This window comes from Bos taurus, chromosome 1 (genome assembly GCF_002263795.3).
Source record: "Bos taurus isolate L1 Dominette 01449 registration number 42190680 breed Hereford chromosome 1, ARS-UCD2.0, whole genome shotgun sequence".
NCBI classification, from domain to species: domain Eukaryota; kingdom Metazoa; phylum Chordata; class Mammalia; order Artiodactyla; family Bovidae; genus Bos; species Bos taurus.
The window spans coordinates 19,289,567-19,577,924 of NC_037328.1; the positions used below are offsets into that span (position 1 = coordinate 19,289,567).

Below are 288,358 nucleotides of genomic sequence, written 5' to 3' on the forward strand. Positions count from 1 at the left end.
GGTCCCATGGATGGAGGAGGCTGGTGGGCTGCAGTCCATGGGGTCTCTAGGAGTCGGATATGACTGAGCGACTTCACTTTCACTTTTCACTTTCCTGCATTGGAGAAGGATTATGGCAACCCACTCCAGTGTTCTTGCCTGGAGAATCCCAGGGATTGGGGAGCCTGGTGGGCTGCCGTCTATGGGGTCGCACAGAGTCAGACACGACTGAAGTGACTTAGCATATGAAAAATATGGGAACAAAAGAAACAACACTGGCAACTATAAGGAAAGAAACTTAAAGACATGAGATGGAAAAGAATTTCATTTCATAACCTTTGGTTCCTTTTGAGTTTAAAGTGAAAGTGTGAAAGTCACTTAGTCATGTCTGACTCTTCATGGACTGTTCTCCAGGCCAGAATACTGGAATGGGCAGCTGTTGCCTTCTCCAGGGGATCTTTTCAACCCAGGGATCAAACCCAGGTCTCCCATATCGCAGGCAGATTCTTTACCATCTGAGCCACTAGTGAAGCTCTTTTGAGTTTAGACCTGTGTATCAATTAAGAAAATAAGTAAAATAAGAATTCTAAACAGATTCTTAAAAATGACTAAATTATTATCCTGAAAAAATTCTAATTTTTCTTAAGATAATCATTCTAAAAGACTATCAATTTTGAAGCTCTTTTTATTCTAGAAACTCAATGAAACTTCTCCACGCTAAAAATAACATATATATATGTCCTGCTAAGAAAAACAGGATGAACCAATTTTCCTTCTTCACCCTTACCCCAAAGAGTCAAGGCCAAAGAAATGAGCCAGTGAGGAAAAAAGTCATTAGAATAGCTATCATGAAAAACACATGAAAATGTTAAAGAGGAAGATTCATTAGGCCAAGTATTTATTTTGATGTCCCTCGTTTCAGAAAAAGATGTCATTGGACTTCACAAATTATAAGCCACACAAAAATGCAAGGTCCATAAGAATAAACCAGTTGTTCAATACAAATTAACTAGTCACTCGCTCAATGAGCATACAGAGTTTGGTAATGAAGCCAGAGAAAGCCATTGCATGTGACATCATAAAGAAAAACACCATGCCAAGTAATGAATAACTGACCCAAAAGTAGCCTTCCAGCAGTCAATATAAGCTCACAGTGCTGCTATTTATAATATCTTTAAAAATAGGCAGAGGCCACAATTACAAAATATAGCTGAGTATAAGCCATGGTACAAAGGACCAAAAACCAATGAAATCTAGATAAGCAACCCTGCCATAACCCATTTAACTTAAGCGTGGATTTCAGCTCATCTGAGGAAAGGGGGGCTGCATATTTTTAAAGTTGTCCTCCAAAAATCCCTCTCTCCTCAGCAGACTTTTGTATCATACTGAGTGGCTGGGAATTTACTGTTATACTTCTTGACAAGTGCCTGGGGACATTCTCAGGTGCTGCTTTAGGACAGAATGATGGGTTTTAATCATCAACAATGTAAGCACTGAATTAACATCTTTTAACACAAGCTGAAGAGTGTTTCCATCCCCTTTAAAAGTAGAAGATCTAGCTACTTCTGTGAGTTGATAAGAGGGTCAAGATTTCCCTTAAGAACATTTTAGGCCCATTCCAATATAGGCACGAATGGAGGACTGATGCTTAAACCTTGACTGAAGTTCAGTATTTTTGCCTGAAAAAGAGAAATACGTGTATAATCAGAAGTTCATCTTATAGTACTGATGAACCTATTTGCAGGGCAGCAATGGAGATGCAGACATAGAGAACAGAGTTATGGACACAGTAGGGGAAGGAGACGGGGGGAGACAAACTGAGAGAATATCATGGAAACATATATTATCATATGTAAAATAGATAGCCAGTGGGAATTTGCTGTATGACACAGGGAGCTCACACTGGTGCTCTGTGACAACCTAGAGGGATGGGATGGGGTGGGAGGTGGGAAAGAGGTTCAGGATGGAGGGGACATATGTATACCTAAGTATGATTCATATTAATGTATGGCAGAAACCAACACAATATTGTAAAGCAATCATCCTCCAATTAAAAATAGATCAATTTTCAAAGAAAGTTCATCTTAGTCATTTTGTAGAGCCACAGATGTATTGAGAGAACATTTGAGTAAATGGCTTCATGGTAAAAGACCAAAAATAAACAAATTACAAAATGTACATCTTGATAACTTGTAAGTCAGTTGACTTACATACATGTAAGCAAAAGCCAGTTGAATGTTAGAGGATGCTTAAATAAGAAAGCTGATATGGCTATATTTTATTTGTGGTTTATTTTTTTTTGGCACTATATCAGAATAAATTTCAGCCTTGTTTAATGGGAAAACCAAACTAACAGTGACTAAAATAAGAGAATTTTATTTCTCTGTACATAAAAGAAGTCTAAAGGTAGGCAGCTCAGGGCTGGTACAGTGGTTCAGTAGTCAAGGGACCAAGGTTCCTCAACCACCCTTAGCATCCTAGGATGATTTTCATTTGCAAAGTCACCTGCATGGTCCAAGATGGCAGCTGCAACTTCTGCCAACATGCCCAAGTATGTAGAAGGAGGAGGAAAGAGTGAGTGTCGGGAAAATATAATTAAAACAAATCTTTTCCCAATCCAGAAATCGTCTCCAAAAAGGAAGCGGAGAAAGAAAACACTTTTATTCTTGAACATATATTACATCAGAATGTGATGTCATTTTAAAAAAATGAAATACTGTCATTTGCACCAAGATGGATAAACCTAGATGGATAAACCTAGAAGTAAATCAGAAAGAGAAAAATAAATACCAAATGATATCACTTATATGTGGAAACTAAAAGCAAAAAGGACACAGGTTAACTTATTTCCAAAACAGAGAGACTCACAGACATAAAAAACAAACTTATGGTTACCAAAGGAGAAAGGGGAGTGGCTGCTGTTGCTGCTAAGTCGCTTCAGTCGTGTCTGACTCTTCGTGACCCCATGGACTGCAGCCCACCAGGCTCCTCCATCCATGGGATTTTCCAGGCAAGAGTACTGGAGTGGGTCGCCAGTGCCTTCTACGAAGGGTAGTGGGGAGAGGGATAATTTAGGAGGTTGGGATTAACATATACATACTACTATGTATAAACTTGATTACCAACATGGACCTACTGTATAGCACTAGGAACTATATTCAATATTTTATAATAACATATAAGGGAAAGGAATTTTTAAAAGTATCTATCTATATATATATATATAACTGAATAACTATATGTATATGAATAACTATAAAACTGAATCTCTGTACTGTACACCTGAAACTTACATAATAATGTAAATCAACTATACTTCAATTAAAAAAAAATTTTTTTTTAAGAATGTGATGCCCAACACAGGCAATCCAAAAAGAGATTTTAAAAATCAGAGAGATGGGGACTTCCCTGGTAGTCCAGTGCTAAGACTCACACTCCCAGTGCAGAGAGCCTGGATTTGATCCCTGTTTGGGGAGCTAGATCCCACATGTCGCAACTAAAGTCCCACCTGCCACAACTAAGGCCAGCACAGCCAAATAAATAAATATATAAAAATAAATAGCAAAAAAAAAACAACAGAGAGAAATCCCATCTCTCACCCACATAACCAAGCAGATAGGACCCATTTCCTATAGGTTCTCAAGATAAACAATAACTAATCCTTAAGTCAGAAGACTTGGCTGCACTATTTCACATTATTCATCCTACATTTACCTGGGTATTGAGATACCCATCTATGTTAGAGTCTTGGGTTTATGCAAAAGAAAAACTTCTCATATCTTTGTGTTAGAAGCTTGGAGCAAGGTCAGCTAGAGTTGGGCTCCTATATGCCTGCTGAAACTTGGAGATAGGAAGCTATCTTCCTTGGATGTTTACATGGAAAAAAGATGGTTCCCAAGTTCCTGAGAAATGCATTCCTGGGTCAGAAAGTTGACAAAATGTTTATCTAGTGCACAAAAACATTTATTCATTTCAAGAAAGTACTTCCACTTCCACTTACAATTCCTAAAGTAAGTGCTCTAAGAAAAAAGAAAGGGAGGGAAATCTTTTCCTTGCTTTTCAACAAGGAGAATTAAGCCTCTGACTTTTGACTTGTGTCCTTACATGTGTCAACAGGCTTTAAGGGATGGTCTCATTTACAATAGAAAACAATATATAAAATACTTAGGAATTATCTTAACAAGAAATGAACAAAAACTGAAGGTAAGAAATCTTAAAACCCTCTGAAGGACACAAAAGAAAAATTGATCAAAAGGAAAGGCATGCTTCTATTTAATCTGAAAAAAAAAATCGATATCATATAAATGCCAATTACCCATATGCTTTTTAACCCTTGTAATACAATAAATAATGACTTAAAAAAAAAAAAAAAAAAAACTAGATAACACTGTATTGTGCTCAGTCACTCAGTATCCAGTCACTCAGTATCCCAGTATCTCAGTCACTCAGTACTCTTTGTGAACCCATGGACTGTAGCCTGCCGGGCTCCTTTGTCCATGGGATTTTCCCTGTAAGAATACTGGAGTGGGTTGCCATTTCCTTCTCCAGGGGGCCTCTCTAACCCAGGGATCAAACCCATGTCTCCTGCAGCTCCTGCATTAGAAGGCAGATTCTTTACCTCTGAGCCACCTGGGAAGCCTAGAGAACACTGTAGTTCATTTAAAAATATTAACTAGGCAAGAGCAACAAGGAAAACTAACAATGAAGAGCAATACAGGAGGACTGATTCGTGTTGAAATACATTGTTTCTGTTGTTCAGTTGCTCAGTCATGTCCAACTCTTTGCAACCCCATGGACTACAGCACTCCAGGTTTCCCTGTCCTTCACCATCTCCCAGACTTTCCTCAAACTTATGTCCACTGAGTCAGTGATCCATCCAACCATCTCATCCACTGTCGTTCCCTTCTCCTCCTGCCTTCAATCTTTGCCAGCATCAGGATTTTTTCCAATGAATCGGCTCTTCACATCAGGTGGCCAAAGGATTGGAGCTTCAGCTTCAACATCAGTCCTTCCAATGAATATTCAGGGTTGATTTCCTGACTGACTGACTGATTTGATCTCCTTGAAGTCCAAGGGCTTCTCAAGAGCCTTCTCCAACACCACAGTTCAAAAGCATTAATTCTTCAGCCCTCAGCCTTCTTTATGGTCCAACTCTCACATCCATACATGACTACTGGAAAAAATCATAGCTTTGGCAATACAGACCTTTATTGTCAAAGTAATGTCTCTGCTTTTTAATACACTGGCTAGGTTTGTCATAGCTTTTCTTCCAAGGAGCAAATGTCTTTTAATTTCAGGGCTGCAGTCACTGTCCACAGTGATTTTGGAGCCCAAGAAAATAAAATCTGTCACTTTTTCACTTGTTTCCCCATTTATTTGCCATGAAGCGATGGGACCAGAATCCATGATCATCGTTTTTGAATGTTGAATTTTAAGCCAGCTTTCTCACTCTCCTCTTTCTCTTTAATCAAAAGATTCTTTAGTTCCTCTTCACTTTCTGCCATAAGGGTGGTATTATCTGCCTATCTGAGGTTATAGATATATCTCCTGGCAATCTTGATTTCAGCTTGTGCTTCATCTAGTCCAGCATTTTGCATGATGTTCTCTGCATATAAGTTAAATAAGCAAGGTAAAAATATACAGTACTCTATTCCCAATTTGGAACCAGTCTGTTGTTCTATGCCCAGTTCTAACTGTTGCTTCTTGACCTGCATACAAGTTTCTCAGGAGGCAGGTAAGATGGTCTGGTATCTCTTTAAGAATTTTCCACATTTTTTTATGATTCACACACTCAAAGGCTTTATCATAGTCAATGAAGGAAAAGTAGATGTTTATTTCTGGAATTCTCATGCTTTTTCTATGATCCAACAGATGTTGGCAATTTGATCTCCAGTTCCTCTGCCTTTTCTAAATTCACCTTGTACATCTGGAAGTTCTCAGTTCACAAAGAGTTGAAGCTTAGCTTGAAGGATTTTGAACATTACCTTGCTAGCGTGTGAAATGAGTGCAGTTGTGCAGTAGTTTGAGCTTCCTTTGGCATTGCCCTTCTTTGGGATTGGAATGAAAACTGACCTCTTCTAGTTCTGTGGCCACTATTGAGTTTTCCAAATTTCCTGGCATATTGAGTACAGCTCTTTCACAGCATCATCTTTTAGGATTAGAAATAACTCAGCTGGAATTCCGTCACCTCTGCTAGCTTTGTTCGTAGTGATGCTTCCTAAGGCCCACTTGACTTTGCACTCCAGGATTTCTGGCTCTAGGTGAGTGATCACACCATCGTGGTTAACTGGGTAATTATGATCTTTTTTGTATAGGCCTTCTGTGTATTCTTGCCACCTCTTCTTAATATCTTCTGCTTCTGTTAAGTCCATACTATTTCTGTCCTTTACTGAGCCCATCTTTGCATGAAATGTTCCCTTCATATCTCTAATTTTTTGAAGAGATCTCTAGTCTTTCCCATTATTGTTTTCCTCTGAAGCTAAGTTGCTTCAGTCATGTCTGACTCTTTGCAACTCAATGGACTGTTGCAATGGAGCCTTCCAGGCTCCTCTGTCCATGGGATTCTCCAGGCAAGAACACTGGAGTGGGTTGCCAGGCCCTCCCCCAGGGGATCTTCCCTATCCAGGGATCGAACCCACGTCTCTTATGTCTCCTGCATTGGCAGATGGGTTCTTTACCACTAAGGCCACCTGGGAAGCTGAAATATATTATAAAGCCTTAACAGTTACAGCAGTGTTGTCTGACTCATGAATAAATAGACCAAGTTACAGAATGGAATGTCTAAAAATAGGTCAAAATACATAGGAGGATTAAAGATGACAATTAAGATCAATATGGAAAAGATAAGCAATTTAATTTATGCTGGTGGGAGAACTGGGAAGCCATTTGGGAAAAAAATAGAACTCAAATCTCACAATGTACACTAGAAAAAAATCTTAATAAAATTTTTTATAAAAAGAAGGCTATGAGTGTACTAGAAGAAAACAAGAAAAGATGTTTCTATGACTCCCAACATGCAAAAGTCTTAATAGAAGACTGACAATTTCTATATAACCAACTATGTAATCAAGGTGACAAAACAAAACAAATCAGATAATCAAAACCAAAAATCTTAATAAGCAAAATCAAAAGACAATGACAAATTGATAAAGTATTTGAAATTTAATGTAGACAAAGGCCTAACATTTGTAAAATATAAAGTACATTTCAACAGATAAGAAACAATAAAAATGGACAAGGATGTGCATGTGTTCATGCTAAGTAGCGTCAGTCCTGTCTGACTCTTTGTGACCTCACGGACTGTAGCCTGCCTGGCTCTTGTGTTCATGGAGATTCTCCAGGCAAGAATACTGGAATGGGTTGCCATGCCCTCCTCCAGGGGATCTTCCCAACCCCGGGATCAAACCTACGTCTCCTGCATTTCAGGTGGATTCTTTAATAATGAGTTATGGGGGAAGCCCCAGATAAAGGGTATGGATAGACAGTTCACCAAAAAGAAATTATAAATGTGTCTCAAATATCTGGAAAAGATTGTAATCTCCCTTGTAACATAAAGAATACAGATCAGAGCTACCTGTCATTTTTACTTGTCAGATGAATAAGAAGCCAGAAGTTTGATAATATACTACATTAATTAAACTGCAGGAAAATGGGCACGCTCATGAATCGCTGGGGGCACTATAACTTGTCACAACTCCTAATGGAATACTGGACAACATCTACAAGAATAACAAATTCCTATTATATTCTTGCAATTAGCAATTCCAATTTTAACATTTTATTCTACAGAAATACCTATATGTATGTAAAATGGTGTACACACACAGGTTCTCACTGAAGCATTTTTTGTAATAGCAAAAAATTGGAAACAATCCAATAAAATATTTTGTAACTATAAAACGAATGAGGAAGTTATTTATGTACTATTATATAATTATCTGAAAATATATTAATATGAAAAAAGATGTCAAATAGTTTATATAATATGCTACCTGCCATTTATATTAAAAGGGCAGAAAATAACATTTGTACTTAATAAACCTAATTTCCATGTGTCCATCTTCCTCTCTCCCTCCTCCATTTCTTCCCCCTCTGCCCATAAAACATAATAAAAATTTCAGCATTAATTTTAAAAATGTGGTTACCCTACTGGAAAGAGGGTGGCAGCTAGGGAAAGTAATGATGGATAGGAACAATATTGCTCAGAGTAGATTTTTATAGGTATTTTTAACTAAGAAGATTCATTACTATTTTAATAATTTAAAAATTTTAAAAAGAAACCTCTATTAAGCTTATGCAAATCAGGGCTTGGCTTCCAGGTGGCCCTAGTGGACAGCTTCCTCAGCTTCCCTGAGAGGTGTGAGGTTTGGACGGTTGGATGCCATACTAAGACTCTGTCCCACCCCTCTTTATCACTTTGCATTCATCCTTCAAGACTGAGCATCTCCCCACAGAGCATAGGTTAGAGGGGAGGTCCTGACAACCCACTCCAGTATTCTTGCCTGGAAAACCCTGTGGACAGAGGAGCCTGGCAGGCTACAGTCCATGGGGTCGCAAAGAGCTAGAGATGACTTAGCGACTGAACACCACCAGCCTGGAAGCACACTGTCTGGGTTCGCATGCTCTTGCTGCTGGTGGGAGTGTGACCTTGGGCAGGTGCCTCATGTCCCTGTGTATAAAATGGATTTGACCATCCTCACTGCATGCCTCATTTGTAAATGAGTTTGATTGTAACTCCACTGTCTTAGGTTTCCCTGGTGGCTCAGATGGTAAAGATGGTAAAGATGGCATGCAATACAGGGGATTCAGGTTCAACCCCTTGGTCAGGAAGATCTCCTGGAGAAGGGAATGGCTACCCAATCCAGTGTTCTTGCCAGGAAAATCCCATGGACAGAGGAGCCTGGTGGGCTACATTTGCAAGCCTGGGGTCGCAAAGAGTCAAACACAACTGAACGACTATCACAGATAAAATAGGAAGGAGCATAAATGAGGCCCTGTTGGAAAGCAGCTCAGCATTTACAAAGTTCTGGCAATTGACTGAATTATTACATTTGGTAGAAGAGAGCCTTGTAAGAACTGAGCTTCCACGGCCTCTCTTACATCATTTATAATTCAGGTGTTTTACAGAACTTGCCTGGGTTACTAGAGCTGATCATCTTTCTATACAATTTTTTTTTTTATACTCGAGTTTTTGAGTCAATGCAAAGTTTCATATGAAAAATGTGAATGCTGTCAGAGAGACTGAGCAGAGAGCAAACAGGATGGTTGATGTAGTTTAATTAGAGAGAGTCACCCAGAAGCAAATCTTCTCTGTTTTAGGATGCATTTGAGGAGTCTGCCTTTGTTAAATAACAAGGGGAAATTGGCCCACACGGGGAGGGTGAAGGGCTCCAAAGTGTGGGGGGAAAAAGCTTTTGTTTTTCTTTTTTAAAAGACTTTTTTAACATGGACCATTTTTAAGTCTTATGGAATTTGTTACAATATTGTTTGTGTGTTTATGTTATAGCTTTTTGGCTGGGAGGCATTTGAGATCTAAGCATTTTGACCAGGGATCAAACCAGCAGCCCAGGCACTGGAAGCGGAAGTTTTAACCACTGGACCACCAGGGAAGTCCCAAAGCTTCTGTTTTTCAAGCAAGGTTTTCTAGTTCAAGGAAACAGCAGGTAGTGAGGCTGTCACTTGGAAGGAAATGAGTCTTTTTATACAAAGAATCCAGAGCCTCTGGGAGAGGTTTCAATAGTCCAACTCTGCTCCCAGAGTCTTGGAGTTAAGAAAACTCTGGATCAACTAGGGTGGTCCTGGAGACAGTAACCTGGAGGGAAGGGCCCGTCTGGCTGAGGACCTGGGGTCTGTGAAGGAACTGGACAAAGTTGATGGAGATGGGGAAAGTGCTGGTTTCAGCACAGTGTGCAGCTGACGAATCTGGCCTCAACAGTTGTGTTTGGAAGTGCTTAAGCCTGTACGTAAGCATCAAGAGAAATTTGTCAACCAACTGAATCATCAGTCTCTGGTAAGTGTTTGGAAATTCTGGTGTTTACAAATATAACCAACCTGGCTGGAGTCCTTAAACAACTGAGTTCTTAAGAAGGAGGTTCTAGACCTATTATTTTTTCAAAGGCAAATGGGGGTAGGTGGGAAAGCCTGGGAGTTTGGGATTAGCAGATGCTGGATAAACAAAGTCCTATTATATAGCACAGGGAACTAGATTCACTATCCTGTGATAAACCACAATGGAAAAGGATATGAAAAAGAACATATGGATGTATAACTGAATCACTTCCCTGTACAGTAGAAATTAGCGCAATATTGTAAATCAACTATACTTCAATTTTTTTAAAAATGACAAATGGGTACTAGGGATATTAATTGAGCAAATAAGAGGATGCAGTCACCTGCCCCTACTTTTGAGGCAATGGTGCACATTTGGAAATATCTCATGTGAACTTACAAAACTTTATTTTTTATATCAGCTCACTCACTCACATCACTCACTCAGCTGACTGTGGTTCTTTGTTTCCCAGGTAATGAGAAAGTCTCAAACTCAAATGCCTTCAGGAATGAAACAATTGTCATATAACAAGGAATGTGTGCAACCATGGCAAACTGAAGGGTACATCTTTTACCTAAGGGAATTCAATTCAATGATATTTAAAAATCTGAACTAAGACAAAGAAAAAAATATCATAAGCCTGTAGGTTGAAGTCAGCACCTCAAATGTCACTTGGATACTGCACAATTTCAGTATAGCTAGAACCTGTCCTGATTTATTCCTATCTGTTTCTGCTTTCCAAAGGTGACTGACAAAATGTGGTCCACTGAAGAAGGCAATGGCAAACCACTTCAGTATTCTTGCCTTGAGAACCCCATGAACAGTATGAAAAGGCAAAAAGATAGGACACTGAAAGATGAACTCCCCAGGTTGGTAGGTGCCCAATATGCTACTGGAGATCAGTGGAGAAATAACTCCAGAAAGAATGAAGAAATGGAGCCAAAGAAAAAATAACACCCAGTTGTGGATGAGACTGGTTTCAGAAGCAAGGTCCGATGCTGTAAAGAGCAACATTGCATAGGAATCTGGAATGTCAGGTCCATGAATCAAGGCAAATTGGAAGTGGTCAAACAGGAGATGGCAAGAGTGAATGTCGACATTTGAGGAATCAGTGAACTAAAATGGACTGGAATGGGTGAATTTAACTTAGATGACCATTATATCTACTACTGTGAGCAAGAATCCCTTAGAAGAAATGGAAGAGTCATCATAGTCAACAAAAGAGTCCAAAATGCAGTATTTGGATGCAATATCAAAAATGACAGAATGATCTCTGTTCATTTCCAAGGCAAACCATTCAATATCGCAGTAATCCAAGTCTATGTCACAACCAGTAATGCTGAAGAAGCTGAAGATGAATGGTTCTATGAAGACCTACAAGACCTTTTAAAACTAACACCCCCAAAAGATGGCCTTTTCATTTTAGGGGACTGGAATGCAAAAGTAGGAAGTCAAAAAACACCTGGAGTAACAGACAAATTTGGCCTTGGAGTACAGAATGAAGCAGGGCAAAGGCTAATAGAGTCTTGCCAAGAGAATGCACTGGTCATAGCAAACACCCTCTTCCAACAACACAAGAATAGACTCTACCCATGGACATCACCAGATGGTCAACACCGAAATCAGATTGATTATATTCTTTGCAGCCAAAGATGGAGAAGCTCTATACAGTCAGCAAAAATAAGACCAGGAGCTGACTGTAGCTTAGATCATGAACTCCTTATTGCCAAATTCAGACTAAATTGAGTAGGGAAAATCACTATACCATTCAGGTATGATCTAAATCAAACCCCTTAGGATTATACAGAAGAAGTGAGAAATAGATTTAAGGGACTAGATCTGATAGACAGAGTGCCTGATGAACTATGGATGGAGGTTCATGACACTGTACAAGAGATGGGATCAAGACCACCCCAAGAAAAAGAAAAGCAAAAAAGCAAAATGGCTGTCTGAGGAGGCCTTATAAATAGCTGTGAAAAGAAGAGAAGTGAAAAGCAAAGGAGAAAAGGAAAGATACACCCATTTGAATGCAGAGTTCCAAAGAATAGCATGGAGAGATAAGAAAGCCTTCCTCAGTGATCAGTGCAAAGAAATAGAGGAAAACAATAGAATGGGAAAGATTAGAGATCTCTTCAAGAAAATGTGAGATACCGAGGGAACATTTCATACAAAAATGGGCTCAATAAAGGACAGAAATAGTATGGACCTAACAAAGCAGAAGATATTGACAAAAAGGTGGCAACAATACAAGGAAGAACTGTACAAAAAAGATCATCACAACTCAGATAATCACAGTGATGTGATCACTCACCTAGAGCCAGACATTCTGGAATGTGAAGCCAAGTGGGCCTTAGGAAGCATCGTTATGAACAAAGCTAGTGGGGGTGACAGAATTCCAGTTGAGCTATTTCAAATTCTAAAAGATCATGCTGTGGAAGTGCTGCACTCAATATGTCAGCAAATTTGGAAAACTCAACAGTGGCCACAGGACTGGAAAAGATCAGTTTTCATTCCAATTCCAAAGAAAGGCAGTGCCAAAGACTGCTCAAATGACTGCACAATTGCACTCATCTCACACGCTAGTAAAGTAATGCTCAAAATTCAACAAGCCAGGCTTCAGCAATATGTGAACTGTGAACTTCCAGATGTTCAAGCTGGTTTTAGAAAAGGCAGAGGAAGTAGAGATCAAATTGCCAACATCCGCTGGATCATTGAAAAAGCAAGAGAGTTCCAGAAAAACATCTATTTCTGCTTTATTGACTATGCCATAGCCTTTGATTGTACGGAACACAATAAACTGTGGGAAATTCTGAAAGAGATGGGAATACCAGATCACCTGACCTGCCTCTTGAGAAACCTATATGCAGGTCAGGAAGCAACAGTTAGAACTGGACATGGAACAACAGACTGGTTCCAAATAGGAAAAGGAGTATGTCAAGGCTGTATATTGTCACCCTGCTTATTTAACTTATTTGCAGAGTACATCATGAGAAATGCTGGGCTGGATGAAGAACAAGATGCCATCAAGATTGCCGGGAGAAATATCAATAACCTCAGAGATGTAGATGACACCATCCTTATGACAGAAAGTGAAGAAGAACTAAAAAGCCTCTTGATGAAAGTGAAAGAGGAGAGTGAAAAAGTTGGCTTAAAGATCAACATTCAGAAAACGAAGATCATGGCATCTGGTCCCATCACTTCATGGCAAATAGATGGGGAAACAGTGGCTGACTTTATTTTGGGGGGCTCCAAAATCACTGCAGATGGTGATTTCAGCCATGAAATTAAAACACGGTTACTTCTTGGAAGGAAAGTTCTGACCAACCTAGATAGCATATTCAAAAGCAGAGACATTACTTTATTAACAAAGGTCCGTCTAGTCAAGGCTATGGTTTTTCCAGTAGTCATGTATGAATGAGAGAGCTGGACTAGAAAGAAAGCTGAGCACAGAAGAATTGATGCTTTTGAACTGTGGTGTTGGAGAAGACTCTTGGGAGTCCCTTGGACTGCAAGGAGATTCAACCAGTCTATCCTAAAGGAGATCAGTCTTGGATGTTCATTGGAAGGACTGATGTTGAAGCTGAAACTCCAATACTTTGGCCACCTGATGTGAAGAGCTGACTCATTTGAAAAGATCCTGATGATGGGAAAGATTGAGGACAGGAGGAGAAGGGGATGATAGAGGATGAGATGGTTGGATGGCATCACTGACTCAATGGCATGAGTTTGGGTAAATTCCGGGAGTTGGTGATGGATAGGGAGGCCTGGCATGCTGCAGTTCATGGGGTTGCAAAGAGTCAGACATGACTGAGCAACTGAACTGAACTGAACTGAACTGAAGGTGACTGAGAAACTGAACAATAAAGATCACTAATGAAAACTTTTAAAGGCTCTTATTAAGAATAGTCAATACCTTATTGAGCCCCAACTTAGTATTCATGTATGGATGTGAGAGTTGGACTATAAGGAAAGCTGAGTGCTGAAGTATTGATGCTTTTGAACTGCGGTGTTGGTGAAAACTCTTGAGAGTCCCTTGAACTGCAAGGAGATCCAACGAGTCCACCCTAAAGGAGATCAGTCTTGAATATTCATTGGAAGGACTGAGGCTGAAGCTGAAACTCCAATACTTTGGCCACCTGATGCAAAGAACTGACTCCTTGGAAAAGACCCTGATGCTGGGAAAGATTGAAGGCAGGAGAAGGCGATGACAGAGGATGAGATGGTTCGATGGTGTCACCGACTAGTGGACATGAGTCAGAGCAAGCTCCAGGATTTGGTGATGGACAGGGAGGCCTGGCATGCTGCAGTCCATGGCGTCGCAAAGAGTTGGACAAGACTGAGAGACTGAATTGAACTGAATTCAGCCTCAGCTCTAGGTCCTAAAGAACCAGACTAAAGACTCTAAAGACTTAGAGATAACTAAGACAAATCCTCAATAAGGTCCCAAATGCAATTTGATACTCTCAACATAATTGGTTCAGATTCCTGTCTCCTGTCCCCTCATTCATCAGAGACACTTCTTTACAACATTACTGGACAAACACATTTTTCCCTTCCTTAAAGGTTTTTGTGTAATGTCTATAAGACTCATTTCTTCTATCATATTAGAAAGCCGTTCATACCTTTACCAGCTCCTGCCTCCCCATATCTCACCCTCTTTGTTCTCCTTCCACTTCAGTCCCCGAACACCTACAAAGCCTGGCTTACATCTCTGACTGCGCCTTGTGCACCATGCCCCCAGCAGAGTTCCTGGCACACTGTTTGCTTTTCGTGTGCTTAATGATTTCTACTGAGCTGTGTTGGCCTGGAATTCTGGTTAACGTTCCTGATCTTTCTCTTTGTGAGTCTCCTGATATGGTTCTTTGGACATAAACCCAAGGTTCAGAGGTCCTGCCTGCTGTTTGGTTTGGCATGACATTTTGATTTTGCTTTTCCTTTCTGCAAGCAGAGTGCCCCGTACTGTTCTCTCCCCCATAAACAAATGTTTCTACACGAAGATGCAGTTTCTTTTCTGCACTTTCAGCTCCTCAAGCTTGTGGTTTTTTTCCTAGTTCTTTTCATTTTGTCCCATCTTCTTGTTACTTATCATTCCCCTGATATTTTAGAAAGTAAATTTCTGTAGAGCTTCTCTTAGAAAGGTGAGAAATTTAGTAGAAGAGAAGGAACTCATGCACTAGAGACCTCATCTTTAGAAAAAACTCAATCTCCATCAGCCATTAAAAATTATCACTAGAAAAATTTTGGCTGCAGAACAGAAGTCCTTCCTATATCTAGCTTATTTGCCCCACTCTGTTCCCCTATTTTTAGTCTTCAAATTATGTTTTTCTTTCATCAGAGAAAATATCCATTTATGCAAAAGGTCATTTTTAGCCACTTAATTCTTATGTAAGAAGCAGCTCTCAGTTTTCTCTAAACATTTATTTCTTACACAATTTCCATTCTGAGTTTTCATTTTAATTAGTGAAATCCATCTTCGTTCCTGCAGCCATAGGACCGTTCCAACCACCTGTACATTCGGCTTAGCCAATACAAGCACTTCTTTTCCTTCTCACTCAATTCTTTCTCACTAGATTCTCAGGGCACAGTGTTTATGGCTCCCCAGACAACACTGCCTTTAGGAATAACATTTTACAAGTATAAATAACCTAACTTGTTGTTTAGTTGCTTAGTCGTGTCCAACTTAGTGACCCCACAGGCTGTCCATGGTATTTTCCAGACAAGAATACTAAAGTGGGTTGCCATTTCCTTCTCCAAAATAACCTAATTAAACTCCATACACTTCTTTTTTTGACTTTTGACTTTGTCTTGGGGTATAGCCAATTACCAATGTTATGACAGTTTCACATGAACAGCGAAGGGACCCAGCCAAACATAAATGTATCCATTCTCCCCCTAAACGCCCCTCCCATCCAGGCTGCCACATAACACTGAGCAGAGTTCCGTGTGCTCTACAGTAGACCATATCCATTTTAAATATAGCAGCAAAACATCATATACTTTTGAATCTGTTTTCTAAATACATATTAAATTTCAGGGGTGAAAAAGAAAAAGTCAAAACCCAACTTATTCCCACTCAGTTTGATTTCACATACTTTTCCTTTGCTGAAATTCTAGCATTACAACACTTTGTAAATATGGGATGAAGGGCACTCTCAGAGGCTAGTCAGCTTTGTCATTCATACTTTTGACCTGATTACTAAATTATGCCTGCAATAATAGTCTATTTTGATTATTTCAAAATGAAACACTTAAAATCACAATTTATTTTGTTACTGAGTATGAGTAAATCATAAATATGAATAGCATTGGAAGCCCAGACAATTCCAATTTTTCCCAAATCATCATCCACCCCACCCCAAGTCCATTGTTTAACATACTTTCCACAATCATTATTCTGTGATGATTTGGTTCCAAGGCTGAGAGGAAACTCTATTCAACCCTTCTTGGAGGAATGCTACCACATGAATTCCTAAGGGAAACACATTTAGAGTTCCAGTTTGGACTGTAGCAAGTGTGTCCACATTTCCACAGCTACAAAATTCAACTCTGCTCTGACATCAAGAAAAAAGGTGTGAAATGATGGATTAGCGTAGGGACTGCTCTGGTGGCCCAGTGACTAAGATGGGTTAGTGCTGGCAGTAGGGCTAGGAAAGGGGGAAGTGGCAGGCATGAGGCCGACTGAGTATGAGTGACCACAAGATTTGGTCAGTTGGCTCAACAGAATAAGGAAGTTCCTGAGGTCATGGAGAATAGGGAACTCCAAGACAGCTGCAAAACAGGAAGTGTACATGAAGGAAGTTTATAAAGTGCATGTTCATAAGCCAGAGAATGTGCCTCTATTTGATCATAAATAGTTATTATGAAATACCATGGGACTTTTCTAAGGAGAAAACTGCAACCACCTGCTCTTGCCAGAAATTCTCGTATAGGCCTGGCTTTGTGGGAATTTGCCTGGCTTTTTGTGGCTGCCATCCAAAACTGGTGACCACAGAGTCAAAGCTAAATATAAGCTAAAATTAAATTACTTCCCTTCTTTGTTTTTGTAGGTCTGCTGAATGAGGACATTTTAGCAGTGATTTTATATTCATTAGGAGAATGGAAAGTCATAGCAAGTCAATCATAGTCATAATGAAAATCCCAAGACATTCTTGCTCATTTTTCCACAATCCCCTATATTCAGTTGGGATAAAATACAGGATCTCTAGTGACATAACAATACTATGTGTTCAGTCACTCAGGTTGTATCTGACTCTATGTGATCCCATGGACTGTAGCCTGCCAGGCTCCTCTGTCCACGGGATTTTCCAGGAAAGAATGCTGGAGCAGGTTGCCATTTCCTACTGCAGAACAAAATAATACTATACTACTACTACTACTAAGTCGCTTCAGTCGTGCCCAACTCTGTGCGACCCCATAGATGCCAGCCCACCAGGCTCTGCCGTCCCTGGGATTCTCCAGGCAAGAACACTGGAGTGGGTTGCCATTGCCTTCTCCAGTGCATGAAAGTGAAAAGTGAAAGTGAAGTCGCTCAGTCATGTCCGACTCTTAGCGACCTCATGGACTGCAGCCTACCAGGCTTCTCCGTCCATGGGATATGTAAATGCACTTTAGCTCTCTATGTGAATGGATATTGATGGTAAAAATGTATGAGTCAATGTTCAGCAGCTTCCAAAGAACAATATCTAAATTTCTATCTACAAAACTGGCTTTTCAGGATTAAACTTCAAGCTCTTTTAACTTTTTTCATATTTATATGAAACTATAGTTTTCTAGAAAACTATTTCTCTAGAAATAACCAAGGAAAAACACAAGTATTTTCAAAGGGAAGAGACTCATGAGCAACACTCACAAAAAATGGAGAGTGAGGGAGTTTGTTAAGTGTGGACGTGTTAGAAGATTGAACAGAGGAGTATTTAGAAGAGAATAGAGTCAGTGATTCTAAATCTTTCTTAAACTCCTACCTACAATCCACAGTTACACTTTTTGCTTCATGGGGAGCTCCAATACTTTGGCTCCCTGATGCAAAGAGCCAACCCATTGGAAAAGACCCCGATACTGGGAAAGATTGAAGGCAAAAGGAGAAGAGTGTAGCCGAGGATACAAAGGTTAGATAGTATCACCAACTCAATGGACATGAGTTTGAGCAAACTTCGGGAAATAGAGAAGGACAGGGAAGCCTGGCATGCTGCAGTCCATCAGGTGGCAAAGAATCGGACATGACTTAGCAACTGAACACCAGCAATAATAGCTCATTCTCCAGAAGCATGCAACCCTTCCCACCAATTTTTATAGTTGTTGTATCTGGTTCCAGTTTAAGAATAGATGCAGGCATATAACAAAACCAAGATTGTTTCCAGCATAGTCAGTGATTTTCTGTGAACAATCCCTGGCAAGTTTTACTCTCTTCATAAGAACCACAATATATTCAACTGCGCCAACCAGTTCCTCCTATTGTGGGTGAGCTCTCATGATAAAAATGGAGGAAGAGAAAATTAAATTTTGAGCATATTATCAAGGAGAAATATTCCCATAGGTTGTAGCTATTTCAAAGTGCCACATAGAACAATTACCAATAACATTTGTCTAGTAAAAGAAAGCTTACAAAGAAGAGACACCAGTTATTAGACCCTTCTACCACTTACTTGCCATATGTTTGCAAATCAGGTGAATCTTCTAGTCCTCTATGATATGGTCCATGAGGGATTCTAAGATGCATTTCTTTGAAATAGTTTAAAAATTTATTCATTTACAAAATACAAACATGCCCACAAACAATCACAAAAGAGTATGGTATGTTAAGTGGGAAGATGAGGATTCCTCAGACACACAATAAACACCCAATGTAAACTAATAGAAGAGGAGAGTTAGGGAGACTTTCCTTGGGGTGAATAGGAGTGTGGGATCCTAAAGGACCAGAAAGAAGGGATTGGACCCTTCTTTGACTGAAGGCCTTGGGAAGAGAGGACAAGAGCAGGGCATATTCTAGGTACCAAAAGAAATGGATGCAGCATCAATGGTGGAGAGAAACATGGACAAAGGGGAAAGCAGGAGAAATGGTACTTACCATCATAGTTACCTTCCCAGTCATAGTTTTTCCAAACAGGATGGAAATGCCAAAGATGTGGTTGGGGAAATAAGGGAAGACAAGATTTGGCAGGGCTAGACCTATTATCAGTTTTTTTACAAGAATTTTGTTGTCCTCAGGGGGAAACAAATGAAGCCACATTTAAACTTACAGCTTCTGAACCTTCCTCCCACCTCCCACCCCATCCCACCCCTCTAGAACACCAGGTTTGAGTTCCTAGCATCATACGGCAAAGAGGGAAGGGACATATGTATGCCTATGGCTGATTCATACTGATGTATGGCTGAAACCAACACAATATTGTAAAGCAATTATCCTCCAATGAAAAGTAAATCAATTTTTAAAAAAACTTACAGCTTCTGGAAATAACAAAAAGAACTGCATCTCAGGACTATCACTCCAACTGCACTGGAGATTAGCATTAGTCCAGAAGAAAGGTAGTAGTGAGTGTTAGACCAGAAGAGTGTACCTTGATAGTAGAGACAGAAACAAACGGATAGAACTGAGGTGCGTTTAAGAAGCAGACTCAGAAGGACATGGTGAGGATGGGGCTGTGAGACTGAAGGAAGAGGGATTTAGGTTGGGGATACAGCGAGATCCAGGAGACAAGAAATAGAGATACAGGATAAGAGTGGCTAATTAGGAGATTGACAGTGAGAGGGAAGTCAGGTGTGCAGAGAGAAAGGACGGTGTTGACAAAGATCATATTTAAATACACTGAGTATCCTCTGAGATGTTGCCTTCAAAGACCCAGACAAGATTTCCAGCATGGACACTAGAAGAAAGATATCAGTAGAGAGATATGATTTATGGGTTGTGCTTAGTCACCACAACTCTTTGCGATCCCATGGACTGTAACCTGCAAGGCTCCTCTATCCATGTAGGTTCTTCAGGCAAGAATAATGAAGTGGGTTGCCATGCCCTCCTCCAGGGGATCTTCCAGAACCCAGGTCTCCCACGTTGCAGGTGGGTTCTTTATTGTCTGAGCCACCACTGATGGGTTAGACTTGATCACTTTGCTGAAAGGCCTCTTAAAAGACTGGACCCTCGATTAGGTAAAAAGTAGGCCCTTCTCAGTCATAGTTTTCCATATTTAGAATTTTTTTTTTTAAGTATAGGGGTGGGGGTGTGTGTGAGTATGTTTGTATGTGTGTGTTCTGATGGGAATTTTGTATTGCCAAGACTTTATACAGCCAGAAAATAAATTACATTGCAAATTTGTTTTGTAATTCTAATGCCATTCAAGAGGAATACCATCACTTGAAATATTAAAGGCAATATTGTCTAATAGGCACTTGCCTAGGACTTGATAAACTTGAAAATAAATACAAAAATAAATATGGTGCTTGCTTCAGCAGCACATATACTAAAATTGGAATGATACAGAGAAGATTAGCATGGCCCCTGCACAAGGATGACATGCAGATTCGTGAAGCGTTCCATATTTTTATTTCCTCTAAAGTCAGGAACAAGACAAGAGTGCCCACTTTCACCATTACTACTCAACACAGTTTTGGAAGTTTTGGCCACAGCAATCAGAGCAGAAAAAGAAATAAAAGGAATCCAAATTGGAAAAGAAGAAGTAAAACTCTCACTGTTTGCAGATGACATGATCCTCTACATAGAAAACCCTAAAGACTCCACCAGAAAATTACTAGAACTAATCAATGAATATAGAAATCCCTTGCATTCCTATACACTAATAATTATAAAATAGAGAAATTAAGGAAACAATTCCATTCACTATTGCAACGAAAAGAATAAAATACTTAGGAATATATCTACCTAAAGAAACTAAAGACCTATATATAGAAAACTATAAAACACTGGTGAAAGAAATCAAAGAGGACACGAATAGATGGAGAAATATACCATGTTCATGGATTGGAAGAATCAATATAGTGAAAATGAGTATACTACCCAAAGCAATTTATAGATTCAATGCAATCCCTATCAAGCTACCAACGGTATTCTTCACAGAGCTAGAACAAATAATTTCACAATTTGTATGGAAATACAAAAAACCTCAAATAGCCAAAGCTATCTTGAGAAAGAAGAATGGAACTGGAGGAATCAACCTACCTGACTTCAGGCTCTACTACAAAGCCACAGTCATCAAGACAGTATGGTACTGGCACAAAGACAGAAATGTAGATCAATGAAACAAAATAGAAAGCCCAGAGATAAATCCACGCACATATGGACACCTTATCTTTGACAAAGGAGGCAAGAATATGCAATGGGTTAAAGACAATCTCTTTAACAAGTGGTGCTGGGAAAACTGGTCAACCACTTGTAAAAGAATGAAACTAGACCACTTTCTAACACCATACACCAAAATAAACTCAAAATGGATTACAGATCTAAATGTAAGACCAGAAACTATAAAACTCCTAGAGGAGAACATAGGCAAAACACTCTCCAACATACATCACAGCAGGATCCTCTATCACCCACCTCCCAGAATATTGGAAATAAAAGCAAAAATAAACAAATGGGACCTAATTAAACCTAAAAGCTTCTACACAACAAAGGAAACTATAAGCAAGGTGAAAAGACAGCCTTCAGAATGGGAGAAAATAATAGCAAATGAAGCAACAGACAAACAACTAATCTCAAAAATATACAAGCAACTCCTACAGCTCAATTCCAGAAAAATAAATGACCCAATCAAAAAATGAGCCAAAGAACTAAATAGACATTTCTCCAAAGAATACATACAGATGGCTAACAAACACATGAAAAGATGCTCAACATTACTCATTATCAGAAAAATGCAAATCAAAACCACTATGAGGTACCATCTCACACCAGTCAGAATGGCTGCAATCCAAAAGTCTACAAGCAATAAGAAAAGGGAACCCTCTTACACTGTTGGTGGGAATGCAAACTAGTACAGCCACTATGGAGAACAGTGTGGAGATTCCTTAAAAAACTGGAAATAGAACTGCCTTATGATCCAGCAATCCCACTGCTGGGCATACACACTGAGGTAACCAGAAGGGAAAGAGACACGTGTACCCCAATGTTCATCGCAGCACTGTTTATAATAGCCAGGACATGGAAGCAACCTAGATGTCCATCAGCAGATGAGTGGATAAGTAAGCTGTGGTACATATACACAATGGAGTATTACTCAGCCATTAAAAAGAATACATTTGAATCAGTTCTAATGAGGAGGATGAAACTGGAGCCTATTATACAGAGTGAAGTAAGCCAGAAAGAAAAACACCAATACAGTATACTAATGCATATATATGGAATTTAGAAAGATGGTAACGGTAACCCTGTATGCTGCTGCTGCTGCTAAGTCACTTCAGTCGTGTCCGACTCTGTGCGACCCCATAGACAGCAGCCCACCAGGCTCCCCCGTCCCTGGGATTCTCCAGGCAAGAACACTGGAGTGGGTTGCCATTTCCTTCTCCAATGCATGAAAGTGAAAAGTGAAAGGGAAGTCGCTCAGTCGTGTCCGACTTTTAGTGACCCCATGGACTGCAGCCTACCAGGCTCTCCGTCCATGGGATTTTCCAGGCAAGAGTACTGGAGTGGGATGCCATTGCCTTCTCCGATAACCCTGTATACGAGACAGCAAAAGAGACACTGACGTATAGAACAGTCTTTTGGACTCTGTGGGAGAGGGAGAGGGTGGGATGATTTGGGAGAATGGCATTGAAATATGTATAATATCATATATGAAACAAGTCACCAGTCCAGGTTCGATGCACAATACTGGATGCTTGGGGCTGGTGCACTGGGACAACCCAGAGGGATGGTATGGGGAGGGAGGAGAGTTCAGGATGGGGAACACATGTATACCTGTGGCAGATTCATTTTGATATATGGCAAAACCAATACAATATTGTAAAGTTAAATAAAATAAAATTTTTAAAAATTAAAAAAAAACAAAAATATATATGTAGGTTAATTACTGTACCAACCAAAATAATGTTTACCCCTTATTGTGTCTGAGGCATCAGACTATGGGACAGCATTCAAGGAAAGATTTTATCTTCTTTGTTCATTCAGACTTGTCTTCAAGATCCTAAATGCACCATTTTATCTTTTTCCTTACTGGCATTTGCTATTATAATACTCCTCTTCCTTTCTTTTTCCCACCTTCCCTCACAATCTCTCTTGCTCAAAAAAAAAAAAAAAAGAAAAAAGCCTTTTCAATGTGCTAAGGGGTGTTGTTTGTGGGGTGGAGCTGTCAATCAGTGAACAGTTTTTCTAAAATATACTATTTTCTGTGCAACTAAACTGGATACCCCCTCCACTGGACACTGACCTGTCTCCTGTCACGTTCCAGGCTTAAAACCGAGCATTTTTTAGACATCTTTCCAGAATGAATGAAATGGACAATAAAAGGACAACTTGAGACTCTTAAGAGGTACAGAGAGAGAGAAAGGAGATGGAATACATTCCCGCCATTCCCAAAGAAACCTCCTCGTAGAGCTTATATACAAAATTGAATGCTTCCGCAGAAGCATGCAAACTAGACAGCAGTTAGAGCTGATGAGGCAATCGAACTGAAAGAGGCTTTTGTTTTTTCTTTCCCCTCTCTGTCAAGGGTACTGTTTCTACTTTCCTGGGAGCCTTTCATTTTCTAAATATATTCCACCACACCCCATCTAAATGCAATCTCACATCAACTTCCCTCAGGCAGTTGCCACAAATGGTCCAGTGCCATCCAAGACGAGCTGAAGCACAATGGAGAAGTCAGAGAAGTCAGAAAGGAAACAGCAGTCATCTGAAGGTGATGGTTTCTCTTGTAAAGTTTACAAAAATATGGGACAATATAATTATATTGCAAGAGCCCCTCCCTGGAAGGAGCCTGTGCTAGTGAAAGTGCTCTGAAGCTTAATCTTTACAATAATCTGCATCCTTTTCCTCACATGTGTAACAGGGATAATATTAAGCTTCTTGAAAGGATTGAGTGGGGAAGATTCACACAAACACTTTGAAATGAAAGGCTCCTGGGAAAGTAGATACATGTACCCTTGACATAGGAACTTGGAAGATTTGCCTGCAAACCTATCATCTCAGTGAATATAAAAATCAGTCTCTTCTGGTTTATTTCCATCAGTGCTTTCTTTCTTTTCCTTTTATCCTAACTCTTACATAGAATTCTGGTTATCTTTTTCCTCCGCTTGGCTTATATTTTGTTTATTTTCCCAGGTTTCATTTCCTGTGTTTTCTGTTCTTTTTTTTTAAAACTCCCTCGCGCTCCTTCCCTCCCCCACCCAACTCGCAACTCCTGTGTTTTGTGTCCACTGATACGACCACCGGGGCTTCCCTGGTGGCTCAGCAGTAAAGAATCCGCCTGCAATTCTCCTGCCTGCAGGAGATGCGGGTTTGATCCCTGGGCTGGGAAGCCCCTGGAGGAGGGCATGGCAACCCACTCCAGTATTCTTGCCTGGAGAATTCCAAGGACAGAGGAGCCTGGGGGGCTACAGTCCATAGGGTCACAAAGAGTCCGACACAACTGAGCGACTTAGCGCGCATGCATGCGTAGCTGCTGGTAGCCACAGAACTGCTCCCATAGCTTTTCCTAAGCTGCTTTCCATATCTTTAAAACCCACAGATGTGAGGACAGCCATCAATCCAGGAGAGACAGGCAAGCCATGTGATGCTTCACTCTCCAGATGGGGTTTCAGGGTGACCCTGTCTGATCACCAGGCTCAACTTATGAAATACAACCTCTGATGAAATTCATGGCAGGCAAACTCCCTGCTCAGCATGGGGCAACGGGTGATGGATGGGCCGGTGATGATGGATAGCTCCTCTCTCACCCTCAGTCCATGAATTCTGTTTCAGGAGACTCCCCTAGCAGGGGCTGGATTGTCCCAGAGATAACAGCACTCAGTCGGGAGCTGGGTTCTGGGCTTATTGCTTGCTTAGGGATAGCTGCTGCCCTCATTACTCAGTAAAGCAAATTACTGCTAACGCTATAATGTTTTAGTTCATTCCAGTGGTTTTTAAATTAAACAGACAGCTTGGCATATGGATCAAGACTCCAAGCACTATTAAAAAAAAAATCTCTTCTACAATATGGACAAAACACAGAATTAAAGTAAAGGGGAAGATTTATATATAGAAGCTTAATAATCCTCCTTGTCATCTGTTCATTCTTTTGGGGAAATAATCTTAATACTGCATAGTTGTTTTTTTTTAAACTACATGACCCTTTTTTAGTATTAGGAAATGAATCTGAATATGAAAAAAAAATTGGGTGACTTTAATATGCCTGCTAACCTTGTCTCATTAATCCTTATGGTGCTTCTGAAAGATGTATGGAATGTATTTTTATCTCCATCTCATGGAATGTGGAACTAAGATATCCCAAAGCTCTTTAACATACTTAAGATCACACAGCGGCTCAGTAATAAAGTCAGAAATAAAAGCCAGCTTTTCTAACAAGAAAGGCTCTGACAATTAATCAGAAACACAGAAAGTCTGCTCTTTGATGACTAGAAATTTCATCTGAAACCAGATGATGAGGTGAGAAGAACCACATTGCCACAACTGGTGATTACATTGTTTCTTTGGCAGACCGTCAGTCCCCAAACTGGTAACATAACATGTAGACTCTGCTTAGATTTGGTACATCACAGCAAAGATAATGACTCCCAAAAATTTCTATAAAGAAAATCTTATTCTACTTCATTTATTTCATTTATAAAATTCAGGAGTCATTCCTATGGGAAACAGAATCCATAGACCCCAGTGGAAACAGAAGTTTCAATGAATAGCTCAAGATTTGGTAAGAAGACAATCAAGTATCTGGGAAACTGGACTCTGTCACTTCCTAGAGCTTCTCTTTCCTTGTTCTGGAACTGACACTTGTTGTTATTTAGTCACTCAGTTGAGTCCGACTCTTTGTGACCCCCATGGACTGTAGCCCACCAGGCACCTCTGTCCATGGGTTTTCCCAGGCAAGAATACTAGATTGATTCAGTTGCGATTTCCTCCTTCAGGGGATCCCCCTGACCCATTGATCAAACCCGTATCTTCTGCATTGCAACAGGATTCTTTACTGCTGAGCCACCAGGGAAGCCCTGGAACCAACACTGCAAAGTAGAAATAATTATACTACATGGAACAGATGTGACAAAAATCACCCTTTGTATCCCCTGTGCTTGGCCTGATGAGCAGGTATTTAATACATAATTATTGACTATGAAGGGGGTGGAACATGTATTCAATAAATAATCAGTGATACTTAAATGGGCTGCTGTCACTCTGCCCGACACATTTCCACCTGCAGATGATACTGATGTGCCTGGAGTTCTTTCCACTGCCTAACACATTTCCAACCAAGAGAGTTTTTCCATCTAACTTGAACAAGAAGAATTTCCCATCTCTATAAATACCAAGGTTTTACACTTGTGACTACCATCGCATCACTTTAATTGAACTGATAACTGCTAATTCAGTGGTTTTCCAACTGTATTGCGTATAATAATCACTTGGGAACATATTATATGTGGATTCTCAGGTCTCTAGCAATTTTGGTTCAGATGGGAGGGCAGAACTCAGCATTTAAACAAGAACCTCACAGGGTTTTGATACAGACATTCCAAAGTCCACTCTTAGAGAGAGAAAAAAAATGTCTATATATTGGCCTTATCCCAGAAATAAAGAAATGGAGATTCAGAAAAGATTCTTGCCCAAGGCAACTCATTCATTCCATCATTCAGTCATTTGACAAATACCTACTATGAGTATAGATGATCAGACCCTCCTGATTTGTGCAAAACTGAAACCTGGTCTGGTCCCCAATCCACTACTACTTCAAATCTTGCAGCCAGATGTTATGGAAATTCCAAACAACACACAAGACTGGCTGGAGTGAACTCAGGAAATGCTTCATGAAACAGGCAGAATTTGGACAGAATTCTAGCCATCAAAATTCAGAGAAAGGAACTGGGCCAGCAAAGATATTAATAATAAATGGCGGGTGTCCAGCACCTCAGCTTGCCCTCAGAGGACCAGGCAAGAGAGAGGCAGAGAAAGTGCAAGGGTGATACAGCTCAGGAACCCCACTTGGCACATTTCAGGAGACCTCAAAGCCTTACCTCGTGAATCTCTTGGGCAATTCTCACTGCTACACCCAAGTCTGTCGGGATCCCCACTGGAACAGGAGAATGCCGCCAACAGTGGCCCCAGCCCTCCACACCCAAGTACGCTGGAGTCTCCAGTGTCAGCCTTCTTCTAAGCACCTCCCTTCCCTCAGGCTTTTCAGCAGAAACAACCTCGTCCTCACAAACAACTTATTGATGCAGAAAAACAGGGAATATGATAGAAAGGGCTGCATGCAAAAATCAAACAAGAAGTGTAAATATGACCTGGGATAATTCCTCAGGATCCAGGGACCTCAGAAGGAAGAAGAGAAATACTCATCAAGATGCAGAAGCATGGGCGATTTCTCTGGGCACTTTGGTTCTCAGCCTGGGCTGCATGTTAGAATCACTTACAGAACCTTTGAAAAAACACCGAGGCCTTGGTATCCCCATGACCACTGGAATCAGGAGTTCTAAGGTGGAGTCCAGACATCAGTACGTCCTAAAATCTCACTGGGTGTTTCCAGTATGCACCCAAGAAGCTGTGAACCACTGATCTAATAAAGCAGAGCCTGAGAAAAACCAATACAGTGTAAGCATGTTGGAGCCAATGAGGTGAGATTCAGGTGGCTGTAAACAGAGTGATTCCAACCTGGGACTAAGAGGTCTGGAATAAAGGCATAAGTAATCCAAGGAGTATGGGCTTCCCATGTGGCTCGGTGGTAAAGAACCCACCTGCCAATGCAGGAGACAGGTTCAATCCGTGGGTTGGGAAGATCCCCAGAGCAGGAAACAGCAACCCACTCTAGTATTCTTACCTGGGAAATCCCATGGACAGAATAGCCTGGTGGGCTACAGGCCATGCTGCTGCTGCTAAGTCCTTCAGTCGTGTCCGACTCTGTTTGACCCCATAGATGGCAGCCCACCAGGCTCCCCCGTCCCTGGGATTCTCCAGGCAAGAACACTGGAGTGGGTTGCCATTTCCTTCTCCAGTGCATGAAAGTGAAAAGTGAAAGTGAAGCCGCTCAGTCGTGTTCGACTCCTAGTGACCTACCAGGCTCCTCCATCCATGGGATTTTCCAGGCAAGAGTACTGGAGTGGGTTGCCATTGCCTTCTCCGGCCACAGGCCATGGCATCATAAAAAGTCAGACACAACTTAGTGACTAAACAACAACAAATCCAAGGAGTGCAGGTTATAAGTGAGAGGCAGTCAGTCTGAGAGCAACACTTAGATCTTGCCTGTGGAGGACCTGAGTGGTAAGCAACGTGTGCCAGGCTAGAGAAGTTTGCCTTTATAAACAGATCAATGAATCTATTAATATTACTATCTCCACTGTCAAATAAGGCAACTGAATCACGCACAGGTAAAACTGCCTAAAGCTCTTATTACAGCAATTGTTCAAAAATAAATGATTACCAAATCAAACTGATTTTGATACAGGCTGTAGAATATATTTGGTTGAATTATAAGACATCACCATTTTTGTAGGTTATAAATAGTTGAATACAGGAAATTTCACATGGCTTAGCCTAATACATTCCCATCCAATCTTGTCTCTAGGTTCTTATTCACGTATTTATTTAGAAAGTCTAATTGTATCTTGGCCTGGAAGTCCTCTGTGCGTGAATGCTCAGTCACTCAGTCGTGTCCGACTCTTTGAGACCCCATGGACTATAGCCCGCCAGGCTCCTCTGTCCATGAAATTTCCTAGGCAAGAATACTGGAGTGGGTTGTCATGCCCTTTTCCAGGGGATCTTCCTGATCCAGGGATTGAACCCCAGTCTTTTTCATCTCCTGCACTGCAGGCAGATTCTTTACCACTACACCACCTGGGAAAACCAATGTCCTCCAAAGCCTTCTGAATACTAATTTCATCATACCAGAATTGTCTATATTCATATATCAACTTGTCTTTCTATTTGTCTCATATCAGCGATTGTGATAAAGACTATAAACCAAGAGAAGAAGAGTAAATAAATGACTTTCCCTGATAACAAAATCAGGCTAATAAACTTTTTATAGGACTATCAACCTCTGCAGGAAGAAGTGAGGTTGACCAGGCAGCTTCCAGCTTTCCATCAGAACAAGGGCAAAACTTGCAGCCAAGGAACAGAAATGAAGTCTGTGAACTTAATCTCTAATAAAATCATTAATAAAATCAAAGAAGAAGAGGAACTTTTCTCCCCTTAGAATGTTCTGGGTATCAGGATATCCTAGAAGAAACTTTCCTGGCTCTAACATCTAAGAAAGGCTAGACTAAGGAAAGTTTAATATGATTGTCATTGTACTAATCTTATATGCCATCACAGGGTCCCATTTTTTTATTTGGTCTCACTCAAAGATTACTTTGAGTAGGCTCCATGAGGCCAACACCCCTTCTGTATATTTTTATTTGACCCCTGACTTTTTAATTTTTATTTTTAATTAGATGATAATTACTTTACAATATTGTGATGGTTTTTGCCATACATCAACATGAATCGACCACAGGTATGACCACCTCTGTCTTACTCAGCTCTTGATCACAAGTGCCTGGCCCAGAACGTGATGTGACATTAAATTGGATACATATTTTGGAAAGAATATGTTTAAAAAAGGGACTGGGCTTCCCAGGCCACTCAGTGATTAAGAACCTACCTGCCAATGCAGGAGACACGGGTTTTATCCCTGCATCAGGAAGATCCCCTAGAGAAGGAAATGACAAACCAATTCAGTATTCTTGCCTGAAAAATCCCACAGACAGAGGAGCCTGGCAGGCTACAGTCCATGGAGTCACAAAAGAGACACAACTTAGCAACTAAACAACAACAATAAATGTTTATAAAGGCAGGAGTTGTTCTATTAATAGCCACAATACAAACAATGCTGGTTTTCTAATCCCAACTTGCCGGTAACTGGCTGTGTGATATTGAACAAGTCATTTAAACTCTTTTGGCCTCCCTTTTCCTTTTGAGTAAAAGAGGGAATTGGGATGGAACCCGTCTTCCCCTCTGTAATTCCAGTGCACAGAAGAGAGGGTGTTGGGGCTAGTCTTGTGCACAGCATGGTAATTTCTGCACTGCACTCTTTCCTTGGTCTGTTCATCAGTCCTCTCTACACTTACCCAAGAGCACAGCAGAGAAGGGCAGGGAGTGCAAAATTATGAACCAAATTACAAAGAATTCTCAGAAGGCTTCTCGGGGTATCTGAGTTTGCCTGACCACAGGAAACTACAACAGCAAGGCTCACAGGGACAAAGCCTTGGTATGCAGAAGTTAGATTCTTTGTGCATTGTCGATTCAATTTAGGAGTAATTTCTCAATCATATTTCCATCCATGAGGTCTACATTTTCGTTGCAGTTCAGTGAAGATTCTATTCCTTCTCTTTTTAAAAACAATTGAAAAATTTCCATGAAAAGCCAGTTTCTCCCCAGTGGAAGGAGACCAGATAATAGCATTGTCTTAGCAAGGTCAGACTTTGAAAGCTCTCTGTCCTTAAGAGGAGATACATTCCTGCAAGAGGTAAATGGCACATGTTCCAGGGTCCCACTCCATTCTGAAGGAGGGAAGGTGACCCCAAATACCACTACTTTTAATCCTCAATTTCCCAACCTCTTCATATTCCTTTTTACAAGGTTATAGATTGGATCAAAAGGACTACACTCTAAGTCTAAGAGAAAGGGGAAAAGGGGAAGACAACACAGAAAAAAAGATCTGGGAGTCTCCATATCAACTCACCTCAGAAAAAAGGGCCCTGAACTCCAGATACACATTCCTATACATGTCTGTTCTTCCCTGGTGGCTCAGTAGGTAAAGAATCTGCCTGCAGTACAGGAGACCCCCGTTCGATCCCTGGGTGGGAAATATCTCCTGGGGAAGGAATGGCAACCCACTCCAGTATTCTTGCTTGGAGAATGCCATGGACAGAGGAGCCTGGCAGGTTACAGTCCATGGGGTCGAAAAGAGTCAGACGTGACTCAGTGGCTACACAACAAGGACTTTGTGCATCAGATCAGGAAATCAGGCGGAACTCAGATGGGTAATTCTTCTGCTCTCTGTGGCCTTGGCTGAGGTTGCTCAGGATCTATGCCTGGTGGATAGGTTGAATGGAGGGTCCAGTGTGTCTTCATGCACGTGTCTGGCACCCAGGCAGGGATGGCCTGGCGGGCTGGGCTCAGCTGGGGCCACTGGCCAGAGCACCTCTGCTGGCCTCTGCAGCACAGTGGTCTCAAGTAGTTGGACTTACATGGCTTAGTGCTCTTGGAGGAAGTTTTATAAAAAACCCACAAGATGGAACCTGCCAGGTTCTTAAGGGCTGGTTAGGCAACCGGTACAATATCATCTCTGCCATTTTCTCCTGGTCATTGCAATCACTGATATACACATTTTCAAGGTAAAGAGATATAGACAACCCACACCCACCCCTGCCCCACCTGCCCACCAATCTCTTCTTGGAAGAAGAGTCAAAGAACTCAAGAGTCATGTTTAACATGCCATATCTGGCCAGGTCCCCCCAAGGTAACACTTCCTGAAGCATCCACATCTACAGTTGTATGAGTCAACATAGGCTGCTGAGACCTAGAAAATAGTATAGGACATCTGCCAGAAAAAGAGGGAACGCTGAAAAAGAGGGAACACTGAAACCAATGCCAGGATTGAGATGTGTCAATGTGAAGAGAAAGAGGCTGCAGTGTGATCACTCCTCATTGGCTTATGACACTCATGCTGGAGACAGGAGCCCCTCTGAGGAGACAGGACAAGCAGAGCTGGGCATAGATGATTCAGACAGGTAAGTGGACAGCAGAGGATGAGCTGGCTGGATGGCATCACCGACTCGATGGACATGAGTTTGAGCAAGCTCCAGGAGTTGGGGATGGACAGGGAAGCCTGGCGTGCTGCATTCCAGGGGGTCGCAAAGAGTCAGACACGTCTGAGCACTGAACTGAACTGAAGTGTGATACTATGAAATGCCAATTATATTGTCCTCTGATCCCACTGGTGAGGAAACTGGGGTCACAATTCTTTTCAGGAAATGAGAGCTCTGAAAAATGGGAAGACTGTATAAAATAGGAGTTAACAATCTTCAATCTTTGTTGTTGTTTTTTCTTTTAATAATGAGAACTTTCCTACTTGGGAATTTTAGTATGCTCTTGGGAAACTTTAACAACTTTTACATACTTTTTCCCTTCTGTGTGTAGGAGATGTATGTAAGCCCCAGCCAGCCCCCCACTCACCCACCAAACTGCCCCTTAAGACCAGGTACTCATTCCCTATCTGCTGGGATTGTTGGTGGCTGAACCAAAGTTCTCAGCTGAGTTCCTCCCTAGGAAACACTCTGTTCTGAAAAGAGCCACCATATTCAATGGGCAGCCCCCATCTAACCACTGGTCCTTCTCATGAGCTGGCTGATACCTTCTTGATGGCTACATTACAGTTCAACCCTTCCTTCTGCAATCTTACCTCCTTTTCTTCATAAGAAATGAACTGAAGCACACTCCCCAGTTCAACTTGGGGCATGGCTCAAATGGTGAAGAATCTGCCTGCAATGCAGGAGACCTAGGTTTGATCCCTCGGTGGGGAAGATCCCCTGGAGAAGGGAACAGCTGCACACTCCAGTATTCTTGCCTGCTGAATTCCACGGACAGAGGAGCCTGGTGAGCTACAGTCCATGGGGTCATAAAGAGTCAGACACAACTAAATGATTTTCACTCTCCCCGATAAGTTTCCATACACAAAGCTCCATCTCAGAACTTATTCCCTGGGAAACTCAACCATAAATAGATTGCAATCGGCGCAGCAACAACTATGAAAGGAGGCTTTGTGTAATTTGGAAGCCCTGGGTGTGGCCAGGTGAGACAATCAACCATGCAGGGCACCTTCCAGTTACACTGCCCCCATCAGGAAAGCCTCAGAATGGCAACCACATAAGCAAGGGAAAGAGCTCTGAATGCTTCCTGGGGGTGAACCTTGTTCTCTAACCCACTCAGCTGCATGCTGGCAAGCCAGCTCTCTGGAAGGAAAACAACCCTGATTTCTAGCCTTTCCTGATGTCCATGTGTAAGTACTCCAACCCTGGGTGATTTCAAACCATGGACTGTTTAACAACTGGGCTCATCAAATTTCTAAATGTTTCACAATCAGCTCTAGGGGACCAGTAAGGGGCAACTCCAGCACATCACTGCATGTGAACAGACTGTCCTGTTCAAACCTGCTTGGATCAGCCATGAGCACCAAACTCACAGCAGATCCAGTATGGGCCTGTCAGTGGCCTAGGCTCGTGGTGGCATGAGAATCAGAAAAAGATCAGAGTGATTTAAGCAAAGCAGTCAGTTGCTCTCTGGGTGAATCTGAATGCAAAGGATATAGAGAATATGAGCAGCGGATGCCAGGGAGTAAAGCTAAGAAGGCAGCTTATAGGGGCACCACAGGGGCCAGGAAGTGGTGCTAACTATGAGCAAGCCTTTGATAGTGAGAGATAACCGATCAAAACCAAGCACAGAAACTGAAAGACACTCCAGGCGATGCATGATGCAAAGACAGGAAGAGTAGCTGAGCTGAGTTGCTTCAGTGTCAGACTCTCCTGTGACCCCATGGACTGTAGCCCGCCAGGCTCCTCTGTCCATGGGATTTCCCAGGCAAGAATACCAGAGTGGGTTGCCATGCCCTCCTCAAGGGAATCTTTCTAGTCCAGGGATCAAATCTGTGTCTCTTAAGTCTTCTGCAGTGGCAGGCAGGTTCTTTACCACTAGCACCACATGGGAAGCACATACATCTTGACAGTCAGCCCTGATAGTTGAAGTAATCAGAGAAAATCGCTGTTGCCTGCAAAAACAGTAGTTTATTAATCCCAGGTCACCATCTGAGCTGAACAGCCACAAGGCATAAACAAATTGAGACTGTGTGCAAAGGTTGTTGATATCATTGGAAGCAACCCAAAATAAAGACAGCGGAATCCCTGTGACAACAAGGGGAAGACAAAGACAAAGCCATTTTCTTCTGAGGGTCTAAATATCCATCTAGGCGGCATGATTAAGTCACTCCTTTGCCTGCTAGTGAAGGAAAAGACTGTGAGCAACTTGAGTACCATTCCTTATTATTCAACAACTATATAATGAGTGTCTATTCTCAGAGCCACACACTGAGTGGGACTCTGGAGATCAACGATAACAGAAACAGATGTATTCTCCACCGCAGAGCTGGTACTCTAGTGGAGGAGATAAATATTTGATCAAACGATGTCATAGAAAACTTAAAACCCAACTGTGCCAAGTAGAAAGAAGCAGAGACATGGGGTTCCATGAGATTCACAGTGGGGTTGAGGTGATTTTTTACTTAGTAGATCAAAGAAGTCTCTAAGAAGAGATCTGAACATGTGTTCAAGTGAGAGAGGAGGAAAGAGTATTGAAAACCAGGAACAACATGTACAAGAGCAGGTGCAAAAGGAACACAGCAACCAACACACCTTTGGATTCAAAGCAGGGTCTTGACCAGCATCACCTGGGAGCTGGTTAGAAATGCAGAATCAGAAATTTCACCCCAGTTCTACTTAATTAGAACCTGATTTTAACAAGATCTCCAAGCAATGTATACACATTTTAAAATCTGAGAGGCTGAAAGAAGACCAGTGTGGCTAGACCTAAGGAAAGGGGAGGCGGGGCATATTGTGAGCCCAGGCTAGACAGGCAGCGAGAGTCCAATGCTCAGAGTTTCATCAGCCCCGTTTAGAACTTTGGCTTTATTCTGAAAGTACTGGCAAGTCATGAAGTGTTTTAAGTATGCACACGACGGGGGGAGAGGCAGGAGGGACTCTAGCAGCAATATAGAAACTTTATTAGACAGGAGTGGAATTAAATGTGATTTACAACTGGAAGGTGACTACTATGATCCAAGTTGGAGAATGTGGAAGTTTGAGCTCCAGAAATGGAAGTAGAGTTGGGAAGAAGGGAATGGATCTGGAAAAATAGCAGGAAATAAAGTCAAGACATGATGATGGTTTAGATTTGGGAAGGAGGGTGGTGATAAACTATAGGATGCTTTCAGACTCACATAAATGATTTTCATGGTCTTTGTTGATTTTTACTGTCCTATTCACAGCACAAGGCTTCCCTGGTGGCTCAGTGGTTAAGAATTCACCTGCCAATGCAGGAGATGCGGGTTTGATCCCTAATCTGAGAAGATCCCCTGGAGAAGGAAATGGCCACCCACTCCAGTATTCTTGCCTGGAAAACCCCCACGAAGAGGGGAGCCTGGCAGGCTACAGTCCATGGAGTTGCAGAGCTGACTTAGTGACTGAACAACAATTCACATCACCAACAGCTATGCCTAATAACTGTTGCAGGTGCCTAGTATTTACTAAACAAAGGAATGATTGAAGTGAATGGAAAGTTTGAGGTATAGTTTTAGGGAGAAGAGTATGAGTTTAGCTTTAGAATTGTTGTTGAGGTCTGTTGTGGGTTGGCTTGTGTCCCTGCCAAAAGATACGTTGAAATCCTAACTTCGGGGCCTGTGAATGTTACCATACTTGAAAACGGTCTTTGCAGATGTAATGATGAGGTCATATTGGATTAGGGAGGGCCCTAAATTTAATGATTGGCGTCCACGGCAGGAGAGGGAGACACACAGATACACATGGGGGATCAATCATATGAAGATGGAGGTAGAAGATTGAACTGACGTGTCTGCAAGCTGTGAAAGCTGACGGCCAGCAACCACTAGAACTCAGAAGAGAGGGGCTTGGAACAGATTCTCCCTCCAAGCTTCCAGAAGGAATCAACCTGCTGAGAGCTTGACTTCAGGTTTCTAGCCTTCAGATCCACGAGGGAATACATGTCTGTTGCCTTAAGCCACGCAGTTTGTGACATTTTGTTATGGCAGGCCTAAGGAACTAACACAGGAGTGCTTTTCTAAATCCAAGAAGAAATCTTCATGTGGTTTGAAATTTGGATCTGAAACTGAGCAATTACCCTAATGAAGGCTCTTAGCTAGAGCGTGCAATTATTAAGATAAACACCTCTGATAATTCCCTTTTTAACCACTGTGGCCTAGGAAATATCAATACTCCACTTTGTTGAAAAGTACGGTCTATGAGGGACTTCCCTGGTGACTCAGATGGTAATGAATCTGCCTGCAATGCAGGGGACGTGGGCTCATACCCTAGGCTGGGAAGAGCCCCTGGAGGAGGGCATGGCAACCCACTCCAGTATTCTTGCTTGGAGAAACCCCAGCAGGCTACAGTCCATGGGGTCGCAAAGAGTCAGACCTCACTGAGCAAATAACACACACACACAGAGTCTATGAGATGCTAAGTAACCTTTTGGAAATCGGAGAATTTAAAAAAGATATAAAAGAAAAGGAAATGTTACAAAGAAAACAAGAAATGGTAGAGAGCATTGAGAAAGTTGTTTTATGGGAGTGCTCTGACTTCTGCTTCAAGGGACAGAAGATTTTCTTGGGTTTGAGTTTTGTGTGTTATCTAACTACATGGTTGCCCAACAGTCTCCTGGAGATTTTCTCTAGTTCAGTTATTACTTTTTAAGATGGGTTAGAGGAGATAACCTTTCTGGGCCTTTCCTATGATGTGAACACCATTATCAATTCCCTGTAAGATTCTAAAGGTCATTCTCATTTATCACAGGCCAGTCTACATCCCAGGTTTCAGAGATCAACTGTTGCAACAGGCTCATCCTCGATGCTGTGCTCTAACACTGCCTCCAGGGTAACTGGGCCTTGAGCCCAGAGAAGACTAACTGGCTGAGGACTTGGACTGCTCAGAAATGAAGATCTCATTGTTCAGTCTCCCTGGGTTTCTCTGGGTTTCTGTACATGATGGGTAGCCACTTTCTCCTCCAGTTCTGACCAAGAGCAGTTATCCTATTCTGGCCTTAAAGAGTGCTTGGCTTGAGCAGGATTATGAATTAATATGAGCCACTAAAGAGCAAGGAACAACAAAGATGGTTCACATCCAGATGGTTTTAAATGATTTGTGGTTTAAGAGCTCACATCTAGTTTGGTTGTCCAGGACTGGAAACTGTATCTTCATAGATAAAATGTATAGGTGGTGCTAAGGGCTTTAAGAGCATCCACCTAACGTGGCCAAACTCACTGAATGCAGCTATACCTGATAAGTAATTATTATATGAAACTCTTTCTAGAGCCCCCTGTTGGAATTCCTGGAACATACAGATCTGATGGCCAAATTAAAGAGGCCTCTCCTTTCTCCCTCTGGCCCTATTTCTACCTACCTGCTGAGCAAGCAGAAGCTGCTCACTCAGCTGAGCAGCAACATTTCCACAGATCTAAGCCAAATCAAACAGAAATCCCCAGAGCAAAACATGGGGATGGACTTGCATGGTAGACAGCTCCAGGTGGTCAGGAGAAATGGTCAAGGACTCTCTGGATAGACCTCTCTCTCCTGCTAAATTCTTACCTCTCTCCTGGGCTTCTCTCAACACCAACTGATTAAGTAAATTTCTGTGCCACATGGATCCTCTCTGCAGGCCCAGGCATGAACCAAAACCTCATTTTTCCTTTCCCTTGGGTAGGGCAAAGGAAGATGAATATTTCTAAAAAGAACTTTAACAACAACAAAAAGTAAAATAAATGAAGGTGCAGGGCTTCCCTGATGACTCACTGATAAGGAATCTGCCTGCCAATGCAGGAGACACGGGTTCGATCCTTGGTCCAGGAAGATCCCACATGGTAAGGAGCAACTAAGCCCATGCACCACAATACCGAGCCTGTGTTCTAGAGACTGGAGCCACAACTACTGAACCCACATGCCGCAGCTACTGAAGCCTGTGCACCCTGGAGCTTGTGCTCTGCAACAAGAGAAGCCACCGCAGTGAGAAGCCCACACAGCCACAGCTAGAGAGAAGCCCCTATTCCTCACAACTAGAGAAAAATCCATGTAGCAGCAAGCACCCAGCACAGCCAAAATTAAATAAATAAATAATTTTTAAAAAGAAAGTGCAGAAAGCAAGAGTAAATGTTCAAATTACATGTCATTGCCCAAGTAGCCCAAGGATCGGGGCACAGACTGATATGAATTCCTAGGAAGCAGCTGTGGCTCACTGCTCACTTGACTGGCATATGGCTCAGGTGGTGTCCTGGCCCGCTCCCTCCCTACCCCAGTGCCTGCTCCTGGACCCTGCTACCCACGGGTTGTCTCCTGTAAGCTCACTAATGCAAGACTTTCAAGCGGATGGGAGTGGGGAGAAGAGAGTCTTTAATAATTTGATGTCTTCTCTGATAAGAAGTATTAAGTGTCACCAAGCCAATTAAGGGAGTAAGTGAGACTTTGGGGAGTTGGAAGCCATCCTGGCAACTGGGCGACACTTTGACTTTCCTTCTTGTCCTCTTCATAGGGTTGGATTGCTGCAGTCAGTCTTCTTGTCTCTTTAGATCTGGAGTGGGAGGTAAAACGGAGGGAAAACCTCAAGCAGACTCACCCCAGGCGGTGAAAGTACGGGTCCCTGTCTTCCAGATAATGTAGATCCTTTTTTGGGAGAAGATGAAGTGGCCAGATTCTTTAGCCAGGAACAGTGGTTCTGTCTTTGAAAATTTTGCCTGGTGGCAGTTCCTCAGCTCAATCGGTCTGCACCGGGGAATAAATGTGAAGCTGTGAGAACTGAGGGCACGAAGATAACAAAAGTGTAGAAAGACAAATAGTTTTAGCTACTCCCCACCTACCTCCTGCACACAGTGTCCATCATGATTTAAGAGAAAAATAGCAGCAGAAGGGAGAGGGGGAGAATTAAGGCAGATAGAGGGGTGAGAAAAGAAGGAAGAGGAGGAAGAACAGAGGAAAGGGGAGAAGAAAGGATAAGAGAAGAAAGAGAGACAGAAGGGAGGGAGGGAGGGCTTCCTTGGTGGCTCAGTGGTAAAGAATCTGCCTGCTGACGCAGGAGACACAAGTTTGACCCCTGTGTCTGGGAAGATCCCACATGCTGCAGAGCGACTAAGCCCATGTGCTACAACTACTGTGCTTTAGAGCCAGCAAGCTGCAACCACTGAGCCTACCTGCCCTAGAGCGTGTGCTCCACAACAAGAGAAACCACTGCAATGGGAAGCCCACACACCACAGCTAGGATAGCCCCCGCTTGCAGCAACTAGAGAAAGCCCTCACACATCAACGAAGACCTAGCAAAGACATAAATAACTAAACAAAAATTATCTTAAAAAGAAGGAGGGAGGGAGGTAGATGAGGGTGAGGTGGTTGAAGAGAAACGTATTGAGACTTTATAATTCTAATTATAAAAGATTCTGAACCCCTATCAGGCTTCCCCAGATCTTGCATCTCCTGCTCTGCAGGAGAGGTCTCTAATGATCATCTCCCAGTGTAGCTTTCACCTGACCCGGTCCCATTGGCAGAGAAAAGAAATTACCTATCCACAGACTCTCTTCTGATGTGTCTCAGAATTAACTCAGTCTCCTAGGCCAGGGCCTGGTGACCAAGTAAGAGGAGTTGTACTCCATAGCTGCCTGCTGGCTAAGATTCTTTTGCTACTAAACAAACCCTGGATTGGGTATCATTTGTTTTCTACCAAATGTGGTTTTGTCTGACGCTCCTTGTTTCTGACAGATTGTTTTCCTAACACTCTAGCTCCTTCTTCTAAACCTGCCATTACCAACTCCAAAACAGAGAAACAGAGTCTATCTTTCCCCTATCCATAAAATGCTAATGTTAACTGTCTTACTGTCTTGGTTCTCAAAAATATAAAACAGAATCCTCAACAAAATTGTGTTGGGTTGGCCAAAAAGTTCATTTGGAATTTTCCATAATATCTTATGAACTTTTGGGACAACCCAATAATAAACCAAATTCAACAATTTATTAAAAGATTAAACACTATGACCAAGTGAGCTTCATTCCTGGGCTGCAAGGATGGTTCAACTTTGAAAATCAACAGATCTACTCTATAGCACAAGGAATTCTACTTGATACTCTGTAATGACCTATATGAGAATAGAATCTTTAAAAAACTGAATATATATATATATATATATATATATATATATATATATATGAGCTTCCCTGGTGGCTCAGATAGTAAAGAGCCTGTCTGTAATGTAGGAGACCTGGATTTGATCCCTGGGTCAGGAAGATCTCCTGGAGAAGGAAATGGCAACCTTCTCTAGTATTCTTGCCTGGAGAATTCCAAGGACAGAAGAGCCTGGAGAGCCCTAGTCCATGGGGTTGCAAAGAATCAGACATGACTGAGGGACTAACACTTCACTTCATATATACATACATACATATATGTGTGTGTGTGTGTGTGTGTGTGTATATATATCTGATTCACTTTGCTATATACCTGAAACTAACATAACATTGTAAATAAACTATATTCCAATAAAATGTTTTTAAAAAAGAAAATCAATGAATACATTAACAAAATAGAGAAGAAAAAAAAACACACACAATCATCTCAATTGATTCAGAAAAGGCATTTGACAAAATTCAACATCCTTTCACGATAAAAAAAAAAAAAAAAAAAAAAAACACTCAACAAGTGAGGAATGGGAGGACATTACCTCAAAATAATACAGGCCATATATGAAATACCCACATCTAACATCATACTCAATAGTGAAAAACCAGAAGATTTCCCTCTAAAACGAGGAACAAGGCAAGGATGCTCACTTTCACAACTTTTATTTAACACTGCACCGGAAGTCCTAGCCACAGCAATTAGGCAAAAGGAAAGAAGTAAAAGTCATCTCATTTGAAAAGGAAGAAGTAAAATCACCTGTTTGCAAATGACATGTTCTTATACATAGGAAGTCCTAAAGATTCTACAAAGAAAAACCTGTTAAAACTAATAAATGAATTCAGCAAAGTTGTAGGATACAAAATCAACACACAAAAATCAGTTGTGTTTTTATATATTAACAATGAACAATCTATAAAGGAAATTTTTAAAAATCAAATTTACAATAGCATCAAAACAATTAAATATTTTGGAATAAACTTAACCAAGGAAGTGAAAGACTTGTACACTTTAGACTATAAAACATTGCTGAAAGAAATAAAGAAGATACAAATGAGTGGAAATGCATTCCATGTTCATTGATTGGAAGACTTAATATTTTTTAAATGTCCATACTATCCAAAGTGATCTATAATTTAATGAAATCCCTATCAAAATCCCAATGGCATCTTTTATATAAATAGAAAAAAATGCAAAATTTATTTGGAACCTCAAATGACTCCAAACAGCTAAACAATCCTGAGAAAGAACAAATTCTGAGGCCCCAGCATTTCCTGATTTCAAAACATATTACAAGTCAAAACAGTATGGTGTGTGTACGCATGCTCAGTCACTTCAGTTGTGTTCAACTCTGTGCAACCCTATGGACTGTAGCCCGCCAGGCTCCTCTAGCCATGGGATTCTCCAGGCAAGTAAACTGGAGTGGGTTGCCATGCTCTCCTTCAGGGGGTCTTCCTGACCTAGGGATTGAATCCGTATCTCTTATATCTCCTGCATTGACAGGTGGGTTCTTTAGCACTAGCACTAACTGGGAAGCCCAAGCAGTAAGTTACTGACATTAAAATAAATGTATTCACCAATGAACAGAATACAGAACCCAGAAATAAATCCTCATGTGTAAGGTCAAATGATCTTCAACAAGGGCCCCGAATCTACACAGCAGAGAAAGGGTAGTCATGGTACTGAAAATACTGGATATCTATCTGCAAAAGAATGAATTTGGATCTTTACCTTAAACATAGACAAAAATAAACTCTAAATGGATTATGGACCTAAACATAAGACTTGAAATTTTAAAATTACTAAAAGAAAACATAGAGAAAATTTTCATGATATCGGATTGGGCAATTATTTCTTGAATATGACAGCAAAAGCACAGGCAGCAAAACCAAAAATATACAAATGGAAGTACATCAAACTTAAAAACTTCTGTACAGCAAAGGAAACAATCAACAGAGTGAAAAGGCAACCTACAGATGGGAGAAAATATTTGCAAACCATATATTTGACAACCATAATATATAAAAAGGTACTCTAACAAAACAACAACAAAATAAACAACCTGATTTTTTAAATGAGCAAAGAACTTGAATAGGTATTTCTCAAAGAAGATAAATTGCCAAAAGCATATGAAAAAATACTCAAGGTCACTGATTGGCATATAAATAATCATAGAAATGCAAGTCACAATGAGATATCACCTCATACCTACCCACTTAAAAAAAAATAGAGAAAGAAAGAAAAAAACAAGCAAGGGTGTGGAGAAATTGGAACCTCTGAACACGGGGTTGGTGGAAATGTAAAGTGGTGTAACTACTGTGGAAAACAGTATGGAGTTTCCTCAAAAAACTAAAAATAGAATTACCATATGATCCAGCAATCCCACCTCTTGTTATATACCCAACAGGATCACAAAGAGGTATTTGCAAACCCATGTTCCTTGCAGCATTAAACACAATGGCCACAAAGTAGCAGCAACCTAAATGTCCACAAACAAATGAAAGGATAAAGAAAAAATATGTATATACACACATACAATGGCATGCTAGTCTTAAAAAAGAAGGAAATCTTGTGATACACAGCACGGATGAAACCTGAGGACACTATGCTAAGTGAAATAAGTTAATCACAAAAAAAGACAATACTGCATGATTTCATTTATGTGAGATACCTCATATAGTCAGACTTGAAACAGAAAATAGAATGTGGTCACCAGGAGGTGAGCGAAGAGGGAAATGAATACTTGTTCAATAGGTAGAGTTTTAGTTTTGCAAGATGAAATAGTTCCAGAGATCTATTGTATGGTAATATGCACATAGTTAATTACTACAGTATTATACACTAAAAAATGGCTAAGATAGTGATTTTACCTTATGTTCTTCACCACAATTTAAAAAAATTGGAAACAACCCAAGTGTCCAATAACAAATGAATGGATAAACAAATTGTGATATATATTTATACAAGGGATTCAACCATAAAAAGGAATGGAGTATAGGCTACCACCTGGGTGAAACTTGAAAACATTATGGTAAGTGAAAGAAGCTGGATAAAAAAAGTAACATATTGTATGATTCTATTTATAGAATCTATGCAGGATAGGTTAATTCATAGAGACAGAAAGCAAATGAGTGGTTGCTAAGGGATAGGAGAAAGGGGAGAATGGAAAATAACTGCTTAGTGGATAAGTGGGTTTTTTGAGGATGTAGAAAATATTTTAGAACTAGTTATAGGTTGTGGCTGCACAATACTGTGAATATACTAAATGTCATTTAATTATTTGCTATAAAACAGTGAATTTTATGTTATGTGAATTTCACTTCGAAAAATTAAAGCATTGAATATTATGTTTAACATGAAATATACATATATTTTGGGCTTCCCAGGAGGCACTAGTGGTAAAGAACCCACCTGCCAATGCAGGAGCTGTAAGAGATGCAGGTTTGATCCCCTGGAGGAGAAAATGGCACCCCACTCCAGTATTCTTGCCTGGAGAATCCCGTGGACAGAGGAGCCTGGTAGGGTACAGTCCATAGGGTCATACAGAGACAGACACGACTGAAGCAACTTAGCACACACATACATACATTTTATGTTGTTGTTCAGTCCCTAAGTAGTGTCCAGCTGTTTGTGACCCCATGGTAACACTCCAGAGTCCTCTGTCCTCCACCATCTCCCAGAATTTGCTCAAATTCATGTTCATTGAGTCAGTGACAATATCTGAACATCTCATCCCCTTCCGCCCTCTTCTTGTTTTGTCTTCAGTCTTTCCCAGCATCAGGGTCTTTTCCAATGAGTCAACTCTTGGCGTAAAGAGGACAAAGTATTGGAGTTTCAGCTTCAGCAATAGTCCTTTCAGTGATTATTCAGGGTTGATTTCCTTTAGGATTGACTGGCTTGATTTCCTTTTAGTCCAAGGAACTCTCAAGAGTCTTCTCTAGCAACACAACTCAAAATCATCAATGGGCCTCCCTGGTGGCTCAGACAGTAAAGAATCTGCCTGCAACACAGGAGACTCGGGTTCAGTCCCTGGGTTGGGAAGATCCCCTGGAGAAGGAAATGGCAACCCACTCTAGTATTCTTGCCTGGAGAATTCTATGAACAGAGGAGCCTGGGGGGGCTACAGTCCATGGGTAGCAAAGTTGGACAGGGCTGAGGGGCTGCTTTCACTTTCAACCTTCTATATGGTCCAGCTCTCACGTCTGTACATGACTACAGGAAAAGCCACAGCTTTGGCCGGACAGACCTTTGTCGGCAAGGTGGTGTCTCTGCTTTTTTAATATACTGTCTAGGTTTGTCATGGCTTTTCTTCCAAGGAGCAAGAGTTTGAATTTCATGGCTGCTGTCACTGTCCACAGTGATTTTGGAACCCAAGAAAATAAAATCTGTCACTGTTTCCACTTTTTCCCCTTCTATTTGCCATCAAGCAATGGGACTAGATGCCATGATCTTAGTTTTATCTGTGTGTGTGTGTGTGTGTATATATATATATATATATATATATATTTACAAATATATATATATTTGTGTGTGTATGTGTGTATATGTGCTCACATGTATGTACTCTCATTCATATGTAGAACTAACTCTTGGATCAGCAACCTCTTACTATCTAACTAGATTAAATAAGATAACTGGGATCACCCAGGATAACTCTTTCAATTTTAAATCTCATCACCTTGCATGCAATCAAACTTTTACCTCATTTCATACTAAGAGAATGAGGTATCCACTTCATTTGAAGATAACTCCTCAAATCCCTCCATTCTTTCTTCTAAGCCCTCACTCTTTCAACTTTTCCTTTTCTCTGAAATATGCAATCCCTTCCCCTCTATTCTTTTCTCTTCTTTAGCCTATAAATAGTCCCAAGACTCTTCCACCATAAAAAAAAATTTTTACTAACCTCCTACTGCTCCCTATAATTTGCCACCTTCTATTCTCTGCCAAGTTTCTCAAAGAGCAGTCAGCATTCACTTTTTGCTGCAATTTGCCTCCCCGGGATCAACGACTCCATAACATCAACTCTAATGAATATTTAAGTCTTTAAAAATGACTCCTTTGATTTCTTTCCATTTTTCCTTTGTTGATACTATCTCCATCTACTCTTTTTCTTTTTTTTTTTTTTAAAGTGAAAGCAGATTTATCTAGAAAGATGCACACTCCATAGAGTGTGGGCTGTCACAGAAGGCGAAAGAGGCGGCCTGTCTTCATCTTCTCTTAAAATATTCTTGTTCCCAAGGGCCCATTTCCAGCCTACTCATGCTGCACACCCATGTGTAATTTCAATCACTCTTGTGGTTTTAACAACCATCTATATATATGAAGATGATGAATTTCTCATCTACACCTTTGACTGAGACTTCTCTCAAAGCTTCAGAAACATGCACTCAATATCTTACTCACCATTTCCACTTGGACATCCTACGGAAACCTCAGACTGAGCATGTCTAAAGTAACACATCAACTCTCACAGTGCTTTCTCCTTCTATAGCACCAACAGCCACCCAATTGGCTAAGCCAAAAATCTGAAATTTGCCTTTGAACCTTTAAAATTCCTCATTCCACTCTCTTCTTTAGATGTATGCTATAAATTAGCCCAGCTCTGCTAATTACACCTCATATTTCTCAGAATTGTAGATTAGACGGTGAGATCATGTCACTCCCTGTTCAAAATTCTCTAATGGCTTTTCACTGCACTTGGCATAAAATGGAAATTCCAAGACCCACATGATCTTGGCCCCTCTGTTACTGGGCTGTTGCCACATTGCCTCTCTTTGTGTTCTTCAAATACTCGAGTTCATTCATATCTCCAGGTTGTGTCATTTGAGGTTTCCTCTTCCTGGAAATGTTTCCTGCCATCTCTCTACGTGACTCGCTCTTCTCTTATATGTACTCAACACAAAAGCCATCTCTGAGCACTCTAATCATGCTCTACTACCATCACTGCCCCCCTCTGCCCCACCCACAATAAGCAGACCCTTGCAGACACACCATCACTTTTATTATCTTCACGGCACTCATCACTGTTTGAATCATCTGATTTGTGAATTTCCTTATTGTCTCTTTACTACAGACTAAGCAGAGACATTACTTTGCCAACAAAAGTCTGTCTAGTCAAGGCTATGGTTTTTCCTGTGGTCATGTATGGATGTGAGAGTTGGACTGTGAAGAAAGCTGAGCACCAAAGAATTGATGCTTTTGAACTGTGGTGCTGGAGAAGACTCTTGAGAGTCCCTTGGACGACAAGGAGACCCAACCAGTCCATTCTGAAGGAGATCAGCCCTGGGATTTCTTTGGAAGGAATGATGCTGAAGCTGAAACTCCAGTACTTTGGCCACCTCATGTGAAGAGTTGACTCACTGGAAAAGACTCTGATGCTGGGAGGGATTGGGGGCAGGAGGAGAAGGGGACAACAGAGGATGAGATGGCTGGATGGCATCACTGACTCGATGGACGTGAGTCTGGGTGAATTCCGGGAGTCCACTCCCGGGATGGACAGGGAGGCCTGGCGTGCTGTGATTCGTGGGGTCGCAAAGAGTCAGACACGACTGAGCGACTGAACTGAACTGAACTGAAGCACTTATCATTTTGGAAATATTATGTTTAACTTGTTTTGGGCCCACCTCCCTTACTAAAATTTAAATATTATAAGAGCTGAGATCTTGTGTGTGTGTGTGTGTGTGTGTGTGTGTGTATATATATATATATATATATATATTACTATATATATTACTATATAGCCAACTCCAGTTTCCCTTCTGACAGGTCATGAATTCCTCTCTCACCCTCCAGGCCCAATACTGCTGATAAACCAGCAAGCTTTATGCCTGGTCCTGACTGAAATACGGTAAAGAGAGAAAAAACCAAAAAACTCTCTCCGTGCAGCTTCTGAGAAAAATCTGAAGCACCTAGTTTCTGAGTGGTGCTAAAAGTATCTTGGCCCTCCCAAGGGTGGCACCATGGGCACATAAATGCTCCGTGATTCAACATTTGCTGGGCACCTTCTATGTGCCTCATGCTATATTAAGTGTTGTGTGGGTTACCCTGGTGAATTGAGCACTATCTCTGCCTCCAGGAGCTCGTACTTTTATCAAGGAAGACACACAAACAACTGTAACAGATTATCTGAGACAATTCTGATTGTTGGATCACGTGTCCTGGTTTTTGATTCAGAATATCTTGATCTTGTAACCCAAAACGGAACATAATAAATACTTGTCAACAGTATTTGCTCTTTTGGGAGCATAAAAGAAGCAACTAACTCTGCTGGTAGAATCAGGGGAAATTTCACAACAGATCAGTTAGTTGAATCTTGATGTAACTATGGGATTTTTCTAACTGGAGAAGATGGACAATAGCATTCAAAGCATAGGGAAAAATTTGAGCAAATGTTCAGGAGTGTGATCAAGTAGTAGAGAAGAGAGAGGGAGAAAAAAAAAACCCACTAAAGTGAATACTGCAGAATGATGAGAGCTTGGTAGTTGAGAGCATTGTATGTCATGGTGAGGAATGTTCATTCCCCACCCCCACCACCAATTCACTGGTTCCCCTCACCTAAGCTATACTGGCTATGTCAGAATTACCTGCAAAACTTGTTTAAAATCTATATTCTTGGGAGTCATACCTGGATAATCTGATTCAGACCACTTGGAACTCAGACCATCTGGACTGTTTCTGAGAAACTCAGACAATGAGCTCAGGTTGGGAACCTTGAGGTGGAGACTAGAGGAAACCCTTCTTAGTCTTGCTCCACAGGCCATTACCAAGATCTAAAACTGGTTGGTTCAGCTTTGGAGAGTTCCCCAGAAGGACAGGAAGCAGATTGGTTACCGCATATCCAATGAGAGTGGACTCTGTCTAGCCCTTCTGCTCTGCCCATCACCCCGTGGGCCTGGGCACTTGATGTCCACTGGGCCTCTGGCCCAGGTCCAGGGGCTCGCTTTGTCTCGATGTCCTCATCTGCGATCCAGTTTTCCTCTAGACTTGTAGCTTCTGTAAGAGCCCTGAGTTACTTGGTTGGGGTAACTGCCTCATGTTTGCACTTCCTGCCTTGTAGGGCTGGACATTAGTGAAGGTCTGACTCCACAGCAAAGAGAATCTCAGACACTTGTCCTGGCCAGACTCATCAAAGTTTTGTTGGCAAATGAAGGTTTCAACAGGATGACATAACTGGGTCTATATTTTAGGAAGATGGATTACAAAAAATAGGGGGAAACATTTAGAAGACTGAAGTAGTAGTTTAATGGGAGACAGTGAAGAACTGTGCAAATAACGGCTGAGAAAATGAAGACAGGGGACTGAGAACTTGGTCACAGATTAGAGGCAGAGAGAATAAAAGCAGAGATGATGTCAAGGTTTTTAGTTTCATAAAACCATGCTTTTGCTGCATTAGCAATTTGCTTCTAAATCACTTGTTACCTACTTTTTAATCTTACTCAAAGTTTTCCTTGCATGGGGAAGCACCATTATTAAATGATGTCACAGTTTGTTGCAGCCCATTTATTTAAAAAAAAAAAAAAACAACAACACTGAAACTACTGCCGTTTTGAAAGCCTTCCTACTGGTTGGAACTAATTTTCTCCACCACAAATATCAAAAGTGCCTGGAAATGTATAAAGCGATCATTTTCAGCCCCCAGAAGCAATGCTATTATTCTGAACCCAAAGTAATCCACTTGAGATGTTATTTTAGAAAAATTTAAAAAGCATCAATAGTTTATCATAGAGAGGAAGCTCTGCATTCAAAACTGCTAATCTGAAAATTTTTTTAAATTAGTGGCAGGCTACTCATCTTTTTGTTTCCTTTTTTTTTTCACATGAGTATTTCAGCTTTACTTAACAATTTTACTTCTGACTAATTTGAACATATGTGCATTGCTTTAGTGTTCGGCTTGGAGAGAATTTTTCTGGTAAAAATAATTCAAAATCAAGTTTTGTTTTTGGAATGTTTATTTCTCATGAGATTCTGAGAGATATGCGTAGATTCAAAGGGATAACTTAATATTTAGATTTACTCTTGGGCTTTAAAGGTGTCATTCAACATTAGAGCAATTGTGTTAAAATAACACTTTAATATTCAAAGGGGCTTCCCTGGTGGCTCAGACGGTAAAGAATCTGCCGGCAATTCAGGAGACCTAGTTTTGACCCCTGGGTTGGGAAGATCCCCTGGAGAAGGGAATGACTACCCACTCCAGTATTCTTGGCTGGAGAATCCTATGGACAGAGGAGCCTGGCAGGCTACAATCCAAAGAGTGATACCGAGCCGGACACAACTGAGCGACTGACAATCAATATTGAAATGCTGTCCAGTCGCCATATCGTGATTCCTTGAAAGATGATAGCGGCCTCCTTTCCTCTGCTTGAAGTTGCCAAGTTAGAACCAATTGTGAAGTTTTGCAATAAACCTGCCCATGTAGGACTCTTCGTTCTTAATTTGGCTAGTGCCCAGCTCTAAATCAGAATACGGTAAAACTCTCAAGTTTTATGTGTGAAAAAACCGAACTCAAATGCTGAGTCCACAAACTCCCACAATGCAGATATGCCTCCCTGGCTTGTAGCCACAACCACTGGAGAAGCCGCCATGGACCTGCATGCTCAATCATTAACTCTTCCTCCAACCAGAACTTTATTCTTTCCTGGCTTTCTTCTTTCAACCAAATAATGGAGCAATTTGCAAAACTCCACTTCTGTTCCACAAATACCTTCCTACCATGGAGTGAGCTTTAATAACACACACTGTAGAAATTATTTCCCTCCTTGATGAGTTCATCTTGACCTTCGGCGTTCAGGAAGGAGAAACAACCCCTCTTCCCAAGGAGCAGATGAATAATTGCTTTCAAGTAAGAAGAATGCTCCCGGGCAGGAGGAAGGGAGTTGCCAGCTCCTTCCTTGGTATCACGTTCCCTGCCAAGTAACAGTTGGTAGGCTGCCCCGTGATTTTCCACATTCCAGATTCAGTGAGGGTGACGCCCTTCTTCATTAAGATAAACCAGAGAAAAGAGCAGCAGGTGTGGTATAATTCGCTGAGCCTGGACTCCAGACAAAGAAGCAAAAATCCCCTACACCTGCATGTAAGGACAAAGCTTTACCGTAGCAGGAATTTGAGATTGAAAGCCAAGTTTGGAATTGCCTTAAGTCAAGTTGCAAAGAAAATCAGCACAGGCTAGGACTTGACCGGGTATCTCAGGACTTGACAGCTCCCTTCTTTGGCTTCTTCCCAGCTGAAGCTTAAGAGTAGAGATGGTGTGACCTGAACCCAGAGTTCTCAGGAAATTCAAGAAGTGGAGATCCTGTGGAGCAAGACTAAACCTTAGGTATCTTCTTCAAAATGCTTTCGCTTTCAGTAAGCTTCTGTTTGCGGGTGAGTGGAACAAATCCAGTTACTTTGTTCCCTTGAAGAATGGGGACAGGATATGGAAAAGAGCCAACAGCCACATCCTGACAAGAAAGAAGGCAAAGTCACTCAGTCGTGTCCCAGTCTTTGCGACCCCATGGACTGTCCTCTGTCCATGGGGATTTCCCAGGCAAGAATACTGGAGTGGGTTGTCATTTCCTTCTCCAGGGAATCTTCCCAACCCAGGGATCAAACCCGTATCTCCCGCATTGCGGGCAGACGCATTACCATCTGAGCCACCAGGGAAGCCCACATCCTGGCATCCTGACATCCTGACAAGAGCCGCATCAGACTTTCAGGCCTTCCAGCAGGAGCAAACTTTGGCTCCACGTTACAGGTCTGGTAACTGAAGCTTGGAAATGTTCCATCACTAGCTCAAGGTCAAATGACTAATAACGGGCAGGGCCTGAATCTGTTGTTGTTGGCTGTGCTGGGTCTTTGTTGTGATGCCCAGGCTGCTCTACTTGTGGTGTGGGCTTAGTTGCCCCAGGACAGCATATGGGAATCTTTGTTTGCCCATCAGGCGTCAACCATGCATTGGAAGGTGGATTCTTTTTTTTTTTTTAAGGTTTACTTTACTTATTTATATATTTATTTTATTTTTTGACTGCGCTGGGTCTTCACTGCTGTGCATGGGCTTTCTCTAGTTGTGGCAAGCAGGGGCTACTCCTCGTTGCAGTGTGCAGGCCTCTCATTACAATGGGTTCTCTTGTTGCAGGCGCATGGGCTTCAGTAGGTATGGTTCCCAGGCTCAAGAGCACGGGCTCAATAGCTGTGGCACATGTGCTTAGCTGCTCCGTGGCACGTGAGATCTTCCCGGATCAGGAATCAAACCCATGTCTCCTTCATCGGCAGCATGGATTCTTTACTACTGAACCACCAGGGGAGCCCCTGGAAGGTAGATTCTTCACCACTGGACCACCAGGGAAGTCCCCAGAGCCTGAATTTGAACCCAGCATGGCCACACTTACGACCCAGGGTTTGTTCTTTGTCCTCGTGATTCCCAAATGCCGGTCGCTGGACTTAAGCTAGCCCAACCATTCAGAAGACCCACCTGGGCAGCATTGTCAAAATGCCTAGACCACATACAGGCTCTAGAAAATCTAATTCAATAGATCTGGAATGAGACCTGGGAAACTGTGTTCTTGAAGTTTTACCTTGACATTCTTTTGCAGCCAGACTTGGGAACCAGTGCAGTGTATATTTTTCTAAGCCTTTTTTCCAGCAGTTAATCGATTTTGTGCAAATCTTAGCTCATCTCCCAAATCAAAGTATAATACATCCATCACTCATAGGGAATGTATCTGATGTTTCTTTGAACTGTGAAGTATATTTTCAAAGTATTTATAATTCTATGCTCCACTGGAAGATGTCCTTGAGCTCTATTACATGCTTCCTTATGTTCAAAGAATGAGGGTGCATCCTTGGGACGAATGTGTAACCTACAATTGGCTTGCTGCAAAACTCAGTCATTTCCTGCAGGGTTCAAGATTTTCCTTACTTCTGAGTGGCTGAGAATACAGGGCTACCGGTGCTCAGGACCAACTTCCCACCTCTTAAGACACTTCTGATTTACTGTACCTTCAGGGCTTTCTTTGTGTTAGACACGGGCTGCGCATCTGTTTCACCAATTTTCTACAGTGCACTTTTTCCTAAAGACCATTTTAATTTCAAATTCCTGCTAAAGACCCTGATGAGCCCCTCCTGAGACCTGAGGAGAAGCTTTTTATATCCTTATGCCTTTCAGCTGAGGTTCTTTGTGCCCCTAGATCCAGGTCTCCAAAGCTTATTTCTCCTTACTCACCCTTTTCTGTGAAAGAGTCCACAGCTAGACTGAAGGAGGATTTAGAAAACTGTGATCTAGTGGCCACATCTAGCCTGGCACTTGTTTTTGTAAATAGCTTATTACTGGAACACAACCAGACCCATTCATCTGCTTGTCTGAGGTTGCTTTCATGCTGCCGTGGCAAAACTGGGTAGCCAGAGACCACATGCCCTGCACAGCCAGGAGCATTTAGTTTCTGGCCCTTTACAGAAAAAGTTTGTGGATCCATGGACAAAAGGAATATTTCTAGTGAAAACATTTATAAATTTTCCTGCAACAGAGAAATACCACATATACTTCTAGGATCACTCAAAAACACATATGGTATGAGGATTTTGTCCTTTGCCTATTTTTCTTTATTTTTAATCCTTTTTTTACAGCATAATAGTCATGTCTGATTCTTTGCAGCTCAATGGACTACAGCACACCAGTCTTCCCTATCCTTCACTATCTCCTGGAGCTTGCTCAAACTCATGTTCATTGAGTCGGTGATGCCACCCAACCACCTCATCCTCTGTCACCCTCTTCTCCTCCTGCCCTCAGTAATATATGTATTCTTTTTTTAAAAAAAATCACATGTTCAGATTATTAATGAGGCAAAATTAGGGTGTAAAAATGATGGATAGTCTTTTCAATAAAAGCCATTTTTTAATATATGATGAGTCACCTATTTATATATGTAAGGGGAAGTACTGTGGAGAAGATTATTTGAATCTCTGTTCATTTGTCATTAATTCTCTCCTCTTAACCTTTCCCCCATCTGCTAAAATGAACCCCAATTTCACCAATTTGTAAAGTGTATTTCTGATAACAAAATGAATCAATATTTTCTTTTAATATCCCCTAAGCCATCTTGATAATTAGTGATGGTACAAAGTATATATCTAATAAAATATCAACCCAGGAAAGTAAATCTTAGAAAAAAGTCTCATTGCTTTCTACAAAAATAAGAAATAACACGCTTTTTAAAATCTCATTATTCTTTTCAAATATTACAAAAGTCACTAAAGAAAATCTTCAAGATTTTATATTTAATGATTGTCAAAATGCAACTGACTTGTACCTGAAATCTGGACCTTTTCTTTAATTATGCTCACTTTTCCTGCCAAGTTATTGACATTTAAAAGTACCAGTACGCCCTCTTGTGGCACATTGCAGTTACTGTTCTTTTCTACTACTAATTTAGCAAGCAGTTCGTTGTGTGCCTGTGTTAGTCATTTAGTCCTGTCTGATGCTTTGCGACACCATGGACTGCAGTCCACAAAGCTCCTCTGTCCATGGAATTCTCCAGGCAAGAATACTGGAGTGGGTAGCCACTCCCTTCTCCACGGGATCTTCCCGACCTAGGAAATGAACCGGGGTCTCCTGCACTGCAGGCAGATTCTTTACCAACTGAGCTACCAGGGAAGTACTGGTGGGACCAGCTCCCTGTAATGTCTCCCCTGGACTGCTTGGGATTCTTTTGTTTTTTAATATACAAGCCCATCACTTACTAGTTTAACTGGGATCCCTTGAGCAAACTACTCTAATAGTCTCAGCCTTAACGTCTTACCTGTAAAATGGAGAGACTAACTGTCACTTTCATATAGCTGTCATGAGGATTGAATACAAGAATGAATGTTAAGGTGCCTAGTTCCGGCCGGCAGCAGAAGAGACTAACATGTGTTACAACCAGTACTTATGAGGTTTTCAAACATACCCTAACACTGTGATTTCTTAATATTCCCCCCTCTCCTTTTGCCACCCCTACTTTTCAAGTGTATTCTTAATCTGCTTTCTTAAATTTTTTTTTTGTTCATATTTGCTTTTGCTTTCTGTGTGGAAATGGAAAAGCTAGCCGTAAAAGTGTGGGCTCTTGTTTCTGAAGCCTGGATTTCAATTGACTTCTTACTCCTCTAACACAAGAAGACTGCCTTTTAGGGCCAGTACCTAGAAATGTAAATAGTGGAATATTTCTGTGTTACATGGCTATGAATCCCTGGACACCCTTTTTATTGAAGAACTGAGAGAGACCTTCTGATGATTAAAAAGTTTGAAGAGCAATACAAGGAAGTACTTGTGTGTAAGTTTGTGTGTGTGTGTGTGTGCATGCACGCGTGTGCGTTCAGTCAGGTCTGACTCTTTGCGACGGCATAGCCTGCCAGGCTCCTCTGGCCATTGGATTTCCTAGGCAAGAATACTGGAGTGGGTTGCCATTTCCTCCTCCAGTGGATCTTCCCAACCCAGGGATCAAACCCATGTCTCCTGCATCTCCTGCTTGGCAGGTGGATTCTTTACCACTGGTGCCACCTGAGAAGCCTGAGGAAGTACTTACTGTTTTGTTCTTTCAGTGGTCAGATGATTCTTAGGCATTGACCTAGAAGCTTCTGATGCAGGTCAGGCAATTCCCACATCACGGATCTGTCCATTTTAGAAGAAAAGTGAAGAATGACGGCGGTACAACATCACTGGAGGGAACAGGTGCTCCAACTATTGAGGGTATTTTTTTTTTTTTTTTTGTCCACAGCTTCATCAAACATTAAAAGTGAATTTCTAGGTCAACTCCAGCTGAAAAGTACTTATTTTAGAACGCAATTTTTTGTTTCCTTAGCAATGCTCTGACATCACGTCAAGGTTCTTACACTCAAAAATAGGGCCTAAAAAGGAGCCTTGATTCTTTTTGTATGGTTTATATTTGCAGATGTTTCAATGTCTTTATTAGATGTAGTAAGAGTAACACATTCTAGAGAGAGAGAGATGATTCCAAACAGACTACTCCAGATAATATTTAATAAACAAGTTTTTAACTATACTCATGTTGGTATCCATGACTGTTGCCTGTTACCTAGGAATTAAATGTTGAGTTGCAAGGTATCATCACTATAGTAACTGGAAGTCACTGGAATGTTGAAAATGTGGGAAGATGTTAAATTTAGATCAAAGTGAGTATTTGTCACATTATCAATCCTATTCCGGCAGATCTTCCTTATATATCACATGAGAATCTCCTTTCTCTCTTTTGTGCCAATTCTCAAAATCATTCAAATTAGCAAAACAAAATTTTTTTTGGTTTTCAGAAATAATGGTTTTGTTGTTTTTTCAAACCATAACTTAACCGTTGTTGTTTAGTGCCTAAGTCATGTCTGACTCTTCTCAACCCCATAGACTGCATCACGCCAGGCTTCCCTATCCTTCACTGTCTCCCAGAGCTTGCTCAAGCTCATGTCCGTTGAGTCGATGATGCCATCTAACCATTCATGTCCCAGTGCTATTTCGCTTTCACTGAATGATAAACATTACAAATGCCTTGTGTTTTCTGGACACACACTTTTAAGTAGCCTTTTTTTTTAAACCTCAGAAATGCCCCATCTGACCTTCCTTGTGACTGGTCACAGTGAATCATTCAAAGCTGGCATGCTGCAGGATTTTAGTGCTTTCTGTGGCATTAACTTCCCTATCCGCAAACACACAGCCTTCAAACTACCCAGATGAGATCAAACGGTTGCTGGTGTTTATATTTTCCTAGGCATCAGAAAAAAAAGTCAATCCCACAAAATTAAGTGTCTTTAGGAGAAAAACAAAAAGACATATGGATGTCTCACATCAAAGGCAGAAATATTTTCCATCTCTTGTTTAGTGTTCCCAAACTCCAGGCAGTCTCTTTTTAAATTTTTTTTTTCCTTTTTCTCTATTCCCTTTCTCTCCTGCCTCTGAATTATAATTAGGAAACTGGAGGATAGAGTTGACCTTCACTTGCACTCATTTTCAGTAATAAGCAAAGTCTAATGGAGGACTTTTCTGCTTCCTGACAAATGATCAATGCTGCTTCTTTGGAGTCCCTGACACACATCTGTGGGGTGTTGGCCATGAGCTCCCCATTGGAAACCCCTGAAGGGGGACTGTGCTCCAAGCAGTGTGAACACATGTGTTGCTAGTCACCTGTCCTGCTTTGTCCATGGCCCACTGTTGTCTAAGAATAACGAGTGTTCCTGACCCAACTCTTTACTAAAACTTTCTGGAGGAGTTGACCTCCTTGGATTGTACCCCTGGAAGAGCCAAGTGAAGGACTGTATTTTGCCTCGGACCAGATCCCCCGGTTGAGCAAGCAGCTCCTCTCATAGGTCTGGACTGAGGAAAGGATGAGCCGTGCTCTGAGTTAGTGAGACCAGCTGGATACACTTTGTATCAAAATATACTCCCTCTCTTCTGTCCCAAAGCTCGAGGAGAATGAGGTACAGTTCATTCCCCAAAGAAACAATCCTACTAGTAACTAGTGCTGACAGAGTCCAGCGGATGTCCAGAGGAGAGATATTTATTATGCCTGACAGTGCTTACAGAGTCTTCAGTGGGAGCCTGGGAACCCCTTCCTCTGCAGTCTCTTTTTTCTCTCCATGGCCCCAACGATGCCCACCCCATTCTAGGGGTGCTGGCTCCATCTCGGGAGTGAGTAGGTAGTGAGATTCGTTGAGGTCATCATGATCGTTTTTCTTAGACGACTCAACCTGTTACACTTGCCTTCTCCCTCATAAGAAGAAGCTTATCATTTCAGCATCTTCTGATGATACCATTCAAATAAACCCTTTTTAAAATGTGTTTAATGTGCTTAAAATTTTCTTTCACTTGAATCTTTACTACAAGTTCCATTTATCAGAAGTAAACAAGGAAGAAAAAAATTTTAATTATGTGTATATACGTGCTAAGCCACTTCAGTTGTGTTGACTCTTTGCAACCCCATGGACTTTTGTCCGCCAGGCTCCCCTGTACATGGAATTTTCCAGGCAAGAATACTGGAGTGGGTTGCCGTTTCCTTCTCCAGGGGATCTTCCTGGCCCAGAGGCTGAACCTGCATCTCCTATGTCTCCTGCATTGCAGGCAGATTCTTTACCACTGAACCACTGAGGAAGCCCCCACATATATATACAGATAGATAGATATAGATACATCTATTCAAGAAGTCCAAACATAACATAGTGTCTTCTTTGAACCAAGAATTGTAGTAGGTCCTGGGAGTATAGAAATGAATAATTCATAGGCAAAATTTCAGTGTCTATGAATTCAGAAATTAACTAGAGGTGAGGTGGTGGTGGTGAGTTTCCTAGTGGCTCAGTGCTAGAGAATCTGCCTGCCAATTCAAGAGATGCAGGTTCAATTCCTGGGTCAGGAAGATCCCCTAGAGAAGGAAATGGCAGCCCATCCAGTATTCTTGCCTGGAGAATCCCATGGACAGAGGAGCCTGGGGGGCAACAGTCTATGGGGTTGCAAAGAGCAGCAGCAGCAAGGTGGGGGAGGTAAATAGACATATAAAAAGTTAATGGTAATGCAGTCCTGTAAGAGCTTGCATCTAGAAATGAATAAAGTTTTGGTTACCTCTGAAGGAGGTACCACTCCCTGGAAGAGCCTGAGAGGATATTGTTGGTCTAGGGTGGATGGGCCTTAGTCACAAGGAGGCTAGCTGCAGGGCTCAGGGTAGGGTGGGAGGGTTGGGGGCAGGGGGTAGGGACATATCCCATAGTTAGTGCTGACTCACTAGTGGGCAAAGCCAGGCCTTGGCATAGCTGGCTGCCAGGCTGGGAATCCTGGAGCTGGTGTCAGCCTAACGGCGAGTGAGGCCCGATCCTAGGGCAGCTGGCTGTGGGGCCCAAGGTATCCTGAAGTTAGTCAGCTTGCTGAGGGATGGGGTTGGGGCCCAGGGGTAGGGTCCCAGGGCTGTGCTCACCCCTGGTGGATGAGGCTAGGTCCTGGACTGGCTAACGTCCAGGGCCAGGTCAAGTGGTCTGCTGGTGGGTGGGGCTGTGTCCCCAGTTCAGCTCCTGCTTGACCTGGGGTGTCACAAGACTGGCCAGTGGGTAGTGGGCAGGGCAGGGTCCTGGCACCAATAAGCTGGAGGGAGAATTGTAAAATGCTGCTTGCCAGCACCAGTGGCTCGTGGTAAGACAAGCCCCCTAAAACGGCTTCTGCCAGAGTCTGTCACCAGTCTGTGTCATGGGGGTGGGTCTAAATTGCCTCCTTCCTCTCCAGAAGGCTCTCCAAGATCAGAAAGTGGGTCGGACCCTTTCAACATCTCCCCTGGGTCTTCAAGTGTGTGCGATTTTGTGTTCACCCTTTATAAGTGGAGTATCTATTTCCCACAGCCCTGTGGCTCTCCTGAAAGTAAGCCCCACTGGCCTTCAAAGCCAGATGTTCTGAGAGCTTATCTTCCCCATGCAGGACACCTGGACCGAGGAGCCCGAGGTGGGTCTCCGATATCTCACACCTGAGGAAGAACCTCTGCGATTATAATCAGCAACCTGTTTGTGGGTTGCTCACCTGGAGGTGTGGGTCTTGACTGTACCATACCTCCACCCCCCTACCTGTCTTCTTGTGGTTCTCCCTTTATATCTTTGGACTTCCTTGGTGGCTCAGATGGTAAAGAATCTGCCTGCAATGCAGGAGACCCAGGTTTGATCCTTGGGTTGGGAAGATCCCTGGAGAAGGGAATGGCAATCCACACCAGTATTCCTGCCTGGAGAATTCCATGGACAGAGAAGCCTGGCAGGCTACGCGGTCCACGGGGTTGCAAAGAGTCGAACACAACTGAACGACTAACACTTTCACTTTTCACTTCTATATCTTTAGCTGTAGACAATCTTCTCTAGCTAGTTTTCAAGTCATCCTCATCAGCAGTTGCTCTGTATATAGTTGTAATTCTGGAGTGCTCATGAGAGGGGGTAAGCTTGGGTTCTTCCCAACCCAGGGATTGAACTCAAGTCTCCTGCATCTCCTGCATTGGCAGGCAGGTTCTTGACCACTAGCGCCACCTGGGAAGCCCTCTGAGCTACCATGCTGCTGCTGCTGCTAAGTCGCTTCAGTCGTGTCCGACTCTGTGCGACCCCATAGACAGCGGCCCACTAGGCTCCTCTGTCCCTGGGATTCTCCAGGCAAGAACACTGCAGTGGGTTGCCATTTCCTTCTCCAATGCATGAAAGTGAAAAGTGAAAGGGAAGTCGCTCAGTCGTGCCCAACTCTTAGCAACCCCATGGACTGCAGCCTACTGGGCTCCTCCGTCCATGGGATTTTCCAGGCAAGAGTATTGGAGTGGGGTGCCATTGCCTTCTCCTCTGAGCTACCATAGCCCAATACAAAATAAAAAGTTTAAAATTTGGGGAAAAAAAAGAATTCTCCCTTAATTGTGATGTTTCCTCTGGTAAATTTCCATCCACTAAGCCCCACCCTGCTTCTTGGCTACAAATTCCCATTTTTCCTTATTGAGTTGATTGGAATTGAGCCCAATCTCTCTCCCCTACTATAAAACCTCTTTGTAATGGTTCCTATACTTTTTGTGATAGTTCCCCTGAATAAAGTCTGCCTTAGCATGCTTTAACAAGTGTCATGAATAATTTTCTTCTTAATAGACTTCAACATATGAATTTTGGAGCGAGGTGACTCAATTCAGCTGATAATATAGAGCTTTGAAAGTTTTGAGAAAGTATGGTAAGGAAGCTCCAGTGAAGAGCTTCTCCTGAGAGAGACAAAGACAGAAAGACGGAGGGAGGGAGAGGAGATTCTTGGTTTTCTTAGAGCTCTGGAAGAGGGCATGGATTGGCTGGGATAACCTCAAGCTCTGTACTGGAGAGTAAGGAGAAGAGAATGAAAAAAGTAGTTGGCTTCCTGTAGGATAACACTTCTGTGTGGTTTAGGAAAAATAAACCTCAGGAAAACACAAAATCAAACAACGCTCTGACATGTAGCCCTATGTATCTCTTGGCAATTGAAATGCCCACTACTATTCCATCACCAGAGAGTCATGTTTATGATTATTACCAGTTATTGATTGCCTACTAGTTCAGTCCAGCAGAGACAGTAAGGACCCTAGGGTCAGACAACCTTGCATTTTAGTCCCAGCTGTATCACTTACCATGCAACCTTGAAAAATTCAACTTCTAGGCACCTCATCTTCTCTTCTGGAAACTTTGAACAATGACTGTGTCTTCCTCAGATGGCTCTAGTTAGGTATATGAGATATGATTTAGTGTTAATACAGTCAGGGACTATATATAAAAGTCCATGAATTTTTTATATTTTATCTTTTTTATTTTGGGGGGAACACAATTCAGCCCCTAAAAATACCCAAAATAATTAAAATCAGTGTCTCAAAGAGACGTCTGTATACTCATGTTCGTAGCAGCATTACTGACAATAGCCTAAAGGTGGAAGCAACTCAAGGGTCCATCAAAAAATAAATAGATAAAATGGGGTGTATATATACATCAGTTTAGTCGCTCTGTTATGTCTGACTCTTTGTGACTCCATGGACTGCAGGACACCAGGCTTCCCTGTCCATCACCAACTCCCAGAGCTTGCTCAAACTCATGTCCATTGAGTCAATGATGCCATCCGACCATTCATGTCCCAGTGATATTTCGCTTTCACTGAATGATAAACAACAAATGTCTCATCCTGTTATCCCCTTCTCTTCCTGCCTTCAATCTTTCCCAGCATCAGGGTCTTTTCTAAGGAGTCAGTTCTTCCCATCAGGTGGCCAAAGTATTGAAGCTTCAGCTTCAGCATCAGTCCTTCTAATGAATATTCAGGACTGATATACTTTAGGATTGACTGGTCTGATCGCTTTGCCGTCCAAGGGACTTTCAAGAGTCTTCTCCAACACCACAGTTCAAAAGCATCAATTTTTCAGCACTCAGCTTTCTTTAGGGTCCAACTTTCACATCCATACATAACTACTGGAAAAACCATAGTTTTGACAATTTGGGCCTTTGTCAGCAAAATAATGTCTCTGCTTTTTAATATACTATCTAGGTTTGTCATCGCTTTTCATCCAAGGAACAAGCGTCTTTTAATTTCATGTCTGCAGTCACCATCTGCAGTGATTTTGGAGCCCAAGAAAAGAAGTCTCTCGATGTTTCTGTTATTTCCCCATCTATTTCCCATGAAGTGATGAGACCGGATGCCACGATCTTAGTTTTTTGAATGTTGAGTTTTAAGCCAGCTTTTTCACTCTCCACTTTCACTTTCATCAAGAGGCTCTTTAGTTCCTCTTCGCTTTCTGCCATAAGGGTAGTGTCATCTGCATACCTGAGGTCATTGATATTTCTCCTGGCACTCTTGATTTCAGCTTGAGCTTCATTAAGCCCAACATTTCACATGATGTACTCTGCATATAAGTTAAATAAGCAGGGTGACAATATACAGCCTTGACATACTCCTTTCCCAATTTGAAACCAGTCCCTTGTTCCATGTCTCATTCTAACTGTTGTTTCTTGACCTGCATACAGGTTTCTCAGGAGGCAGGTCAGGTGGTGTGGTATTCCCATCTCTTGAAGAATTTTCCACATTTGTCATGATCCACATAGTCAAAGGCTTTGGTGTAGTCAATATAGCAGAAATAGGTGTTTTTCTGGAACTCTCTTGCTTTTTTGATGATCCAATAGATATTGGCAATTTGATCTCTCAAGTCCTCTGCCTTTTCTAAATCAAGCTTGAATATCTGGAAGTTCTCAGTTTACATACTGTTGAAGCCTCGCTTGGAGAATTTCGAGCATTCCTTTGCCAGTGTGTGAGATGAGTGCAATTGTGCAGCAGTTTGAACATTCTTTAGCATTGCCTTTCTTTGGGATTGGAATGAAAACTGACCTTTTCCACTCCTGTGGCCACTGCTGAGCTTTCCAAATTTGCTGGCGTATTGAGTGCAGCACTTTCACAGCATCATCTTTTAGGATTTTAAATACGTCAACTGGAATTCCATCCCCTCCGCTAGCTTTGTTCATGGTGATGCTTTCTAAGGCCCACTTGACTTCACATTCCAGGATGTCTGGCTCTAGGTCAGTGATCACACTATCATGCTTATCTAAGTCAGGAAGATCTTTTTTGTACAGTTCTTCTGTGTTCTTGCCACCTCTTCTTAATATCTTCTGCTTCTGTTAGGTCCATACCATTTCTGTGCTTTATTGAGCCGATTTTTGTATGAAATGTTCCCTCAGTATCTCACATTTTCTTGAAGAGATCTCTAATCTTTCCCATCCTATTGTTTTCCTCTATTTCTTTGCATTGATCACTGAGGAAGGCTTTCTTATCTCTCCTTGCTATTCTTTGGAACTTTGCATTCAGATGAGTATATCTTTCCTTTTCTCTTTTGCCTTTAACTTTTCTTTTCTCAGCTATTTGTAAGGCCTCCTCAGACAACCAATTTGCCTTTTTGCATTCTTTTTCTTGGGGATGGTCTTGATCACTGCTTCCTGTACAAACTCATCAACCTCCTTCCATAGTTCTTCAGACACTCTATCAGATATAATCCCTTGAATCTATTTCTCACTTCCACTATATAATCATAAGGGATTTCTCACTTCCTCTGTATAATCCCTTGAATCTATTTCTCACTTCCACTGTATAATCATATATATATACATACACACACACAGTGGAATATCATTCAGACTTAAAAATGAAATAAATGTTGATGTATGCTATGACAAGGATTAACCTTGGGTATATTATGCTAAATGGATTTTAAAAAAGTCACAAAAAGACAAATACTGTATGATCCTACTTACATAAGTCACCTATAAAATTCATAGAAACAGAAATTACAACTATAACCCAATTTTTTTTTTAAAAGAAAAGAAATACAGGGTGGTTGCCAGGGGCTGAGAGGAGAGAGGAATGGGGTGTTAGTGTTCAATAGGTATGGAATTTCAGTTTTGCAAGATCAAATAATTTGGGAGCTTAGATGTACAACAATGTGAATGTACTTAACACTATTGAAGTGTACCCCTAAAAATGGTTAAGATGAAAAATTTTATGTTTTGTATCTTTTAAATAAATTTAAAATTTAAAAATTACATAGCTGTATACACGTGTTATACCACTGTTAATTTCCTTGCTTTGATAATGTACTATGTTTATGTAAGATGCAACCATTTAGGCACACTGAGTGAATGGAACAGGGAGCCTCCATGTATGATCTTTGCAATTTCCTGTGAATCTATAATTACTTCAAAGCAAAAAGGTTTTAAGATTTATATTCTTGTGTTAAAACAATTAAGGAAGTTAGAGATTGTCAATTAAATCTCTTGGACCAGGATAACAGAACTTTATGGAGACAGAGATTAAACTGTTTAATCGCAGCATGCCCATAGGGGTAACTTTAATCAGAAAGAAGCTCACGAACTGGAACCCAGTTGGACCAAGTAATGCATGTAATTACTGACCTGGACTCTTGGGCCCCTGAATCAATAGAAATTGATAAGAGGCCAGACAAGAAGCACGAGGGAATGAAAACAAGAATCAAGACACCCAAGCTCACTATTTTATCTATTTTTAATCTCCTACAAAAATCCTGTGAGGAAACAATAAATGCTGGAGAGAGTGTGGAGAGAAGGGAACCCTCCTACATTGCTGGGGGAATGTAAGTTGGTACAGCCACTGAGAAGAATAGAATGGAGGTTCCTTAAAAAACTAAAATTAGACCCAACAATCCCACTCCTGGGCATATATCCAGAGCAAAACATGATCCAAAAGGATACTTGCACCCCAATGTTCATTGCAATACTGTTTATACTAGCTAAGACATGGAAGCAACCTAAATATCCATTGACAGAGGAATGGATAAAAAAGATGTTGTACATGTATACAGTGGAATATTACTCAGAAAAGAAGGAAATAATGCCATTTGCAGCAACATGGATGCGCCTATAGATTGTCATACTGAGTGAAGTCAGACAGAGAAGGAGAAATATTGTATGACATCCTTTATATGTGTAATCTAAAAAGAATTGATTCAAATAAATTTTCAAACCAGAAAGAGACTCACAGACTTAGAGAATGAACCTATGGTTGCCTGGGGGAAGGATGGGGGTGGAGGGATAGTTAGGGAGCTTGGGATGGACAAGTACACAGTGCTATATTTAAAATGGAGAAGCAACAAAGACCTACTGTATAGCACATAGAAATCTGCTCAATGTTATGTGGCAACCTGGATGGGAGGGTGTTGGGTAGAGAATGGATACATGTATATGTATGGCTGAATCCCTTCAGTATTCACCTGAAACTATCACAACATTGTTTGTTAATCAACTATATCCCAGAACAAAATAAAAAGCTAAAATGTAAAAAAAAAAAATCCTGTGAGGTACATATCATCAGCCCCCCTCCAACTGTCTCCTAGCATCCCACATACCCCAGGTATCACTGAAGATAATTGACATGAAATTCATGAGAGCTCTACTCCCCAAAACTGATGGAAGCAGTAGCTTCAAAATTACTTCCTTCTTCTCTTCTTTGGATGGTGCAATTATCCTGTACATAGCTGTTCTCCCGGCACAGTTCCTATGACAACGGCTCTCTCAGATATTTTTCTGCCCATCCTTAGTACTCATGGCTCTTCTTGTTACCAAAGAAAATCATCAAATAAAGCCTTACGTCAAGGGTTTTGTTAACGGGAAATCTTTTGTTAATGGGGACTCTCAGAAAAGAGCTATGATGCTCCATCAACCGAGGCAGCAAATTGCTTTAAGCTGTTTCTGTTTAAATGTTATAAAGCCTCGTACACACTCACTCTCTCCAGCACAATAATTGGGAACATGTACAATTAGATGTCATAGTTACTAGTACAATGCAAAGCAAAGAGTTTCATTCTGATTGATCTCTTTAAAAAAATCTTTTTCTCGATGATGTTTCTTTCATTTTAATTGTCTGTTGCAATTTGCTTTACAATATCACAGTATGTAAACATTTGGAACTCTGTGGGCACAATTCAACTCTAATCTACACCCCAGGGATCAATGAACATATGAAGTGGCCTGATCTAATAAACACCCTAAGAATTGGCCAGGTGGCATTCAAAAGTATTTTTGTCAAAAAAAAAAAAAAAGGTGAAATTGTTAGTCACTTAGTTACCCTGACTCTTTGCGACTCCAGGGATTGTAGCCCACCAGGCTTCTCTGCCCATGGGATTCTCCAGGCAAGAATACTGGAGTGGGTTGCCATTCCCTCCTCCAGGGGATCTTCCTGACCCAGGGATCCAACTCAGGCTTCTACATGGCAGGCAGATTCCTTACTCTCTGAGCCACCAGAAAAGCCCATATCAACACTAAAATTCCTATTATTTTAGTGTGTTAGAAAGACTTTCCAACTGGTGAAATCAGTAGAGTTTAAGTTATGAAATTGTTAGAAGTTGGGCATCTCCATCTTTGCAGGAACAAGGTAGAAACACCTGTCTGGGTCAGTAGTTCACACCAGGAGGAGAGTTGGTATGGCCCTGTACCCTGCCCATCAGTGGATGGTCCTGTTCTCTGATCTGACTAAACGGCCTGACCCTGGCTCCATCACAACACACTTGTCTTCATCTTGGGGCGAGTCATTCATGGAGGTCCTGGTCATTGTGTCAAGGGTGAAAACTGAAAATATTAGAAGTAAACAGAGACTGTACAATTGTTTTATGCCTGCTTGCTACCCAGTATTTGTGTACTTAGAATGATATGGTCTGAAATGAATAATCGACAAGGCCTTACTGTATAGCACACAGAACTCTTCTCAACCTTATGTGGCAGCCTGGATGGGAGGGGAGTTGGCAGAGAATGGATACACATATATACATGGTTGAGTCCCTTCACTATTTACCTGAAACTATAACAACATCATTTGTCAATTGGCTATGGTGGTGGTTTAGTTGCTAAGCCACATCCGACTCTTGGGACCCCATGGACTGTAGCCTGCCAGGCTTCTCTGTCCACGGGATTCTCCAGGCAAGAATACTGGAGTGGGGTGCCATTTCCTTCTCCAGGGGATCTTCCCCACCCAGGAATCAAACCCAGGTCTCCTGCATTGCAGGCAGATTCTTTAACAACTGAGCTATGAGGGAAGCCCAGTCTTCATATAATTGCCTATACCCCAATACAAAATAAAAAGTTTTTTTTAAAAAAGAATAATATGGTCTGAAATATACTTTTGCTACAACTATCTGGTAGAAAGGTGGTAAGTGATACTCCCTCTAACTACTGGAGACCTCTGATGAAGTTCAAAATTACCTGATATTCATGCAACGAAAAGTAACTGGGACTAAGTTGGTTCAAATTCTCATACTCCATTCTTCAACACACAGCTCATAATAATCTGTATACCTCAATTTTCCCTGCCAGAATGATATTTGTTTTCGTTGACAGGCTCATTGATCTTTATGCAAGTACAGTCTCAGAATATTATCTTCAGGCAACATAGAAATGCTCTAGTGTCCATAAGCAACATTTAGGTACTGAGTCATGAATCCTCATACTAATTCCCAGACACTTTGTTTTCCCTTTTAAGACTATTTTTAGAGCAGTTTTTGTTCATATCAAAATTGAATGGAAGACATTGTGAGTTCCTATTATCCTCTGTCCTCAACACATGCACAGCCTCCCCATCAACATTCCCCCCCACAGTGGTAATTTGCTACAACTGTTGAACCTACACTGACACATCATTATCACACATAGTCCACAGGTTGACTCAAGGGTTCACTCTTGATTTTATACATTCTATGGGTTTTGACAAACATAATTATATGTATCCATCACGATAGTATCATACAGAGTCCTTTCAATGACCTAAAAGTCTTTTGTGTTCCACCTGTTTATGCTTCCCTCCCACTGCCAACCCCCCCAGAACCACTGATTTTTTTTTATAAATGATATACATTTATTTCCCCTCTCTCTACTATCTCCTTAAAGAGCCCTTCTATCCCCACCTGAGCTCCCAAACCCACTTGCAAGTACTTGTATTACAACACACCTGACATTGTTCCTGTTATTTTCACTAAGACACCCCCAAGACTATGAGTTTTTAAGTAAGGTTTTTCATTCACGTTCATCAGCCTTTCTCCCAGTAGAGGGCCTGGCATGTGATAGGAATGCAAAAGCTGCTTGGTGAGTTAGTGAGGAAGTGACTCCTGGAAGTTAACACTTATTGCCTTTATGGTTTTGGAATCACTCCTCCACCAGCAGCACTTGTGATTTCCCAAATGAAGCTTTACATGCCTAGGAGTCTGACACGATCAGTCACAATAGGAAAAGCTGGATTTCCCTCCAAAAGAGATGCATCTTTCACTCTCTAAGGTCTTTACTCTGTGGAAGGGTCAAAATGCGGATCAAATATAAGAAGTAAGGAAATAAAACACCTTTAACAATTCCATGAAGTACAGAAAGGAAACTGTAAAGTCTCAACATCTCATCATAATGTCCTGAAATGGAAAGTCCATGTTGCTGTTTGGTAAGCCACTGCAGGGCTTTCGTCATCCCAGCTTACAGACACCTTTTGAGGCAGAGAATGGATATCAAGAAAACCAGTGGCTGGAGTGCCTAGTATTGTTAGGCCAGGAGTGGATGGACAAAATGGCCAGAAGGGTTCCTCATTACATAAATATACTTGGGAAACATCCTTTAGGAAAGAATGTCAGGAACATTCTGGAAGGTTTATGTCTGAAATATGTCAGAGACTGGAAAAAACAAAGGTTGGAAACCGCTGCTTTTGATTTTAGACCATGCAACCCCAAGCACAGAACTGCTTGACCTAATTTCTGATTCCACAAACAGCTTTGGGGAAATCGTCATTACTTTACCCTAGCCTTCCCAGAACAAGAACCAAACATCCCTGAGGACGCCAAATGACACCACCACCCCACCACCAAGCTGGCACTGGCAAAGAGGTAGGCTATTTGCAGAGAGCACGCCGCCTCTGCTGTGAGTGGGCAGTGAAGTACCAGAGAGATGCGTGCTGCCTGCCTGGAGACAGGGTTGCTAGGTGCCTCTGAAGTAGTGAGACCAAGAGGTGTGCATTATTTCCCCCACACTTCTGATTTTACACAGTGACAGTGGTAGCCTGGAAACAACAGGAAAGAATAGTGCCTGTGATGTCAGAAATAATGGCCAGCCAAGTGCCCTATGGGGCAGAAGGAGCAGGGTTGAAGCTTTTATCAAGGGCAGGAGAAAAAACGTAATGTGATTTGGTTTCACCATAATTGCTTAAGCAGCCTGGGTGAGAACTAATTATGAGTTCTTCTGGCTCCAGAGAAACCCCACCTCTTCCTTCTCCAGGATGGTACCAAAATACCAGCATTGCATCACCAGAAATCACTCCCATTGGCGGCCTTTCTTAGGGAAAGCCGTGTGCTCCGTTTCTCTGAAAGCCACTGGAATCTGAATAGACCCAGGAATTTATATCTTTCCAAGGCAAATAAAATATTCCTGGCACTTCCTTGTCACTTGAAAGCTCCTAGAGTGCTTGCCTATGATTATGTCATAGAGGAAGTATTGTTTTTAAAATGTGGGAGTGATGAAATGTGGACCAGGAAATGAAGGGACAAGTTATAGGCCTTTCGTCACTACAACAGCCCCGCCACTGTGAGACTCAGGGTAAGTCCTGGGTTTCAGAACCAAGCTGTTCATTGGTGATATTTGGCGGCTCTCACTGGGCTCTAGTGGGCTTCCCTGCTGGCTCAGTCAGTAAAGAATCTGCTTGCAATGTAGGAGACTAAGGTTTGATTCCTGGGTAGGGGAGATCCCCTGGAGAAGGGAATAGCAACCCATCCCAGTATTCTTGCCTAGGAAATCCTACAGACAGAGGACCCTGGGGGGCTACAGTCCACAGGGTAACAAGAGTCGGGCACGACTTAACAACTAAACAACAACTGAGCCCTAATGGCCCTAAAGAGTAAAGGACTTTTGTTCAGAAAGTTGGTCACTTAATTCTCAGCAGAGGTAACACTGAAAATCAACTTGTGTTCATCCAGGTTAACAGTCCAACCTGCAAGCACAGTAAATCTGCTATAATGTGATTATTTGGAATCTTTGTGAGCTCTGAGAATGAGGCAAGTAGACATACAGAAGTAAAAAGAACTGAGTTCAAATCCTAGGTTCAATCTGGGTTCAAACCCTATACTAGCTATACATAAGTTACTTGCTTTTTCGGAATGTCCGATTCAGCTGAGAAAAGAGGTAAAATTATCAGTTCCTATGTAAGGATGAGTAACAATATGTAAAGTGTCTGCACCGCACTTGGAACACAGGATGTGCACAATAAATGGGAGCGTGTGTCACAATTCTCTCTCTCTTGACAGGAAAGCCTAAGCTGAGTGCCTCACACACAGGCGGCACTGTGCGGGTGACAAAGACACGCCAAGTATGACTTCTTTCCTGAACCTTCACAATGTAGCTGGTTGGGAGGCAGAAGGGGTGTGAGGACTGAAACAAGCAACAACAAAACAACACTGTAGACTTAGATACTGCATATCTTCCCCAGCTTAGGACAGGGCTAAGTCCCAATAAACCCTGTATAAATCGGAAACATCCCAAGTCAAAAATGTATCTAACATACCTAGCCTACTGAACATTATAGCTTAGCCTAGGCTACCTTAACCGTGTTCAGAATACATCAGTCTACAGTTGGGCAAAATCATCTCACACAAAACCTATCTTATAATACAGTGCTGAGTATCTCATGGGCTTTATTGAATACAGTACTGAAAGTGAAAAACAATAGTTGTAAGGTTACTAAATGGTTCTCTGTGTGTCTGCTGTTTACCTTTGTGACCATGGGGCTGACTGGGAGCTGTGGCTCGCTGTGGCTGCCTGGCATCACGAGACAGTATTGTACTACATATGGATGGTCCGGGAAAAGATTCAAAAGGAATGTTTCTACTGAATGAGTATCACTTTCACATTACTGTGAAGTCAAAAAAATTGTAAGTTGAAATCACAGTACATCAGGGACTGTCTGTCAATAGTGTAGCACAAATTCGACGCAGGGGAGAAGCTCAGGGGAAAGGAAGAACAATGCAAGTAGAGTGATAACTTCAATCACTTGAGCAGAAAAGCAAACCCAAGTGGGGTTTACCCACCACTAAGTTATGACCAACCCAGACAGCATATTAAAAAGTAGAGACATTACTTTGTCAACAAAGATCTGTCTAGTCGAGGCTATGGTTTTTCCAGTGGTCATGTATGGATGTAAGAGTTGGACTGTGAAGAAAACTGAGTGCCAAAGAATTGATGCTTTTGAACTGTGGTGTTGGAGAAGACTCTTGAGAATCCCTTGGACTGCAAGGAGATCCAACCAGTCCATCCTAAAGGAGATCAGTCCAGGGTGTTCATTGGTAGGACTGATTTTGAAGCTGAAACTCCAATACTTTAGCCACCTGATGAGAAGAGCTGACTCATTGGAAAAGACCCTGATGCTGGGAGGGATTGGGGGCAGGAGGAGAAGGGGACGACAGAGGATGAGATTGCTGGATGGCATCACCGACTCAATGGACATGGGTTTGGGTGGACTCTGGGAGTTGGTGATGGACAGGGAGGCCTGGCGTGCTGTGGTTCATGGGGTCACAAAGAGTCAGACACGACTGAGCGAATGAACTGAAGTGAAGGTTCACACAGAAGTGAAACTGTAGATTTAACAAAGACAAAAGGGCAGTCCACTGAGAAGAGGCTCATTTAAGCACCCAAAGGATATCTGAGCAAAAGTCAACTTTGGCTGCTTATTCACCAAGGCATCATTCTCAAAGAAGACTGGAGCCCTTTGGAAGCTCTAAGCATGGACCTTGACTGGGCTCACCTGTGGTAGACAGGAGATGAGTAACCAATTTTATTCTACAAGAAAAGTTAGGAAATGAGCAGAAATAAATCATCCAACTCCATAAAAAGTCCAAACTGAAATACAAGTTTAACATGTGGTACTTTGTAAAATAAAAATGGCTGATTCTACCCATGACTCTGCTGTTCTCCCTTGTCATGGTGGTGGTGGTTTAGTCGCTAAGTTGTGTCCGACTCTTGTGACCCCCACAGACTGTAGCCCACCAGGCTCCTCTGTCCATGGGATTCTCCAGGCAAGAATACTGGAGTGCATTGCCATTTCCTTCTCCAGGGGATATTTCCGACCCAGGAATTGTACCTGGGTCTCCTGCACTGCAGGCAGATTCTTTACCAACTGAGCTATGAGGGAAGCCCAAGGGTGTGTTGCCTCCCCGTCGGGGAATTGAACCCCGGTCTCCCGAGTGACAGGCGGGGATACTCAACACTAGACTAACAGGGACGGCTCCCTTGTCATAGATATCTTTAAATATGTATTAGAGTTATGCCCAACTCCATAAAAATGGATAAACAATAGACAGCATTTTATTTTTCTATAAACCTTAGTAATTTGAATCTGAATCCCCCAGGAAAATCCAGTCTTTATGCTTGACCATCCCCTTATTGGGAAAAGAGGAAGAAAACATAATAGCATTGATTGTGTATTTAAATCACACCCAGGCTTACTATTGTGTACAGATTTGCCTAAATACCATGTGAACTTGAATATAAATAATATTTTCTCCGAAAACTATTCCACAGACGTAAAAAGAGTTACCTTATATTGGGTTGGCCAAAAAGTTCATTCGGGTTTTTTCCATAAGACATTGCAGAAAAATCCTAATGAACTTGTTGGCCAACCCAATATTTAAGTCTTTACAAAGTTAATTATCCTGATTCAATCTCAATAGTGAAAATTTAAAATGCTTACTGAAGTCAGCTGATGAAGTTGGTAAAAAAGGAGGCAAAAATATTTTACACAGAATTGAAGTTATTCCTTAAGATAGGAATTATAAATTATAATAGTTGGATGACATTGCAAATAATCATTTTAAAAATCAACTTTAAAAAGTAGTATAGTAAGTGATCAGTTTAGAAAGATAATAAATGTAGATCTGCTGGTATAAACAATGTTTGTATCTCTCCAAAATTTATATGTTGAAATCCTTACCCCCAATGTGATTACATAGGTAGGAGCTTTGAGAATCAACAAATTCATGAGGATGGAACTCTTATGAATGGGAATAGTGTCCTCACCAAACATCAAATCTTCCAGCACCTTGATCTTGGACTTCCGAGTCTGCATAACTGTGAGAAATGAATGTTGGTTGTTGAAGCCAGTCAGTCCGTGGTATTCTTGTAATATCAGCCTGAATACATTAAGACAACTCATATGGGAAATAAACCAACTGTGGAGTAAATACGACCCACTGAATATATTCATTTGTTTTTTATACTTTTCAGAAACCCTATTAAGACATGGTAAAGAATTTTTTAAGACATCAAATCACAAGGACAAAGAATGGGGACACACACAACAGCATCAAAATTTGGAAGTCTGGAAGGTTAATGAAAGATCGCTAAATGTACCAGTTCCAAGAGTACGGGGTCCCCCAAAAGGGAAAGAAAGTAAAGTCACTCAGTCGTGTCCGACTCTTTGTGACCCCAAGGACTGTAGCCTACCAGGCTCCTCCGTCCATGGAATTTTCCAGGCAAGAGTACTGGAGTGGGTTGCCATTCCCTTCTCCAGGTGATCTTCCCAACCCAGGGATCGAACCCACACCTCCCACATTGCAGGCAGATGCTTTACCATCTGAGCCACCAGGGAAGCCCTGGGTCCCAAAATGATGACACAAAAGCTGAGAGGCATTGATTACACTTGAGTCTTGGGAATTTGTGCACTGGGCAGCTATGGAAGTGGGATTGAAGGTAGAGAAAAAAATCAGTATCAGAGTCTCAAACCCCTATTCACCCCCAACAAAACCTAGAAGTTTCTTTTTGGAAAACCTAAAACGGGGCTCTGGGAGAGTTGGAGAACTGCAATACCAAGCAATAAATTAAAAATATGTGGATACTGGCATTTTGGAACAAAAATCCTCCTTGCCCCTACTCCTCTTTCTTTACCTGGCTCTGAGAATGATAGCATTCAAGCCTGAGCCTCTCAGAAAGGAGTTCAAAACTCTTTCTCTAATGAATCCAGCCCAATTCACTACAAAAAAAAAAAAAAAAAAATCAAAGGGAAAGCCTAGACCTGCATTGTCCAATATAGTAGTCATTAGCCACTGGTAGGCTGCAGTCCACGGGGTCACTAGGAGTCGGACACGACTGAGCGACTTCACTTTCACTCTTCACTTTCATGCATTGGAGAAGGAAATGGCAACCCACTCCAGTGTTCTTGCTGGAGAATCCCAGGGACAGAGGAGCCTGGTGGGCTGTCATCTATGGGGTCGCACAGAGTCGGACATGACTGAAGCAACTTAGCAGCAGCGGCAGCAGCAGCCACTTGTAGTGATTTACAGTAAAACTCAGTCATGTTGTGTCTGACTCTTTACAGCCCCATGGACAGAGGAGCCTGGTGGGCTACGGTCCATGGGGATTCTCCAGGGAAGGATACTGAAGAGGGTTGTCATGCCCTTCCCCAGGGGATCTTCCCAACCCAGGGATTGACCCCAGGTCTCCTGCACTGCAGGCAGATTCTTTACCATCTGAGAACCCAGGCCCAAGAATACTGGAGTGGGTAGCCTATCTCTTCTCCAGGGGATCTTCCTGACCCAAGAGTCGAACAGGAGTCTCCTGCATGGCAGGCATATTCTTTACCAGCTGAGTTACCGGAGAAGCCGATAAAACTTAGATTAATTAGATTACGTAAAATTAAAGCATCATTTCCTCAGTTGCACTAGCCACATTTCAAGTGATCAAAGATGTATGGCTATTGGTTATTTGACAGACAACATGCCCATCATCAGATAAAGTTATATTAGCACTGGTCTTGACAAATCTTCATACAGCAGAGTCAACAGGCTCCACCCTCACATGCTGTGTGCCATGCTCTCAACTATGTGCAAACATGAAGGATCGCCAGATGTCTAAGACATCTTTTAACACACACAGACACACACACACAAAGAGAACTGAGTTACAGTTTAAGTAAACTGGAAGAACCAAAGAAAATATACAGAGAAGAAACGTTATCTTTGATATCTTCATGGAGGTAAGGTTCAGTTCGGTTCGGTTCAGTTGCTTAGTCATGTCCGATTCTTTGCGACCCCATGAACTGCAGTACGACAGGCCTCCCTGTCCATCACCAACTCCCAGAGTTTATCCAAACTCATGTCCATTGAGTTGGTGATGCCATCCAGCCATCTCATCCTCTGTTGTCCCCTTCTCCTCCTGCCCTCAATCTTTCCCAGAATCAGGGTCTTTTCAAATGAGTCAGCACTTCACATCAGGTAGCCAAAGTATTGGAGTTTCAGCTTCAATATCAGTCCTTCCAATGAACACCCAAGGACGAAGGATGGACTGGTTGGATCTCCTTGCAGTCCAAGGGACTCTCAAGAGTCTTCTCCAACACCACAGTTCAAAAGCATCAACTCTTCAGCGCTCAGCCCTCTTATTAGTCCAACTCTCACATCCATACGTGACTATTGGAAAAACCATAGCCTTGACTAGACAGACCTTTATTGACAAAGTAACGTCTCTGCTTTTTAACATGCTGTCTAGGTTGGTCATAACTTTCCTTCCAAGGAGTAAGCGTCATTTAATTTCATGGCTGCAATTACCATCTGCAGTGATTTTGGAGCCCAGAAAAATAAAGTCAGCCACTGTTTCCACTGTTTCCCCATCTATTTGCCATGAAGTGATGGGACCAGATGCTATGATCTTAGTTTTCTGAATGTTGAGCTTTAAGCCAACTTTTTCACTCTCCACTTTCACTGTCATCAAGAGGCTCTTCAGTTTTTCTTCACTTTCTGCCATAAAGGCGGTGTCATCTGCATATCTGAGGTTATTGATCTTTCTCCCAGCAATCTTGATTCCAGCCTGTGCTTCATCCAGCCCAGCATTTCTCATGATGTACTCCATATATAAGCTAAATAAGCAGGGTGACAATATACAGCCTTGACGTACTCCTTTTTCTATTGGGAACCAGTCTGTTGTTCCATGTCCAGTTCTAACTGTTGCTTCCTGACCTGCATACAGGTTTCTCAAGAGGCAGATCAGGTGGTCTGGTATTCCCATCTCTTTCAGAATTGTCCACAGTTTATTGTGATCCACACAGTCAAAGGCTTTGGCATTGTCAGTAAAGCAGAAATAGATGTTTTACTGAAATGCTCTTGCTTTTTAATGATCCAGCAGATGTTGGCAATTTTATCTCTGGTTCCTCTGCCTTTTCTACAACCAGCTTGAATATCTGGAAGTTCATGGTTCACATATTGCTGAAGCTGGCTTGGAAAATTTTGAGCATTACTTTACTAGCATGTGAAGTAAGGTAGTTTGTTGAAAAAAAAAATCAATACATACAAATAGAAGATATTAGATATTTTTAAAAATACAATGATGGAGTGCTTTGCTGGTGGTATAGTGGATGATAATCCACCTGCCAATGGAGGGGACACGGGTTCGATCCCTGGTCCAGGGAGGATTGCACCTGCCTCAGAGCAACTAAGCGTATGAGCCACGACTACTGAAGTCTGCACGCTCTGGGGCCCGTGAGACACAACGAATGAGCGCCAGTGCGGCAACTACGGAAGCCCTTGTGCCTACAGCCTGTGCCCTACACCAAGAGAAGCCCATGCACCTCAACTGGAGGGCAGCCCCCACTCTCCACAACTAGAGCAAGCCCGCTCAGCAAAAAGACCCAGCACAGCCAAAAAAATAAATATTTTGAAAAATCAATGACGTAAGTTACAAACTTGATAGACATGTTATAGAAGGTAAAACTGGAGAAACTGCTCAGAAAGCAGACTGGACAATAGAAAATAACCAGAAAAGCAAAGGATAATTTCTTAAGTTCAACATTCAAACAAAAGGAGCTCCCAAGAAACCAAACAGAGAAAATGAGGGGAGATAATTATTTAAGAAGCATTTCAAGTGAATTTCCCAGAGTGGAATGACCCGAGTATCCAGACTGAAAGAGAATCCAGAATACCCAGATAATGGCTGAAAATAACCACACCCAAGTCACCTCACCATGAAATCTTAAAATACTGAGACAGAGGCAAGCCTCCGGTGGAGGCAGGGGCTTGGTCACTTAAAAGCATAGAGACTCTGAATATCAATTAAGCATGAGGGAAAAATAAAGGCATTTTCAGACATCCAGGGTATCCAATTGTTTACATCACCTGCACCCTCTCTCAGATAGCCACTTACAAGCTGTGCTTCCTTAACGTCAGTGGATAAATTTTTTTTTTAAGCAAAGGAAGCTGTGAGATGGTACGGTGGGGAGAAGTGGAGGGAATCAGAGAAGCCTGGTCATAAGCAATTCAATGATCACAGGTATGTGAGGACACTAAGGACAGTCAGATGAGGGCAGGTTAGCATGCCTCAGGAACGAATGCTTCAGGGATATGCAACATCACAATACTGGACATGTCTGACACATCAAAAGATTTAAGCAATTGGCAGAACATGTCCATTAAGCATGCATAGGAAACTATTTTATTTTTAATTAAAGGATAATTTTTTAATCCAGAGAAAATACAATTGTGAATCAGAGAAATGATTACGCTTATATAAGTCACTGTATTCTATAAGGCATAGCTGTGAATAACATTTACATCATCATCATAATGCAATAATTTTGCTCTGTCACAAATTATGAAATAACTATACTAGACAGATGGGGAGCAAAAAGGAATGCATGTACAGGGACAAGGTGAAAGTATAAGAACTAAAGAAAACTCATCTTCCAAAATGAGATATGTCAATATTAATTTGTTGTTGTTATAATGTTATGGTGTTAGTTGCTCAGTCATGTCTGACTCTTTGTGATCCCATGGAATGTAGCCTGCCAGGTTCTTCTGTCCATGGGATTTCCCAGGCAAGAACACTGGAGTGTGCTGCCATTTCCTTCTCTAGGGGATCTTCCCAACCCAGGAATCAAACCCAGGTCTCCTGCATTTGCAGGTGGATTCTTTACCATTGAGCCACCTGAGAAGCCCATTTATATTAATCAGTTCAGCTCAGTTCAGTTCAGTCTCTCAGTCGTGTCCAACTCTTTGCGACCCCATGAATCGCAGCATGCCAGGCCTCCCTCTCCATCACAAACTCCCGGAGTTCACCCAGACTCATGTCCATCGAGTCAGTGATGCCATCCAGCCATCTCATCCTCTGTAGTCCCCTTCTCCTCCTGCCCCCAATCCCTCCCAGCATCAGAGCCTTTTCCAATGAGTCAACACTTTGCATGAGGTGGCCAAAGTACTGGAGTTTCAGCTTTAGCATCATTCCTTCCAAAGAAATCCCAGGGCTGATCTCCTTCAGAATGGACTGGTTGGATCTCCTTATAGTCCAAGGGACTCTCAAGAGTCTTCTCCAACACCACAGTTCAAAAGCATCAATTCTTCAGCGCTCAGTCTTCTTCACAGTCCAACTCTCACATCCATACATGACCACAGGAAAAACCATAGCCTTGACTAGACGGACCTTTGTTGGCAAAGTAATGTCTCTGCTTTTCAACATGCTGTCTAGGTTGGTCATAAATTTCTTTCCAAGGAGTAAGCATCTTTCAATTAATATTAATAGATAATGACTAAAAAAAAATCAAGAATGGAAATATTAGTATATAACTTAGAAAAAATAAGATCATATACCTAAGGGGAAAAACAGAACAAAACAAATAAAAGATTTGATGCCCTCCCTGGTTGTCCAGTGGCTGAGACTCTGCATTCCCAGTGTAAGGGGTCCAGGTTTGATCCCTGGTCAGGGAACTAGATCTCACATGCTGCAACTAAGCCAAAATAAATAAATAATCAGGACTTCCCTGGCCAGTGGTTAAGTCTGCATTTTTACTGCAGGGGCGCAAGTCTGATCCCTAGTTGGGGAACTAAGATCCCACGTGTTATATGATGTAGAAAAGGGAAAAAAGTAAAATGTGTTGAAAGTGGTTGCTTCTGGGTGTTGAGGCTCACAAAGGGCTGTTTCAGAGCTTGCTAAAGTGGCATACTGATTATTCCAAATTAAAGTTACTTAAGAAACAACTAACCTAGATAGCATATTAAAAAGCAGAGATATTACTTTGCCAACAAAGGTCCGTCTAGTCAAGGCTATGGTTTTTCCAGTGGTCATGTATGGATGTGAGAGTTGGACTGTGAAGAAGGCTGAGTGCCGAAGAATTGATGCTTTTGAACTGTGGTGTTAGAGAAGACTCTTGGGAGTTCCTTGGACTGCAAGGAGATCCAACCAGTCCATCCTAAAGGAGACTAGTCCTGGGTGATCATTGGAAGGACTGATGCTGAAGCTGAAACTCCAGTGGTTTGGCCACCTCATGTGAAGAGTTGACTCATTGAAAAAGACCCTGATGCTGGGAGGGATTGGGGGCAGGAGGAGAAGGGGACTACAGAGGATGAGATGGCTGGATGGCATCACCAACTTGATGTACATGAGTTTAGGTGAACTCCCAGAGTTGGTGATGAACAGGGAAGCCTGGCGTGCTGCGATTCATGGGGTCGCAAAGAATCCGACACGACTGAGTGACTGAACTCAACTGAGCTGAACTGAAGAAACAACTGGTGGGAAATAAGATATAAAAAGCAACTCTGACTCCCCTCTGTCCTGCTGACAATGAGAAATAAATCTCCCATGTGAAGGAATCCTCCCTATAACAAGAGGATAGAAAGTATCCTTATCCCAAGAGTTAGGGAATTCAAGGCTAAGAAAGCTCTGTAAGTAAATTTTGTTACTTTGTTTATTAGCTTGCTACCCCAAGTACAAGCTCTTTTGTTTTGTTAAATCTTCACAAGTAATTGTGTCTTTGTCTAAAATAAAACTAATAGAAGAGGAAGATGAACAAGAATTAACTACATGGGACTCCCTGTACTAAGGAAGATGATTATAATGTTTTATAATTTTTTTCACTTGAAACTGCTAATTTTCAAAAGATGTTTTGTTCCTCCAGATATAAGAAAAACTTCTCCTTTATCTAACTTAGAGCATATTTGTTCTCTTTTAACAACTTAGAATAGTTTGATAAATTTTATCTTTGTAAGCAGAATAGAAATGTTTATCATTTTTCTCCCTGACTGATCCCTCTGGAACTCAGAAAACTCACAGTGCTTATTCTTATTTTCATGGCAATATAGTTGCTTTCATAAGTTCAATAAGAATCTACTCTTCTTGTAACAGGACACAAATAGAAACATTGGTTTTATTGCCAAGGCTTTAGCTGGAATTTCACATTTGAGAATGAACCTAGATTCAGATATGACCAGACAGCTTTGAGGAACTAAGATTGACTTTGCTGCTGCTAAGTCGCTCAGTCATGTCCGACTCTGTGCGACCCCATAGACGGCAGCCCACCAGGCTCCCCATCCCTGGGATTCTCAAGGCAAGAACACTGGAGTGGGTTGCCATTTCCTTCTCCAATGCATGAAAGTGAAAAGTGAAAGTGAAGTTGCTCAGTTGTATCCGACTCTTAGGGACCCCATGGACTGCAGCCTACCAGGCTCCTCTGTCCATGGGATTTTCCAGGCAAGAGTACTGGAGCAGGGTGCCATTGCCTTCTCCCACCTTGTTTACAGGTTTCCCAGAAACCTTACCAGGTGCGTAAGGAAGATCGGTTCCCAGGCAGGCCCAGGAATCTCAGGATATTCTGGGGACCTCAAGAAGAAAGGAATTCACTCAAATCTATCAATATTGCAGGTGATATCTGATGGCAAATATTTGACTTGGCTTCTTAGCCTTGAGAGGCTATTGAAAGTTTGCTCTGGGACTTCCTTGGTGGTCCATTGGTTGGGATTCTGCCTGCCAATGCAGGGGACATGGGTTTGATCCCTGGTCTGGGAAGATTCCACATGCTGAGGGGCAGCTGAGCCCATGTGCCACAACTACTGAGCCTATGTGCAAAAGCTACTGAAGCCCTTGTACCGAGAGCCTGTACCCCACAAGAGGAACCACCACAATGGGAAGCCCATGCACCAGAACTAGAGGGTAGCCCTGCTTGCCACCACTAGAGAAAGCCTGTGCACACGCAGTGAAAGAGACCCAGGGCAGGACCCCCCCCCCCCGCCCCCAGTAATTAACTGACTGATTTTTTAAAACGTTCAATCCGAAGATTCCTTATGAAAAGTGCCAGCAAAACAGACTTTTTAAAAACCTGTATAGTAATCACTGTTCTTGCAGAACTCACATAAACAGCCATGTCAGATGTATTAAATCTAGACTTATTTTGCAAACAAATTAGTCTTAAAGGCTATCTTTGGTAAAAGTATAAGTGATTTTAGAGAGAAAAATTATGTTTCAGTGGAAGCTGCTATAAAACACACTTGTAGATATCAGATTCAAGTTTTACTAATTGTCTTCAAGATTTTGTTTCCTACCTATTCACTGGATGGAATCTTTAATTCTTCTGGTATCCTCCAATATCTGGCTACACCTCTTGAAACAGGTTTCAAATTTTTCCTCCCAACCTTTTTACTTGGAATGATTGCCTAAGATTGTCCTTTTTCCTGAAGCCCTGCAGATCGAAGCTAGATGACTTGATATAAACTTCAAAGAAATCACAGAAATTGCTCATATTTTTAAGCAATCTTCTTCATGTCTGTTGTACAGGCTGCTCAGAAAGTTTTGCTGAACACTCGATAAGATTATCAGAGATATTTCAAACTGCAAAAGATGCTTCAACTTTTGACATCTAGAAATCTTGACTAGCTGCCTCCTGGGCTCAGAAACTGACTATAGTTGGCTCCAATCATTAACCTCTGTTTTTCTTTGTTTCCATAGATACATCTCTTCTCAAATACCCAATTGCTTGTGCAATGTAAGCCTGACTTTGGGAGCCCACTTGTATCACCATCTCCTGAAATGAGTTTAACTAAACTGACCTATGCTCAGGACTAAGAACCCGATTCAATGAAATAATAGAAAAATCCATCCGCTCAGCTTTTAATATGTGAAACTTCCAGGGAAGTCTTAGAGGACAAAACTGTGGGGACTCAAGGCAAGCTACCCTCAAAGATACCAAAATGACATATCAATTATTTCAAATTAAAATCACTCTAGAAACAACTGGCAAAAAAAAAAAAAAAAAGTGATACTAAAACACTCTGACCCTCCTCTTTCCCCCTGAAAGTGAGAAAGAAATCTCCCTTGTAAAGGTATCTTCTATATACCAAGGAGGATAGAAAACATCCTTAACAACAAAAGTTAGGGAACTCAAGACTAAGAAAGTTATATAAACAAACTTCGTTACTTCTTCATTTGTCTCTACCCCAAGCACAAGACCCGTTGTTTTGTTAAATCTTCACAAATGATTGTTTCCTCTGTGTAAAGATGATATATAAACAGCCTGCTTTGATCACTTTGGGGATCCTATTTCTATGAGACCTCCATACCTATGAATTAATTTTTCTTCTGGTTAATCTGTCTTGTGTCAATATAATTATTAGAGCAGCCAAAAGACCTCAAGAAGGTTAATAGGGAAAACTTCCCCTCGCATGGGTAAAGAGAGGTAGATGAGAGAGACTAAGCTTTTCTTTGCACATTCCTGTTGAGTTAGTTTACTCTGTACAGTGTGCGCACCTATAACTTTCATTTTCTAGAAAATGAGGAGAAAAGGGTACAAGGGAAAAAAACCCAAAGCTGCATGCCAGTGATAGCATCATACACAAATTCCTTTCACCCCCAGTGTTTTCCCTTCTAAGCTTCCCCTAGGTTTTCTGTTTAATGTCACAAGTCCTGCCTCCAAATCCTTCTACTCAATTTCCCTATGGCCTCTCATACATCTTACCTGCTTGCATTTTTTGCTAAGAGTTATGAATCTAGTACTTTTAAATAGTTCTATATACTCAATCTACATCTCTAATTATGACAAAGTTTTTGAGAACTGAAAGCATGTCTTGTTCTTCTTTGAAAACTTAACACCTGATTCCATTCTTGCAATGTGTGGAGACACATATTTCTTAGTAATTATTCATTGAACATATATTATGTGATATAGTCACTTTATACATGCCATCTAATTTCATGCTAGAACAACTTTGCAGGAGGGGTTTAATAATTGTCATTTTACAGATGAAGTGGGAAAAAGAGGAAAGGCAATAAAATTTTCACCACAACTCTGAGTGTAAGAAATATCACATTTCTTCAGATTAAACTGCTTAAAGAAAGTAGCTATTGAATGGGCAGGAAATTCTATTTCAGTCATTTCTGGACTCCCTTCCTCCACTCCTATTTCCAGGTGATGCAAAGGTTGGGGGTGGGGACTGTCTTCTGCAATCTGAAATACTGAAAGAAGGCTGTGGTCCCCATTGATACACTCACTGTCCAGGACACCTGGATAATCTTGACCCAGAGTTCCTATCATCTCCATTCCCAAGGCAGTGGCTCCTAGAGACCTTCCTCCCTAGAGTCTGCTAGGAACCCACTCACTGGGAGTTAACAAGTAGAGCAGGGGTGGGTTATCTCTTTTGAAAATCACCCAAATCTATTTCCTCCTGCTGTTTCAAGGAATTACTGCCAGTAGTCAGTTCTCTTTCCAATCCCAGCACCCCTCAAAAGCAATTATCTTCTTCCTTCCACTCTAGGTGACGGGGCATAGTCCCCTCAATTATTATACTTTTCCAATCCCACTCCACCCCCCACCCCACACAGAGAAATACACACAAAGAATGAAGCCAGCCTCTGGCAACATCTGCTTTCCATCAGCAACCCAAGGCCCCTGGGGCAAAGGAACACAATGGCTTGGCTACTGTCTTGGAATGGGAAGGGGAAAAAAAACCCTTAGCGGTGAAAACAAGGTACAGTATTTTTTTTTTTTTTTGTAGAGAAAAACAAATCTTGCCTCCAATAGAAACACACACATACATCTATAATATGAAAATAGAAAAGTATTTATACAATTATATCTCTAACACACACTGTTGAATGAATGCCTGTGGGAAAAGGAGATTTTCACTGGAAAAGCAGCAGCATTTATTAGAAGGACCTGTCTCATCCTCTAGTCTTCTACTATTGCTTTTGAACCACATTCCAAACCCAAGGAAAGAACATGTTTATAAAATTGCAAAGGTCAAGGTCAGTAATGGAAATTGATTTTACATGCTCAGTGGAGTGTTTTTAAAACCATGGAACCATCTAAGGAAAAAGAAAAAATCTATTTAATTACTTGACAGTCTTTTGTAGTCCATTAAAAAGGCTCTGCAATTGTCTACCTTTCCTGAACCAACTTAACATAAATCCCTCCCATTAAAAAAGCACTTTTTAGAAATTACAGAGAATATGCCCTTCTAAAGAGGTGAAAACTCCAGAGGACGAACTCAAACCAAGAATAATGATTCCTACATTGAAGACAAGCTGCTTCCTTTAAATGTTTTTAATGGGGCAGAAATTTTCACTGGAAGCTCCTGCCCAATACCTGAGTAGCTGATCCCTTTGAACTTGGTATTTTTCTCCCTTCATTCTCTGTTTGATGAGATGATGAGGAAGAAATCAATAGCCTTTGCTAAAGGAGCAATTATGGTGCATTTTTGCCTTGATTCTTTTTGAATTTTAGTCTATCTTGATCCACACTAAAAATCTTTTCTCCATTTTTCAAAGCAAATTCATGATCATTTGAAAAATGATTTTACTATGATTAACAATGGACTGCTTTTTAAATTCTTACCACTTGCGATAGAAAATTAAGAATAAAGGGATTATGTAAATTAGACTTAAGGAACTGTGTCTCTGAATAATTACTTGGCTATACAAGCAAGTGTGCCTTCCTTGACAGGTCAGTGCGCAAATGCATCTGCTGGGACAACTATTCTCCAGGTAGGGAGGCTGGGCTGCAAGTCCTTCTAAAGATCCCTATGTTCATTAGATCATTAATGTAATTAATTCCACTTAATTAAAGTTCTTGCATAAGTGTGTAGTCAAGCACTACTGTCTAGAGTTTTAGTAGTTTTTCTATAAGGCCATAATTAATTAATTATGCATTAACTATATAGCATCTATTCTTGGACAGTAACTTGGAAACCATGATTAATGGTTTGTGCTACCACTGCTGGTTTGAAACAAATTATATTTCAGGTTGATATATAGTGTCCTCTCCCCATACTAACAAGACTCCACTGTATCATAACTGTTATTTTAAGGTAGGTACTCATCTAAGACTGGGCTTCCCGGGTGGTGCAGTGGTAAAGAATCCACATGCCAATGCAGGAGATGTGAGTTCAGTCCCTGGGTTAGGAAGATCCCCTGGAGAAGGAAATGGCAACTTGCTCCAGTATTCTTGCCTAGAAAATCCCATGGACAGAGGAGCCTAGTGGGCTACAGTCCATAGGGTTGCAAAGGGTTGGATATGACTTAGCAACTGAGCATGCACTCATCTAAGATGACTCTGACTATCTCGTCTAAGCGAAATTTACCTTTCACCTGATTCCTTCCCTTGCAGCCCAACCCAGTGACAGTTGCTTGCTTCAGCTGGTCCTAAACCTGCAAAAGAGTTGACATTTTTCTTCTTTCAGACTGATTTCCAGGTGTTTTTTTTTTTTTAATAAACTTCAATAAATTCTATTTTTATTTTGAAATTCATTTATTTATTTCTATGAGACCCACCTCAGACGATTAACTATGATCTTCCATAAGGTTTTGAATTACTAGGTTTTTAAGTTTTCTTGTCCATCTATGGTAGGCTAAATAAATGGGAACACAAAATATATCCATGCCCTAATCCCTGCAACCGTAAATGCTACCTTATTTGAAAAGAATCTGATGTCCTTAAATTAAGAATTTTGAGATAGGAGATTGTCCTAAACCATCTGGGTGACTCGTCAGTGCTGTCACAGGTAACTGAGCAGGGAACGGACCCCTCCCTTGTCGGAGCTTCTCGCTGAACCAAGATAACAGTATCTGGTGCACATTTCCTGAGTTATCTTACAGATGCTAAAACCCCCACACATGAAATATATTGACTACTTGATGACCATGAGCACATAGCTCCCAGACCTATTGGGGCCTAAGGATTGATAATGTTAACCACTGTGACATTGTCTTATTACCTTGCCATCAACCAGTCAGATGACTGAGCATGAGCTAGTCATATACCCTGTAACTCCCCTCCCTCAGTTCAGTTCAGTTCAGTCGCTCAGTCGTGTCCGACTCTTTGCGACCCCATGAATCACAGCACACCAGGCCTCCCTGTCCATCACCAACTCCCGGAGTTCACTCAGACTCACGTCCATCGAGTCGGTGATGCCATCCAGCCATCTCATCCTCTGTCGTCCCCTTCTCCTCTTGTCCCCAATCCCTCCCAGCATCAGAGTCTTTTCCAATGAGTCAACTCTTTGCATGAGGTGGCCAAAGTACTGGAGTTTCAGCTTTAGCATCATTCCTTCCAAAGAAATCCCAGGGCTGATCTCCTTCAGAATGGACTGGTTGGATCTCCTTATAGTCCAAGGGACTCTCAAGAGTCTTCTCCAACACTACAGTTCAAAAGCATCAATTCTTCGGCACTCAGCCTTCTTCACAGTCCAACTCTCACATCCATACATGACCACAGGAAAAACCATAGCCTTGATTAGACGAACCTTTGTTGGCAAAGTAATGTCTCTGCTTTTGAATATGTTATCTAGGTTGGACATAACTTTTCTTCCAAGGAGTAAGCGTCTTTTAATTTCATGGCTGCAGTCACCATCTGCAGTGATTGTGGAGCCCAAAAAAATAAAGTCTGACACTGTTTCCATTGTTTCCCCATCTATTTCCCATGAAGTGATGGGACCGGATGCCATGATCTTCGTTTTCTGAATGTTGAGCTTCAAGCCAACTTTTTCACTCTCCTCTTTCACTTTCACCAAGAGGCTTTTTAGGTCCTCTTCACTTTCTGCCATAAGGGTGGTGTCATCTGCATATCTGAGGTTATTGATATTTCTCCCGGCAGTCTTGATTCCAGCTTGTGTTTCTTCCAGTCCAGTGTTTCTCATGATGTCCCCTCCCTCACCTGGCCTTTAAAGGGCTTTCCTGAAATGCATCGAGGAGTTTGGGCTTTTTGAGCACTAGCTGTCCTGGACTCTGCTGGGTGCCCTGCAATAAATGCTGTACTTTCCTTCACCATAACCCAGTGTTAGTATATTGGGTTCACTGCACATGAGTGAGCAGATCCAACTTTGGTTGCTAACCTGTGCCCTTACAGGAGATTCAACATACATACAAAGGAAAAGACAATATGAAGACAGAGAGATTTGAAGAAGATGATGGCCCTAAACATTGGAGTGATCCAGCCACAAGCAAGGAATGCCAGAAGTTATCAGAAGCTGGAAGAGAAAAGGAATTTATTCTTCCCTAGAACCTTTGGAGGATAGCCCTGCCTACACCTTGATTTCAGGCTAGTGAAATTTATTTTGGATTTCTGGCCTCCAGAACTGAAAGAAAATAAATTTCTGTGTGTGGCATTTCAGAGCCATAGGAAACTAACATACTATCCAACTCTTTACCTTAATTCTCTAAGACTTACTTGGCCATCTATATAGTGCCAAGAAGTCATAAAAAAAGCAATAGAGAAGGACTCCCAAAAGCCCACGAATACTCTCAGGAACAAGGAAGTAATCAGTATCTTTAATTACCAAAAGGTCAAGGTAGAGATCTTAAAGTGCCTATTGGATTAGGCAATTAGGAAGTCTTTAGTAACCACAAGAAGAATAGTTTCAATATGGTTGTAGTGGTGGCAATCCATATCCAGTATCTAGTAGATTGAAAAGAAAATTAGAAGTCAGAAAGATTAAATTAGTAAGAATATAACCAATTTTCAAAAATCATGTTTGTACAAAACTGATGCTTAGGCACAGAACCTAGGGCCCACAGAGGTATTTTAATTTTTTTCAAATGTAATGAAGAAAATTAACCTGTAAGTAAAATAGTGTTTTAATATATATCTTTCAGTTCAGTTCAGTCGCTCAGTCATGTCTGACTCTTTGTGACCCCATGAATCTCAGCACGCCAGGTCTCCCTGTCCATCACCAACTCCGGGAGTTCACCTAAACTCGTGTGCATCGAGTTGGTGATGCCATCCAGTCGTCTCATCCTCTGTTGTCCCCTTCTCCTCCTGCCCCCAATCCCTCCTAGCATCAGGGTCTTTTCCAGTGAGTCAACTCTTCACATGAGGTAGCCAAAGTATTGGAGTTTCAGCTTCAGCATCAGTCCTTCAAATGAACACCCAGAACTGATTTCCTTTAGGATGGACTGGTTTGATCTCCTCGCAGTCCAAAGGACTCTCAAGAGTCTTCTCCAACACCACAGTTCAAAAGCATCAATTCTTCGGTGCTCAGCTTTCTTCACAGTCCAACTCTCACATCCACACATGACCACTGGAAAAACCATAGCCTTGACTAAATGGACCTTTGTTGACAAAGTAATGTCTCTGCTTTTCAATATGCTATCTAGGTTGGTCGTAACTTTCCTTCCAAGGAGTAAGCGTCTTTTAATTTCATGGCTGCAGTCACCATCTGCAGTGATTTTGGAGCCCCCCAAAATAAATTCTGACACTGTTTCCACTGTTTCCCCATCTATTTGCCATGAAGTGATGGGACCAGATGCCATGATCTTAGTTTTCTGAAAGTTGAGCTTTAAGCCAACTTTTTCACTCACCTCCTTCACTTTCATCAAGAGGCTTTTTAGTTCCTCTTCACTTTCTGCCATAAGGGTGGTGTCATCTGCATATCTGAGGTTATTGATACTTCTGCCAGCAATCTTGATTCTAGTTTGTGCTTCCTCCAGCCCAGTGTTTCTCATGATGTACTCTGCATATAAGTTAAATAAGCAGGGTGACAATATACAGCCTTGACATCCTCCTTTTCCTATTTGGAACCAGTCTGTTGTTCCATGTCCAGTTCTAACTGTTGCTTCCTGACCTGCATACAGGTTTTTCAAGAGACAGGTCAGATGGTCTGGTATTCCCATCTTTTTAAGAATTTTCCACAGTTTATATATCTTTATATAAATACACAGAGAAGGCAATGGCAACCCACTCCAGGACTCTTGCCTGGAAAATCCATGGATGGAGGAGCCTGGTAGGCTGCAGTCCATGGGGTCACTAAGAGTCGGACACGACTAAGCAAATTCATTTTCACTTTTATCTTTTATGCATTGGAGAAGGAAATGGCAATCCACTCCAGTATTCTTGCCTGGAGAATCCCAGGGATGGTGGAGCCTGGTGGGCTGCCATCATGGTGTTGCACAGAGTCGGACATGACTGAAGCGACTTAGCTTAGCTTATATAAATACAAGTGTAAAATATGAATGTGAAAATCACTTTGTATGGAGGAGGGAGCCCATAAAAAGCAAAAATGCATAGAATTTAGAAAAGTCATTATGTATTCCTCCCTAGGAGGAGCAAGAGAAATATTAAAGAAAAAAAATATTAAAGCCATCAACTAGAGACTTCCCTGGCAGTCCAGTTGATTAAAATTCCACATTTCTTCTGCTAGGGGCACAGGTTTGATCCTTGGTCAGGGAACTAAGATCCCACATGCCATACGGTATGGCCAGTAATAATACTAATAAAGGCACCAATTAAAGAATATTGCTAATCACCCAGTTCCACAAGAATTAAGTCATTAGCTACTGTAGTTGCTGACCTTCAAAATACCCTGAAAAAAATTCAGGACACAGATCATGAATGAAGCCCTCTGTGCTCTGGGAAAATTAACAGAAACAGATCTTCTGTTAGTTAGACATTTTCAGGAGAAAATGTTATGAACCCCAATTCTTACATCTTCCCATACTTAGAAAAGCACTAAAGTCATTAACAGAGATAATATGTTCCTCGTGACTGAGATGTGTGTTTAATTGCATGTACTTCTTTTCCAAAATCACATACACACTGATCTACCTCTTTGTCTCTTTGAAGAAATTCCTCAGAGTTACCTGAGAGGCTGTCTTCTGTTCCATAGTCCTCAGTAAGTCTCCAAATAAAATTGAAATTCACAACTCACTGCATTTAAAATATACATATATGTATTATTGAACTATAGTTGATTTACAAAGTTGCATTCGTGTCAGGTGTGCAGCACAGTAACTCAGTTTATATATATATATATATATATATATATATATATATATATAGTGGAAACAGTGTCAGACTTTATTTTGGGGGGCTCTAAAATCACTGCAGATGGTGACTGCAGCCATGAAATTGGAAGACGTTTACTCCTTGGAAGAAAGGTTATGACCAACCTATATAGCATACTGAAAAACAGAGATATTACTTTGGCAACAAAGGTTCGTCTAGTCAAGGCTATGGTTTTTCCGGTGGTCATGTATGGATGTGAGAATTGGACTGTGAAGAAGGCTGAGCACTGAAGAATTGATGCTTTTGAACTGTGGTGTTGGAGAAGACTCTTGAGAGTCCCTTGGACTATAAGGAGATCCAACCAGTCCATTCTGAAGGAGATCAGCCCTGGGATTTCTTTGGAAGGAATGATGCTAAAGCTGAAACTCCAGTACTTTGGCCACCTCATGTGAAGAGTTGACTCATTGGAAAAGACTCTGATCTGGAATGGATTAGGGGCAGGAGGAGAAGCCTCTCATCAGAGGATGAGATGGCTGGATGGCATCACTGACTCGATGGACGTGAGTCTGGGTAAACTCCGGGAGTTCATGATGGACAGGGAGGCCTGGCGTGCTGCGATTCACGGGGTCGAAAAGAGTCAGACACGACTAAGTGACTGAACTGTACTGAACTGATTATATATATATATATATATATATATATAGTTTTCTTAGATTCTTTTTCTCTATGCTGCTGCTGTTGCTGCTACTAAGTCGCTTCAGTCATGTCCAACTCTGTGCGACCCCATAGACAGCAGCCCACCAGGCTCCCCCGTCCCTGGGATTCTCCAGGCAAGAACACTGGAGTGGGTTGCCATTTCCTTCCCCAATGCATGAAAGTGAAAATGAAGTCGCTCAGTCGTGTCTGACCCTCAGTGACCCCATAGACTGCAGCCTACCAGGCTCCTCCATCCATGGGATTTGCCAGGGAAGAGTACTGGAGTGGGGTACCATTGCCTTTTCTCCTTTTTCCCTATAGGTTACTAGAAAATATGGAGTATATTTTCCTTGCCACATAGTAGGTCCTTGTTGGTTATCTGTGCAGCAGCTGTGTGGCGCTGGAGTGATTGTGTGGATATAACCCACGTCCAAGGGCAGATGGTAGGCACTGGAGCTGCAGCTGTGTGGCGCTGGAGTGACTTTGAGGAGATATCCATGTCCAGGGGCAAAGGAGAAGCCCCAGAAAGACTGTAGGAGGGGCAAAACCACATTTAGAATCAAACCCCATACCTGCCAGAGACGCTTAGAGGGCTCAAACATACCTATGCACACCAGGACCCAGAGGCCCCACAGAGATTGAGACAGAACTGTGTTTGGGTATCTCCTAAGAAGGTACAGGTCAGCAGCGGACTGCTGCCGGGGCAGGAGCTCTGGGTGCAGTAGACCTGGGTATGGCATAAGCCCTCGGGGACGAGGTCACCATCAACCCACCTTAGAGCCTCCAGAACTTACACAGGACTGGAAAAACAGACTCTGGGAAAGCACAAACAGAATCTGTGTGCACCAGGACCCAGAAGAAAGGAGCAGTGACACCACAAGAGACTGACCCAGGCTTGCCCATGAATGTTCAGGAGTCTCTGGTGGAGGTGTGGGTCGGCGGTGGCCTGCTGAAGGGTTGGGGGCACTGAGTGTAGCAGTGCATGCATGGGACCTTTTGAAGGAGGTCACCATTATCTTCATTACCTCCACCGTAGTTTGGCCTCAGGTCAAACAACTGAGAGGGAACACAGCCCAACCCATCAGCAGCAAATTGGTTTAAAGATTTACTGAGAATAGCCCCACCCATCAGAACAAGACCAAGTTTGCCCCTCAGTCAGTCTCTCCCATCAGGAAGCTTCCATAAGCCTCTTATCCTTCTCCTTCAGAGGGCAGATAGACTGAAAACCACATCACAGAAAACTAACCAACCAATCTGATCACATGGACCCAGCTTTGTCTAACTCAATGAAACTATGAGCCATGTTGTGTGGGGCCACCCAAGACGGACGGGTCATGGTGGAGAGTTCTGACAAAACATGGTCCACTGGAGAAGGGAATGGCAAAACACTTCAGTATTCTTGCCTTGAGAACCCCATGAACAGTATGGGAAGGCAAAAAGAAAGGACACAGAAAGATCAACTCCCCAAGTCTGTAGGTGCCCAATATGCTACTGGAGATCAGTGGAGAAATAACTCCAGAAAAATTGAATAGACAGAGCCAAAGCAAAATCAACACCCAGTTGTGGAGGTCACTGGTGATGGAAGTGAAGTCCAATGCTGTAAAGAGCAATATTGCATAGGAATCTGGAACGTTAGGTCCATGAATCAAAGCAAATTGGAAGTGGTCAAACAGGAGATGGCAAGAGTGAACATTGACATTTTAGGAATAAGTGAACTAAAATGGACTGGAACCGATGAATTTAACTCAGATTACCATTATATCTACTACTGTAGGCAAGATTCCCTTAGAAGAAATAGAACAGCCATCATAGTCAACAAAAGAGTCCAAAATGCAGTACTTGGATGCAATCTCAAAAATGACAGAATGATATCTGTTCGTTTCCAAGGCAAACCATTCAATATCACAGTAATCCAAGTCTATGCCCCAACCAGTAATGCTGAAGAAGCTGAAGTTGAATGGTTCTATGAAGACCTATAAGACCTTCTAGAACTAATGCCCAAAAAAGAGGTCCTTTCCATTATACGGGACTGGAATGCAAAAGTAGGAGGAAGTCAAGAAATACCTGGAGTAACAGGCACATTTGCCCTTTAGGTACAGAATGAAGCAGGGCAAAGCCTAACAGAATTTTGCCAAAAGAACGTGATGGTCATAGCAAAAACCATCTTCCAACAACACAAGAGAAGACTCTTTACATGGACATCACCAGATGGTCAATACTGAAGTCAGATTGATTATATTCTATGCAGCCAAAGATGGAGAAGCTCTATATACTAAGCAAAACAAGACCTGGAGCTGACTGTGGCTCAGACCATGAACTCATTATTGCCAAATTCAGACTTAAATTGAAGAAAGTAGGGAAATCCACTAGACCATTCAGGTATGACCTAAATCATATCCCTTATGACTATACAGTGGCACTGACAAATATATTCAAGGGATTAGATCTGATAGAGTGCCTGAAGAACTATGGACGGAAGTTGGTGACATGGTACAGGAGGAAGTGATCAAGACAGTCCGCAAGAAAAAGAAATGCAAAAAGGAAGAATGGCTGTCTGAGGAGGCCTTACAAATAGCTGTGAAAAGAAGAAAGGCAAAAGAAAAGGATAAAAGGAAAGATATAAGCATCTGAATGCAGAGTTCCAAACAATAGCAAGGAGAGATAAGAAAGCCTTCCTCAGCGATCAATGCAAAGAAATAGAGGAAAACAACAGAATGGGAAAGACTAGAGATCTCTTCAAGAAAATTAGAGATAGAAAGGGAATTTTTCATGCAAAGAAGAGCACAATAAAGGACAGAAATGGTATGAACCTAAGAGAAGCGGAAGATATTAAGAAGAGGTGGCAAGAATACACAGATGAACTATACAAAAAAGACATTCATGACCCAGACAATCATGGTGGTGTAATCACTCACCTAGAGCCAGACATCTTAGAATGCAAAGTCAAGTGAGCCTTAGGAAGCATCACTATGAACAAAGTTAGTGGAGGTGATGGAATTCCAGTTGAGCTGTTTCGAATCCTAAAAGATGATGCTGTGAAAGTGCTGCACCCAATATGCCAGCAAATTTGGAAAACTCAGCAGCGGCCACAGGACTGGAAAAGGTCAATTTTCATTCCAATCCGAAAGAAAGACAATGCCAAAGAATGCTCAAATGACTGCACAATTGCACTCATCTAATACGCCAACAAAGGAATGCTCAAAATTCTCCAAGCCAGGCTTCAACAGTATGTGAACTATAAAATTCCAGATGTTCAAGCTGGATTTAGACAAGGCAGAGGAACCAGAGATCAAGTTGCCAACATCCACTGGATCATCAAAAAAGCAAGAGAGTTCCAGAAGAACATCTACTTCTTCTTTATTGACTATGCCAAAGCCTTTGACTGTGTGGATCACAACAAACTGTGGAAAATTCTGAAAGAGATGGGAATACCTGACCACCTGACCTGCCTCCTAAGAAATCTGTATGCAGGTCAAGAAACAACAGTTACAACTGGTCATGGAACAACAGACTGGTTCCAAATAGGGAAAGGAGTACGTCAAGGCTGTATATTGTCACCCTGCTTATTTAACTTATTTGCAGAGTATATCATGAGAAACGCTGGGCTGTAGGAAGCACAAGCTGGAATCAATATCAATAACCTCAGATATGCAGATGACACTACCCTTATGGCAGAAAGTGAAGAGGAACTAAAGAGCCTCTTGATGAAAGTGAAAGAAGAGAGTGAAAAAGTTGGCTTAAAACTCAACATTCAGAAAACTAAGATCCTGGCATCTGGTCCCATCACTTTATGCAAATAGATGGGAAAACAGTGGAAACAGTGACAGACTTTATTTTTCTGGGCTCCAAAATCACTACAGATGGTGATTGCAGCCATGAAATTAAAAGACGCTTGTTCCTTAGTAGAAAAGTTATGGTCAGTCAAGAGAGCTTATTAAAAAGCAGAGACATTACTTTGTCAACAAAGGTCCATCTAGTCAAAATTATGGTTTTCCCAGTAGTCATGTATGGATGTGAGAGTTGGACTATAAAGAAAGCTGAGTGCTGAAGAATTGATGCTTTTGAATTGTGGTGTTGGAGAAGACTCTTGAGAGTCCCTTGGACAGCAAGGTTATCCAACCAGTCCATCCTAAGGGAAATCAACCCTGAATATTCATTACAAGGACTGATGCTGAAGCTGAAACTCCAATACTTTGGCCACCTGATGGGAAGAACTGACTCATTGGAAAAGACCGTGATGCTGGGAAAGATTGAAGGCAGGAGGAGAAGGGGATGACAGAGGATGAGATGGTTGGTCGGCATCACCAACTCTATGGACATGAGTTTGAGTAAACTCCAGGAGTTGGTGATGGACAGGGAGGCTTGGCATGCTAAAGTCAATGGCATCACAAAGAGTTGGACACGACTGAGCGACTGAACTGAACTGTTCTTGCCTGGACAATCCCATGGACAGAGGAGCCTGGTGGGCTGCCGTCTATGGGGTCGCACAGAGTTGGACACGACTGAAGCGACTTAGCAGTAGCAGTAGCTGCAGTATGTATATATTAACCACAATCTCCTAATTTATTGCTCTTCCAATGCTTTCCCCTTTGGTACACATAAGTTTGTTTTATGTGTCGGTGGGTCTATTTATGTTTTGTAAATAATTTCATTTGTATCTCTTTTTTTTTAATTTCAGATATAATTGTGCATTTTTATTTCAATCAATAAATCAGAGATCTTGACTAAACTAGCATAAATTTATAGTCAAACTAAGAGAGCAGCAAGACCTAGAAGAACAGAAGATTGTGATGAGGGAGTGGGATGTGAGAGTTCTAAGTTTTAAGAAATGGAAAAGGGTCTCACAGACAATGAGAAGCTCTGGGATATTGTAGTGAAAGGTGGAAGAAAGGTAGTATAGGAAACAAGTGTGGGAGAGGAGCAAGTAGGGGTATCAGATTAAGAGATTAAAAACTACTATACTGTGTATTAAAAAAAGGAGGGGGGGGCTTCCCTGGTGGCTCAGAGGGTAAAGGGTCTGCCTGCAATGCGGGGGACCTGGCTTCGATCCCTGGGTGGAGACGATCCCCTGGAACAGGAAATGGCAACCCACTCCAGTATTGTTGCCTGGAAAACCCCATGGACAGAGAAGCCTGGTGGGCTACAGTCCATGGACAGACAGAAAATGAACTCATGGTTGCTGGAGGGAATGGATAGTTAGGGATTTGGGGGAGGTCATGAACACACTACTATATTGAAAATTGATAACCAGCAAAGATCTATTGAGCAACACATGGAACTCTGCTCAATGTTATGTGGTAGCCTGGATGGGAGGTGGTTTGGGGTAGAATGGATACATGTATATGTATGGCCAAATCCCTTCATTGTTCACTTGAAACTATCACATCATTGTTAATCAGCTACACCCCAATACAAAATAAAGGTTAAAGTTACAAAAAAATAATAAGCAATGAGGATATATTGCAAAGGGAAATATAGTAATTATTTTATTAATTTTAAATGGAGTATTATCTAAAAAAATATGGAATCACTGTCATTCACCTGAAACTAATACTGTAAATCAACAATACTTCAACTAAAAATAAACATAAAATATTTTGTTAAGCATAAAAAGGAAAGGTTTTAGAACAGTGAATATAATATCTTACCATTGTCTATTTTTAAGAATAAGTAATTTATAAATATGCATGTATATTCATATATATACATATGATTATATTTTCATAAAATATTTCTGGAAAAATATTCAAAATTTGGTGATAATAATTGCTTCCAGAGAGGGGTACTGGAATACTGAAAGACATGGGGAGAAGATAATTTTCATTTGTCACTTTTTGATGAGTAGCCACTTGTAGAGTCCTCATTAATCATGGAAGTGACCTGATTACTTGAGGCAGGGTAGTGGGAGTTACAGTTGTGCATCATATCAGATAACTCAAAGAGAGGGGGCTTTTTGGATATGATTGGGGTGTTGAGGTTTGAAAGTTACAAATCTTGGGTCTAGGTCAATATCACCCACTATTTCAGAGATGCAAATGAAGAGAAAATGGCTAGCATCTTTAAGGAAAGCTGCCTGAGAGGTGATGACGTCAAGGAAAAGCCAAGTTTACATTAGGACAAGAACACAACGAGTTCTGAGAAGAGACTGAGGATTTTGTGGAAATGGAATAAGATTTCAGGAGAGCAAGAGAAAGGGTTGTGAGAGAGGTCATCAGTGGGAAGCAATGAGAAGATGACTCAGAGGAAAAAAAAAAAAAAAAACACAGAGCATAAAGGAGAAGAAAATTAGAAAGCAATGCCTGATGTGCCTGAATTCTAGACCTGAGGGCAACAGCCATGAGAGGCATGAAAGAAATTAGCAGTTCACAAGGTTCTATAATTTCATCAATGTCAGTTTGGGCAAGAGTCCCAAGTGACCCAACAGTGTTAGCTGGTGACCCAGTCTATAAGTGCTGCGATTGGCACTGGCTAGAACCCATGTACTCTCAACTATCAGGGTCTGGCATTTATTCAACAGGCTCTCTACACAGTGTTCCTGATAGAAATTCAGTAAAAAATGGTTTCTGTGGAGTCACAAAACTCAACCCTAAGTAGCAATGGCCACCCACATGGGGGCCTTTCTCTCAACTGCATCATCAACCTGATATTTCACCTTCTGACCTATTTTTCCAACATTCCAATCACCCCGTATAACTGAACATATATGTGGAATTTAAAAAACAAAACTCCTAGAAACAGAGGAGACATGGTTGCCAGGGGTGGAGGTTGGGGGTGCAAACGGGTGAAGCTGGTCAAAGACACAAACTTTCCAGTTATAGGGTGAATAAGTTTTGGAATCTAATGTCCAGCATGGCAACTATAGTTAACAATACTGCATTGTATACATGCAAGTTGCTAAGAGAACTTAACAGTTCTTACCAAATACAAAAAAAAAAAAGAAAGGGTAGCTATGTGAGATGACAGATATATTTACTGATCTTATTAACAAACATGGTAATCATTACACAATATATATGTTTATCAAATCATCCTTTATACACCTTAAACTTATACATGCTCTATGTCAATTACATCTTAAGAGTGAAGTTAAAGTCACTCAGTCATGCCACTGTTTGCAACCCCATGGACTATACAGTCCATGGAATTCTCCAGACCACAATACTGGAGTGGGTAACCGATTCCTTCTCCAGGGGATCTTCCCAACATAGGGATCAAACCCAGATCTCCCACATTGCACGCAGATTCTTTACCAGCTGAGCCACCAGGGAAGCAGCTCTGTCTTAACAGAGCTGGGAGGAAAAGTTACCTGACATGCTTTAAAAACAAGCAAACAAACCACAACAACAGATACCTAAGACACACCTCCTAATCTGACTGAATTATTCTAAGATAGGGATCTCTGAAACTTCCCCAGGCAATTCTATGTATAGCCGAGGTTGAGGGCTAATTTACTTCAACACCTTTGTAAAGATAAAAAGCTAAGGGAGATTATCCAAGGTCTGCTATCTGGAAAGTGAAGGCAAGGTAGGAAACCCAGTCTCCTGGCTCTGAGTCTAGTACTCATCCCCCATGCATCAAGTTGCTTTGACTCATGATTCCGTCCTCTCTCTCAGCTTCACCTGGCTCTTTACCTAACCTCGAGGCAAAAATTAAAAATACCAAAATGTGACCACAATGAACACATTCTTCACATGGACCCACATGTCCAGCTGCCACCACCTGTGGAAGCCCACACCTCTTCTGTGCCACAGTGCACTGTTGCTGTGCATTGCTTAAGAACATTGATGAATGGTGCCCGTTGGCCCACACTACACATTCATGCGATCTAACCTCAGTGTGTGCTCATTTTGCTTGGCCATCCTTACTCCCCTCTTTTTGTTCCTTGTCAGGCCAGTCACAGAGTCTGCTCCAAATCTTTTCACTTGCCTTAGCTCTGTATCCCCTCATAGATTAAACCATCTGATATTAATGTTATCTATTCCCCTAGTCTCTCCTCTGCCTGAAACCATCTCTATATTTTCATCTGTTCTCTTTCCATGTCTAACTTCTGCCTGTGATTAGATTTAACCTCTTCCCCGCTCCCCATTCTTTCCCTCTGATACATATTCAGTCTTCTTCTCTTTCTCCAGTCAAGCATTTCTTCTCTACTGCCTCTTTTCTCTAAGCCTACTTAGGAGTTTTCCTCATCTTTAAAGTAATGCTTCCCTTACAATTACAGCTGCATTAAAGCTACTATCACTCCTCAATTTTTCTTTCTCTGTTTAACTTTTCTATTAGATGGTTTAAAATCACTCTTAGTGTTTCTACCTCTTCCTTGTAATGTGACTTCCAGCATTTACCTGCTGAAACCATGCTCTTATTTACATATGCTGGATTACTTGTCAAAATTTAGCCTCATTTATTGTCCTTGCACTAAGGAGCACTCTTTTACTTTGAAACTTTCTTTCCCCTTTTTTGCATGGCATTGCAGAACTGCATTCTCAATAATTTTATTTTTGCTCCCTCTCTCTCCCTTTCTTTCTCTCTGCTTCTGTCTCTTCTGGCTCTCAATTTTCTGACCTCATCTCAGTACCTCAGGCTGTGCCCATGGACTAGCAATACTGCTGCATCCTGGGAGCTTGTCAGGTGAACATCTCGGGCCCCACTTTAGACTATCGAGGCAGAATCTGTAGTTCAATAAAATGCCCAGGTGATTTATATACATGGTAAAGCTTTAGAAGCATTGCTCTACATTTCTGCCCTTGGCCTTTCTCTCTAACCTTTGTTCATTCTATTCTTGATATGATCCCAAACTCCAAGTAACCATTCTAAACAAAAATCCCCCAATTTATTCCTCTGACCATGAGTTCATTCCATCCTTTACACCATGCCCCCATTTTCAGAGCTTTCGAACATCCACTATGAATTTTTAATGGACAATGTACCATGTTCAAAGGAAGTCTTCATCTCTTCTCTGTTCTTTCTTCCTTATAACAATTAATGAACACTCCCCTAGGCACCTGAGGTTATAAGTTTTTATTGCTGTTATTTCTGATTCCATTTTCTCTGCAACAGACCTTCACACAATAAAGCATATAATCGTAATTGGTTCCATCCCTTAAACATCTTTTGCCTTCCTATTACTTAAAAAACACAGAATGATAGAAAGATAATCACTTATGGTGACTTATGAGCCAGGTATTCTTCTAAGAGCTTTACAAACATAAACTCATTTAAACTTAATCTTGTTAGACAATAGTGTCTAATTATCTTATCATCTTATAGACTCTGGTCATTTTTCACTCAGATCTCTGCTACTGCCCACCTGCTAACTTCTACACTTTCTTCAGTCAGGGACCATATGATGAAAATCTTCACTAACCTTTGTGTACTGTATAAACTAAAGTTTATAGGGTAATTGCATAAGATAATCCTATTTAACCTCCCGAGAAAAATAAAAATGAAAAACTATGAACAAGGTATTTATATTTCCATTTTACAAATAAGTAAAATAGGATTCTAAGTATTTATGTGATTTGTTCAAAACCAACAGCTGCCTTCTTACACTTATCCTGTGCAGCTGTCTCTTCCTGAAATACAGATAGCGCCTCCTCTTAACAAACAAAATGAAATAATGTTGATGTCTTCTAACTCTCTACAGAATGATGCGACCCACCTTTCCAATTTTAACTCCCCCACACCCTATTCTACAATTACTCACTATTCGAAGAATGTTCCGGTGCTTTCCCAATCCTGGTTTTGTTCACACTCTTCCCACTGAGACAGGTTGGAACCAGGCACCCTTTGCTGCAATGCTTGCATCTGGACACACCTCTCCTTCAGCAACAAAATTTAAAGAAACTGTATGGGACTAAAAATAACTGCATGCATGCCCAGTTGGTGCAAATTCTGTACAAAAGATACAAAGAGACCGAAAAACCCAACTGCCACTTCTAAAGAGCCTGGAGCAAAAACTGAGTGTCAGGAGCAAAAGAAGGGTACTGTGCCTGACCCCTGCACTCAACACCACCAGTGAAGTGAAAGTCAAAGTTGTTCAGTCGTGTCTGACTCTTTGGGATCCCATGGACTGTAGACTGCCAGGCTCTTCTGTCTGGAATTCACCAGGCAAGAATACTGGAGTGGGTAGTCATTTCCTTCTCCAGGGGATCTTCCCAACCCAGGGATCGAACCCAGGTCTCCCACATTGCAGGTATATTCTTTATCATCTGAGTCAGGGAAGCCCCTCGACACCACCAGAGGGAAGGGCAAACCACCTGAGATACTCCTCCAGCCTGAAGCCTGGACACACTCCTACCCTCACCCCATGTAAGGAATGAGTTTGGCCCCCTCAGTGGGCGAGTGAGCAAGGGAACTCCTTGTTTGTTCTTGCTCCCACCTGCTGCAGCAGGGGCCCCAGTAAAGCCTTGCCTGAATTTCTTATCTGGCCTCTAGTCGATTTCTATTGATTGAGAAAGACCAAGAACCCTGGTCATTTTCTCCACCACCTGCAATATCCTTCTTCCCATCACCATGCTAGAAAGTGGTCCTCAACACTCAAGGCCCTACTCAAAAGGCCTTAGCACTAACAAAGTCCTTCCCTATCACCTGGAGCAGGCCAAATTAGTGCACGCGTCTCCTCTTTTACCAAATCATTTAGAGCACAGTAAATCAGAGCATCGTTTCTGGAGTCTAAGCCCTTGGGTTCCAGGCCTGGCTGTGTCGTTTACCACCTATGGGCCTTGGACTTCAATTCCTATCAGTGAAGTGAGAAGGATAATAGTATCCAGCTCTTCCGGTTATGATGAAACATCAGGCACAGGACTAGACACAGAGATACAGCAGTGACTAAATTGATAAGTTTTCTGCAGCTATGAAGCTTCATTTACAGGGACAAATAAAAATAAATGAGTAAAAAAATAAATGTTGCTATATAACTACCACCAGTGAAATCCATTAACAGTTTTCAGGAAATAAAAATAGAATCTAGGTAATAAAGTAGTCTAACCTTTTTCTTCCTTGGTGCTAGTCTTGGTGCCTGCTCATACAGTGTCGTATGCAGAGGCCTTGCATGTGACCCTTCGGACCAGAGATCTTGGTGAGAAACTGCTGCACCAACACCTCATACTGTGTGCAGAAGCCACACGCAACACAGCAATTCAAGATGACAGCAGTGCTGTTAGCTGAGCCCAGCACTGGAACCCAGAGCCAGAGCAGCACAGCTATGCCTGCCTTGAGAGAACTCCGCCCCCTTCCCTCCCAGCTGACAGGGATCCTTATAAAGCGAGCCCTGCCCACTGATCCCTATAAAGCAAACAAGGAGCTTGTTTGCTCTAGAGCAGGCTCCCACCTCTCCATTTTCTAATCAGAGAGCAAAGCTTTCCTTTGCTTTGAGCCAAATTTGTTCTACTGGCTGGAACCCCCGACACCTGGCAGAAGAACCCTTCTTGGGGACTAACTCAGAACTAACATACTGTCTTAGCTAATTACCTATTTAAAGGCCCTCTAAAGAGGTGGAAAACAACAACAAAAAAAAGAGGTGGAAAAGATCAGTTTACATTCCAATCCCAAAGAAAGGCAATGCCAAAGAATGTTCATACTATTGCACAATTGCACTCATCTCACACGCTAGCAAAGTAATGTCTAAATTCTCCAAGCCAGGCTTCAAGAGTATGTGAACCGTGAACTTCCAGATGTTCAAGCTGGATTTAGAAAAGGCAGAGGAACCAGAGATCAAATTGCCAACATCTGCTGGATCATAGAAAAGGCAAGAGCATTTCAGAAAAACATCTACTTCTGTTTCACTGAATACACTAAAGCTTTTGACCATGTGGATCTCAACAAACTGGAAAATTCTTCAAGAGATGGGAATACCAGACCACCATATCTGCCTCCTGAGAAACCTGTATACAGGTCAAGAAGCAACAGCTAGAACTGGACATGGAACAATGGACTGTTTCCAAATTGGGAAAGGAGTACATCAAGGCTGTATATTGTCAATTGTCACCTGCTTATTTAACTTATATGCAGAGTATCCTATGCGAAGTGCCATACTGGATGAAGTTGAAGCTGAAATCAAGATTTCCAGGAGAAATATCAATAACCTAAGATATGCAGCAGAAAGCGAAGAAGAACTAAAAAGCCTCTTGGAGAAGGAGAAAGAGGAGAGTGAAACAGCTGGCTTAAAACTCAACATTCAAAAAACGAAAATCATGGCATCTGGTCCCATCACTTCATGGCAATTAGATGGGGAAACAACAGAAACAGTGAGAGACTTTCTTTTCTTGGGCTCCAAAATCACTGCAGATGGTGACTGCAGCCATGAAATTAAAAGATACTTGCTCCTTGGAAGAAAAACTATGACAAACCTAGACAGTACATTAAAAAGCAGAGACATTAGTTTGCCGACAAAGGTCCGTCTAGTAAAATCTATGGTTTTTCCAGTGGTCATGTATGGATGTGAGAGTTGGACCATAAAGAAGGCTGAGCACCGAAGAGCTGATGCTTTGGAACTGTGGTGTTGGAGAAGACACTTGAGAGTCCCTTGGACTGCAAGGAGATCAAGCCAGTTCATCCTAAAGGAAATCAACTCTGAATTTTCATTGCAAGGACTGATGCTGAAGCTGAAACTCCAATACTTTGGCCTCCTGATGTGAAGAGTTGACTCATTTGAAAAGACCCTGATGCTGGGAAAGATTGAAGGAGAAGGGGACAACAGAGGATGAGATGGTTGGATGGCATCACTGACTCAATGGACATGCATCTGAGCAAGCTCAGGGAGATGGTAAAAGACGGGGAAGCCTGGTGTGCTGCAGTCCCTTGGGTCGCAAAGAGTCACACATGACTGAGAGACTGAACTGAACTGATATTGTCTTTTGGACAGTAAAACTAGCCCTCCATAACCATGGGTTCCACATTTGTGGATTCAACCAATCATGGATAAAAAAAATTTGAAAAAAATGCCAAAAAATTCCCAAAAGCAAAACTTGAGATTGCTGTGCCAGAAAGTATTTACATAGCATGTGCATTGTATTAGGTATTATAAGTAATCTAGAGATGACTTAAAGAATAGGGAAAAGTAAAGTATTACATGCAAATAGTTATACCATTTTATATAACGGACTTGAGCATCTGCAAATTTTGGTATTGGTCCTGGAACCAGTCCCAGAAATGTGCTCTGCCTAGGAATTTTAGGGCACTGAAACCATCGTGTATAATAGTGTAATGATGGATACACTTGCCAAAACCGCAAGTGAACCCAATTGTAAGCCAGGAACTTTGGGTGATAACGTGTCATTTTAGGTTCATTGATTGCCACAGTTGTACCACTTTTGTGGGGGATGTTGATACTTGGGAGGCTGGGAGTACATGGGGAATCTGTGTACTTTCCAGTCAATTTTTCTGTGAACTTAAAACTGCTCTAAAAAATAGTGTTTAAAAAATAAAGTGTATTAAAAAGAAAAACTATTAAAATATTTCATATAGTCATAATGTATCTCCTTTACGTATGTTTTATAAAAATACTTCTTTCCTTCTGTGGGTTCTCTGGCTAGATTTGCCTTGTGTTCTTTTATTTCTTGACCCTGAGAAGATTACACGTGATCGTGGCAGTGAGTTAACTGAGAGGCAGTCAGGCAGAGGACTTAATTGCTCAGTCTTGAAGTGGGACAATTTGACCATATGAATTTGGATCTTTGTGACACCTCTGCACTTCAGTCTCCTTATTTGGGAAGTTGGAATAACAATCATTGCTACAGGGTTATTTTGAGGAGGAGTTTATATGCATATATTATATGCTGAATAAATATTAATACAGTGGACTATTACTGATTCTGGCTATTCGTAATCCATTCCAAGTTTGTTAACCACATCCCTATTTCTCATCAGGGAAATACCTCTGCCAATCTCAGACCACACAGTTTTGTTGATGCTGGCCCCACCCCAACTCCAGGTGGTACACTCTACATGGTCCAGAACCAATCAGCTCATCATATTCCCCAGGCCAGGCCAAATTCATTCCAAAATGGGCAAGCAACCCAACTCAGGCTGAGAATATAGTAAGACTTTTGATGAAACTTCTGGACAGTCAGTCACTGTATTCTAGAGGCCTAAAGGCTGAGAAAATATAAGGTCTTGGGGCTGCTTAGACCCCTTCTTTGTTGTTTGTTTGATTGTAAGCAAGAGAAATTTATTTCTTGAAATGTCCAAGATCAACGCCGATAGATTTGGAGTCTGGTGAGAGCCCACTTTCTGGTTTGTAGATGGTCATGTTCTTGCTGTGTCTTTACATGGCAGAGAGAGAAAGCAATGACCCTTCTCAGGTCTGTTGTTCTAAGGGCACTAATCTCATTCATAAGGGCCCTACCTTCATGACCTAGTTACCTCCCAAAGGCCCCACATCCAATTCCATCACACTCGGGATTCAGGCTTCAACATCTGATTTGGAGAGGACGACCCACTCCAGTGTTCTTGCCTGGAGAATCCCAGGGACGGCAGAGCCTGGTGGGTTGCCGTCTATGGGGTTGCACAGAGTCGGACACGACTGAAATGACTTAGCTTAAACATTCAGTCCATAGCAAGGAACCACCAATGGTTTATGAGACATTTGATAAGATCATTTCAAAGAACATCTTGGGGTATATTTGATTCAAAGAATTTATTACCAAGGCCAGCCTTTGGAAGAAAAAGAACATAAAGCAAATTTTGGAGACTAAAAGTATCATTTATATCTTTGGTTAATTAGTACTCTAATTTTAATTAGTAGAAGAAACCTTTACTCATGTCTACTTTACTAATTTGTTATAATTTCATTTAGGTTGAGAATCAGCATGCACTCTTTGAAAAAAATTAATAAATAATAATTGAAAGTGAAAGTTGCTCAGTTATGTCTGACTCTTTAGTGATCCCCTGGACTGTAGCCTCCCAGGAAGAATTCCTTGTCCATGGAATTTTCCAGGGAAGAATATTGGAGTAGGTAGCCATTCCCTTCTCCAGGGGATCTTCCTGACCCAGAATCGAAACCGTATCTCTTGCATCTCCTGCATTGCAGGCAGGTTCTTTACCATCTGAGTCACCAGGGAAGCCCTTATTTAAATAATACTAAATAAGTTTAACATAGTAATAAAACCTTCCAGGTCTGTAGCCAGCCTAGTTGGATTCCTGGTTCTGCCATTTACTGTCTGTATTTGGGCAAATTACTAAACCTCTCAAAATCTTTAAGTTTCCTCATCTACAAAGTGAGGAAAACTATAGAACCTTTCTCTTTGGCAGTTGTGAAGATTAAAAGTGGAAATGTAAGTGCTGTTGGGCTTCCCTGGTAGCTCAGCTGGTAAAGAATCCATCTGCAATGCAGGAGACCCTGATAAGATTCCTGAGTCAGGGGAAGATTCCCTGGAGAGGGGCATGGCAACCCACATCAGTATTCTTGCCTGGAGAATCCCTGTGGACAGAGGAGCCTGGCAGGCTGCAGTCCATAGGATGACAGAGTCCTGAAGCCCTTTTAACATCACGAGAAGATATCTAAGAATTGTGTCAGAGAGAAGAGCAGAGAGCCTGGGCAAGAGGAATTGGACCTAGGGACACCAAAAGTCCCAGTGCCTTTTGGTCACATGATCAAATAACCTCTCCTTTTCACTTCAGCCAACGTTGAGTTTTCTGTCCAAGGCAAGAAAGGAGCCGCAACTGACTCAGCTCTCATTACTGATGAAAATCTTATTGAAAAGATGATGTACATCAAGGTTAAAAAAACATAATTGAGATATAATGTTTTAGTTACTCAAAATTGTGCCAACCTGGCAATTACTATTGCAGTCTGCATATTACTTCAGAAAAACAGAAAGGAACTTCCTCAACCTGATAAGAGGCATATATGAAAATCCTATAGCTAGTGTTATATAAATGATGAAAGACTGAACACATCCTTCCTAAGATGGGGAACAAGGCAAAGATGTCCACTCCCACCATTTCACTGAAGGCTCTAAGATAATAAAGGAATAAAAACAAACAGACTGGAAAGGAAGAAACAAGTTATTTTATTTACAAATAACTCCATCCTTCAGCCAGGTGAAAGGGAAATGGGATGGGGTGGAAGTGTGGTAAGTGAAGTATATGATGAGCAGAGAGAAAAATCTAATTTACTAAATAAATTAATACAGTAGTAAACTTACTGATAAATAAAAAGATAGTGTACTATGACACAGAAGATATTTTATAAATATTTGATGCTTATTAATTATGCTTTAATACAGCAAAGAATAATAATATCAGTTTTCAGAAAGCTCCAGAAAATGCACTAATCTGGGAATCTGCTGACCTAAAATTTTAATACTGGGTTTATCACTTATCCGACCTTGGGCAGGTCACTTTACTCCTCTGGATCAGAGTCTGGATATTTTTAAAAGGAGGCTACTCCATGAAAAACAAAGAAATAATGGCATTTGGAGCAACATGGATGGACCTGGAGATTTCCGTGCTAAGTGAAGTAAGTCAGACAAAGATAAATATATGATATCGCTTCTGTGTGAACTCTTTAAAAAAATGATACAAACAAATTTATTTACAAAATAGACTCACAGACTTAGAGAAAGGACTTATGGCTACCAGAGGGGAAAGGTGGGGAATGAGGAATAGCTTGGGAGTTTGGGATTGACATGTACACACTGCTATATTTACAATGCATAACCAACAAGGACCTAATATATAGCACAGGGAACTCTGCTCATACTCTTTAATAACCAAAATGGAAAAGGAATTCGAAAAAGAATAGATGTATGTGTAACTGAATTGCTTTGCTGTACACTTGAAACTCACACAATACTGTTACTCAACTATACTTCAATATAAAATAAACATTTTTTATAAAGGAAGCTACTAAAGGAAATAATTTCTAAGAGCCTTTTTCCAGATCTATGCTAAAATTTCTATTTAAGCCTTTCTGTGTTTTTGAGTTAATTTCTATTCATATTGTCTCCATAGGCTCCAATTCCTTGTAATTTACATACTTTTATTGCAGAATATTACTCTGGAGATTGCTGTGGTTGTGTTCAAGGAATCAGAGGCTATGAAATGGTTTTCCCTTTCACCACCCAGAAATAGTAAAGAAGACATTTAGCATGTTTTCATCATTGGAGAAGGCAATGGCACCCCACTCCAGTACTCTTGCCTGGAAAATCCCATGGACGGAGGAGCCTGGTAGGCTGCAGTCCATGGGGTCGTTACGAGTCAGACACGACTGAAGCAACTTAGCAGCAGCAGCAGCAGCAGAATCATTGATTATGGGTCTTATTTTTTCTTCTTTCTATAGTCCTCCATCTTTGACACATTACGTGCCTGGAATACCACTGTTATTTCTCTTTACTGATTTCTAGAGAAAACTAGAGTATTGGAGGATACATGAGTGAACCAAAAAATTTCAAGATGCTAAATACCAATAAATAGTTCAATTCACCAACTGACTTTTCTCTAGCTATATCTGAAAAGCTTCCTCTGATATTTTAAAAAATATTTATTTATTTGGCTGTGCTGGGTCTTAATTGGGACACACAGGATTTTTTAGTGGCTGCAAGCAAACTCTTAGTTGTGGCCTGTGGGATCTGGTTCCCTGACCAGGGATAGCACCCAGGCCACCTGCATTGGGAATTCAGAGTCTTAGCCAGTGGACTAGTCTTAGCCACTAGTCCTTCCCTCTGGTATTTCTGATCTTTGACTTACTGGAAGAGTTACTGTGCCTATTAGGATCTTAGTTTGAAAAGAGCCCTATTTAGGTTCTCTCTTTTTACTGTATTAATAAAAAGCCAGAATTTTAAAAAGATGTGCAACATGAGCAAAATTTTTCAAAGTCTTAAAATGACTTTGTCTTTTTGCTATGTTAGAATGAGGTACCCCCTATCTTATTCTGCCCTAGGCAGTTCCCAGATGGCAGGTCCCATATAGGGCTCCTCCATTACATTAAGTTTTGTGCTTAGTTGCTCAGTCATATCCGGCTCTTTGTGACCTCATGGACAATAGTCCATCAGGCTCCTCTGTCCATGGAATTCTCCAGGCAAGAATACTGGAGTGGGTTGCCATTCCCTTCTCCAGGGGATCTTTCCCACCCAGGGACTGAACCCAGGTCTCTTGCACTGAAGGCAGATTCTTTACCATCTGAGCCACCAGGGAAGTCCGTGTAGATTTTAAGAGAAGTGAAATCTCTCTTCTGAAGATCATACTCCTGGGTTCATGACCTTTAGAAATTTTCCTTCCTGTTCTGTTCACATTATCCCAGAAGAGAACTTTTCATCCAAAAGCCCTACTAATCTTTAAAAAAAAAAAATATATATACATATATATATATATATATATGCATTTATTTATTGTGGCTGCGAGGTGTCTTAGATACTGCATGTGGGATCTAGTTCCCTGACCAAGGATCAAACTCAGGCCCCCTACATTGGGAATATGGAGACTTAGGTACTAGACCACCAGGGAAGTCCCAAATTGCTAATCTTTACTACTATGTGTGAGGCTATTCTGAGATACAAACTTCATATAGTTAAGGAAAATTCCAGATTTGGTCTCGTGATATACAATTACCTTAGCACAGTTTTAAAGAATTAGACTTAAACCTTGGGACCATCTTAACTGTAGCTCTAACCAGAATCTAAACTCCCTCCTTCAAACCCTTCATACCTCCTGGCATGGGCTTTGATCCAAGTCTCTTCCTTTAGTTTTAAATAGAAGTGAAACCACTAATGACCAATGAAGTTGCCAACTTGGCTTGTGTCTCCTAAATATCACCCTTGGGAAACCTTGACCAGTATGTCTTAATCTTCTTTTAGCTGAGCCTCCACACCAATATGCAACTCTGTTATTCTGTTTGCTCTCTTTATCTGTTGTTTTTATATTTCTTCCCATCCTTGATCTTTCCTAAGGCTCTTAACTTGTGTTGTATTCTCTTAGATTTCCCTCTGAACCCCTAAACTTTGTATTTCACAGACTTTTAAACTCAGGCCCCAATTTTACCCTACAGACTGCAAAACCCCTCACCCTTGAAGAGATGTGTGAATTTTGTCAACTTCAAATGGTCCATTCCAAATCTCTTACTATGTGGTAATGAAACTGGAAATAAATAAGTAAATAGTTATTTATACACAAATTCTCAAACATGTTTGCTTCTTCCTGTTGAAAAGTTTCCAAATTCAGATGTTTTTTCAATAGTGTGAAATATCACTGTCATCTTAATAGGCAGAACAAATAAATGTCTTCAGCTTCACTCTATCTTAAATGGAAGCAATGTAGAGAAATGTATAAAATGACAGTCTATAGAGAAATGTATAAAATGAAAATGATAGTGAGTGAATTTTTATAAAAAAGCTAAACTTGTTATGCCTGCCATGTTGATCTCATCTGGTCTCTATGAGAATGGATGTTTGATATATTTGAGGTGTTGCTGGAGTCTGCATTGATCACTGTACACTAAGTTTCTAAATAATTCTGGCAGTGTTTTAGTGTATTTGGAATTCACAAAGGTTATTTCATTACAAAAGAATACAAGCTGACATCTGTGAGTGCTATCTCACACTTGAGTAAAAATAAAGTCAGCTGCTGCCTGGCTGCAGGAGAACTTTTGCATGACACTTTCAAATACTTGGCTTAAAATGAAGGAGTGTTCTGGCCAACAAAAAGCAAAAGAGTGTGGAAAGCAGTGGGGTGATGAAACTGGGTAAGAGCAAGATATTTTCAGTCCAACTTTTTTATTTTATAGTCTAAGACTATAAAAGCTACAAACTGTAAAGCTATACTAAACCATTTACTACTGAATTCTACATTATTCTACAATAAGTGTCATAATCTTTCCTTAAGAAAAAATTGTAGCTGTATATTTCAGCAAAGAACCCACACCCTGCTTATTTAACTTATACGCAGAGTACATCATGAGAAACGCTGGGCTGGAAGAAGCACAAGCTGGAATCAAGATTGCCGGGAGAAACATTAATAACCTCAGATATGCAGATAACACCACCCTTATGGCAGAAGATGAAGAGGACCTAAAAAGCCTCTTGATGAAAGTGAAAGAGGAGAGGGAAAAAGTTGGCTTAAAGCTCAACATTCAGAAAACGAAGATCATGGCATCTGGGCCTATCGCTTCATGGCAAATAGATGGGGAAACAGTGGAAATAGTGTCAGACTTTATCTTTTGGGGCTCCAAAATCACTGCAGATGGTGACTGCAGCCATGAAATTAAAAGACACTTATTCCTTGGAAGGAAAGTTATGACCAACCTAGACAGCATATTGAAAAGCAGAGACATTACTTTGGCAACAAAGGTCCATCTAGTCAAGGCTATGCTTTTTCCAGTAGTCATGTATGGATGCGAGAGTTGGACTGTGAAGAAAAGTGAGTGCTGAAGAATTGATGCTTTTGAACTGTGGTGTTGGAGAAGACTCTTGAGAGTCCCTTGGACTGCAAGGAGATCCAACCAGTCCATTCTGAAGGAGATCAGCCCTGGGTGTTTTTGGAAGGAATGATGCTAAAGCTGAAACTCCAGTACTTTGGCCACCTCATGGGAAGAGTTGACTCATTGGAAAAGACTCTGATACTGGAAGGGATTGGGGGCAGGAGGACAAGGGGATGACAGAGGATGAGATGGCTGGATGGCATCACCAACTCAATGGATGTGAGTCTGACCGAACTCCGGGAGTTCGTGATGGACAGGGAGGCCTGGCGTGCTGCGATTCATGGGGTCACAAAGAGTCAGACACGACTGAGCGACTGAACTGAACTGAACTGAACTGAAAGAGCCCACAATGCCAATGTAGCAGTAACAGTAATCTATTTAGTAGACTTAACACATTTTACTATTCAGATTTATATCATCCTCCTTCTGTAATAGTGATCTTTTTATAATTATCTTAATATCTATACTTGATGTCTCTATTGCCTCAAATTTCATTTACTTTCTTTGATAGGTGTAGGGGAGCTGTGGCAAGGCTTTATGTTTCTCTTCATCATCTCTCTCTCTTTCCATTTCTGCTTCCTTTGTCTTCTTTCTATTTTGATATTTATCCTTATTTATTTATTACTTATTTGAGTGTGCCAGGACTTAGTTGTGGCATTCTGGATATTTTGGTTGTTGCATGTGAACTCTTAATTGTGGCATGTGGGATCTAGTTCCCTGAGCAGGGATCGAACTCAGGCCCCCTGCACTGGGAGAGCGGAGTCTTAGCCACTGGCCCACCAGGAAAGTCCCTCCTTTGTCTTTTTGCCATATCACTTTCTACTCAGGCATTCCCTTTTCCATGATCCACTATCCTCCTTTGGAAAGCATCTCTCCAAGTCTACTGCTCCCATAAGAACCTCTGACTTAAAGCAGAGCGGGGAGTAGAAATGACTGAAGGTACAGAGCAAAAGCTTTCCCTGTAGCTCAAACAGTAAAGGATCTGCCTGCAATGCAGGAGACCCTGCCTGGTTCGATCCCTGGGTTGGGGAAATCCTCTGGAGAAGGGAATGGCAATCCACTCCAGTATTCTTGCCTGGAGAATCTCATAAATAGAGAAGCCTGGCGGGTTACAGTCCGAGGGGTTGCAAAGAGTCAGACATGACTGAGCAACTAACACACACACACACAGAGCAAAAGATAGAGGATTATATTGCAGAAAAATATAGTGAATAAATTATACATAAATATTGGAACAAACTCAGCATGTGGGATATTTTAAATGACAACAGACTGAATTTCTTCAATATGACAATAGCATGAAAAACAAAGAAAAAGAAAAAGAAGTGGGTCCTCCCTAGATAAAAAAGATTCATGAGTCAGTGCATTCAAATGGAATATTTGAGACAACAGAACATTTTAATATGAACTGGATGTTTGACAATATTCAGATGATATTAAAGAATTACTATTAATTTTGTTAGATGTCAAAATTGCATTGTCTTTTTAAAAGTTGCTAAGGTTTATAAAATGTCCATATTTTTAGAGACACTTTTTTGAAGTATATGTAATTGAAATGACAGCATTTCTGAGCTTTGTTATCAAATATTCAGCAAAGAAAGAAAACAGATTGAGTATGGGAAAATCTTAATAACTGTTAAATCTTGATGGATAGGGAACTTTGCTGTGCTAGTCTCTTTTGTATGTGTTTAAATTTCATGCAATTTTTTAATTTAAATGTAAAAAATGATATATTCCTGTTCTTAGAACTTCTCATTAATCCTGAATCTTAGAAATTTTCACTGGAGCTTTTTCTCCATTTAAGAACTAGCTCAATACATTTTGTGGTTGCCTTGATTTCTTCCTGGAATCTAGCTCTTAATCTCCTGGCTACATCCAAACTTCAAATGTGCATTTATTTCCCACCCGGGACAATTTTGAGTATTGTGGGTTAACACTGCTGTGCTCAGAAAGCCTGATATCCATGAACAAAATGGTCTGTCCAGGTGTTTTCCTATTTGTCCTAAAACTTCATTGATTTTTCTCTTTCTCTATAGGCAAAATTCATCCTTCTCCCTTTGTTGTCATAGTACTTTTAAAGTACATATATTGGAGCATTAAAATGGTGTGTTATTATTTTACTTGTCTGTCTTCTCCCAAAAAAGTATAACCTCCTTGAAGACAGCAGCCATGATGGTTAATTTTATGTGGCCACTTGACTGGGAAGGAAATGGCAACCCACTCCTGTTCTCTTGCCTGAAAAATTCTCGTAGTCCATGGGGTCGCAAAGACACAACTGAGCAATTTCACTTTCACTTTGACTGGGCCACCAAATGACCAATGATTTGATTAAATGTTATTCTGGGTATTTCTGTGCGGGTGTTTTTGAATGAGATTAACATTTAAATCAGTAGACTGAGCAAACCAGATTATCTTCCATAATGTGGGTGGGCTTTATTCAATCATTTCAAGACCAGAATGGAACAAAAATGTTGACCCTCCCCTAAGTCACAGAGGATTCCTGCTTTTGAACTCCAACATCAGCTTTTTTCTGTCTTTAGACTCAAATTGAATATTTGGAGACTTACTGGGTCTCCAGTCTGCTAACCATGGAACTAGAAATACAGTTGGGGCTCCAGCTTGCTGATTCATTCCAAAGATCTTGGGACCTCTCTGTCTCCATGATTGCATGAGCTGGTTCCTTAAAATAAATCTTTATTTACACACACACATACACACACCCTATTGGTTCTGATCCTGTGGAGAACTCTGACTAATACAGAGACCATAAATCATGTATTTCTAAGCACCCAGAACTGGTACAGTGCCAAACAAAGAGATGCTTCTTTTAAAAGTTTACTGAATGACTTGGCTTTTTTTTTTTTTTCCTTTTTCTTTCTTTTATTGGCTATGCCATGCTACCTGCAGGATCCTGGTTCTCCCACCAGGGATTGAACCTGGACCCTCATCAGTGAAAGCATGGAATCCCAACCACTGGACAGCCAGAGAATACCCTGAATTGGTATTTTAAAACAGCGCTTTTATTGTTTCCTAAGTGTAAGATTTATTTATTTATTTTTTTTTTGGAAAAAAAAAAGTTGGGCCCTATATTGGAATGACAAAAAGTGAATCCCTAGCTTCTTAGAATGGAGGAGGAAATGGCAACCCACTCCAGTGTTCTTGCCTGGAGAATCTCAGGGACGGGGGAGCCTGGTGGGCTGCCGTCTCCGGGGTCGCACAGAGTCGGACACGACTGAGGTGACTTAGCAGCAGCAGCAGCTTCTTAGAAACTGCAACTGAAAAGTTAGTCAACTAGAAAAAGAAGGAAACTACTGAAGTAGATCAGAATTTAACTAGTTTCCATGGCTTATTGATTCATTCTTTAAATTTGGTCACATCCATTTTCTAACAAACTGGGTCTGAATTTTCTCATCATGGACCATGAATCTGGCTCCTTCTCACTGTGACACCCTGGCCTTTCATCCTTCTCATTTTTGTAGCAATTACAGGTAAATCTTCCTAATAAATTGCTTTTACCTTATCCTAAAATTTTCAGCAGGTATCCATTATCTATTGATACATTCATTATTCTAGTATTCACAGTTGCTCACCATCTGGTTCCAATCTACCTTTTCAGGCTTGTCTGTCACTATTAAACTCTCAATCAAATCCTCTGCCCTTCCTCTCTAAACACTGAACTAAATTTACTCCAGCTCTCAGAATGCCTTCCCCTTACTCTTCAGTTCAATCCAGTTCAGTTTAGTCACTCAGTCGTGTCCGACTCTTTGTGACCCCATGAATCGCAGGATGCCAGGCCTCCCTGTCCATCACCAACTCCCGGAGCTCACTCAAACTCACGTCCATCGAGTCGGTGATGCCATCCAGCCATCTCATCCTCTGTTGTCCCCTTCTCCTCCTGCCCCCAATCCCCCCCAGCATCAGGGTCTTTTCCAATGAGTCAACTCTTCCCATGAGGTGGCCAAGTACTGGAGTTTCAGCTTTAGCATCATTCCTTCCAAAGAACATCCAGGACTGATCTCCTTCACAATGGACTGGTTGGATCTCCTTGCAGTCCAAGGGACTCTCAAGAGTCTTCTCCAACACCACAGTTCAAAAGCATCAATTCTTCGGTGCTCAGCCTTCTTCACAGTCCAACTCTCATATCCATACATGACCACAGGAAAAACCATAGCCTTGACCAGATGGACCTTTGTTGCCAAAGTAATGTCTCTGCTTTTGAATATGCTATCTAGGTTGGTTATAACTTTCCTTCCAAGGAGTAAGTGTCTTTTAATTTCATGGCTGCAGTCACCATCTGCAGTGATTGTGGAGCCCAAAAAAATAAATTCTGACACTGTTTCCCCATCTATTTCCCATGAAGTGATGGGACCAGATGCCATGATCTTCGTTTTCTGAATGTTGAGCTTTAAGCCAACTTTTTAACTCTCCTCTTTCACTTTCATCAAGAGGCTTTTTAGTTCTTCACTTTCTGCCATAAGCCTATGCCCCAACCAATAAGGCTGAAGAAACTGAAGTTGAACAGTTCTATGAAGACCTACAAGACCTTTTAGAACTAACACTCAAAAAAGATGTCCTTTTCATTATCGGGGACTGGAATGCAAAAGTAGGAAGTCAAGAAACACCTGGGGTAACAGGCAAATTTGGCCTTGGAATACAGAATGAAGCAGGGCAAAGGCTAATAGAGTTTTGTCAAGAGAACACACTGGTCATAGCAAACACCCTCTTCCAACAACACAAGAGAAGACTCTACACATGGACATCACCAGATGGTCAACACCAAAATCAGATTGATTGTATTCTTTGCAGCCAAAGATGGAGAAGCTCTATACAGTCAACAAAAACAAGACTGGGAGCTGACTATGGCTCAGATCATGAACTCCTTATTGCCAAATTCAGACTTAAATTGAAGAAAGTAGGGAAAACCACTAGACCATTCAGGTATGACCTAAATCAAATCCCTTATGATTATACAGTGGAAGTGAGAAATAGATTTAAGGGCCTACATCTGATAGATAGAGTGCCTGATGAACTATGGACAGAGGTTCATGACATTGTACAGGAGATAGGGATCAAGACCATCCCCATGGAAAAGAAATGCAAAAAAGCAAAATGGCTCTCTGGGGAGGCCTTACAAATAGCTGTGAAAAGAAGAGAAGTGAAAAGCAAAGGAGAAAAGGAAAGATATAAACATCTGAATGCAGAGTTCCAAAGAATAGCAAGAAGAGACAAGAAAACCTTCCCCTCACTCTTATCCCAGTCCAAATTCTGGAATTAGAAAACCTCTGTTTCAATCTTTTTCAATATTACCATGTTGTGTGACATGGGGCAATTGTCAAATAACTTCTCTGAAACTCAGTTTCCTTATCTGCATAAAAATGATATACAACAAGAGGATCCGGAATTCGATCACCATTAAAGAAAAGTTATGGTTTCTTCACCTTTCAGGACAGATCGGTCATTAATTCTACAAACAATTCTTGAGTATCTCTTATGAGTAATAAATGTGTCTTTCATGAAGCCAACCTGAACACCCCCCACCCCATCCTTGATAGCTGGATTTGCTGACTCAAGTGAATGCACTTACTCTTTAGGCCATTCATTTGACATATATTATTTTTATACCTTACCTTAAATATAGCATTACCTCCTTAATAGCAATAATTTATGCTCCTGCGTATCTTTGACAAATGAAGTTCTCAAACTCTGAAGAGTATAACCCGAGAAACTTGTTTAAAATGATGATTACCAAGCCTCCCATCCACCTCTTTCCAGTTCTGGCTTCCCAGGTGGCTTGGGGATAAAGAATCTGCCTGCCAATGCAGGAGATTCGGGTCCAATTCCTGGGTTGGGAAGATCCCCTGAAGGAGGGAATGGCAACCCACTGCAGTATTCCTGCCTGGAAAATCCCATGGACAGAGGAGCCCAGGAGCCTGGGTTATAGTCCGTAGGGTAGCAAAGAGTCAGACATGACTGAGCACACACACAGTTGATAATCTACATTGTAATAAGCAGCCCCCTTCCTATCCCATGATTCTAATGCAGTAGTCCAGGGAGCACACCTTGACAAAATAACTGCTCCACTGCATACAGCACATTTTGCTTGTGCTTGGTTCCAAAAAAATATTTTTTGAAAAACCTGTTTTAATTCAGAAGTGTAGGTATACTTGCAGTGACACAGATCTAAACTAGGAAATGGCTCAGGAAGAAGGGGAAACTAAAATATTTTGCCCATATTATTATAAATATTACCCAAGAGGAAAGGAAAGAAGAAAATCCATAGGAAACCAAAGAGATTGCACCAGGTGCTGTCTGGTGGATCAGCTACAAGTAAAAAAGATAGTCACTGCAACCCTGAACAGTGGTGAGGGGAAGGTTAACTGTCAGAATGTGTCAGAACTTCTCAAGCAGCTGTTTAGCTAAGTCCAGAGAAGGCAATGGCACCCCACTCCAGTACTCCTGCCTGGAAAATCCCATGGACAGATGAGCCTGGTAGGCTGCAGTCCATGGGGTCGCTAAGAGTCTGACAGGACTGAGCGACTTCACTTTCACTTTTCACTTTCCTGCATTGGAGAAGGAAATGGCAACCCACTCCAGTGTTCTTGCCTGGAGAATCCCAGGAATAGGGGAGCCTGGTGGGCTGCCATCTATGGGTCACACAGGGTCAGACACGACTGAAGTGATTTAGCAGCAGAGAAAATGTTCAGATCTTTGCTCAGCTGCAGCTGGAGACAGACAGCAAAACCTTAAAGTTTCATTTTGTGCTGATTCTTTGCTCCAAGCAAAGCAACCTTAACTAAGAATAAACAAAAGAAACATCACAGAGGAGGGGGATTGGATGGTTGGGGGTTAAGCAAAAGAAGAAATGGTAATGTTAAAGGGATTCATATCTCTAATTATAGAGCCATTGATAGATTGAGAGTGCACTGTCAATCATCTTGAGCGAATATTTAAGACAAGTATCAAGAATTTTCAAATGAGGGACTTCCCAGGTGAGTCAGTGCTTAAGAATCTGCCTGATAATGCACGGGGCATAGGTTCGATCCCTGGCCCAGGAATTAGGATCCCATTTGCACGAGGCAACTGAGTCTGCAGCTGAGTCACAACTACGGAGCATGTGCCTAGAGTCTGTGCTCCGCAACGTGAGAAGCCACCGCAACGAGAGGCCAGTGTGCCACAAGAAAGAGTCTGCACACAGCAACAAAGAGCCCCTTGTGCCACAGTGAAGACACAGCGCAGCCAAAAATAAATACAATAAAAAATTTTTTAAAGAATTTGCAAATGAGAGATATCCTGATTTTGAAAGAAGGAAAAAAGGGAATTCTGAAAACTACAGACTTGAGCTCTTTCAAGATTTTAGAACAGATTATTAAAAAGCTTGTCAGCTCTTAGAAATGGAAGGGAATAAAATTTTTGAGCTAGTTCAGGTACACCAAGGACACAAATGCCAAGCTCCTTGTTTCCTTTTATGATAGATGGGGAGATGCTAGGGAAGTTGCCACTAATGATTTCAGCAAGACTTTTGGCAAACTAATGATATTCTCATGAACAAGATTTTTTTTTTTTTACGTTATTCTATTAGTAGGCCAATTCAGAGTTACTTGACTAATTTTTCTCAGAGATGATTAATGGAGTGGTCTCTGGGTCTGTTTAGTGATTTTCATTAATACAACAAATATGTATTGAACATTTTACCATGTGCCAGGAACTGCTGTAGGAAGTGGAAATCCAGTGGTAAATAAATCAAAGTCCCTGATCTCAAAGGATGTGGCTGAGCGAGGGAGAAAACAGAGAAGTTAATGGTTATATTCTTTTGTCAGGTACTGGTGAGACAAAGGAAAAAAAAAAAAAGCAGGTTAAAGAGAAAAAAAGAGTAAGGAGAGGTTTCTTTTAAAGGCTGATCAGAGAAGCTGATAGGATATAGTGATAACAGATCTTTCACTGAGAGATCTGGACAAAGTGATAGAATGAGTTGTGTAGTTATCTGAGGAGGAATGTTCCAGGTAACAGGACAGCAAGTATATGAGCCATGAGATGGAGGCATTTTTATCCAAGTGGCCCTGTGTAAACAGAATGATAGTTCCCCAAAGAGGTCCACGCCTTAACTCCCAGAACCTGTAAATTTGCTGTGTTGTTGTTCACTTGCTAAGTTGTGTCCCATTCTTTGTGACCCTATGGACTGTCACCCACCAGGCTCCTCTGTCCATGGAATTTCCCAAGCAATAATACTGGAATGGGTTGCCCTTCCTTCTCCAGGGGATCTTCCTGACCCAGGGGATCGAAACTGCATCTGTTGCATTGCAGGCAGATTCTTTACTACTGAGCCACTGGGGTGAATTTGCTATATTATATGGCAAAGGAACACTGCAGATGGAATTGAAGTTTGAGATCCTAAAATAGACTATCCTGGTTTATCCAGGTGAGTCCCATATAATCATGTACTTTACCACTGAGCCACCTGGGAAGCAGGGCCCCGGCCCACACCCCACCCCCCGCCACATACATCTAATTACATGAGTCCTTAAAAGCAGAAAACTTCCTCTGGCTGCAGCAAGAGAGATTTGGCAGAAAAGGAAACCAGAGAGATTCCTAGTGTGAGAATACAACCACACAATGTTGCTGGCTCTGACATGTAAGGTCCCCTGAGTGAGGAGAGAGGCCTTAGGGAGTTAACAGCAGCCTTTGGTTGTCAGCCAGCAAGGAAACAGAGACCTTAGTCCTAGAAACATCAAGCCCAAGTCTCTAACAACCAGAAAAACCAGCTGAACCAACCCAACTTCTGACCTTCAAAATTGTGAAATAATAAATTTTTATTGTTTTAAGCTGCTAAATTTGTGGCAATTTGTGGCCTTTGGGGCCATAAGCAGCAATTGAAAAGTCGTAGACCACGACAATGGATTGAAATGATGGGGGAGGACTTCCTCGGTGGTATAGTGGATGGGAATCCACCTGCCAATGCAGAGCACACAGGTTCGATCCCTGGTCCAGGGAGATTCCACATGCTGTGGAGCTGCTAAGGCCCTGCACCACGACTACCTGAGCCCACACACTCTACGATCCTCGGGTCACAACTAATGGGCCCCTGTGCCGCAACTACTGAAGCCGGTGCACCTCGAGTTTGTGCTCCACGACAAAAGAAGCCACCAAAATGAGAACAGTGAGGAGTAGTGCCCACTCACTGCAGCCAGAGAAAACCCAAACACAACAAAAGACCTAGCAAACCAAAATAAAATAAATAAATAATTAAAAAAAAAGAATTACGTAGTTCAAAAAAAAAGAAAGAAATGAGGGGGAACGTAATAGATGAAGCAAGTGTTAAAAAGCATGGATTAGAAGAAGGTAAACATGAGGGCAGCTCCTGTGGGCCTTGTGGACCATTGGAAGCCCTTTGTCTTTTACTGTGGGTGAAATGAGGAGTCAGAGGGGGACTGGGGCAGGCATAACATAATCAAACTTATGTTGTGAAAGGATCACTTTGAACTATCCTGTGTAAGAATCCAATTAGATAGATGCTGTAGTAGTTGACACAACAATATAAACCTGGGGAAACTGTAAGAGAGAGAAGACTTCAGAGTCTGGGTACATCAGGCTGAAGTATATAAAACTGCCATCTGAGTGGCTCAAAAAGAGTAGAAAATCAAAGGATGAGTCAAGAAGATTGGTTCATAGAAATGGCAACCCACTCTGGTATTCTTGTCTGAAAAATCCCATGGACAGAGGAGTCTGGTGGGCTGCAGTCCCAAGGGTCACAAAGAGTCAGACACGACCAAGCATGCATGCACACGCACATGGCCCATGACATGCTTTCGAGAGAGGAGTCATTGTTGATTCCAAAACCACTGGCCTGAGGCAAGGGTAGAAGTGTAGTACTGAGATGACTAACAATGCAGGAGGAGCAAGTCTAGAGGGGGATTGGGGACCAGGGGCAGAGAAGAGTTCATCCTGGAACATATATATATGAAAGGCCAATCAGACTCCAAGTGGAGATGTTCACTGAACTGTTACATGCAAAAGTCTAGAGTTCAGAGAACTATCTGGAGCTGGAACTATTCATTAGGGAGTTCTCTCTCATCAACAGTGTCCAAAGTCTTAAGATGATGAGTTCAAATGCCATGGAAAAGAGTACAAAGAGAGAAGAATGGTACTTCCTGGCTTGGAAAGTCAAAGTGAAAGTTGCTCAGTCATGTATCTGACTCTTTGTGACCCCACACACTGGGGCCTGCCAGGCTCCTCTGTCCATGGGATTCTCCAGGCCAGAATACTGGAGTCGGTTGCCATTCCCTTCTCCAGGGGATCTTCCTGACCCAGGGACTGAACCCAGGTCTCCAGCATTGCAGGCAGATCCTTTACCATCTGAGCCACCAGGGAAGCCCCCTTTTTAAAACTCTCTCCTAGATGCTATTATTTTTTTAATTTATAAATACAAATATAAGAATAACCCCAGAAACTAAAATATTTTAAAAATATTTAGTTACATGTTTAATGAATTCCCTGTCTTAAAAAATGAGAAAATTGAATAAAACCCATACTATCACAGAAAACCCCAAATACACAGTCATCACTTAATTTTAGTTAGGTCTTCTAAATTAAACACAAAACAAAGAGTTGAAAAAGCCCAGTGAATTCAGCATAAGCTACACACCCATATCAAAAACCCAGTAAATTATATTACCCTGTTGCTCTGAGGCATTTTAACATCCTAGAATTATGTCCATTTTTATATAACATGCTAAACATCTGGTGAGGGGTATTGTTTTTCAATTCATTTTTGGTACCTCAGCCCTATGAGAATTGAGTGTTTACATGTCTGCAAAAAAAAAATAAAAAAAACAGAAAATTACCAACCCAGCAGCTTTGTTCTACTCTTTGTTTTCTTTCACACATACTGCCACCATTGTCAGTTGTTAGTCATGGTATGGGTCATAGCTAGTTTACTCTCACCAACTTTCCTTCTGAAAAAAAAAAAAAAAATTTGTGAGCACTTTAGGCTGGTATTTGTTGTTTTTTAGTCCCTAAGTCATATCTGACCCTTTGCAACTCCATGGACAGTAGCCCGCCAGGCTCCTCTGTCCATTGGATTTTCCAGGCAAGAATACTAGAGTGCGTTGCCATTTCCTTCTCGGGGGGATCTTCTTGACACAGGGATCAAACCTGCATCTTTTGCTTGGCAGGCAGGTTCTTTACCACTGAGCCCCCTGGAAAGCCCTTAGGCTAGTATTTTGTTGTTCAGTTGCTCAATCATGTCCACCTCTTTGCAATCTCATGAACTGCAACACACCAGGCTTCCCTGTCCTTCACCTAAGTCCCTCCCTGAGTTTGCCCAGACTTATGTCCATTGAGTTGGTGATGCTATCCAATCATCTTGTCCTCTGTTGTCCCTTTCTCCTCCTGTTTTCAGTCTTTCCCAGCATTGGTGTCTTTTCTAATGAGTTGACTTTTTGCACCAGGTGGCCAAATATTTGGAGCTTCAGCTTCAGCTAGGCTAGCCTTCATACTAGGCTAGTATAAAAACACTTTTAAAAAAAAACTCAACTCTGTCATAAATCTTTCTCTTTGTATCATGACTCTCATTTTCTGTCTTATTCTCTCTCTCAGAGATAAAGCTTTTATTTATACATATATGTTATATAGATACCTATCTATAAGTATTACAAATATACAAATATATATCTGTGTGTAAATACATATGTGTGTGTCCTACACATAAAACTTTTTGTATCACAAAGAGCTGTTGCAATCTTCCTACAACATATTAGTTTGGGGAAAAAGTAATTGTGGTTTTGGACCATGAATTTTAAATTGTTATAACTAGGCTCAAAATAGAACCATTACAATCAACACATTTTTGCCAATGAGAAGTAAGTTTGTTCATTCCTGTAGCATAAAAATCCATGCTTCGGGATTCAGTGAACTCTTGGAAAGCATTTTCTGCCTCCTGCTGGTTGTGGAAGCACTTTGCCTGCAAAAGGTTGTCAAGATGCTTGAAGTAGTTGTTGGCACAAGGTCAGGTGAATATGGTGGATGAAGCAAAACTTCATAGCCCAACTCATTCAGCTTTTGAAGCATTGGTTGTGCCACATGCGATCAGGCATTATTGTGGAGAATTGGGCCTTTTCTTGACCAATGCCGGCTCCAGTTCTTGGTGCAACTCATCGATTTGCTGAGCATACTTCTCAGATGTAATGGTTTTGCTGGGATTCAGAAAGTTAGAGCGGATTGCACAGGCAGCAGACCACCGAACAGTGACCATGACGTTTTCTGGGGGACAAGTTTGGTTTTGGGAAGTGCTTTGGAGCTTCTGTCTCTGTCCAGCCATTGAGCTGGTCATTGCCAGTTGTCATATACGATCCACTTTCCATCATATATCACAATCCAATTGAGAAATGGTTCATTGTTGTTGCACAGAATAAGAGAAGATAACACTTCAAATTGACAATTTTTTTTTTTAAATTTGGAGTCAGCTCATGAGATACACTTATCGAGCTTTTTCACCATTTCAATTTGCTTCAAATGCCAAATGACCATAGAATGGTCGACACTGAGTTCTTCAGCAACTTTTCAGGTAGTTGTAAAAGGATCCCTCTCAATTCATAGTTGTCAAATTCCTGTGGCCAGCCATTGCATTCCTCATCTTCAAGGCTCTCATCTCCTTTGCAAACTTCTTGAACCACCACTGCACTGTTCATTCATTAGCAGTTCCTGGGCCAAAAGACTGTTTATGTTGCAAGTTGTCTCTGCTATTTTATGACCCACTTTGAACTTGAATAAAATAAATCACTTGAATTTGCTTTTTGTCTAACATCATTTCTATAGTCTAAAATAAATATAAAATAAGCATCAAGTAATATCATTAGCAAAAAAAAATAAAGTGAGAAATGAGGATTAAAATGGTATAAAACATAACCACATTTAAGAATATATTCCAATATCAAACGGCAAAGTTCAACAATGCAAACTGCAATTACTTTTGCAACAACCTAATAGGAAAAAAAAAAACCTGACCTGTTGCAATTATCTAAAGTAGTAAAGTACCTAAAGTACTCCTATAGACACAATTACAAAGTATTTTCACCAACCACATCACAAACTATTAATGTACTAACTTTAGCTCCATGTTTTGAGCTTCTCCTGGGCTGGGTGAGGGATGGAAACATGCTCCTTATGGTAACATCTCATGGGATCATCTGCTGACAAAGCAGATTTTAAAAGTTCACCCATAATCATCCTAATTAAGCCATCAAGTGTCAGGACATGCTGCGTGAATTTGACTAATTCTAGCTATCTTTGTGGTGCAACTGATGCTGCTGCATCAGAGGAGTGACTCTGCCTTGGGAGCAATTTCTTTATGCTTATGGTCTCTCCCCCTCCACCCACCTGAACTGAAAAAGTAGCAAGGAAGGTTTGCAATGCTGCCTTCCAAGTCTGTGAAACTTCCTTTCAGATGGGGTCCCAATCACATCCACACCCTTTTATATACCTACATCACTATTGCCTATATATTTTTTGTGGGACTTTATAATACAACTTGTAACATGTCCAGTTCCAGTTCATTCACTCAGTCATGTCCGACTCTTTGCGACCCCGTGAACCGAAGCACGCCAGGCCTCCCTGTCCACCCAAACCCACGTGAACTGAGTCGGTGATGTCATCCAACCATCTCATCCTCTGTCACCCCCTTCTCCTCCTGCCCTCAATCTTTCCCAGCATCAGGGTCTTTTCAAATGAGTCAGCTCTTCACATCAGGTAGTCAAAGTATTGGAGTTTCGGTTTCAGCATCAGGCCTTCCAATGAACACCCAGGACTGATCTCCTTTAGGATGGACTGGTTGGATCTCCTTGCAGTCCAAGGGACTCTCAAGAGTCTTCTCCAACACCACAGTTCAAAAGCATCAATTCTTCGGCACTCAGCTTTCTTTATAGTCCAGCTCTCACATCCATACATGACTACTGGAAAAACCATAGCCTTGACTAGACGGACCTTTGTTGACAAAGTAATGTCTCTGCTTTTTAGTATGCTGTCTAGGTTGGTCATAACTTTCCTTCCAAGGAGTAAGCATCTTTTAACTTCATGGCTGCAATCACCATCTACAGTGATTTTGGAGCCCCAAAAATAAAGTCAGCCACAGTTTCCCCTTTTTCCCCATCTATTTGCCATGAAGTAATGGGACCAGATGCCATGATCTTCGTTTTCTGAATGTTGAGCTTTAAGCCAACTTTTTCACTCTCTTCACTTTCATCAAGAGGCTCTTTAGTTTTTCTTCACTTTCTGCCATAAGGGTGGTGTCATCTGCATATCTGAGGTTATTGATATTTCTCCTGGAAATCTTGATTCTAGCTTGTGCTTCCTGCAGCCCAGCGTTTCTCATGATGTACTCTGCATATGTTAACATGTAACATGTCAGGTGGATTGTTTACATCTCTATCTTCCACTAGATTGTGAGCAACTCATTTGCTCATCTTTAGATCCTCTTGAATGGACACAGGGTCCTGTCCCCAGTACTCTAGCATAGATATGTGACATCACTAAGCAGACTTGAGTACCTGAAGACCAACATCCAATCCTCTCTCCCTCACCCCCACCCATCCCCATCACCAGACAACTGACTGAAAAGAGCAAAGAAACATAAAAATGAGGGGATTTGTTTTCTTATTAAAAGCAAGCTTTACAGTGTTCACTAAGGGAATTTATATTTTTAAACCTACTGAGGAAATACTATTGAATGAAGGTAGTTGTGATAGTTAATTTTATGTGTCAACTTGGTCATACTGTGGTGTCCAGTTGTTTGGTCAAACACTAGCCTAGATATTGCTGCAACTGGTATTTTGTAGATGTTGGTTAACATTTATAACTAGGAGTTCAAGAAAAGATTACCCTCAATAACATGGGTGGGACTCAATTATTTGAAGGCCTTCAGAGCAAATAAATGAGATTTCCCAGAGTAGAAGGATTATTACTCCTTCCTCAACAGGTTAACATAAAAATCCCTTCTATGGACTCTGGACGCAAGACAGCAGCTCTGACTCTTTTGTGTTTCCTGGTGGCCTGGCCTACAGATTTCAGACTTTCCAGCTCCCACAATCTCATGAGCCAATTCCTTGAAATTAATCTCTTTCGCCATATATGTATCCTCTTGGTTCTGTTTCTCTGAAGAACCCTAACACAACTGTGTTTCTAAACAGTTCTTTCTTTCACAGTATTTCTGAATGTTTTGCTTAATGAATATATCTTTATTCTTACTTTCGTTATATTGAATAGGGGTAGGAGTTTACATACTGCTTACTAATAGTGAATTCTGCTGGTGTGAAGAACAAGAGAGTATTGTGCAAGGAATCCAACAACACTGGCACCTCTCCTGGCAAGCAGGGAAATCCTATACCAGAAGTTTTCAGTATGAAGCTCTATTTGAGTCCAGAGTGTGCAACCTACCTATAGATTTTCTTATGGAGAAGGAAATGGCAACCCACTCCAGTATTCTTGCCTGGAGAATCCCACGAACAGAGGAGCCTGGTGGGCTACTGTTCATGGGGTCACAAAGAGTTGGACACGACTGAATGACTAAACACACAGATTTTCTTAAGCTAATTCATATGAACTGACAAATCCTAAGCAATTTCCATGGGCTTCCCTGGTGGCTCAGTGGTAAAGAATCCACCTGCAATGCAGGAGACGTGGGTTGGATCCATGAGTTGGGAAGATCCCCTGGAGAGGGAAATGGCAGGAATCCAGGATTCTTGCTTGGGATATCCCATGGACAGAGTAGCCTGATGGGCTGCAGTCCATAGGCTCTCAAAAGAGTGGGACACAAATCAAGCAAATAAACAATAACATAACAACCAACTTCTAATAAACTGAGAAGCTTGATCAAAACTTTTTTTTTCCCCAAAAAGATAGACCATATTTGGGACAGGGAGGAGGGTTTTAAGAGTTAATGCAACTCAAAATAAGATGTTGGTTTGCCCAGTTTCCATTGCCTCATTCATCAAGAGAGTTTGTGTTGTGACTCTTGGAAGTCAGTTTTATTGCATGATGTAATGGAGAAAATAATGAAGATTACAAATTTTCTTTATGCTTATGTTGTTTTAAACTACTGCCAGTTTATGGATATTTAAGAAGTTGAAGCAAAGAAAGCAGATTTAGTTTCTTTTAATTCATCCAAGTGGTTAGGTCCTGGAAATTTTTGAAGTAATATGTTGAAGTGTTTTTAGAATTAAAAAGTCTTAAATCCCACTTGGTAGACCTCCAAAGGCCTTCAAAGGCCGCACACTTTCCCCTAGAAATGTGGATTGAGAAGATGGTACCTGAGACTGTTGTGCTTTCAATGCTGAATTTCTCTGAGCTCAAAGGAATAACAGATTTGAAATTTTGGTGATTGTTGAATCATGGTCTCTGTGACTTTATGTGTGTGATTATACAGCCCTTGCCCTAGGCTCATTTAGGTGGCTCATTCTCAAAGGAAACAGCTTGTGCTAAAAGAAAACTACATCTATTAATACATGATTTAGTGAACATTTAGAGTGAACTGAGAAAAGAAATCAACTGTGAAAGGAAAAAACCCATATGAATGGGTAATTGTTTGTATCAGCTCTGTTCCCCTGTTCCAGCCTCCTAGAGTAGGGACCTGCATTGAGACCAATTCTTTTGGGCTTGTGTGATTCTGAATTAAGAGGAAAGAGCTGAGGGAGAAAGATCTAAAGCACACAGCCAGAACTGAAGAAGAGTAGGGTGGTTTGAAAAAGAGGAACACAATCAGTTACTTTGTGTAAGAACGGTTGATGACAGAAGTGTTTAAGATAGTTTTTTAATTACCTGCTTCCCAGTTTCAAGGCTATGAGAATTTTTTGGATTTTGAAATTGGGTTTCAGGTATTCCTGTGTGTTTTGAATATAGTAGTGCTCTAAGACTGGACCATATGGGTCACAGATTTATTAAAAAACATCAAAATACTAATCTTGAGCTATAGATATTTCTGGACAAGTTCTGAGTAGTGTTTGTCACTGCCTAGCTATTTTATTAAATTGTAGACAGAAAAGGCTTCAACAGGAAAATAACCTCCGTTATGAGATTAGAATGAAAACACCTTCGTATCTCCTAGAACAGACTAGGGTGTGAATTTAAGTATCCTTTTTAAATGACCGGTGAGTAGCTTCAGTTAGAACAGTATACTTTATACAAACACACACACACACAGTTTTATTGTACTGGTTTGGGAATCGCATATTTTTTTACTGCTAAAATATTAGCATTTTGAATTTGCAAATAGGCTACACTCACCACCAGTAACGCAAACTTAAAATACTCCCAGGCCTAGCAGGCAGTGAAATATCTGGTCAACATATAACTTGAACAATAAGTTCTTGAGTAATTTGCATTATGCTTTGGCTAGAAACAGTGAAAGCTAGTTTTCAGTTAAAAGAAAAAAGTAGAAATATCTTGTATTTTTCTGGCCTGTTTAATGTATTAAAGTGCTTTCACAAAACAAATACCATGGGGCCAGTAAGAAACGTTAGAAAGATGTCCCCCCCCCCCCCGCCCAGAAAATTAATATACATTTTTCACATATGTATTTGGTCAAAGATTAAATTTTGCATGTGGAAGTCCTTGACTAGAAGCGTCTGGGAAACAGAAAGCTTGGACTCAAGGTTTCATTCAGCTAATATCCCTGGAGACCCTCTTCTGTGCAGGAGACCCTCTTTTGTGTGCGGTTGGGACACAAAGGTCAGCAGGCGGCAGTCCCTGCTCTCAGGGAGCTACCCGCCGCTCAGGGAGCGGCCCAACTAGGACTCTGAAACAAAGTGAAATGTCACCAAGAGGCTGCACAGCTGACGTGCCCCTAATTATCAAACCAATGAAGAGGTTCTGTCCACAAAAGCAACGTCTGCCTTCCGTCTGATCTGTGTAAACGCCCCCTACTCGCATCCCTCACCGCCGCCCCCCAAGCCCGGGGACTAGAGAGCTGGGCCTCTACAGAGCAGGGTCTAAGACTCGCCCTCCCCGCCACGGGGTGTCAGGGCGCAGGGCAACAAGCAGACACGAGAGGAAGAAGCAGAGACCCCAGCAGCAGAGGGGAAGTGGCCCACGCGACCCACGAAGGGGCTGCGGCAGGTGGGTCGGGCTGGCGAGAGTCCGCTAGACCCTCAGTGCCATTCTTTCCGGAAGGGGGAAGCCCATGGCGTTGTTGCCCTGGTGCTCGGACTGGAGGGTCTGCCGCGCGCGTGATACGACTGAGGGTGCTTCGCCGCCCGCGCCGCGAGGCCGGCGCCCCGGGGGCGTGGCCGAGGCGAAGCCCCGCCTCAGGCTCCTCCCCCTAGGAGCGCGAGCCAGTCCTGAGCGGCGCCATCCCTTTCCCGGGTCATCGCCCCGCCCCTCTTCCGGCCCGCGAGCCCCCCGCGCGTCGCTTCTGGGCCGCGTTCGCTAGCTCTCGCGCGCTAGCCAGCCCGCCCTCTCAGCGCGCGCTTGGCAGCCCGACGACGCGGGAGCCTCACAAACCTGACGAGGCTTGCAGCGCTCGTTACCACTGAGCGCCTGTCCGCTAAGGCGGTACGTTCGGTTCCCGGCCCGGGGACTGTCGGGGTAGCCGAATCTGTGGCCCCAGAGCGGAGGCGGCGGCGGTGAGAGGACTGGGCCAGGAGGAGGCGGACATGGCGGGGCTCAGGGCAGCGGGAGGAGGGTGGTCCGGGCGCCCAGGAGGCCACGTCGAAGGCTCGCGGGCGGGCAGTGCGTGGGGGGACCGCGAGGAGTGTTGGGTCAAACAGGCTTGCATCGGCTCTGGCCCGGCGCGAAGGAAGGGCTGGGAACTGAAGGGGGCGGTCCTCGAGGGTTTCCGCGAGACCCTCAGGGGCATCGCGACGGCGGAGACGCCGCCTAGAGGCTCCTGCCACGTTTCCACAGCGCGTTACCTTCCGCTCGGGGAGGGCGACAGCCTTCCTCGCGCGGCCGTGGGTTTTCTGGACCTGGAGACCCGGCTTGCTGTGTCGGGGTGGAGGGAGGTCGCGCCTGAGGGCAGTCGAGTTCTCGAACCCGGGCCTCCGAAGGCTGGAACCTGCCCGGGGGCGACGGACCCTGCGCGACTGTTCGCGGGGGAGGAAGGGAACGGGGTTCGGGGCCCTGCCCCCTTAACTCGGGAAAATCCGCGATTGCAGAAGTTGGACGCGCTCGCGGGCGGTTCTTCCAGGAGTGGGTGGATACGTGGGGTGCCCCCTCACCTAGCGCTCCTCAAGAGCCCCGTGCCAGTGCCGGGCCGCGGGCTGCCGGGGCATGAAAAGCCCACCTCCCAGCGCCGCGGGAATCCTGCCTCTCGGGGTCTGGAGCCCGCTTTGTGGCGCCGCGAGGCTGGTCCGAGGCTCCTCACCCGCCCCCCGCGGCTGGGATTCCCTCAACCTTGGGAAAGTCTGTCCGGAAAAATACTTGTTTCCAGAAACGGGCTCGACTCGCCTCTCGTTACAAGGGAGGGAAAAGTACAAAGTTACAAACTCCTGGCAGGCAGGGCTGGGTTTTCCTTGGGGTTCTCGGCCCGCCGCCGGGAGCCGAGGAGACTGTGGAACAAAGTAGAACTTGAGGAGCTGCCGCGGTGACTGCGTCCCCGGATGACGTCACCGTGCGAGATTTAAAATGGGAGCTTTTCGCTCCGAGTGTGGGTGGAGGGTTTGTGGCCCCTTACTCGAGATACTTCGCTTGCGTACCTCGGGTCTTCTGGGCCTTGCTGGGTTCTGCTTCCTGACTTTATAACTCTCCCCTCTGAGGGGTACCCTTCGGATCCTCCTGGAATACTGACCTGTGAGGGTGGGTTAAATTGTCAGCAAATCAGGCACTATTCCTTCAAAAGTGAAGAAAAAAAAAAAAAAAAAAAATTCCGTATGACTCATCTTGTGTTACAACCCAAAGCCACCACTAAGTGGTTCTTTCCTTCCTTTCTTCCTTTTATTTTCTGATGTGAAACAGAGGGCCGAGGAGGGGTGGAGGGGGGCAAGAAAGGAAAACAAAACCCCACACTCAGATATGTAGAGCAGAGTTGGCAAATTGAATGAAGAAAATGAGTTAGTTGGGGATGGAGTATATTTCTTTAGCGTGATTCCTTGTTTTCTTTGGTGGGGTGGAGGCTGATGTAGTTCCATCAGCAAGTTTCATCCCAAAGCATATATTAAATTGCAGTGGGTTTTCTTTTCTATCATAACGTGGTGGAGTATAAATATAGCTTTATATGTGGAAATGGCTGACGTTTTTTTCAACAGGAGGCTGCACAGCAGTTGCAGAGGGCTGGGGTTGTGTGCCGCTGGCCATAGAAGAAACCCATTCTAGGGTTCCAGGAGGAAGGTTTGGGTGTCTTCCCATCTAGGATCAGGGTAGCTATGGCTGCCAGCATACTTCTCAAATACCATACAGAATTTATTTCACACTGATGTCCCTTGTTTGAATTTGCACAAGGAGGAAAGGAATCATACTATGAAGACAGACTTTAAGAGGAAGTTTGGGAAAAGAAAAAGGAAGCTAACAGAATCAGCTTTAGTTTTTAAATCTGAAAGAACTATAGGCTAGGTTAGTCAGTTTTTACACCAGACATAGCAGAGGCTGTATGTCTTTAATAATTGGCTCTGAAAAGGTGGTGTTGCTTAGTAAATGCAGCATCTGATAACTCCAAGTTACTTACAGCAGCCAAATGAATGAGCTCATCGGGTAAAGACAGAATATACATTGAAACAATCCCAGTACAAGAAAGATATCCAGTACAAGGTTTTTGCTTTTATGGATTAATCAATGATAAATCAGATCTGACGTTTAAAAAGAATCCTTCTTGAGGCAGTTCCAAAATGCAACTGAATGTCTAATTATTCCTTTTAGTTTGGTTTTCCATGAATGATCCTGAATTTCCACTTTCTTAAATATGCTTTGATAGAGCTGGGTTTTTTGGTCATATTTACCTATGTCTCTGGTCCTGAAAGAATACTTAGAGAAGCTCGATGGTGGATCTTTGTGTATGACAGGTTTGTTGAAATATAGTTCACACACTCTATAATCCACGCATTTAAAATGTACAGTTCATTGGTATTAGTATATTCACTAAGTTGTAGAACCATCACCACAGTCAATTTTAGGACATTTTCATCATTTCAAAAGGCAGTCTTATACTCACTGACATCACTCCTCCCCCATTCTCCTACCCCTAGGCCACTAATCTATTTCCTGTTTATATAGATTTGCTTATTCTGGACATTTCATATAGTGTTATACAGTATTTGGTCTTTTGGCTTCTTTCCCTTAGCATAATGTATTCAAGTTTCATACATGTTGTAGCACCTACCAGTTTGTCATTTCTGTTGATGAATAATATTCCACATTTTATTTATGCATATATCGGTTGCTCCCCATTTAGTTTGTTTCTGCTTTTTGGTTATTATGAATAATGTTTCTGCGGACATTTGTGTACAAGTTTTTGTGTGAACATATGGCTTCATTTTTCTTGGGTATAGAGCTAGAAGTAGAATTGCTGGGTCATGTGGTAGCCCTATATATATGACCTTTTTAGGAACTGCTAAACTGTTTTCTATATTGGCTCTACAATACTGGATTTTAAAGTGGACTTTTTTATGTTTTAAAGTACATGTTATTTCTTATAATTTTAAACTTGAATTATTATAGTTAAATATTTATGCATGTAGTAAAAGCTTATAGTGGTATCATTGTAGTACTTCTGAGTGATATCTCTGATTTTTATTTTAGCTAACAGGAACAACTTGGTGTGCTCTCTTTAGTGAACTCCTTACAAAGGTGATAAAATTCTTAAGCAGTATTTAATAATAAGGTCTTTATGGCATAAATTAGTGACTGTTCCTTGCTCCAGATATCAGCCAATGAAACATGAGATAAAATTGGCAGGAGGAAAGGGGGCTGTAAAGGAGGTATATTTCACAGAGCTTTATCTTCAAATTTTGATGTTTCCACTTTTTTGAGAAAAACTATTTTATCTTTGCAGGAGAAAATGAAGAACGAAATTGCTGCTGTAGTCTTCTTTTTCACAAGACTAGTTCGAAAACATGATAAATTGAAAAAAGAAGCAGTCGAGAGGTTTGCTGAGAAATTGACCCTGATACTTCAAGAAAAATATAAAAATCACTGGTATCCGGAAAAACCATCAAAAGGACAAGCCTACAGGTAAAGGATTAGCTTGGACATTTGAATTGGACTGAGTGAAGGGGATGATCATCAGCTCCTCAAAGGGTTAGGGTTAGGGTTAGGAGCCAGAGGAGTGATGGTGTCCTGTCTATGTCTTTCACAGTTTAGCTGCATCATACCCAGCTCAGGAGTGGCTCATTTATTTTTTCCTTATTCACTTAAAAATACAAGCATTTGTTGTTGGGACTCCTACTGCCTGGACTTGGGATGCCAATCTGTAGACTCCTGGGAATTAGTTTTGTGGTCATAGTGTGACTCCTGAGTGTTTTTCTTTGTGTATCACAGGTAGTTGAGGATTTTCACAATTGTAGAGGACCCCTGAAACTATCACTTAGAAAAGGGCATGGTAAGAGCTGAGAGAAATGAGATCCTTGTATCTAAAAGTAAATTACATGCGACATATTAAAAGTTTTCTGGCAAATGAGAAATAAGATTATTAGAACACCTGATATGTTCTCGACACAGGAATGATTTCATTTGTACTGTGCATAATTCGTTGTAGTAGAAGCCAGTGTAACCATTTTATAGATGAAGGTAACTTACCTATGATTTGCAAATGGTAAATACTAGCTCTGGAATTTGAATTCAGGTCTAACTCACCCTAAATTCTTAGGAGCTTTCTGTTACACCACAGTCTGACCACTGCCTTGTCTCTGAGGGTGAAGGCAGTTCTCACTCCCAGCTGTCTTTTGTACTCCAGTTTATAAGTTGCATATACAGTTTAAAGAAGAGCAGACTCCTGTAAAACTTGTCCTGGCATGTTCTCTCTTTAGTGTTTATGTGACTACTTGGGAACCTGAGTTGAGAATGTTCTACTAAACTCAGCTGTCAAACTGTGTCCCATTTGTGGATGTGACCAAAAAATAAAAGTGGAACAGTTGTGACTGTCATGAATATAAATTCTTTTATTTATGCATATTGCTGCCCCTAAAGATTCCTCCACAAATCAGCACTTCACAGTAAAAAGAATTTTCTTCCAGTCACTGTGTTCTTGTCAAGTGTATGACTATTCAGTGTGCAAAGGAGGTAAAAATATGACTTGTTTAGTTTTCATTTGTGAAAAGCAAGGTAAGCATGTGATCTGTTGAAAAGAATCAAAGTAATTGATATATTTCTCTCTCATTTTTATCCAAAGAGGTTTCCTAGTATACTGGAAAATGTGAGTGAAAGTAGAGATGTGGATATAATTCAAGTTATTGTTTTTTATCCTCTCACTTGATTCTCTCAGTTTTTTCCTGCATATCTTCATTTCTGATAAAGTGTACAGCTTTTGTGAATTAGAGCTCTTGAGGCTTTTTACACTGATGTAATTGACATTGGACTAAGGCTTTTGGTAGTGCCAAGCCACTGTACTGTTACTGAAAAAGGAGACACTGTCAAATAAATGCTTAAAGATCAGACAGTGTACAATTTCATTTCCATTAATTTCAAAAACTTGAGGAAAAAAGTTAGCCAAACAGGATTAAATTGGCATGTAATCAGAACTATCATTATTGAGTCATTTTGAAGCCATCTTTGAAGTAGAAAACTATTAGAGTTAATAGTGGGTTGTTTTCTTTTATAAAAATTAGTAGACTATAGAATTAACCAAAGTTTTAGACTCTTCATAGAGTAGGTTGGAAGTGTTCTTTTTCTTCTAAAGTTTTTATATTAGTATGTTTCTCTGTAACATACACAAATAAGGGCAATTTGGCAACATTACCGAGATCTGTAAAAATATTCATAGTCTTTGAAAACTGAGTCTCCTAAAATCTATTCTAGAATCATAATCAGAAATGCAGACAAATATGTATGAATATGGATATTTCTTACACTTTATAATTGCAAAAAATTGGAAAGCACTACACTGTCAAGTAAATGATAGACTATTTTTATGCAACTTTTAAAATCTTGTTTTTGAAGAGTGGCTAATGGGTAAGTAGTCACAGTATCTAGAGTGAAAAAAAAATAGCATAGAAATATGTATGGTATGCAAATTTTGTTGAAACAGTGTCTCTAAGCCTTTATATTTACATATTTTTTTTTAAGCTCAGAGCCTACATCTTCACTGTGTGTTAAAAAACACATACATGTATACATGTAAGATCTATCTCCTTACCCTTAACTGATTTTGATCCTGGGCACATGGGACTTTTGAATCAACCTACACAACATTAGAATCTATAACATAAGACCATCTCATAGAAAGGAACAAAGATTTTCTTACATGTTTTAAACTAGTTTTAAATTTTTACTCTGAATTTGCTAAATTGTTAATGGTGATGTTATGATAAATATAGGCCTAATTGGGTTGTTCAATAAGATGAACTTTGGCATCTGTTGTGGATCTGAACCCTGCATTCACTACTTTCTTGCCGGGTAATGTTGGGCAAGTTACTCAAACTCTCTCTGCCTCCTTTCTTTCTTGCAATGGAGAAAATAGTATGTAACTCACAGGATCAATGTGAAAATTTAAAGAGTTAATATAGACATACTTTGTTTTATTGTACTTTGCTTTATTTTATATCACAGATGTGGTTTTTATAAATTGAAGTTTTGTGCAAGCATGCATTGAGCAAGTCTATCAGCGCCACATTTGCAATTGCATTTGCTCACTTTGCGTCTCTGTCACATTTTGGTAAATCTTACAGTATTTCATACTTTTTTGTTATTATATTTGTTTCAGTGATCTGTAATAAGGGATCTTTGATGTTACTATTACAGAGACTCGATGAAGGCTCAGGTGATGGTTAGCATTTTTTAGCATAAAGCTATGTATATTGTGTTTTAGATGTAATGCTATTACACATTTAATAGACTACAGTGTAGTATAAATATAACTTTTATATACACTGAGAAATAAAAAATTTGTGACTGGCTTTATTGTGATACTTACTTTATTGCTCTGGTCTTTAACCAACCCACAATGTCTGAGGTATGGCCATACATACAAAGTATTTAGAAAACTTTCAAAAAGGGTTGTTATTATTATTACTTAGAAATATATATTAGCTATTATCTAATGAGAACTTTTTCACTGTTTTAAATGAAAATGGAAATTGACTAATTAAATATAAACACATTATTCTCTTGATGTTACAGTATTATAGTTAGTAGTATTATCAATATTTGTCAATTAACTTATATTTTCTATATTTTAAAGCTTTGGGTCTGAAGAAGAAGTAAAATGATTTAATCTAAATTCACCTTGTAAATCGTGGGCTTCTCTGGTGGCTCAGACGGTAAAGAATCTGCCTGCAGTGCAGGAGACCCAGGTTCAATCCCTGGGATGGGAAGACCCCCTGGAGAAGGGAATAGCTACCCACTCCAGTATTTTTACCTGAAGAATCTCTTGAATAGAGGAACCTGGGGGCTACAGTCCATAGGGATCACAAAGAGTTGGACATGACTGAGAGACATAACACTTTTACTTTCATACTTTCACACTATAAATCAGGATTAGTACAAAAACCTGGATTCTCTTGGTTCATTTCTTAGCTGTAGGCAGTAAATACTTTCATTGTAACTAAAAATTTCTCTATGTAAGCAGGATACTTACTTTAAGAGGTATTTTTGCATTCATACTGAGAGCCATCTTTGAGCATTCTGTTAGGTAGCTGTGGTTGGTACTTCTTGAGTTAAAAGAAAAAATGGGACAGATGGGAATTCCCTGGTAGCCCAGTGGTTAGGACTCTGTGCTTTTACTGCTGTGGGCCCAGGTTTGATCCCTGGTCAGGGAACTAAGATCCTATAAACTGTGTGCTGGAACAGTCTTTATTGGTTTAGAATTTTTTCACTTTTTTGCTAACTAAAAAATAGGAAAACCCTTGAGTAACACAACTTAAATAAGCCAGTAACACTTTTGGATTATATTTTACTCTTAATACATGATAAAAATGGTTCTGTGTCCTTGACTGATTTGGTATTTAGAGAACAGTTATAGGTAAGGCAAAGGATACTCTTCTTAAGCAAAGTAATGACAGAGCAAAACTTGTCACAAAAATTTCTGAATATTGTTTAAAACATTAGTTGAGGTCTTTTTGTTAGCTGGAGATTTTGTTATATAGGAATTTGGCTAATTTTTTGCATTCAAAGTTCTAAGTAATTTCATGCAACTTTCATACTCCTTGCTTGTTGAAGTACATGTGAGGTTGAGTAGTTACTATCTGAAATGAGGTAGAGCCAGTTCTGATTTCCCTGTGCTCATGCAGATGCCCTCTTCTTTCTACCAGGCTGGGTAGACAGCAGCATTGATGCTGCTGCTGTCTCTTTGCCTTTAGTTCAGATTTGTTAATCTATTTAGGATAGGTATTCCTGAGTTCTTTACCAGGGTTTTATTTTTTTTAATTCATGTTGGCAAATACTAGTAGATATAACTAAGTTTCTGGTTTAAATTTTATTTAAAGCTATTAACATTACTCCACTTTTTTGTAGATGCATTCGTGTCAATAAGTTTCAGAGAGTTGATCCTGATGTCCTGAAAGCCTGTGAGAACAGCTGCATCTTGTACAGTGACCTGGGCTTGCCAAAGGAACTCACTCTATGGGTGGACCCATGTGAGGTGTGCTGTAGGTGAGTTCTTGAGTTTGGCAACTGAACTGATCACCATGCTGGAATTGATTTTTATGAAATTCTCTCAGGTACTGCCTATACACGTATCTTAATGGCCAGGAGCTGGTTGTTTGGCTTTCTCAGATGTGAATTTTGTAAACTAATCTTCTAGGAGGTGATAGTAAAAGACTGGTTACACTCCTGTTTTACAACTAAAGAAACTTAAGAAATGATAGAGTAGGGGTTTTTTTTTGAAGAGCTTTACCAAGTTTATTGTAGAATTTAGATACCTTGACTCCCCATAGGTCAGTTATTACCTTCTCGCATTTGATAGTGCCCTTTCCCCTCTTCAAACTAGGAAAGTTGCTAATCCCAAATAATACTGGATAATTACTTTTGGTTGGTCTCTGTTGCTGTTTGTTTCTACTCTTGCCTCTCCCTGCCCCCTGCCCCTTTTGGCTTTTAAGTGGCTGAGTGAACTTTCTGTGGTTTTATTTTCATAATGGAAATTATTTCTTGTTTCCTAATGAGCAGAATTGTAAAAGCTAGGTGTGTTAGGTATGAAGCTGAACTTCATTCACTTTAAAAGCATTCATTGTGGACCAGGCATTCTTAGTTGTGGAAATGAAAGTGACATTATTCTTTCAGGTAGTTCAAAGCGTAATAAGGGAGAAGAAAGAATAAGCAGATAACAACAGAGTGAGATTTATGCTATAATAGAAATATGTACAAGATGCCCTGGTTGGTGGCACAAAGGAGAAAGTTACTGCCTCACGGAAGACTGTAGTCACCCCTTGGTAAATCAGTGAAGGATTAGTTCCAGGACACTCCTCACCACACACGCGCATACACAGCCAGAACTAAGATCCTTGGATGCCCACGTCCCTTATATAAAATAGTGCAGTATTTGCATATAACTTGTGTATAACCTCCCATTTACTTTAAATCATCTCTAGATTACTTATAATACCTAATACAATGTAAATGCTATGTAAATAGTTGCCTTAAATTGAAGAAGTTCAAGTTTTTCTTTTACGAACTTTCTAGATTTTTTTCCCCCCAATATTTTTGGTCTGTGGTTGGCTGAATGCACGGATGCAGAACCCATAGATACAGAGGACTGATTTTATTGAGTAGGTGATACTTGAGCTGAGTGGTGAAGGAGTTGCAGTTGACTGACTAGATGACAAAGTAGGAAAGATGTTTCCAGACAGGATGAACAGATGCATGGAACCCCCTGTGAGTGATTTCCTACAGCTGTTCCATTAGGGTTTTCTCTTTGGTTTAGAGGTACAGTTGACCCATTGATTGTAGTAGAGGTGCTTTTGATGTAACCCTAATATCTTCTAAAGGTGGTCATGGGCTGTGACTTGATCTTCATCAATGAAAGTGGTGACGAAGACATGCTGGATAAATACATGGTTGTTCTGCAACAATTTTCTAGACCACCCTGGGGCTGCTTGATGTAAGCTGGTGTCTTATGTAAGCTTATTGCTTTGGAAAACTGGAGGCAGGTAGATTTTCCAGTACTTATTTCTCATAAAAAGGAATAGCAGCAATTTTTGGTCTGAGAAGGTCAGACAATTTTTAGAGTCTGGGACTAAGGACGGATTTACCTCAGGCCAGGGTCAGACTTTGTTTTGTAGACTTGGTCCACTGAATCCCTGCAGAAGACTTTTCAGTATATAAGAAATAGCTATCACAAAAATAACTATATTGAAATACTTACTTTTTTAAGGCCTATACGTTGATCCTGATTTACTCTTACTTCATGCACAGTTCTTTAAGTTGTATAGTTTTTTAAGCCATTAAGACTTACATGACATTTGAAGGGGGACTGTTCAAAATACAGTTGACTTTCCATATCTGAGGGTTCCATATCCACGCATTCAACCAACTTTAGTTCAAAAATATTTGAGGGGAAAAAATTAAAGATAAGTTCTAAAAAGCAAAACTTGAATTTGCCATGCTATGCAACTATTTACATAATATTCAAAGTATCTGCATAATATTTACATTGTATTAGATATGATAAGTAATCTGGAGATAGTTTAAAGTGTATGGGAGCGTGTGGGCAGGTTGTATGCAAATACCTTGCCATTTTATTTAAGGTACAATACTTGGGCAGCCATAGATTTTCACACTGGGAGAGGAGGGGGAGGGGATGGTCCTGGAACCAGTCCCCTAGGATACTGTTGTCATAAATTTACAAAAAAAGTAATAGTCTAACATAGAAGTGGGAACAAAAAAGCAAGAGTTGAGCCAAATATATTATCACACTGTCAAATAAGGAATATTTAATACAACAGTCTTAAATCATAGGGGAAAGTTTCTATATCCAAGGATGTTTAAGAAGTTGGTGAATTACATGAACATTATGGACATATTTATTTGAAATGCTTAAACCATATCTTGACACCTGAAGATGAGAGCTTTAGTTACGTGGACATTCTGTTTTAAAGTGAATACTTCATTATATGATAATACCAGATAATGAAAAATTACTGAGCTTTCTCATCTTGCTAGTATAAGAAAATCCTTGCATTGCCTTCTGTATGATCAAAATTTTGCCCCAAATTGACTATGATGTGAGTTTCTTCACAGTTAATAGAAATTATCTTTAGAATGTTCATTAAGTGATGATAGAAACCCCAGAGGAAACAAAGTGTTAGTAATTGGGTAGAGATGATTGCTATAAATTAATAAAGGAAATTGAGATATTTATTAGTGCTTTTGAATCCAAACTGGGAATATTCTGAAAATTAAAACTGATACAGCAGTTACATAGTTGAATAAATAATGTGAGTCATTAAAAATAATAAATCATTGTATACTAAAGGCTGTGGTTGTAAAAAATATTTGAAATCTACTCAGAACATTATTCATAGAATTATTCCCTCAGGATAGATATTGGAAAAATGGAAAAGTGTTATATAGTTAGAAAGGTAATCACTTCGTGAAATACTTCAGATTATACTGAATAGAAAACAGATCTTTCCTATAAGGAGAAATCCTGCAAATAGCTGGCATGTTATTATCTACTCAGTAGTCTACACTTCTTTTTTGTTTGTAATTTCTGTAATCCTTTCTTTTCCTGATAAAGAGCATTAGATACTATTGATATTTTTCAAATTAACTCAGTTGGTCTTAATGTTTTAGCAGTGTGTTTAAATTTTAAATTGTAAAGTTTAAAACTTGTCCCTTACTAATTCTGAGGAATTAATTGCATGTTCTGCTATTACGGTAATATAGTAAGCTGTTTCACTTACCCTGAAGAGAGCCCTCATGCCAAAATACTACCAAGGGAAAAATGCAAAACCTAATTGAGCTCAAGTGTCAAAGAAATCTGAGTTAATAAAGCTGATCCTTCAGTCATTTAGATGTCTGCCCTTGGTTTAGGTTTCTGTTTCTACTGAGGTAGGGTTTTTTCTCAGATTTCCTGCCTTTCTGTTTTGCCTGAGTTGAAATTGTAGTTCGTGAATTCTGTGTTGTGAAGAACTCACCCAATTGTTCAGGCATTTTCTAAGAAGAAGAATCACCAGTTGAAGAACAACCACTATCCAACTATTTCCAGCTTCCTCATCCTGCAGATAAGAAACTAAGGCCTGGACAGACTGCATAACTTGTACCTGGTTACAGCTAGTACATGGCAGAGCAGAACCAAAAACATGTCTTGTGCTCTTTCCACCATCCTATAGCAGTTTATGAGACAGACTGAAAGAGAATAGAAAAAGGGAATTATATACTGTATTTAGATTGCATTTATGGCCCCATTCAGCCCATGAGAATAGAAGATAGCACAGCTAAAAGAAATAGAACTCACCTATGAGACTACTTGATTGCTATTTAAACTTTCATAGACTTTGTTGTAATTAGGCCTTTTACTTAATTGTTAATATCCTGATTCAGAAATAATTTGAGATGAGTTATCTTGAAATTAATTGACATCATAGTTAACCTTATTTTTCTTTTGAAGTCATTCTTACATTTTGTAAGCTTGGAATCATTTGTTTAACTTTAATTACATGTTGTGTAAGACTGCTTAACAGTTCATTTCCTTTGTCCTAACACTTCCTAGAAATTGTTTCATAGTGTTTATGATGTCTAATTTATTTGAATGGATTTGTCGGTTTCTTCTCTGTCCTCTCAATGAAAACTCCTAGTTTTACTGTGTATTATGCTATTTTCCCCTGATCGCAGAATTTTTTTTTCTAGTAACCAATAGCCAAAGTTAGATATCCTGACAGTTTTTCTTAGATCAAGGCTTTAAAAATGTTTTGGAAGAATAAAAACACTGCTTAAAAGAAGTGAACATTTATCATAGGAATCTCTGAAATCAGCAGTGTAATTCAAGAAAAATCCTTTTATTTTCCTCAACAGTAGCTATATTTTCTTTTTCTCTTTAACCTCAACAGTTCCCTCAGTTCTCATTTTTGTCAGTGTAGATACAGGAAACACAGGCCCCTTTTTTAATTTAATTGCAGTAAAAGTAAATCCCATAAGAAATATCTAGTTGATTTTTGACTTGAATTACTATGATCTACAATATAGGGGTCAATTAAAAATTCATTAGAAAGTTTTACTGTATTAATGTAAATGTCCAGTACTTTAATGTATGGCCAATTTCAGTGGTGCATACAAAAATGTAATCAATGAATTTCTCTTGGGGCAGTAAAAAAGAAAATCGGAAAAGAGAATGAATGAGGTCACTTTTTTGATACGTTAATAGACTGGAAAACTGTCGCCTGCCTGTTGGCATGGAGCTGGGTTAACATACTATATATGTAGAATCAAGTTCTGGGAGGGTTCCTTCTTGGCCCGGGACTGGTGGCATGTCCAGACCTGTTCAGTTGTTTTTATGGACATTTGTTGCTTTGTTGATATAACTTCAGGGTTTCTAAGTTTTTTGTTTTTGGATTTTTTTATTCTAAGGTATGGAGAGAAAAATAATGCATTCATTGTTGCCAGCTTTGAAAATGAGGATGAAAACAAGGATGAGATTTCCAAGAAAGTTACCAGGGCCCTTGATAAGGTTACCTCTGATTATCATTCAGGATCCTCCTCTTCAGATGAAGAAACATGTAAGGAAGTGGAAGTGAAACCGAATTCTGTGGCTGCGACCCCCAGCCCTGTGTACCAGGTAACCATGAAGTGGCTCCATACTGAAGGTCCTGAGCAGGGCTTGCAAGGTCATCCTGGGTAATTCTGCTCATATTGCCCAGGATTTCTGACTTGAGATTTTAGATCACAGTTCTTGCCTTTCCACACTAAGGGGAAGCTGTTTCATCTGAGATGAGAATAGGCATCCTGAGTCATTTTATCAAAGGTCTGCTTTACTATTCAATATGTAGGATAAATATATTTCAAAAAGAATAGGAAGAATCATGGAAATAAAACATTTCTGATGTTTTAAAATCCTTAGTGCTTTCAGAAACAGCTACTTTTTTTTTTTTTTGTAGCCTTTAACTCTTCCAATTTGTAACTTTAGGTTTAACTTTCATGTTCCTCCCTCCCTGTGGTTAAAGAGAAACATCAATAAATTTTTCTTTAGTTAATTTTTCATTCAAGCCAAAACAATATCTTTCTTTGCCTTAACATGTAAGAATCATATAGCAAGCATGAGAGCTTTCCTGCTGGTTCGGTTGGTAAAGAATCTGCCTGCAATTCAGGAGACCCGGATTCGATCCCTGGGTTGGGAATATCCCCTGGAAAATGGAATAGCAACCCACTCCAGTATTCTTGCCCAGAGAATTATATGGACAGAGGAGCCTGGCAGGCTGTGGTCTATATGGTCACAAAGAGTGGGACACAACTGAGCAACTAACACATAGCAGTCAGACGTGTACTTTGTTCACTTATTTATTACTTATACCCCACATACCAAAGAACAGTTAATGTATTATAGATTGTAAAATTCTTAACAGGACTTTTCAACAGGAAATATTGTCAAGTAAAAAAAAAAAAAATCTTTTGAGTTGAGCCTTATTCTGTACATGTACTTTTTCTGATTTTGAGTCTATTTTTAAATATACCTGTTTTTATTAAGTTGGGCTTAATTAGATATAATTAAACATAACAGGTTTCTGGTATGGTTTGATTTGGCCTAAAATGAGAATTTAGATTTTAATGAGTAAGAAATCAGAGTATCATGAGTATTAGAGACTGAACCTTTAAAAAATTAACTTGAAACAGTATGTGCGTCCATGCTGAGTCACTTCAGTTGTGTCCGACTCTGCAGCCCTATAAACTGTAGCCCACCAGGCTCCTCTGTCCATGGGATTCTCCAGGCAAGAATATTGGAGAGGTTGCCATGCCCTTTTTCAGGGACTCTTCCCAACCCAGGGATTGTACCTACATCTCTTAACGTCTCCTACACTGGCAGACAGATTCTTTACCACTAGCGTCACCTGGAAAGCCAGAGTACAACAGTGACAGGTCCTCCGCTTCCCCAGCCACCAGTCTTGTGCCCTTGCATGAAGGTGTTCATTACCAGTTATTTTTGTATCCTTCCCAATAGAGTCCCTATATAGATAAGTAAACATAATATTTGTATTTCAGGGATCATTTTAAGACCACTGACATAAATATTTTGGACTTTTTTTCCCTGTGTGATACATTATGTGCTACAAATTACCATTGTTAAATTACTTGCAATTCATTGAGATGTGTGGTAATTTGATCTCAGAATTTTATTTGTTGTTACTCAGTAAAGCAAGAATATGAATCCCAAATTGAACTTATTGCTACTAATTTTTACAAGTAAATTGACCTTTAATTTTTAGATTTTCTTTTAAAATTAAATTGTACTTGTTTTCCCCCTTGTTGAAAGACTACTGGGATAAAATTCTAACAGAAAAGCATAGAAATGGAAGTGTCTTTTATGTGCTTTTAAAATAAAACAGTTCTTTTTGACATTACATTCACTTTCACAAAACATTTCATAATGGAGAAGTATAGTTCAGCTCTTAACAGTCATTGTGTAGAAAGTTGGAGCAGATGGTCCACTTTAAGATCTTTTTTACCTGTCCATTTTTTTCATCTTGGATCTGGCTTTACCAAGAAGAACCTTAAAAAAAGAGGTTATCAAAGTATGGACAAAATAATTTCTAGCTTGGGGGTCTTTGTTCTCTGATAGGGGTCTGTGTTTTCTGAAAGGAACCTCCAAAGATAATTCTCCACTAAAAATGAAGATTATGTAATTTCTCCCCAAATTGGTCTATAGATTCACCTTGCTATCAAAATCCCAAAAGGCTTTTTTCTAGATAAAATTGAAAGAAAGGAGAATCAAGTCAGAGATCTCACAGTAATATCAAGTCATTATGTTTATCAAGACAGTGTGTTAATGGTTTGTTGTTTACTCTCCAAGTTGTGTCCAACTCTTTTGTGACCCCATGGACTGTAGTCCACCAGGCTCCACTGTTCATGGGATTTCCCAGGCAAGAATAGTGGAGTGGGTTATGATTTCCTTCTCCAGGGCATCTTCCCCACCCAGGAATCAACCCGCCTCTCCTACACTGGCAGATGAATTCTTTACCACTGAACCACTAGGCAATCCCTGTGGTAATGGTTTAAAGATACACAAATATATTATTGGAACAGATTTACGTACAAAATTTTTTTTAATAAGTGCCAAAGCAATTCAGTGGGGAAAATCTATAAGAACTGGTACTGAAACGATTGGATAATCCATTTATTTTTTAAAAAGTGACCCTAACTGCTACCTTATTCCATACATTAAAACAACAACAACAACAACTAATTTTAAATGGGTCACAGGTCTAAACATAAATGCTAAATCTGACACTTGGAAGAAAACATAGGGAGATACCTTTATTATTTAGGATAGGCAAAGATTTCTTCCAAAAATGTTATTAAATTTGACCTCATCAAAATTAAAAATCTTTGCCCATCAGAAGAAACTGTAAAGAAAATGAATGGGCAGAAGTATAGGCTGGAACAAAATATTCTCAATACATATATTTGTCAAAGGACTTGTTTTCAGAATATACTTTAAAAATCAGTCCTATAAATCAACAATAAAAGACAAATGATCCAAATAACAACAGTGGGTATAAGATGTGAAAAAACACTTGTACAAAAGAAGTTATATAAATGGCCAGTAAGCAAATGAAAAAGGTGCTCAGCCTTATTTGTTATCAGGTAATTGTAAATTTAAGCCACAGTGAAACACTACTTTCAGAATGGCTAAAATTAAAACATCTGACAGTACCAAGTGCTGACAAGGATGTGAAGAAGCTGGATTCATAAACTGTTGATGAAAGTGTAAAAAATGGTACTATCACTTTGAAAACTGCTTGGCACTTAAATATGCATCTGCCCTATAACCCAACAGTTCCACTCCTAAGTATTTTAACAAGAGAAATGAAAAGAACCATATCTACAAAGCCTCTTACTAGAATGTTTATAACAGTAAAAAAAAACAAATATCCATTAACAAGTGAATGGCGGAAGATAGTCATATATTCATTTATACCATAGGATAATAACAATAAAACAGATTTCATAATAGACACAGTACAGAAGGACCTAAAAAACATTCTTTTGAGCAGAACAATTTTGCCAGGGAATTCTTTAGTGGTCCAGTGGTTAAGGACTCTTGTTTTCACTGCCAAGGGCACAAGTTGGTTCCTGGTAGGGAAACTAAGATCCCACAAGTCATGTGTTACAGCCCCAAAAAAAGAATATTGCTAGACACAAAAGAATATATACCTTCCATTTATATGGTGTTCACAAACAGGGAAAACTCAGTCTGTGATAGAAATTTGAACAGTGGTTGCTTGTGGGAATCATTGTTCCAGAATTGTGTCTACTTTTTGAGTTTTAAAAGCTTACCAGGACCCCAATGTAGAAAGAAATGAAAACATTCCACTTCACTATTGGTTTTTAGTATAGGTCAATTATTAGTTGGAACTATTAATAAATGTTTTCATTTCCCCATTGTAGGTAATCAAGAATTAACTGTGCATGCTAAGGTTATTCACTGCAGCATTGTTTTGTGTGCTTTTGTGCATTGTTGTTTTAAAAGACTGAAACTAGCCGAAATGTCCTATCAACAAGATACCACTTGATTTAGTTATGGCATAGTCACTGCATTACTGTCTAGCTGTAGATTTATGGAAAAAGTCATTATATATATGAATGTCTCTGATATGTATTTGAGTATAGAAGCAGTATGCAGAATTGTGGATATTTAATGTGTATATTGATGTACACACAAGTATATTCATAGAATCTCTCTAAAGGTAATCAAAAAATTGATTAGTGTCTGCTGCCTCTGAGAGGGTAGCTGGTAATCAGATAAAGAGAGACTTTTTTTTCCCACTATATACAACTTCGTGCCTTTTGAATTTTCTATCCTGAATGTAGTGCTGATATACAGAATATAAATTTTTTAATCCCTATGCTAAGAGCAGATTAGAAATCAGAGAACTCTGAAACTCATAGTCACAGGGCACAGTATTCTGAGCAGAGAGGTCCAAGACTGCTGAAAACATTTTGCATAATGTGAACTTGATGTCCCACTTGACTTACAGCATAATCTAAGACTGTTGTTCCAAAATGCTAAACTGGCTACATTAGAATTACCTGCAGAGTGTCATCAAAATACCTGGCCTCTCTTCCTAAAATTTTGTTAATACTGTTCACTAGACCAGGACTGGGGCATGACATTTTTGTGTTTAAAAGCTTCATAGGTGACTCTTCAGCCAGCTTTGGACACCAGCGGTCTTAAACATGATGTGTCCTTACAGGCCTCTACTCATTCTGTGTTTTCATCTTTTCTGGTTGATACAGCCAGAGAATACCTGGTTTTCGAGGGGTGTGTTTGAGTTTATTAATTTTTGTTCATTTGAAAAATACTGATCACTTACTATATTTGAAGTTTTTAACATATTTAGACTTGACTGTAGGGAATGTCCCTTAGAGCTACTCTTTGGGTTGTGGGTGAGTGAGTTTGTTTTTTTATTGATTTACCATTTTCTTTTCCCTACAGATTTCGGAATTAATATTCCCACCTCTTCCAATGTGGCACCCGCTGCCCAGAAAAAAGCCAATAATGTATCGAGGGAATGGCAATCAAAGTCACTACCCTCCTCCCATTCCATTTGGTTATCCAAATCAGGGACGGAAGAATAAACCATATCGCCCAGTTCCAGTAACATGGGTACCTCCTCCTGGAATGCATTGTGACCGCAATCACTGGATTAATCCTCACATGTTAGCACCTCACTAGCTGCTTTTGTCTGTTGGTGTCATGTTGAGCGAAGGTAGAATAAGCCTGACTACACATTAAAAGTTCATACTTAAAGTAGTAAAGTTAGATGGGCTAAACCATCAAACTTATTTTTATAGAGAAGTTATTAAGAATAATCTTTTCTTAAAAATATATATGCACTTTAGATATATTGATATAGTTTGAGAAACTTTATAAAAGTTAGTCAAGTGCCTGAGTTTTTAATATTAAACTTGAGTATTTATATATTGTGCATCAGCTCTGTTGCTTATGAGGATACTGTAGGAGTGGATGATCTAGCACCTTTGAGCATTTACTTTATGGAAAGTATGTAAGTTATTTATACACATGGAAATCTATTTTATGTTGTTTAGAAGAATTGCATAAAATCATGTAGTTGCAAATAAAAAGTAGTTTGAGGCATGACAATGTGTGCTGCTGTTCTGTGCATAAACAGAGAAGAGTGAAAGGGATATCTCACTGCAGTGTTTAGTTAAATATTTAGCAAAGAAAAAGCCATGTAGCAATTTCCATTTTTCTTTAAAAAATTTTTTTATTAACCATAACTTTCCCAAAGGCTATAGTAGCAAGTGATTCATATAAAAAGTCTAAAATTTGTTAGTAGTACCTAATTGAAAATATAAATACAGTGAAACATCTTTCAGTCATCAAAGTCACTATACATAGGATTTTCTTAGCCTGGAATTTGGCCTGTACAAATGTTGATAAGACATCTGACTATGCCTAGTGCCACTGCATAAAGCAGAAATGTCCTTGTAGATGCTCTAAGCTCTGCCTTGTGCTTTTTTTCTTCAACACGTTAAAGTCTTTATTAAAGTGAAAGTGAAAGTGAAAGTGACGTCGCTCAGTCGTATCCGACTCTTTGCGACCCCATAGACTGTAGCCTGCCATGCTCCTCCGTCCATGGGATTTTCCAGGCAAGAGTACTGGAGTGGGTTGCAATTTCCTTCTCCAGAGGATCTTCCTGACCCAGGGATTGAACCCGCGTCTTCCATACAGTCTGAGCTATTCGATGGAATTTTTAAAAGTCTTTATTAGTGGTCTAAAATAAAGTCAAACAGTACAGTACTTCAGATTCTTCAGTGGTCCTTCGTATTTATACCACTGTAGTGCCATCAGTCTCGTAAGTGTACTTGAACTACAAAAACAAAAAGAGATAGAAAAATTTGGATTTAAAAAAAAATTGTATTTTTTCCCCGAAGGTATATTTTTAAAAACTAAGATGATTACACTTTCTCATTATACACATCTTTAAATTTCTAGTCCTAAATTATTTGATCAGAAAAATCAACACTTGCTAATAAACATTGGATGTCCTTGGCTGTTCCAGATATTCCTGTTGCTGGTAAATTCTGTTGAGTATAGACTACCAGAAAAGTGCACAAATCATAAAGATACATAGCTCTCAGGGTATGTGGTATTCAAAATGTCTGCAATCTCAACAGAAAATTTACCTTTAAACCTCAGAGACTTCTGGTTTCAATGTTACTGTGCTCTTCAGTAGCGCTAGTTAACTGCAGAGTCATGTCCAACTTTGGCGACACCATGGACTGTAGCCTGCCAGGCTCCTTAGTCCATGGAATACTCCAGCCAAGAATACTGGAATGGGTTGACATTTCCTTCTCAGGGCATCTTCCCGATTCAGGGCTTGAACCCAGGTCTCCTGCACTGCAGGCAGATTCTTTACCAACTGAAGTGAAGTGAAGTTAAAGTTGCTCAGTTGTGTCTGACTCTTTTCAACCCCATGGACTAAACAGTCCCTGGAATTCTCTAGGCCAGAATACTGGAGTGGGTGGCCTTTTCCTTTCTCCAGGGTATCTTCCTAACCCAGGTGGATTCTTTACCAGCTGAGCCACAAGGGAAGCCCAAGAATACTGGAGTGGGTAGTCTATCCCTTCTCCAGCGGATCTTCCCAACCCAGGAATCGGAACCAGGCACGATCTCCTGCATTGCAGGCAGACTGTATACCAACTGAGCTATCAGGGAAGCCCCTTATCGACAGAGCTATGGTATTATTCTCTTAGTTAAGACTGGATTTCAATGAAAATCACTTTATCAAAATTATTGGCCACAAGAGGGCATCAGATGTTCTTTTTCCAACTTCCAAACTAAAGGTTGTAATTATAATCTCCCTTCTCCAAGGTAAAGTATTTGTGGTTATAGTTTAAATCACTGTTTTTCCTAGACATCTACATACAGAAATTGCTACTTGTAATGGAGAATGTTAAGTATGCCAAAGTTGTTATTATATACATGGCTTTACTGGAATCATTTTTGTTAATTAAAAAAAATATATAGTTCATTTAGGAAAATAAAAGTACCTAAAAGCACAAAGAAAGAGATGATCAAAATTAACTATAATATTTCCAGCTGAGATAACTATTTTATCTAGCAAAGTATTTTATCTAGTAGCCGAGTTACTATTTTAGTGGATGGGGATATATAAAAGAGAGAGCTTTTACTTTATAAACCTGTTTTGTTGTTATGAAATATACTCATTTTATGGTCTCACAGTTTGAAAATGTGGAACATTTTCTTATGTCATTGATTTTTTTCCTAAAACATGATTTTTAATATTTTCATGGTATTCATATTTATGTACCTTAATTGATTTAACCAGTCTTTATCATTAGCTATTAAGCTACCGATCTCTCCCCCCCCCCCCCCGGTTTATTTTTATTTGTCCATAATTGTTTATTGAAGCTTTAATGTAAATTTATTTATTTTAATTGGAGACTAATTACAATACTGTATTGTAAGCTACTGATCTCTATAGGAAATTTTTTTTTAGCCACATTATTTAAATATATATCTCCTTTGTTGGAGGTGGTTGCAGGCAGGGAGGTATTTCTTTGAAGTCCAGAAATAAATGAGCAAATTTGTTTCAGAGCTGCCAGTTTAATTTACATACATACATATCATCTATAGATGATAAATTTCTTAAGAGTCAAGTCAATAAGCTGTAAAATTTCAACAGAAAAATAGGACTGTTGCACTAAATTCAATGAAAAAAAAGTTTTGGTTTTGAATCTTATTGATCATCAAACACATATAAAGACATGAAATAAAATTTACTGATTAAAAATAAAAGTATTTAAAATTTATAAACTTTGTCTAAAGTGACTGGAACATGACAAATGTAAACTTAAATTTTTTCACCTGAGTTAAGGTCAAATAATATTTCATGTTTCCTAATATTGCCAATGTTAATACAGACCATATTTAAAATCAGATATTGATAGCTGATAAGATCAAATTATTTCATAAATAATTCTGAAAAGACAGCTTGTGAATGCTCGATAGTCACTGTGAAATCTGGACAGAAAAAACTAAAATGCAAGCTCTCTTACAGGGATTTGGCATGCAGATTTACTGTAAAATTACCCTCCCTAGCATGATTAGGATTGCCAATCAAAAAGTTTAGGTGGGAAACCATTACAAATGATCTACCCAATAAACATTTTAAATATTTAAAATGTATCAGTATACAGTCAGTCATCTAATATCAGGACTTCCTGGTGGTCCAGTAGTTGAGAATCTGCCTTGCAATTCAGGGGAAGAGGATTTGACCCTGGTTGGGGAACTAAGATCTCATATGCATGCCACAACTAAACCAGTGCACAACAATTAGAGAAGCCCACACAGCCAAAAAAATAGAATTAGGAGACCTGAATTTCATTTCTGTTTGCTTTGGTAAATCCAAACCTTTCTGAATCTTGATATTTTCATAAAATGATGTTGTTTAGTTGCTAAGTCATGTCCAATTCCTTGTGACCCCATGGACTGTAGCCCACCAGGCTCCTCTGTCCATGGAATTTTCCAGGCAAGAATACTGGATCGAGTTGGCATTTCCTATTCTAGGGGATCTTCCAGACCCAGAGATTGAACCTGAGTCTCCTGCATTGTCAGGTGGATTCTTTACCACTGAGCCACCAGGGAACCTCTCATAAAATGATACTGAATTAGATAACATAGCCCAAGGATATCTTGGGGGTTGTTTGACTTATCAAATTTAACTGCTATGTGAATTTTCATCACTTAACTATATTACAAATCTTTTGCCCATAATATTGTGAAAATTAAAATGCTACAAAATCACACACCAAAAAATGAAACCTACAAAAACATGTGTTCATCAAGTTCTGTTGGCTACTATCCAGTGTCTTGGATGTAACAGACTGTATCTTTAAGTTGGCAAGGCAGAGATTACATTTCCTTTCATGTAATTATCTTGCTTTGTGTTCTCTTGTTTCTGTGAACATATAAATCATCTTCCCCCTTATCTGGAGGTCAGAAGGCTGGTGGAGACTGAATGATGGAGGGCTGATTGTCCAAAAGGTTTCAAATCATTGGCACAGTAGGCCTCTGCATGGTGTCACTTTCCACGGTTTCACTTACTTGCAGTCAACCATGGTTCAAACATTTTTCCATTTAATATTACTGTTATGAATAAACAATTCATAAGTTTTAAACTGCACAGTTCTGGGCAGTGTGATGAAATATTGCACCATGCTGTTCATCCTGCCTGGGACATGAAGCATCCTTTTGTCCTGTGTACCCCACCTGCTAGTCACTTAGTGACCCTCTCAGTCATCAGATGAACATTCGTGTCCCGGTAACCCTTTGTGTTACTTCATGATGGCTCTAACAAGTGTAGCGATGCTGGTAATTGTAATATGCCCAAGAAAAGCCATAAAGTGCTTCCTTTAAGTGAAAATGTAAAACTTTACTTAATAAGAAAAAACTGCTGAGATTGCTAACATCTACAGGAAGAATAAATCATTCATCCGTAAATTGTGAAAAAGGAAAAAAAATGTGCTGGTTTTGCTGTCACACTTCAAACTGCCAAGTTATAGCCACTGAGAGGGGGCAGGTATTTAATTAAATGGAAAAGGCATTAAATTTGTACAATAAGATTTTTGAGAGGGATTACATTCACATAAATTTTATTATAGCATATTGTTGTAATTGTTCTACTTTATTATTATGTTATTAATCTCTTACTGTGCCTATTTATAAATGAAACAGTAACACAGGTATGTATGTGTAGGAAAAACACAGTAAACATAGGGTTCAGTATTATCTGCAGATCCAGGTGTCCAAGGGAGGTCTTGGACTGTATGCCCGGTAAGGGGGGACTACTGGATCTTCACCATCACAGTCTCCTCTCAGAATTGCAAGGTCACTGTACTGGTCTCCAGAAATGTTCTCACTGTTGACAGTTCTGGGACGCCATGAGGAAAAATGTCCTACTTAGCAACATATAAAGAACACAGTGCCAGTAGCCAACGTGACAGTTGACCTAACACGTGACCAACACATCTTCTTCAAGTGCAAGATAACTCATGTTCACCATTAGTAGTTTGTGCTGATTCCATAAAACTGCTGTGGGCAAAACCTCCATAAACTTGAAGAAACCAAGGATAAATAAACCAAGAAATACACAATGATGGGTACACTTGTGGCAATGAATTGATATGAACATAGTCAGAACTGCTCCAATTATCATCAACAAAGTTTGAGTGCATGTGCTTAATCGCTCAGTGGTATCCAACTCTTTGTGATACCATGGTCTGTAGCCCACCAGGTTCCTCTGTCCCTGGGATTTTCCAGGCAAGAATACTGGAGTGGGTTGCCATTTCCTACTCCATCAACAAAGTTTAACTGAGACTCTACTATGCATTGGTCATGTAGATGTAAACATGATCTGTCTTTGAGAAGAGTGACATCTGCTTACAGAGAGGAGACAGGTGAAGACGGAACCCTCAGTTTCCTCGGAGGGTACAATCTCAAGAAGGAAAAGATTAGGAGGAGAGCTTAGAAAGGATTGGGATTACATGGTCAGAAAAGGATAAGACCATATGCAGAATGAAAGAAAAAGAGTAACCTGGTAAAAGGAAAAAAAAAGTGCATTTCGTATCACAAAGGGCTATCTTTTGTAATATTTAAGAGCTCCCGCTCAGATGGTAAAGAATCTGCCTGCAATGTGGGAGACTTGGGTTCCATCCCTGGGTTGGAGAAGGGAATGGCAACCCACTCCTGTATTCATGCCTGGAGAATCCCATGGCCAGAAGATCCTGGCGGGCTACAATCCATGGGGTCGCAAAGAGTCGTACATGACTGAGTGACTAACACACACAATACACACACCAAATAAGCAGAATTGTGATATAAAAGAAACATGGGCAAAGCATATGAACATAGTTCTCAAAACCACAAATGGTTTTTAAACATAGGAAAAGATGCTCAATTAACTACACGGAAATAGAATTTTAAGCCATGACAAAATTTTCTTCTCAGAGATTAGGAAAGATAAAAAATGCTGGATAAGAGTATTGGTGAGGAACTGGAAGGGGATAAGTAAAGCACTCTTATCCGTTGCAAGCATAAGCTGCTACACTAATTAAAGAAGATATTGTAATGACAGCTTCAAAATAGGCTTTACTCATACCTCTCCCTTCTGGAAGTTTAAAGACATATTTGCACATAAGAAAACTGATATATAGACAAATATTACTTATAATTTTACTCATTGTATCAAAAAGATGGGATCAACTTAAGTGGCCAATTGGAGACTGGTTAAGTAAGTTACAGTGTAGCACTCTGAAGTAATATTATACAGTTTTGAAAATAAGATTATTTTAGATAGATATAGATATATAAATGATATGTAATAGATAAATAGACGTAGGATGGTCTGAGAGGATTTGTTAAATTAAAAAAATAAGTGTGCATAAAACATTATTTTTTAAAAAAACACATACGTGGAGTTTCCTTGGTGACTCTGGTAAAGATCAGCCTGCAGTGCAGGAGACCTAGGTTTGATCCCTGGGTCAGGAAGATCCCCTGGAGGAGGAAATGGTAACACACTCCAGTATTCCTGCCTGGAGAATTTCAGGGACAGAGGAGCCTGGCAGGCTTCGGTCCATGGGGTTGGAAAGAGTCGGACACAACTGAGTGAATGAACACATGATATACATGTACATATATGCAGGCATAAGCATAGAGTAAATGTTGCAGTGGAGAGCTAGCTGTGAAAGTTTAAAGGTAGGCAGAGTGTGGACTTTAAGTTAGATATTGTCCAGGAAAACTTTTGAGCAAGGGAGTGCACTGAAGTGTTTTAAGAAGATTAACTTTGAATCGGAGAGTTTTAATCAACTTTTGTCTGAACAAAGGTTAACTATAGAGAAATGGTCATCTACTCACTTCAAATATCAAATAGATTATTTCTATCTAAAGCAGTCAAAATTCATTGGAAGGACTTATACTGAAAGCTCCAGTATTTTGGCCACCTGATGCAAAGAGCCAACTCATTAGAAAAGACTCTGATGCTGGGAAAGATTGAGGGCAAGAGCAGGGGGAAGACAGAGCATGAGATGGTTGGGTGGCATCACTGACTCGATGGACATGAGTTTGAGCAACCTCCAGGAGTTGGTGAAGGACAGGGAAGCCTGGCGTGCTGCAGTCCACGGGATTGCAAAGAGTTGGACATAACTTAGTGACTGAGCAATAAGCACCTCTTCAGGTCTTCCTGAGGTTAGATGCTTCCAGTTCTCACCAAGCAAGTAGTAAATGAATGGAAAAGGATATTTCTTTTTATAAAAGCAACAGAGCTGAAACAAATCATACAAGCACGCTTTCACTGAATACTTAATTTTAGTCAGCTCTAGTACCAGATGCTAAACAGGCTAGGCATAACACATTCATGGTCAAAACTGCATCTGCTCTCTCAGAATTATCTGAGGTCCCTTTTCTGTGTGTGTTAGCCTCCTCCTTCTCCCATTCTTCAACCAAAACTTTCTAATTTCATCTCCTTCCTCAGTCCTCTTACCACCTAGCCACCCACCCCCCACCCTCCCAGAGTATGACCTCACCTTTACTTCCTGGAGAAAAGTGAGACTATCTAATTATATTCCATCCACAGTCACAATCCTATTAAATCTGCCCCCAACCTCACTGACTTTTCCCCTCAATCTCAGAAGACGTTCTCCTTGATTTCGTCAACTCAATCCTACCCACATTCCGTTTTGACCCCTTCCTCTTTCCAGACTCCTTTTCCGCAGCCTCACAAAGTAGCTAACCTTTACCCCACTCTAGTTACTGTTTCCTCTGCCTTCCTCCTTCCCTTCATGGCCAAGAATATTGAAAGAACAGTCTAATATAGCTTTCAAGTTGCATCTTATGAATCAGACATCTCAAGAGCTGGTGGGGATATCGTGGGAAGAGAAACAACAACAGTTTGGACTTGGTAGGATTTAATCTGAGTGGGGTGTGTTTTGAATGTTAACTATGTTTCTAGATCCTCCTCAGCTTTCATGCATGCTTCAACCCATAGAACTAAGGATTGGGACAACCATTCCACCAGAACTGGTCCGTCATTATGAATGACTTCATTCCCAGAATGGTTTCTGTTTCAGTCTGCTGTGCTCCAGAGGGCTGATTCGGGTCCTCTTCTCATCCCACACAACTCTCTCCTGAGTGATTTCACCCTCCCCCCACCTTTTTTTTTCTTTCAGATTTAATGTATATATATATGCCTTTAGCTTAAAAAGGCCAGAACTTCACTTTTTCACCTTACCAGGTTCCTCAAACTGTGCTTTGCATTCACAAAAAGAAGCTTGTGAAATAATCTAGTTTAGTTGTATAAGAAACAACAGTACTTTCACTTAAATCCCACAACTTAACTTGCCCTAACAACCCACTGTTCTAATACTTATGCTCTGAAATACCTCAAAGAATGGGGGAGACTCTAGGAATGCAAATCAAACTACATATAACCAAAAAACCAGAAGTAACTTCTAGGTCCAAAAGTGGGGAAAAAAAGGAATTATAGAGGATCATCTTAATGAGACATCATGCAGCTATTAAAATGGATATATATATATATATATATATATATATATATATATAAATACTTTTAACAACAGCAATACGTGAACCGTGAACTTCCAGATGTTCAAGCTGGTTTTAGAAAAGGCAAAGGAACCAGACATCAAATTGCCAACATCTGCTGGGTCATGGAAAAAGCAAAAGAGTTCCAGAAAAACATCTATTTCTGGTTTATTGACTATGCCAAAGCCTTTGACTGTGTGGATCACAATAAACTGTGGAAAATTCTGAAAGAGATGGGAATACCAGACCACCTGACCTGCTTCTTGAGAAACCTATATGCAGGTCAGGAGGCAACAGTTAGAACTGGACATGGAACAACAGACTGGTTCCAAATAGGAAAAGGAGGACGTCAAGGCTGTATATTGTCACCCTGCTTATTTAACTTCTATGCAGAGTACATCATGAGAAATGCTGGGCTGGAAGAAGCACAAGCTGGAATCAAGATGGCTGGGAGAAATATCAATAACCTCAGATATGCAGATGACCACCCTTATGGCACAAAGTGAAGAGGAACTAAAAAGCCTCTTGATGAAAGTGAAAGAGGAGAGTGAAAACGTTGGCTTAAAGCTCAACATTCAGAAAACAAAGATCATGGCATCCGGTCCCATCACTTCATGGCAAATAGATGGGGAAATAGTGAAAACAGTGTCAGACTTTATTTTGGGGGGCTCCAAAATCACTGCAGATGGTGAGTGCAGCCATGAAATTAAAAGATGCTTACTCCTTGGAAGAAAAGTTATGACCAACCTAGATAGCATATTCAAAAGCAGAGCCATTACTTTGCCAACAAAAGTCCATCTAGTCAAGGCTATGGTTTTCCCAGTGGTCATGTATGGATGTGAGAGTTGGACTGTGAAGAAAGCTGAGTGCCGAAGAATTGATGCTTTTGAACTGTGGTGCTGGAGAAGTCTCTTGAGAGTCCCTGGGACTGAAGGGAGATCCAACTAGTCCATTCTAGAGGAGATCAGCCCTGGGTGTTCTTTGGAAGGAACGATGCTAAAGCTGAAACTCCAGTACTTTGGGCACCTCATGTGAAGACTTGACTCACTGGAAAAAGACTCTGACGCTGGGAGGGATTGGGGGCAGGAGGAGAAGGGGACGACAGAGGATGAGATGGCTGGATGGCATCACTGACTCGATGGACATGAGTTTGAGTGAACTCTGGGGGTTGGTGATGGACAGGGAGGCCTGGCGTGCTGCGATTCATGGGGTCACAGAGAGTCGGTCACAGAGAGTCGGACATGACTAGGCAACTGAACTGAACTGAAGATATACAAATATGATACAATATCACGTAGGAGAAAGAAATCAAATAGAGGACGTTTACTTTAATAGGGATATTAAATATACTAGAAGAGAAATAGAACAGAAAGGTCTTTGGTAGTGATGTCATTTAGGTGAAATTATTTTTCAACTCATTTACTGTTGTTACCATGCTATCTTAATAAGGAAAGAGTTTTTCAAAATATTCCACCATTTAAGTCAGATGAAATCAAATTTAGAAGGTGTAATGAGTTAAACCAATTTTGGAACTGACACTTCTTCACTACTTTCCATACTGGTAAATATTCCTACGTAACACATGGGACAATCCCACGCATTATAGTAGTACTGGTGCATGTTCTAGACTTTTAGGAATAACCTAAACATACAGGAAATTTAATTATATGTAAATATATTGGTGTTGCTTTTCATTGAACAGTGTCAGAAAAAATGGACACAGACATTTCCTTTCTTCATGCCAAGTACTACATCACCATGACTCGACACATGTCAAAGGCAGGGTAATGGCAGATCTTGTTGTCCAAACTGAGACATTTTCTAGAGCAAAACATCTCTTGCTGTATGTATTGACAGTGAGATAACAGGCAAAGACAGAACTGTCTTGGTGAAAGGGATACAGTCACCCAATCCCATAAGATATGAGGCAAATACTGTTATTACAACACAGTAATAATCATAATGACAGCAATCAATGCTTACAGAGCACCGATGTGCTAGCCTAAGTGCCTCAGATGGACTAATCATTTTCAGAAAAATTCCACAAAGTTGGTCCTATTATTGTAGTGTTAAGGAAAAGGAGAATACAGGTAAAGTGTTTTGTCTAAGGTTACCCAGATAGAATCAAGCAAGTTGTCTTCCAAACTCATTTTATAGTATTACCCTGTCTGAAGGCCCCACCCTCACCCCACACCTACACTGACTGCCTGTTATACCAAATAAAATGTGTTCAATAAATGGATCCCTCTTGGGTACTTTTCTCTCCAACTAAAGCAGCAATCCCCTAAAAAATAAAAATCCAAAACTGAGGAACAGAAACTCTTCAAAATACCAGAAAAACCTTCTCAACAGGAACAGAAAGATGGTTTGAAACAGCTCTTCCGAAGTTCCCAGGAATACTAGTTCTCCACTGGCTGACAGCATTGGACTCCCACAATATCAAACCTTTCACACACATACACTTTTCCCCCCTTCATTTTCTTTCTAGTTCCATAAGTGAAGTGCCTGGTCTGGTCACTCACTGTCCCCTACTTCACTTCCTGAGTAACCTCCAAAGTTTTCACACACATGACTTCCATTTTCAGTCCACCCCTCACACTCTAGATCCACATATCCATGTGTCCATCCAACACTTCATTAATACACATAATAAACTTCTCAAACTCAACATGTTAAAAACTGATCTCTTTAGCTTAACTTTCAAACACTCAAAGAGTCAGGGCTCCAATCCCCACCATTATTATTTCTCTGTCATGATCTATTCTTGTCTTCATGCTTATGACTGCCACACTTGTATCTCTGGCCCTGAGTTTTCTATTTAGATCCAGGTTCAGGATTCACCTGCCTACTATCATCCTGCATAGATTCCAATGAATTCTAATAGAAACAGGATTCAATGTTTCCATTTCCCACTCAATATCCCCTCATAACCCTATGGCCAATCCATTTACTATTAGTTTTTTTTAAATAAGTATTAAAAATACAGACATGTATCTCTATAAGTATAAAGTATTTCTAGAAGGATAAATAAGAAGCTGATCATACTTCTCACTACATGCTCTTATACCTTATGAATTTTATACCCCATTAATGAACTACTTATTTAAAAAATTAACAAAAATCTGTTATGTTTCTTGAAGGAAACTGAGGACAGAAACTGAAAAACGTGAATGAGAAGGTGATTTACATTTCACTCTATATCATGTGCACTATCTATCTGAAACATTAAAAAAAAAAAAGCTGTTCATTTCACAAAAAACTGTATTAGCAACTTGAAATACAGAACTTTAAAAATCGATTTCCCTGGAAAAATAGTTTCACCTTGTCAGCAAGATTCATAAGAAAACAATCCATAATCATTTCATCAATGACTCTTTCACCTGACAAGCAGATGTGAGGTTAATAGTGTATTATGGTCATTCCATCTCTGAAATAAAGATAGTATACTCCTGGGTTAAGAATGGGGGAGACCGAAAACTATGAAAAAACTATATTGGCATAGTTACTTAGGTGCTGATATTTTTTTAGCATACCACTAACAACTAAGAAAAAAAGGAAAACTTTCTGGGAATGTATTCTGTCCAACTTCCACTATTTTATTAGTTCTGCTTCACAATTTCCAATCATCATTACTGTCATGGGTAGAATTGTGTGCCCCCAAATTCGTATGTTGCTGTTCTAATCTCCAGTACCTGAGAATGTTACCTTATTTGAAAATAGGGTTGTTGAAGACACAATTAGTTCAAATAAGGTCATTAGGGTTGGGTCTTCATCCAATGACTGGTGTCCTTATAAAAAGGGAAAACTAGGGCACAGTGACAGACACACAGAGGAACGGTGACCTGAAGTGACCCAGAGAGAAGACAGCCAACCACAGCCACGGAGAGAGGACTTCCCTCACAACAATCAGAAGGAACCGACCTCCTCCACCAAGAAAGCTACGAGAACTAAGAAAGAAACTCACCAAAGTTTTAGGATGCAAGGTTCATGTACAGAATTGTGTTGCTTTTCTATACTCTAACAATGAACTATCACAAAGAGAATTTAGGAAAACGAATCCCATTTACCACTGTATCAAAAAGAATAAAATACCTGGAAATAAACTTAACCAAGGCGATGAAAGACCTATACTCTGAAACTATAAGACAATGATGAAAGAAACTGAAAACACAACCAAACGAAAAGAAATTCCATGTTCATGGATTGGAGGAATATTGTTAAAATGTCCATATTACCCAAGGCAATCTATCAATGCAATGCAATCCCTATCAAAATACCCATGACATTTTTTAAAAATTTTATATTTTTCAATTGAAGGATAATTTCACACATGACATTTTTTATAGAACTAGAACAAAAATCCTATAATTTATTTGGAACCACAAAAGATCCCCAATAGCCAAAGCAACCTTGAGGCTAAAGAACAAAGCTGAAGAAATCATGCTCACTGACTTCAGACTATACTACAAAGCTATGATAATCAAAACAATATGGTACTGGCACAAAAACAGATAAGTGGAACAGGACAGAAGACCCAGAATAAGCCCACACACCTATGGCCAATTAATCTATGACAAAGGCAGCAAGAACACACAATGGAGAAAAGACAGTCTCTTCAGTAAGTGGTGCTGGGAAAACTGGACTGCCACATGTAAAAGAATGAAATTAGAACATTTTCTCATACCATACAGAAAACTAAACTAAAAATGAATTACAGACCTAAATATAAGACCAGAAACCATTAAACTCCTAAAGGAAAGCAACCATTAAACTCCTAAAAGAAAGGGAAAATACGCTTTGAAACAAATTGTAATATTTTGTTGGATCTATCTCCTAAAACAAAGGAAACAAAAGCAAAAATGAGCAACTGGGACCTAATTAAATTGAAAAGCTCTTGCACAGCAAAGGAAACTGTCGACAAAACAAAAAGACATCTTACTAAAAGAGAAATGTGCAAACAATACAATGGGTAAGGGTTTAATATCCAAAATATATAAAATGTTCATGCAACTCAATATCAAACAGACAAACAAGCTGATTAAAAAATGGGCAGGCAGTGGGAATTTGGTGGATGACTTGGGGAACCCAAACAGGGGCTAACAACCTAGAAGGGTGGGGTGGGGAGGGAGATGGGAGGGAAGTTCAAGAGGGAGGAGATATATATATATACTTATGGTTGATTCATGTTGATGTTTGGCAGAAACCAACAAAATTTTGTAAATTAATTAATTTTCAATTAAAAATAAATATTTTTTTAAATGGGCAGAAAACCTGAATAGATACTTTTTTAAAGACATACGAATGGCCAAAAGGTACACATGATATGATGGTCATCACTAATCATCAAAAATGCAAATCAAAACCACAACATAAAAAAAAAAAAAACACAACATTACCTCACACCTGTCAGAATGGCTATCACTGAAAAGTTACAAATGAATGTTGCTGAGGATGTGGAGAAGACAGAACCCTTGTATACTGTTGATGGGAATGTAAATTGATACAGCTACTAATGAAAATATTTAGCTACTATGGAAAAGGCTGTATATTGTCACCCTGCTTATTTAACTTATATGCAGAGTACATCATATGAAACGCCAGGCTTGACGAAGCACAAGTTGGAATCAAGACTGCTGCAAGAAATATTAATAATCTCAGATATGCAGATGACACCACCCTTATGGCAGAAAGCAAAGAGAAACTAAAGAGCCTCTCCATGAAAGTGAAAGAGGAGTGAAAAGGCTAGCTTAAAACTCAACATTCAAGAAACAAAGATCATGGCATCCAGTCCCATTACTTCATGGCAAATAGATAGGGAAACAATGGAAACAGTGACAGACTTTATTTTCTTGGGCTCCAAAATCATTGCAGATGGTGACTGCAGCCAAGAAATTAAAGACGCTTGCTCCTTAGAAGAAAAGCTGTGGCAAACCTAGACAGCATATTAAAAAGCAGAGACCTTACTTTGCCAACAAAGGTCCGTCTAGTCAAAGCTATGGTTTTTCCAGTAGTTATGTATGGAAGTGAGAGTTGGACTATAAAGAAAGCTGAGCTCTGAAGAATTGATGCTTTTGAATTGTGCTGTTGGAGAAGACTCTTGAGAGTCCCTTGCACTGCAAGGAGATCAGTCAATTCTAAAGGAAATCAACCCTGAATATTCATTGCAAGGACTGATGCTGAAGCTGAAGCTCCAATACTTGGGCCACCTGATGCAAAGAAACAACCCACTGGAAAAGACCCTGATGCTGGGAAAGACTGAAGGCAGGAGAAGGGGACGACAGACGATGAGATGATTGGACGGCATTACCAACTCGATGGACATGAGCTTAAGCAAGCTCTGGGACTTCTTGATGGACAGGGAAGCCTGGCATGCTGCAGTCCACAGGGTCACAAAGAGTCGGACATGACAGAGTGATTGAACTGACTGACTGACTATCGAGAGTAGTATGGAAGTCTTTCAAAAACTAAAAATAGAATTGTCATGTGATCCAACAATTCCATTCCTGGGTATACAGTCAAACAAAATGAAAACACAAATTTGAAAAGACAAATGTACTCTAATGTTCATAACAGCACTATTACAATAGCCAAGACATGGAAGCAACCCAAGTGCCCATCAACAGATGATTGATTAAGATGTGGAGAAGGAAATGGCAACCTGCTCAAGTATTCTTGTCTGGGAAATCCCATGGACAGAGGAGCCTGGTGGGCTACAGTCTATGCGGTTGCAAAGAGTGGGATATGACTAACCCACCACCATATATATATATATCTATATCCATATATATAAATTTCATATATTTATATATATATATAAAACCTCACATATATATATAAAATGGAATACTGCTCATCCATTAAAAAGAATGAAATTCTGCCATTTGCATCAAAGTGGGTGGACCTGGAGAATATTATACTTGGTGAATTAAGTCAGAGAAAGACCAATACTGTATGATATCACTTGCACATGGAATAAAAAACTAATACAAGTGAATATATGTGCAAAACAAAAAGACTTACAAATATAGAACTTGTGGTTATCAGCAGAGAGAGGGGGAGGAGAGGGGTATGGGATTGAGAGGTACCAACTATTATGTATAAAATAAGCTTACAAGTATTCATCATCCAGCACATGGATATACAGCCATTGTTTTATAGTAACTTTGAATGGAGTATAATCTATAAAAAAAAAATACTGAATCACAGTGCTGTACACCTGAAATCAATATTGGAAATCCACTAACTATACTTCAAATTTTTTTGGAAAAGGAACCAATCCTACCATAACCTTGCTCTCAGACCTTTAGCCTCCAGAACTGTGAGACAGTAACTTTCTGTTTCTTAAGTCACCCAATTTGTGGTACTTTGTTATGACAGCCCCAGCAAACTAATACAACTATACGCAGAATTAATCATAAATGACCAGGTCTGTTTGGGAGACTAATCATTTTCAGAGACTTGAAAACAACTGACATAATGCCATCTAAAAAATTTTTTTTTCATTAGAAATTAAATCTTCTAAGATATGGTGCTTTATTTACCTAAGTAGGTTTCCCTAAATTCTGAAATATTATTTTGATATTCAAATTAGGCCATGATATCTAAAGCATTTAAGTTTTTTGGTCTCACTGAAGGTGGACTCAAATACTTCTCAAAGTTCGTGAAGCTCAAGAAAAACCATTCTACCACAAGTGACGTAGCAAGGACACCAGTCATCTGCACAGTTTTCCAAACCATTCAGAAGTTCCCAAGTTTGGGTGATTATTGAAAATAACCTGGGAGAGACACAGACCCACTGACCTTACCTGAACCTACTCAGAATCTCTGAGGAGGGTTTTAGAAATGTATTTCTCCAATGCTTCTCCACCGCTCTAGGTTGGTATAATAACTAGCTTGTTTCTGTGTTGGCTCTTATTGAGTCAGTTCACCTAGTCTTTATTTGCACAAGTTATCTTTTTAAGCCCTATGCAGAATTTTCCGTCACCACACTTACTCACCCTTTTTCTCTTGATACTGCCTTCTTGGAAGAAATCAGGCCAATTGTCTTACGAAACATATGACACATGCCCATAACGTCCCTTCCAAAAATTTATTCGGCATTTACTAAGCAATATGCAAATTAGAGTTAAGAACTGGGGATAAAAGTCAGTCAAACTCATCAAGAAGATATATTGAGCATGCTGAACAGTTAGAATGCAAAAGGTTCTGTGCCATAAAGACCCACACTGGCAATGTTGAGGGTCCTGCACCCCTAGCTTAGCTTGAGTTGAGGGCAGGGTTGTGAATAGGAAAAATGATTCCAAGGAGACAAGAGTGTGGGCTGATACGGGCAGGCAAATATGCACTGGGCAGATCAACAAGGCTGGGCTCCTTTCTGGTTGAGGAAATGGTATGTTCACAAAGTTATGAGACCGTGCCCTTTATTTCTGCAGTATGGCTATCACAGAGATGCACCTAGAACTGCACAAAAAATAAAGCACAGGGAAATGGAGTGGTCATGAGAGACCTTCTATATCAGCTTAAGATGATCTGGTTTAAATTTCAATACGATCAGATTTACACTTTAAGACAACCAATCCGCTAGGACCACAGACAACAAATGACTTAGGGAAAGACAAAGTCAAGATAATGACGGCTTTTAGCACTTTCTCGGCAGCTAACATCAGATGTCACCTCTGTAATTTCCTGTGTCTTCTTCTCACCTGCTCTCATTCTCCAATAGAGTTAGAATTTCCAAGCTCAGCACTTAAAACAAGAAACACACTGATCGAGAACCTAGTCCTTGGTTAACTGGACTAAAATTTATTTCTCAGTGCTTCATTAACTCTGGAAATTCTACTTTCTCTGCAGTTATCTTAGGATGACTTTTTTCCCCTGTAAATAGTTTAAAAATTTAGAAAAATCATATAAGTAGAAAAACAACAAATCCAATATGATTTATACATCAGAAATACCAGCAAGAAAAACAGCTGAATTTCTAGCACTGGCTTCCTGATCTTTTTCAGTTGCCTTTGCCACATTTAGAAATTACATTTGTTTACACCTTAGAGTTGAACCATTTTTATTTAACAACAAATTATTTCATGCTCAAATTTGAGACAAAAATTTTGTCTCAATTTCAACAGTTTTGCCATTTGGCACTTAATTATCCAGAAGTATGATCTGGCCTTCAGAAATGCATGATTAAAATATGATCTAAATGAAAAGCATTGAATTATACTTAGTAGTTTCACTAAGCCTATATTACTGTAATCTTGATGCTCTGAAAATCTGTGCCTCCCTATCAGCATCCCAGCAAACAGAGATAAATGCAAAGAATTTTCATCGTTATATCAATTTTATTTCTTTAAAATCTTTCAACATCCCCTGTGATGCAGGTATTTTTATCCCCGTTTTAAACACCAGGCAACTGAAGTGAAGCAAAGCATCTAGTAATAAATGGTACTCAGATATGTCTGACTCCAAACTCTATGCTCTCCTTTTAATGTGAGTGGAAAGCTTCACATTAGTATAAACCACTGATTCTCAACCAGGGGTGGTTTTGTCCCACCCCAGTGACTATTTGGCAACACTGAAGACATTTTTGGTTGTCACCTCTTGGTGGGGAGGGCAGGAGCTATGGGCATTTTGCAGGTAAAGGTCAGCAATGCCGTTAAACATCGGCAATGCACAGATAGTCCCCAGCAACCAAGAATCATCCATCCCCAAATGTTAAAAGAGCCAAGGTTGAGAAACTATAGTAAAAACAAAATATTTCTCAAAATATCTTCTTACAAAAGCTTTACTACCCCATTTTTTCTGAAATCACTGTTTAGAGTCAATGAAAATGGCTTTAAGCATAACTAGATGTATGTGTATTTAATACATATATGCATGAACATTTTTCTTTTTGGCCATACCATGGGGCACGGGGGATTTTAGTTCCCCAACCAGGGACTGAACCTAAGCCCCCTGCATGGGAAGCACGGAGGCTTACCACGGGGCCAGCAGGGAAGCCACTGTACACACATTTTCAATGTATCTGAAAACTCTTGAGTTTAGACTATAATTGTGACATGATCCTCCATGGAAGTTTGGAGGCTTCAACCCCAAAAACATTGTTATACACTGTCAAATAGATGCACAGGACTGGAGAAATTTTCATGGATAAGTTTTCATTGATGTGTGATTGTTCTGATCTTTACTTTGTTTAATAAAAGATGCAAGGGGGGTGCGGGGGAAGAAACCCTGGCTCAAGAAAGCAGGGAGAACAGTAATATTGAAACGTTATAAAGTAGACTTTTTTTTTTTTTTTAAATAAGAGGCACAATGAAGCCACACCATGAGGCAAAACATTGCTTTCTTGATTTTATTTTCAAAGTACACAAAGTCACAAAACTAGAGCAAGTTTTTGGCTTTTTTCAAACCAAACTTTGTTCTTACAAATTTCAAAATCTGCACCATTGGATATTTAAGCCAGAAACTTGAAATACAAAAAAATCATTTTTGAAACTGACACTCGCAGTTCTCTACTTGCATGTGTGAAGTGTCAAAATATTTCTTCTCAGTAGTACATTTGTCACAACAATTCACAGTTAGGGATGAGAACAGGACAATCAGTGAACTGTGGCTCTCTCAATGCTTGTGTCATAAAATAAGTTAGTAGAAAACAGAGTTCTTTGGAGCTTTTAGTGTTTGAGGTCTAAACCAAACTCGACTGACATTTACCACACTCTGAAATCATTAACTAGGATATTTTGCAAAACTAGATTTTAATTAACAGTGAGAAGCCAAAACAACAAACGTGTGTTGGTGTTACCTTTCATAAGACAAACAGAACCACAATTCACCAATGTATACATTGTTCGTTCCTATTTCTATTAGGTAGAATTTGTGCTCAGTTATGAACCATTTTAGTGTCAAATGAGTAAAAAAGGTCTAACTACAGAACACGTCGCCTTTATTGCAAGAATATCCAAAGGCATTTGAAATATTAAAACTTGCCCAGAACATTTCTACTACTAAACACAGAAATATTATAAAGATATATATAATATACACATATATATAATATGTCACAAGCCACTAAAAAGTTAAAATTGTGCCAACATTTTCTACAAACTACTCCTTACATGACACATCAAAGCATTAACCACAAAAAATATGAAATTTTTTTCTTTGCACACTGGAATAAGGCCATCTGAAAGCCTTAAACACTATGGAGATGAAAAAAGATTAGAAAAAAACTTTCAACGTTTATATAACTTCAAATTTACATGCTGCACGCACACAGAAAGACAGAATAGTTAAGAAGCCATACATTACAGGACTGGATATCCAACTTCATGCAATGAATTCTTTTCATATTTAATCAAATTGTCTTATCTGCCCCTTCACCTGCTACAAATTTCCAGAACTCAATCCTAAAAATCATCTTTTTAGTAAGAACCATGTCTTCATACCAATAATCTAATCGTGTTTCTTGAATTAACCTCCCTATAAGACACCCTCAGTCTGTGTTTCCATTGTAACAACTCCATGACAGCCCAAATTTAAAGGTTATCTGCCTGGAATAACTGGCCAGTTTAATAAATTTTGCTTTTGATCTCCATTCAGGGAAATATTAGTAAGGTTGCCATATGAAAACAAACACCTGTAACCTACATATTCACAATACAGAATTATAACCTCTATATTTCTTTTAAAGTTACCCCAACTAACTCAAAAATACGGTGTCAATCTCTTAGGTACAAAGTGGAATAGAACAGCCTTGCTTTGATGGTTCAGTGCTGTCCTTGACTGATGTTTCAAAATGCTTGAATAATAATCTTTTGTTGACTTGCTTGATGATTACCAACAGTAATTCTAGAACACATCTTTGATCTCTAGTTCAGTGGAAACTCTCAGTCAGAATTATTTAGGAAGTTACCAGTACTATCTGACTTTTGGATTCACTGAAATGTACAAGTGGCTGGAGATAAAAACTGAAAACTGAGTTCTGTCCTCTAAACTCAACCACATCTAACAGGTCTCTTGAGGTCATGACAGTGGCCTTTTTTCCTGAGCTTGTTTCTCAGGCTGTAGGTGGTAATGGACCTGAATTGGAAGGAAGCATTCTGGAAGAGACTCTACAGCCAAATCATAGATTAACTGCGAAGTCTAAGGGAAGAGAAAACAATGGGGGGTTTCCCGGATGGCACTAGAGGTAAAGAATCTACCTGCCAACGCAGGAGACACGCAAGAGACGTGGATTTGATCCCTGGGTAGGGAAGACCCCCTGGAATAGGAAATGGCAACCACTCCAAGATTCTTGCCTGAAAAGCACTTTTGGAAGAGATTCTACAGCCAAACCCCAGATTAACTACAAAGTCTAAGGTAAGGAAAGCCTTACATATGTCCACTTTTTGTAGGGATTTCTACTTATACTGATAGCATACTTTTCATTACAAAACTGGGACCAGGAAGGACCAAAATTCTTATTAGTAATGTCTGTGCTTGGTTATTTACTTCTATAATACCTTATATATTTTATTCATATAAAACAGATCAGAGCTCTGATATTCAAAAATAGTTATTATTATAAAATCAGAAACACAGTCAAAGAGTGTAGGGGATGTTGACATTTTAAAAACTTTATATGAGTAACACAATCAGTTACCTTGTATCCAAAAAGAACAGGAAGAGGCAAGACTGAAGGTATGAAGATAGATAGGTATCACAGTGATGCATTTCCAGGACCAGTACCTTCACCTCTAAGCACCTTTCAGGTGATAGCTAGCTCATAGGCACCAGAAATTCATAATACAACTAAATTACCCAAAAGGCACGGATGAAAATGTTAACGTAAGTATAAAAGCAACATTATGTAACGTTAAAAACCTATGTTAAAAATGCTTCCAAATATGTAAAACTATACACGAATCCATTACACATTCAGCTTTAATTTGCCATTAAAAAATGTATACAATACTCTGTCTAATCATAAATACATGCCAACATTAATGTATAATGTAGCATTTACCACCACAGCACCCAAAGAGATGAACAGAAACCAACTCCCTACTAAAATCTAGGGAAAAGGTTTTAGAGCTAGTGAAATAATTTATTGCAGACCTTATTACTATAAAGAAACTGTTGGCTCATTCTACTAAATCCACACTCCCTCACAATCTTAAGGGAAATACAATAAATTCACTTTCATCTACTAAAACAGTATTTAACACATTTGGCAGTAGGAGTATTTTTCTAATTCCTTTTCCTTTCATTTCTCTCTCTCTTTTTTTCTTTTAAAAAGATTAAGTCACTTCCACAAAACTAAGACAAACTTTTCCAAGCTCAACTTGATTTTCTGAAACTACACAAGACATGTTGGCCATACAATAGCAACTGTACATCCTCCCAAGTCTGAAATACAGAATTGACAGAGGACACTTACTAGTTTAAAATGTAGTTCATCATTCTAAGTCTATGAAGAAAATATCCTCCAGGAACTGCATTCAAGAGGGTAAATTTCAGATTACCTTTCTAGAACATATACTATGCAACACCATCACAAACACAAAAGAACCGAACCAGGAAAACAAAAAATTCTTCAATTTAGAACCAATAATTTAGAGAATGACAATCTGTAATTGCCAAACAATAAATGAGTTATAATTTTTTTTCTTATTAGGAAAATATCACCTAAAGCGCAGGGCCAGCATTTACTTGGCAACTGCAAAATACTCTACATTTTTGTTAACAGGCCACTGTTCTGCAGACCACCACAGGCCTCGGGGCACTGGAACATTAATCAACAAAATCCATCCTCTCCTCACTATTGCACCACGAGTATCATCACTGTATACAGGTAACAGCAAATTTTCTAAACGAATCAGATAAATGCTCCTTTAATTTAGCATACCAAAGAGCCTACTATGTCCCTGCCACCCACAGCAATCTATCCATTAAATACTTAAGAAGTCATTTCATATCCAAGGCTTATGAATGACACGGAACTAGGTGATTTCTAGAACCCTGTAGTGTTTCCTAGTTATTAGAGACATTTCAAACACAAAGCTTTCAAAGAAGTGAAAACAAGAACAAACATAAATGCATCTAAGTCTTTTTGCCATGAATCTTTCTTTACCGATTTTGAGGGGTTAGGGGAACACTATCGGGTCACATAAATTACGTGGAAAAAAAGCAATCTGAAGACAATGGCAGAAATTTCAGATGATTCAAGTATCAACTTGGTGTGCACCAAAGTTCACCAATTTCTTTCTTCACCTCTGATTTCATATTCAAAGTGCCACATCTGACTTAAGTATTGATATTCAGAAACCTATAAAGTCAAGCTCTTAAAGGAAATATTATTTAGATAGTGAATCTCCTCAGAACTTCAATGCCTTTACTATTTCAGTATAACCAAACAAAACTTTTTGATGTTTTTTCTTACAGTTTTTGGTTAGCTTTTCTTTTTTCACCTATTTTGAGGCTGGTAGCAAAATGTACGGATGTTCATATTTCCAGAGGACAGCATGGGTGACGGGCACAGAGGCTCTACACTATGGACCCGTCCTTGCTCTGCGCTGGAATCATCACAGGCACCGCCCCCATCCTACTGAGATTAGGGGCCGCTACCTTGGCGGGTGGGAGCGTCGGACTCTGAGGAGCGCGTTCCAAGTCCTCGCTTGGCACCTGGTTGTACTGAGTCTTGGAATATCCTTCCATGTTGGACGGGGACATGGATCCCAGGGATGAGTGATTGCTGCCGATGTAGCTTCTGGCAGTGGACGTACGGCTCTTGGGAGGAGGCACGTCTTCTCTAGAAAGCGAAGATCCCAAAGAACGTTTCTAAAAAATCTTAGACTATGTGAGCTGTGAATCATGGGTAGGGATGAGGGAAGAGCCGCTATTTAAGCATCAGGTGTGTAACAGTGCAAGTGACACACAGAAAACAAGCACAGGAAGGCATAATGTCAGCAACTGTGTGTTTGGCCCGAGTTTATCAATACAGAGTTTCCATCTTCACACACAACGAAATGTGGGTTTTACAAAAATGCATGACTCTATAATGTTGTCTCACAAAGAACAAACCTCAAATGTTTTCATATTCTAGTATCACTGATCTAGATAACCTAGTTATAGTCGTGTAATACTCCATAGTCAATAAACTGACAGATATTTCAACCAAAAAAAAAAAAAGATAAAATATTGTTTTTATTATGAAAGCTACTCATCTAAGACTTCAGCTGAAAACTTAGCAGATTTAAGTTTGCAAAAACTGAGAAGCAGGCATAAGAATTTTCATAATAAGCACTGACATAGAATATATATCTGAGTCACTTCTGGTACACTTCAAAAAGAAAAGTGCCAGACCCCACCCCAGACTCAGCAAATGTCAATTTTCTGGGTGTTACTTTGGTCATATGTTGTTATTCTTACAAGATCTATAATTCAATGTTATAATTCACTTCTAGTTAAGATCTACTGGTTTAGAATATTTTTAAAAAAGTAAATCACATTACCAATAGATCTATTAACTAGCTACGTCACTAGATACAATCAGACGTTTAAAAAACAAACTAACCAACCTTAACATCTTCATTTCTTGAAAACTGCATGCCTGTACTTTAATGGGAGAAGGCAAATAGCCTTGAGATAACCATTCAGCAGTGGTTCTTAAAGTAGGGCACCAAGTAGGGGAGAGGTTAGTTGGCTCCACACACTTGAAATAAGTATTAAAATGCTTGCAAATGTGTTAAGGGGAAAAGCTACAGCTTTCATCCAGTCCTCATGCGGCCAAATGCTTCAGATGGTTAAGAGAACTAATGCTTTAATGACGTAATAAATTCAGTATATCAGTCAACTCCTGTGTCACTTAATTACCTGATATCATGGTGAACCTCCTTTTCGTATTTTTCTTCTCTGCGCTTTTTATGACAGCAAAAGACAATAAGAGCAATAAGCACAAGCGCAAGCAAAGTTCCTATAACAGCTCCTGCAATTGTCCCGGCTCTGTTTGAAGCTAGAATAAAATGTTAACAAGAAAATAAATAATAGTAAAAACAACACAAAACAAAAATACTTTTTACCTAGTCATATTTAAGGTAATGATACACAATAACAGATTGATTTCATTGCATATATTAACTTTAAGAGACAAATTAGCTAGCTTTTTCTGGTCGGGGGAAAATCTACTAAACGAACTTTCTTCTGAACTGTATAATCTATTTCAAGGATAAAAACAATAAAACCACTCTGAAAGATTTTACTATTCACAGCTAGGTTGGCATAAGAATGTTCTAAATAATTTGTCCTTAGTTGCATGCATGCTAAATCACTTCAGTCGTGTCCACCTCTTTGCGACCCCACGGACTATGGACCGCCAGGCTCCTCTGTCCATGGGATTTTCCAGGCAAGAATACTGGAGCGGGTTGCCATGCCCTCCTCCAGGGGATCTTCCCAACCCAAGGACTGAACTGCATCTCTTATATCTCCTGCATCGGCAGGCGGATTTTTTTTACCAGTAGAGCCACCAGGGACGCCTTACTTACATTGGCTAAATATGGTACAAGAATTAACTTGACAACTCTTGCCTCCATAATGGTGCTACAATAATGAAGGTTTTATTAATAAAACGTAGTACTTCTTTCCCTTCCATGTCTTAAAAAAGCGAGTAACCAAGCCAGAGTGCTTTGCTCAAAGGCAGCATGCCACTGCCCATCACACACACTTGCTGATGGAACCGAAGGTGACTGCATAAACATCACGAAACCACCTTCTCAGAGCACAGGGAAGATACTTACGAGGAACGACATCCAGGCGCAGCAGGCACTGATCAGAGCCCACTCTGTTTCTGACCGTACAGGTGTATGTCCCGGAGTATTCGGCACTGGCATTTTTCACAGATATAACAGGTGATGTCATTTCTATGGGAAGAAAGAGGGGGTGAGGGAGCAAAACCCATTTTTATAATAACAGACTGCTGAGTTTCTAGTAAGGCAAACCCTACTTGGTTGACAATCCAGGTAAAAGTGAGACAAACTCAAGCGAGACGCAGAACAAACAGAGCAAGACACGTGCATGTCTCCTGAATGCAAACCATTGCGCCTCCGGTTCATTCATGTCAGAGCCAAAGTAATCATGAACCCTTTGGTCAGGCACAAAGTCTCTGCTGAAACAGAGCCACACTGATGATAAAAAAAATACTCTGTGGCATGAAAGCTCTTAGGTGCAGCAACAAGATCTGCAAAATGTATCTCATCCCACCAGACAGAAGAAACAGAAAAGTAGACGGGGTCCCCCTGTTCAGCCTCTTAGTCTGAAAAAAGACAGAGGTAGAGAGAGATCCTATTGAGGACAGGGCATGGAGGGGAATTAATCAGTCTGAATAGATTAATTGTAACACATAGATGAGTGATCAGATTTAACCAATTCGAGTCATTGTGGTTAGTGTCACACAGCTATTTTGTTTTTACAGACATGCCATGTGTAAATAACCATATCTTCAACCTGAATTCAACCAAAACACTGAAGATCCATCTCTCCTTGTAGCTTAGCCACTAATTTATGATAAGGAAGTTTCCATCAATATTACTGATAATTAAAAATACACACCAAAGAAATCAATTATAATATCCTAAACAGTTATAAAATGTCTCTTCATTTATACTGCATGACACCAAGTTGTCATTATAAAACATGAATACCCTTAGAATCCCGATTTCTCTGTCTAGGAAAGGGAATGCTTTGGAGATTAAAACATCTATACATACATGCACAAATCCTACCAGGCTTAAGTTCAAATTGATGGCACAGAATCAAGCTGTATAATCAGCAGTACCTGGTAACCAAGAGGTGGGCAGTTTCTGTGAGTCGGATAACTTCTGCCATTCATATCGTAGTGGGAGTGAACCTTCTTTTGGTTCACATTTGAGTTTAAAGTCATTTCCAATTTCTTCTGATCCATCAACATAACATCGTATACCTGAAGGCTTAACTAAGAAAAGACATCAAGTTATAAGTTTATACAGGAAAACGGAACGTGTGTTTCTAAATGTTGATTTAAACAAACACAGCATGTCGCAAACCGCTAAATCAAGAGCAGCGGTCCTGGGTTCGGAGCAGACAAGACTGAAAGACTAAAACAGGTTGCCAATGCCAGTTTCCTTAGCTGCATCCAGCTCAGAACAGGCGAGAATGAGCTCAGGCAAGCAGCCATTGCGTAAGAGGCCAGGCAGCAGCTCAGACGCGGGTCTGTGCCCCTCCCACAGGGCACATCTGAAAGAAGCAAGAATGATGCCGGCTGGGCTGCTTCAGACCCAAGGACGCTTCCCCTCCAGTCCTAAACCTATTCTTCTACTTGGAGCTTGACACGTAGCATAGTTTTCCGGGAGTATGTGGTCCCCTTGGAGTGTGTGTGCACTGTCACATCTGTTAGCCCACAGTCAGGGGATTTATGATAAGGTATGCTGATAAAAGGGACAACTCACATAAGAGCAGCAAGGGCCAATTACATTCCATGGTTATAGCAATCCAAGCCCCCCTAGAGAGCAGTGTTACAAAAAGGCAGTTCTGAGGTTATACTCCAGGTCTCTCTGGGGTACTGTTTAGAGCAGCTGCTAATAGCTCCATTACATGCAACCCACCTCAATCCTAGTTAACACCTTGGCAGGTCATACCCTCTTGCTGAACTGCATAATCGCTATAGGTTGGTTCTGCTTCTCTGTGAGTCACATAAATGGATACACAGTATGTACTTTTGCTTCTTTTATTCATCATAAGGCTTCTGTTATTGTTTTTCAGTTGCTTAGTTGTGTCCAACTCTTTGTGACCCCATGGACTGCAGCATGCCAGGCTCCTCTGTTGTTCACTATCTCTGGAGTTTGCTCAACTTCATGTCCATTGAGTTGGTGATGCCATCTAACCATCTCAGACTATGTCGCCCCCTTCTCCTCCTGCCCTCAATCTTTCCTAGCATCAGTCTTTTCTATTGAGTCAGCTCTTTGCATCAAGTGGCAAAAGTATTAGAGCTTCAACATCAGTCCTTCCAATGGAGTCAGGGTTGACTTCCTTTAGGATTGACCGGTTTGATCCTCTTGCAGTCCGAGGGACTCTCAAAGAGTCTTCTCCAACACCACAATTTGAAAGCATCAATTCTTTGGTGCTCAGCTTTCTTTATGATACAACTCTCACACCCATACATGACTACTGGAAAAACCATAGCTTTGACCAGATGGACCTTTGTTGGCAAAGTAATGACTCTACTTTTTAATATGCTGTCTAGGTTGGTCATAACTTAATTTCCTGGCTGCAGTCACTGTCTGCAATGATTTTGGAGCCCTAGAAAATAAAATCTGCCACTGTTTCCATTTTTTGGAGCCCTAGAAAATAAAATCTGCCACTGTTTCCATTTTTTCCCTTTCTATTTGAAATGAAGTGATGGGAATGGATGCCATGACCTTAGTTTTTTGGCATGTTGACTTTAAAACTAGCTTTTTCACTCTCCTCTTTCATCCTTATCAAGAGGCTCTTTAATTCCTCTTCACTTTGAGATTGATCCAATTGATCCATGTTGTTGTATATATATCAGTTATCTGTTCCTTCCTATTGTTGAGTTGGATCCCATTGACTGTAACATAAATTTGCTTTTTCATTCAGATATTGATGAATGCTGTTTCTGTCTGAGGGTTACTACCAAAGCCCAGTTAGACCAGGAGCAGGTGTGAAGTCAGCAGGAATCAGATGGACTGGCGAGGAGGCACTGTGAGAAGCGGTGGCATGTCACTGGACAAGGCAGAGAGAGAGTCTGAAGGTTTGGAGAAGAGTCTTCAAGAGCAGAGACCAGTTCTGAATCTGATGCCGTTTCTGCAGCAGGATTAGGAGAAGTGGGGATTAAACTGGAGTCGAGGACAACCCAGCAACCTGAGCCCTCCAGGACAGGAGGTGCAGTGCCGGTGTCTCTGGGGGCAACAGTGAGGAGACAGCCATAGGCCAGAGTTTACCAACGCTCCACACCCTTGGGAGAGCAACCTTCCCATAGACCCTCGACCTGACTGTCTGCAGCCATCCTCCCAGTCTGACAGATAGCAGGACTGCTTTTTCTTTGTTGAGTCTTTCAAGTCCTGGTTGGGCTTTTATTTTTTCACTACTAAGAATAAATGTGAATGGGTTTTACAGTTTTGCACTGTTATGAACAACAATGCTGCTTATAAGTGCTGGTATATGTTTTCCTTTTTCACATCAGGTTAGTGAATGTTTAACTCTATAAGAAAATGTCAAACTGTTTTCCAAATCTGGCTGACAGGGTCTGTCATACCCAGTGGGGTCTCTTTAAATAAGGGTGTTGATCATGGTCTCATTTCACACATTTCTTGATAATTCTAAAATTTAATTGGATTTCTCCCCTTTGTCTGTTATTCTGTTACAACTTACTCTTTTTAATAAGGATCAACAGATGCATTTAACTGTGTTGTTGATCTTCCTAAGCAAATCTGTTTCTTTTTCACATCTATCAGTCGCCCTGGACACTACATCATTTGGACTTTTGAATCAGCTTTGCACAATTATTTCATCCTCTGAGTCTTCAACAAAATGAGTCTTGTTCTCCATTTTTTCAAACTACCAATAAATCCTTTATTACACAGATGAGCAGTAAGTGAGATACTGGAGCAATGCTTCGGACATCAAGCATCTATTGGTAATACAGCATTCTAACCCTAAACTTTTTTCTACTGAAAATGTCCCCCTCCCAAATATATCCAATAAAGGGCAGTTATTTATAGTGGCTGCTCAGGAAGTCAGGGTTCCACTGAGTGTGAGATTTCAAGATACTCCATCCACAACAGAGCAAGATTTTACCAATACTAGTTCTGAGTGTCGCCTAGGAGTACAAGTGTGCTAAGTTGCTTCAGTCGTGTCCAACTCTGTGCAACCCCATAGACTGTAGCCCACCAGGCTCCTCTGTCCATGAGATTCTCCAGGCAGGAATACTGGAATGAGTTGCCATATCCTCCTCCAGGGGATCTTCCCAACCCAAGGACTGAACTCGAGTCTCTGATGTCTCCTGTGTTGGCAGGCAGGCATTTTACCACTAGTGACACCTGGGAAACCCTGCCTAGGGGTGGCTACCTGCTTTCCAAAGGGAGGAGAAAGTGCAAGCCTTTTACATGGCAACCCCAACCACTAACCATATTATAATTTTACCATCCCAATATAGGGAAGATGAACTCTTAATCCATTACACCTTGCTGGACTGAAAGATAAAACCAGAAAGGGAACAAAGATCAAGTTTTATCACCTAACACTTCTTTGGTCTGGGGCTCCAGGATACCCAGCCATTGTCCTCAGAACATCTGTCCCCATGTTTAGTGACAAAACCAACAAATAATCCTTCTCAGTTAAAGATCTATGACTTTCAACTTGCACTTGGTTGGCATCCCACCAATTCAGTAATGCTGTGTTCCATCTGTGTGTTATATCATCATCCCTCCAAGCTAGGGGCCCACTACCTCAGACTACAGAAAATACTCCAAATCTCTATTTGGGACAGAATATACTTTTATCATCATGTGATCCACCCAGGAATAGTATTTTTGTTTGGTTCAAAATACCTTGACTTCTGGTGAAAATCCATGCATAGATGCTAAAAATCAATAGGCAAAAAGTTTGAGGAGAAAGGATATTTTCAAAGTCTCAAAGTGGCTCCCCGACTGGGATTTTTTTTTTAAGTTTTCAAATTTTTGTTTTATATACAAAGAGCTGGTATTGGGGATTTGGGGGGGGGTGGTATTTTTCAATTCCAGAGGGAAAATTAGTAATTTTATAATGGAGAAATCTATCAGATAAAATTTAAACCAAGTGATCATGGTTAACAATAAGATAGAACAACATGTGCCCCTTGACATTAACTTGAGGAGACTAAAGGGAACATCAATTCAGCATGGACCTTCGACTTGACAGGGGAACAAACAGGCACTAATGGGAAGCTATAAAATTCAAATTAGGCCCATAATTAATAGTATAGCTTCAATACTAATTTCTTGGTTTTAGTTCAGTTCAGTTCAGTCACTCAGTCATGTCCAAGTCTTTGCGACCCCATGAATCGCAGCACGCCAGGCCTCCCTGTCCATCACCAACTCCCTTCACTCAGACTCATGATGCCATCCAGCCATCTCATCCTCTGTCGTCCCCTTCTCCTCCTGCCCCCAATCCCTCCCAGCATCAGAGTCTTTTCCAATGAGTCAACTCTTCGCATGAGGTGGCCAAAGTACTGGAGTTTCAGCTTCAGCATCATTCCCTCCCAAGAAATCCCAGGGCTGATCTCCTTCAGAATGGACTGCTTGGATCTTTGGTTTTAGTAGTTGTATTATGATTTTGCAAAATGTTATCATTAGGAAAAATTAGGTAATGGGTACACTCTCATCAACTTTCTGCTAGTTTTCCAACTTGTCTGTAAAACTAAAATTATTTCAGAATAAAAAGTGAAAAAAAAAAAAACAAAAAAAACCAAATAAATCCCAGTGTTGACTGAATCCCTGCACATGCCCTTCTCGTGGTGCAGGTGCAGTCTGAGTACACCATATACAAAATAGCCAAGTCTATTTACACCAAAAGTTCCCAGTTACAGGTTTTTCTGGAGTTCCCAGGGAAGGCGCTGGCAGTGAGCAGCCCCCATACTAACCCTTGTCATCACCCGCCCTGTCCAGCTTCTTTACTGAGTTGCATCCACATGTACAGCTGGAGCATCTGAAAGAGCAGGGCGGGCCCTAGCAACAGAGCATGGGATATCAACACGCCACCCCTCACACCCAGGCAGCTAACAGTCATCCCCGTTTATGTCTGTACAGCAACCAGGGCTCTGAACAAGCTTTCTTTTTTTTTTTTAATTGTTTTTTGGCTGTGCCATGTGGATCTTAGTTCCCCAACCAGAGATGGAAGCTGTGACCCTTGCATCGGGAACTCAGAGTCTTAATCACTGGACCACCAGGGAAGTTCCCGAACAAGTTTTTATTACTATGGGGACACCATGGTGGCACCTACAGATTTCAGACAAGCAAATCGAAGTATCAGGCCGAGCCTCTGACAGTGAGGCAATCAAAAGCTCCACTGGACAGTCTGGTCTCTATAAGGCATTTTGTTTAATCTTTCCTCCAGATTGCCTAAGCAGTAATTTCAGGAAAAAAGCAAACAAGTTTCTATCCAGCTCTCACTTGCAAGAGAAACGTCTAGTGTTTTCTGCCACAGTGGTCCTGACTCATCTGAAAACATGGAGGAGAGATGAAGAAATTCTCCTCTGGCTCTGAGACAGTCTCACCAGGTCAGAGGTCATCCCTGCTTTCCCCTTCGGCCACCACTGTCCCCTCTCTCCCCTCACCCCTCGTTCAGTCTCTCCCTGCCCCTTGGTTTGACACCAGGCCTTGCTTGGCCATGGTGTTCCCAGACAGAGCTGACCAAAGGAGTTACAGTGTCAGTGTTTCCACCCATCCAGGCTGAGGACGAAGATGTCAGAGGTGTGAGGTTTAATGTAAAAGGCCATCCCTCCTGCCCGACAGTCACGGTTGCTGCCTCGGGTGTGCCTGGCCAGAGTCTACGACAGCCCCTACGAGATCTTTCTCTCACACACATACACGCAGATACACAGAGTATCTGTCCACACCTCTTTTGGGAACATGTGCCCCAATTACATCCTTCCCAGTGTACCTGCCCGCATCAAACAGGGACTCCACAGTAAATAATTCTGACAAATATGTATCATCTGCTTGGTATATCAGGAACCAGTTAAAATTCCATATATATCCTAACTCAACGCTTCCTGGAAAGCAGTGACTGTAGCCCGCCAGGCTCCTCTGTCCATGGAATTCTCCAGGCATGAATACTGGAATGGGAGGCCATTCCTTCCTCCAGGGGATCTTCCCGACCCAGGGATCCAACCCATGTCTCCTGCACTGCAGGCAGATTCTTTACCCTCTGAAATCACCAGGGAAGCCCCAAAGAAGATATACTCAGAGTTATAATTTCAGGTATGCCACGTTCTGGGATAAGAGCTCAGACAAGTTATTAAACTTTTACCAGCTTTCACATTTATAAAAAAGAAAGGCAACTCCACGTTTGCTGAATATAGACACAAAAGGCTAGAACTTCCAATGTTACCATATTGCCTTTCCCAGGTCCTCTTCAGGTTCACTTGCTTTCATATTCTGAATGAGTTCCACTCAGCATGGAGTGCCTCTTACCAGGACGCCCTTGACGACGTTGCCAAAAGACTGCCTTATCAATCACGACAACCCTGGGAGTTGTTGCTAGGATGCACAAAAATTAGTCTCTACTGGCTATTTTTTGGGGCTCCAAAATCACTGCAAATGGTGATTGCAGCCATGAAATTAAAAGACACTTACTCCTTGGAAGGAAAGTTATAACTAACCTAGATAGCATATTAAAACACAGACATTACTTTGCCAACAAAGGTCCGTCTAGTCAAGGCTATGGTTTTTCCAGTAGTCATGTATGGATGTGAGAGTTGGACTAGGAAGAAAGCTGAGCGCCGAAGAACTGATACTTTTGAACTGTGGTGTTGGAGAAGACCCTTGAGAGTCCCTTGGACAGCAAGGAGATCCACCCAGTCCATTGTAAAGATCAGTCCTGGGTGTTCATTGGAAGGACTGATGCTGAAGCTGAAACTCCAATACTTTGGCCACCTGATACGAAGAGCTGACTGATTGAAAAGACCCTGATGCTGTGAAAGATTGAGGCCAGGAGGAGAAGGGGACGACAGAGGATGAGATGGTTGGATGGCATCACTGACTCAATGGACATGAGTTTGGGTGGACTCCGGGAGTTGGTGATGGACAGGGAGGCCTGGTGTGCTGCGGTTCATGGCATCACAGAGTCGGACACGACTGAGTGACTGGACTGAACTGAACTGACCTGCTCTAAGTAAGTCTGGAATCCGACACACTTAACCCCTGCTCAGTTCTCTAAATTAAAAGGAACAAAAGGTAGAAGTTGATGTGAGGGAGACTTGTGCAGATGAGTTATTTCCAGGGATATGGAAGGCAATTTCGGCAGTTAGCATTTCCTATGTAAAGTGGGTCCCCAAGTATCCCCCAAACCTGACACTTTAGGTCACACGGGAATTTACTGTCATATAATAGTGCCAGACTGTTGAGATTCTCTACATGGCAATGCATTGTACTTTTGGGCAAAGCTACCACAGCAAGATTTGAGAAGTATATTTCTGAGCAGTACCTTTCAGAGTTTCTCAGTTTGCAGGGCTTAAGGGTGCTTGTGCATGACCATAAAATCTAGAGAAGGATAATAAACTTTTCAGTCTATGATGTTCACAAAGCAGCTTATACTTATTCTTCTTCTTAACTGTCCTGGAGAGCTACATCCTAGTGGCCATCTGTCTAACCTCCTTACTTTTAAGGATGAAAAAAAAAGCATCCCATGATGCTCAGGGAAGTTAAAGGACTGTCCGGGGTCTAATGGCCTTACCCCAATTCAATATTCCAGCTACCATATTCCATCTCCTCTACTCTAAATACTCTTATTATTCATCATAGAAATCTCATTTATTCCTTGGGATATGCAGTTTGATAAAGCTTAAAGCACACGTCACAATTTTGAGCTGAATGAGACTGCATAGAGATTTAATGATTATCATTTTTATGCTTCAAATATGTAGGCTGAGGCCCAGGCAATGAAGAGGTTCTATTTAATTCCCAGGGCAAACCTGAGAACAAGGCAAAAAGTCTGGATCCCCTACCCCTGCCTTACAGTTCATCTCCCATATCACAGAACTCCTTCATTTACTTTCAAATGCTTTCATGAACTTCACGAAGAAGCTGTTCACTTATTTTTTCTATATAAGAAAAAAAATTGCCAGCTTTATGCTATTTGAGGACAGTGTGTCAAATATTTAAACGTACTACCCTAGAATTCTAAGTTCTGTCTCACGTAAATGCTGCTACTACAGTACTGTGATCCCTTACCCTGTTAATAAGTAACACTGATACAAATAACTTACCAAGAACTGTCAGCTGAATCTTCTTATTTCCAACACCAGGAGCTTTTTTCACTTTGCACTGATATGTGCCAATATCTGACAGCTGTAAATTTGTCACATTTATTGAAGCATCACCAGATTTGAGATCATTACTTGTAAAATGTACTCGTCCTTTCAGGTCTTGATAGTAGTCATCATAAATTTTGTCTCCGGAATATAAAATAATCTGAAAGAAAGACAAAATAAGACAATGAGAAAACAAGCAAGCAAGTGAACTCCCTGTCTTGTTAAAGGAGTTCTAGATACACCACAGTACTGTAGGGATCCAAAAAAAAAAACAAGAACACAATATCCTGAGGAATCTACAATTATTCAAACCACAGGTTAAGAAAACGGAAGGAGAATGTGAGGGCTGTTTGCGACATCTGTCAGCCCACTGATAGGCGGGGCTGATTCAGCTGATCTGGCTGGCTAGATTAGCCCCTCCCTCCCTCACCACTCCAGGAGCGCCCCTCCTGAAGCTGCACATTCGGTGGGAGATGAAGACCATCCCCGATAGAGAAGGATCGGTCTTCAGTCAAGGGTATAAAGAGTACCTGTGCTCCCCTACTAGAATCTCCAAACGAGCTCTCAAGAAAACGGAAAGAGGCCAATATGATCTTTAAGTATGGTCACTCGTGGTCATTACAGATAGGGAAACCAAGACCCGACATGATTAAATAATACAGCCCTCTATGCGAGCCATTCGGTGAGACCCACAAGTGCGTGGATTTGTGAATTCTTATACACTGTTTTTCAGCTGCCTCAGAGAAAGAAGTATGCCAATCAACTGTATAAAATCAGGTTATCAACCACCATCACTACTCCCCAAAGAGTGCTTATGATCATTTACCTGTGGAACTTCAGAACAGTAACAACGACAAAGACATTTTTTTATCTTAATATACTAAGCTGGGGGCACTTGAAGGTTCCAGGCTATAACATATAAAATCATAAACCTGTTAAGATGTGTCTGCCCAGCCTGGTTAACAGGACCTTCCAATTAATCTTCAGTGACTAAAAGCAAAGACCCTTCCTAACCTCACTGAGTTTTCTGAACCACTGCTGTAGGCTTTGATTCATTTTTAACTATCACTAAAATTAATTTATTGACTATGCCAAAGCCTTTGACTGTGTAGATCACAATAAACTGTGGAAAATTCTGAAAGAGATGGGAATACCAGACCACCTGACCTGCCTGTTGAGAAACCTATATGCAGGTCAGGAAGCAACAGTTAGAGCTGGACATGGAACAACAGACTGGTTCCAAATAGGAAAAGGAGTATGTCAAGGCTGTATATTGTCACCCTGCTTATTTAACTTATTTGCAGAGTACATCATGAGAAACGCTGGGCTGGAAGAAGCACAAGCTGGAATCAAGATTGCCAGGAGAAATATCAATAACCTCAGATATCCAGATGATACCACCCTTATGGCAGAAAGTGAAGAGGAACTAAAAGCCTCTTGATGAAAGTGAAAGTGGAGAGTGAAAAAGTTGGCTTAAAGCTCAACATTCAGAAAACAAAGATCATGGCATCTGATCCCATCACTTCATGGGAAATAGATGGCGAAACAGTGGAAACAGTGTCAGACTTTATTTTGGGGGGCTCCAAAATCACTGCAGATGGTGACTGCAGCCATGAAATTAAAAGACGCTTACTCCTTGGAAGAAAAGTTATGACCAACCTAGATAGCATATTCAAAAGCAGAGACATTACTTTGCCAACAAAAGTCCGTCTAGTCAAGGCTATGGTTTTTCCAGTAGTCACGTATGGATGTGAGAGTTGGACTGTGAAGAAAGCTGAGCGCCGAAGAATTGATACTTTTGAACTGTGGTGTTGGAGAAGACTCTTGAGAGTCCCTTGGACTGCAGGGAGATCCAACCAGTCCATCCTAAAGGAGATCAGTCCTGGGTGTTCACTGGAAGGACTGATGCTGAAGCTGAAACTCCAGTACTTTGGCCACCTCATGAGAAGAGTTGACTCACTGGAAAGACTCTGATGCTAGGAGGGATTGGGGGCAGGAGGAGAAGGGGATGACAGAGGATGAGATGGCTGGATGGCATCACTGACTCAACAGACATGAGTTTGAGTGAACTCTGGGAGTTGGTGATGGACAGGGAGGCCTGGCGTGCTGCGATTCATGGGGTCGCAAAGAGTCGGACACAACTGAGTGACTGAACTGAAAATTAATTTAAATACTTCCTACGTTTTATTCACTCATGAAGTCCTTCATTCTGGCCATCTGAGACCCAAGGGCCAAAGAGCAATAGTACCAAACTTAAATAATAATCAGAAAACTATAGCATACATCCTGCAGACCATTTAGCTCGTATGTTCAGTAAGATCAGAACTGGCATTATGTGTAGGAATTTCTCCAGAGCACAGACTTGGGTTTTCTTTCATGACCTCCTGTACCATGTTGACCCTGCTCCTAATTCACTGAAGATCTTCTGGATACATATTAAGAGTCAGCACTGAGGAAGCACCCAATATCAGCTTGCTAAGTAAATAAAAGCGGTTGAAGGGTCCACAGCTGACTTGCTCCATAAACACAAGCCATCACTTTATTTGCTCCATCTCTGCCCACATCCAACTGTCAACAGCTTCAACAGCAGTACTGAGAACTCCTTAAGTGTATCTTCCTCTGTATTAACCAATGGACTCTCCTGTTGTGAAAAGCCAGGAAGTGCAACCCATGATACTTTGAACCCCTCATTTTCACACACACACATGCCTTTCTAGGAGGCCCTAGTCATCAGTCCTTAAGTTGTGTCCGACTCTTTGCAAACCCATGAACCATAGACTGCCAGCATCCTCTGTCCGTGGGATTTCTCAGTCAAGAATACTGGAGCGGATTGCCATTTCCTTCCCCAGGGGATCTTCCTGAACCTGGGATAGAACTGGAGTCTCCTGCATTGGCAGGCGGATTCTTTACCACTGAGCCATCTGGAAGCCCAGCCTTTCAAAGAGGGCCTGACAAATGTGTCTTCACAGTCAGTCATTTTTGTAAACTAACTTGGTCATGTTCTCATGAAAAAAATTTTATGAACAGTAGCTAAGAAATGGGGAAGTAACATGTACCAGGCAACTTTGATTCCTCTTTACAGCCCAATGGGGATGGAGGCACGATCCACATTTAACCTTTTAACCCTGCGGAAGGCAGTGGCTGTCACAGACAAACTCTTTCAATCATACGGCTGCAATGCAAACCAGATCCATCCAGTCTGGCATTGCAGGCTGCCTGCATGAACATTTCTGTATGACTTGTAGACTCAGAAAACACTAAAGCATACAGTATTTTCAGAAAATTCTTATCACAACCCTGAAAAGCAGGTGTACCTGTTCTTAGTTTACATATGAGGAAACAGAGGCTTATGAAATATGGGAGGCAGTACATGATACTGCAAAAGATAATCCAGACGGGATCAGGGCTGGGGGTGGGAGGAGTAGTCAGGAGAGATCTGGGCTCAAAACCCTCGCTGTGTCTGTTGCCAGCTATGTGACCCTGGGCATGCTCCTTCAAATTCCTGGGCCTCCTTTTCCTCCTCCTCGAATGTATAATGATCTTCATTCTGGGGTGTTGTTTTAAAACTTAAGTAGGTATATATAATTAAAGTATATAAAACCCTGTCCAGGGTTTATAAAGCACATAAAGCCCAGCACACGGTAAGTGCATGAGTACATCATAACTGCTGATTAAAGAGATCACACAGGCAATGAGGAGGGAAATTTCTCCAGCCCAGGCCCCCATCACACTGCCTGCTAGCTTAAAAGAAGGATTTAGCGAGCGTTATAATACAGCTGTAATTCTGTACGCACATCCTCCTATGCATCAATCTCTCCCTAACCCTTCTTTCTTTTGGACTTATTTACTGTGCTTTAGGTTACAGGCTGGTGTCTTAACCAGAAACGGACACTTCAGCCCAGCACCCACTATCACATCTGTCTCTCAGGTCCTGTGGACAGTGAGGCTGGGCCTCCCACTTAGCACAGAAGTCCTTGGATTCTCCTTCCCTGAATGGAAACATGAGGCTGCAGGACACACTGGCCTTTTTGGTCTCGAGAGGCGCCGTGTCACAGGGCTTCACCCCTGAGCCTTAAGCCAGGATCTGTGCTCTCCATTCTCGCATCTTAACCATGGAACCAGAGTCCTAGATTCTAAAGGAGGTGGGCACTTCACTGGCAAAGGAATGAGGGGCGTGCATGCGCTCAGGCAGAAGCCTGAGTTCAGGGTGTCGGCACTGTCATGGAAAGAGGGGAGGAATGAAGAGCAAGATGGGAGGGGGACAGGGTATCTGGGCTGACTAGACAGGAGGAGTCAGGCTCAATTTCTTTTCCTTCAGGGAGAGAAGGAAGTTCTCATACCAGAATCAGGGTAGAGATATATCCTTGGAGGGAGTGGCCCCAGCCATTTACAACTCAGGAAAGCACCTTAATTTTTTCCTTCACAAAAACATCATGGGCACACTACTTGTATTTGCCAAAAACAGTTAATTACCTAACTGCACTGATTCAGCCACAGACTGCCTGGATAACCCCCTTTTTGAATATGGACAACAAGTAAAAATTTCTCTTCCAAATATATATATATATATATATATATATGTATATATATTGTACATTACTCCAAATATTTGAATTTCTTTTTCTCTCCCTGGTTTAATAGTATTTGTTAACACTGTCGTATTTTTAAGTATGTCAGACAAAGCTGATATGAAGCATTCTAAATGAAGTGAAATATTATGGTACCATTAAAAGGCAAAGTGTGATACATTATTTGCAGACTGGGCTGAAATTGCGCCCCACAGGGTTAATGGAAACTGGTGACTAACAGGAAGTCTTGAGCTTGTCTTACAGAATAGCATACAAGAGAACAGCTTATAAAAACTCCTCCACGTGTATCCTGCCTTCGCTGACCAAGCGTGCCTTAATTATTTTTTTAATTCCTTGATCACCTTTATAAAAATGCCTCTGATTATGGGTCACAGAGTAATGGGGTTTTCTACATTAGGTCCCTGTTAAGGTGTAACTAGAAAAAATTCTGTAACAATACAGTCATCCCTAGGTAACCATAGGGTGGGGGGTTGGTTCTAGGACCTCATCCCTTTTCCCCTTCCCTTCCTCAGATGCCAAAATCCACAGATACTCAGCTCCCTCAAGTAAGATGGCATACATATATTGTTGTTTAGTCACTAAAGTCGTATTCAACCCTTCTGTGACCCACCAGGCTCCTCTGTCCACGGGATTTCCCAGGCAAGAATACTGGAGCAGGTGTTGCCATTTCTCCAGGGGATCTTCCTGAACCAGGAATCGAACCTGTGTCTCCTGCATTATTAGCAAGTGGGTTCTTTACCACTGAGCCACCAGGGAAGTCTGACGTACTTATGAGATGGTAAAGCATATGCATCCTCCCATATTTTTATCTAGATGACCTATGATGGCATCCCTGACATGTCACGCACATCCCTGTGGACTAACATGCCTGCTCCGTACACGTCTCCCATGCCCCCGGGCCACACACACTTCCAAGGCCAGATTTTCAGAACATTCCCAAGCTCCTCTTCTTCCTTGCAGCCTTCTCTAAGTCTGGTGACCTTTCCTTCCTCTGAAATCTGAGGTCACTTATCCATTATCCCATATACTTTATCCAGATTACCTTTATCTAGAATACTTAATACAATGTAAGTGCTATGTTAATTGTTGCTGGCATGTGGGAAGTTCAAGTTTTGCTGTCTGGAATATTCTGGAATTTTTTTTTTTCCTGAATGTTTTCAATCCATGATTGGTTTAATCCACCAATGCAGAACTCACAGATCTGGAGGGCCAACTGCTATTTTGTTTTTTAAGGCATTCAACACACAGGATATTTAACTTGCAAAAACATGGGAAATAGACTGTAATAATATGTACCTTCACTCCTCTGTTAGACTTGACCCTTATACTGGTGATGGAATCCTTGTGTGAAACTTGGAAATTCTATTCTCTCTAACCTTTCACAACGTCCAGTTTACCCCGGCGCCCCCTGACATGTCACGCACTTCCCTGCAGACTAACATGCCTACTCCCTACATGCCTCCCATGCCCCGGGCCACACACACTTCCAAGGCCAGATTATCAGAATATGCTCAAGCTCCCCTTCTTCCTTGCAGCCCTCTGTAAGAAGTCTGGTGACCTCTCCTTCCTCTGAAATCTGAGGTCACTTATCCATTTCACTCCATTACATCAGGGTGCTTACTTTCCAAGCATCTGCCTTTCTCCCCTACACTGCAAGCCGAGGAAGTCTCAGGCTTTCTTCACAGCTCCCCGTGTCCCCCCACCTGTGGTATCAACACAGTGACAGACACCAAACACAGGCTCCCCGACATCTGCCGAGTGAGCAGCACTTACCACTTGATCCACCTTCTGATTATCAGCTGGTGACAGCAGCCACTCGATGTCCAGAGGCCCCTGGTCTTCCGGACCCAGGGTAAATTTGCATGGCAAATAAGCAGTTTCCCCTTTGGCCTTTTCAATCATCTGTTCAGGAGTAGTGATACTCAACCCTCTGGTGAAATCTAGAAAATGAAACACAAATGGACTGAGCATCTGCTCCCAGGCTGGCAGCACCCTCAGGACACCTCGACTGTTCAGAGGCACCACAGGGGGTGGGGGAAACAGGACTTTACTGGGGACCAGAGTAATGAAACTCCAACTCAGTGGTCCCAGGTTGTGTGTGTGCGCCTCTGTAGAAATAGAAATACTAATACACATCCTATTCAATACAATTTCGTTTCGGAGCACTGGAAACTTCCCAATATTATTTGGAATAACAGCATTCTCACATGAGTTAGAAGAACCTAACAGGATTTTTATTATCCAGGCAGGTGTTTAAAACTGAACCTGGCTAGAGTCTCTGAAAGGTCCGTCACATCAGTCTAATTCAAGGCCACATTAATTCATGCTTGCCATGGTGTCAGAAACACACTTGGAATTCCCATCACTGGGCACATGCTGACTGATGAATTCTGACACATTTTGTGTCCAGGCTTCTGGACACAACATAAAAATTTTTATTAAATTTGATTTTGTGACTTTTACTGAATGCTTAAACATATTTCTAAGCAATAAATTTTGATGACAATTCAAAAGGAGAAGAAACAGTGTCAATTTATATAGTTTTAAACATACCAAAATGTTGACCTCAATATTATCTATAAGACATTTCTTACTTTATCTCTTCCTATTTCCCTTCTGAAAAAGTCAAAGTTATTATATAATTTTAAGAAGACATCTTAAAATTCTGTAACTTATTTTCAAATTTGTATCCTATGAAATTTCCACTTAGATTACTAAGAGAATTAATGCTGAATACCAATATTTTAAAACTCTCTAAAAGCAAAAATAGATGTCCAGAGCTCCAAACAAAAATTCCAACATAGTTTCTTCTGACTGATTTTGTGAGATGGCTTAAACTCAGTACAATCCCATAAGAATTGAAAAAAATGTCTCCTCCTTATGGTTAATGACTTACTGTAACAAAACTAGTATCCATTACATGCATAAAAGATGGAACAAACTATGAATATAATGATGCTCTTTCTTACCTATAAGGGAAAAAAAAATCCAGTTTAATTACACACATAAAAATAGGTCTGTTCACTACTTATGCCTTATAGTAAGACTGCAGTTTGAACAGCCAACGATTTAACATAAAATGTAAATTCAGTCTGTAAATGAACTATTACACAAAACTTAATTTTTTTCTTACTATTTACACTATAAAAGTTTGCTCAGCACCAGTCTGTCACTGTATGTTTTCCTTGTGATAACCCAACATTTTGTTATGTGTAAAGTCAAATGTGTAATGAATGCAGATCTGAAGTTTCAAATGCACACACTGGTTTCTGTTTAGCAGCTCTACCACTTCGACCTCTGCATCATCCGACCCTGACTTTCAGGGCTGAAAGATGATCCGGAAGGGGCCCCAAGTGCTAAGATGATGATACATGGGGCTTGCCTCTCTCCCCTCTACCCGCCTCTCCCCGTTAACAATGTAAAAATAAACACAGAGCAAAATTAAAAGTAAATCCAGTCCTAATTCTCCATAATGATTTCATTGCTGGTTTTCCAATGATACATTCCAACAGAACAAGCCAAAATGAAGAATTGTATTATCGGCCATTATATGATCCTTCCTATTAGCCCTTACAAGAGGCTTAATACACATGGATTATCAGCTGTAATAAAATGTTAGTAAGGCTGAAACCAATAGATTTAAGAATGAAAGAAAAGTTACATTCAAGACCGTTTATGTTCATGCACCATCCTAAGCTTTTATCACATTTAAGTGCACTTATCAAACAGCAAATTAAAACTGGACACATGGTTTCCCTGGTAGCTCAGGGGTAAAAAATCTGCCTGCCAGTGCAGGAGACGCGTGCTTGATCCTTGGTCTGGGAAGATCCCACATGCTGCAGGGCAACTAAGCCTGTGTGCCATAACTGCTGAGCCTGTGCTCTGGAGCCCTGGAGCCACAACTGCTGAGCTCAGGTGCCCCAGAACCTGTGCTCCGCCACAGGAGAAACCACCGCAAGAGCCAGTGTACCGCAACTAGAGAGCAGCGCCCCCTGCTTGCTGCAACTAGAAAAATACCACGAAGCAACAGAGATCCAGCACAGCCAAAACTAATTTAAAAAAACAACAATAAACACTGGACACAGACTCTCTGCACAACTTCCCCTAAACGAGAGGCTGGGCTTGCTTTGGCCAATAGCCTGTGGCCTGAGTCCTGCTGAGCCTCCCGTGGCCAGGCTTCAGGAGGTGTTGCTGCCTCCACTCTGGCCCACTAGGACCCCTGCCACCTGCCACCATGTGCATGACAGGAGAGAGCTGAGGTGTGAGCACAGCAGCTACCAGTGCCCAACACACAGCCACCCTGGAACAAGGCCCAGCCCCACAACAGCCACCTGCAGCCCCAGGACTGAGCCCGGATAGGATCGTGAACTAACACATGATTGTTGTTTTAGAGCCTCTCAAGTTTGGGTTGGTTTGTTAAACAGCAAATATTAATGATACGCCATCCAAAATCTCTGATTCAGCCCAAATGAACTACTTACCATCCCCCAAAGTCCATACTACCCCAATCTCCATTTCATGTACACATTTCTAGTTTAGATGGTATGATTTGATACTTATGTGTATGCTGCTGCTGGTGCTAAGTCGCTTCAGTTGTGTCCGACTCTGTGCGACCCCACAGACGGCAGCCCACGAGGCTCCGCCATCCCTGGGATTCTCCAGGCAAGAACACTGGAGTGGGTTGCCATTTCCTTCTCCAATGCATGAAAGTGAAAAGTGAAAGTGAAGTCGATCAGTCGTGTCAGACTCATAGCGACCCCGTGGACTGAAGCCCATCAGGCTCCTCCATCCATGGGATTTTCCAAGCAAGAGTACTGAAGTGGGGTGCCATTGCCTTCTCCAACTTATGTGTATAATTACAGCTAATTCTCCTGATTAATATTCAATTCTCTGAGTGAATACTTTCTATCATCTCTAATAACTCAGTTCCAGTCCTGCTTCATTCACTTAAGGCATTCTGCTATCTTTTCAGCCTACAATGATTTTTCTTTCTGCCTTTCTGGAATGCTCACAGTACTTTACTTTCTGCTATCTGTATTATCACTCATTTGGCACTCAGTGTATACTATTTTTTTATTTTCCCTTTTATAAACTTTACTGTGAAATTGACTCAGGCTCCAAGGTTTTTGCCTCATCTTCCAGACATCAGTGAGCTTATCTTCCCATACCACCTTGTATGTTTAAGAAAAAATTTAAAATGTATACCCTGATTCACTATTAGCTCCATCAGGGTTTGGGGAAATTGTGGCATTTATCTCTTGCTGGGTTCCTTGCATATTAGTAGAAAATAAATGGTGGCTGGATTGTAAGTTTGATCAATTTTAGGAATGTTGAAAAAGAGCATTAATTTGTCAGCAGGTCCTATTTGAAGATCTCCTATCTACAGCTCCTGTAACTGTTGCCTGCATCTAATTGGCCTGGGAATGAATACCATAGAAATGATATAAGATAGAGAAGTCCATTTCAAATAAATCAAGACAGCTCAAAATTATGGAGGCAAAATATCTAAGAATGAAATTTGCTATAGAAAAAATAATTAAAACCTAGTTACTCTGTGCTTCAAGTTTTTATTTTATAAAAATCAAATGGAAAAGTTAAGAGGCATCGCTGAGACAACATCTAAACTGAGTAAAACTTGCAATCCTCCTAATTCATGTTCTCAGCACTGACACTACCATCATTAGAATGAAATGCAACTTTGTTCTCATGATAGTATCATCCACTCTTTCCTGTTTGATACATAAAATTACTTCTCTTTCAAAGAGTATCTTAGAAAACAGTTACATGTATATAAAAGTGATCTGGATAGACAAATTGTTAGCAGTTATTGTTCACAACAGAGATTTTAAGAAGGATGAGTTTAATAATGAGATTTCCTTAATATGTATACTGCTATAAGAAATTTTAAACAGACTCTTACAGACCTGCAGTACTTCTTTTTCCAAAAATGTTTAAAACATTCAACTACTCTTCATTGTGTTACACTAGAAAGGAATTAAAATCTCAGGATGGTACAAAACAGTTATTGGGTTTCCTAGCAACTCTGAAGGGGCCTCTCGGCATGCAGGCATGTTTTTCAATATTGATGCATGCATCAGTCACAAACTGTAGAAGACAAAGGCAGACACTTGGTCTCATGTAGCGTCTCTGGATATTCTTAATACTGCCCAATTCTATGTATGCAGCACATGAGGGATAATTTAACTCGTAAACTACTTTCAAGTTCAAACATGATCTCTAAACTAAATCACGTAACAAACCTTCTTAACAATTTTACTCAACCTTATATTCAGAGTGTGATGAAATACAACCTTATATTCAGAATGTGATGAAATAGGTAGCACATGATCAACCCTAAGTGTTTGCAGAGTCTTGTTAGTAAGAGCTCAGTACTGGATTATGTAAATAAACTAGCTGAGTCATGTCCCTTTTTGGCAGTGACTGAAATAACATCTCCCAGTTTTCTGCTTGCTTTTTCTAATTTCCAAATTCCGAATTCCTGCCGTGCAGTGAGCAGGCTGAGCTCAGATTCCGTAACACGTTCAGGCCTCTATTATCTCTCCCATAGGCTAAGCCTGAGGTCTTCCCTGCACCCACTCTACTTCATTCTAACCATCTCCATACTTCACTATTGCTTTTTCAACTGTATCACTGCCTGGTCTGAAAACCTCTGTGGGTCCACACTAGCTCAGATGCCTTTATTCTCCTCAGCACCCTTTATGACCAGGCACCTCCCCACCTTTAGCTGCTCAGTACCCCCACTCTCCGTGTGTACCTCAGCACTGAGCACCCACACACTTTATGACACTGCCTTCCCTGATCAAGCCCACCTTTTAGGGCAATTATGTTAGTTTGGTCTCAGGCCAGGCCCTTCCCCAGAAAGCATTCTTTGTGCCCAATTAAGGGGCCCCCTGGTGATTCAGTGATAAAGAATCTGCCTGCGATGCAGGTGACACGGGTTCGATCTCTGGGTTGGGAAGATCCCCTGGAAAAGGGAATGGCAACCTACAGTCTTCTTGCCTGGAGAATTCCATGGACAGAGAAGGACCTTGTGATCCTTGTGATCCCAAAGTCAAACATGACTGAGCAACTAAACAAGAGACTGAATCCAATAACAGCAGTCCAACAACTGACAAGCCAATGCAGAGTCATACATGCCCAAAGCTCCTAAGCAAGCACGCACTGCCTCAGAAAGACACACAGTAAAGAAGCAGCCTCAGTAAAACAGGATAAGTGCTCGTGATGGAGGCCTTATCGGTTGACTGACTGACTGGATAAGGCCTCCATCACGAGCACTTACCCTGTTTTACTGAGGCTGCTTCTTTACTGTACCCACTCCGGTGTTCCTGCCTGGGGAACCCCGGGGATGGCGGAGCCTGGTGGGCTGCCCACCAGGTGGGGACCAGAAGGCCCATAGCCCCCCAGGCTCTTCTGTCCAGGCAAGAATACTAGAGTGGGTTGCCATGCCCTCCTCCAGGGGATCTTCCAGACCCAGGAATCAAACCCGCGTCTCTTATGACTCCTGCACTGGCAAGTGGTTCTTTACCACTAGTGACACTTGGGAAGCGCTCTTTTGCAGAGAAGAAGCCAATACTGACTCCATGTTGGAATTGTTTCTTTAACTTGCTTTTGTTATTATAACCAAACAGAATGGCCTGCCCCTGAGACTCTTGGCCCTTCGCCTGCCTGTTAAACTAGAGTGCCTTTGTTCAGAACCCTGTCCACCTGTGCATGGCAGGAAGGAAGAAATTAACACATCCCTTGCCTGAGGCTTACTATTCTAGGAGATGTTTCCAAGATTAATGGTATTTTTACTTTGCTTCCTCACCTACCCCCATCTCGGATCTACAAAAGAACCTGGTATCCACACCCCGATAAAATGGTTATTTTGAGGCACTAGCCTGCCATCCTCTGTCAGCCAGCTCCCTGAATAAAGTCTCTTCTTTGCCTCAACTCCTCCTGTCTTCGATTCATTGGCCTGTTGTGCAGTGAGCAGAGCAAACTTGGACTTGGTAACACTTCCTACCCTACACCCTAGGTGAATAGTTCACATTTGACTTAGAAGCCAAAGCTTCTTGATTATCACTGATTTCCTTTAGCGGAGCAAAATTTCTAGTGCTCAGGTTAAAAATAAGGAAAAGAAAAGCTACGGCATAAGCATGTAGTTCCTTTGTGTAAGAGGAAGGAAACAGAGTCTACCTGAATGAAAGGTGTTCCATTTCAAAGTAGTGAAGAAAAATTAACAAGGTGTGGCTAAAAGCCAGTGAAAGCTGGTGAAAATAAGTTAAGGTCTTTTTCTATCAAAGATGGAATCACAACAGCGAAGGCATTCTGGTCAGGGGCCAATCATCAAAGGAAATCAAAGATACCAGAGGAAGCACCGAAGGGCGAAGACAGGATTAAGTGCATACACACCGTGGAGCATCTGTGTTTGCACACATTTCCCTTGTCTGCAAGGCCCACCTTCTCCCACTGAAAGCACCTGGCAGCCATTCAACACCTCTCACCAGTGGCCTCCTCCCCCCAGATCCCCGCAGGCAGTGTTAATTGCTTCCCGCTCCGCTCACAATTACACAATCTGCTCCTCTACTGCAAGCACGGAGCAAGTTCCCACCCTTACCTGAGGGCTTCTTCGAAGGCTCAGGGGTATAACGAATCCATCTGCCAATCCAGGACACTCGCAAGGCGCAGATTCCACCCCTGGGTCGGGAAGATCGCTTGGAGGAGGAAGTGACTCCCCACTCCAGTATTCTTGCCTGGGAAATCCCATGGACAGAGGGGCCTGGCAGGCTCGGACACAACTGAGCATACACGCACACCCTTAAGCACACACTTTCAGTTGCTTAACAGGGTCCCAGGGTTTCATCTCTGGAGGGCACGTTCCAAGCCTTATTCAACACACCCTGGACCTGCCTCAGAAGAAACTGCTTAGTTTAAGCACAGAGCAGGAGTTCTCGGCAGAGTGAAGGTGAAGGAGCTGTTTGCAAGAGGAATGCTCATGGGAGAAAAGATCATGAAACCTTCTGGGAAAGTCATGGGAAGGAGGGCCATGGGCAGACTGTGTATCTAGCACAGTAAAGGAACAGCGAAGCCACTGGGGATGCATGGAGCTCAGAGGGAGCTGAGCAAACCTGATTGTATGCTAACAGGAGCAAAGACTGATGCTTATTGCTTTAATATTCACATCACAAGAAATATTAGCTGATGTGATAAGAAATTAACATGGATTCAACTATATAGTTATGTTGCGTGTAAGTCACTTCAGTCGTGTCTGACTCTTTTCGACCCCATGGACTGTAGCCTGCCAGGCTCCTCTGTCCGCGTAGTTCTCCAGGTAAGAATACTGGAGAGGGTTGCCATGTCCTCCTGCAGGAGATCTGCCCCATCCAGGGATCTCTTACATCTCCTGCATTGACAGGTGGGTTCTTTACCACTTGTGCCACTTGGGAAGCCTGTAAATTTATGTTAACATGAAAGAAAGATGACATTAAAACTTTAATTTGTGAATATTCTAAAATCACAACCCTTGTGGCTCAGCCAGTAAAGGGTCCACCTGCAATGCGGGAGACCTGGGTTCCATCACTAGGTTGGGAAGATCCCCTAGAGAAGGGAAAGGCTACCCACTCCAGTATTCTGGCCTAGAGAATTTCATGGACTGTATAGTCCATGGGGTCACAAAGAGTCGGACATGACTGAGTGACTTTCACTTCACTAAAATCACAACTAGGGATGAAGAAAAAGTTGCTTGTCTGTCTTGCAACTACCTCCAGAACAACATGAAGCAAAATGAGAAAAATGTTATACACTTATGCATGTTTTCTCAAAATATCTGGAGTCATTTCAAAGACATAAACAAAAAAGAGAAACTAGGAATAAAAATAAGAGTAATTTAACTTCATTTTCCAAAGGTCTGGCATAATTCTTTGGTTGCTTGAAAAGGGGTATGATCTTAGTGTCAATTTTTATAAAGAATTTATTTGATATTGACTTTTGTGAGAAATATCAAAAATGTCATAAAGGTTACTATTTTAAATAGAGAAGACATTCAGTTGTATTGCTTAGTTCAGAATATGGAGTTCAGGAACCTTACATAAAAACACAGAACACTCAAAAACGATTCATTAGGGCAATGTTAAAAAATAAACTGGGAAAATCAGGAAGTGGTATGTTTAAGAAGTTGATTGGGACAAGTATAATTTTCTTGTGTATGTTTGATTAACAAATACTACAAATCAGATGTCTGGGTTAGCAAGCAACTCACTGGGACGCTTTAAACCCTGTTTTAAATATTGCAAAAATGCAACTGCCAAGCTATTTAGACCCTTTCCTTGACCCTAAATCTAAACTGCCAATTTCCTTCTCACCAGGGAGCTGCTTTGGGATTAGCATGTTAAACGTCACCCAAATACTAAGGGTTTCTTTTTAGGAAAGAAAAAGAAAAACTTACTATGCATTAAGGGTAGTTAACTACTCCAACTAGGCCTTTAAACATTGCTCAGGAAGAGAAAAGAAACACTGGAAGGTAGAAATCACCCTCCGCGCCGCCTAGTGTGTGTGCTAGTCATTCAGTCACGTCCAACTCTCTGATCCCATTCCCATGTGTTACTCAGTACAGGGTGTTAATAGGTACTGTTGAGCTAAGAAAATAATACTGAGAGTCAGAGAAGTTAATAACAATGAGAAACAACATTAGGTATACTTATTTGCTTTTCTATGCTGTTTTTTTAAAATCAACTCTCAGCTCCCTACCCTCAATGAGTAATCAAAAAGCAAGTGCCCAGAAAATAAACTGAGATGGAAATAGGGAAACCATCACCTTAACCATAAATAGTAATGAGCAGTGACTGAGTACCTATTAAGTGCCAGGGTTAGTCGCTCAGCCGTTTCTCACTCTTAGCAACCCCATGGACTGTAGCCTACCAAACTCCTTTGTCCATGGAATTTTCCAGGCAAGAATACTGGAGTGGGTAGCCATTCCCTTCTCCAGGGGATCTTCCTGACCCAGGGATTGAACCCAGGTCTCCTGCACTGCAGGCAGATTCTTTACTGTCTGAGCCACCACGGGTGTTAGATTATGTGCCAGGCACTTTTCAAAATATTTTATACACATTAACTCCTTCAAATCTCATAACAACTCTGAGGGCGTTACTACTATTATCTCAAGCAGTGACGAAACAGAGACAATAAGAGGTACCTAAGCTACTAAGTGAGCAAGATACAAATCGAGGTAGACTGGCTCCCAAGCCACACTTACCCTGCAAGTAGAAGTCTATGAGTCAATACCCCTGGACATTAAGAGATTTCCTTTTAAAAATCACTACAAAATAATACAGTGAGTACATTATTAGACCCCCTTTCAGTCACTGTGGTGGAAGAAGGTTTGGGATTTTCGCTATTCCCTTCCTATACTAGATTTCCAACAAGACATCATTTTCGGTAGCACAAAGTTCAGGAGTATGGGCTGACCTGTTTTTAAAATGAGATATACCAGACTAGGATCTGTTGTCAAGTCTGTCATAAAAAAAAGCTCTATCACTTTGGACATGTTGTTTCTCCGGGGCTCAAACATAAATTAAGGGTGTTAAACTAAAGTATCTCTTTCAGATCTAAATACGTCCTAAGTGTAGACCATCAATCAAGCAAGCAACCAACAGGAAGCCTTCCCCCAACACCCATCCCCTCCCCTCCCTGCACAACTCCATGCCGGCAGTGACAGTTGTCTGGGCTTACCTCGCAGCAAGTGCAGACATTTCTGAAATATGAGCAGGCGAAAATGTGCAAGCAGTTCTGCCTACAAGTAGCACGGGCTCTGAAGTGCGAGCTGCGCTATAATTCAAACCGAGGTTACCAAATGCTTGCAGGCGTGCGTACTTAGTCACTCAGCCATGTCCAACTCTTCGTGACCCCATGGACTGTAGCCCACCAGACTCCTCTGTCCACGGGATGTTCCAGGCAAGAATACTAGAGTAGGTTGCCATTTCCTACTCCAGGACATCTTCCTGAACCAGGGATCAAACCCAGGTCTCCTGCATCAGCAGGCGGATTCTTTAGCACTGTGCCATCTGGGAAGCCCTACCAAATGCTTAGGGAGAGCAAGTTTCTAGTCTTTTAAGTATTGATGTTTTCTACTATAAAGTGAGCATTAGCAGGAAGAATGCTTACTTCCACATAGAGATTAAATACAATAATGCATGTAAAGCTCTTAGGTATCATCCTTTCGATAAACAGTATCCAGTATGACAACTTGCTGTTGTCTTCCAAAACCCATCATTCCTACTAGGAAATGAACTCATGTAGTGTTGGGAAGGTATCTTTTATCCCTCACACTGAGCAGCACCTTAGATACAGAACTCAAAATCTGTTATGTAAATAAAGGACACTGACTTGTATATACTAGATCTGGCAATCAGAACCTCACTGGCGACCTAGACCAAATCTGATTTTTTTTTTTTAATTAAAGGCTGCAGGTGGGGGAGGGATATTTCTAACTACAGAAGTTGAGTATGTGAGCAGAGACAGAAATGACTGCTATTTTGAGGAACGTGGCTCTTAAGAGTAGGAGAAAAATAGCACTGTGATATGTCATCAAGGAAAGGTTGTTTTGAAGTGAGAAATGTAGAGCATGTTTATAAAGTCAGAAGGAAAGGGGAATGGGAGGTTACATACAAAGAACACTCAGAGACTGAAGGAAACAATGAGACCTAGAAAAAAGGGATAAGACAATTTTAAATGAGATTCGAGGGAAGGACATTTCTTCTGCTGTAACAAAGGAGAGACATGGAGTATTTACCTAGAATATAAGAGGCAGAAAAAAATGTGGATAGAGAATTCCAGAAAAACAGCTACTTATGCTTCATTGACTATGCTAAAGCCTTTGACTGTGTGGATCACAATAAACTGTGGAAAATTCTTAAAGAGATGGGAATATCAGACCACCTGACCTGCCTCTTGAGAAACCTGTATGTAGGTCAAAAAGCAACAGTTATAACTGGACATGGAACAACAGACTGGTTCCAAATTGGGAAAGGAGTACATCAAGGCTGTATATTGTCATCCTGCTTATTTAACTTACATGCATAGTACATATGAGAAACACTGGGCTGAATGAAACACAAGCTGGAATCAAGATTGCTGGGAAAAACATCAATAACCTCAGACACGTAGATGATACCACCCTTATGGCAGAAAGTGAAAAAGAACTAAAGAGCCTCTTGATGAAAGTGAAAGAGGAAAGTGAAAAAGTTGGCTTAAAGCTCAACATTCAGAAAACTAAGATCATGGCATCTGGTCCCATCACTTCGTAGCAAATAGATGGGGAAACAATGGAAACAGTTACAGACTATTTTCTTGGGCTCCAAAATCACTGCAGGTGGCAACTGCAGCCATGAAATTAAAAGACGCTTGCTCCCTGGAAGAAAAGCTATGACAAACCTAGACAGCATACTAAAAAGCAGAGACATTACTTTGCCAATAAAGGTCCATCATCAAGGCCATGGTTTTCCCAGTAGCCATGTATGGATTTGAGAACTGGACGTAAAGAAAGCTAAGCACCAAAGAATTGATGCTTTTGAATTGTGATGTTGGAGAAGACTCTTGAAAGTTCCCTGAACTGCAAGGAGATCAAACCAGTCAAACCTAAAGGAAATCAGTCCCAAATATTCATTGGAAGGACTGATGCTGAAGCTCCAATACTTCGGCCACCTGATAGGAAGAAGTGACTCATTTGAAAAGATCCTGATGCTGGGAAAGATTGAAGGCAGGAGGAGAAGGGGACAAGAGAGAAGGATGAGATGGTTGGATAGCATCATTGACTGGATGGACATGAGTTTGAGCAAGATCTGAGAACTGGGGATGGACAGGGAGGCCTGGCATGCTACACTCCACAGGGTTGCAAAGAGCTGGACACAACTGAATGACTGAACTAAGAGAGGCTTTTGGAGACTGGTTCAAACCTTTAATATGTGAAAAGGAATGGGAGAAGAGTTGAAAGACTGCAGAATGGTACCATGAGTCCAATGGAGGTGAACTGATAGCTGATGAAGAGGAGCAAAGACATTTATCCTACTATTTTTTGGTATGATAAACACCATTTTATATCATAACATCATACCATTTTTTTCTAGTTTATATATATTCGAAATTTGCCATAATAAGAGCGTTTAAAAAAGAAAACTACAATGATGTGGCACTACACACTCACCAGAACAAAATGAAGAAAGGCCGTGATTCGGAGCCAGTCTCGTCTCTACAGAAGGGAGTGGTACAATTAATTTTGGAAAATGTCTAGTAGCATCACTTAAAGCTAAACAGATGTGTAACCAAGACCCCAGAAATGCCATTCATAGTTACCGTGTGCCCTAAATCACGTGGCTGAGAACGTCATAGCCAGATTTTTCACGAGAGCAGAAAACTAGAGGAAAAACTTGTCCATAACAGTGGAATGCGTAAATCAGCTGTGGTACAGTCACATGACAGAATACCGTATGGCAGAGCGAATGAATAAACTAGAGCTACCCAACAGAAACAACTGTACAAACGTGACAGGAAGCCAGGTTTAGGCAGAAAAACATACACCGTATAATATAATTCTGTGTATACAGTGTCAACGCCGATCTACGCCGTTAGAAATGAGAAGACAGTGCTGGAAATGACTGCAGGGGGCATGAGGGGACTTTTGATGATGGGTTTTGTTCTATCTCTTGACTTGGGTTATAACTGTATAGATGTGTCTGCTTTGTGATAATGTTCTCTCACTGGTACATAATGCTCTAAACTGCATGCTTTTCGGGCTTCCCTGGTGGCTCAGACAGTAAAGAATCCGCCAGCAATGTGGGAGACCTGAGTTCAATCCTTGGGTTGGGAAGATCCCCTGGAGGAGGGCATGGCAAGCCACTCCAATATTCTTGCCTGCAGAAGCCCCATGGACAGACGAGACTGGCGAGCCGCAGTGCATGGGGTCACAAAGAGTTTGACACGACTGAGTGACTAAGCACAGCACAGCACGCTTTTCTACGAGTGAAAGAAAAGAAAGAAAGTGAAGTCGCTCAGTCATGTCTGACTCTTTGCGATCCCATGGACTGTAGCCTACCAGGATTCTCCGTCCATGGGATTTTCCAGGCAAGAATACTGGAGTGGTTGCCACTGCTTTCTCCAGGGGATCTTCCCAACCCAGGGATGGAAACCAGGTCTCCCACATTGTAGGCAGACACTTTACTGTCTGAGCCAGCAGGGAAGTCAAAGGTTTATTTAAAAATGAATTTTAAAAGGTGAAGGAATTAAAGCAGAAAATTTGTCTTTATTTTGTCTTTGTTAAAAAAACACGATGTTCTGGGAATTCCCTGGTGGTCTAGCGGTTAGAACTTGGCGAGCTTGCTGCCACTCCTGGTCAGGGAACTAAGACCCCATAAGCCTCTCTGCGGGCTCCACCTGTTATATTTCTGATGCTTTATAAAAATGTACTTTAAAAAAACTGTAGCCAAATGGACAGTAAGAACAGTGGGCTGAAGGGCTGGCATACAAGGTGAAGGGGGAAATGGGTTGGAGAAGCCAGTGGGTCCTCAAGAGAATAATCAGAAAACCATATGGTTTTTACATCACATAGCACATCTGCCCTAATCTGTACCTGTTTTTCTTTATTTATTCATTTACTTATCTACTCATTTATGGTCTCATTTATTTATTTTATTCAGGATTAAATGCCAGTCACCCTCCTCCAGACTGAAGCTTGCCCACAGTATTGCAACGACATCTTCCTCCTGTCTCCAAAAGAACCTACTGCCATACCTAACGCACATGTACATATTATTTATTCCCCCAAACTTCTTCCATGGCGATTGTGGTCCTGTATGAGAAACTGAATATGTAACTTATAAATCAGGAGCACTTAAAGCACAAACTACAATGTAAAGCCAAACGGGAGAGTCAGGAATGTGAGCACAGATTGTATCTGTGGAGCTGGACTGCGACCCACTCCTTCCTCCTCTCCTCAAGGGCACACAGACAGACTCATCTAAGGAAAGGACAGAAATTTCATTTCTTGATTAAAATTAAGTCTCAGCCTTTTTCAGTCTATGTAGTATACTACTTTCCTCATGTTCTCTAATACAGAGATGCTAATTTCAGAATTCTCTGGCAAAACAAATGCAAATTGGGTATTTTGCATTATGGGTAAAGCAGATCCGTTGCCATGGTGAATATTTTCATCACCTTCAGAGAATAGTATGTATCGCTCCATTTTAAGAAATCTGCCTTTGCCTCCTTGCTCAAAAAAACCTCAGGCTCTCTTTTCTTCCTTTAATTAACATGAAAGAGGAAAAAGTGAGTACTTGGCAAAAACAACAACAACAAAAAACTCGGGTGAAGTGTCTTAAAGAGATCACAGAAAGTAAAAAAGCAAAGAGATTATAGCAAAACAAGCAAATAAACTGATCTTACGAAAAACCGTGACGTTAATAAGGAAAAGGTTACCAAAAAAAAAAAATTCCTGTTGTAAGTATATTTAACTTGACTGCTTCAATCTTGGCATGATTTCCTTTCTAATATCCCCAAATGAATTCAAATTTCCCTAGCAACCGTCACCAGGGACCACTTACTTCTGATATTTCCATAAATGCATTTATTTTCCTCAAAGGCAAGCTAAAAATATTATTTTTCCCCTATATTTGGTTTTTTCCCTTATACCTAAAATACAAATGCATATAACTATCAAATAAAGACAGTTTTTATAATTCTCTGATGATTTACGAAACTAAATATGAAGTGAGACTTTTATTTAACTTGTTGCCGATAGGAATATTATGTGATACAAATATTTTAGATAGAATCTCATGACAGCAATTCTAAAGGCACTTCCCACTGAAGAAGCTGTTCTGATGGCACACCACACCCATGCTATTTTAATCAGTAGCATGTTCCGAAACTAAATATAGTGGAGGGTGACTGGAATTAAAGCTCCAGGTTCTAGACCTCTGCTAACCAGTGTGGTAGCCACACCCGACTACTGAGCATATGAAATGTGGCTAGTGCACACTGAGATGTGCTGCAGGTAAAATACAGACCAGATTTTGAAGACTTAGTATGAAAAAAAAAATGTTATTGATGTTCAGTTGGACCACATATAAAATTAATATTTTGTATATACTGGGTTAAACAAAATTAATATTTAAATTAATTTCACCCTTTTCCTTTTCACTTTAAAATGTGACTACCAGAACATTTTAAATGACATATGTGGCTTGCATCATGTTTCTACTAGGACGGCACTGTCTGGACCGATGCCATAATTTATTAGACTTAGGCCTTGGCTTTATGACTTGATTCCTGTTACAAAAAACAAAAAACAGTGTCCCTCCTACTCATAGGCTGTCAGGAGACTGGATTCAAATGAGATGCGTGTGAAATTGTCTTTAAAAACACAGTAAGATACTCTTCTAGCCCCAAGTCACCAGTTCCTTCTCTAAGTCTCAGATTTCACATTGTACAACCAAGTAGGTCAAAGAGTCTTCTCAATTCTTACTGTAGAACTATCCAGCGCACAAAACACTTGAAAGTTTTTGTCTGGTTTATTAAAGAAAACCCCCCTGGGAATCGCCTGTTATTCAAGAGTTCAAAGCACTCTTCACTGGGGAGTCTGAGAGACTGAGGAGGGTCAACTTGAGTCACTCTAACAATTCAACAAAGACGTGGTGCAGCACGTTTGATTTCACTGCATCTGCATATTCCTTGAGATTCCTTGAGAGCATTTTTATCGGTGTTTCTTCCTTCGGAGAAACCTCTAAAACTCACATGGAACATACAGTGAGGCTATGGGGAAGTGAAAAGGGAACCATGATGAGTTCTGTTGCTTCTTCTCGAAATCTAAACACAGTTTTATTGATACTTTTTAGAAATAAATGAAACAAAGTTATTCCCACTCCAATCTGTAAAGTACCCTTGAAAGAATGGAAGTGATTTAATAGTCTCTAAAGAAAAGTGCATTGTCTCAGTATGTAAACACGGGTTAATGTGACTATTAATCCTTTTTCTCACCAACTATCAAAGGACAAACTGAACTATGTCCCCGATCTCACATCCACCCTAAAAAGAGGCTGTTACTGTCCCTTATCCTACCTTCTCTTGTTCAACAGAGCAGGCAATCATCTTTTCTTCTACCGGAATCCTGCCAACTAAAATGAACTGCAAATACTGCTGAGTCAAGCAAAGGCCTTTAAGGCTTAAACTTCAACTGGCTAACTCCTTATTAGCAACCAGAAAGGGTGAGTCCAGGAGGGGAGGGAAAGCCTACAACCAGTGGAAAAGGACTAAAGAGATAAAATGTCCCTTTAAGTCACCATCTTGCCACTCAATGCAGAAACATTTTCAACTTCTTGCCTATTTTCTTTCGTGTGGAGACAGTAATGGAGTCAACAAACTGAACAAATTACAAAGAACACCGATAACAGGCTTCCAAGAGATCACCAAACCAGGAACTACCAGCGTCCTGCATAGATCACTGTGCCAGGGTGAGTGCCCCACCCCCTCACTCTCTGCCATTTGTAATTCGGCCCCACTGAAGAAATTAGATAGAAGATAAAGGAGCCAGAGCTAGAGAAGGTGACTGCTCTTTACTTCCACTTAGCATCACACTCTTAACAATCTAATTTCAAAACCAATCTAACAATTATTCTACAACATTATTTTCTTTAGAAATGCAAGGTACTTCAGTGGTGGTCCAGTGGGTAGGACTCCGTGCTCCCAATGCAGGGGGCCTGGGTTTGATCCCTGGCTGGGGAACTAGATCAGTGTGCATGCCACAATGAAGAGCTCTGGAGACACAAATAGGATCCAGCAAAGCCAAAATATATAAATAAGTGAATATTTTAATAAATCATTTAAAAAGCAAGGTGGATGAAAGACAGTAAGATAAAGCCATAAGCTCATTCTAGTTAACTTTTAATTATTTTTCAGGCTACCTAAATAATTAACTACTTTGTGCTGTGTGCTTAGTCGCTCAGTCGTGTCCAACTCTTTGTGACCCCATGGACTTTAGCCCACCCAGCTCCTCTGTCCATGGGGATTCTTCAGGCAAGAATACTGGAGTGGGTTGCCCTGCCCTCCTCCAGGGGATCCTCCCAACCCAGGGACTGAACCCCGGCCTCTGGCATTGCAGGCAGATTCTTTACTGTCTGAGCCACCAGGGAAGCCTGTTAATTACTTTAATAATTATCAAATTAAAGTTCACATCCATTACTTGCTGGCCACCAAATGAAGCAAGGTAAAGGAATACTTAGGGAGTTCAGGAAGGTCTGTACACACTGCTATATTCAAAATGGATAGCCAATAAGGACCCACTGTATAGCAGATGGAACTCTACTCAAAGCTCCGTGCCAGCCTGGATGGGAGGGGGTTTGGGGGAGAATGGATACACATACATGTATGGCTGAGCCCCTTCGCTGTTCACCTGAAACTACCACAATGTTGTTAACTGGCTACACCCCAATACAATATAAAAAGTTTGAAAAAAGCAAAAGTTCCCAGTCTCAACTCTTGCCTTTACCTAATTAGGAGAACAGGCTGCAAGCAGAGGATTACGATGAGACTGGAGGAGTAATACAAATTCACCCCAACACTGCCCACGTGGCAGAACTGACACAGAAAGCAAGCCTGTGCAGGACACGGGGCCCACTGCTCACCTCTTCAAATGATACACCCATTCTGGATCTTCAAATGCTTTTGCCCCTGCTCCAGGTCTCTTCTGAAGCCAACAAGCACAAATTCCTGCCTGGTCCATCTTTCCCCATTTATTCACTCAATGAGAAACCACTTAGAAAGCTATTTCAACCATCTTAAGAGATGGCAATACTCTTTGAACTACGAGTGGTGGCTGGAAGGATACAAGTGACCTAGAAACATGGGTGTAAGTTGGGGAGAGAATAGGAAAAGTCAAGTAAGGTGCCTAGATTTCTGCCTGGGGAGTCTGATAGCTGAAAATGCCATTTAATGTGTAAGAGAACAGTGGTGTGGAGACAGGTTTGACTGATTGGTGGTGTCTGTGCGAAGTGTAAGCAGCGCTGTTGAGTGAGTGGTTTGACGTTATGGGCAAAGCTTCGGGTGAGTGAGACCAGAGACCACCTGGAGGCTGTAGGGACAGAAACTGGTCACTGAAGCCAGAAACAGACATTTAGGCAGAGGGAGGAGAGTGGATCTGCTAAGGATGATGAGGGATGACTCAAGGGGAAAAGAGCTTAGTCAACAGAGCCATCCTCCCTTTAAGAGGGTGACAGTGCTACATGTCCACTGTGCGATGCAGCCACGGCGGCCACTGCAGTTTCACAGGGGGAGAGGGGGCTGAAAATGAGCTTCTATGGGAATGAACATGAAGGAAGTCACTGGAGTCAGCAAATGCAGCAAACTCCTTCAAGAGATCTGGTGGAGAAAAGAGAGACAGGGGAGTGCTTAAGGAGGGATATAACGGATATAAGGGTTGAGGGCATGTCAGGAAGGATATTCAAGCTTCCTTAAAGTTGATGGGAATCCCTACATAAGAGACAAATGAGATGGGAAGCCAAAGGGTTCAGAGTCCTGAAGTGAGTGTAAAGAGGAATACACTGTTTCAAGGAAGAATCATGTGAACAAGGTTCCAAGTGGGGGTGGTTGGAAATGAGAGTTCTAAATAAACAAAAAACACCTACTGTATAGAACAAGGAACTATATTCAGTACCTTGTAATAACCTAGAATGGAAAAGAATATGAAAAAGTGTATGTGTGTGTGTGTATAAACACACGCTTTATTAAACATACACTTACAAGTTAGAGCCCTTATCTGCTGGTTTCCACATTCTCCCATGGAGTCTGCTACGTCTCCTGAAATTAAGGCCACATGTGCAACATGTACTGTTTGTGTGTTGTTGTTTTTACTTTTTTGTGTTTGTCTTTTGGTGGCATGTGGGATCTTAAAAGGGCTTCCCAGGTGGTTCAGTGGTAAAAGAATCTGCCTGCCAATGCAGGAGATGCCAGTTTGATCCCTGGGTTGGGAAGATCCCCTGGAGGAAGAAATGGCAACCCACTCCAGTATTCTTGCCTGGAGAATCCCCATGGACAGAGGAGCTACAGTCCATGAGGTCACAAAGCGTCGGACATGACTGAGCATGCACACACGCATACGGGATGTTAGCTCCCCAACCAGGGATCACACCCTTGCTACCTGGCAATAGAAGCATGGATCTTAACCACTGGACCGCCAGCAAAATCCCAGCAACACGCACTATCAAACCAACGGCAAGTGAAAAGTACATCTCTAAGTCCATTCTCTACTTACCTGATGTCCACTCCTCAACGTACTAAAATCTAGCCTTACTCTCAGTATAGGAACTGTCCTCTCTCCAGAATCAATAACTTCCCAAATGTTCTCAACAATTTCCTAATGTAAGACGCACTGGTCTCATTTCTTCATCACTTTCTGGGACCCCCTCATCCCCTAGTTCTCCGACATTCCCATCACTCCTTCCTGTCCCCAGCTCCTCACTTCCCACCATCTAGTAAGACGCTGATGTTCCCCAGCTTCACGTTTCACCTTCTCTTCGAGTCCTACCTGCTTTTCCTAGTTAACCTGACATAGATGCCAAACTATCAGCAGTGATTCTCAATTCTGTACCACCCATCTCTGCCTCTCTCCTGAGATCCGGTCCTTTGTTGGAATCTTCCCACTGGATTTCTTTCATATCCATTCCCCTCAGGCATCCACCGCAAATACGACTGGTCCAAAGCTCAGTCATCCAAGATTTGTGGAGTGACATCACCACTCACTCAAGCCAGAAGCCTTACTCCTTCCCTCCATCTTTTTCTTGCCCACTCATTCAACCAGATACTGGGCTCCACTGCACCTCCCTCAGAACAACTTTTCAGATGAAAGAGCGGGCCCAGCACCACTCCTGCTGTATTTCCAGGGACTGCACATGTCCAGGTCATCCCAAATGGATTCCTGCCTTGGGGCTGTGGTTCTCCCTGCCTCCAGATCTACACTCTTCAAGAGAATCACTCTCGGTATACGGGCTCTCTTCTTTAACACCTCCAGGAGCTTCTTAGTGCCACCCCTGGGCGGCAGGGGCAGGACAACACTTTATGTGACAGACAGCGATTCTCCCCTAAGCTCTCTACACAGTCTCCAGGCCTTTGCCCAAAGTGCAGTCATCAATGACATCACGTGGAGCCTGTTAACATGCAAAACCTCAAGCTCCACCCCACACGTCCCTCTGACTCAGGTGAACATCAAAAGAAGGACTAGTTAGATGCCTTATTTGCCCTGAACGTCTCAGCTCCCAAGGCAAGTTGAGTTTCCTTCCAGATCTCTATCTGCTGGGAATGCTCCATCAAATCTTGCGCATCTTGCAAAATCCTGTACAACTGCTGGGATATCCGGCACAACCACAGTATGCAGCAGGCCATAAATATTTGAATGACTGGACCATTTAATCAGTTAACTAATGCTAAGTTCAGCTGAGGACCTGCAGAGTCTCAGGTACTCAAGCGCATGCAAAGTGGAAGGCTGAATGTTGAAGGCAGTTGGAAACAGTGGCCCAGAAATCAAAGGAGAGGTGAGCCGGCAACATTTTAAAGTCCCTAGTGACTATTTTGAGAATGCAGTGATGGATAGATGAAGTCATCCAGGTTTCAGATGGAGACTGAGAAGACAGCTACGGGTCAAATCATGGGGGAGGCTGACCTTTAAGGGACGCAGTGAAGAAGGCAGAGAAGGGCAGGAGAACACAATGGGAAGGAGCCCAAACAGGTGTCATGGAGCTCCAAAGAAATGGATGGATTTGGCACGTGGTGATTGATACCTTTGACAACTGAAGTAGGGGGGTGAGACCAGGAGAAAATGAGGGATGTAACTGATGACAGCTGAATCATATCCTTAAGCCTAGGGGCAAAGAGGCTGAAAACGTTTGGTCATTCAACATTTGCTGAACACTTGCTATGTGCTAGGCACCACAAGCTAACACTGGGACTGTAACAGTGAACAGCAACACAGATAAGGCCCACGACCCAGTACAGTGAGATATATTGGGTAATTTTATGGAAACCCCACAAGAGATAGGGTAAGGAGCCAATGCTGGGTGGCTTGCCTTGGAGGAAAAGCAACTTTTGCCCAGGTATAATGGGGACTTTTGGTGGTGGTATAAATACAGGAATGTACTTAAGAGACAGGCATATGGAGGGGATAAAGTTCACATCTAATAATCTTCATTTTTTTTTTTTTTTAAAGTAAAGGAAAATACTCCTGGTAAAGCAAAGCAATAAGTATTCTTGACACATAAACCAACTGAGGCTCACAGAGAACAGGGTCCTGCTGTCACTGAATGGCTAACAAGTAGTCTGGAGACCAGATTCATTGGCCAGTGCTTTACTCTCACTCAGACTGATACTGTGAAAAGCAGCAGCACCTCAAATTTTTAACACTGCCATCCCTAGGAGACAACAATGCTGTGGGGCATGCGCCATATAAGCTTGCAACACCAGTACAAGCCCTGGATCCTCGTGTTCTTAGAGTGTCCAAAAATATTCGGCTAAGATTATGAAATTATTAATAAAAGGCTACTAATAAAAGGCCTCAGTACCTGGCATGTGGTCAAACCAACAGCAAGTTCTTAATAAATGACAGATAACCACTGACATTAATTTAGGGTATCGATCAGAGGAAATCAAAGAGGAAAGTGATAGCACAGTGATAAAAGAAGGGATTCAGGAGGAAATTTATGATCTTGGCAAGTAAAGTTATACAACCATATTGTGCCTCAGTTTCTCCATTTGTGCAGCTGGGATTATTACAGTACATATCCTCCAGGGCTGCGAGGTACATTAAATAAATGTATGCAAAGCCCTTACAACAGTGCCTGGCATTTAATAACTGCAAAATCAAGCCTTACTTTATTACTGCTACTACTCTATTACTACTGCAACTACTAGTGGCATGGCTTGCTACTCGGAAGGCAATGAAAAGTGTTCCACCAGCAACCAGAGTACACCACAAAACTCTGCAACCCACAGAGACAACGCTAGAGGAAGATCTACTAGTGGCTCATTTTTAATGACAGCCTCCACCTTATGTTGCCAACTGTAAAACAGATTCCAATTGTGTTCCCACTCAAACTGAGTTCATGGCAATAAATTTCTCAAGTGCGGAGAAGTATCTGAAGAAATACTCAAAGCCATATATCAATTACAGTTTTTGAGTTGTTGCTTAAGCAGGAAAACTGAAGTAAAACTAGTTTAGTTGAAGACAACAGCCCTTTAACACTGTACCACAGTGTGCAGTTTACAAGCAGCAGGACTCTACACCTATCAAAATATCCTGCGTTTAGATTGTGCCTACCAAAGTGAGGCATCCAGAAAAAATGAAATTATCCTGATATGGGGGTTGGGGGCAGGGAAGGGAGAATCCTCTATAAAGTTTATATTCCTCCATTTCTCTGCTTTAGATGTAGCCTAAAACATTTTTCTCCCTTTTTTCCACAGAGACCACAATGTTCTCAACTGCTTCGGTTTAGTCCTAGACCAAAACAAGGTGAAAACCTATCACCTAAAATGGTTACGGATCTTTCATCTTTTCCGGAAGCTTTACTTGGGATATTTCAGCCATGTCGAAAGGACAAGCATTAAAAAGGTGGAGGTAATGCTATATAGACTCAGATCGAAAATTAGACTTGTTAATAGAATGTTGATCCCATGAGTAATGCTCACAGCTGTGGCATCCAACAATGGAATTAACGTTTTAACAGGAAGCAGAGAGCCATCCCAACACAACGGGCCACTCCATCCAGCTTCAGAGCGCTTTAAAATTATCCTTCCGGGCCTACACAAAGTGTGCGTCCTAGGGTCCCACCGATGGATGTTTTGTTGTGGGTGGTTTACTGAAATCTTTTGGTTCTACAATGCGACAAGTGCTTACTTTGACATAACAAGATCATTAGGCTAAAGCACGGACATGGAAACAAATCCGTTTTTTAAAACTATCAAATGACCACGTCTTTTGTCCACATTATTTTAAAAGCCCTTTCCCCCTCCCTTGACAAAGGCTCAGTCGAACACGTACTTGGCGGATCCTTTCGGAATTACCCCGTACAAGTCATTCTATGTTATCATCAACATAAATCAAAACATTATAAACTCAAGGTTACTAATTTTTCCTTTGCACTCGGCCCGGCGACTGCCGAAATCAATACTGCATTTTTTTTCTGGAACCTACTTCCGATTTTCCACGGTTTACTTCTCCGAGTTACCGTCTAGTTGTACAGCTCGAGCTCGCCTTTTCCCAGAGACCGAGAATGCTCAGCGTACAGATCGCTCTGCGCCTCTTTCCTGGAGGTAGCCTGGACGATCAGAGGCGCTGAGAAGCTCAGTGTAACATTTAATCATGGCGTTTGTAATTCGGTCTCCTGGCTTGGGCAGCTCGACACCTGAAAATCCGCTGATGCCCAAGGCTTTTGAAATCGGGTAACCCTGGACGGACACGGCACAGCAGCCAACAAGGGAAAGGGCGAGAGCAAATAAAGCGAAGCCTGCACCGGCAGCAAAGAACAGTCAGGGAGAAGCGCCAGGCGCACCCAGTACGCCGCGCCCACCCGCCCGCGCCCGGGGCGCCTCTCCACCGCCGCCGCCCCCTCTTCCCGGGGCTCGGTACCCCCCCCAACTACATTGCCCTCCCCTCCCCCACCGGGCACCCCATGTCCCCGTCTGGCTCCCCTCCCAGCGACCCCACCTACGCGGCTCGCGCGTCGGGTCCTGCAAAACCATCCAGGCGCAATTCGGCGCGCACCGCCACCGCCGGCCGCAGCGCCCCCAAATCGCCCCCTCCCCCACGCCTCATTGTTCCCGGGTGGCCGCGGGCAGTGAGCGCCCGAGGGCTGGCCAGGCGAGGAGGACCCGAAAGACAGAACCGCCCCCCCCGACTCACCCGCCACTCCGCACAGGAGCAAGAAGCGCAGCAGAAGCTCCATGGTGGCGGCCCGGCCGTGGGAGACAACGGCAGGTAGGCGGCTCTCACCCCGGGGTCTCAGTCTCCCGTCTCCTCGCGAGCTCCCGACTGGCTGGCGACGGCCGCACCTCGCAGCCCGGTCCCACCCCGCCCTCGCTCGGCAGGTGAAATACGTCACTTCCGGTAGTAGCGAAGCCCAGGCAGCCCGCGCCGTCCCCGTCGGGTGCGTGGGGTTGCTATGGCAACGCGGAGCCCCGGGAACCCTCCCGGGAAAGCACTCCTGCCTCGGTGAGCTCGGGAGTTGAGGTGCTCCAGCAGCCACTCGCCCCAAGCCGGAGCCTGGATCCACGCCTCCATGCCTTCAGTTAAATCGGGTTGGTCCACGTGGGTCGGACCATCTCTTCTCACCAGAAGATTGAAACTGCTGTCGCACCCTTGCTTAAAGGCAAGGCACGAGACATCCACGCCCACCTGACCCCAGACTCAAAAGGGCTACTAAAGCAGTTGGCCCAGCCTGCACTTAAACCCACCCTCGGGGGCGAAGGGGCAGGAGCCTCCAGCCACGCCTCCTACCTCTGGAGATTTGCTGCTGAGGCGGGCTCTCCCACCTAAGGATCCCGGAGTGGGCTTGTGTGCTTAGTTGACAGGGAGGCCTGGCGTCCTGAGGTTCATGGGGTCGCAAAGAGTCGGACACGACTGAGCGACTGAACTGAACTGAACTGTCCGACTCTTTGCGACCCTGTAGACTGTAGCCCGCCAGGCTCCTCTGTCCATGGGATTCTCCAGGCAAGAATTCTGGATTGGGTTACCATGCCCTCCCCCAGGGGATCTTCCCAACCCAGGGATCGAACCCGCCTGTCTTATGTTTCCTGCGTTGGCAGGCGGGTTCTTTACCACTAGTGAAGTGAAGTCGCTCAATTGTGTCCAACTCTTTGGGACCCTATGGACTGTAGCCCACCAGGCTCCTCCATCCATGGGATTTTCCAGGCAAGAATACTGGAGTGGGTTGCCAATTCTTCTCCAGGGGATCTTCCCGACACAGGAATCGAACCCCTGTCTCCCGCACCGCAGGCAGACTCTTTACAGTCTGAGCCACCAGGGAAGCTTTACCACTAGCGCCACCTCGGAGGAGGAAGCCAACTGGGCAGCCCCCGGGCATTTGCTCCCATAAGGTAGGGTCCTTTGGGCTGTTGTACTACAAGGCTAGAGGCTTTTCCAAGTCTTCAATAATGACGGAGCTAATTTGGGAAATACCCAGATTGGGTTTCCTCCCTTGTATTTAAAGGTTATTCCAGCCCTGAGATTGGCCAAGGATCAGTGAGTTTGAAAAGTAGGGATAAGTAGGGATGGCTAAAGGCTTGGGGGTGGGGAAGAGGGCGGTGATTAGGAGACCTGGGAATGAGATCTGAATCTCCAGACTCTCCCTGTCAGCCCTGCGATGTTGCTTCTGCCTCCAGGGGCTGGCCATACTTGTTCTTCTGTCATTTTGCTACTTCTCCTTGGTTGGTCTTTGCAGATAATGTTTATTTATAACTAAAAGTGAAAATGTTAGTCACTCAGTCCTGTCTGACTGTGTGATCCCATGGACTGTAGCCACCATGGCTTTTCAGTCCGTGGAATTCTCCAGGAAAGTATATTGGAGTGGCTTGCCATTCTCTTCTCCAGGGGATCTTCCCAACCCAGGGATCAAACCTGGGTCTTCTGCACTGCAGGCAGAGTTTTACTGTCTCTGACAATAAACTACTGAGAGACTTTGGTGTTCCCAGGAGTTCCTTATCAGGAGTGAATTAGAGGAGAAAAACAGTGGGTGAGTTCTTGGGCTCCGGAATGGGGCAATAACTGGGCAAGTAACTTAGAAGTAGCACCTACCTCATGGGGTCTTCTGAGAAGGCAATGGCACCCCACTCCAGTACTCTTGCCTGGAAAATCCCATGAACAGAGGAGCCTGGTGGGCTGCAGTCCATGGGGTCGCAAAGAGTCGGACACGACTGAGTGACTTCACTTTCACTTTTCACTTTCATGCATTGGAGAAGGAAATGGCAATCCACTCCAGTGTTCTTGCCTGGAGAATCCCAGGGATGGGGCAGCCTGGTTGGCTTCCATCTATGGGATCGCACAGAGTCGGACACGACTGAAGCGACTTAGCAGCAGCAGCAGCATGGGGTCTTTCCTGGTGGCTGGTTTGGTAAAGAATCTGCCTGCAATGTGGGAGACCTAGGTTCAGTCCCTGGATCTAGAAGATTCCCCTGGAGAAGGGAATAGCAACCCACTCCAGTGTTCTTGCCTGGAGAATTCCATGGACAGAGGAGCATGGTAGGATACAGTCCATAGGGTCATAAAGAGTCAGACGCCAGAGAGTGACTAATACTTTCACAGGTAGCTATGAAAATTAAATGAGATAATTCACGAAAGAATGCTTGGCACGTTGCCTGACACATAGTAAGTGCTCGTCAAAGTGGAAGCTAATAAGAAGTGATGGGAAAGTCTTATATTTATCGAACCAGCAAATAAAGTGAAACAGTTATCAGGAAGGCCAAACTTGTCCCCCTGCAATTTAGGTGGGTGGTTTGCAACCCTGGCTGCACATTAAAATTATTGGAGAACTTTTATAAAATTCAAATACCTGAATACCAAGTCCGGCAATCCTGGCTTAACTTGTCTCCAGTGGAATCTTGGCTGATTTAAGAAGAGTCCAGAGTAATGGCTAAGGACTTCCTGTTAGTTGAGGAAACAAGAATTCTACTGGATATAACTGAAGGTGATGGTGATGGGTTAGTCTCTAAGTCGTTTCCCACTCTTGCGACCTCGTGGACTGTAGCCTGCCAGGCCTCTCTGTCCATGGGATTTCCCAGGCAAGAAGACTGGAGTGGGTTGCCGTTTCCTTCTCCAGGGGATCGTCCTGACCCAGGGATTGAACCCTTGTCTCCTACATCTCAGGATTCTTTACCACTAAGCCACCAGGGAAGCCCATAATTGAAGGTACTGTATAAAATATTTGGAAGTTGAATTTTTATGCACCAAATTATACTTTAGCATGCACCCTTGTGGCACAAAAGGTAAAGAATCTGCCTGCGATATGGGAGGCCCCAGTTCCATCCCTGGGTTGGCTAGATCTGCTGGAGAAGGAAACAGCAACCCACACCAGCAATTGGCACTTCACTTCACATTATACTTTATGAAATGAGAAAAAATTGTGACCTGTTAATCCCTCAGTCATGTCTGACTCTTTGCAACCCCATGGACTATAGACCGCCAGGCTCCTCTGTCCATGGGATTCTCCAGGCAAGAATTCTGAAGTGGGTTGCCATGCACTCCCCCAGGGGATCTTCCTGACCCAGGGTTCGAACCCACCTCTCTTATGTCTCCTGCATTGGCAGACAGGTTCTTTACTACTATCACCACCTGGATGGAGGAAGCCAACTGGGCAGCCCCAGGGATGGAAGCTGGGTCTCCCACATTGCAGGCAGATTCTTTACCATTTGAGCCACCAGGGACATATTATAGTTTCAGACTGTTTATGAGGACTCTTCTAGTGAATCACTTCTGAACAGCACACGTTTGTTATAAAGTTGCTGCTAATACCTTGAGTGTCTCCTTCCGGAGAAATCAAACGCACCCTCCAGGGTCATCTCAGTCACTTACTAAAGGAAATCTTTAGAAATTACCCCAAATTATTTTTACCTTAATCTCTTTTATTCTGGTACTTTGTCATACAATTCTTGCTTTTTGCCTCCTGTGGTAGGCATTTTCATTCCTATCAATCACTTCTCTTTCCCGAATATTTCTAGAAAGCCAAAAGGCACATTGCTCATCTTTTTTACTCTGGGGAGCATAGCCCACAGTAGGTTCCCTAGGATTTGTTCAATTGATTCATGTATTAATTAGCATATTGACTATATTAATAGAGTATGTAAATATCCATACAGTAACTCACAAATCACTACATCTTAATATAGCTTTTAGAATGTACTGCTAACAGGTAAATTTCACTAAATTAATGTTTTCTTCTTTAGATTACTGAACATAGATTTTTCCAAATGAATCATCTCTAAAGGGCTTACCAGGTAGCACTAGTAAAGAGGGCTTCCCAGGTGGCATTCATAGTAAAGAACCCACCTTCTAATGCAGGAGATGTCAGAAAGAGATGAGGGTTAGATCCCTGGGTCAGGAAGATACTCTGGATTGGGGAATGGCTACCCACTCCAGTATTCTTGCCTGGAAAATTCCATGGACAGAGGAGCCTGGCAAATTACAGTCCAAGGGGCCACAAAGAATCAGACACAACTGAGCACACACACTTGAGTATATCTAAGAATTAAATAACTTTAAAATGAGCCATTTATCCTATTTAGTGAAGTATTTTTCTTTTAGAAATTACATTAAAACTGGGGAAAGGGGGAAAAATTTATTTGAAGTCCTTTTTAGACTTTGGTTTACTAGTGCATTATTTCATATAAGCAGTAGCTGAAATTATGCAATAATCTGAAATTTATTAAATAATCTGACACCTTAAAAACCTTTGTTGTTACTGCCTGCTTGGAAATTATGTTCCTAGAATGGGCAGTGAGATAATCTCATTAGTTCTAGAATGTGCGAATTATGGATTGTTTGGTATCCTCAAACCTAGCTTACAGATAACTCACAGCTGTGAAATGAATTGCCCTTTCTTAGCAAGGGACCCAGCACTCACAGACAAGTGTTGGTTGGAAAGGAAAGGTTGCTTTATTCAGGAGACCAGCAACCTGGGAAGAAGGCAGACTTGTATCCAACTCCCAAGATTCTGCTCAACCAAGAAAACTTTTAAAGGGAGAAAAAGGAAGCTAACTGTAGTTGGTCATTTGGGGACGAGATCAGCCTTTGTTGGGCTTCCCTGGTGGCTCAGACAGTAAAGAATCAGCCTGCAGTGCAGGAGACCCAGATTCGATCCCTGGGTCGGGAAGATCCCTGGAGAAGGAAATGGCAACCCACTGCAGTGTTCTCGCTTAGAGAATTGCATGGACAGTGGAGCCTGGTGGGCTGCAGTCCTTGGGGTTGAAAAGAGTTGGACACAACTTAGTGACTGAACAACAGGTTGGTAATCTAGAAATCTTGTTCTCAAACTTGTTAGCATCCTCCACCTGCATGGACGCCTTATCCTGCAGAAGAACCCAAAGATATTGTTATATGTATCCTTTGAGGAGGCCCCAGGACCCTGCCCCGTGGCTGCACTATTGTTTCATATATATATTTCTCCCGGCAATCTTCATTCCAGCATGTGCTTCATCCAGCATGGCATTTTGCATGATGTGTATAAGTTAAATTAGCAGGGTGACAATATATACAGCCTTGACATACTCCTTTCCCAATTTGAAACCAGTCTGTTCCGTCAGTTCTAACTGTTGCTTCTTGACCTGCATACACATTTCTCAGGAGGCAGGTTAGGTGGTGTAGTATGCCCATCTCTTTAAGAATTTTCCACAGTTTGTTCTGATCCACACAGTCAAAGGCTTTGGCATAGTCAATAAGGCAGAAATAGATGTTTTTCTAGAACTCTCCTGCTTTTTTGATGATCTGATGGATGTTGGCAATTTGATGTCTGGTTCCTCTGCCTTTTCTAAATCCAGCTTGAACATCTGGAAGTTCACAGTTTACATGCTGTTGAAGCCTGGCTTGGAGAATTTTGAGCATTACTTTGCTAATGTTTGAGATGACTGCAATTGTGCCGTAGTTTGAACATCCTTTGGCATGGCCTTTCTTTGGATTGCAATGAAAACTGACCTTTTCCAGTCCTGTGGCCACTGCTGAGTTTTCCAGATTTGCTGGCATATTGAGTGCAGCACTTTCACAGCATCATCTTTTAGGATTTGAAATAGCTCAAATGGAATTTCATCACTTCCACTAACTTTGTTCATAGTGATGCTTCCTAAGGCCAACTTGACTTTACATTCAAGGATGTCTAGCTCTAGGTGAGTGATCACACCATAGTCGTTATCTGGGTCATGAAGATCTTTTTTGTATAGTTCTGTGTATTCTTGCCACCTGTTCATAGTATCTTTTGCTTCTGTTAGGTCCATACCATTTCTGTCCTGTATTGTGCCCATCTTTGCATGGAAAGTTCCCTTGGTATCTCTAATTTTCTTGACAAGATCTCTGCTACTGCTAAGTTGCTTCAGTTGTGTCCGACTCTGTGCGACTCCATAGACGGCAGCCCACCAGGCTCTGCCGTCCCTGGGATTCTCCAGGCAAGAACACTGAAGTGGGTTGCCATTTCCTTCTCCAATGCATGAAAGTGAAAAGTGAAACTGAAGTCACTCAGTCCTGCCAGACTCTTAGCGAACCCACGGATTGCAGCCTACCAGACTGCTCTGTCCATAGGATTTTCCAAGCAAGAGTACTGGAGTGGGTTGCCATTGCCTTCTCCAGAAGAGATCTCTAGTCTTTCCCATTCTATTATTTTCCTGTATTTCTTTGCATTGATCTCTGAGGAAGGCTTTCTTATCTGTCCTTGCTTTTCTTTGGAACTCTGCATTCAGATGGGAATGTCTTTCTTTTTCTCCTTTGCCTTTAGCTTCTCATCTTTTCTCAGCTATTTCTAAGGCCTCCTCAGGCAACCATTTTGCCTGTTTGCATTTCTTTGTCTTGGGGATGGTCTTGATCACTGTCTCTTGTACAATGTCATGAACCTCCATCTATAATTCTTTAGGCAGTCTGTCTATCAGATCTAATCTCTTGAATCTATTTGTTACTTCCACTGTAGAATTGTAAAGGATTTGATTTATGTCATACCTGAATGACCTAGTGGTTTTCCCTACTTTCTTCAATTTAAGTCTGAATTTGACAATGAAAGGAGTTCATGATCTGAGCCACAGTCAGCTCCTGGTCTTGTTTTTGCTGACTATATAGAGCTTCTCCATCTTTGGCTGCAAAGAATATAGTCAGTCTGATTTCAGTATTGACCATCTGGTGATGTCCATGTGTAGAGTCTTCTCTTATGTTGTTGGAAGGGGGTGTTTGCTATGACCCGTGCGTTCCCTTGGCAAAACTCTTTGCCCTGCTTCATTTTGTACTCCAAGGCCAAATTTGCCTGTTACTCTTGGTATCTCTTAGCATCTCTGCCCCTATGGTATCTCTGCCCTTATGCCAGAAAGCAAAGAAGAACTAAAGAACCACTTGATAACACTGAAAGAGGAGAATGTAAAAGTTGACTTAAAACTCAACATTCAGAAACTAAGATTATGGCATCCGGTCCCATCACTTCATGGCAAATTGATGAGAAAACAGTGAAAACAGTGACAGACTTTATTTTTGGGGAGCTCCAAAATCACTGCAGATAGTGACTGCAGCCATGAAATTAAAAGATGCTTGCTCCTTGGAAGAAAAGCTATGACCAACGTAGATAGCATATTAAAAAGCAGAGACATTACTTTGCCAACAAAGGTCTGTCTAGTCAAAGCTGTGGTTTTTCCAGTTGTCATGTATGGGTGTGACAGTTGGACCATGAAGAAAGCTGAGCACCGAAGCAGCAATCTCCTTTGAACTGTGGTGTTGGAGAAGACTCTTGAGAGTCCCTTGGACTGCAAGGAGATCCAACCAGTCCATCCTAAAGGAAATCAGTCCTGAATATTCATTGGAAGGACTGATGCTAAAGCTGAAACTCTAATACTTTGGCCACCTGATTGGAAGAACTGACTCATTGGAAAAAACCCTGATGCTGGGCAAGATTGAAGGTGGGAGGAGAAGGGACAACAGAGGATGAGATGTTTAGATGGCATCACTGACTCAATGGACATGAGTTTGAGTAAGCTCTGGGAGTTGTTGATGGACAGGGAAGCCTGGCGTGCTGCAGTCCATGGGATCACAAAGAGTTGGACACAACTGAGTGACTGAACTGAGCTGAACACACATAATTTTATTTATTTATTTTTTTGGCCATGCTCGTTCCTCATTGCAGTGTGAGGGCCACTCATTGCAGTGGCTTCTCTAGTCATGGAGCACAGGCTCTAGGGCATGCAGGCTCAGTAGCTGAGGCTCGAGGGCTTAGTTGCTTAGAGGCATGTGGAATCTTCCCAGACAGGGATTGACGTCATGTCTCCTGCATTGGCAGGCAGATTCTGTACCACTAAGCCACCATGGAAGCCCTACACTATTGTTTCTTGATTGGTCCTCCTTTGTCTCTGCATTCCCTCACTTTTCTTTCTTTCAAAGATTATGTATTTATTTGGCTGGATCTCAATTGCAGCACATAGGGTCTTCTAGTGTCAACAGGAAAACTCTTGTGGCATGCAGACTCCTTAGTTATGGCATGTGGGTTCAAATTCCCAGACCAGGGATTAGACCCCATGCCCCCTATGTTAGGAGCTTGGAGTCTTAGCCACTGGACTCTCCAGGGAAGTCCCTCCCTCACTTTTCTAATTGGCAACTGTTTGAATCTGCCTTTTGGACTTCAGGGAAGGTCAAGGAAAGCAAACGATGCCTATTTCCTACAAACAGGGAATGGGGGCACATTTGTACCCAGGAGGACCAAAAAGTATTTGTACCCAGGAGGACGCCACAGGGTTCTATTTGGTTTCAAAACTGTTTGAAGCTTCACTTGGACCACTGCTGGCTTGGAATTCAACCTTCTTGAGTGCAGTCAGTCTGTAAACTTTCATCATCTGCTTTCGGTTTCTAAAATGTTGGTATTGTTAACCTCTGTCCTTTTACCTTTGTCCCTATGCCTGGAGGCCTTTTTAAAAGTTCCATTTACTATAATTTATTGAGATTTTCTTTGGGGAGGAGTAGAGGCAAATGCATGTGTTTAATTCTCCTTCTTTATTCAAAACTCTGCCCTCAGTTGGGGCTAAATGTCTCCATGCGTATTGAAAATTTTAAGGCCTGAAGAGAATTGACATCTTTACTCTTCTCCAATAATACGAGGATCTTAGACTGGTTTAACTCCTACCAAATCCCTCTCCTAATTTATTGTAATCCATTGTTTTTGTTCTGTCTACTTCATAATTATATATTGCCATTTTTTTTGTTGTTGTTACATAGCACTGTTTAATTAGATTTGTCTTGTGGAAAGAGAATGTTGCCTGCCATTCCAATAAACAAAGAATTTTGCCTGCCATTCCAGTTCTACAAGGATCAGGCCATCAACAACTGCAACTACCCTCCTCCTCAACCCCCCACCCCTCCCCCGCCAATGTACACCTGGAGGGTAGTTCAGGATGGAGAAAAACAGGAAGCATTCTGTGCTTTGGCTATAGGCCCTGGATAGTAAGGAAGCATATCTAACTTATAATTTCAGTGAGGCCAGACTCTGGCATCTTCTCATGTATCAGTTCAGTTCAGCCACTCAGTGGTGCCCGACTCTTTGTGACCCCATGGACTTCAGCTCACCAGGCCTCCCTGTCCATCACCAACTCCCAGAGTTTACTCAAACTCATGTCCATTGAGTCAGTGATGCCGACCAACCATCTCATCCTCTGTCATCCCCTTCTCCTCCTGCCTTCAATCTTTCCCAGCATCAGGGTCTTTTCCAATGACTCAGTTCTTCCAGTCAGGTGGCCAAAGTATTGGAGGTTCAGCTTCAGCATCAGTCCTTCCAAAGAATATTCAGGACTGATTTCCTTTAGGATGGACTGGTTGGATCTCCTTGCAGTCCAAGGGACTCTCAAGAGTCTTCTCCAACACCACAGTTCAAAAGCATCAATTCTTCTGCGCTCAGCTTTCTTTATAGTCCAACTCTCACATCCATACATGACCACTAGAAAAACCATAGCTTTGACCAGACAGACCTTTGTTGGCAAAGTAGTATCTCTGCTTTTTAATAAGCTCTCTAGATTGATGATAACTTTGCTTCCAAGGAGCAAACATCTTTTAACTTCATGGCTGCAGTCACTATCTGCAGTGATTTTGAAGCCCCCCAAAATAAAGTCTGTCACTGTTTCCACTGTTTCCCCATCTATTTGACATGAAGTGATGAGACTGGATGCCATGATCTTAGTTTTCTGAATGTTGAGTTTTAAGCCAACTATTTCACTCTCCTCTTTTACTTTCATTAAGAGGCTCTTTAGTTCCTCTTCACTTTCTGCCATAAGGGTGGTGTCATCTGCATATCTGAGGTTATTGATATTTCTCCCACATATAGCAAAGCACTAAAATTACTAACTTGAGATGTCTGTTTTTATTGTTACTAGTAGTAATATTTTGATGTTTGACCACATGTATCTTTTTTTTTCCTTTTTCAACAGAAAATTGCTATATAGTATATATCCTAGCTTTCCCCTTACTTCCTCAGAACAGATACTTGTAACTATCTGAGAGACTGCTCCCCAGGCTATAGTCCTCACTATGGTCCACAAATAAAACCTCACTCACAACTTTCAGGCTCTGCATTTTTCTTTAGTCAGCAATTCTCACATTCTTCCTCATTTTTTCTTGTATGTCAAACCACTTCTTTTCCTTCTTCCAGAAGTATGTCCTTTACAAATTCCTTTACTGAGGAAACTTTGTTTACTGAGAAATGATTTCTGTTTGTCTAAAAATACGTCTTTATTTTGCCTTCCTTCTTAAAAAGTAGTGTTCTTGGTATAGAATTTGGGTCTTGTCAGTCTGTTCTGTCTGTGCTTTCAAAATTCTGTTCCACTGTATTCTGTCTTCCTTTGCTGCTGGAATGAAGCTAATCTAATGATCTTTGTCGTTAATCTGGCTGTTTTTAAGATCTTCTCTTTAATTTGTTAATTTTATTACAATGTGTCAAGTTCGGAGTTCCTGTTTATTTATCCAGTCAAGGATTTCCTGAACCTGAATTACTGTCATCCTTCAATTCTGGAAAAATCTCAGTATTCCAAATTTTGTTGAGTATTGTTTTCCCCATATTCTTTTATCATCCTCTGAGATATCAGTTAGATATATATTACACTTCCTCATTCGAACTTTCATATCTCACTCTTTTATTTTTCAAGTATTTGGTATTCTGAGCTAAATCTCAGGTAATTTTTTCAATTTTATCTTTGAGTTAACAACTTTGCTCTTCAATTGTGTTGAGTCTTCTATTCAGTTCTCCTAATGGATTTTAATTTCAACTACATTTTTCATTTATAGACATTTAATCTTTTTTCCTATTTGTTTGGTTTCTTATTCCTTACCCATACTTCCAAATATCTATTTCTCTAAGTATATTGAATATAGATTAGGTGTACAGTAATTACTGTATTTGAAATCTGTGTGTCTCATCTTTTTCCTTGTTGTTTATACAGGTTCTTGATTATTTTAGGCTTCTTTTTTCATGTTCTATGATTATTTCTTATTATTGGCTTCTTATTTGTGGAACTTTGTGTGAATCATCTGAGGGATTTTTAAATACCTTCCTTGAGAGAGAATTTGTATTAGCTTCTTTTGGGATCTTAGGGGCACTACCAATCCAGGAAAACTTAAAAAATAATTTTTTGTAATAGGTTTATCAGAGATCACAGTTAATGTAAATTATGGTCAGAAACCAGCACGAGGAAGAGCTTGAAGTTATAAATTCTCAATGAGACTCATCACTCGCATCGCTTCAATAGCCCTTTTAGATAAAATAACAACCCTGTGCTCTCTAGATTAGCTATATAGAGAAATTAGACCATGTCTTCCTTTGTTGATTGCCCTCCAGATGTTTTCATTTAGCTGGCTCCTTTCGGTTTATTGAATCACTTAAAAAACATTATATTCAGTTGTTTTCATGAGATTCTCCAGTGCCTTGGTAGAATAAATAAATCCTTGTCAATGATTTTCTCAGCAATTTTTCTTTAAAATATCTAAGTTAATGCATTTCTAAGGCCTCGTGCTAACTTTCACAGGCTCTGGGTATTTTTGCCTCCATGAACCCCTCCCACCAATTAAAAAAAAAATTTATATTATCTTTTATGGCTGTGTTGATATAGAGACAAATTTAATCCAGACTAGATCATTTTAAAAGACCTGAAAACATTTTCACAGGCCCTGGATAAGTTTACTCTGGGCCTTGGTTCTCTCTCCCTCCCTTTCTTCACCCCTAAGATAAGCTGTTCCGAAGATGCCAATAATATTAAAGGTTTTCTTTGAAAGGAAATAAGAGGAGTCAGCTTGCAGACTTCCTTCTCATCTCTGTCTTTATGTTACTTCTTTTGCCAAAAGTCTCTATCTTCATCGTCTCTTCATCTACAGTTCCTTTTCTCTACTTTTCCTCTTACGCTGCAACAATACATAAGGTATTAATTTTCCCTGTACTAAAGAAAGAGATAGGGGCTTCCCAGGAGGCACTGGTGGTAAAGAACCTGCCTGCCAGTGCAGGAGACATAAGATATACGAGTTCAAGCCCTGGGTCGGGAAGATCCCCTGGAGAAGGAAATAGCAATCCACTGAGAGAAGACATTTACCTGGGGGTAAAGTTTATTGCTTTTTTTTTTCTTTTAAAACTCTTCCTTCATATCCATGCTCTTTTTTTTTTTTTTTTTAAACGTGGACTATTTTCTTGGAGTCTTTACTGAAATTGTTGCAATATCGTTCTGTGCTACGTTTGATTTTTTTTGACCATGAGGCATATGGGATCTTAGCTTCCCGACCAGGCATCAGAAACTCACACCCCCTGCATTGGACAGTGAAGTCTTAACCATTGGACAACCAGGGAAGTCCCCATCTCCATGTTCTATAGTTTATATTTTGGTTTTGAGGTATTTTTGTTTACTTGAGTGAAAAACAAACAAATAACAGGACTGGCAGAATAAACCAGGAGGTTATATCCTCTTCTGCGGATTTTACCCTGCCTTGGGTGGTGACCTTTAAAAAGAAACATAAACTTTGTGAACTTGGTCGTAACTCTCAGGAATGAATTATGGTGGCTGGTGTTTTGAGAAGAGATGACCTCATGTTTGCAGAGTGCTCTGGGCATTTTAGATCAAAGATGGTGAGTTTACCCAACATTAAACCTGTTTAATTTATACCCAGATTATGAATGTGTTGTAGAAGTAGTTGGAGCCTCAAATACTTTATAATTTTGCTGGTTTCTTTCTGGCTGGAGACAGCTTTCTGTCTGATGGGTAATAACAATGCTTTACATTTATAGGCTGTATGCCATCTTTCATCCAAGGAGTTCAAAGAGCTCAGCAATTATGACTCATTGTTTCTTAAAATATCTCACAAAGCTTGAGACTGCACTCATTGAAGTAAACTCGTTATAGGTAAAGACACTTGAGTCATAGAGGCATTATAGGGTAAACAATGCATCCCAGAGATAGAATTCAGAAGTTCCCCTCTCTTGCCTGGTGGCTCAGAATCTGCCTACAACTTATAAGACCCAGATTCAACCCTTGGGTTGGGAAGATCCCCTGGAGAAGGGAATGGCCACTCCAGTATTCTCCCCTGCAGCATTCTTGCCTGGAGAATTCCATGGACAGAGGAGCTTGGCAGGCTACAGTCCATGGGGTCTCAAAGAGTCTGATGCAACTGAGTGACTAACACTTGCACCTTCCCCTCCCTTTGATTAGACCATATCACACATGGTAGCGCACATTCCCTCCCAGGAAAGTTAGCTCTTGAAGGGCTTCCATTGTGTTTATGATAATGACAGATACGTCTTACCTATGAATGGGATTAGCTATTACCCACCTCTCCAAGCTCATGTCATACTCCCACTTTGCAGAAGCTGTTCTCTCTGCCTGGAATACTTGACTTTCTCAAGTAGATATCTCCTAGTCATCCTTCCTGCCTCAGATCAGGTGTCCCTACCAAGGAGACCTGTGGATTAAGTAAAATTTCAGCTTTATAGTTTTTCAAAATACCAGGCACCTCCCCTTCAGAGCACTTGTGGTTTTACGCTTGAATGTGTTATGTGATTGTTTCAGTTCAGTTCAGTCGCTCAGTCGTGTCCGACTCTTTGCGACCCCATGAATTGCAGCACGCCAGGCTTCCCTGTCCATCACCAACTCCCAGAGTTCACCCAGACTCAAGTCCATCGAGTCAGTGATGCCATCCAGCCATCTCATCCTCTGTCGTCCCCTTCTCCTCCTGCCCCCAATCCCTCCCAGCATTAGACTCTTTTCCAATGAGTCAACACTTTGCATGAGGTGGCCAAAGTACTGGAGTTTCAGCTTTAGCATCATTCCTTCCAAAGAAATCCCAGGGCTGATCTCCTTCAGAATGGACTGGTTGGATCTCCTTGCAGTCCAAGGGACTCTCAAGAGTCTTCTCCAACACCACAGTTCAAAAGCATCAATTCTTCGGTGCTCAGCCTTCTTCACAGACCAACTCTCAAGTGCCTATTCAACTCTCTCTACTGTAGGCTCCAGGAGGGCAGGAAACACGCCTGGTCTCCTTACTATTGTAGCCCCAGCACCAATTTTAGTGCTTGCTGCTAAATATGGGCTCAACATATATTTGTTTATTGAATTCATTTGAATTTTAGGAATTTGAACAAAATTCTTTCAGAATTTGAGCAGAAAGAAAATGGTGGCATTCTAAGTCATTATTCTAATTTATCTGAATAGCAAAATATATAGACTGTTTTAATAACTTAATTCAAACTGAAGCCATTTAAATTCTAATAATATGACCAGAGACAAATCAGGAAAATGGTGAAAGGCGAGAATGCATAAAAACTGTGATTAAGAGGAGCTATTACAACAACACAACATTTCTCTCTGGTCTTTGGAAATCTGAGATTAGACGAAAAAGCCAGGAGATTGTTTCTGCAGCAGGAGTCCCCACTTGAACCCAAGAACCGGTCTCTTCTCTGTATTTCCTTTTGTCTCTGTGGCCTCCAGTCATCTTGTCATTTTCATTTGACCCGTCAAGAGGGGCTCACTATAGAGCAAGACTGAGAGACTAGAAGCATTCAAGCCATCTGTTCCCTGGCCTTATTGTAGGACTTACATCAGAGCTTGGGGGTTTTTTGCCAGCAAAAGCTGCAGAGGTACTAACCAGTTGAGTGACACGGTGTGGGCAGTAATCTCTCTACATGGTGATCATTTTGTAACATATGGAAATATCAAATCACTACACTGTGCACCTGAAACTTACTTAGTATTTTAGGTCAATTATGCGTGTGTGCTCAGTCGCTCAGTTGCTTCTGACTCTTTGTGACCCTATGGACTGTAACCCACCGGGCTCCTCTATCCATGAAATTTTCCAGGCAGTGTACTGGACTGCGCTGCCATGCCCTTCTCCATGGGATCTTCCTGACCCAGGGATCGAACCCACATCTCTTGCATCTCCTGCACTGGCAGGCAAATTCTCTACCACTGCACCACCTGGGAAGCCCACGGGTCAATTATACTTCGGTGAAAAAAATTATTTTAGGACTTCCCTGGTGGTCCAGTGGCTACGTGCTGCTGCAGGGGACATGGGTTCCACCTATGTTCTGGGAAGATTCCACACACCATGGGGCAACTAAGCCCACATGCCATAACTACTGAGCTCTCACACCCTAGAGCCTGTGCTCCACCGTAAGAGAAGCCACTGCAATGAGGAGCCCTCGCACCACAACTAGAGAAATCACATACACAGCAATGAAGACCCAGGGAGCCCAAAAAAATAAAATAAAAATAAATTTTAAAAAATTTATTATACACCTAAAAGGGTTTCCCTGATAGCTCAGTTGGTAAAGAATCTGCCTGCAGGAGACCCCGGTTCAATTCCTGGGTCAGGAAGATCTGCTGGAGAAGGGATAGGCTACCCACTCCAGTATTCTTGGGCTTCCCTAGTAGCTCAGCTGGTAAAGAATCCACCTGCAATGTGGGAGACCTGGGTTTGATCCCTGGGTTGGGAAGATCCCCTGGTGAAGGGAACAGCTATCCACTCCAGTATTCTGGCCTAGAGAATTCCATGGACCGTATTGTCTCTGGGGTCGCAAAGAGTCAGACACGATTGAATGACTTTCACTGTCATATACCTAAAAAAAAATAATCTTCTGAAAGCAGGTGGGGTGTGTGTGTGTGTGTGTGTGTGTGTGTGTGTGTGTGTTTGTGTGTGTGGTGGTGGTGGTGTTTCTATTGCCTTTTGTTTTCAGCAAGGCTTGTCATAATCCTTGGGAAGAGGCAGTACCAAGGGAGAAGCAAAGGAAGGAAATCATTGAAATTATTGTCATAGTCACAGAGAAGGCTGCTGGAGTCTGCACTCAAGCTGTGGGGATAAGCGAGGTTTGGGCCACATTTCAGGGAAAGGCTAGCAGGATGTGAGCCTGTGAGGAACAGGAAACCAGACAGCCATCTCGGGTTTCTAGGTTTGGACAATCAGTGGATAAAGTGCTATTAACTAAACAGGGAATAGAGGACAGGCAGGTTTGGTGCAGTATAAATGTTAGCTTTTTGGCACCTCGTGGACTTCTAAATGGAAGTGCCGGAAAGAGAGACGACCTGGCTGGAGATCCAGATTTTGGAACCTAGATTACAGTCCTTTGAGGAATTAGTTTCTTTTTTATAGTGTTTGTAAATCCCATAGCGGCCGTGCTCGTTTTCCCAGAAAGCCTACAACACCCATTTAGACTACTGTGTTCCTGATAAAGCAGATGAAATATCATTCATCAGAATGCTTCTATGGGGACTTGAATTTACAAGGCCAACCCAGGACCCCTGTAGAGCAACATCTCTAGCTCAGATGTAGAATTGGGAGCGAGAATTCTGTTTGTTAGTAGCTCAGCTGTGTCCAACTATTTGTAACCCAATGGAATATAGCTGGCCAGGCTCCTCTATCCATGGAATTCTTCAAGTAAGAATATTGGAGTGGATGGCTGTTTTCTTCTCCAGGGGATTTTCCTCACCCATGGATCGAACCTGGGTCTCCTGCATTGCAGGTGGATTCTTTACCATCTGAGCCATCAGGGAAGAGAAGACTTCTATACTAAACCTTATTCTCTTCTCCAGGGATAATGGAGCATACAGTGTTTAAGGGCAAGTCACATTTTTATGATGTAGACTAGTACTGCTTGTAGTTTTAGGGAGAGAGGACTATATTTGCATTTAAAGAAGTGAGGGAGAGAATTGGTAGATCATTGGGGTGGGGATAAGTGATCTAACATGGCTAGATGCTCGTGGGGATGCTGTGGAAAGTTGGAGTGAAGGACCCTGGTTAGAGTTTAAGTGACTAGCAGGAGTGGTAAATCAGGAAAAATAGAAAGCCTGGGACCACAGATTCCAGGCAGCTTTGGTGACTTGGTTGATGAGTTTGAGACAATAACAATTGCAATATTGTGATACACATTTACATGTATATGGGGTTCCCAGGTGGCACTAGTGGTAAAGAGCCCACCTGCCAATGCAGAAGACACAAGAGACTGGGTTTCAGTCCCTGGGTCAGGGAAGATCCCCTGGAGGAGGGCATGGCAACCAACTCCAGTATTCCTGCCTGGAGAATCCCATGCACAGAGGAGCCTGGAGGGCTACAGTCCATGGGGTCGCAAAGAGTCGGACACGACTGAATCAACTTAGTATATGTCGTTCAGATGATCAGAATATATAACTCATATAGATTTGCTCTTTGTCCACAGTACCTGACTTAAACAGCTTCCAAAACTCTTGGGATTTTCCTTAGCAATAAGAGCAATGGGAGAATCTTTTGTTACAAAATTTGATTTCTTGTTCTCAGTTCCTGAAAATGCTTCAAAGGCATAAATGTGGAGTGAGTGTCTTGATTTTCTCAACAAGCAACTTTGTACCACCTTTGGGTTTATGCTAATAAGGTGACTTATGGAAATCCCCTAAAGATGAGGGCTGATTGCCAGGGGAACTAACCATGAATAGAGGGTTGGAACTTTCAGTCGCATCCCCTGATTTCTGGGGTGAGGAGAGGAGTTGTAGGCAGAAATCAGTCACCAATGGCCAATGATGTAATCATTGCTTATGTGATAAAGTCTCCATAAAAACCCAAAAGAATGCTTGGTGAAACAAAACTCTTTATGTGCCATTGTGCCAGGCCCCAAACTCTATGGACAGAAGCTCCTTTGTTTAGGACTTCACTCTCTATCTCTTCATCTGTCTATTGATTTGTATCCTTTAATATCCTTTTGTAGTAAACTGACGATCTAGTGGGTTTCCTGAGTTCTGGGAGCCACACTAGCAAACCTAAGGAGGGTGGTATGGAAACCTCTGCTTTATAGTCAGTTGGTTAGAAGTACAGGTGACAACATGGGTTTGTCACTGGCATCTGCAGTCTACTCTAGCAAATTAATTAAACCCATCATGGAGGTGGTTATAGCCAGTTAGTAAGATGCATGGGTGATAATAAGAGCTTTCAACTAGCCTCTGAGGGGGGGGTGTGTATGTGTTGGGGGAGGAAGGGGCACGCCTTGAAGGACTGAGCTCTTAATCTGTGGAATCTGATGCCTATCCAGGTAAACAGTGTCAGAATTGAGTTGAATTGTAGGACACCCAAATGGTATCAGAGAATTGCCTGGTGGCAGAGACACTAGAGACTTGGGTTCACTCCCTTGTCAGGAAGAACCTCTGGAGAAGGAAATGACCACCCACTCCAGTATTCTTGCCTGGATAGTCCCATGGACAGAGGAGCCTGACTGGGTACTGTCCATGGGGTTACAAAGAGTTGGACAAGGCTGAGCGGCTGAGCATCCACACACACATACAAGCACACTGGACTTGGGGAACAGAACCTTTATCAGCCTCCGGTTCTGCTAATCAGTAGTGAAGAGAAGAAAGGTGATGTGGAGAGGGCCCAGGGGCAGTGGGGATGGGCAGGGAAAGCCTGTTCTTTGGATAACCAGGTGACTCCCTATCTAGGAAGCCATTCATAGGTATATTGGATATTTCTAGTTTGGGATTGCTAGTATTGAGAACAAATTATCCCAACTTACAACTCAAGCTCTGAAGACCTAGGAAATATGTCCTAGGAGGAACCTCACTACTGTAAAGGTCAGCCTACAGTCAAGGTGATCTCACCTGTCCCTACTTTTATGGGCTTAAAAGTAAGCTAAGCATCCTTGATTCAAAAGCACTTGAAAGATTTAAGAAGTCCTTCTTATTTATTTCATGGGCTTCCTGAATGGCTCAGATGGTAAAGAATCTGCCTGTAATGCAGGAGACCCAGGTTTGATCCGTGGGTCAGGAAGATCTGGAGAAGGGAATGGCTACAACTCCAGTATTCTTGCCTGGAGAATTCGATGGATAGAGGAGCCTGGTGGGCTACAGTCCATGGGGTCGCAAAGATTCGGACACTACCAAGTGACTAACACTTTTATTTATTTATTTTTAAAGTACTCTTGTCATCGCTGACAATTGTGATTTCACTTTTTTTTTTTTTTGGCTCTTCTCAGTCTTTGTTGCTGCACATGCCTTTCTCTGGTTGTGGTGTGCAGGCTTCTTATGCCTGAGGCTTCTTTTATTGTGGAAAGTGGGCTCTCGGGTCTTTGGGCTTCTGTAGTTGCAGCACACGGGCTCAGTAGTTGTGGCACATGGGCCGTTGCTCCAGGGCATGTGGCATCTTCCCACACCAGGGATCAAACCTGTGTCCCCTCCATTGACAGGCAGATTCTTATCCCCTGTACTGCCAGGGAAGTTCTGCGATTTCACTTTCATAGTAAACCATGTTGTATATAAAAATAAACTGGCTGATTTTAAGGTGTTTTTTGCTTGTTTTCTGTTTTCCTGGTGCTGCTGTTGCTAAAGCAATGAAGGAATATAGGGAGAATCAGTGAAAGAAGATTAATTTTTGTTGTGAGTTAGACAAACAAGAGATGCTGGAGAGGGAGCCGGGTGGCAGTTGACCCTTTGTTGAAACGTAACAAAACTGAGGAAAGGACATTTGTACATATTTAATATGCACTTATTTCAAAGTATTTAGATAGCTCCAATTTATAGCTTATAGTGTGGTGCTATTTTCGATAGAGATTACGTACACTCTGCTTGACCAAGTAGAGTTGCATTTGGCACATACATTGGACTCTGTTAATGTGATAGGATTTCCCCAAATTGACCTGTAGGTGTGCTAGGTAATACCTTTGTTGAGTTCTTTACTCTATTATTATGTGTTTCCCACTTGCTTGATTAAGAAAATAAATGGATTTCTGGTGAATGTCTGAGTGTACCCCATGTGGCTCTCAATAAATAGCTGTTGGTTTCCTGACATTCTTTTTCTGCAGATGCTCTTTCATGCACTAAAATTGCTTAATGGACAGGAGAAGAATCAAATGGACAAACATTGGCAACTCACATGGAAACTCAGATGACAACTCAAAGAGGATAATTAGGTTTTTTCTGCAGAACTGCAAAAAACCATCTGCCAGAAGACACGCCTGCAGATTCCAGGGGCCAACTTCTTGGAATGCTACTAAGACTCCTATTAATTTCTTAGGAAGCGTGAGAGCCAAGTAACAGCAGCAAGAAGGAGGAGTCTCAAGTCAAAGAAACAAATAAACCAAAGTAGGCTGTAATCTTCAAAGGAATGAGGGAATAAACACTTAGCCTCCTGATACCCTAGGTCAGCTCCCTTTACACTCCTTTCATTTTTATCCTCAGCCCCCAAAGGATTGCTGAGATTTTTCAAAGTAGTGATGCAATGCATAGAAGCCTAAAATAAGAGGAAGAATAATGTATTTTCCCATAAGTTACCTTGTGTGGTGTGGAACGTGGTGAGGTTGAATAGGAAGTAGGGTCTAATGTAACCACTTCAGGAAGGATGAGGGAGATGCAGATAGGCTTCCTAAGATGGATATAGGACTAGGCCCATTAACGGGCCTTCTGATTTTAGTATTGATTGGCTGGAGTATAGATGACCCAAATGACAGCCGTAATGGATTAGCTATATGGGAACCAAAAGGGTAGTGGTTTGACTTAGATTGACCCTGAGGTACAGATTTGAGTATAGGTTTTTATTCAGTAGGTCACAGGACACACAAGAAGGGAAATGGGGAAGTGAGACAACCATGGGAAAAAGCCAGTAGAAGGTATGTTGATGAGAAGATTGGCCCTGTGAATAATGAGTTAATCTTAATGGAAGATCTTAGAAGATACGGAGAGTAGGTCTTGGAGTTGTCCTATATGATCGGTGAGGAGCCGGGGCACTTATTCACAAGTTCTCATCTGTCAATGGCTCAAGGCTGTTCCTGGAGACGGTAACTCCTCAACATTCCCCATCCGCCTTTTTGGGGCCTAGCACACTCCATACCTGGAGAAGCCCTTAGGCAGTCAGTCAGCCATTGGTTCTTACCCATAGGAAATAGAAAGTGAAAGTGAAAGTTGCTCAGTCATGTCTGACTCTTTGCGACCCCCATGGACTATACAGTCCATGGAATTCTCCAGGACAGAATACTGGAGTGGGTAGCCTTTCCCTTCTCCAGGGGATCTTCCCAACCCAGGGATCGAACCCAGGTCTCCTGCATTGCAGGCGGATTCTTTACCAGCTGAGCCACAAGGAAAGCCCAAGAATACTGGAGTGGGTATCCTATCCCTTCTCCAGCGGATCTTCCCGACCCAGGAATTAAACTGAGGTCTCCTGTGTTGCTGGCGGATTTTTTACCAACTGAGCTAGGAAATATGGGGACAGTAAATGTAGGATATATATAGACCAGGCACCTACAGTATCTGTTCAGTTCAGTTCAGTTCAGTTCAGTCGCTCAGTCGTGTCTGACTCTTTGCGACCCCATGAATTGCAGCACGCCAGGCCTCCCTGTCCATCACCAACTCCCAGAGTTCACTCAGACTCACGTCCATCGAGTCAGTCATGCCATCCAGCCATCTCATCCTCTGCCTTCCCCTTCTCCTCCTGCCCCCAATCCCTCCCAGCATCAGAGTCTTTTCCAATGAGTCAACTCTTTGCATGAGGTGGCCAAAGTACTGGAGTTTCAGCTTTAGCATCATTCCTTCCAAAGAAATCCCAGGGCTTATCTCCTTCAGAATGGACTGGTTGGACCTCCTTGCAATCCAAGGGATTCTCAAGAGTCTTCTCCAACACCACAGTTCAAAAGCATCAATTCTTCAGCACTCACCTTTCTTCACAGTCCAACTCTCACATCCATACATGACCACTGGAAAAACCATAGCCTTGACTAGACGTACCTTTGTTGGTAAAGTAATGTCTCTGCTTTTCAGTATGCTGTATAGGTTGGTCATAACTTTTCTTCCAAGGAGTAAGCGTCTTTTAATTTCATGGCTGTAGTCACCATCTGCAATGATTTTGGAGCCCCCAAAAATGAAGTCTGACACTGTTTCCACTGTTTCCCCATCTATTTCCCATGAAGTGATGGGACCAGATGCCATGATCTTTGTTTTCTGAATGTTGAGCTTTAAGCCAACTTTTTCACTCTCCCCTTTAACTTTCATCAAGAGGCTTTTTAGTTCCTCTTCACTTTCTGCCATAAGGGTGGCGTCATCTGAATGTCTGAGGTTATTGATATTTCTCCCGGCTATCTTGATTCCAGCTTGTGCTTCTTCCAGCCCAGCATTTCTCATGATGTACTTTGCATGGCTCTTAAGATTTTTTCACAGTTATCAATCACTTGGAGAATTTGATTCAAAAAAAGTAATCAGTGCATTTTTCAATTTATTGGGATTGTAAAGTTCCACTTCAAGTGCCAAAGAAGCTCTATCTTTGGGGATCTATGCTGATCTATAGAAAAATTTCACCTTGTCTCAGTCTGCTGAAAGGTGAATACAGAGTGACTGGGGTCAGCTAGGGAATTATCTATCTTGGAAAGTCTTATGCGAGAAAGCATAGTTTTCTTGAGACACCATGTTCTAGATGGATGAATGAAGGCCATTATTAGAGGGATTCAGAGATGTGAAGTGGGAAGACCCATGTGTTCTTGTAGCAGGAGGCACAAATAAGACACTGTAAAGTGTGGTGCCAGAGAGATACTAGTGACTCAAGAGTAGTGTTGCTATAGAGTGAATGTTTGTGTTGCCTGCAAAGTCACTTGTTGAAACCCCAACCCCTAATATGATAGTATTTGAAAGTGCGGGCTTTGGGAGACAATTAGGTCATGGGGGTTAAGCCCTCATGAATGGAATTAAAGTCCTTGTAATAAAAGACCACCAAGATCTACTTCACTCCTTCTACTCTGTGAGGACACAGGTAGAAGAAGGCATCACTGAACTAGGAAACGGGTCCTCTCCAGACACTGAATTTTCTGGTACCTTGAACTTGGACTTCCCAGCCTCCAGAGCTGTAAGATAGAAATATTTGTTGTTTAAGCCTTTTAGTCTGTGAGTGCAGACCAAACAGACCAAGGTGAGTCTGTTCCCTAGCGGGTGAGTTTTGAGTCTTGGTTTGATTTTAGTAAGACCATCTGAAATTCCTATAGGAACAGCACAATCACCTGTTTTATTTTACAGTTTGTTTGTTGAGTGGATAATGCGACTATATAGCCCCAACTTCAGTAACTATGTGTGTGTGTGTGAGTGTGTGTGTGTGTTAGTCACTCAGTCATGTCCAGCTCTTTGCGACCTCACGAACGTAGCCCTCCAGGCTTCACTGTCCATGCGATTCTCCAGGCAAGAATACTGGAGTGGATTGCCATTCCCTTCTCCAGAGGATCTTCCCGACCCAGGGATTGAACACTGGTCTCCTGCATTGCAGGCAGATTCTTTACTGTTTGAGCTACAGGGGTTGTCAGTAACTATGCATGCGTGCTAAATCGCTTCTATAAAAGGTCTAACTATAAAAGGTTATAAAAATAAAAATCATGACTTATGCCCTGACTGCTAATCATCTCTAATTTCTCTGGAAGTAGTAACCATTATCAGTTTCAAGCATGATAGTGTTGGTAGTTTCTCAGTACTTAGGAAAAATGAACCATGATTGAAACAATATCCACAGTTGCCAGGGTGTCATCATGACTTTGAAGCAAAGGTCACACCACAAAACCAGTAAATATAGCCCTCCCTGCCCACTGTAGGTTAAGAAGAAGGCTTTTGGGTTTACTGGTGAGGTTTAGGGCATGGCATAGACCTGGCACAGGTGGTATGCATGCTTTCCCTCGCTGTGGTGGATCAGGGGTCACTGGATATCTCTTGTCGCTGGGTTACGTCTTAAGGAATATGTGGGGAGCTCCCGGTGAGGAAGTAGCACACAGTTCCGTGGTTCTGATACACCTTGTGGGGCTAGAGCAGCAGCAATCTGGTTCACTGCCGAGACACAGACTTTCTGTTAAACAGATGCTGGTCGGTGTAGGCATTGTAAAACAACTCTTGAAGGTATAAGAATTCTGTGTCTGTTTTCGAAGAGGATCTGCGGATCCAGAGGAAAGTAAAAGGTGGCAACGTGTTGGACCTACATCCGTGGTCCCCAACCTTTTTGGCACCAAGATTGGTTTCATAGAAGACATTTTTTTCCATAGACTGTGGCAGGGGTGATAGTTTGGGGATGATTCAAGCACATTACACTTATTGAATATTTTATTTATAGTATTATTATGTCAGCTCCACCTTAGATCTTCAGGCATTAGATCCCAGAGATTGGGGACCCCTGACCTGTGGTTTCCATGTGGTGCCTTAGTAACTGGAGATGGGTGGTGGGGAATGGGGACTCTGATTTATGGGTCAGTTTGGGGCTGCCAAGAATATAAGTAGTGCTTCCTTGGTGCCTCAAATGGTAAAGGATCTGCCTGCAATGCAGGAGACCTGGGTTTGATCCCTGGTTCAGGAAGATCCCCTGGAGAAAGGAATGGGAACCCACTTGAGTATTCTTGCTCGGAGAATTCCATGGACAGAGGAACCTGGTGGGTTACAGACCCACGGACTGTAACCGTGGGTCACAAAGAATTGGACACAACTGAGTGACTAACACTTTCACGAATATAGGTGTTTTAGAAAAATAAGCTAGAATACCCTGTGGTTACTCCTACTTCTTAACTAATTTAAGTAGATAAATTATGGCCAAAAGCAGAAGACAGAGGTGGAGGAACAATTGCCCATGATTCAGCTTCTCGATAATTCTCCTGTACTCATGGTTCCTGAGAGTCTGATTTAACCACAGCCCAATTTCCCCTATATAACACCTCCAAGTTTCTAAGGCTGACCTGATGGCCAAGGAATTTTGGCCTCTGTTTTTGGCCACACTTCACAGCTTACATGATCTTAGCTCCCTAACCAGGGATTGAACTTTGAACCTGTGTCCTCAGCAGTGAAAGCATCAAGTCCTAACCACTGGACTGAAAGGGAATTCCCTGGCCTTTGATTCTGAGTATGTGTGTGTGTGTGTGTGTGTGTGTGTGTGTAACAAGTCTGATAGTTAAATTTGGCCTGAGTCATTTAGGGAGAAATATGCACACAGGAATGAAAAGACAGATTATGACCTGTGTTAATTCAGGTCCTTCAAGAATCAGGTGTCAAATCAGGGTTAAAAGTACATGGAATTTATTGGAGAAAATTCTCCCTGTGAGGGAGAATGAAGAGAAATGGAACAAATGAAGCTGAGAGAAGCCTCAGACAACTACACTGATCTGATTTCTGTGAAGGAGAGAGGGAAGGAAGGGTGGATGGAAAGAGTCTTGGACTGCAGTGGGGTTCAAAAACTTTGGCCAAGCCAGTGGGGAATCCTCAAGAGAAAGTCACCAGGTGAGGAAGGAGCCTACCTTATTTCCCTACCACATGGGGCCATTGGCTGGGAGCAGCTCATGGGCAGCCTGACTTTGGAACTCACATGGTGTTGAATTCAGCTCACAGAACCTGGGAATGTCCCTTAGATACCATGTAGACAGGGCTGGTTTTACAATTTTGAAAATATATGTAATAAATTTGTGTAGGAGTTTGGAGTATTTCAGGATGGTGGGGGAGAAGAGGTGACTTATCAGGGAATAACTTCAGCCCAAACAGCTGACATCTATATTGACAGCTTCCCTGGTAGCTCAGATGGTAAAGAATCTGCCTGCAATGCGAGAGACCCGGGTTTGATCTCTGGGTTGGAAAGATCCCCTGGAGAAGGAAATGGCAACCCATTCCAGTATTCTTGCCTGGAAAATCCCATGGACAGAGGAGCCTGGATGGCTACAGTCCATGGGTTTGCACAGAGTCGGACACAACCAAGTGACTAACACGCATATATACATACGCAGCAAATACTTGCTGAGCTCTATGTGTGCATAAAATCATGCAATATTTGCCATAACATTATGAAGTGCTGTTTTAGACAGGACTGTTCCAGTTGGACATGATGGAACTAAAATTAACTTGGGTGAAAAAAAAAAAAAAAAGAACTTCTAGAAATTTACCTGCTCACCTAAGCAGGTTGTCTCAGATCTGAGATTGGAGGGAGGAAAGTGAGGTAGGTGTAAAAACAGAGTAGGATCCTGTTTTTATTGAAAAAGTCAATATTCTTTTCCATCAGGAATTTTTTATATTAATTTTGATTCTTAAAAATATTATTTAAAATACTGGTTTTTAACATTTATTTTTAATTGAACGATAATTGCTTTACAATATTGTGTTGGTTTTGCTATACATCAGCATGAATCAGCCATAGGTAAACACATGTTTCCTCACTCTTGAACCTCTCTCCCAACCTCCCATCCCATCCCACTCCTCTAGGTTGTCACAGACCACCACTGGTTTGAGCCCCGTCTGTTACAGAGCAAATTCCCACTGGCTATCTGTTTTACATATGGTAATGTATATGTTTCCATGCTACTCTCTCCGTTTGTCCTACCCTCTCCTTTCTCCTGGAGAAGGCAATGGCACCACACTCCAGTACTCTTGCCTGGAAAATCCCATGGACGGAGGAGCCTGGTAGGCTGCAGTCCATGGGGTCGCTAAGAGTTGGACACGACTGAACAACTACACTTTCACTTTTCACTTTCATACATTGGAGAAGGAAATGGCAACCCACTCCAGTGTTCTTGCCTTGAGAATCCCAGGGACCGGGGAGCCTGGTGGGCTGCCGTCTCTGGGGTCCCACAGAGTCAGATACGACTGAAGCAACTTAGCAGTAGCAGCAGTAGCAGCTCCTTTCTCCTACTGTATCCACAAGTCTCTTCACTATGTCTGCATCTGTACTGATGCCCTGCAAATGTATTCGTCAGTATCATCTTTCTAGATTCCATATGTATGCATAAATATATATTTGTTTTTCTCTTTCTGACTTACTTCTCTCTGTATAATAAGCTCTAGTTTCATCCACCTCATTTTCGAACTGACTCAAATGTATTTCTCTTTATGGTTGAGTAGTAACATTCCATTGTATATATGTATAACAGCTTCTTTATCCATTCGTCTGTCGATGGACATCTAGGTTGCTTTCATGTCCTAGCTGTTGTGAGAAGTGCTGCAGTGAACATTGGGGTACATGTGTCTTTTTCAATTATGGTTTTCTCAGGGTATATGCCCAGTAGTCAGGTTACTGGGTTATATGAGAGTTTTATTCCTAGCATTTTAAGGAATCTCCATATTGTCCTCCATAGTGGCTGTAGCAATTTACATTCCCACCAAGAATACAGGAGAGTTCCCTTTTCTCCACACCCTCTCCAGCATTTATTGTTTGTAGATTTTTTTGATGGTGGCCATTCTCACCAGTGTGAGATGATACCTTATTTTAGTTTTGATTTGCATAAAATCCTGGTTTTTTGATTACTGCATTTTGTTCACATCCTCTTCAACTTTTGCTCCAGAGATGAGTGCCTCACTTGCCTCACCCTAGTCCTGACCTGATTCAGGCATGGCTGAATTCAGAGGTTCAAATGAACACCTCATGACTTAGCTATATCATTTGGCTCTGTTTTTTCTCAGTTTGGCTTTATTTTAGGTAGGCACTTTCTACTTGTGGCTTTTAGCACTCAGAAGTTCAGAGGGAAAGATATCCTCTTAGATTTTTTTTTTTTTTTAATTTTTGAACTTTACAAAATTGTATTAGTTTTGCCAAATATCAAAATGAATCCACCACAGGTATACATGTGTTCCCCATCCTGAACCCTCCTCCCTCCTACCTCCCCATACCATCCCTCTGGGTCGTCCCAGTGCACTAGCCCCAAGCATCCAGTATCATGCATTGAACCTGGACTGGCAATTCATCTGAAACCTAGTGCATTCTGGAAGAATTTTGAATTATAGAATATACTCCAATCCAGGAAGTCATTTAATTTCTGGACTCTTATTGCCTTCTTGGAAATTCAAATTTTTTTTAATCATATTTTTAGTTTACAAAATTGTTCTCACTGGAAGGCAAAATCAGTTTTAACTAACTTCATATATTTACTAGGAGGGAAAACCAAAATATCTTTCATTGAGGCAGCTTTTTATGCAATAATATTTATCTCTTTGTGCAATAATGATGTATCAAGGATCTTTTTGTTAACTGAAGAAAGCAAGGTACAAAACTGTCTATCATATACCATTATTTGTGTGAAATGTATGAAACTGAAAGTGAAAGCAAAGTCTCGAAGTTGTGTCTGACTCTGCGACCCCATGGACTGTAGCCTATTAGGCTCTTCAGTTCATGGAATTTTCCAGGCAAGAGTACTGGAGTGGATTGCCATTTCCTTCTCCACAGGATCTTCCCAACCCAGGGATCGAACACAGGTCTCCCGCATTGCAGGCAGACACTTTACTGTCTGAGCCACCAGGGAAGTCCTGTGAAATGTATATGAGTGTGTATATGCCTATGGTCATTATTTCTGAAAAATTATAGAAAAACACTGATGATAGGTATTGCTTCTGAGGAGGGTAGTTGGGTGGCTGGGAGACCATGGGAGAAAAACTAAGTTTTCATTGTATATTGTGTAGTGTCTTTTGAATTTTGAACTGTGTGTATATATTACCTATTCAGAAAATAAACTTTAAAAATACCCTTTATTCCTCTCAATAAGTATATGATGGATATTATTATATACATTAGTAATAAATTAGGGAGCTGGGGACAGACAGCTAGGGACAGACAAGTTTTATGTGCTCCTGGAGTAGACTACCAGGCCTTGATTTGGTATAAAATGCAACTCATTATAAGATCCCTTGAGTGTAATATAGTCAAAACAGCACGGTTATATCTTACTGTTCAGTTTTTATTTTTTCACTCCTAACTTCTTTTACCCAAAATGAGACCCATGCAGAAGTATACACCCAGGGATGCTAGAGTTTTTATAAAAGATGCCTGAGATTAAAGAAACTAACAGAAAACCAGTGTTAGTTGATAATGGCAATCTGTCCCAAGTAGTAAATGGAAAGTAGATTTCTTTATTGACCCCTACCCCCAGCAATAAATATGGGTTGTTTTGTCAATAATATTAAAGGCTGTATGAGTCTTTAATAAATATTGGTACCTAGAATTCCTGGAGCACCTGGGTGTTGAGGCTTCCCTGGTGGCTCAGACAATAAAGAAATCTGCCTGCAATGCAGGAGACCCAGGTTTGATCCCTGGGTCAGGGAGATCCCCTGGAGAAGGAAATAGCAACCCACTCCAGTATTCTTGCCTGGAGAATTCCATGGACAGAGGAGCCTCGTGGGCTACAGTCCATGGGGTCGCAAAGAGTTGGACGGAACTGAGCAACTAACACTGAGTGTTAGGTCAGACAGGAGGTATACCAATTTCACGAAGCCTTGTGTTCTAGGGACCAAAGAGTTAAGAGGACCTCAGGTTACCATGGTGGGAGGTGATTCTCTAGCTACATGGGAGCATCGCTGCCTCCATGAATTTGTAGGTTCCCTCCTTACTGCTCTGGAGGACGAAATGGCTACCTACTCCAGGATTCTTGCAGAATTCCATGGACAGAGGGTCCTAGTGGGCTACAGTCCACAGAGTAGCAAAGAGTCAGATATGACTTAGCAACTGAACAACAACAAACAGCATAAAGGTCAAATTCTGCCATGCTACCAAAATCAATGTCAGAAGCTGATGGGGGCATCTATGGATGTGCAGGAACCACAGGACCAGATGAAAATTCCATTACCAAAAGGAAGAGAAGGTGCTGTCATGCTGCCAGGTCGTCCTTCAAATAAAGAACTGCTCAGCTGCTGTGTGGCTAGACTGGCTTCTTCTGGTAATTTCTTCCCTGGACGATTTCCCTTACAAGCCTGGAAGAAATAGTTTTTCTACCTTCAGCTGCATCTTTTTTTTTTAATATCACTGACTCGATGGACGTGAGTTTGAGTGAACTCCGGGAGTTGGTGATGGACAGGGAGGCCTGGCGTGCTGCAATTCATGGGGTCGCAAAGAGTCGGACACGACTAAGCGACTGAACTGAACTGAACTGAACTGAGACTTTGCTGATCTGAACATAATTGCTGTTAGGTTGGTTATTCACGTCTATCTGGACTTGTTAGATGAAGTATATTTAATTTCACTGTTTCCTCCACTTATGATTTTAAATCACCATAGGTTATTCTCCAACATGTATGTTACTATATCAGAGAACTTCAGACACAGAGAAAAGCCAAGAGATCCATCCATCTTACTCATTTTGCTTATCTGGATGCTTAGGTTTGGTGAGAAATAGGTATTAACTTATTCCTATTCAAAGGAAAATTATTTTGCTAAAATTAATTGACAGTTTGGAAAAATGCATTTAGTTAATTCCCTTTACAGCAATATAGTCAAATGGATTAAAGAAGTAGGAGAAAAATCCGATTTTCCCTGGCAGTCCAGTGGTTAAGAATCCACCTTGCAGTTCAAGGGACACCAGTTCAATACTTGGTCTGAGAAGATCCCTCACGCCGAGGAAGAGCTAAGCCCGTGCACCACATCTACTGAGCACGTGCTCCAGAGCCCATGAGCTGCAACTACTGAAGCCGGAGCACCCAGAACCCATGCTCTGCAACAAAAGTAGCCACCTCAAAGAGAAGCCGGTGCCCTGCAACAAAGAGTAGGCCCCGCTTGCCACAACTAAAGAAAAGCCTGCTGGCAGCAGTGAAGAGAGCACAGTCCCAAATAAATATATATTTTTAAAAGTTAAAAAAAAAAAAAAAATATATATATATATATTTGTGTGATTGGGTGTGTGTACACATGCATGTTATAGACTAGAGAAGATCTCCACTATCTGTGGTAAATTTTTTTGAAATATCAATATGGAAAAGTGCACAGATCATAAGTGTGCTGGACAAATTTGCACTGAGTGAGCAGTTCTGTGTAATGACATAAAACCAAAGGAAGGAAACATAAGGGGAATATTGATAAGGTTGACAGCACAAATAATTTAAAACATCTGTATGTCCAAAAAATGTCAAAATTTTCAGAGAAATGATAAACTGGGAAAAAGTTTACAAATATATGACAAGGGTAATTAAAGTTTATTTTTTCAGAGTAAAACTATCATTAAGAAACTTAAATACCTCAAATAAAATGGTATACACAAAAAGTAATTAAATATATAAAAAAGAAAAAAAGAGAGACCCCTCTTTAAAGAAATTGGCAGTACTGAAAAACATGTAACACTCCATGATGGAAGGTGCTGGAAATACACATTTCTTAGAAGAGTATACAAGGGCTGTAGGTAAATGTGTAGTGAAAGGTACTGGTGGTTGGCTGTGTGCAATTTGCAGTACATATCCGGAACCCCAACATGTATAGATACTTAAGCTCAAAAATTCTACTTCTACAAACTTTCTTGGAGTTAATAATAGTAAAACATAAGTAATAATTTAACGTGTCTAAAAATAGGGATTGGTTAAACAGTAGAGCTATATGATATGATCTTCTTCAACCATTAAAAAAAAAAATCACAGGGAATTCCCTGGTCATTCAATGGTTAGGGCTCTGTGCTTTCACTGCCGAGGGCCTGGGTTCGATCCCTGGTCAGGGAATGAATATCCTCACAAGTTACGCAGAGTGGCCAATAAATAAGTAACTGTAAAATATCACAAAAGGATATTGAATAACATGACAAAATTTGTGATATAGTAAGTGAAGACAGCAAACTGTAAAACTGAATGTATACTCAGAACACAGTTTTTAAAATAAATTATGTACACATATATATGCTGAAGAAATACTAGTAGGTATTACATCAAAATGTGGAGAGGTTTATATCTGAATTTTAAAATGTGGATGATTTTAATTTTTCTCTGTGCTCCTCTATATTTTCCAGATTTTCAGTAGAGAGCATTAATTTTGTAATCAGAAAAAATATTATAGGTAATAAAAATAATTTTAAAGTGTTTTATAGTGTGATTGCATAACGTCCATATCCTATGCAGTAAAGATTTCCATTTATGTGAGAGGTGCACACAAGAAGAAATAAAAATACTGACTCATTTTTTTCTTTATCTAAGTGTTAAGAAATTTCCTACTCACGTTTAAAGACATACATGTTATGATTGCCTCTCTGTGGTGAAATTCAGAATCCTGACAAGCATTCAACATCGGGATTAATCAACAATAGCCATTAATAAACAACCAAGGTATTAGTTTTGACAAACCATAAAGAGACTCTCCAAGAACACTAACTAGATAAAATTGAATTACCGAATGTATCCAATTACTATGATAATATCTCAGAATTGTTTGAAGGGTTTCCCTAAATCTGTTGTTTAGTCACTAAGTCATGTCCAACTCTTTTGCAACCCCATGGACTATACCTCACCAGACTCCTTTGTCCTGGGAATTCTCCAGGCAAGACTACTGCAGTGGGTAGCGATTTCCTTCTCCAGGGGCTCTTCCTGACCTAGGGATCAAACCCATGTCTCCCTCATTCTAGGCGAATTCATTACCCCTGAGCCGCCTGGGAAGTCCTTCCCTCAATTACAAAAATATAAATGTCAAGCTTTTACTGACTTGCCAAATAGGATTATCTGCCAAATTTATACCCTGGAAGATATTATATAAATATTTTCTTCCTTTTCTTATGCAAAAATGTTACCACTCCCTCCTTGTACCAGTAGAGATGGTGGTAGTTCACTGTGCCTTTTGAATACTAGGAGGACATGAGTGATGCCCAGAAGAAAGGTAAAAAGAAGGATTTCGTTTAATGCCAGCTTCTGAGGGAAACCATTTCCATCAGGAGCCCAAGGATCTTAAAGGGAGAGATAGATACTTCAATCCTTGCCCCTCCCCACCCCATTTTCTCCCTGAGGTTTGATTTCAGGTAGATTCATAGATTTGGATGAGGGTGGTCCCAACCAAGGCCCGGGTACAAATAATGCAGCAGGGCCTCTGAAATAAGACATGGGAGGAAGGAGCTGCCTCGGACACTAAACAGGAGAAGTAGGGCATCTGAGGGGCTCGCCCCGCTGTCTGTCCTGAGCTGGGTCTTCTGGGGCCTCCTGTTCTTTGAGTTGCTGTTATTGTGAATGGAAGAGCTGACTCCTTGAACTCTCACTGGAGATTCTGGCCTCTGAAGGAATGCCTGCCCTTGAGGACCTACTGAGAATGTCAAAGGGCTCTGTGCTAGCAGCTCTGACTCTAGGAATCTCAACTTGGGTGTTCTGGACAGAAACTCTGATGACGGGAGCAATCCTTACTCCCTTGCAGTAATACACTCTCAGAACTGGTCAAGAGTCACTGTTGCCCTGGGTCCCGCACTGGAGAGGGCCACACATGTCACAAAAATATCCACAAATTATTTTTAAAGAACACATGGGTACCTGCTACGGACGGCATGTTTGTGTCCTCCCAAATTCATATGCTGAAACCCTAGCCCCCAGTGTGATGGTATGTAGCATCAGATCTTTGTGAGACTTCCCAGGTGGCTTAGTGGTAAAGAATCCACCTGCCAGTGCAGGAGCCGCAGGAGCCTTGGGTTCGATCCTTGGGTCAGGAAGATGCCCTGGAGGAGGAAATGGCAACCCACTCCAGTATTCTTCCCCTGGAGAACCCCATGGACGGAGGAGCCTGGCAGGCTACAGTCCATGGGGTCACAAAATATTGGACACCACTGAAGCGACTGAGCACACACACGCATGCACTTTGGGAAGCATTGGGGTTAAATGAGGTCTTGAAGGTGCTGCCTCCTGAACTAGGGTGAACTGCCTACTGAACCTGCTGAACTAGGTTCATTTTTGACATGCAGCAAGTCAAAACACTGAGATGCCAAAAGTGAAGTGAAACTGTTAGTTGCTTAGTTGTGTCCAGCTCTTTGCGATCCCATGGACTGTAGAACACCAGGCTCCTCTGTCCATGAAATTCTCCAGACAAGAAGACTGGAGTAGGTAGCCATTCCCTTCTCCAGGGGATCTTCCAGATCCAGGGATCAAACCCCAGTCTCCTAGACTGCAGGCAGATTCTTTACTGTCTGAGCCACCAGAGATGCCAATATTTGCAACCAAAAGAGGATTTATACTCAAGGCAGCCAAACCCAAATAAGGAGACAGGAGAGCAAGTCTCAGATCCACTTCCTTCAAGGCAAGGAGCTTGAGGTATTTTGGGGGTAAAAAATAATGAGGCAGGGGCCTTCCCTGGTGGTCCAGTGGCTAAGACTCCACATTCTTGATGCAGTGGGCCGAAGTTTGATCCCACATGCTGCAACAAAGACAAATAGATAAATATATAAAATAAAATGATCAGATTTAGAAAAATAGTGAAGCAGGGCTATCTGAGGCCTCGGGAACATGGAGACATGGAGAAAGCTGGTTGGAAAAGATGTGGCAATTGTTATTCTGTGCAGGCCTGAGCTACAGGCCTGAGCACACTAAAAAAGGGAGGCATTCAGCATCATCTGTGGGTGGTCCCCTGACCATCATCTCTGGTCCCCTGATGTCATGAGGTCACTGAGCAGAGCGGTTGGAGGGTCAGTGGTCCTATCCTGTCTCAACCAGCTCAGTTCCAACTAGGCACAGCTGACTTCAGGTCACTGGAAAATAACTTGGACAAGCATCATATTGTTTCAGCTACCTGCGTCTTGGAGGATGTGCAAGTCTCAAAATGACCTTGATGAGTAAAGGCAGGGGAAATGGCAATGGGATGAATGCCCTTATAAAAGTAAGAGAAGGAATTAATGTCTGTGCATGCACCAAGGAAGAACTGGTGAGGACCTAAACGTGCTGGCACCCTCAGCTCAGATTTCCAGCCTTTAGAACTGGGAGAAATACATGTTTGTTGTTCATGCCTGCCCAGTTTGAGATACACTGGTGTAGCAGCCTGAACTGCCCAAGACAGCATCTTTATTATTATCATGGGCATGAGGTTCCATGAGGTCCGTGACCCTAAATTCACTCTGGTGGCTGACATCGTTCAGGCTCCATAGAGATACTTCTCCTGCCTCCTTTTCTTGAAACTGAAGACCACCTGTGATCAAACTGAAGCCTTGAGATCTGCTGCTGTCAGTGCTGGGAAAACACTCTGCCTTACGGTGTGAGGAGGAGTCGCAGAGCAGGAATGCCAGATAAGAGACAAGATAGATTCTCAGGTCCTTCCCTTCAGATTGTGTGAATGCAGTAGATCCTTGCTTAATGCATGTGTCATTTTCCAGTTACTGGGGAGCTTCTGCTTTCTTGCTTCTGTTCCCATGTGGTGTTCACATGGTATTTGGAAGAGTGACAAGTGAGGCTGAAGGATTCGTGTTACTCATACAAGTGCGTACATATGTCTGGACATACTGACATGGGATAACGAGTCTTTACGTTGGTAACTTGACAGGCAGTGAATGCTAGAATTAGGCTTAGTTTCCGTTCAGTTCAGTTCAGTCGCTCAGTTGTGTCCGACTTTTTGCGACCCCATGGACTGCAGCACGCCAGGCTTCCCTGTCCATCACAACTCCTGGAGCTTGTGCAAACTCGTGTCCATCAAGTCGGTGATGCCATCCAACCATCTCATCCTCTGTTGTCCCCTTCTGCTCCTGCCTTCAATCTTTCCCAGCATCAGTGTCTTGTCAAATAAGTCAGTTCTTTGCATCAGGTGGCCAAAGTATTGGAGTTTCAGCTTCAGCATGAGTCCTTCCAGTGAATATTCAGTAGTGATTTCCTTTAGGATTTACTGGTTGGATCTCCTTACAGTCCAAAGGAGTCTTCTCCAACACCACAGTTCAAAAGCAATTGATGCTTTGGTGCTCAGCTTCCTTTATAGTCCAACTCTCACATCCATACATGACCACTGGAAAAACCATAGCTTTGACTAGATGGACCTTTGTTGGCAAAGTAATGTCTCTGCTTTTTAATGTGCTTCATAACTTTTCTTCCAAGGAGCAAGTGTCTTTTAAGTTCATGACTGCAGTCACCATCTGCAATGATTTTGGAGCCCAAAAAATAAAGTCTGTCACTGTTTCCATTTTTTCCCCATCTATTTGCTGTGAAGTGATGGGACCGGATGCCATGATCTTAGTTTTCTGAATGTTGAGTTTTAAGCCAACTTTTTCACTCTCCTCTTTCACTTTCATCAAGAGACTCTTTAGTCCTTCTAAGAGTGGTGCCATCTGTGTATTTGAGGTAATTGATATTTCTCCCAGCAATCTTGATTCCAGCTTGTGCTTCATCCAGCCCAGCATTTCACATGATGTACTCTGCATATAAGTTAAATAAGCAGGATGACAATATACAGCCTTGACGTACTCCTTTTCCAATTTGAAACTAGTCTGTTGTTCCATGTCCAGCTCTAACTGTTGCTTCTTGACCTGCATACAGATTTATCAGGAGGCAGGTAAGGTGGTCTGGTGTTCCCATCTCTTGAAAATTTCCCACAGTTTGTTGTGATCCACACAGTCAAAGGCTTTGGCATAGTCAATAAAACAGAAGTAGCTGTTTTTCAGGAACTCTCTTGCTCTTTCAATGATCCAGTAGATGTTGGCAATTTGATTTCTGGTTCCTCTGCCTTTTCTAAATCCAGCTTGAACATCTGGAAGTTCACGGTTCGCATACTGTTGAAGCCTGGCTTGGAGAATTTTGAGCATTATTTTGCTAGCTAGATGAGTACAATTTTGAGGTAGTTTGAACATTCTTTGGTATTGCCTTTCTTTGGGATTGGAATGAAAACTGACCTTTTCTAGTCCTGTGGCCACTGCTGAGTTTTCCAAATTTGCTGGCACATTGAGGGCAGCACTTTAAGCAGCATCATCATTTAGGATTTGAAAAAGCTCAACTGGAATTCCATCACCTCCAGTAGCTTTGTTCGTGGTGATGCTTCCTCAGGCCCATTTGGCTTTGCATTCCAGGATGTCTGGCTCTAGGTGGGTGATCACACCATTTCGGTTATCTGGGTCATGAAGATCTTTTTTGTATAGTTCTTCTGTGTATTCTTGGAGAAGGCAATGGCACCCCACTCCAGTACTCTTGCCTGGAAAATCCCATGGACGGAGGAGCCTGGTAGGTTGCAGTCCACGGGGTCGCAAAGAGTCAGACACGACTGAGTGACTTACCTTACCTTATCTGTGTATTCTTGCCACCTGTTTGTAATATCTTCTGCTTCTGTTAGGTCCATAGTTTAAAACAGTGAATTAGTTTAAAATGCTTAGTTTAAAACAATGAATACAACGTAATTAAATTTCCAAACAGTAAATAAAAATTCATATTTAAAAATCATTTTAATTTAAAATTGTGATATTGTTTAATTCTAGTTTGTATTTTACCTTTAACTTCAACACATCTTTGAATATTTTTTCATATTTGAATACTTTAAAAATATAGAATTTTTTGTCATTTGATTTTTTTTTTTACCTTTAATTTAATTTCCATATTTTGATGGATGTACTTATCCAATCTTCTACATTTTGTACTTTCATCATCAGATTTTGAGCACTTTGAATATAGTTACATTTTAAAAAGTTTTGAGATCATTACTGCCAGTTGTCTATAAATTATGAGAATATCTTGATTATAACATCAAAATGTTTGATTTGACTGCAATAAGAATGAGAAAATTGAATGACATAGCAGTAATGTATAAATTAAATATGCCTCTATTTTCTTAGTGGTTCAGACACTGAGCAGAGTTTTAGGAATACCATTATTTCTCCTCTTCCCCTGGCTTCTTGTATATATAGAAAAAAAAACAGAATAAGGATGAAATTATCAATAATTTCACACAAGTTCAGTTTTGCCCTTCATTAACCAGAGGTTTCATATCACGTTGATAAGTGTTTGATTTACCGCAGTTACTCTGTCAGTTCTCCACTTTACTTACTTACATTCCCCTTTCCAAAATGCATACTGTGGCATAGAAAGGAAGCTTAGTGTGGGAAATTCAAATAACACCTTTAGGATGCATTTATGTTGTGCAAGCAAAAGGAAGTATGTTCCGTTATATATTGGTCATCTCTTTGTATATTATTTTTCTTGGCGCTCTTGGAACCCAGTATAATCCGCAGCTGCATAAATCTGTTGACAACATTTCTGGTGGAAATGTAATGTGTGAGGCTTTGATAGAAAATGTGCAAGGTATATTCAAAACTTTATAGGTAAGATAGCAACTGGGTAACTAACTTACGTCAAGTTTTGGTCAGGCTTTTCATGTTTCGCTGCAAGAGAGACTTTTAGTCTGTTGCTAAAAGATCCCCCAATGTACTTGTTATAAAATGTTTTTCTTGGATGTCATTTCTGTAAACAGTCAACGTTTGATAAAGATTATAGTTCTGTTCTGGCCCTCTTGGGGAAAAAAGAGCTCCTCTTATGTATCAGCACTAGTAAGATTTTCATGTACATTATCTCATTTAATTCTCACCATGGACAGTACTATTACAAACTCCAATTTTATAGAAAACCAAAGCCAAAGAGATAGTAAATTGCATAGATCCCACAGCTACTAAATTGTGGATGTGAGAGACAAACCCAGGCAAACATTCCCAAACTTTCACTTTTGAGGACAAAGTTAGGCCCTGCGGTCACCTTACTTTGTCTCCAGTCCTGCGTCCACCACTTACTAATTGTGTGACTTATAGGAAAGTCACTCTCAACTTCAGTTTTCTTGTCTGCACAATAGGAATAGTAACAGTATTAACATTGTAGTATCACTGTAATAGCTAAGAGAGACAATATAACTGACGATCTTGGTAAAATGCCTGGTAAAATGTAAGCTCTCAAATATTAGTTTTAACTATATCATAAAGTAATAAATCATGGTAAAAAATGCTTATGTTCATTGATTTAGTAATTCTATATGTTTAGAATCTTTTCTGAGAAATAATCAGGAATAGATATGCAGCAAATTTGTGTGCTAGGCTGTTTCTTGAACTTCTGTAAGAATCAGATTTTAGAAAAAGTTTAACTGGGTAACAGGAGGGAAATCATGAAATAAATGAATTGTGTATGCTTGGCAATTAACAGACATAAAAATGTTTCAATAAAATATTTAGTCACATGGGGAATAGTTTATTAGATATATGAAATAGATGAATAAAGGGAAATGCAAACCCATAGATACTGCATTATCTCAATTTAAAACCATCTGTTAATTAAAGTAGGAAGTGTTTTATTTATTTTTTTAAATCGAAGTACAGTTAATTTGCAATGTTGTGTTTCTGATGTACAGCCAAGTGATTCATTTGTACATACATATTCTTTTTCATATTCTTTTCCTATATTGTTTATTACAACATATTGAATATAATTCCTTGTGTGATACAGTAAGCTTTTGTTCTTTATTTATTTTATATATAGTAGTTTGTATCTGCTAATCCCAAACTCCTAATTTATCCCTCCCTGTCTCCCCCTTGGTAACTGTAATTTGTTTTCTTTGTCAGTAAGTCTATTTCTATTTTCTAAATAAGTGTGTTTGTATCATATTTTTGATTCCACATATAAGTGATATGGTATTTGTCTTTCTCTGATACTTCATTTACTATGATAACCTCTAAGTCCATCCATGTTGCTGCAAATGGCATTACTTCATTCTTTTTATGACTGAGTAGTATTCCATTGTGTATATAAACCACATCTTATTTTATCCATTCATCTCTTGACGGACATTTAAGTTTCTTTCATGTCTTAGCTATTGTAAATAATGCTCCCATAAACATTGGACACATGTATCTTTTTGAATTAGAGTTTTCTCTGGATATATGCCCAGGAAGGGGATTGCTAGCTCACATGGTAACTTGAAGTAGGAAGTATTAATTGAGTGCCATGTATGTGTGGGCACTGTTCTGGGCACAGGGGATACAGCAGTGAGCAGATTGTCACTTTCCATCTCCAGGAGGACATTCATAGTAGTTGATTATATACATAATAAGAAACCAGAAGAAAATGCTTATTTATAGGGCCTACGACTATGTACTGGAATATAAGCTGTCATGATTGTTTACATCTTTTTCTTACATTTTAAAGCATTTCTATATGTTTACATTTTTACACTGTATACATTTTTTAAAGACTAACCATGTGTTGCTTTTATAGTCAATATGGCAATAAAATGGATGTACAAAAAAATTTCAGTAATTACATGCATGTTATGAAAAATCTTTTGAATACTTGTTGCTTTTTGAAAAATCACTCTTTATTCATTCTCATTTTGAGATATTGAAAAATACAAAGAGGAAAATCACAAACACAAATATTCCCATTTACAATAAATCACTAAACACATTATATATGCTTCTAGTATTTTATGTTACTGTTAAAAATTACTCAATTATTATTATAAAATCAACATATACATATTACAAAGAATTTATGTAATGCAGAAAAGTATGAAAGTGAAAAAAAATCATCAAATTCTGGCATTAAGAAATATCACAGCAGTAAACCTCACTTACGGAGAAGGAAATGGCAACCCACTCCAGTACTCTTGCCTGGAAAATCCCATGGTCGGAGGAGTGTGGTAGGCTGCAGTCCATGGGCTCGCTAAGAGTTGAACACAACTGAGCAACTTCACTTTCACTTTTCACTTTCCTGCATTAGAGAAGGAAATGGCAACCCACTCCAGTGTTCTTGCCTGGAGAATCCCAGGGACGGGGGAGCCTGGTGGGCTGCCATCTATGGGGTCGCACAGAGTCGGACACGACTGAAGTGACTTAGCAATTAGCAAAAACCTCACTTATGGAGAAGGAAATGGCAACCCACTCCAGTATGCCTGGGAAATCCCATGGACAGAGGAACCTGGCAGGCTACAATGGGGTTGTAGAGAGTTGGACATAACTTAGTGATTAAACAACAACAACAAATCTCACTTAAAACATTTTATAGTTAAAGTAAGAAGGAAGACTAAAATATAAACTTCTCTCCAAATGAGACTATATAATCCTATTTCTAAATACAATTTAATTCAAATATACAATATAAGAAAAGTGAAACTAAAGGAATTGTTGAGATTCAAAATCAGGATGTTGTTGACAAGTTAAAATTATAATGCAGTAATCACAGTTCAAGCATACAAAACTGGAGTTGGGCAGCCACTGAGGATCTGGTCTGGGTCATGTCTCTGCACCACTGAGAACTTGAACTTTCTTTGAACCGTAACAGACCCAAGGACACCACCAGGCATATTCAGAACATCTGTCAGCTGCAACTTCATGGTTTCAAGGTCTCCTCTTGTAACTATGCAACTGTTTTAGACCCCAACCAATCCTTACTTAAAAGCATCTTTTCTTCTTGCCAGCTTCAATTATAATTCTTGATAAACAACTCATGTAATGAGCTATAACCTTGAAACTTTTGCCTTTATAAGCCTCCTCCATTTTGGAGTCAGGCTGAAAACAGTGCTTCTTAAATTTGTGTCTCCTGGGCTGCAATCCTAACAAATCCTAACTAAGTATCTTTTTATTTAATGAAGTCTCTAAGTTGTTGGTTAAAAACATAGTTCTTCACTACAAGAGAGAATATTTTCTAAAAAGTTCTCTTTAGGTTAACATGGAATCACTGAAAAATCCAAAGAAGTTGGAGTCTTGTTTATTTTGTAATAAAACCTTTATATTTTGCACGTGTACTCAGTGGCTTCAGTTGTGCCCAACTCTTTGTGACCCTATGGATGGTAGCCTGCCAGGCTGCTCTGTCCATGGGATTTTCCAGGCAAGAATATTGGAGTGGGTTGCCATTTTCTTCTCTAGGGGATCTTTCCAATCCAGGGAGAAACCCCACATCTCTTAAGTCTCCTGCATTGGCAGGTGGGTTCTTCTTTGCATCTTGAAAAGTGAAAGTGAAGTTGCTCAATTGTGTCCGACTCTTTGCAACCCCGTGGACTGTAACTTACCAGGCTCCTCCATCCATGGGATTCTCCAGGCAAAAATACTGGAGTGGATTGCCATTTCCTTCTCCAGGGTATCTTCCCAACCCAGGGATCAAACCTGGGTTTCTCGCATTTCGGGCAGATGCTTTACCCTCTGAGCCACCAGGAAAGCCTTTGCATCTTAGCTGATAGTAATTAATATCCTGCTATTGGCCTTGAGAAAAGAAAAAGAGTCAGAAAAATGAATTTTTTCAAGAAGAACAGAGTAATATCATTTTGGGACAAGCAAATTGTGGCAAACCATAAGCAGGTCTGCAGAAGAGAGGAGCATGACTTGCTTTCACAGAGGAACAGAGGAAACTGGGGAGACTGTGGTGGTTATTCCCTGGCTGCAGGTGAGAAGCAGCTTACTCTTGCTGAGTCAGGAAGTGTTTTTTCCTGTTCGGATCTGTAATCTGGGGTGACTGATATGCATGAGATCACCCCCTTCAGGGTTTCCCAACTTCATTTTATTTTTTATCTTAAAAAGATATTTATTTATTTATGACTGTGCTGGCTATCCGCTGCTGTGCGCTGGCTTTCTCTAGTTGCGGCAAGCGGGGGCAGCTCCCAGTTGCGGTCTACGGGCTTCTCCTTGCTGTGCTTCTCTTGTTGTGGAGCATGGACTCTCTAGAGCACAGGCTCAGTCACTGTGGCACACGGGCTTCATTGCTCCGCGGCATGTGGGATCTTCCCACACCAGGGATTGAACCTGTGTCCTCAGCATTAGCAGGCAGAGTCTTAACCACTGGACTGCCAGGGAAACCCCTCAACTTCACTTTAAATGAGGTTTCCTTTATTTATTTTCATACTGCTGAGAAAGATCAAGGACCTTACCACTTCTGCAATTTGTCCTAATCTTCTTGTTTGTTATTTATACTGTTATTATTGTTGTTGTTATTATAGTTTATACATTGTATGATTTTTAACATTTATTTTTCCAGTCTGTAGCAAAATGTCTGTAGTGTCATGCCTCCATTTTCGCAGAATTAATATTCACTGTCAGTTTTTTTCACCACGATTTTTGTTTCTGATTTTTTTGCTTTAATTTCTTAACTGGCTGAATTTTTTTTCTTACCAAGTTCTTTTGATAGAGCCTGGATTGCCTCATGGTTTTCTTTCACGAAAATATTTGCTTGTTACATTTATTCTTGAATAACATCTTGTCAGAGTAGTTGTTCTTAGGTGACCCAGTGTATTATCCTTGGGTCATACTCTTGTTTCCATTTTTGAGGATTATTTTAATTATCCACTGCTGTGCAACGAATTACTTGAAATGTGAGCCATTTATATCAAGTCTTACTATTAGACATCATTTCTGAGGATCAGGAGCCTGGAGGAGACTAAGCTGTGTGGTTCTGGCGCAGAATCTCTCAGGATGCATTCAAGCTGTGGGTCACAGCAGCAGGCATCTCAAGGGTTCACTGGACCTACAAGATCTCTGTCCAGGATGGCTCTCAGGCGTTTGTTGTCAGGAGACTCTTCCTTTCTGGGTGGTTCCTCATTGCCTTGGCCTTTGCGTACCAGCTGGCTTACCCCAGAATGAGTCATCTGAGAGAGAGTGTGAGAGAAACTAGGGCACAGCTGAAGTGCCTCTTGTCACCTAACCTTGGAAATGACACATCACCACATCTGCCAGCTTCTATTGATCACAATGACCAACCTTGTTAAAATGAGGGCGTGGACCACACAGAAGTGTGAAGACCAGGAGATGGGGATCATCAAAGGTCTTCTTGGAGGCTCACTGCTACTGCTATTTTCCTTCTGGCACTGAGTGTTTTCATGGAGACGTCAGGAGACAGTCTAAATTCTCTTCCTTGCTAGTACTTTACCTATAAAACCTAGAATGCTTATTGGGGGCTCAGATGGTAAAAAATCCACCTGCAGTGCAGGAGACCTGGGTTTGATCGCTGGGTTGGGAAGATCCCCTGGAGGAGGGCATGGCAACTCACTCCAGTATTCTTTCCTGGAGAATTCCATGGACAGAGGAGCCTGGTGGGCTACAATCCATGGAGTCGCAGAGAGTCCAACACGACTGAGGGACTAACACTTTGACTTTCAAAACCCAGATGCCTGAAAAATTCGTTTGTCTGTGAGTTGAATGTTCCATGTCAGATTTTCTCTGGAGGTGATATTTTGTTCCGTGGTTTCAGTTTCTGGCTCACTTCAGGGATATTTCTTGAATTACACATTTGAATAAACGTTCCTTGCATTCTTAGATTCTCTTCTTTAAGAACATCAGTTATACTTTGTCTTCCATATCTATTCGCCCCTCTCTAGTTGCTTCTATCTTTGGCTTTTTCATTCGGCTTTCACTGTAATGATCGCTTTTAGTAATGTAACTTTTACCTGTGTTTCTTACCCCTTGCCATTTAGTATCAATTCATTAGTTGAAACTTAATACTGTTTTGGTTCTAATTTTTTACCTTTAGGACTGCAATATTTCTTTCTTTTCAAAATATCATTCTGTTATTTGGCCATATTACCTGAAGTTCTTAATTTATTCATTTTATATTTTAATTAAACTATTTTATAATTTAATTGTAAGACATTTTCTTATGTATATTCAGTTCAGTTCAGTCACTCAGTCGTGTCTGACTCTTTGCGACCCCATGGATTGTAGCACATAAGGCCTCCCTGTCCATCACCAACTCCCAGAGTTTACTCAAACTCATGTCCATTGTGTCAATGATGCCATCCAACCATCTCATCCTCTGTTGTCCCCTTCTCCTCCTGCCTTCAATCTTTCCTAGCAGATCTTTTCAAATGAGTCACTTCTTTGCATCAGGTGGCCAAAGTATTGGAGTTTCAGCTTCAGCATCAGTCCTTCCAATGAACACTCAGGACCAGTCTCCTTTAGGATGGACTGGTTGGATCTCCTTCAAGTCCAAGGGACTCTCAAGAGTCTTCTCCAACACCACAGTTCAAAAGCTTCAATTCTTCGGTGCTCAGTTTTCTTTATAGTCCAACTCTCACATCCATACATGACCACTGGAAAAACCACAGCTTTGACTAGATGGACCTTTGTTGGCAAAATAATGTCTCTGCTTTTTAATATGCTGTCTAGATTGGTCATAACTTTTCTTCCAAGGACTAATTTCATGGCTGCAGTCACCATCTGCAGTGATTTTGGAGCCCCCCAAAATAAAGTTACTGTTTCCACTCTTTCCTGCTCTATTTGCCATGAAGTGATGGGACCCGATGCCATGATCTTAGTTTTCTGAATGTTGAGTTTTAAGCCAACTTTCTCACTCTCCTCTTTCACTTTCATCAAGAGGCTCTTTAGTTCTTCTTTGGTTTCTGCCATAAGGGTGGTGTCACCTGCATATATGAGGTTATTGATATTTCTCCCAGCAATCTTGATCCCAGCTTGTGCTTCCTCCAGCCCAGCGTTTCTCATGAAGTACTCTGCATATAAGTTAAACAAGCAGGGTGACCATACACAGCCTTATTTATACTATGAGATTCGAAAATATCTCCCTATATGATTTGGTCAGACAAACAAAAGTGAGGGAATATAGAAATACTATTAAATAACTCATTGTAACATTCAATTTCCTCATGTCTGAAGCACTGCTGCTGCTGCTGCTGCTAAGTCACTTCAGTCGTGTCCGACTCTGTGGGACCCTATAGATTGCAGCCCACCAGGTTCCCCCATCCCTGAGATTCTCCAGGCAAGAACACTGGAGTGGGTTGCCATTTCACTACAAACAAGTAATTTATTTCTCAGCTCTTGTGAACATGAAGAAACGGATAATGCTTAAATAACTATGTGGCCCTACCCCTACCAGTTCTGGGCTATTAGTAAGAGCCCAGAGAAGACAAACTAAGTTCAGGTTTAGTAAACAGAATTTACCATAATGTCTAGCACCTTTTCTCCCTAAAATTATATAATCATTGATCCTTCTTATAACAAACTCCTAGAGATTATCCAAGTACTTTCATTGGAATTTTGCCATATTAAATATTGTTTAAAATAAGTAAACTGTCAGGAGGGAGAAGTTTGGGTATCATTTTGATTCCTAAAGCTTGTAAACATAATTGGTTTGTCCTTTGTCTATTGTGTCCATTCATAGTTTTATGGAAATCAAAGTTGGCAAAGTATTTCAAAACATCTGAAGTAGCTATTGCCACTGACTCTCCTATTGGTAATTTCTATATTTCCAGAATTGTTTTATATATATAAGCCCAAATATATAAAAATGTTTGTGTATACGAGTAAATGAGGCCATGCTACAGACTTTTTGTACCTACTTTTTAAACTTATTGATGTTAGTAATCTTTTCGTATCAGAACATAGAGATTTATAGTATGAGAGTGGCATCTCATATAGTATGAGAGTGGCATGTTCCCTTTGCTTCTTACCAATAATGACAGTATCAGTATATTGCTTAAATCATTCTATAGAATGCTTATGTCCTCTCAAATTTCCTATGTGGAAATCTTAGCCCTCAATATGATGGTATGAGAAGGTGGGTCCTCTTACAAGAGACTAGATCATGAGGTATCTCTCATTAGCTCTCTTCATGAATGAGATTAAGATTAATAAATGCCCTTATAAAAAGGACCTCAGGTGTTCCCTGTAGCTTCCTCTATGGGAGGACACAATGAGAAGATAACTCATCAGGAAGCAGGCTCTCAACAGACACCAGATCTATGAGCGCTTTGATTTCAGACTTCCAGCCTCCAGAACTATGAGAAATAAATGTGCGTTGTCCATAAATGACCCAGTGTGTGGTATTCTGTTATAGTAGCCCCAACAGATTAAAACAGTTTAAAATAAGCACTCAATACATGTTAACTAACTGCTCTATATGCATTCAGTTCAGTTCAGTCACTCAGTCATGTCCGACTCTTTGCGACCCCATGGACGGCAGCACGCCAGGCCTCCCTGTCCATCACCAGCTCCCGGAGTTTACCCAAACTTATGTCCATTGAGTTTGTGATGCCATCCAAACATCTCATCCTCTGTCATCCCCTTCTCCTCCCACCTTCAATCTTTCCCAGCATCAGGGTCTTTTCAAATGAGTCAGCTTTTCATATCAGGTGGCCAAAGTATTGTAGTTTCAGCTTCAACATTAGTCCTTCCAATGAACACTCAGGACCAATCTCCTTTAGGATGGACTGGTTGGATGTCCTTGCAGTCCAAGGGACTCTCAAGAGTCTTCTCCAACACCACAGTTCAAAAGCATCAGTTCTTCAACGCCCAGCTTTCTATATGCATTATGTCATATCATTACCACAACTTTATCAGGTAAGGGCTATTAAAATTCCCATTTGATAAATATACAAAGATTTGTCAGTATTAATATACCTATTAAATGGCAAAGTTGGAATTTGAACTTAGGCCATCTGACTTAAAGAGTAGAGAAAAGGAGATGTCGCCTTTTCCAGCAGACACTGGCCACCAAACAGCATACTTCTGCAAGTTCAACAGCAGTGGCAGCAACCTCAGCAAACATTGGCATCACAGTTGCTACTCAGCAGATTGGAAGTGACCAGAGTCATTTCTAATAACTGCAGTAAGTTGGTGTAGGAGAGAGAAAAAAATGGTGCTAAGAACTAAACCAAGCTGATATGGAAAATAGTCTCTAGTCCCTTCTAGAACAATTTGGAGGAATAGGAGAAACTGGAGCTCCTCGATGATACATAAGGAACAGATATGGGGAAATACCTAGGCTATCCCATGAACTGTAGCCTGCAAGGCTCCTCCTTCCATGGGATTCTCTAGGCAAGAATACTGGAGTGGGTTGCCATTTCCTTCTCCAGGGGATCTTCCCGACCCAGGAATTGAACCCAGGTCTCCCACATTGCAGGCTCACGCTTTACCAACCGAGCTATGCAGGAAGCTCCTCTCTTTGCCCATAGTTTTCCCTAGACCTGGCTCAGTTTCAGTGAAAGTCACTCAGTCGTGTCCGACTCTTTGAGACTCTATGGACTGTACAGTCCATGGAATTTTCCAGGCCAGAATACTAGAGTGGATAGCCATTCCCTTCTCCAGGGATTCTTCCCAACCCAGGGATCGAACCCAGGTCTCCTGCACTGCAGGTAGATTCTTTACCATCTGAGCCACCAGGGACATGTAAATACATGTACAGATATATTGTTCTGGATACATATGAGAACCAAGATAGCTAGACTATGTATGACCCCAAAGGTGTTGACTGTCAACACTTTGTCAGTAGGGTGTTGGAAAAACCTATAATTGAAAGTGAGATAAACAGTTCTGTACTTGTTCTCTCGATTGTTCTAGCTCTGATTCACCTGCTAATCCTTTTGAAACTCTTATTCCAGTCTTTATCCTAGGCTGGTATGATAGGGGTTCATGCCAGGTTGGGAACTTCCTGCTATCAGGCTAAATGTAGAAACTGTATACAGTCTACAACTGTGCAAAGTTCAGTTGGAAACACTCAGTCGTTTCACCCACATTATGCTATTGGTTCTAGATATTTCTGTTTGCTGCACTCAGCTCTGATTACACGTTATGACTCTCCTTTTTCCACTCTGCAAAATGGTTTCTTTTTGCTTGCACTGCTGTTTTTTTTATTGATGGCCTGCTTTTGGAGGAAGTTCCAGGTGGAGTGTTTTATGAGAACTCTCATTATTAAGAAGCAATTTACTTTGGTCATTTGGGGCATTACTCAATGCTTTTGCCTTACTCCCATCCCTACCCGATTATTTACAATGATCACATAGCCTGAAGCAAGAAATATATTTGCATGTGAAGAACAAATTGTGAATCACAAAGATTTGGAGTTTGCTTTAGATTCCAGGCTGGCTCAGCTGGTAAAGAATCTGCCCACAATGCGGGAGAGGCAGATTCGATCCCTGGGTGGGGAAAATCCCCTGAAGAAAGGAATGGCAACCCACTGCAGTATTCTTGTCTGGAGAATTTCATGGACAGAGGGTTCTGGAGGGTTACAGTCCATGGGGTCTCAAAGAGTCGTACATGACTGAGTGACTAATGCTTTCACTTTCACTTTAGATGCCAGGCTAGACCTTGTTCTTCCAGCCTGTGTGACTGTGGGCAAGATACTTAACCTCTGTGATCCTCGGTTTTCTTGACTGTTAAATGTCACCCGGCAACAATTCCAAAAGGCTCTCTTTCCTGTTTATTTTGCATGTTTTAAAAACTTGTGAGGAGTCAGTTCTATATGTTATTATTTTGAACGATCGTTTTTATTTGGGGAGAGTAACATTGGGAGCTAACGTTTTTACTTGTGGTTGTGAGAAAACTTTAACTTCTCTAGCCCAGAAAACAGCCTCACAGATAACTCTGAGGAACGGTTCTAAAGAGCTAAGGGAGGAGCCAGAATACTTAGGTGTTTCTGCTGAAACAAAACAAAACAAAAACAAAAAAAATGAGTATTCAAGCATCAAACAACTACAGCTAATCACAAAAGATAAACATCTCAAGTTAATGATTTTCATGCATTTCTGTGTAGAGGAAGATTCAGGAGCCTGGGCTCACTGAAGTTATTTCTTAGACAGGCACCTGAACTATCTCAGGCCAATATCCTATTTTTCTCCAACCTGAACTCCCCTCACGGTGCACAGTCCAGCTGACATCACTTGTTGTTTACAGGAATGGCAGGAAACATTCTTTCTTTTGTCCACATCTCCAAATGAAACTGCTGCTAAGTCGCTTCAGTCATGTCTGACTCCGTGTGACCCCATGGACTGCAGCCTACCAGGCTCCTCCGTCCCTGGGGTTTTCCAGGCAAGAGTACTGGAGTGGGTTGCCATTGCCTTCTCCGCAAAATGAAACTCCATACCCATTAAGAAATAACTCCCCATTCTCCCGTCCCTTGGCAACCACTAGGTAGATATCTGTAAGAGCAGATATTTTGAGAAGGAAAACAGAATGGTGCCTCTGTAGCTTGTGGCAGGCATTGCACTTTTGCTTCAGGTCTGTGTCATTTCTCAGCTGTCCCATTGGTTAATCCAGCTTCTCTGAATCGACCTCAGAGAGGAATACCTGCTTTAACCAGAGCTCGGAGCTCTAGGGGCAGCCCCATTTCCTCCTGCTATTTTTGAGAAATCAGCTTTAGTCTTGATACCCTGTTTTTAAGTTTTGCTCAGCCTCTGTCTCTTCCTTTCAAACCTTGAATTTCAGGCTAGGGATTTCAGCTGGCTTGACATTCCCCTGCCAATGTCAGTTCAGTTTCCATCCCACCAGAAATTTATCACTCTGCAACCAACCTTGTTTCCTCCAGTCCAGATACTTACCTTGAGCACTCTAAATCACTGCAGACAGTGACTGCAGCCATAAAATTAAAAGATGCTTCCCCTTGGAAGGAAAGCTATGACAAACCTAGACAGTGTATTAAAAAGCAAAGACATCACTTTGTGACAAAGGTCCATGTAGTCAAAGCTGTGGTTTTTCCAGTAGTCACATATGGATGTGAGAGTTGGACCATAAAGAAGGCTGAGCACCAAAGAATTGACATGATTTGTGGTGCTGAAGACTCTTGAGAGTCCCTTGCACTGCAGGGAGATCCTATAGAAGATCAGTCCTGAATATTCATTGGAAAGACTGATGCTGAAGCTGTAGCTCCAATACTTTGGCCACCTGATGCAAGGAGTGACTCATTGGAAAAGATCCTGATGCTGGGAAAGACTGAAGGTGGGAGGAGAAGGGTGCATTGACAGAGGATGAAATGGTTGGGTAGCATCACCATCTCAACAGACTGAATTTGAGCAAACTCCAGGAGATGATGGAGGTCAGAAGAAGATGGCATGCAGTGGTCCACAGCGTTGCAGAGAGTTAGACACAATGTAGCGACTGAACAACAACAGGGAATTAAGCTCCAACATGCTGACAGACAATTAAGCCCATGCTCAGCAACAAAAGATTCCTCCTGATGCAGTCAAGATCCCCTGTGCCTCAATTAAGACCCAGTGCTGCCAAAATAAATTTTAAAAAATGATACATAAATCAAAAGGGTAAATTAGGTAATCTCAAAGATATTTTGCTGTGCTAAACTTGTTATTCTCCTTGGAGTTCCCTGGTTGTCTAGTGGTTAGGATTCAGGGAACTGAAATCCCTCAAGCTGTGCTACAGAGCAAAAAAAAGTTGTTACTCTCCAGTTAAGACCAATAAATCCTAACCTTCTAAGGTAAGCATCAGGCTTCCCTGTCCTTCACCATCTCCCAGAGTTTGCTCAAACTCACGTCCATTGAATTGGTGATGCCATCCAACCATCTTGTCCTCTGTTATCTCCTTCTCCTCTTGCCTTCAATCTTTCCCAGCATCAGGGTCTTTTCCAATGAGCTGGCTCTTCTCATCAGGAGACCAGAGTATTGGAGCTTCAGCTTCAGCATCAGTTCAGTTCTGTTCAGTCGCTCAGTCATGTCCGACTCTTTGCAACCCCATAGATTGCACTACACCAGGCTTCCCTGTCCATCACCAACTCCCAGAGCTTGCTCAAATTCATGTCCATCAAGTTGGTGATGCCATCCAACCATCTCATCTTCTGTCATCCCTTTCTCCTCCTGCCTTCAGTATTTCCCAGCATCAGGGTTTTTCCCAGTGAGTCAGTTCTTCCCATCAGATGGCCAAATTATTGGAGCTTCAGCTTCAGCATTAGTCCTTTCAATGAATATTCAGGACTGATTTCTTTTAGGATTGACTGGTTTGATGTCCTTGCAGTCCAAGGGACTCTTAAGAGTCTTCTCCAACACCACAGTTCCGAAACATCAATTCTTCAGCACTCAGCTTTCTTTATGATCCAGCTCTCACATCCATACATGACTACTGGAAAAACCATAGCTTTGACTATAAAGACTTTTGTCAGAAAAGTGAAGTCTCTGCTTTTTAACATGCTGTCTAGGTTTGTCATAGCTTTTCTTCCAAGGAACAAGCATCTTTTAATTTCATGGCTGCATTCACCATCTGCAGTGATTTTGGAGCCCCCCAAAATAACGTCTGCCACTGTTTCCATTGTTTCCCCATCTATGTGCCATGAAGTGATGGGATTGGATGCCATGATCTTCATTTTCTGAATGTTGAATTTTAAGCCAGATTTTTCACTCTCCTTTTTCACCTTCATCAAGAGGCTCTTAAGTTCCTCTTCGTTTTCTGCCATAAGGGTGGTATCATCTGCATGTCTGTGGTTATTTATATTTCTCCTGGCAATTTTGATTCCAGCTTGTACTTAATCCAGTCCAGCATTTTGCATGATGTACTCTGCATATAAATTAAATACAGCCTGACACTCCTTTCGCAATTAGGAACCAGTTAGTTGTTCCATGTCCTGTTCTCTTGTTGCTTCTTTACCTGTATACAGGTTTCTCGGGATGCAGGTAAGGTGGTCTGTTATTCCCATATCTTTAAGAATTTTCCACAGTTTGTTGTGATCCACACAGTCAAAAGCTTTAGTGTAGTCAATAAAGCAGAAGTAGATGTTTTTCTTGAATTCTCTTGCTTTTTTGATGATCCAGTGGATGTTGGCAATTTAATCTCTGGTTCCTCTGCCTTTTCTAAACTGAGCTTGAACATCTAGAAGTTCTTGGTTCACCTACTGTTGAAGCCTAGGTTGAAGGATTTTAAGCATGACCTTGCTAGCATGTGAAATGAATGCAATTTTGTAGTAGTTTGAACTTTCTTTGACATTGCCCTTCTCAGGGATTGGAATGAAAACTGACCTTTTCCGGTCCTTGGCTACTGCTGAGTTTTCCAACTTCGCTGGCATATTGAGTGCAGTATTTTAACAGCATCATCTTTTAGGATTTGAAACAGCTCAACTGGAATTCCATCACATCCACTAGTCTTTTCATAGTGATGCTTCCTGAGGCCCACTTGACAAAACGTGGTCCAGTGAAGAAGGGAATGGCAAACCACTTCAGCATTCTTGCCTTGAGAACCCCATGAACAGTCTCATTTTGATGTAAGCACAAATGCTGAAAACATTATGTTTGCTTTGAAAGTTCAGTTAACGGTCAGCAAAGCTTCACCGAATTTAGGAGAAAAGATTATCTGTTACTACAAAGAATTTCATATCCTGAATATAATCCTGAAAAAATTGGTGATCTCCTAGGGGCCTTTGGATGGAGTTTTTATGTTGTCTTTGCATAAAATCGTTTTGACTCTCTCTTGAATACAGCCTTAGCCCAGGTGACTGCCAATAGTTTGCTATTTGATACGGAGATTTGCATTTCAAACCTAATCAGTATTAAATAATAGCTGGTAAAAGAAGAGTAAAAGGGTCATTGTATGTGTTTCATTATTGTGTAAACTCAGGAAAACAAGCTGAGAGGCCTAGAGAGCTCACTTGAATTCTAGCAGATAAGAAGGTGGCTTCTGAAAAAGGTCTCTTAATGGGCAAGTGACTCATTTCTTCCCACAGGGAAGGTGATCATGTGACTACTAGGCTTTATCTGTTCAGTGTCTCAGTGGTGTCTGACTCTTTTCAACCCCATGGACTGCACCACTCCAGGCCTCCCTGTCCATCACCAACTCCTGGAACTTACTCAAATTCATGTCCATTGAGTCAGTGATGCCATCCAACCATCTCATCCTCCGTTGTCCCCTTCTCCTCCCACCTTCAATCTTTCCCAGCATCAGGGTCTTTTCCAATGAGTCAGTTCTTCACATCAGGTGGCCAAAGTATTGGAGTTTCAGCTTCAGCATCAGTCCTTCCAGTGAATATTCAGGACTGATTTCCATTAGGATGGACTGGTTGGATCTCCTTGCTAGGCTTTATAAGGAAATAAAAACAAAATGTGGAGAGAATCATTATATTATTTCCAATATATACTCTATACTTAAGGTGAAAGCACTTCTTAAATCTTTAGCTTTCACTTCTCTATTACTGGATGGTTACTTTTCAGGATTTTTAATAGTTCAAAGTAATTAATTCAATTCAGGCTTGATTGTAACTCTAATCTGGTGTTTTTTTTGTTGTTTGTTTGTTTGTTTGTTTTTTTAACCCTGCTGCTGCTGCTGCTAAGTTGTTTCAGTCGTATCTGACTCTGTGCGACCCCATAGACGGCAGCCCACCAGGCTCCCCCCTCCCTGGGATTCTCCAGGCAAGAACACTGGAGTGGGTTGCCGTTTCCTTCTCCAATGCATGAAAGTGAAAAGTGAAATTGAAGTCGCTCAGTCGTGTCTGACTCCTAGCGACTCCATGGACTGCAGCCTACCAGGCCCCTCCATCCATGGGATTTTCCAGGCAAGAGTACTGGAGTGGGTTGCCATTAGGGAAAAGAAAAATATTAATGCTGTTTTCCCACCCTAGAGAGTTAGGTCATTAGCTTGGTCATTAGCATATTTTGATAGTTCCCAGGTCACTCTCCTGAGTTGAAGCTTGGGAATCACTATTCTAGTTTATGTTCTGAACATAGTTTTCTTCTATAATATAAAGACCTCATTGACTTTCCCAGTATCTATGTTGCGGTCTCAATTTTTGATTGCACACATCTATTAGTAAAAAAAAAACACACACACACACACACACACACACAAAATACCTGTGTGTATATATACTACTTTATTAATATATTATCTTTATTACAAAACAGAAAAGCAGACATTTATGAAAGTACGTTTGTCTCAGTTACTCAGTCTAGTCCAACTCTTTGCTATCCCATGGACTGTAGGTTGCCAGGCTCTTCTGTCCATGGGATTTCCCAGGCAAGAATACTGGAGTGGGGTACCATTTCCTACTCCAGGGGATCTTCCTGACCCAGGGATTGAATGCCCGTCCCTTGGTCCTCCTGCACTGGCAGGTGGATTCTCTACCACTAGTGCCACTTGGGAAGCCCTTATGAAATTATGAATAATAATAATAAATACTTCTTCCTATACTCCTTTCAGCCACCCAGTTTTGGAAACCAGTGTTCCACGGGATAAAGTCCAAATTCCTTATCATGGAATTAAATGTTTTCTTCAAACAGAAATTTCTCTTTTATCATTGTTGTATACCACTGGTTCCCCAACTGTTTTGACACCACAGACCTGATTTGTGGGAGACAATTTTTCCTTGGGCCCTGGAGGGAGGGTAGTTTCAGGATGATTCAAGCACATTACACTTATTGTGTACTTTATTTCTATCGTTATTACATTGTGATATATCATGAAATAATTATACAGCTCACCATAATGCAGAATCAGCTCATCAGGCATTAGATTCTCATAAGGAACACGCAACCTAGATCCCTTGCCTGTGCAGTTCACAGTAGGGTTTGTGCTCCAATGGGAATCTAACGCTGCCACTGATCTGACAGGAGGTGGAGCTCAGGCAGTAATGCAAGTGATGGGGAGCAGCTGTAAATACAGACGAAGCTTCACTTGCTCACCTGAAGCTCACCTCCTGCTGTGTGGTCCAGTTTCTAACAGGCCACAGACCTGTACCAGTCCATGGCTCTCAGGGGTTGGCCACCCCTGTTCTGCACCATACTGTCTGAGTTCATTAACTGGTTGATATATTTCCAACTGTCTTAGGTCCACTTCCCTGGGAAATAGATCCTGAGATGGAGATGTGCGTGAAGAGTGTTTATCGGGTAGTGAAGGAAGTAGGATTGGGCAGAAAATGGAGCAGATGTAGCCACAACAAAGAGTTCTGGATCTGGGTTGCCCCTCAGGATTGCCCTGCCTTGAGGCAAGGCGATTAGGCTTCACATTCCCACCCTCTCTCCAACATTAAGTTGTTATCTGTGTGGGCTGCCCGAGAAAACATGGTTCCTTTTGAGAGCAAATCCCAGACAGCCACCACCCACTCCCCTTCCACCTTTGCGGGGGCAATGAATGCCTCCAGCCTAGCGGGGATCTGGCATGCTCACTATAACATTGTTCCTTACCCTGGTATATTTTACCCTCAATCTCTGCACATAGAAACTTATAATTTTCTGGAGGCTCAACTCAAAATGCCAGCACTTCCTTGAAGTTTCTTTATCCTGATCCAGGATCCAGGAAGATCCCACATGTTGCAGAGCAACTAAGCCCGTACGTTAGTGTGTGCTCAGTTATGTCTAACTCTTTGCAACCCCATGGACTGTAGCCCACCAGTCTCCTCTGCCCATGGGATTTTTCAGGCAAGAATACTGGAGTGGGTTGCCATTTCCTTCTTCAGGGTATCTTCCACACCCAGGAATCAAACCCACGTCTCTTGTGTGCCCTGGAATGGCAGGTGAATTCTTTACCACTGCGCCGCCTGGGAAGCCACTGAATCCTGTGGCTTATGTGGGACCTTCTGTGGGTAAGTTACTTAACTTTTCTGAGTGCGACTAGCTGTTGAGACCTCCACAAGCATCTGTATAGGATGCTTGTAAGAATTAATTGAAAAATTCACCTAGCAGATGGTACTATGACATTTTCTTTCTAGCTTTTACTTTCTCACCTCCAGATTTCTGTAGCTTACTTAAATGATTTAAATGACAAAATAATTAGGATGCTGTACTTTGGCCACCTCATGTGAAGAGTTGACTCATTGGAAAAGACTCTGATGCTGGGAGGGATTGGGGGCAGGAGGAGAAGGGGACGACAGAGGATGAGATGGCTGGATGGCATCACCGACTCGATGGACGTGAGTCTGAGTGAATTCCAGGAGTTGGTGATGGACAGGGAGGCCTGGCGTGCTGCAATTCATGGGGTCGAAAAGAGTCGGGCATGACTGAGTGACTGAACTGAACTGAATTGAACTGATGATTTTTTGTGTTATTCAGTTAAAAATCCTACTCTGTATTCTAAGGTAATGTTTCTACTTTTATAAAAAATTGATTTTTTTCAGCTTTATAAAAATCTGATAATATGAATAGAGTAACATAGTTTTGTACAACAAAGTTATGGTGATATAAGTTACATAACAATGAATTTTTGAAGTAATATTAATTAGGAAAATAAACTCTTGTCATATATGTACACACATGCACATATCAGCATTGATTTTTAAAAAATTATTGGTTCATGAAATTTTAAGATGTGCAGGTAATATATGCTATATTTTCTAATATATATCAGATATATATATTGCTAATATATATTAACAGGTAATATATATGCTAATATTACATATGTTCATTAACTTCTTTTGTAAAGATCAATTATTTGTTGAGTACCTACAGCAACTATAATATAGAAAACTTTTAGATTTATGCTTTTAGAGAAGCAAAGATAGATTAAATGGGATCCCTACTGTGATGGAACATTGTTTAACATTGTTTAACTGATGAAAAAGTAAACAAAAGTATTTTAGATAACATGAAAAATGTTTATTTGTTTATTTAGCTATGCCGGGTCTTAGTTGTGGCATGAGGGATTTAGTTCCTTGACCAGAGGTCAAACCCATGCCTCCTGCATTGCGAGTGCAGAATCTTAGCCACTTGACCACCAAGGAAATCCCAAATTACATTTCTTTTTTTAAAAGACATCTGTAGGAAATAGTTTAGATCATTTATGTAATTGTTATTGACATTTCTGAACATATTATAGAATTTCACAGGCCAGGTTGGTCTGATGATGTTCCCTCAAAGGATGGATAGGATTGTTTTTTATTATCTTTTTTAAAAAATTTACTTATGTTTAAGTTGATTAATTTATTTTTGGCTGTACTGTGCCTTTGCTGCTGTGTGGGACTTTCTCTAGTTGCGGCCAGTGGGAAACCGGAGAAAGCCCAGCCCAGCAATGAAGACACAGCACAGTCAAAAAGTAATTAATTAATTTAAAAATAATTAAATAAAAAATAATCCTACTCTCTAGTTGAGGTGCTCAAGCTTCTCATTTCAGTGACTTCTTTTGTTGCAGAGCACAGGCTTTAGGGTGTGAGGGCTTAGTTTGCCCATGGCATGTGGGATTTTCCAGGAGCAGAGATTGAACCTGTGTCCCCTGCATTGGCAGGAGGATTCTTAACCACTGGACCATCAGGGAGGTCCCAAATAGGATTTAGAAAGTCTGTAAACTCCCTGATTAGTACAGACCTGATCTGGTATAACTTTATACCTCACACACTGCTTAGTATATACTTAGATGCTCAGTTAAAAAAAAAAAAAGTAGCATACACATATGATTTAAATAAATGCTGAGTGTATAAATTGGATGGTTGGAGACGAATGGGGAAGGAAGGATCCCAGGCTGATGTAGAGTTGGAAGGAAACCGCAGAGGTGACAGAATTCAAGTCACATGGGGACGTCAGAATGAAATATTTAGTGGAAGTGCAGCACTCTGACAGGAGCAGAATGGGCCAGAGTTTCCGCAACAGAAGGGAGGGTGGGGAGACTTTGGTAGACCTTCAGAAATACATGGGCTCCCCTGGAGGCTCAGAGAGCAAAGAATCCTCCCACAGTGCAGGAGATTTGGGTTTGGAAGATCCCTCAGAGAAGGGAATGGCTACCCACTCCAGTACTTTTTGCCTGGAGAAGTCCATGGACAGAGGAGCCCAGCGGGCTACAGTCCATGGGGTCACAAAGATTCTCTCTGTGTGAAACAGGAGACTTCATAAGGTCATGCTAAGGAAACACAGATCTGAGCAAGCTGGCTTTCAAGACGCAGGGTTTATTTTCTTAAGTCTGAGTTCCTCAGTCAGACTTAGATTCTTAAATTTCTCAAGTCTCTTTTATTCCTTAATCTCCTTGTTTTCCTGTTCCTCTGACATTCCCACGTGGTCACTATTCACGCTTGCAGATCCCCCCAGCTGTAGTTAATCTTCCCATATTCTCAAGGCTCTTCATTTAATCTGTGGATATAGCCCTCGTTAGTTTGCCTTTGGAGGCCAGTGTCGCAGGCTCCAGACTGCATGTGTATAGAAAGCACAGGTCACATCAGGTTCACCTTTGTCCTCACCTCCTTCCAGCAGTCAGTACAGATGAGAATTGAATGGAGATGATTTGAAAGAGCGATTTCTTACTATAAGCTAGTGAAAATGCTGAATGCCATTTCCTCTTGTAAACTGACATTAATACATATTACAAGTGGGCCCCACACAAAAAGGGGCTTAATTAATGGTAAAAGGCAGCGAATGTCATATAAATTCCTCTGTTTAAAGAATTATTTCTACCTGAATCACAAGGTGTTTTTGATCCAACCAACGGAAGTAGATATGTCAGGTGTTAGAAATGTTTGACAGAGGTAAAAAAAAAAGAATTATGACAAAGGTCAGTTACATTAGGAGAAACCTTCTCTTACTGAAAGAACATTTTTACAAATAGTAATAAATAGAGGTCTCGCCACTAGATTTTATGACCTTTATGGGTTGGTTGTATTAAAGAGAAGCAATATTGTAAATTGACTGTAATTTAATTTAAGAAGTATTTTTTATAGTGATTAAAAAATAGAAGGAATGGACATGATAATCAAACTTGACTTCCTGTTGTAGGAATGTCGTGTTGTCAGCTGTTTGAGATTCAGGGCTGGACTTTATTCCACTGTTTGATAAATGCTATCAACACTTTACAAGACAGAAACTTTCTATGAAACCAGTATTTTTATTGCCTAGTTCACAGTTAGTTTCGAATGTCTGACTGTTTTATGCTTCCACTCATTACTAAGTGTACTTTCATGTCAGGGACAGAGAGAGTCCCCAGAATGGAGGCCAAGAAAAACATAAACCTGGGCTATTCATTAATGAATAACCATCAGGGACTATTCATGAAGGAATAACACAATGAACAATAATCTACTTATTTGGAGAAATGTTTGTTGATCATTCCCAGAGGACTCAGGCTGAGTGACTATGTTATTCACACTTTTAAAATTCCCTTTGGTAAATATACAACTGCAGGGCCTGCCACCTGGTGAGCTCCAGGGAAGAGAGTGCAAATCATATTCTCTAAATAGATTATTGTTCCAGAGTTGGGGAAGGGCTTCCCTGGTAGCTCAGAAGATAAAGAATCTGCCTGCACTGTGGTAGACCCAGGTTTGATCCCTGGGTCGGGAAGACCCCCTGGGGAAGGAAATGACAACCCAGTCCAATATTCTTGCCTGGGAAAATCCCATGGACAGAAGAGCCTGGCTGGCTACAGTCCACAGGGTCACAAAGCATCAGACACGACTGAGCGACTAACACTCAGCAGAGTTGGGGAACATGGCAGCCCTGCCCACCATAGAAAGTGTTCTGTAGTGATTCCTAATCAGAGGGAGTCCTTAGTCTAGGGACTTCGCTGGTGGTCCAGTGGCTAAGACTTTGTGCTCCCGATGCAGGGGGCTTGGGTTGGATCCCTGGTCGGGGAACTAGATTCCACATGTGTCTCGCATGTATGCCTCATCAAGGATCTGGCATGCCACAGGGAAGGTCCCATGTGTTGCAGCTGATAATGGGAGCAGTCATCAAATGAATAAATAGTAAAAAAGAAAACAAAGCCCATCCTCCACCAAAGGTGTAATGTTAGTCTAAACCTTGTGACCCCCAAGTAAACATGAGTGTCCACTTAGTTATCCCAGACACTTAGAGAAATGTGTCTCCCCAGGAAAGTGAGTTAAAAAAAAATTAATTCCTCATAAAACCACTTCTGAATATATTTCCTGATGGAAATATGTTTCCCGAAGGAACAAGTTCAAAATCAATATGACGTTTAGAAAATTATTTCTGACTATGGCACTCCCCTTCTTCGCACACTGCCCTCCTCCACTCTGTCATCCCTGGTGTTCGGAGCTGTGCTTTTGTTTAAGAGGCATTAGTGAGTCATAATAGCTATTTTTAATACACAGACATGTGAGAGAGCTGTTTGGTAGAGGATTTGCTTGCCAGAAATTGGATTCGTGAAAGTCCAGGCTTCCAGCCAGATTCTGGGGTGAGTTAGAAATGGGGACTAGACAGAAAAGCTTGTAGGCTTTTTAGACTAGAACACAGAGACTACAGATGGAAAATTAGGGCTTAATTTGAGTAGTAATTTAGAATAGGTGTTGATTTAGGAAGATCTAAAAGATATAGAATTAATGTAAATGTTAATGATGGGCCTCTTGAAATAAAGGAATGATGATAGTTTATGCAATACCTGCAGCTCTTAATCATTATATATTTTAGCACTAAAAAGTGGTAGCCAAAAATAAATAGCAGTACATTTTTAAAATAGATTTCTTCCCTTCTTTGAATTTCTAACCTTATTTCATGAACATGAACTGGATTTTAATGTACTAATTTTTACACTAAGTAAAGGAGAGAGACCATGAATTTTTCAATTTATGGGTAGAGAAGTCTTTATTGAGACTGGAGAATTATTATTTGTGTGCTTACTTAATGTATGTATTTGTCTGTTGTGTGCCTTGTTCCACAGATAATTTTGGCAGAAATGATAGATAATTTAGGACAATACCACACCGATGTAAAATTCCCTCACCCTCCCACCTAAGGTAACTAGAACCCATTTGGGGAACTAGGGTAACCCTGCAAGTCCCTTTGCATATAAATAGATGTTATAAGACTCATGCATTAAGTCAGTCCGTACTTTTCAGCCATAAAAAACCACGCAGGCCCTCACTCATTATTTATTTACTTAATTTTAGACATAATTATATAATGCACTTGGTTATCTGGGTTTATGTAGACCACAGGAGACTGGAGCGGTTCGACGCTGCACATTTCCTTGGCATTAGCAATTATACAAAGGGCTTTCACATCCATTATTAGCTGCTTGAGGCAGACATAGCAATAACATCAAGAAGTGGCAGTGGACTGCCTGACAGCCCTGAGCAATTCTAAGCCGTCGGCACATCAACCGCAAGCGTACACTAGTCCACTGTGGGGAGGGAAGGCACGCATCACCCTCCCCAGGAGGCACCATCGCCACAGTCCAGACTCAGAACCTCAGGTGAACACAGAGGTCGTCCCGGCCAGCCTCCCAGTCAGCACACGGCTCACCTTCGTAGTTTTCCTCTCTGACCGTTAGACAGCTTCTGTCAATGTGTTGCCACTGATGAGATTCTCTCAGTTGACAGGGAATATGTTGATGAATATTTTTATGTGTCAGCTTGGCTGGGCTACGGTGCCCAGCTATGTCGTCAAACATAATTTTGGATGTTTCTGTCAGGGTGTTTGTGGATAAATTAACATTTAAACTGGTGGACTCTGAGTAAAGCAGATTGCCTTCCATAATTTGGGAGGGGGCCTCATCTAATCAGTCGAAGGCCTGACTAGAAGAAAAGACTGACCTCCCCTGAGAAAGAGGGAATTCCACAGGGGACAGCTTTGCCATGTGAACTACATCACTGACCCCTTTCTGAGCCGCTAGCCTGCTGCCCTCCCCTGCAGATTTTGGACTTGCCTGCCTCCATAATCATGTGAACCCATTGTTAAATCATTTTATGCCTATCTATCTATCTCATATTGGTTTTGTTTCTTTGGAGAATCTTGAATGCAAAATTCCTTTTGAAATTATTACGTAATACATCGTGTAGCTCTGATTGTGTCATTACTTTGTTAAAAATTCTTGGTGGGAATTGTTCTTTGTGGCATTGTTTGTAATAGCAATAATTAACCTAAAAATACATCAATAGTGAATTGGATAAGTGAATTGATATAATAGGACATATTCCATACACTAATATACTGTGATTCTGTAGAAAATTACTGAGATAGAGTAATCTATACACATCCATGTGTAGTGACATAAACATATGTTTAAGATATATTGTTAGTGAAAAATTATAAATTGCAGTCAAGTACGTATGGTTCCATTTATATGGAAATTATTATATATGGTATAGTCCTATAGAAAAATGCTAAATTAAAAAAGTGAACATTGCTAACACTTACTGAGGGCTTCCTGTGTCCATGCTTCCTGTGTTCAAGGAGCTTCCCATGTATTAATTCTTGCAACAGTTAGAACTGGACATGGAACAACAGCCTGGTTCAAAATAGGAAAAGGAGTACGTCAAGGCTGTATCTTGTCACCCTGTTTATTTAACTTATATGCAGAGTACATCATGAGAAACGCTGGGCTGGAAGAAGCACAAGCTGGAATCCAGATTGCCAGGAGAAATATCAATAACCTCAGATATGCAGATGACACCACCCTTATGGCAGAAAGTGAAGAGGAACTAAAAACCCTCTTGGTGAAGGTGAAAGTGGAGAGTGAAAAAGTTGGCTTAAAGCTCAACATTCAGAAAACGAAGATCATGGCATCTGGTCCCATCACTTCATGGCAAATAGAGGGGGAAACAGTGGAAACAGTGTCAGGCTTTATCTTTCTGGGCTCCAAAATCATTGCAGATGGTGACTGAAGCCATGAAATTAAAAGACGCTTACTCCTTGGAAGGAAAGTTATGACCAACCTAGATAGCATATTCAAAAGTAGAGGCATTACTTTGCCAACAAAGGTTCATCTAGTCAAGGCTATGGTTTTTCCTGTGGTCATGTATGGATGTGAGAGTTGGACTGTGAAGAAAGCTGAGCACCAAAGAATTGATGCTTTTGAACTGTGGTGTTGGAGAAGACTCTTGAGAGTCCCTTGGACTGCAAGGAGATCCAACCAGTCCATTCTGAAGGAGATCAGCCCTGGGATTTCTTTGGAGGGAATGATGCTGAAGCTGAAACTCCAGTACTTTGGCCACCTCATGCGAAGAGTTGACTCATTGGAAAAGACTCTGATGCTGGGAGGGATTGGGGGCAGGAGGAGAAGGGGACGACAGAGGATGAGATGGCTGGATGGCATCACTGACTCGATGGATGTGAGTCTGGGTGAACTTCGGGAGTTTGTGATGGACAGGGAGGCCTGGCGTGCTGCGATTCATGGGATTGCAAAGAGTCGGACATGACTGAGCAACTGATCTGATCTGATCTGATCTGATACAATTCAACAAATATTTATTACATGCTGTGTTAGGTGAGAGGCATTCAACAGTAAATGAGATCAGATAAGGTGATGGATCCTTAACCTGGGGTGATTTTGCCCCCCAGGGGACATTTAGCCATGTTGGAAACATTTTTTGTTGTTGTTGTCCCAAGAGCGTATGTATAGCGGGGTTGCTCCAGGCATCCAGTGAATGGAAGTCAGTGATGCTGCTCATATATTACAACGCACAAGACAACTCCCACAGCAAAGAATTATTCAACCTAGAATGTCAATAGTGCAAATCTGAGAAATCTTGAACTAGACAAAACCCCTGCCTTCATGGATTTGGCAATAATTTCTTTAATTCTCACAACACCTGGATGAGGAAGGTACTATTATTATCTGTTATTATAGAGGAGGAACCTGAGCCACAAAATGGTTAAGATACAAGCTAAATTGTTCATGTGTGTGTGGGAATTGAGTTTGGTGGTGAACTTTCACTTTGTACACACTGTATCTTTGTATTTTTAACAGTAAACTTGTTTTACTTTTAAAATTATTTTTCTAATTAAAATTTGAGTTCAAGGGGATTTTTAAAATGATTTAAAAGGGACTTTTAGGGACTTCCCTGGTGGTCCAGTGGTTAGGGCTTCACACTTCCACTGAAGGTGTTATGGGTTCGATCCCTGGTCAGGGAACTAAGATCCCTGTTATCTTGTGTAGCATGACTTGTTTGACAAAAACAGAAAAAGGATTTTTAGATCACTCCCAATTGTCTGTTTAAAAGAGTCTAGGATCCTCAACTACTCTTTCTGGCTCCTCTGAGATCTGCTTGCATCTACTTTTCCAACTCACTTGCTTGCCACCTCACACACTCCACATCCAAGCTGCAGTAGGCTGATGTCTCTTTTGGGAGGTCTGTACACTGGGCTTCCCCAGTGGCTCAGAGGTAAAGAATCTGCCTTCCATGCAGGAGACACAGGAGATGAAGGTTTGAGCTGTGGTTGGGTGAGATCCCCTGGAGGAGGAAATGGCAACCCACTCTAGTATTCTTGCCTGGAGAATTCCATGGACAGAGGAGCCTGGCAATTAGGTTTTAAAAGAGTCTGACACTGCTGTGCATGCACATATGTTGACTTGCTCATCTTGATATTACCTGTGAAACTAAATTGTATTTTGCACATAAATTGTGAACCAAAGTGAACTGCAAAGGTGAGTTTCCTTCATATTGAATCAAAATCTGCTTCCCCAGAACTTCCTGGTTCTCTGCCCTTGGTATTATATGATTTATATCTAAGACATATTCACAACACAACTGACATTTAAATATTTACCTTCTCTAAGTTTTCTCTTTGTAAGTGAAGCCTCTCTAAGTCTTTCAGTAATTTCCCTGACTGGACCTTATTTCAAGACAGTTTACCATCCTAGCTGCTCTAGAATGTTCTCAGTCAGTTAAGTTCAGTCATACAGTTGCATCCAACTCTTTGCAACCCCATGGACTGCAGCACACCAGGCTTCCCTGTCCATCACCAACTCCTGGAGCTCACTCAAACTCATGTCCATCAAGTCGGTTATGCCATCCAACCATCTCATCCTCTGTTGTCCCCTTCTCCTCCTGCCTTCAATCTTTCCCAGCATCAGGGTCTTTTCAAATGAGTTAGCTCTTCCCATCAGGTGGCCAAATTATTGGAGTTTCAGTTTCAGCTTCAGTCCTTCCAATGAATATTCAGGACTGATATCCTTTAGGATGGACTGGTTGGATGTCCTTGCAATCCAAGGGACTCTTAAGAGTCTTCTCCAGCACCACAGTTCAGAAGCATCAGTTCTTCAATGCTCAGTTTTTTTATGGCCCAATTTTCACATCCATACATGACCACTGGAAAAACCATAGCTTTGACTAGACAGACCTTTGTCGGCAAAATAATATCTCTGCTTCTTAACATGCTGTCTAGGTTGGTCACAACTTTTCTTCCAAGGAGCAAGCATCTTTTAATTTCATGGCTGCAGTCACAATCTGCAGTGATTTTGGAGCCCTCTGAAATAGTCTGTCACTGTTTCCATTGTTTCCCCATCTATTTGCCATGAAGTGATGGGACCAGATGCCATGATCTTCGTTTTCTGAATGTTGAGCTTTAAGCCAACTTTTTCACTCTCCTCTTTCACTTTCATCAGGAGGCTCTTTAGTTCTTCTTCACTTTCAGCCATAAGGGTGGTGTCATCTGCATATCTGAGGTTGTTGATATTTCTCTCAGAAATCTTGATTCCAGCTTGTGCTTCATCCAGTCCAGCATTTCACATGATGTACTCTGCATATAAGTTAAATAAGCAGGGTGACAATATACAGCCTTCATGTACTACTTTCCCGACTTGGAACAAGTCTATTGTTTCATATCCAATTCTAACTGTTGCTTCCTGACCTGCATATAGGTTTCTCAAGAGGCAGGTCAGGTGGTCTGGTATTCCCATCTCTTTCAGAATTTTCCACAGTTTATTGTGATCCACACAGTCAAAGGCTTTGGCATAGTCAATAAAGCAGAAATAGATGCTTTTCTGGAACTCTCTTGCTTTTTCCATGATCCAGCGGGTGTTGGCAATTTGATCTCTGTTTCCTCTCCCTTTTCTAAAACCAGCTTGAACATATAGAAGTTCACTGTTCACGTATTGCTGAAGCCTGGCTTGGAGAATTTTGAGCATTACTTCACTAGCGTGTGAGATGAGTGCAATTGTGTGGTAGTTTGAGCATTCTTTGGCATTGCCTTTCTTTGAGATACTGGAATGAAAACTGACCTTTTCCAGTCCTCTGGCCACTGCTGAGTTTTCCAAATTTGCTGGCATGTTGAGTGCAGCACTTTCACAGTATCATCTTTCAGGATTTGAAATAGCTCAACTGGAATTCCATCACTTCCACTAGCTTTGTTTGTAGTGATGCTTCCTAAGGCCCACTTGACTTCACATTCCAGGATGTCTGGCTCTAGGTCAGTGATCACACCATCATGATTATCTTGATCGTGAAGATCTTTTTTGTACATTTCTTCTGTGTATTCTTGCCACCTCTTCTTTATATCTTATGCTTCTGTTAGGTCCATACCATTTCTGTCCTTTATCGAGCCCATCTTTGCATGAAGTGTTCCCTTGGTATCTCTAATTTTCTTGAAGAAATCTCTAGTCTTTCCCATTCTGTTGTTTTCCTCTATATCTTTGCATTGATCACTGAGGAAGGCTTTCTTATCTCTCCTTGCTATTCTTTGGAACTCTGCATTCACATGCTTATATCTTTCCTTTTCTCCTTTGCTTTTCACTTCCCTTCTTTTCACAGCTATTTGTAAGGCCTCCCCAGACAGCCATTTTGCTTTTTTGCATTTCTTTTCCATGGGGATGGTCTTGATCCCTGTCTCTTGTAGAATGTCATGAACCTCCATCCATAGTTCATCAGGCACTCTATCAGATCTAGTCCCTTAAATCTATTTCTCACTTCTACTGTATAATCATAAGGGATTTGATTTAGGTCATACCTGCATGATCTAGTGGTTTTCCCTACTTTCTTCAATTTAAGTCTGAATTTGGCAGTAAGGAGTTCATGATCTGAGCCACAGTCAGCTCTTGGTCTTGTTTTTGCTGACTGTATAGAGCTTCTCCATCTTTGGCTGCAAAGAATATAATCAATCTGATTTCAGTGTTAACCATCTGGTGATGTCTATGTGTAGAATCTTCTCTTGTGTTGTTGGAAGAGGATGTTTGCTATGACCAGTGCGTTCTCTTGGCAAAACTCTATTAGCCTTTGCCCTGCTTCATTCTGTATTCCAAGGCTAAATTTGCCTGTTATTACAAGTGTTTCTTGAGTTCCTACTTTTGCATTCCAGTCCGCTATAATGAAAAGGACATCTTATTTGGGTGTTAGTTCTAAAAGGTCTTGTAGGTCTTCATAGAACCATTCAACTTCAGCTTCTTTAGCGTTACTGGTTGGGGCATAGACTTGGATTACTGTGATATTGAATAGTTTGCCTTGGAAACAAACAGAGATCATTCTGTTGTTTCTGAGATTGCATCCAAGTACTGCATTTCAGACTCTTTTGTTGACCATGATGGCTACTCCTTTTCTTCTCAGGGATTCCTGCCCACAGTAGTAGATATAATGGTCATCTGAGTTAAATTCACCCATTCCAGTCCATTTAAGTTTGCTGATTCCTAGAATGTCAACATTCACCCTTGCCACCTCCTGTTTGACCACTTCCAATTTGCCTTGATTCATGGACCTGACATTCCAGGTTCCTATGCAATATTGCTCTTTACAGCATTGGACCTTGCTTATATCACCAGTCACATCCACAACTGGGTGTTGTTTTTGCTTTGGCTCCATCCTTTCATTCTTTCTGGAGTTATTTCTCCACTGATCTCCAGTAGCATATTGGGCACCTACAGACCTGGGGAGTTCCTCTTTCAGTATCCTATCATTTTGCCTTTTCATACTGTTCATGGGGTTCTCAAGGCAAGAATACTGAAGTGGTTTGCCATTCGCATCTCCAGTGGACCACATTCTGTCAGACATCTCCACCATGACTCTCCCATCTTGGGTGGCCCCACGTGGCATGGCTTAGTTTCATTGAGTTAGACAAGGCTGTGGTCCATGTGATCAGATTAGCTAGTTTTCTGTGACTGTGATTTCACTGTATCTGCCCTCTGATGCCCTCTGCAACACCTACGGTCTTACTTGGGTTTCTCTTACCTTGGACTAGGGGTATCTCCTCACAGCCTCCCCTCCTGGTTACCTCCACCATAGTTTGGCCTCAAGTCAAACAACAGGGAGGGAACACAGCCCTGCCCATCAACAGAAAATCAGATTAAAGATTTACTGAGCATGGCCCTGCCCATCAGAACAAGACCCAGTTTCCCCCTCAGTCTCTCCTACCAGGAAGCTTCCACAAGACTCCTATTCTTCTCCATCAGAGGGCAGAAAAAATGAAAACCAAAATCACAGAAAACTAACCAAACTGATCATATGGACCACAGCCTTGACTAGAATGTTCTACTTTGCCAATATCCACCCTAAAGTGGTACATCAGAGTTCAAGGGTGAAATGAGTAGTTAGAAAGCAAACAATCTCTTATTGTTAATTTTTTTCTGAACTTTGTGTTTATTGAACTCATTTACTTGGTGGTTGTGTCACACACCATTGAGTCATAGTTCACCATGATAACAAGAGTTGTTTATCATGGGTTGTGGAGAAGGCAGTGGCACCCAACTCCAGTATTCTTGCCTGGAAAATCCCATGGATGGAGGAGCCTGGGAGGCCCCAGTCCATGGGGTCTCTAAGAGTCGGACACGACTGAGCTACTCCACTTTCACTTTTCACTTTCATGCATTGGAGAAGGAAATGGCAGCCCATTCCAGTGTTCTTGCCTGGAGAATCCCAGGGATGAGGGAGTCTGGTGGGCTGTCATGTATGGGGCCGCACAGAGTCAAACACGACTGAAGGGACTTAGCAGCAGCAACAGCAGCAGCATCATGGGTTGAGTCATCAATAAAGCATTAACTCACACTCAGCACACTCTGCTGAAGAAGGCAGGGAAGTATTTAATGCAATTTGTATTTTTATATGGGCTTCCCAGATGGCACTAGAGGTAAAGAATCCACCTGCCAATGCAGGAGACATAAGAGATGTGGATTCGATCCTTGAGTTGGGAAGATACCCTGGAGAAGGGCATGGCAACCCACTCCAGTATTCTTGCCTGAAGAATCCCATGGACAGAGGAACCTGGCAGGCTATAGTCTGTAGGGTCTCAAAGAGTTGGACACGACTGAGTTGACTTAGCATGCACATGCACCATGTATCTTTAGGCACAAAATTCAATTTGAAATGAAAAATGGTAATTTATGTGTATGTATAATAGCACCCCACTCCAGTACTCTTGCCTGAAAAATCCCATGGATGGAGAAGCCTGGAAGGCTGCAGTCCATGGGGTCGCTAGGAGTCGGATGCGACTGAGTGACTTCGCTTTCACTTTTCACTTTCATGCATTGGAGAAGGAAATGGCAACCCACTCAAGTGTTCTTGCCTGGAGAATCCCAGGGATGGGGGAGCCTGGTGGGCTGCGGTCTATGGGGTCGCACAGAGTCGGACACGACTGAGGCAACTTAGCAGCAGCAGCAGCATAAGGAAACCAACCCTGAATATTCATTGGAAAGACTTATGCTGAAGCTGAAGCTCCAATACTTTGGCCACCTGATGAGAAGAGCTGATTCATTGGAAAAGACCCTATGCTAGGAAAGAGTGAAGGCAGAAGGAGAAGGGGGCGACAGGAGATGAGATGGTTGGATGACCTCACTGATTCAATGGACGTGAGTTTGAGCAAGATCTGGGAGACTATGAAGGACAGGGAAGCCTGGCATGCTGCAGTTCACGGAGTCCAAAGAGTTGGACACGACTGAACAACAACAATATGTAGACAAGCAAGAATCTAAGACAAATATTCCGAAAGCATGTCACAGCATTGTATGACTTGCTATATGATGACGATCATAAACTGAGGTAGGATGACTGTACATTGAAAGATTAATCCATGTGTTGAAATTTGAGAACTAGTATAAAATGATTGCTATGTGAAAATAGAAGTCAAAACAGTTTTTATCCTGAGCAAGAGTATATTTCTTTAAGTCTTGGAGACTGACTTAAAGTTGGCTTTTAATTTCTAAAAGCCATCTGAAAGTAGAGTTGATTTGGAGGGAGGGTAAAGAGATTAGAGCTCTTGAAGGGAAAACAAAACCACAATAGCAAAATTTCTTTTGTCTCTTGCTCCTCTACCAATAAATATTAATTGACCTTTCTCACTGTCATCCCCAATTTAATGTTTAAATATTCTAAACATGCAAGACACACCTGAAAAAAATTTGACCTCTTGCTTCAGGGTAATTTCCATTCTCACTTCCTATGAATCTGGGAGTTCTCTTTTCTATTTTCTTTCTCGGGGATAAGGCTTAAAGTGAGCTTTCAATGCATGCTCATGACCAGTGTAAGATTTATACAGAGAAGAAATTACAAGTAAATAGGGTTGCTAGATAGTCCGCCTTTGCCTGATTTAGAAATAAATCTCAAATTTTCACTAGTTCTCTTCATTCAGCCATTTTTTTCCTGCACAGATTCCTCCTTGACCTGGCAATTAGAATCTTTTTTTCCCTTTTTACTGTTACTTCTCACTATGGCTATTTTGAAACGCTACCACACAGAGCTTGTGGTTGCTTTACTTTCAGTCCAGCTGGGCTTACCCAGAGTGGTCGTCTTAAGTAAGCAGTTTCTTATAAATTTGTTGACTTTTTTTGTGTGTATGAATGCTAGATTTTGTTCATTGATATCTCCCATACCCCATTGACTTTGTAATCATTCGTCCTGTAATGAATCACACACTTTCAGTAGGCTTTACAGATTTATCTCCTCAACCTTTATAGAAATAATTTGTTCATAATTGAGCATGATGTGATGAAAAGAGAACCACATGTTATATTAAGAAACCTTGGTTATTCTTAGGGTATCCCCTGTCCCCACCCAAGTGACTTCACTTCCCATGTTTGCATCATCAGCAAAATGAAGGAATAGGATTACATCAGTTGTTCTCAACTCTGGGTACATATTAGAAGCATCTAGGGAGCTTGAAAAATGCTACTTGGATATACTAGATAAGCTAAATCAGATTACACTTGAGGTGAGACCTAGGCATTGGTATTAATACTATATTAAATGCTCAACCAGCTTTAGAAGTCACTGGATGACTGATTTTCATGGATCTTTCCAACTTTATAATTCCCTTATTTTTATGCTTACTGACTTGGATTCCCTCTCTTACCTAACCTTTATAGGTGGTTAGGGAGGAGGGCTTTCTTGATATGATTAGCTAATGGCTACAGATGTGAGCTATGAAGTCTTTATGTGACATTTTAACCATACTGAATAGAGAAAAATAAGTACAGTAGAGAGAAGAGTTTATGTCCCAAATATCTTAAAGGTTTTCTTTTTTTTTTCCAATATTTATTTATTTGGCTGCACTGGGTCTTAGTTGAGGGACATAAGATCTTCACTGCAGCATGTGGGATCTAGTTCCCCAGCCAGGAATCAAACCTGAACTCCCTGCATTGGGAGCGTGGCGTTTTAGCCACCAGACCACTAGGGAAGTCCCTAAGGTTTTCTGGTTAATTTCTGGTTCCACACTTTTTAAAAATGTCTACTATATGCTACATGTGTGGTTAAGGTGCCTTCCACAGTGTTTTTACTGAGGGAGATTTTCAAGAAGCCATTCACAGAGGTAGGCATGAGCTTCAGTGGTGCCAAGGGAAGGCCCACCCATCCCCAACTGGAGCACAGAGGGACTTCCCTGCAGTTTCCTGTGCCTGAAACTGTGACTACAGGTATCTAGTGGAAAAGGAGGTGCACGTTGGAAGGCAGGATGACAGAGAAGCTGTGATGTCCTTTAAAAAGTACAAGAGTTCAATGTGCAGTGGGCAATTTGGCATGATAAGGGTAGAGAGGTAATGGGGGAGCATACTGTGAAGACCAAATTTAAACTTTATCCATGTAATTCTTTCTCCTCATTTCCCTAGAGTTTAATGCAATCAACTTCTCTCCACCACTATGATACTAATGAGATGTTTTCAGAAATTCTCATTGTTCTATTTAGAAAAACTGAAACAATAGTAAATTCTATAAGTAAGAAAATAATTCAAAACATGCTTATAGCAAATTCCTGGTTTGACTAAACTCTTACTCATTGTGTTAGATGGAGAAGGCAATGGCAATCCACTCCAGTACTCTTGCCTGGAAAATCCCATGGACGGAGGAGCCTGGTAGGCTGTAGTTCATGGGGTCTCAAAGAGTCAGACACAATTGAGCGACTTCACTTTCACTTTTCACTTTCTTGCATTGGAGAAGGAAATGGCAACCCACTCCAGTGTTCTTGCCTGGAGAATGCCAGGGATGGGGGAGCCTGGTGGGCTGCCGTCTCTGGGGTCGCACAGAGTTGGACATGACTGAAGCAACTTAGCAGCAGCAACAACAGCAGCATTGTGCTAGATTTTTAAATTTTTAAATTCATTCTTCTTTGGCCTAATAACAGTATTGTCCAGAGTTTATCTCCTTATCTTAAATCATAATTCCTTAATTCTTGTTCTAGTAAATATTTGGCTAAATAATAGTTTTTCTTCACCAAAATCTTTCTTGTAAGTAGAATCAGGGTGCTTTCCTACACATATGTATTTCTGCCTAGGCTGAATAACACTTAATCAGGTCCACCTGACACTAACACACCATTGTAAATTCACTGCTGCTGATGCTGCTAAGTTGCTTCAGTCGTGTCCAACTCTGTGCAACCCCAGAGACGGCAGCCCACCAACTCCCTCGTCCCTGGTATTCTCCAGGCAAGAACACTGGAGTGGGTTGCCATTGCCTTCTCCAGTGCATGAAAGTGAAAAGTTAAAGTGAAGTCACTCAGTTGTGTCCGACTCTTAGCGACCCCATGGACTACAGGCTACCAGGCTCCTCCATCCATGGGATTTTCCAGGCAAGAGTACTGGAGTGGGTTGCCATTGCCTTCTCTGGTAAATTCACTATACTCCAATAATTAAGAAAAATAACCCTTAGAATGCCTTTGCCATCATCCTGTAATTTATCTCTTCCTTTTCCTATTGTCTTCTTCATTAGACACAGTAAATCTTCTATGAACTTTTCCATCATCACTCATTAAGCTCATATTGATTTCTGCCTCCCCTAAATTTGTGCTACTTGAATTATGTTTAACTTTTAAATCAAAGTGGCCTAACTTATTTTGTATTATTTATATTTTTATTAATTTTGACTACTTAAATGATAGTAATATAAATAGCAATTAGGATATTGGCCCACATTAGCCAAGAGAATCTTGAAAATTAAAGAAATAGAAATTTCTATCACTAGCTGTTATAATGTATCAAAATACTCTATAAATAAACTTATACTAGTATTAGAAATGGCTTAGATCAGTAAAGTAGGATTCAGTTCAGTTCAGTCTCTCAGTTGTGTCCGACTCTTTGCGACTCCGTGAATTGCAGCACGCCAGGCCTCCCTATCACCAACTCCCGGAGTTCACTCAAATTCATGTCCATCGAGTCAATGATGCCATCCAGCCATCTCATCCTCTGTCATCCCCTTCTCATCCTGCCCCCAATCCCTCCCAGCATCAGAGTCTTTTCCAACGAGTTAACTCTTCACATGAGGTGGCCAAAGTATTGGAGTTTCAGCTTCAGCATCAGTCCTTCCAATGAACACCCAGGACTGATCTCCTTTAGGATGGACTGGCTGGATCTCCTTGCAGTCCAAGGGACTCGCAAGAGTTTTCTCCAACACCACAGTTCAAAAGCATCAATTCTGCCTTTTCACCTTGCTAATAGTTTCCTTTGTTGTGCAGAAGCTTTTAAGTTTAATCAGGTCCCATTTGTTTATTTTTGCTTTTATTTCCAATATTCTGGAAGGTGGGTCATAGAGGATCCTGCTGTGATGTATGTTGGAGAGTGTTTTGCCTATGTTCTCCTCTAGGAGTTTTATAGTTTCTGGTCTTACGTTGAGATCTTTAATCCATTTTGAGTTTATTTTTGTGTAAGGTGTTAGAAAGTGTTCTAGTTTCATTCTTTTACAAGTGGTTGACCAGTTTTCCCAGCACCACTTGTTAAAGAGATTGTCTTTAATCCATTGTATATTCTTGCCTCCTTTGTCAAAGATAAGGTGTCCATATGTGCATGGATTTATCTCTGGGCTTTCTATTTTGTTCCATTGATCAATATTTCTGTCTTTGTGCCAGTACCATACTGTCTTGATAACTGTGGCTTTGTAATAGAGCCTGAAGTCAGGTAGGTTGATTCCTCCAGTTCCATTCTTCTTTCTCAAGATCGCTTTGGCTATTCGAGGTTTTCTGTATTTCCATACAAATTGTGAAATTATTTGTTCTAGCTCTGTGAAGAATACCGTTGGTAGCTTGATAGGGATTGCATTGAATCTATAAATTGCTTTGGGTAGTATACTCATTTTCACTATATTGATTCTTCCAATCCATGAACATGGTATATTTCTCCATCTATTCGTGTCCTCTTTGATTTCTTTCACCAGTGTTTTATAGTTTTCTATATATAGGTCTTTAGTTTCTTTAGGTAGATATATTCCTAAGTATTTTATTCTTTCCGTTGCAATGGTGAATGGAATTGTTTCCTTAATTTCTCTTTCAGTTTTCTCATTATTAGTGTATAGGAATGCAAGGGATTTCTGTGTGTTGATTTTATATCCTGCAACTTTACTATAATCATTGATTAGTTCTAGTAATTTTCTGGTGGAGTCTTTAGGGTTTTCTATGTAGAGGATCATGTCATCTGCAAACAGTGAGAGTTTTACTTCTTCTTTTCCAATTTGGATTCCTTTTATTTCTTTTTCTGCTCTGATTGCTGTGGCCAAAACTTCCTAAACTATGTTGAATAGTAATGGTGAAAGTGGGCACCCTTGTCTTGTTCCTGACTTTAGAGGAAATTCTTTCAATTTTTCACCATTAGAAAATAATAGCAAATGAAGCAACGAACAAACAACTAATCTCAAAAATATACAAACAACTCCTACAGCTCAACTCCAGAAAACATAAATGACCCAATCAAAAAATGGGCCAAAGAACTAAATAGACATTTCTCCAAAGAAGACATACAGATGGCTAACAAACACATGAAAAGATGCTCAACATCACTCATTATCAGAGAAACGCAAATCAAGACCACTATGAGGTACCATTTCACACCAGTCAGAATGGCTGTGATCCAAAAGTCTACAAATAATAAATGTTGGAGAGGGTGTGGAGAAAAGGGAACCCTCTTACACTGTTGGTGGGAATGCAAACTAGTACAGCCACTATGGAGAACAGTGTGGAGATTCCTTAAAAAACTGGAAATAGAACTGCCTTATGATCCAGCAATCCCACTGCTGGGCATACACACTGAGGAAACCAGAAGGGAAAGAGACACGTGTACCCCAATGTTCATCACAGCACTGTTTATAATAGCCAGGACATGGAAGCAACCTAGATGTCCATCAGC

General features: G+C 41.2%; 2 protein-coding genes, 1 long non-coding RNA gene and 2 other non-coding genes across 8 annotated transcripts; 3 read left to right on the plus strand and 2 right to left on the minus strand.

Annotated features, from left to right (window-relative positions):
- The first annotated feature begins 20,454 nt into the window (after positions 1 to 20,454).
- LOC112448355 (U6 spliceosomal RNA) lies at positions 20,455 to 20,561 on the plus strand. Its single transcript, XR_003036730.1, has one exon. It is a non-coding gene; the product is annotated as a U6 spliceosomal RNA (small nuclear RNA).
- An 11,875-nt stretch (positions 20,562 to 32,436) lies between these two features.
- On the minus strand, positions 32,437 to 127,743 carry LOC112447286 (uncharacterized). Its single transcript, XR_009494772.1, has 3 exons — positions 121,073 to 127,743; positions 60,233 to 60,319; positions 32,437 to 38,746 (listed from the first exon to the last, which is right to left on the minus strand). It is a non-coding gene; the product is annotated as an uncharacterized lncRNA (long non-coding RNA).
- An 897-nt stretch (positions 127,744 to 128,640) lies between these two features.
- On the plus strand, positions 128,641 to 147,605 carry BTG3 (BTG anti-proliferation factor 3). 2 transcript variants are annotated; one of them, NM_001034722.2, is given in 5 exon segments: positions 128,641 to 128,764; positions 132,195 to 132,373; positions 136,808 to 136,945; positions 141,857 to 142,064; positions 146,937 to 147,598. In NM_001034722.2, coding segments are annotated over 4 exon segments (759 nt in total). In that variant the 5' UTR covers positions 128,641 to 128,764; positions 132,195 to 132,200; the 3' UTR covers positions 147,177 to 147,598.
- On the plus strand, positions 136,041 to 136,113 carry TRNAK-UUU (transfer RNA lysine (anticodon UUU)). The gene has a single exon. It is a non-coding gene; the product is annotated as a tRNA-Lys (tRNA).
- Positions 147,606 to 148,016: 411 nt separating the features above from the next.
- CXADR (CXADR Ig-like cell adhesion molecule) lies at positions 148,017 to 212,795 on the minus strand. Of its 3 annotated transcripts, XM_010800939.4 has the most exons (8): positions 212,644 to 212,778; positions 188,487 to 188,653; positions 182,080 to 182,284; positions 173,896 to 174,051; positions 172,859 to 172,981; positions 171,939 to 172,077; positions 170,691 to 170,874; positions 148,017 to 148,335 (listed from the first exon to the last, which is right to left on the minus strand). In XM_010800939.4, exons 1-8 carry the CDS (start codon positions 212,684 to 212,686, stop codon positions 148,294 to 148,296), a joined length of 1,059 nt encoding a protein of 352 aa, XP_010799241.1. In that variant the 5' UTR covers positions 212,687 to 212,778; the 3' UTR covers positions 148,017 to 148,293.
- Between the last annotated feature and the right edge of the window lie 75,563 nt (positions 212,796 to 288,358).

What these genes read in the sequence shown, in the direction of transcription:
- BTG3 (XM_005201155.5), top strand. Translation starts at nt 132,201, where the DNA reads ATGAAGAACGAAATTGCTGCTGTAGTCTTCTTTTTCACAAGACTAGTT. An exon ending in TCAAAAGGACAAGCCTACAG is followed by an intron (nt 132,374 to 136,807) that starts GTAAAGGATTAG and finishes ACTTTTTTGTAG; the next exon opens with ATGCATTCGTGTCAATAAGT. An exon ending in CCCCCAGCCCTGTGTACCAG is followed by an intron (nt 142,065 to 146,936) that starts GTAACCATGAAG and finishes TTTTCCCTACAG; the next exon opens with ATTTCGGAATTAATATTCCC.
- CXADR (XM_010800939.4), bottom strand. Translation starts at nt 212,686, where the DNA reads ATGGAGCTTCTGCTGCGCTTCTTGCTCCTGTGCGGAGTGGCGG. An exon ending in ATCAGAAGGTGGATCAAGTG is followed by an intron (nt 182,285 to 188,486) that starts GTAAGTGCTGCT and finishes TCTTTCTTTCAG; the next exon opens with ATTATTTTATATTCCGGAGA. An exon ending in GAGGTTCACCATGATATCAG is followed by an intron (nt 170,875 to 171,938) that starts GTAATTAAGTGA and finishes TTCGCTTTCTAG; the next exon opens with AGAAGACGTGCCTCCTCCCA.